Source organism: Cyanistes caeruleus, chromosome 1 (assembly GCF_971803275.1).
Source record: "Cyanistes caeruleus chromosome 1, bCyaCae1.hap1.1, whole genome shotgun sequence".
Classification (NCBI taxonomy): Eukaryota; Metazoa; Chordata; class Aves; order Passeriformes; family Paridae; genus Cyanistes; species Cyanistes caeruleus.
The window spans coordinates 18,709,353-18,947,134 of record NC_141701.1 but is presented as its reverse complement, the minus strand read 5'-3'; the positions used below and the strand labels follow the sequence as shown (position 1 = coordinate 18,947,134).

The window sequence follows — 237,782 nt, the reverse complement described above, 5'->3', positions numbered from 1 at the left end:
AAATGCTTCAGAAGCATAGAATTGAATTCAAAATAAAATACTAGATTTTGCTGTTGACATTTCTATTAAAATTTAGAGGCTGTGGTGAGGGTCTAGCTTTTGGCCGTCAACAGACAGGGGTATAAAAACTGTGTATTGGACTAGTGATGTCTGGTCTCTCAATATCTGTGAAAAGAAGACTTTTGGAAGTGTTAACAGTATTAACTGCTGATTTCTTCATAGAAGTGTTTTTCTCTATCTTTTTATTTCCTGTTTGATGTCTTTTCTGAACACATTCCATTTAATTACAAGACTTTCCTGGGGGTGGAGAGGGAGAGCCACTCCCCATGATACTGGAAAAGTTATGGCAATAAGGTGACATTCCAGGTGACTGAAAAATGGGAAATATTGTACCCATCTTTTAAAAAAACCATGAGAAAAGGTGACTCTGGGAGCTGCTGACCTGTCCACCCCACCTCTGTGTCTGGGAACATCATGGAACAGATCCTTCTAGAAGCTTTGCTAAGGCGCATGGAAGACAGGGCTGTGATTCTACACAGTCAACATGGCTTTGCCAAGGAATTTGAGTTTGTTGGTCAGAGGGTGAAGAAGTTTCATTAGGTGAGAAGATTATGTTGTTGTATTTAATAAATCACCATTTTCCCCTTAATTTTCAATGTAATTATAGGGCACTAAGAGGTCAGAAAACATGCACAATATGAGAAGCACTTATTTTGACTGGTAATTCTTTAATTTGACAGGGCATAAATTTTTTCCTGCTCTTTCATTGCAATGATTCTTCTTCCTTGGTGATTAAAAAACCCATAACTTCTATTTTAGTGGTACTGAGGATGATTATACTCTAGCAGGAGTGTTAGGAGTAAAAGTCAATGGTTGATGTGGCAAATACATCACTGGCAAAAAATTCTGAGGGGAGGTGTTGATACATATGTCACTATTTGGCCTTCTTTCCAACACCTGTCCAGAGATTAAGTAGAATGCAGTTTGTGCTTTGTCACTTACACTACAGATGACTTTGGCCTTCAAGTGTAACTCAATAACCTTAAAATACACAGTAGATAAACACTAAATACCAGGCTATCAGCAATTTTAGTCCTAAATGGATTACAAGATGTCAGGATGCCAATATGATAATCAAGCCATCACTAAGGCTGGTTGTTTTATTTCCAAAGTAACAACTGGATGCAATTAAAAGCTACAATTTTCTCTTCTGTCATGTTTGTTCAATTTTTTAGGTCTCAGCTGAGTAATAGTACTTCTCACACCTCATCTTCTAGGTAGCTATTAGAAGTATGCCACTTTCAATTGCCAGATGTTCCTGTCATCAGCCTGACCCTTCAAGAAAATTTAAACCAAAAGCTGTCTCTTGTGATTTCTTCATTTTCCTGTACAGTAGAAATGAGAGAGGAAGTGATGAGTGGTTTATGGGTCAGAGCATATGAAGGATGTCAATTTACAACTACCACTTTCATTTGAAATGTGTAGCCTGTCCTGGAGTCATTTGGTATGCCTTAATAATTTCTCAAAACTATGCATGGATAAATCTAAATTCTGCTTCACCTCAGACTCTGTCAAAAGGGCTCATGTTTTAGTACAGACATCCAGCCTAGGGTCCTTTGTTTGTTGTCAGAGCTCCTTATTCTGTCAGAAAAGGAGGCAAGCTCAGTCAGAGAGTGCTCCAGTCAGCAGCCCAACATACTGCTCCTTTTATGAGCTGTTTTGGACCACCAGTCTTTGCATTACAGACTTTTATCAGTGGAGTAGTCTGCCCACAGAAGTGGTAGAATCACAGTCCCTGGAAGTTTTCAAGAGACATTTCAAGGTGTCTGTTGGTTATGTGGTTTAGTGGTGAACATGGTGCTGGGTTAACTGGAAGATTCAATAATCTTTTCCAACCTGAATAATGTCCCCATGAGTCTAAGTTGTGTAGAATTGACTGAGGTTACAATCTAGCCCAATCTTCTGTTTATCTGAGTGTTAATAAGGTGAAAAAAACCCATCAGTGATAACCTGAAAGCTCATTTTTATTACCTAGAGCGTCCCTGTTTCCCTCTCCCTCTTTTTTTTAGCTACAATCTGCTCTTCTTGCATATGTACCTAAATGCCTCATAACTATATGTATATATATTTGTGTGATATATAAATTGCTATTTCCATGGTTTTATTAGATGCAGTCACTGCCCATGGCTGGGAGGCTGGAATGAGATGATATTTAAGGTATTTCCAATCCAAGCTGTTCCATGATTGAGTGTGACTCATGAAGAGTGTGTCTAGGCCCTTTGAAATCAGCTGACAGCCTGTTCTTAACTGTGATATGTGTTTGGTCAGAATTCACTCACAACACTCTCACTGTTCTAAATAAATAAACATTAATTTTACATACCCTGATTCAGTAATGGTTTCTAGGGTCACATGCACCTAACAGACACATTGTATTGCTTCCCAAAGGGATTTTTGTGCTGATGTTACGAGCTTTTCAATCCTGTTTCTTGTCTAGCACTGAATAAATTAGCAGCTTTGGTTCATTAGACATTGTGGTGGTTCAGTTCTGCTTTCTCCATACTCCAGACCGTAGCTCTCAGACATGTTAATACCCCACATTAATTGGGGGTAGTTACTTCACTGCCCATTGCAGTTAATAGAGGTCTTACAGCAGAGCGTGTGCTCTCAGGTATTTTAAAATATAGCCATAAAAATACCCTTTAGTTGCTCAGAAGCATAAAATAAGTCTGAAAAAGTTATTTGGAAAAGAAGAATTTTAAAGGGTGACTTAATTTGTGACATTTATACTGGATTTTGGAGTCTAGTTTTAAGAAGTTAGCTTATCTCATAGAGTAGCATAGACCAGGACTGGACATAGACCAGAAATTTGGCCAGCCTCCATAACTATCAGAAATCTTGTGAAATTTTTAGTAGAATTTACAAGAAAAGAGATATTGTCTGCTTTTAGCTACATGTCTTCACTCTTTGCCATACAGCTTAATGCATATACGGACACAATTACAGACATTTTGATTTCAGAAAATTTTATTGAGAGAAATTTTGAAATATTGTTAGAAAAAGCACCTCCATTGAAATGTATTGCACACCTTTATGGATAATACTGATTTTAAACATTTTATAGGTAAAAATAGGTATGCTGGACTCAAGATCAAGCCTTCTGTGTAATATGGATCTTAATGCAGATGTGAAAATCAAAAGATATATATGGTGCTCAAAACAGCAAAATATCCATGGTGGGTTTTTTTATTTATGTATTTATTTATATATATATTTTATAATATTTTATATTTTCATTATTTATTATCCTCCAGGGCATGTGATTTAGTAGCCTCAGGACTCAACATGTGATTTTCTGTATTCTTAATTCTAAAATTAAGTACAAGGTACTTAATGCTTTGAATGGTAATTTTACTTGCAGATAAATGCAGATACATGTTTTCTTTATACCAATAAGTACAAAGTCACATAAAACCATTTCCTGTCTGGAAGAACTAAGTAATCTTAGGAAGTGAGGAATTAGGTTTTTAGATTAAAAATACTCCTGCTTGTTCTTGAAATGAAAATAAGAAAAAAAAGGTAGTAGGCCTAATGCTGAAATGCTTGTGAGGGATGGAATCCAGGGCATTTGGCTAGATCTACCACCCCCACTTCTCTGTACCTAGACTTAGGATAGATTTGATAATGGTAAAATATGCACAGCAGTTGTAGGTTGCTTTGTGTGACACTCCTGTATCTAGGCATATAAAATTATAGACATATAGACAAACACTGAGTGTATTTTATGTCCTTGAATTAGAGGTCTGGAAGAATCAGCAAATGTTGAAACACCTTATAACAGGTATGCATATGTGATGCAGAGATAAAGGGATGTTTTATACCCTGGCGCTTCATGTCGTGTTAGTGACTATGATTGTTTGCATGCTCAAAGTCTTGAAAGATTTTCAGCTTTTAGTCTGAAAATTTTCCTATAAGGTTTCCTATGAATGTCTAGAACTGTCACCAACATTAAACATAAACATTTAAAAAATATTTACTTATGAGCATCAGTGCTTAAGAAATGAACAGAAACGAACAGACAATTTGTCAACTCCTTGCAAGAGTCCTTATATTTGTGTGAGAGTGCCTATATTCCTTCCATAAAGACAGCAAGAAAGGATCTCTTGAGTTGTTTTTTTTTTAGGAATGGGCAAAGGGTGAGCTGAGCAGGTGCTCAAATAGAGCAGTGGTGAGATGCAGAGAATTAACTCCTCATGGAACACAGTGGACATAAGAAAGGGCTTTGGCTATACAAAGGGTAGTGGATATTGTGTTGTATGTAGGATTTTATTATTTTCTTTCCTCACTGTAGTGTTTATTTACTGTCTGATTATTGCCTTCAGGGCACCTAGCATATTATGTTATTTCCATAAGAGTATTCCAAATTTTTTGAATAAATTTATATAAATATAAAAAGTACTCAGGACTGCAAAATTGGATATTTTGCTTGCCTCAGAAAGGGACCTCCATAAAACCTCATAAACCATGAAAAGCAGACAGTCAGCCTTGCTGGCATCCACGGTCCTTTTTCCCAGATAAAGACACTTCTTTCCAGTATGTAAATCTTCAGTACAAAACTGGCTTCAGATCTGCTAAATTTCTACCATCAAGTAACATATTGCTTTTCTTTCTGTGGTGGCTACTGCCAGATTGACAACTAATTTCTTTTCTGCTGCAGATGTGCTGTTCTGGCTAGTTTCTACAATGATTTTCATTTATTTTGGCACCTACAAACTTGTGACTCTCAATCTGGCCTTTTTCTTAGTACATATGTTCTACAATTGAATAATGCATTAGTACAGATTTAGCTGACAATTACATTTTTGCTTCCTTTCTAATTTTGAGTACATTATCAGTTTGGGATTTTTATTCAAATATTTAAAAGCATGTGACTGCAATTTATAATGTCTTCTGAACATCCTCAGTTAAGGTTATCATCTTCTTTTAGTATGATTTTGTACAGATAAAACACAGATGAATATAGCTAATCATGTGATTAAGCATACAGGATTTATATATTGCCATTGTTGCTTTTGTAGCTATTTATTTTTAATCCTGCCTCCTAATCCTCACTTTATCTGGCTTTTTATTATTACTATTTGATATTTTCCATGCATAACCACTTAAAGGAAAGATTTTCGTTTTAAAAAAAAAAAGTACTTTCCACAAGTGTAAGAACATAAGTACAAGTATTGCTACATTGTTGCAAAAAGACAGGAAAATGTAAAAAATACCTTTTCATACCCACTTTTTCATTAACAAAGAAATATGGTTGTGCCATCTACTACCAATGTATATTACTAACTGGTTACAACCTACACAATGTACTAAAGAAAAGTTAGCCAGCTGAGGAAAAGGAATTCAAAGAGTTGGCATCCTGCTCTCAGTGCTCAGTTGCTGCAGAGGCTGATACACTCAGTAGTGCTGCTAGTGACTGCTCCTATTGATGAAGCATTGTGATTTTTGTCATTTGTGCTTTCTCTGAGATTTGCATTCTTAGCTTGGAGCGTGCATCTCCACGCCACTGAGAGCTCTCCCAGCCTGGGGAGCAGGAGGCAGCTTGTGTCTAGCCCTGCTTTGTCCTGCTCCCCTCTGCCACCACACAAACCAGCACATGAGCAAAGCCTGAGCACTCCATAGTGCTTGACAAGGAGTCAAGAGCTGCCAGGGGTGTGATGGGGGCAGTTATGGTTGTACAACTGCAAAGCTCTTTGTCCCCACCTCCCTGCCATTCCTGTCCTTGGCATACTCCTCCTAAGTACCAGTTACACAGTGGAGATCCTTTGCAGGTGGTTTAAAACCACTAAAATTGACAGAAAATTAAATTCTGTACATTAAAACATGATGTTATGTTCCAAAGTCACATTTTGAGTCAGCATTTTATGACAAAACTTCCATCACATAAATTCCACTGTGTCCCTCTTTCTAGCACTGTAAGTCACTGCCTGAAATATGTTGAAATCTGCAGTGATTGTTGTAGTTATGAAACTGGTCACTACAGCTGGACAGATTTCTCCTAACACAATGCACACTAAGACAATATTGAAGAACAGGTTTCACATGTGACAGGAAGTGAGTACTATAAATTTCCTCCGGCAAACAAGGTTTAGTCAACATGTTTTGAAGGAGGGAGCCTCAGTATGACATAAAAAAAGCCCAGCATGGGTCTATCGTAGGAGCTGTCACTCGCTGCCAGTTATAGTTATTTTCAGGGTTATGTAAGTGTTGATCCTGAAAATACATTATGAGGAGGAAAGGTGTCAACAGCTTCTTGTGTTTGGTCCCAGATATCACATGGACTTGTGCTGGCTGTTTCTTCACTCCTTCAAGTATTGATGTTTGCTTATATCTACACACCCAGCAAGACAAGTCAGGTCCCAAAAAGGAAAGGATCATGACTGTCGACTTCATTCAGCTCTCCTTCATTCTTTCCAAGTAGTGCTGAATTCTCCGTGTCATGCTTTAGCTGTTCAGAGACGCTAAGCAGGAAGACTGTCTGTATAATCTGAAATACAACAAATTCAATGGTTCTTGAGATTGTTCACACTTTAACTACTGTAACTTGTCACATCTTTAAAGATTTTATCAGGATTTTTTTTGTAATTTCTCTCCTTATTTTTCCAACTATCTGGAATCACCCTAGTGTCTAGAGACTCAGTCAGTATTAAGTCTATAATATGTTTTACATTCTGTACAGGCACAGAATAATCTGTGTATTTGACTATTTACACAATCTTAATGTCTCTTCCTGAAGATTGAATTCCTGACATGGAGCACCTTCTCTCTAAAAGCACATATAAAATATTAAGTAAGTGCAACATCCTAGGCCTTCTAATGTAAAACATCTAGATTTCAAAATTCTGAAATGATAAGATTGTATTGCGTGTCTTCATTTAAATACTGGGAGTCCATTTTATATGCCCCACATTTCTGTATGTTTTCCCTTATCTACCTTGTTTCTAGAACAAAGATTTTAGGGTTATTTATGGTGTTTTTTTAACATTTCAGATAATGTAAGATCTTATTTTGATTTTCTCAACGCTGCAACTGTTGAATGAAGATTAAAGACCTATTTGTAGAATGTATGGCATGTCCTCCTTTTCTACTAGGCCAAGGAGAGGTATTCAAAGAAATGGAAGCACGGAGTTGCGTGTCATCCTTGCTGCAGAGGGATCTATAGGTCTCATGTCCTCTTAGGTGTTTGGCCAGGGTGAAGGATAAAAGCATCCTAATGTGAGGTTTCTGATGTCTGTCATCTCAAATTCAAATGCAGAGGTGATATCTTAAAACTAAAAACTAAAGCATAAGAAAAAAACTTAAAACTAAAGCATAAGAAAAGGCCTTGCTGTCACTGAAGTGTAGTAGAGTAGGACAGAACCCTACAGAGAGCACCACAATCAAAGTTTGGCACCATGATTAGTAAAAGAATCAGGGCATTTCCTAATGGCACAAACTTCAATTTGAAATTCCTTTTGTTACCTGTCTTTACGTGAAGTAATGCTGCAGGACCTGATTTTGCAACTTTCAGAGCATATCTCCATGCATGAGAGGGTGCAGAGGGATGTTGCTGGAATCACAGAGGCTGGAGATTGTTCTTTATACAGACCAGCTGAGGTTCAGAATGCTATTTGACAAGCAGCATCATCCATTTCAGTGAGGTGATCTTCAAGAGCTCCTCAAGGACCTTCCAGGGACCTCTTGGTGAGCTTCAAGAGCTCATATGGTGGACATATGCCACCTTGTTACTGGAAAATGGCTAACTGAATTACCAGCACATTCATTCATTCACATTTTTTCCAAAACCAAATCAGATTAGTTTATTTATTCATAATTTCATTACATTTCTTCTTTGTTTTTCTTGCATACACAGCTATTATTTATTGCCTTTCCTCTTTAAAATAAAGAAGTATTTCCTTGCTCACATTTAAGTCTCCATTTATCAATAAAATATAAATATGTTCTTGACATTTTAATTTTATTTTTAGTGGGATATAGTTTATGTCTTTTTAAATTTATTCTTCTTGATCTTCTTCATCCTTCATCAACATGGTTTCACAGTGAATTTCAGAGTGTCTGTTGTGTATAGCTTTTAATGTGTTTGATTTTTCACATTTGTTACCACTTTAATTTATTTTTTTGCTTCTCAAATGTTTTATAGGCACTACACCAATGCTGATCCTGTATTTGTGTTGGCTTAGAAGTTCCATGTAATTTAAAATCCCATTGGTAGATCTCTGGGAGGAGACTGCCTTGGGCTTTCACATCCAAGAAATGTAATCCATACTGCCTTTATGCAGGTTTGCTATCTCAGTGATGTATGGCATCTGACAGAACTTCTTTCAAGTGTTGATGAGAAATTTTTTGGATTTGGATGCATGATGTAATTATAGCTTTGAGCCACACGTGTCAGCATTTTTTCTTTTCTGCCTCCAGTAGCTCAGACATTTTACCTGAAGCCTCTGTCCATTGCTTGATTTGGCATCAGTCCATAAGTGCACAGGGTCACTTGAAGGCTCAGACTCAGCCTGGATTTTCCCAAGGTGCAAGTGAGCAAAGAACCTCACTGAAGCTGTGAATCTTTAATTTTCCCAGAGTCCAGAACTCTTGTAAAGTCTTGTAAAGTCTAGCTGTTTCTTTTGCTTGATGCATTGTAGTTAAACAACAAAAAAGGGAGTTGTTAATCACTGTTACACTCCTGGCCTGCCTTGAACCATTTTTCATTGAGCTGCCTGATAGACAAACACAACCTTTTTATCAAACACTTGCAAACGTGGATTTCTTGGGTGTTTACTGTTCCATCCAGAAAACCACAGTGCCTCTGCAAGTGCATGCATACAGGTAAAATGCCTAAAACCTACTGCCAGTCCAAAACTTTTGATTTTAAAATATTTTTGATATTTCATCTTCAGAAGTCCATAAGTAAAGCAGATGACCACTACCTCTGAAAATCAGCCATTTAACTTCAGATCTTACATTTAGAAGACATTAACTACTTAATTTTGCTAGAAAATTATATAAATGTGGTGTTGAATAGTTAGGACATGTTTTTATATTTATTGACTGCTGTGTCCTCTGTTCACTCTGCTGATATCTATTGTCTTACTTTTCTTGCAGAATAAGAGTTAAAATTGTTGTGGCCACCAAAAAAAACCTCCATAAAACCTCAAATCATCAGATGAGCAAATGCATTTCTAATTTAGGTTTTCCTAAAATACAAACAGCATTCTTTGTACCATCTCACTATATTCTTCCTGATATTCCCCATTTACTAGAATAAAAATAGTTCTCTCATTTCTCTTTCTGTAAATAATTTTCAGAGAAATATGTACTTGGTACACAACCATGAAAAGGGTACCTCTTTCCCTAGATTTGAAGGTGTTTTAGAAAATGTTGCAGCCCAGGAGCAGTTCTTGGGATTGCATTTTATTAGTGAAAAGAATGTTCCCAAATACTGCCCCCTGACCCTGAAACTCCATCATCCATACAACTAAATTGCTGGACTGGTCTCCAGAACAGTCACAGCCATGACCAACAAGTTCCAGGCATAAATAAGGACTCAGAACAGACCAGGAACTATTCTCAGTGGGCATTTTCAATATGGCCAACCATGTTTTGAAGGGAAACAGAATTAAGTATGGGCAAGGGTTATTCCTTGCCAAGTACAAAGACATACTAGAGGCTATTTGTAATGAAAACCAGGCTTTTTCCCAAGATGTACTTTTTATTGCCATTTCAGGATATTAATATTTTGCAAATGCTTCTTCCTGTTCTCCGATATCTGATCTATGATCTCTGCTATGTCATGATGGTGCAATAGCCTGCAAGCCAACAAATAAAGAGCACATATATTTACATGCATGTCTCAGGTAACATATTTTGAATAACATTGTTAATAATGGGATGTGAACATATTTGCTTCAGAAACATTTATAGAAATAGGGAGCAACATCTTTCTCAGAAAAAGGGGCATTTGTGTTGCATGAGGCATGAAATACAGATTCTCATCTGTAGCTCAGGACTCAATCTGCATGTTCATCCCCTGTCTGTAATGGCTCCTGAGAAAGCAGAGAATCCAAGGAAGGGCAAATGGTGTTGTCCTCCACAGTTTGTGACATTGCTGATATTTCTGTTCCATAAAAAATAAAAATATGATGTCTGATTACTTGTCTTGATTTTCATTTATCTTAATCTGACACCCAAATAAGGAGTGGCAAATAAATAAATAAATAAATAAATAAATATTTCATGGAAATTAGAGGGAAAATTGAAACATTGCTTATAATGTGGCATGAAGGAATTGCCCAAACATGGCATTAGGTTTACAGCACTAGCTACAATTTGTACCAAAGTTGAAACTTTTCTAAATGTTATTTTCTACTCATCATATTATAACTGTGATTTATGCACTACAGTTGTCACCCCTCTATTGCTCTCATCAGCAGAGACATCAGATCAAGCACAAGAATCACCATTTTTACCAGTTACTATGCCAGAATTTTGTGGTCAGTAACCAGAGATAACATTTACAGCAAAATCCATTTGTGCTGTGATAACCATGTTCCTGCCAACATTTCTCATCTGAGAAAGAAATAAAAAAAAAATATTATTTGACAACAGGTCAAATTTCACCTTGTTAGAAAGGGAAATCTTCATGGTAAAGAGAAACATGGGACATGGCAGATCCCCAGGGATTTATCTTTGAGGTAATGAGGAAATTAAATTCAGACCAGACATTTAGAAATTAGTTATAATATGGGTAAGCTGGGAAGTGAACAGTCATAACTCTTTACTACTCAGTTCCTCTAAACCTGCAGGGCTGACACCATAGACCAGTTCCAAAGCTGATTGCTGAATTACTGACCAGGAAAGGAAGGCATAAATAACTAAATGTGCTGGAGTATAGATGCCTACACTGCCAACATGACACGTGCCAGCACACATGAATTGAAACCCAAGAGCCAAAAACAAAAATGAAAAAACACCAAACAAACTAAAACCCCCACCCCAAATAGAAAATAATAAACAAAAGCCCTCAGTGTTTAGAAATGTTAAGTGCAGCTCATCAGGAGACTCTAGAGACCTGGAATTTTGCAGAAAAGTGAATCAGTGCTGGAGTTTCAAGACAGGTAGTGAGAAGCTGCTGTACAGACTAAGTAATCTGGTCTTCTGTTCAAAAAATGTAGATTGGAATTATTTTGGGAGACTCATAGCAATGAAAATGTTTACCTCCTCTTCTGTATTACAAGTTACCCAGAAGGAGATTTGGTTTAAAAGGTACAAGGTACCAGGTAAGGAGTTTAGCAGTTTTTTTTACAGAACAATGGATATTTACAAAAAACTTTTTAATCGTAGCCATAGTTGTCTGTTTCCTTATCGCAGACCAGAGGTCTCATGTTTCAGATCAGAAGAGTTTTGCTCACATGGGCAATGTGTCAGAGTATTTGTGTTCAGCAGCAGAGGACATTGCTGATATTTCATTGTGTTTAACACAAGGTTTCCTGATTCTGGATGTATCAGGCATCTCAGTGAGCATTGTTGTTTGCTGTTGGTGCTGTCTTCTGCTACCTTTTCTTTTTTCCTTGCAGGATGGACTTGAACTTAATTTAGTCCTTATTTCTCAACTGCACAGAATCACTTTCTCAGCTGTTCTAGCTTCATGTTTCTACTGGACATGATGGAGGGAAAAGGAATATCTATTCTCTCCTATCCCCCAGCAAATATTTGGGTTTTGCTTCTATTCTTGTAGCAGTAAATGGAGGAAAGCTGTCTGTGGCATTTTCTGGCTGTGCAATGCAAATACATCATGAAAGATCATTACTTCTTTGTTCCTCCAGAGTTTTCTTTAGACATAACACTGTAATAAACTCACATATGTACACCTGCAAGTAAAATTAGTTTTACATACTAAAATGTATGCAATTTAATGTAATGTAAACTTTATATTTCTATATGTCATCATTTTTAACACTCACATTTGAACAACAAGAGACAAATTTTAGGTAATGCCCTAATTATATCCTTAAATATTTTAAATGAAATGAAGCAACAGACTTTTTAGTGTGCCCAGCTACATTGCAAATGAATTAAAAAGTTTTAAAGAGTTACTTTATTGAAACCATGCTAAGAAAGTGTGGATTTTGACCATTGAAAGCTAAACAATTTAGAAATTTTACTTTAACACAAGAGTGAATTCAGAACCCAGAGTTGATCACCTAATAAAAAATTTCTCTGGAACATGCCAGGTTGCAGAAAATTTTACCTTGCAATAACAGAATTTCTGAAATAATTATCTAACTTTAACAACTAGAAAATAAAGCAGTGTTCAGCTCTGTTTGTCCACTATGTAGAATTTTCTATGTTTTAATTTCTTGTCACTAGATTGTCCGACACTTCTCTAAATTCAGCAAAAAAAAGGAACCTTAATCCAAATGAAGACACAAGAATATATATCAGAATTTTTATTGCCACATAAAGATAAAAATAAAGTAAGATGTCTTTTCCTAGTTCCCAGATTTCCTGCTGTGCCTCTTTTCTCCTTAGTGGAAATGGCAGGGTCTTTGCTAATGTATCATACAAACTCATTTATCTTGATTCCTTCTCCAGTAATTTTTGCCAATGTAGCCTGTTCTACACCTTCATTCGTTCTCTTATGCTGTATTAACCTAGCCTTTTGACTTTTTATATTTGTATTTCAAAATGCTCTGAAATGTCCTAGCTCTGTTTGTACTTAACTTCAAGATTCTGCACACTTAATGCAATAATAGCCCAGTGGGGATTCAATGTTGCTCCTGAGTTCTTCAGTGGTCTGAACATTTCCCATGTCAGAAATATTATTTTCTAATTCTGATTGACATGAGATTCTTTTACAGCCTGATAAATAGTAACTTGTATTCGAGTAGATATACTTTGTTACTTCCACACTTGACCAAACAAAACATCTAGCGCCCCAGTAACTCTGCTACTTAAAAAGTACTTACCTTGGTGCACAAAACTATGCACAGGGGAGTAAGAGCTGTTCTCTTACATGCTGTAGAGGGGATGTAGGTGTAAATGATAACTGTGAGACTTTTTAAATAAGAAGGAGGTGGTTTGCAAAAGAGCCAAATACAATAAATGTTGAGGCACCAATGTCGAGGTACAAAATTTATGTAATAGAAAAAGGTATTTGGAAGATATTGTGGTTGAAGACCTTGTGGGAAAGACAGACAGTTTTGTCCGCCAAGCTTCTCAGAGGAAATCCTGACAAATATTTCAAAAGAAACTTTTAACATAGTCTGCAGCTATTCCCCAAAGTCTCATATAAGCCTTACTAGGTTAGGTAAAGAATTAAGACTTACTCATCTGTTGCCAGTTATCATCTTAAGATAATTAATTCAATGTGCTAACCAAGTTCATATCTCATCTTATCAATAGCTGAAGTTAATTCCAAGCTGTTTGGCCTTTCATGTGTCTCAAACACACAATCATTTAGTAGCTCCTACAACAGTTATCTACTAGTGCACAACTTTTATCCTTCGTAACAGAGATTACTGAAAAAGATGCTGTTCAACAGAAAGCGAGTTTTTAAGGCACGTCAGCTTTCAGTTTTTTAGAAAGAAGATGAGAATTGATACAGCAACTGCAACTTTTTGTAAAGGTAGATCCAATATTCTCTTGAAAAATGTAAGAAAAACTATGTTGCTAGATTTTTGTTATTTACAAATAGTATCCTAATATTCATTCAATATCACAATATCCTTGACAGGAAATGAATAACTTCAGTTGCTGAAGCTGCTTATTATAGACTATAATAGAGAAGAAGAGAATTTTAAAATTATAAAAAATAAAAAATATTTGGCTTACAAATATATATATATTTATGCATATGTAGAGATTCAGTGGCTGTAAATTGTCAGTTTTATATATGAGAAGAAACTGACAGCAACAGACATTTTACATATTTTTTTTCCCTAGCCTCGTGATGGGTGATCTGGCTAATGCTTCTTATTTTGAAAATAATTTTCATGCATCTTTTGAGATGAATCTGGAACAAGCTGTTCACTATTTTGAGTTTTTTAAAATCAGAACTGGACTAAAAAACATTTTTTTCTGCTGTATGACATTCCACATCCATTTGTTTTTAGGTTTTTATCCAAACTAATTTCAGGACTTTGTGTTGGAAAAAAATGCATTAATAATAATGCTTCTAACACTAAATCTTGTGCTATTTATTTTTCTGGATTTTGATTTACTTAATTTTTTTATAACCCCTCCCATTTGTGTAAAACTCAGTATTCTGTCATCTCTTACAGTTCAGACCTACAAGTAGTTCTGCACAGCAATAAATATCTGTTTTGGTAGGCATGGACTTCAGATGACCACTTTATGATCAAACCTCAGATATTCCAAAAAACAGCAATAACACTCCCACTCACTTCAGAAGAACTAAAGCTTAGGCAATATGTGCTTTTTCTATATGCAACTGTATGTGGTAAGTTGGAGATCTGTGTCATGGGTGCTTGTCCTTGAAAGCTGACCATGCTCAAGAAAAACGTGGCCCAGGAAATGGGTTGCTCCTATTTAAATTAATCTGTTCCTTTATAACTGAAACCTTGTATGTATAATTTAATTGTAAATAACACATCAGTGATAAGATGTTGCATTTTAATCTACGTAGTAATCTAAGTAGTTTCTGGAAACTAGATGTTTTAATTTCCATTCAGGGCTCTATCCCAGGATGTCACAACCAACCTCTGTGACATCACATGGTTCAATCTTTCTGTGACTTACTTCTCAGCCTTTAAATGCAATCAAGAAAGGTATTTCTATCTATTTTTCTCTGCTGCCTGTTAACGCTGAAAGTCGGGGGTGAGGCTTGGGAGGGAAGCTTTTTGATGTTTTTTCTTCTTTTTTTTTTTTTTTTATCTTTTCCTCATTTCACTTAGGTACCTTATAAAGAATATTGCATCACTGTTGTAGATTGATGACTCTGTATACTGCTCTACTCCATAATGCTAACATCAATGGGAATATTTTGCTAGGTTTCCTTTGGTATGTTATTCTTCCTAAGGTTTAAAAGTTAGTTTATTACTCAGATGTGGTTCAAAGATCCTCATCCTAAAAGCTCACAGGCTAGTGAAAAGATAACTGTGACCAGGAAGAAAAAAAGGAACAGAAATCTCTTACTCTGTATTTTTAACAAACCCCAGGAAAGCATAACGTTTTGGTTTTTTTTCCCAAAAAGGGTCACAATTTGATTTGATTCTTCAGTTAAAAAAAACCACAGCTGTGTCAAAACATGCATTCTTATTTCACAAAACTCTCATAAACAGTGATTTTCACATAAGAACAATGGAATTCTGCACAGCAGTCTATGCATCAGTCTCCTTGGTTCTATTAACATAAAATTTCTGGAATGAAGCATATAGTAAAGAACACTGGTTGACCTTTTCCATCTTGTGTACATGAACTGAATTCTGTAGAGACATTCAGGAAGTCTACAAGTCAAATCCTGCTGATATAAACACTGGACATCTTTGAAAACTTCAGACATAATTCAGAGAAGATAAGCAGTAAGGCAAGAAAGATGAGAGAGAAAGAAACATCCTTAGGATAGAAATGTTGGATGCTTAACAAAGCGTCTTCTAATCACCAACTTTAGATGTAGACAAGTCAGCCCAGAGGATCAATGATTTTCATACAGAATATATTGTCTGCCAGCAACTAGAATTCCCCATCTGTGCTTGAATTTGGAAATAGTAACCTAGTAATTGCTCATACTTTGAATGAAGACATTACTGGGTAACAAAGTCTTTATAAACATCACTTATTCACCCATAAAACAGGTCAATGCCCTAATGCAATAACTTTTATTTTAAATCTACAATTTTGAACAAAAGGTAGTTTTTTCTTTAGTATATGTTTGTCTTGGGTGGGCAGGTGGGGTCCAGTCCTGTTAAACTAAAAATACTATACCTTTGGGTCTACTCAATAACAAGAAAATCAGTACAGAATATTAAGGACTGATTGATGAAAGTATTTGACATGAGCTCACGCACATAACTACTGCTTTTATCTCAGGACTGTGTGTCTCTGCAAAGGAAAGACATTGTGTGAGTGAAGTTATAAACTGAGCATGCAAAGGTGCATTGGTTTTGCACTGGCTGTCTACACATGGGTGAATGTTTAATACACCCAGGTGGGTTAGGATCACTGCCCACAAGTGCCATGCTGTATTTGGTGAAAGGATGTAGGGGCTGGAGATTCATTTCCTTCTCAGTGGCTCATTCTCCATAGGTGCTCTTCTTGCTTCCCTTCCTCTCCCATTGTCTAAACAAGAGGATCTTGCTCTCTAACTTTTGTGCCTCCTGCACCTACAATCAAAATACAAGGTGATACTGACTAAAATTCCACTTCTGAATTTCAAAAAATTAAATCAATTGCAATAATATTTTCTTTTAGTTTAGACTGAACAATTTAACCATAAAAAAAAAAATAGTTTCTTATCACTTATGAACCAAATTCCTGTGTAATTTCTATTGATACAAGGTTACAGAGGATAAAATAAGAATTACATGAAAGGTCTTTTATCAGCAAAGTGGAAAAATTACCTTATTTTCAGAGAGATGCTCTCATTATGAATAGGTGGAAGAAGAGGCAGCCATAGCAAACTGTTAACACTTTACTAAACTTTCCTGTCAACATTTTGTGCTCCTCTTTCCCAAAGCCAACATTCTCCATCTCTTTTTATTTTTAAAAAATTACTATTATTATTATTATTATTACTACTACTACTACTATTTATTTGGGGGGAGGGGGCGGGGTGGCCAGGAGGAAGTGACTAATAAGGGAAATATTTGTTTTCCTAAATGTCAGATCATTACAGGGGCAAGTTCAAGTGCCTGTGATGTTTCAGAGTTTTGATTCTGAAAAAAAGGATGCATAATTCACCATTAAGTGGGTTTTTCCCCAGCATCAAATTGTGTGTGTGTTAGGGAAGGTGCAAGGCCTGTTTAAGAACTTAAATTCCTCATGTGTTGGGATTTTTTATGTCAGACCCAAGTGCTATAGCAGAGAAGAGGTAGGTCAACCTATCCATTCACAATATAGATAGATAGATAATATTTCCTTTGGAAGGATATCTAAAAATGTTTCACTCCAAAAAAAATTGGAACTGAATTTTTCAAAAATATCTCACTGGAGATTCGTAACCTGTCAAGGTGGAGAAGTCCAACAGATTAAAGCAGTTTATGATATCTTAAAAACTTCAGCCTTTAAAGTTGTAGCAAAAGAAGAAGATTTTCAGTACTTCCTTCATAGTCCAGTGGAACTATATTCCTTTTCCAATATATTTTCTTACAGGAATGTCCTCAATTTTAAATGCAAGAATTCAGAGCAAGTCAAGTACACTCCAGTCATCTTCACAGCCAGAATCCTCCCAAATTTTGATATTCTTAAAATAGATACAACTCTACAAATAAATTCTATTATGTCCACAGCTTTGTCTTCCTCTCTTGTCTTCTATATAAGAGAAAAATACCTGACATTAATTGACTCCTTGTGTATTTTAAATGAAAATTATCTGCTATCAGTTTAACAGCAGTAAGAAAAAAACCCACCATTTAGAACTTATCACCTCCTAGAAGCTCAGTGGCTGCATTTTCATGTTGGACTTCACAGTCTGAAAAAGAACTTTATTGTGAAGTACTGGCTCAGCCTTGACACCTTTTTTTAAAAATACTTAGTGCTTAATTAACTTATTCCTTTGCATGACAGTAGCATCTGGGGAGATTTTTCTGTTTGTTAAGGACTAGGATGACTGGCTTCCCACTTCTGGAAAATGTTACTTTCAGGAGGGTAGAGAATTTACAATTAGGGAAAGAAAAAAGTCAAAAATTACAATACTGTGAGCGTGACATCTTTGTCTGAGAGTTCTAATTTCCAGACACAGAAATGTAGGTTTGCAGACCACATCAAAACAAATGGGAAAACATCATTAAATATAGGTTTGGAATCCTTGTTTCCCTCCGTAACATTGTATACTTTTGCAAATCTCAAAATGTAAGGATGTCACGGATTGCAAGAAGAAGTTGCTAGAGTAGGAACAGGTGGGTATAAATTCAAAAGAAAAATTAGAATTCCTTTGCCTAACTAAACCTGTATGAATTTAACATATGCTAAGAGAAAGAAGAAATAATTAAGAGAAAAATGCAATAAAATCTCTGTCTGCTGAATGTTTATTGTCTGGCCCTGGACCCAGGCCCACTAGGACATGCTCTCTGCAGGCTGGGGCACACAGCTATAAGGTCCTTATCTCCTCTCTGGAATGTTTCTGGATTTTGTCCAATCATTTTTAATACCAAATTTGTAAAAAACACAGGAAATTTTAGCCATCCATTTCTGAATTATAAGTTTTCATTAAACATAAAGTGGTTGGCCCTGGGCGAATGGGAAGATAAATGTTTAATGAAATCCAATGTTCTGTGCTGCAGTAACATGGGATACTGCAAACCTGGAGTTTTTGCAGCACAAAAACCCACAGTAGATATTTAAAAATTGAAAGCAAAACAAAAAATAAAATAGTAGAAGCAAATGCTGAGGTTACTTTAGAGGCATAGAACTTAAAAAAAAAAAATAATAAAGTGGTAAGAGGAACATTATAGTGTAAATTTGTCCACTGTCCTGCAAAAAACAGGTCCACCTGCTTCTACAGACATCCTCTGCTGGTGCAATCTAGAAATCTTTAGAGAAATAAGACCCTAAAATTAATGTCTCCCCCCTCCCCAAAGTGTGTGTGTGTGGGGGGGGTCTTCCTGCTCCTTTAGGCTGTGGTTCTGTTACTGAGGTTGTTATCCATGAACACACGTCAGACAGGAGCTAAGAAACCTCACCTGCCTGAAGGACAGAGCAGAGGCACCTCAGATGCAGACACATCAGATGTCATTCTGTCTCTCTGTTCAGGCAACTAAACTTCACAGAGGGAAGCAGGTCTAGGTGAATAACCTTGGCTATCTTCACGTGTGTCTGCTGTGCACTCAGATTTCTGGCCAGTAGATCAGCAGTGAGAGATACTCATCTGATCAGCCAGGGCTTTCTGATTCACAGTGCCTTGACTTGCTCAGGACTCTGCCTGTTGATCTGTCTCTTGTGGAACTGCCAATGTGTAAACACCTGAAGATGACACCCCTCAGTTTTGTACAGGAACTACTCTTCTCTTTAGACCCCACTGGATTCCTTTACTCTTGTCTTTCATTCAAACTTCCAAGACTTGTGTACAGTCATGTAGCCAGTGAGATTCTCAGCAATGGGCTGCTTTCAACTTAACACTTGCCAAGACAGAGCAAGCATAATGTAGCCAGATTTGGAGGAAGAAGGATCTGACTGCTCGATAGTAAAATTGTAAAAAAATAGTAAAACTCTTCTTTAACATATTATTAAAGTGCCCTGCTGCTGTCATACTGTAGACAGTGGATTAGCTAATGAGACTGTCTGTGAGAGCAAAGAGCTGGTTCTCAACACACTGATAGTTTTATGGTCTATGTGCAATAAATGCTCACACTAATTCCAGCATGGTTTCCCAGAATACACAATTTACAAATGGAGTGTCTAATTTTATTTTTTACTAATAAAATCTGGTAAAACTGTTCACCTTCTTTTCCTAGACAATGACTTTCAGAAGCTGAAAAGGCCCTGAAAAAATCAAATTAGAGGTTGGACATGAATTATAAATGTGAGATCAGGACTGAACAGTGTAATCTGAATCACTCACTTATAGAGCAGTTTTCACACACTTTTTGTTGAAAACAACCATCTCATGGCTGCACAGGCTGGTTCAGTAATTCTGCTGTCATGAGTAAAATTGTAAAATAAACACAAGAGACTAAAGGAGACAGTGAGAGAATGAAGTTGCCAGCTGGAAGCCTTAGCAAAATGATATTTGATGACATTAGGAACCATTCAGTACAATTGAACCCTGTCTATACTTGGCAAAATATTCACAATAAATGCAATTGACTGCTCCGCTCTGAACTTTGGGACTATATGGAACTGATCTGTCTGTGAAGATTAGATGTTAAGTAATGTCTTTGCTCATGTGAGGTCTTTGTTACTCTGTGGCTAGTGGGTAGGCTGAAGTATACTTTAGAAATATTTTGCATATTTTGTTATCAAGATTTTAGCTGGTATGGCTTGTGGTGACATTCTCTTTCTCTATCCCCTCTCTTTTTTCTCCTTGTTCTTCTATATGACTTTTTAATGCACATACTTTGCACAGCAGACTTTTTCTTTGTGATTTGTTTGTTGTTCTTGTCCTTTTTTTTTAATGTATATGTTCTGAGGTAAATTGGATGCACTTTCCTATTGACTATACAAAGCACAGTCCCCACCCTCTAGGAAAAATGTTGTTTTTCTTGTTTTCTTTGGATTAAGGCATTTTCAAAGGAGACATTAGGTGACAGACAAAATGAACAAAAACCTTAGAGCTTTCTGCATATAATCCACTTCTAATTATTACAAAATATACACAAAATATTCCACAAAAGAATCCTGAAGATCAAACCAGCAAAGTCAATTTTCCTTCAGGTGTTGGATGTCTATCTTTCTGTTAGCAAGCAGAGCAAACTGATAGCAGTAGTTATGTGTACATAGCGAAAAAGTCTCTGAGCAACCTTTTTTAGTGGAAGGTCTCCTGCCCATGGTAGGAGAGGTGGGATTGTCTGATCTCTAATGCTCCTTCCAACCCAAACAATTTTATTATTCTAGGGTATACTTATGTCTGTACATGCACATAAACATATTTTAGAAAAAGAGAGCCTACATCTAGCCTTTGGCCTTTGTATTATAAATATGTGTGACAATACATCAATATATTCCTGAAGGCTTTCAACTAAAGTTCTACCAAACTCTACATTTAGATGCAATTCTAATTTATGTTGTAACTCAAAGGCTTAGCAGTAAGCCTTGGCCTGGAGAATTAGTAATAAGATGTGTTAAAATAATTTTTTGCATGTGTTAAAGATGGACACGTGATTGTTTATATAAGGCAACAAATTCAGTGTCTGTACTTGCCTCCACACCCAGGAACTCCTTCCATCCCATGAGCAGTGAAAAAAGTCTCACTGTATTTCATTTTGATAAAAACCTACTTCTTTTATTTTGGCTTCCCAAATAGTAAAATGACTTTCAATACAGTAATTTTCTAGACAAGGAATGAAGCCCAGGAAAGGGACTGAGGTGTGCCTCCTCTGAAGTGAAATGGCATAGACACCACAGTCTCACTTGGGCCTGAGTTCATCTCACCGACTGCACGGCCTTAACCCAGCGCCCCGAACAGGCGTCACACAGACCCACAGGATTTCATTGAGCATGTGAGAAGATGGAGCTCATCTCTGGAGACCAATTTAGATGGTGTGTGGGCTGCAAGTGCAAATCAAAGGGTTTGTGACTTATGAGACTGAGGCAGAGAACTTCTCCTGCATCAGTACCAGCTGCAACTTTCCCAGGGCCGATGCTTTCCCGTTTCAGTAAATTGCACTGCTGTAACCAAAATGGAACATGGTGAAGAAATGAGTTATCATTGTTGGCATTGAGTCAGAGAAGACCGGATGCTATCCTAAAGCCAGTGGGAGATAGTAGCAAGAATTTCTTGCAAACCCTAAAAGACAAGAACATTATCAGTCATAAATCATCTACAATATTTCTCAGCATTTTGTCAGCTAAATATCTACAAAGTAGGTCAAGCAAATACAAAGAAAATTCAGATTCATCAATTTTCTTGCTAGTATCTTATTGATTTATTTCTAAACCTTTTCCCAAGAGTTTATTGAAATTAGGATGTTTATATTAATATTTTTTTTCAATTTAATAAAATAATTTCCCAGAACTTTTGGCTTCCATCTTGTTCATGGCAAAATTGCTCTAGTATCCCAAAGTTATTTTTAACTTCAGCTGACTATAAAGTACTAATGCTAGGATGAGTTAGAGTCTTCATTTCAGAGCTAGAGATATCAAAATATGTGTTCAGTTTTTAGAGCTTTTCTATGCTCTGATGCCTTATTAATTATAAATTTGTTAGCATTCATCCTCCTCTCAGGTGCCTTAAATGAAGAGGTAAATCACATAGACAACCTAACTTCCAGCTGCTGCTGCACAGCAATGCAGTCTCTGGTAGGACTTGTTTCCTCTTCACCAGTGACGCCCTGTCAGCAGCCTTTGGACATTTCAAATGGCACCAGGAGCCTTTGTTTGGGCAAGTGCATTGAGTCATTCCTGATGCACTAATAGCTTTTCAGATAATAAGATGTTTCTTCTAGGAATCTTTTCTGATTGGTCTTAAAATAACTCCTGAGAATTAGCCTTTTTAGATGAGATTTCATTTTTCTGTGGTGATTTGTCTCTTGGTAAGGCCATGCAACCTTTGAGAATCACAGCCTTGACAAGAATTCATTTTCTACAATGCTTAACAGCAAGAAGAAAATAGGTTTTTTTTAATAATGACTCTAGCAAACTAGTAAAAGAAGTCTTTCAGGCACAAGAAATGCCACTGATTATGTGGATGACTATGATTGTATTTATTGCCAATACAGTACCTAAATATTATCAGTGGAGTACAAAATATAAGCAGGTCCAAAGTGTTTTGATAAGTAGCTAGAAACATACAGGTTTAAGGTCTTTGGCCTTACAGGATGAGCAATTGGAAAATGACAAAGCACCCGTGTAGCTACTTTAGGATTTTATCTCTGCCTGTGACCAGATTTTAGCATTTTCACTCATGTCTCCAAAGGTGAGTGTTTCCTGTCTTTGGGCTGGATACACCCTGCCAACCTCCCTACCAGGGGACAATCAACCCAGAAGCTGTGTCCAACCTTAGGAGACCAGTTTTCCCAGCTGCCCCAGTCTCCAGCAGAATTTTATACCTCTTTTCAAGCCTGTTTGTATCAAAGTCAATCCAGCCATCACAACCCCTCTAACTGTGTAATGCATTCATTATAGGAGAAATCCAGACACCTCCTCCTGAAACTCCTACCTGGTGTTTTGACCTTTGGACAAATCATGTTGCCTGTCAGAGACAAGAGCAAAAGAGAGGGTGTGGGTAGGGGACAGGGTGCACCTGAAGACCTGATTATCTATTCTTGTGACAATGATCTGATTTGCAAAGCACTGAGGACTAGGATGGTCTTTCAGTGATGTTTCTTAGAAATTGTCTTCAATTTACCAACATATGGCTTGCTGGAAAATGGCAGAATATGAGATTGAGTTTGTCTCAAGTAATCTGCATGGGATTCTATATACCACAGGTATTGAAGCATGTTGATATTGGGACTGACTCCAGTTGTTTCCACATTATTTAAAAGAATATAAAGTCTTTAAAGTAGATCCCGGATGTAAGCTGTCCTTTTAGGTTAGTGTAATTCTGGTGCCAATGGAGCTGCCCCTATGCCTTCATCAAGCACTCATTTCCTATAAATATGGTTCCTGGTGATTGTCTCTACATTCCAGATCATTTCCAGCTACTGGATTACATTGTTTCTAAATTTTTATTTTTTTTTAGGGCTTTTAAAATTAAAGTAATTTTATATATCACAAAAATCCCTTCAAAACTGTAAAGATTTTGAGAAAGCTTAAACTGGCTGCTTAGTCAGTGTCAGTCCTTTGCTTGTGTTGAACTTGACATGGCAGGTGTCTTACTGATTCTCTATTTTCTCCATTACAACCTTTTTTTAGAAGGAGATAGGTACGTGAAAAATCTGAAGATGATGCTATTATATTGAAAAATAACAATGATGACATAATTTAATTAAAAATACATGTGAATTTTTCTAGTGATTCCTTAAATTATTTTTGCTATATTCTGTCTGCATTTTTGGTAGATACAAATAAGTTCTTGTAAATCTATTAGTATAATTTAATCAGTCCGCACTTGAGAGTCCAAAAATTATTTGGCTCCTGTATCAGTTGAACATCTTGGTCCTAACGATGAGGATACTCTCAGGACTGCTCAACTCTCCCAGCTGATGTCAGCCAATAGGCACATAGGTCAGCCAGAAAACTGTTTGGGGGTGTACAGAGGAAAAAGCAAAAATGGGGAAAAAAATAAACACAAAGAACACCATGGGTCATATGCCTTTCAGTTAAAGAAAGACTTCACTATGGGGGGAAAAAGTTTAAGTACAAAATTAATTATACTGTCTCTTTTGAGACCACTTTCATAGCAACAAATGTAACAAAGAGCTGTTGTGACATTGACTTAAAATGCTTTTTTTACCAAACTAGTGGTTACCTCAACCAGTTCAAACAAGTATCACAGTTTAACCAGTGGCTCCAAGACAAGAAAGAGATCATTTGTAATGCTCTTACTTACATCAACCTGTTTACAACCCTTGCAGTTTCAGTACTGTGCAAGATTTAAAGGAAAACCAAGAGGCTTTCTTCAGTATGTTGGTTATTGCCTTGCCAAATCAGCTGTCTGTGTGCAGAGCCAGTCTCTGTGTCACTTGTGGCCCCTCCTTGGCTTCTGGTCAGAGAGCTTAGGAACTGTTTGTTGTTTAACAGAGCCCTCAGAGATTATTCTTGGAGGGTTATTTCTGTAAACCAGAATACATTGACTGAAAATTCTTTTCCAAAGCCTTGCAGTAGGAGCAATTGGATGCACCCTTTCCCTGCTAAATATTCACTGGGAAACAGAAGGCTGAATTTGAGGTCTACACCCCCACATTTTTGCTTCTTATTCATCAATTTACCACACTCAGGGACACTGTCTGGTGGCTGTGCAAAGACTTTTGAAGTGAATCAGTGCTGTCATCACAATGGGAAGGTTGCTGCCTGTCTTTCAGAATTAGGTCAATGCTAGGGAGCAACTTTCTGTGTGAAAAACAGTAGCACTGGCAACTTTACAAGAATTTGTTTGAATCGCTGCAAGAACATACATATAAACATGAGTATTTACAATTGCTATATATTTATCTGGAAGTCAAACATTAGAGGTTTTTTTCTTTTTTGTCTATGTAAGATAAAGATTTAGAGGAAATAACTTTAATAACTTTAAAAATTAGATCATTTTTATTTGTTTCTTCCATGAAACATAAAAAAACCAAAACCCTCAGACCCTAAGATATATTTCATAAAAGATAGAACAGGAAAAATATATGGTTTGAGACAAAACTAAACAAGTTTGCTTTATCTTTGGGAAACAAATTTTAAAGAATTGCAATTTTAAAAACACAAATTCTTAAAAATTAAAGACTGAAATGCCTTACCATATATCAATGTGAGGTTTCCCAAATTTTCCCCTTCTCTGACTGAATTTATTCTCCCAGAATTAACTTCAGATTAAGAAATCATTTATATTTTTCAAATTTCATCTTTATAAGAAGCAACTTTGTGCTGAAGAAAGTATTAAATGTCAGCATTGCCAATATCAATCCAATGAATGAATAGCAGAGCATTTTTTTGTAGTCTCAAAGAATAAATGCAGGCAAATGATTAGTATGACATTAATTTCATATTTATATCAATAATTTAATTACTGAAATCTTATTAATTTTTGTCTCTTTAGTGAGCTGACAGCTTGAGAAAGAGCCATATCTCTGTGTCTCCAACAGGACACAGCTGCAGAGCTGACCCTGAGCAGATCAGCTGGATATTGAAAATAGCTGTGTTAATTATTTAGTCCTGCTCACCTCCTGTGCTACCGCTGCAGTACCACAGACACATCCAGTGCCAAAAATAGAGTTTATCAAAACGTTGGTCAATTATTTCTCACTGTGAATATGTCAGTAAAATGCCTATAAGTCAAATGTTGCAGTCCTCAGCCTTACCCTTTGTGTATTCACCCCCTAAGTTGTCATAATAATTTGTTTTATAGTTACAGTAAAGTGTCCTAATGAGTCCAGAACGAGTGAATAAAATGATCAGAGTTCTTGAAAGAAATCAGAGTGATGGATGAAGAGATTTTCTGTTCTTTATCCCAAGACATTGGGATACACATGGAATGAAACATGACTTCACAGAAGCATTGGCAACAGAATTAAAACTTCTAAAATTAGTTATAATTCTGAATCAGAATATTTCAGTAGATCAGCTTTATCTGAATTCACATACTAGGAAATATTTTTTTATTTAGATGTAATGTGGGAGTTTGGATGATTTTAGCAGAAATTGACTAGTCACAGATGAAAATCAATATTAAATATTCTTTTAAAAAATATATTCATCAAATGCACGGTCCATAGATCCTTAATTGAATAATTTCCATCAACTGAATTTAAGCAATCAAATTTCATAATTTCAAAAGTACATTCTCGGTGTCTAATGAGTTTGGATTTTCACCTCTTATTTATATTCTCAGACACCTATCTGATCACCCTCAAATATCTCCAAAACACATTTTGGTCACAGCCTTCTCTAGTGAATGTAAATCCAAGATATACTGCAGTATCTGGCAGGAATTTTGAGGGTGTTTGATTCTCAATTTTATTAATAAAGCCTTATAATTCTGCTTGTCTTGCTGATTGATGCTTTCTTTTTCTAAAATGCACTGCATGAAATATTAATTTTAATTATTTGACCCAGCCTGAATTTGTCTTGAGTCCTGGAAAATATTCAGCTGAAGCTACCAGAATGCCACAGAACATGCTGGAAAAAGGAAGCTTCCTTTCCCATAAATGTCAGCAAAGGCATTTCAGAATAACAAAACCAATATGATTTAAGTATTCTGGGGTCTTACGTTTTCATATGACTCAAAAGATGCCTCGATTGCTTTATCTATAAAAATATACTGAAACCACTATGAAAATAAGCATAAATACCTTCACAGGTCATGGAACAGAGGAAATTATGCTGGATCAAAGGGATATGATCAATTTCCCTCAATTTCTCATTACCTAAGACTCTCGTTTTCAAGGGTACTTACATTTTCTGGGCAGGGTATAGATTTCTTGTCCTCACTGTTTGGGGACACACAGGATGTGTCTTAGTCTATTTTTACTAGTGTAGATACAGCTGTAAAATGAAGGATCTAATATCATCTTGGTGGGGACTGGATCTGGCAGTAGCGGGAAAACCAAGCAGTGTGAAGGAGTAAGGAATCTGAGTGCTTAAAATGAGTGGTTATGACACTACAGCTAAAAGTCCAACAGATCCTCTTTGGAAAGCAGAGGAACATGAAGCCTCTGATGGGTAAAGGAAGCTGAAGTAGTTAGAGAAAGCTACATTTTTATTCCTTCGTCTGCTTTTGCCTCTGAATCTTGCTGCCCCTTTGGTCAAGACAGAGGGTATGAAATTTGGAGAAGAACCTCTTTGAGCTATGGTTTATTTGGCCAACAGACCTTTTCCATGTTCAAGCAAGCCTGAATCACTGAGAAGCCTAAAATGGCAATTGCAGCCTGAAGTCTGTCATCAAAAGCCATCCCTGGGCTTCCATGGCCTCATCACTGCTGTCTACCATGTGTTCTACAGGGAGAAGCACAGTAGTCTTGCTGGTGGCAAATGCTGAATAAACACAATCCTCTGCCAAGATAATCATTCCCAGTTTTCTTACTTCATGGGACCCACCTCCTTTCAACACCAGCAGTTCCTGTTGCCTCACTGGTGCAAGAAAGCACCTTGTGCCATCTCAAGCTTATTTTTCCACAGGTCTCTTAGGTGGAACTCCCAGGAGAGCTAGAACCAACACCTTGTTCACATAGATCGCAGCATAAACCCTGCATTAGACCATACCTCTGTGGCTACACTGTAGCATAAATATATTCTAATGATTTATCATGTTGGACTTGATTTTCCTTGTGGGTGCCTTCCAACTCGGCTCATTCTGTGATTCTCTGATTTCGTATTTGCTTTTCCATTTCATACAAATAAAGCCGAACATTTGGGAGCCACACTCTGTCAATGTTAATATAAAATCCAGATGTCTGTTTTGTCAGCCTACTGCCTCATACTGGATGCTTGAATGTTCTGATTTTCTGCCCAGTGGTGAGTTAATTAAGGGAACAATATGTGTGCCCATAAGAGTGTGTATGACATTGCAGCTGCTACAGTTAGTGCCCCAGGTTCAAGATACGCACAGATGAATGATTTCAAGTCTCAAGAATAAAAAGCAACCGACCATTGGCATTTCACAGGACTCTGAACATATCAACTTACATCATGCAAACAGGTGGTCATACATGAAATGCCACTGTTACTTATTTTTAACTGCCTGCATGGGGATTTACCTTCATGTTTCAGGAAGCACTGCTGCACTGAGATAAAGAAGTGTAGTCTTTGCAAGCCTTGCCTTTTTTCCCAGTCATCTCCAGTCCTCGGGACACATGCTGGCAATCGGATTAAAGTTGCATCAGATTGCCACATAGCCCACATCAGACCATTCCAAGCAAGACTGAATTTGATCCAAGTGTCCTGTGCCGATACTAAGTTGTAGATTTTGTGAGTAAATTGTTAAAAATTTCTCATGCAATAGTCCAGCTCTGAAGACCTTTATCTGGAAAGGCTAACAAATGATGATGGCTCAAATGATAATTTTTCTGCTGGGTGATTCTGAATGATTCTTCTCAAGAATGTGGAATTGCTCTCCAGGGTGATGGCTGCACAGTAGCCACCACGACCAGTGCCAGTAAGTACAGCTTCTCTACTGAACTGAAGGTACCAACTACAGCAATTTAAAATTAACTTTGCATGACAGTTTATAAGGTGATTGCTCTGACATGCAAACATGTGCTCTTCACACAGAATATGCTGAGGAAAAGCTGGATACTGCAGTCAGATATTCCTCCACTGCTATTTGGAGGGGATGTTGAAGCAACTTGATCTTGGTCTCAGAGAAAATATTTATTCAGCAGTACACCATACAAAGAAAGTTATGCAATATCTTATATCTTAAGATATATTGTCAACGCTCTGCCAAATTCTGATCTTAGATATGTGTGGAAAAACTCATATTTCATCAACTGAATTAGTCAAAACTAATTAAGAGAAAAGGCAGTAGGCTTTAGCACATCAGTGTCAAATAGATTTGCTCATATATATATCTAAAGAAAGGAATGAATTTGCAAATACAGGGCCAGATTGAAGATTTCCCACTGATTTTTCTGGCCTTTGCTTCACACTATAAAGTAATTTCAGGAACAAATGACATATACTTAGTAATGACTGTGTAATGGAGAATACATCCACTATTCTTATAAGATTTCTTTCAAAAGTAGTTAATATTATTTTTCTTTCATCACATAAAAAAGCACTTTGCCAAAGTGCTACATTAACTCCAAAGCTATATCCACTCCCATGAAGCCAATAGTGTTATGCTGGATTTCAGTCAGTGCTAGTGAGTGCACATTATGCCCTAAAGGGGTTATTTACAAGATAAAAAGAGTGGAAGTTTTCACTTTTCTTTAGACATGGAATTGAAACTTTGATTTTAAAAAATAAGTAGCTTTCAGTAAAATTTTTATTAAAAAGTATTCCATAACCTATGTGAAATACCTACAAGAAGAGATTATAGAGTCTGTTTCCAATAGAATCAAAAATATTGTTACAGAATTCTTTTTCTGGCTTTGCAAATGTGTACTTAATTTTCTGACAAGCAGCGTTTGGAAACATCTGCTCTGGGACTGGATCTGCTACTTTTTTTTAGTGCATATGCAAGAGTGGGAGAGAGCTGTATTAGAGAAGCTTAGAGTTTACCTTGTTATCTAATCAACTCATTATTCAGCAGTAGTCAGAAAAGCAGGTCATATTGGAAAGTTGAAAAAGAACATAAGGAGAAAACAAAATAGGAATTATAAAATTTCTGCCACTGTACAGTGCTATGGAACTCTTACAGTTTGAATTATGACTGTATTTATGTTGCTTCCATTAAAAAGAGAATATAATATCAGTGAAAAGAGGAGGAGAAGGTCAAATATAGGAGGGCAAGAAGAATGAATAAAAGTTTGGAACAGCTCCTATGAAAAAAAATGAAGAAGGAACCTCTGCTGAGCAAGACATAAACGAAGGAACATATAGTTCATTAAATAATGGGTGCGTAGAGCACAGAATGATTGTTCCTGTCTTTGTCTTCCCTGCACAAGCAGATGTTATGTTTAGCCTGGAGCTAAACATAAAACAAATTCAAATGGTTTAAAATACATAATCTGAAAAAAATATTGGGAAAAATCTACAGTCATTAGAGAGTAACACTGCCTCTGAACAAAGAAGTTCCTGATCAATATTTATGGAAAATCATCCCTACATTCTGAACCTGGTTTTACCCCTCTTCTCAGACCTAACTGTTGCATAGGGATTCTTCCATGGAAAAGCAGAATACAGGAAAAAGTTTGATTTTGCCTAATACAAGATTTTCTGTGTTCTAATTTGGAAGCTGGCATCCAGTTGAAGTTGTGGCCTGCAAATATCAGTTGTCCAGAGGAGGGAGAAAGGCTGCAGAGAAATGACAAAGTGCTAGACCACCACTGCAGTGTCAGTTTAGTTTAAAATGAAAAGTTAAAAGCACAAAAGAAGGACAAGAATAAAATAGCACAGAAGGCTTGATAAGACAGACATACAAATCTTCATTTAAAAACTAGTATTTTAAAGGATAAAATGTTATCATGTTACTCCTCATTTTTCAGTCTCTGCAACAGGACTAAACCTTACATGTGGGATTATTGCATGTTTTACTCATAATTCATGAAGCAATAATGCTGTGTCCCGAGTTTGCAATGCTTGCTGATTTCAGGAAAGATTACTTGTTTTAAAGACTGTCTGCTCAGTGTTTTGGTCAGTGTGGCTGGATGCCTTCTGTGCTGAGAGCACATGAACCACAAGCAAGGCACCACCCACAGCTGCTTAAAAATGCTTTTTATCAAACCTCATGGACTGTAGGCCTCTGATTGATCCCTCAGTGCCCTGAGCAGGACAGCTGCCACCACTTGAGTGGAAATTCATGTGGGATTTAAATAGCCATGGTTTTCCCAGCTGAGGCTTTAAGTGTCTATTCCTTGCTGGGATGATTTTCAGAGGCCTGGAGGTTGATTCAGTTCCAGCAGGGCTGTGTGAAGTAGTGCTGTGCATCATCTGGGGCAATATGTGTGACCAATGCACCTACTTGAAACAGAATGGCTGCCAACCTGTCTGACCCCTTCCAATGGCTGGTTGCCCACACACCTCAGCAAATAACCTTGAAAAGCATTCGTTGAGATACATTTGCAAAAACACTTCAGTTTTTCCAACTGTAGAGATTCAGAGTAGCATGAGAAAAAATAATGCACGATTTTTGAGACAATCAACAACGAATCTTTGTTTTTCCATGATTCCTTAAGTTTCCATGTTAAATCAGTCCTTTCATATTCCAGTGTAACAGCTCTTGTGTCACTGTGATATCTACTAGGAAGAATTTTTCTCTCAATTTTGATTAAAAAACAGTGGTTAGTGAATTTTTCTCATCCTTTCATTGGTTATAAACTCAGTATAAATTTAGCCTTTTGACTCCAATTAGAGCTTTGAGATTTCTTGGGAACAGATGACATATTTACTACTCAGTATGTTTGTTTCGTCCATCTGTTCTCTTCTGGCAGGTTGTAAATTATTAGGACACATGCTGCTTTGTGTATATCTTTCTTGCACAGAAGAGAACTGTGTGGGTAGGGTTTCCTGCTCTAATTGGTATTTAGGTTCTCCATTGTCTGAAAGCTCTACAGTAGTAATCTGTGGGTAGTTTTTTGATCTTCTCTAAACACACTTATTTCTGTCCTCACTGAGGGTCACCTCAGCAGTGGAGAGTAAAAAGAAAACAAGCTCTTCAGCCTGGAGCAAGGTCAGACAGTGCTGGACTCAGAAAATGGGTAGGTCCCAATAGCTTTAAAAGTGGGAGAAAGAAAAGAATGAACCTGCTTAGACATAGAAAGAATTTAGTGACAGTGGTATCTTCAGTAACTGATTCAGTGGGAAAATAAATTATTAAGCTTGTACAGATATTTCCAATCACAAGCTCATTCTCTATAGGAATAGCCATCAAGCCAAGAAATATATCTTTTTCATCAAAGCAAAATTTGTTTCATTGCAACATATGTCACTTTGAACCGCTGTAGTTTATGTGAACTCCCTGCTGGAATGAATTTTCTTTGAGAATTGTCCATTTATCAAGTTTCTTTTGCAAACTACAGTTACATGCTGTCTCTGGTGGTGTGGACAGTCTGAAGTTTAAAAGCAAACCATAGGGAACATAAAATGTGTAGAATGATTGTGCTGTAAATGCTGCTTCAACAGCAAAGTCTGAGAAGGCTAAAATAGCAATGCAGGTTTTCTGGAAATCAAACAAAAAGTTCAAGATTGTATTAACCACACTTGGAAAGATTATTAAGGAGTCAAGGGATGATATTGTTGACAAGGCATCTAGCCAAAAAATATTTGTCCAAAGCTGATAAGGGTAGAGGGTTAGAAATTGGAGAAGCTTAAGCAGATATTTATAATTTATAATTTATAATTTATAATTTATAATTTATAATTTATAATTTATAATTTATAATTTATAATTTATAATTTATAATTTAAAATTTATAATTTATAATTTAAAATTTAAAATTTAAAATTTATAATTTAATTTATAATTTTGCTTAGTACACCCAAGACCTCCACGGACTGAGCCATGGTTAGCATAACCCTATTATTAAAAAAGTATTCTAGGGATTTTCTTAGGAAATGTATACCAATACATTTAGCCTCATATGGGACAGAAGTGTTTCATGAGATCAAATAAAGATACCCTTGGAAAAAATCGACAGCCTGAGAAGAGCCACATGCTCTCAGGAAGTGGAGATCATGCTTCAGCTGGTTGGAATTCCTGGCGGATATTATTACTACAAAGGTGAGGGTTGATTTGCTAAAGTAGCAAACAAAAAACACAGAATTTTCACTGTGGTTGTTCAGGTATTTTGATCATGTAAACATCCTAGAACCTAAAACCGGTGAGGATTAATATTCTCTGATTCAAGGATAAGTGAAACTGATAATGAAATTCAAGTTGTTTCTTAAACTCTTTTGGATTAATGTTTTTAAACCACTGTCAGACTTAAACTTTGCATTTAGAATTTCTCAGATATTGTAGGATTGGACATAATGAAAAAAAAAAATACTCCTGAATACTCCCATTTCTGCAGTATTAAGACTAAGAGAAATTCAAAAGAAACAGGAAGCAAAAGGAACTTGGAAATATTTTAGAGTTTCTCTGAACTGTACTCTGCCACCTAGGAGACTCAGCAGAGCACTGTGTGTCTCTGGTCCACTACAGAAATGGAACTCTAGTTTGGTTTGGTTACTTTGTGGACATGGACAATGCTTAACAATTCTTTGCAAAGCTCTTGTTTAAGAATGTTTAAGGAATCACTTTGAGATTAATGGTTTTGATTTTGGTTTAGTGCACCAAATTACAGCAGATCTACCGGGATCAGTTGATTTCTTTTTCACTGCCAGTGGTGAAATATATATTCAGGAAAGATTATTGGATGAGCACACAGAGAGAAGCCATCTTCAGAGAATACTCAAGTTACTGTTCCAAGAATTACTTCAGGAACTGTAAATTTTGTAACTTGGATGACTGTTGAGATTTCATGATCACCGTAAAATTCCCAGACTGCACGGATTAGACAGAAGAGTCAGTTAACAAAATGAGCAGATGTAAAATGAAAGCCTTCCAACAGATCTTAAGGAAAGAGCTCTAACAACCAAATCAGATCAAGGGTAAATTATTTTGAGTGACATGGGATTACAATAACTCAAAGTAATAGCTAAATTCTCAAAACAAATATATCCCAAGTTATTCAATAAAGTTCAAGAGCTCTGTATATACTGAAAATACTAGAGACTGTTACTTTGGGAGTGACAAATATATGTAATGGGATGACTTTAACCTGTACACTTTAACAATTTCAGGTTTGAAAGAAAAAAAGAATACAAAAAGACATCAACAAATAGTGGTTGCATCTTCAGTATTTTTTAAATTGCTGAAAGAAAAATTTTCTACAAGAGAAAATTAAGCCTGCTGTTCTCACCTAAAGAAAATGGGGCAACACATCACAAAATCTCCCTTGCTTTTATATAAAAAATGAAATTTGAAATTTGTGTTATAGCATAAAATGAAAGAGAAGATTTAAGAAGATGGGTTTTTTTTCCTTCTTCTCTAACTGCTGTAAAGACATCACCATGAAAATTAATCCTATCTCTGTCTTACAGACTTTTGGGCTTCTTTAAATAAAGTGTCTCCCACATATCTCTGTCAAATCAGTACAAGTCTTACCAGGAGAAACAAGTGAGAGGCAAGGAGTGTTTTTGCTCCCTGATAGTGCAGGCTGGGTTTGGTGTGTGCCAGGAGGGTTGAATGGGAGCAGCTCTATCCCCAGGGCTTCACTGGGGGTGTCAGGTGAACCCTGCTGTGGAAGTTGTCCTACTCAGCACCAGCCTTAGTCTTGGCCATTGTGAAATCTCACTGAAGCTCCCACGGAAGACACAAAATCAAGAATATTGTTATTACATTCCTATGTTCAATAGATTAAGTTTGCTAATAATTCTTATTTTCAATTGAGTCATTGAAATGTTCCCCAGATTTTTGATTTAGCACTAGATTCATTTTTTTGGCTTTGGATATGTTGAAATATCTAAGCTTGTTAGAAGTAGATGTTAGTCCAGACCGAATTGAAACCAGATTTCTGAGGCAAAGACTCTAAAATAACAAATTATTGACACATTTCATTACTTCTACTGCAGTCTAAAATATTGGACAAATCACTAATACCAATTCACAGTTTAGATAGCTTTTGGAATAAAGGCAGACCATGAATTCTTTATGGTCAAACAGGATATCTAATCACTCAAGTAACAGCACTTTGCTTAAAACTGAAGTTGTCATTTTTGGATTAGATTTTATATTAGGGTTTTTTTTTGATGAGCAGAATTTGGATTATTTCTTTTGTTATATGAATGATCCTGTGTTACAATCTGACATCTATTGCTGTGGGGTGGGAATCTACAGAAAACTTGGCTTCAGTCATACTGCTCTAATGGCTTAATTGTTATTTAGGGCAGAAAATGTCAATGTTGACAGATCAAAGCCTTCTCAAAACTAAAATGAATTCCTTGGATACTCCAGAGGTTTGTATCCACATTGGATCATATTATCTACAAGTCTTGCAATAATCATTTTATGCCTGTCTATAAACACAGAGCAGATGCAGGTTTCCCCCTCTCTTAATGTCCTTATGAATCCAGCATGGGGAGAGGCTGGCTTAGCTGTGCAGTCCATTTACATAACTCTCAATGCCCAGCAGATTTCACTGCTCTCCATCCACCCTTCCAAGGGCTGACCTTATGTTTGACCAAAACTGGTAAGAAATGCAGTGATCTATCTAGACCACACAGAAAGCCACAACTCTGTTTTGTAGAGTGCATCTCTTTCTTCACTGAATGAAGGGGCAGTTTTTTGTGAGGCTATTGTGAAACTTGTGCTTTCCTAACTATGAAAAATTTCATTTCCATCTGGGCTGCTTGATTGAAGGTGAGTTTGGAATCAAGACAGAGACAAAAAAAAAATACCTCAAACAAACAACATTAAAAAAGGAGACATGAAAAGAAGGATTTCTTGCACCACCCAGAAGTGGAAAAGAATTCCTGCTGCTTCTTATAGTTTGCCATGACATTTTGAGTGTTTCAGGATGATGGGTAGGAAGTTGATTGCCAGTTTATGGTTTACATAAATTTGGATGGTTTTCAAGTCTTGTGTTCTTTGGAGGTGCTTGAGACAAACAGTGTTTTCTCTTTGGATGTTACTGAAAAATATACATAATAAAAAAATACTGAATTTTTCCATTAAATTCTGTACAAGACGCCTGGTCACACTTCAAGTAAAGGACACTTCCTATTTTCAACCCACCACTTCTTTCCTTATACAATTGTGTTTCTAGAAGAGCTGGGACATTTATACTTCTATTATAGAGGAAGTAAACAGGAAACTGTTTTCAAACATTGATGCCTTGAGAAGGCTGACCTAGAACAGAGGCTAGAGACAGTTAAAAATAAGGTAGGTATTTATTAAAAGGGCTTAAAGGATACACCTTGGGCAGTACAAGAGTCTGGCCAGGGCTAAACCCAAGGTGGACCCAAAATGGTCACAAAAGGGATGATCGGTCATGAGGTCTCACATTGTTATAAGTCTTGGTCAGTCTGCATATCAGTTATTTGTCCAATCACTGTTTCAGGTCATGAAGTCCCATCCTTGTTTTCTCTCTTCAGTCCACTGCTGTTTATGCTTTTGGAACTGAAACTTGTAATGATTGTCCTTGGTATTGAACTAGAAAAGAAATTTTTTTGTCTACCTACTCTGTGAAGAGAACTCCCTAACACTTAACATGAAGTTCAAAACTGCACACCTAGACAGCACAGAACCTAAAAAATATAGAAGCCAAAACTTAAGACATCAACATTTAATCATGCTTTTATACTACCTAAAATAGAGAGGGAAAGGGCAAGAATTTCAAATTTTCCCACAATTTAATTTTCAGAAAACCAATAATTATTGTTCCTTATTTGTATTTAATTGCTGATTTCCTCAGGGAAATTTGGGGGCGGAAAGGGAGGAGTCTATAAAAAAAGTAGAATTTTTCCACCATAATAACAAAATATGTGGATCTTTTATTGGAAAACCACATACTCTATTCTGAGGTTTTCAGTGGAGCCTCAAATATTTCTAAGGAGACATTCTCCTTCCCTGAATATTTCTTTTCAATAGCAAAGCTTCTGTGAAAAAACACATTTTTGTAGAAATAAATCAGCATATTTTTGATATTTGGTTGCAGTGGAAAGTTTTTTGTATTTAAATTTTCTCAAAACAGCTCATTTAATGACATCATTTACCTTTTTAGACTTGGAAAACTTACAAAAAAAATCTAGAATAACTATCAGATACTTTATAGGTTAATATACTTCATTATATCATAGAAATTTTATATGTAATTAACTAAACTCTGTGAAGTATGAAAATATAAATTTAGTCAAAAGAAGTATTTTGGAGAAAGGTTATAAATATAAGTCATTAACATTCCAGGTGTTAACATCAACCAAACTGAATAACAGTAAAGCTACCATAGAATGGAATAAAGGAGATGAAGGAATATTTTTCAAAGCTTTGTACAAACCTCCGTATAAACACAAAGAACAGTTATGGATTCTGCAGCCATACTATTGTTTTCACAGAAATTATTTCCACTACTAGTTACTAGGGATGGAAAAAAAATAACATAGAAGTTTCAACTGCGGGATATGAATAAATTTCTATTTTATGTCCTAGTTTATGTATATATGCTGAGTATTGCCAAACCAATAAACTATCAGTTCACAGAAGTTTAATTCCTGTATTTTTCTATAAGCAATATGCTGTGCAGGAAAAAATAAGATTCAGCCTTACAAAACGATTAAAATTCTGCTGATAGGAGTTCTGACACTCAAGAATTAAAGAAAGCTAAGTGCTATTACTTCATTTTATGCAGTTTGATGGGAAATAATTTTAGAGAAATCACTACCAAAAAAAAATAAAATTATTCATCTAAGGGATGAAGCAGTTAAGAAATAATTTAAGTTAGAAATATCTTGCACTGCCCTGAGAGAGACTCTCTATATTCTGTCACATGTATTTTCTCTACACAGAGACCTGCACGGGAAATAATTTTGTGTGTAGGAGACTGCAGCCTGAATATGGGATTACTTATTGTAGGCCACCCACCACAGCACTGCACTGAAGTAACTCTTCTACCAGCAATGATTCAGTTAACCTTTGATTAAACACAGGAATTTAAGCTATGGAAAGGTCTGAAACCTGACGCAGTCCTTTGACACCTCCATGTCTGTCATTAAAGATAATCTTGCATTAGGAACTGATTTTTGAAAATAGAATTAAACTACTTTGGTTTTCAATCTTAACCCTTCCATATTGCAAATGCAACCCTGCTGTGCTAAGAGATTTCCTGAATTACTGCTTCTCCTTTCAAGTCTCTGTGTTTGTGAAAGAGCTTTAAAGGGAGCAGGGGGCCAGAGAACACAAACTGTAGCTCCCCCACCAGCAAGTGGAGTGATTGTCCAGTTTGTAGTAATCAGTGAACCACAAAACTGACCAGGACTTCCGAGTCTGACCATGCCCCATCCTTCCTTCACTTTTTCACATCTCAATGAGACAGTCACCCCAAGACAATGACAAAGAAACAATACCCTTGTAGTTTTATAATATTTTCTTTGAATGAGCACCACCGATGCCATACCACTATTTTTAATTCTTCTTTGGGGTGAGAGTGCTCCATCTTTTCCCACTATTTCTGATAGGTTGTGTGATGAAAGCTCTGTGACGATCTGAGAGGGCTGCACTCTCAAACATACTTTTACATCTTTTTAATTACTACATTTCTTCCTCTTCCTCAACTGTTTATCTAAGTTACTGAGAATACCTCAATGGGAATCTCCCAGTATTCCTCAGCCTGCTGGTCATTTTCCTTTGTCCGACATTAAACACAGGCAAGAAGTGATAAGTTCTCATTTTTCAGCTTTTGTGTCTCACCTGGATATACAAAAAGAAGTCCAAAATAAAATTAAGATGGAGCACAACTCAGAAGAAAATTTACACTGGAAAATAGTGTATGGTGTTCCAAAGTCTATAGGCTGTGAAATATGAGAAAGTCTTTGTATTTATACTGTTTTTGAGAAATTACCCATCAGTTTTTTGGGTAGGACATGTACTGCAGCCAATATGGAATAGGCAATGTCCTGGCTGAGAGTAGTCCAGGCACTGACTGTTCTGCAAAGACAGCTCTTATACTCTTAATCATCAGCAATGATGCTGGTGACAGGACATCACCCCACAAAGGGCCTGACCTTGGAATTATGACAATAGTCCAGCATGAGCAAAGCAAAACCTGGCAGACAACAGAAGACTTCTTTTGAAGCTAAGCAAGAATCCTGGCCAGACTGAACAGATGACAATGCTTTCATCAGCCCTTTTCAAGCCACCCAGATGCCCCTGGATTCTGAAGTGTCCACCAGTCTTTCCAAGTCACTGACAAACTGTTACATGACTTTTAGAGAGAAAATGTTTGATTTTTTCATTTTCCTCAGGAAAAGCTTTTCAATCTGCCTTGTCAGCCTGTACTCTCTTGCCAGTGCACATAAGAGGTTCCTGGAGCCCAGACACTCACAGCAAAGTGAAAAAAGGAACGAGGAGGCTTTGTGTTCCTTTGTTTTCTTTTAGTTCCCTGATGCATAAGGCATGAGGCCTGAAAAGGACAACTCAGTTCTTGACAAGCCTTCAAGTGGCACCTACTTAACTGTCCCAGTAGTGCAGCTGCAGTTTACATGAATCTAGCTAAATTTCTGGTTCCTCTTCATAGGTGTCATATGAAGGAACAGTAAAAAGGTTTCAAAATTATTAATTGCTACAGGGCTGTTGAAAGGTTCTGTATAAATGGAGCCATTTTAGAAACATGCCTATATTAATATTTAAAAGCATCTCATCTGCACTTTCTAGAAGGAAGAAAAAAAACAAAAAAGAAGTACAAGCTAGGGAAACTTCAGTTTAAAGCTGAACAGTGCAAACAAGGAAAGATGACAAGAGTAGAAAAGACTCCCTTGGGGATGTGGTCTTTATGGAAGAAGGAAGGTGAAATCTTACCCTTTTCAGTGAAGCTCATTTTACAGTGCTGAAGAGGACATTTCATTTTGGCAGGATCCTGCTGGTTGCTTATTAGAGCTGCTTATTGTGCAATCATTCCTGATAACAATGTGCAGAGCACTATCTGAAGACAAATACTTTGGGATGCATACAGTAACCTGGTATTTCCTGGTGGAATACCAAGCTTATCGCTTCCATGACACCAATCTCATAATTCACTCACTGAGCAATAAAGATTTCTCTTACAAATTAGATCTGTTTGATAATCCATTCCGTGTTTTGACATGCTTGGTATGTAGCTACTCATGTTCTTTCCTGGACAGCAGTTTAATATGCTGATTTGTGATGCCAGCAGGAGGCTCAGACAGGTGCATGGATGAATGGAGTTTCTCCATATTCCCATTGATGAAGCAGAAATCTCATGGACCGCAAAATCTCTGTTTTCCCAGCCTTGCTATTTTTGGTAAATCCTTGTTGAGTGTTGTTTCTAAGAAAGTGAATATAGAAAGAAATAATTCCAATTAGCATTCCCTGACTTCATTTTTGTGAAGAAGGAAGAAGGTTTGATTCTGTTTTGGTTTGGTTTTATTTACATCATGTTCCAGATTAAAGGCCACAAGTTCAGGATCCATTTTGATAGGTTCTGAACCTGTCCCAGAGTTCTAGGAGCTAAAGACATCAAGAGACACAGTGTTAAAATCTTCAGAAAAGGTATGGCCAGGAGGCAGTTCTGTCCCCATTGGAGTAGTTTGTCTGTCCATGCAATGCACAAGTGTTAGTACTTAGAAAAGTACATTGACTTTATTTTCTAGCTTGCCTTTAATTTAGGAGGAGTAGGACTGTTTGTCATGAGGACATTTATTTTCTCTTATTCACTTAGGTGTGACATGCTCTGAAAGGGCTGGTTCCTAGATGTGCTCCTTATAGAGTAGTCAACTGGAAAACATCCTATTTAAGAAATTTGGCATTAAATAAATTAAGTACAAATACGGGTTCTCCACAACCGGGTAGCAGGGAGGTTTGTTATGAGTCAACAAACTGATCTGTTAGAACCACATCTGCAAAACATTTCAGTGTCTAACTTGTAAGTGGAAATGTCTGTCTAGAAGCATGTGAAATAACGATGCTGATTTGGGCCCCTTCAGGCTGTGTAATAGGGATAACCCTGAGAAGTCTTGTTTTTGTTAGCACGGGATGTGGTATCTGAGCTCCTTCGTGGCTAGAGCTTCATCTGACCCAAACAAGATGGCAGGAAGAATATTGGTCTTGTTTTCCAGTGGTCTTCAAGCTTCCAGGTCATCTGCAGAGCAGATGAGAACTGAACCACAGGCCCAGGGCCCAGCTTCTATGAAAATGGCCTTTCAGCCCTTAAAGCACCATTCAAAATGCTTCTTTTCCAAGGATTTCCTAATCCTACGTTTCTTTACAGCCATGGTTCTGAGGTTGAAACTTCTCTGCCTGTGTGCTAGCAGTGCTAGCTTCTCCATGCTGTTGCCCAGCACCATCAAGCCTGCCTGTGGAGCTGGAGCACCTCTGGGAAGCCATGGAACAGTTTGTTTGTTGTGCTTGTGTTCAGTGGGTAACCAAATTGCTTCTGGTTTTCTTTCACCTGCATTCATTTTTATTTGTTCAGAGATGCCAGGATGGCTGCCTTTCAAACTCAAAGTGGACAGGAGCACACAAACAAATGGGTTTCTCCAGCTTTCTAAATATTGATTTACTTCTGGTTTCTGTAAGAAATGACATTAAATCCTGTGAATATCTAAGGTTATCTCTGGCCTTGTGACCTGTGAATCCTAACCCCAGTGCGACTCTGGTTTGAACACTAGAAAGTGAAAGGTCAGAGAAATGAGATACCTTATGTATGGCAACAGGATTAGCAGTTTGGGATGCTCTGAAGATAATAATTTGGACCACCCCATGGAAATTTCACTCAGGTACACTTAAGGAGAAAAAAGGAATTTCTGAACTCTTGAAAAGACAAAATATCTTTTGCATTGCTGAATATGACTCCAGAGTAAATAAAGGCACTGAAATGAGCTGATTAGTTGAGGAGTTAAAAATCAAAAATTATAAATATATATTTTCATTTCTCAATTAATTAGTCTTCATTAATCAAAAACCCTATTGAAATGTGATTCTTGAACCATGATATAAAACCTTTGGGAAAGCAATTAAACATTCAGGATCAGTCACTTTACATAAATTTGTAAATTTAGATTCAAAGAAGAAATTGGATTTTTGCCTTTACAACTGCTGAGAATTTGTTTTGAAGACTATTTTAGTGTGGGTTTTTTCATATATAGTTCAGTTTCCATCCTGAACCATGACTTTCTGATGTTTGCTTCCTCCTTAGGTCACTTGATGTGTGTGCTCTGTATACATAACTCGGTTCCAGTGAAAATACATTGCCTGCAACACGCATTTTTAGAATGGGTTTATGTTATTCCCCTTTCTCCATCACCTGTGGATTTTTTGAGCAACTTTTAACCCTGTACATATTGTAATTTTCTTTATGGAGAATCTACACTGGTATAAAACCAGTGTATTTTTAATCTACTTGGAATAAACTGAAATCAGTGGGAGTTAGATGCTATTAAAACTGAAAACATATACCTAAATATAGACTTCATTTTGGCATCTGTGCTGGGCATCTTGATCATTTTTACTTGTCCCTTCAGTTTCCTTTTCTCAGATCTCTCATTGCATTATTATTATTTGATTTTGGTGATGAATTCATCTTTGGAAAAGCTGCTTTTCCAACCACAGGTGGCAGCAGACAGCAGGATCTTCAGGAATAAGGGCTTCTCTGCATCTCTGAGTGAGCTGAGATGACAAGATACCTTGCCTTATTCCACAATGAGTGTTCTTTATCATTTTCTCCACACATCCAGTGGCTACTTTAATGTTTTATGTTTTATATATTTATATCTAAGTGCGCTGAAAATATAAGCATTTTTTATTTATTTACTCTCTGAGTACTTACACAAATAAATCTTACCCTGAACAGGTTAGTCACCCCATAAATCTTTGATTTCCAACATTTTATATATACTTGCACTTAATCTATTTTAAATTATATAAAACTAAGTTTTTCTGATCTTTTCTCTGGACCTTGGAGTAGCTCACACTGTCTGGAAAAGAGATTCAGAAGATGCTGGTGTCAAGTGAATTTGCACAAGTCACTCAATCAAAAAGAAGCTGTGAGAGAGCTGTTGGTTCCTGCCTAAATCTCTGTTCATAAACTCATATTCACAGTCACAGATGTAAATTTTCTATCTTTGTATTTCATATTGTTTTGGGTAAAACTGCTCTTGCTTATAAACTTATTTTTGCCAGACAAAGTCCACTGTATTTACTACTGTTTTTTTCCCAAAGCCTTGAAAACTCCAAGCTAATGTCAAAGCTTTTGTAACATGCTAAAACCGAGGGGCATTAGACACATCTTCACCTACATGTTTAGAAAACTGTCCATCTGTTCCTGTAGCAAAACTACCAGTGGTTCCTTAACCTAATAAAGAGAATGAATTAGTGGAAAAGCCTTTGGCTAATGCCATTGCACTTCTCAAAAGATATTGACATACATTTGCATCATCTTTAACTTGTGACCAGGCATTCTAAAGTCACTCCAGAAGTGCACAGCCTGCAGCTAGGTGTGCAGAGACATCATCCCATGGGAACAGCTGTCCTGGTGGCTGCTGGGCTGTGCTTCCCTGGTCTGGGACAGGAAAGTATTCCAAGAGAAACAGGTGGGAGTGAAACAGGGGTGGGGAGGGAGTATGACTTGGTGACAGCCCTGTTACCTGGATGAAGGTACAGATAGCCCTGCTGTGGCCAGCCTGTGGGCAGCTGCTGGTCACAGGGATGTGTGGGACTCAGGACCAGGATTTGTGGGCTGCAGGATCTGCACTGATATTGCTCCAAGGAGTTCCAAGTTTCCAGGAAGGGCTGAATGAAACCCCTCAGAAAGGACAGTGTTAGTTCCTGGCTGTGTGATGCTGCACATGAAGGCAGAACAGAAGATGGCAACAAGAACCACTGCATCAATTCAGGAGAACTTTGCCTGGGGGGTTTTACAGAAGAAACAGCACTAAGTGAAGCTATCAAAGAAATTAAATAACCATCTCTGGAGAATGAAATATGAACTCCAAAGTAGAAGTGTTTAAATTAATAAAAGAAAAAAATTTAAAAAAGGAAAGAAAATTTCCTTCAAAGGAAACATATTTCCTTCAAAGTAAAACATATGTGGGAGTTCTACTCCATTACTCGAAATAAAATAAGGCAGTAGTTCAACAATACAGCTGAATGAGATCAGGTCAGAGAGATGCAGTTTCCTTTAGACAATGATTCTAAATAAAAGTATTAGTGGGTTACAAAAGGATGGAGGTCCACTAGTGCAATAGTAAATATTATCCACAGCTGATTGTTCTACTCATGAATTGCTGTCTCATGCTAAAAGGATGAACTGTTTCAGCCGCATGTTAGCAAAAATTCCTCTGAGAAGGAGATGCTTTTTAAGTATTGCTTTAATCAGTGTACCTCCACTGCATTGTAAATAATAAATAAAGCAGAAAGTAAAAGGGTGATACTATTCCTTTTAGACTTTGGAAAATTAATTGGATACCAATTATGCTCTAATAAATATGTAAACTGATTCTTCTGTTGGATTCTTCTTAATTTGTTTCTTATCCAGTGCTTTCATCTCTGCCATTTCTCCAGATTCTTTTTGTCAGACTGACTGCCTTCTCTTGCTGACCTTGCCTTCAGCTTCCTAATCTGATTCCTTTGCATTCTTAGTTTTCTTATTCTATAATAAATTTTTTTCTCACTCAGCTCTTTCTTACCCACTTTAGTGTATCAAGATTCTCCATTTTTCCTTTACCTTGTTGGATATTTTTTTCCTCCTCCATTTCCTACTGTGGCAGAGAAGCTGCCTACGAGTTACTCTTCTGGAGTCCCTTCCAGGGCTGACCTGGGAAAGCATCTGCTTCCTCTTTAAGTCTATAGAAGGACCTCTGTGTGCCTTATTTTTCCCTTCACAACCTTGCAGAGCAAATGACAAGTATCAAGAAATGTTCCTCACTGGTGGTTTGGTGGGGAGTGACTGCTCTCCCCACAGGTGATGTGGTTGTGAACACATGCATCTGCAGATCTGTTAAATGTGGTGCTTGCCTCCTGTGACTACTTCCAGGCAGCAGAAGGCAAACACTGCCAGCAGTTTAAAAGGAGTCATAGGGGCACTATTAAAGTGGGAGAAAGGTGAGAAGTGTAAGAAGAGAAAGAAAATTTATGGCAACACTTCAGGGCTCAAGATTATTTCTATCATAACACAGGACTGGTGTTTAGGCCTTGATGTACTTTAATATATCATCTGGGGGTCATATTTTACAGTACATATATATATATATCCATTCTTTACCATTCCTTAATCGAGCTCACTGGCGCAGAAAACTGCACTGGGCATTAGAAATTTTATCTAGTGGAAGAACAAAGTCTCTAATTTCACAAGATTTTGGATGAGCATAGGTTCTATTTCTTCATCATTAAAAAGTCATGCAGCAGAATGCCATATTTTCTAAAAGAGCTTTTTCATTTTTACAAGACTTGCTACACAAATAACTTGACACAACCATAAGCAGCACTGTCTTCTTGAAAGTCCATACTGAATTGGTCCCTGTGCAAAGATTTTAAAAACATACAGACAAACAAACCACTCAGAGCATATAAAAAGAAATAATATCCATAGATTTCTATTCACATGAGCAGGAACCAGGCAGAAGGGGTTTGGACACTCCTAGAGGACAAGAGAGTTCCCACAATATGTGATAGCCATGACACAGTAAATATGAAGCTGCTGTGTCTCACATGTAATCCTTTCCTTTAAACTCCATCTGCCTGTCTTTCTTTCTCCTCATTACAGTCCCATATCCCTGTCTTTTTCCTTCTGGCTCTTGCTGCTTGACATTGACTCTTTCAATTTTTTTTTTTTCTTTGACCTGAGATTGCAGCTCCTTTAGTTAAAATTTAGGCAAGATCATTTTGATTGGCTGTGTCACATTTTCTCTGGATGTATAGATTTGTGTGTGTGTGTGTGTGTGTGCACACCACAGCTGAGAGTCAGACAACAGCAGCAGCAGCTGTATCCAGGGTTAGTGCCTCTCTCCTCAAGCTGTCCAGCTCATGCAAAAGCTGGTAGGTAGGAATTCTTTCTGGCACAACTGCAGCACAGTCTGGTTGTAAATTACACTTGATCCTACCTAGAGGATTAAGCTCTTGTTGTGATTGCTATTTCAGTTTTGTTCTTCCCAGAGGAGAAGGGGAAACCATGCCAATCCCAAATGAGATTATTTGAGGCATGGTCAGAGTTGTGGTTTGAGCTTCAAGTCTGCAGAGAGGAAAGTTGTTTTTATAGCTGGAAGGATTTTTTAAGGAACTTTGTCTTGGGACACAGTTATACAAATGACTACAAATGTGGATGATTTACCTACTTAATAGGTCAGTACTGGATGCTAGGGCACTTAGGAAAGTGTGCATTTAAATAACATCTCCAGCCTCAAAATTAAATTAATTAAAAATTAAGGCTCAATATGCTTTGGAAAACACTTCTATTAGTTTTTCAAAATTTTGTGTATTGTTTTATAAATCAGGAAGAAATTATCCATGAAGGGTAAATAGCAAAGTTACTGTTGCCACCGACCAAGGACTATTTTTTATTATCTGTAAGGGCAAGCAGAACTTTAATATAAATCAACTCCAAACCCATCATTATTAGGAATAGCAATTCTTCAATTTATGCAATACCTACTCATTCAACTTTAGGAGAAAAATGTACTTTTATGTATATAGTTCCTCACACCTTTAGTGTTGATTTGAAAAGTTGTGTTTCCCCAAAGAAACATAACAAAAAAATCAATTAAGAAAAAATTCCTGAGAAAATGAGGAAAAATTGACTACAAAGAGATGTTGAAACGGATCACTGTAGTGTTAAAAGACATACAAATGGAGCAGAAGGAATTTCAGGGTAAGAGATCAGTGGAGATTTGTCACTGCCATGCAATATGATTGAATGGATGACAGAAGAACACATCATAAGGCAAGGAAACATCACACTTCAATTTGTATCTTTGCCTGTTGAATTAAAGAAATCTTGCATTTTAAAGATTGATGGAGTTGTATGATTTGAACCTAAGATAAGGAAAATGTATTCCCATGATTTTAATCAAGGAAATTCATTAAAAACACTGAAGTATGGGTATGAAAGGTTAAGAAATATTAATTACTGGAAAAACTTAAATTAGAGTTCCTCCCTTCCTACAGTCTGTCTAAGCTTATTACTATTTCTTACACAGAGATAGTGGCTTTTGAAATATTATCAGCCTGTCACAGAAAGTTATAATTAGAGCAAAGCAAATCACAGACTCCACATTTTTTTAAAACATTTTATTATAAAGGATAGGAAACCAAATCCACATTTTTTTCAAACCCAGATAAATAAACAGTAAATATCATGCTTTTAATTTTAAACATGATTTGCCTTTTGCAATAGGATCTGCACAAAAGGCATTCTTAACTTGGAGACCTGCAAAACTCTATCTTTTGAGAATATGGTGGCAGACAGACTGGATATTTTGCACATTAATGAGGACCATTAAAAAAAACCTGCTGGAAACTGGGCCAAAACATGTCTGTGAAGAAAGTGCTGAGTAAAGAGTAGTTTGGTAACTTATTCAGCAGAAAACTTCAAATTAACCCTTAGGCAAGATTATTTCAAATATATTTATAAATATATACAACTACACAAAAAACCCACAAAACTTCCCACTTAAAATGAAACAAACGTGAAATTGTAACAAAAGCAGAGAACCCTTAGGAACTGCCATAGCCCTCAGTGGTACTATGACCTTGTGATTTTTAGAAAGAGGTGTTTAAAAATATCTGAGTCCTTTTTTGTCTATTCCATAGAAATAAACTGCTAAATGAGGGGGTGGGGAGGAAAGTGAAAAAGTAAGGGGAAAAAACTTATCATTACCCTTTAAATAAAACCAGATCCTTGTTGTCCCTCATCTCAGGAACAATTTAATAAATGGAACAAAGCAAAAAGAGATGAGCAAACACCTCTCCACATGCAGATTCTGTGTGCCATGTTGGTCCCAATTTAATTGAGAATATTACTTTTGATTTCAGTGGGAGCAGGGGAAACTTTTTCATTTCATTTCTAGCAGAAGTAGAATGTCTGCAAACTACTTTCCCAAATGGACTTCATTCATGGGACTTAATCAAAATGGCTGTAAATGGAAAGAGTTGTCTCTATACCCTCATAGGCCACCCATTACTTAATTGCTTGTTATTAAAAGACTTTTCCAATAGTACCACACTTCTGCACCATTTTAATAGAACAAAATTACTTGTTATCAACCTGTAAGCAGTCATCTAAAGTTATTTAATATTTATATCTTTTTGAGGCTTTTCACCCTTTGCATTGGTTCAGGGTTGCCTGTACAAAATAAATGACAGTTGCAGGAAATATAAACATAATATTTACAAGTTCACAATTCTTTATTTTTTATACAGTTCTGATGAATATTTTTTTATAGTTGTAGCCTAAGCACTGTGTAGAATTGGCATGCTTCTGATATTCACAAAAATGTAATAAAAAAGTAAAATAATTAAGGATAAATTGCGCACATGCAAGGATACTGTAAAATTAATCCATTGCCTTAAGCTATGCATTTATTTAATTTTTTTATACCCTAACAGTTTGCCTTCCTGAATTTTTTTTTGGTGGAAAAAGTCCATGCAAATTCCTGTATTTTCTCTTGGACAATATTTCACATTCTTTAAACCTTCCATTAATTATTCTACATGACATTCAGACTGCCTTTAATGAAAGAAAGTAAAAATCTAAAAACACAGCTACTTTTGTTATCACACTATAAATCCTAGCTCAGGGATTACGCCAATTACCTGATTTACCTCTATAGAGCAACTGAGGAATTTATGCTTATTATCCTTATCATTATTCATATGTTTGACTCAGTTTATTAATTAGAAAGCTGTCCTTAAAGTATTTAATGAAAAATAATATTTGCACAAATAATTTTTATCTGGGATTAACATTAATCCATCCGCTATTCAAATTCAGTTCATTTAAGAAAAACAATATTTTTAGTGGTCACTTGGATGCTTTAAGACAAGTTTTAATAAAAGTGACTCTGTAATCCTTTTTCATGGGTATAATGTTGGCATTTCACTGCTGAATAGCATTCTACTCAATAGACCATGGCTGACATGTTTCAGTTCTTCAAACTGTGATCCTGTTGCTGAATAAAATAAAATAAAAATCCACTGGCAAGCACCAAGTTTGGGCAGAATAGCCAAATCCAGTTCTTTAGAAAATCATTTCAGCCACCTTCTTCTAAACAAAACTCTCTGTAGTAATCAAAGCACGGGGTGACTGTTGGGAAGTGTTTGCAGGTTGTGGAGTGACAGCGAAGCGACTTTGCGTCATCCCATGCGATGCTTTCAAGAAGCCCTTCGCCTTTTACCTTCAGACTGTGATAGAGTTGCTGCTGAGGGCAGTGCCAGAAGCCAGCCTGGCTTCTCCTGGGATCCACTGCGGATTCCTTTAAAAGTCCAAAGGCCGAATCATCATGGTGGTGGAGCGCAAGGAGTAGCTGGGGCCTTTGAAGTAATGCCATTTGATGCCATTGAGCTTCCCGTGGTTCTGTCCAGCTGTGTAGAACATCCCATTGAGATTGGAGGGGCCACAAGCATCAAACCACCACCCTGAAATCATCAAGATAAAATCTTAAACTACAAGTGCATTTAATATTTAATTTGTTGTATTAGCTTTAGCTGATTAGGAAATTCTGGTAAATATCTCATAAGTAATGCTGGTGTGGTATTTTCATATTTTCCTTTTTTGCTCTTTTGTGCTACTCATAGTCAGCAGTACTGGAGAACATACATGTGTATTTACAGAATTGCAAAAGTAATTATGTCCCAACCCATTCTACTTTTATATGCAGCACGTGAAGTAAAAGCTAGAACATGAAAAACAAATTAACTGTTTTCCTTATTTAGGCAGCGTTACATTTTTCATTTAAACCTCAAAAAAAATACTATAATTCAAAAGTATTTTGCATAATTTCACTTGTTATTTTGAGTATAAGCATGGTTTGATTTTATTTACCAGCCCTTTTCTGTTGCTTTAACTGTGATTGTTCAACTGCTCAGTTACTTTTGTTTCCAGAATAGATGTTTTTTGCAACTGGATTATGAGAATTGTGGTGCTGCACTGGCCTTTTTTAAATTGTTGCTTTGAGATGAAATTAATAGTGAACTCTCTTGTTTATCTCTCCAAGATCTTTACTTGTTAAGGTGAATGTTAGATTGCCATGGGAGCTAGAGTTTTAAGAAAAATTCCAAATAACATGAAACTTGGCAACTCCAAGACTACAGAACACAAACTGACAAAGACAAACTAGGTGACATGCTGACTCTGCTGAAAGTAGTGGGAGTTTTGCTGGATACCTTGATGAGAATAGAACTTTCTCTCCAGCACCTTGCATAGTATCCATGTATAGTAAGAGAAAGATGCTTAGTTCAGACTGAGAAAGGCAGAATGAATTCCCAGACTGCAAAAAGCAAATATCCCCAATGTCAAAAATACATTAACTTCTGTGGCTAGGAGTTCTATTTGTCAGAAGGATTGGGGCTTTTTTGCATAGTGAGACCTATAATTTTATAAATCTTTAGCACAGTTTTTATGCATCTTTCCATGGAATATGTTGCACTGAACATTTGAGTCATGAGGCAAATAAGATCATAAAGATCTGGGAATTACTTTTGCTTTTGATAATTAAAAACTACTTTAATTTTTTTAAAAAAAGTTATTTCAGCCTGCACATCACACAGAGCATTGCAATCTTCTAAGGACCCCTTGTAAAGCATTTTCTAATAGCACAGGTAGTGGTAAATTGATCATCCAGTGAGTGCATACTGAATCTGCAGGTGTCACTGTGGACTAGAATGCAAAATTATGATGAAAAAATGAAAAATTTAAATTTTTCAGTGTGTTCTTCACTCTGACTTCTGGAAAAGGAATTAAACTGTGACAAACTCCTTTAAGATAATATTCACTGTCCCAGGGAATCCTCCAGTTCCATCATATTTAGTGGTTAGACTTTTACCTTCCTCTAATGAATTAATTACATTAAAGTATATATTAAATCTAGTTTACTATTACCGCCAATATGATATTGATTTTGTTTAGCCCTCAGAACCAGTGCTTGCTCTGTTCTTTGTATTCAGAGCCACATAATTTATGCTTCTAGTCTTGTAATTCCTACGATTTTGGAAAATACTTAGTAGTTGGGGTTTTTTTAAGAAATAACACCTCATAATGAAATCTTGAGGGATGAATTTGTGCCAGACAAATTCTGACAATCTTCTATTTTGGTACAGCTGACCTCCCTTTGATTTCAATGTTATGCCTAAGGGGACAATAACCAAAGGAAAGGAAAGCTGTACAGCTGATGTTTTACTGTAACCAGAGTATAATCTTGTATAAATTTAAAATGAAGTTAAACAGAGAAATCCTAATCCTCATTTTTCAAAGCTGGAACTCAGATGCAGCTGGGTCCTGTTTATGGTGTTGGGATGAAGACATGGCAAGCTGACCTAGTTACCATTTCATCTTAAAGGAACAGGAACAGATGCACAAATGGTCATTTTTTGAGGTGAAGGTTTTCAGTGATTCCATAAAAAAAAATCAATGTAAAAACTGGAATAGCCAAAGGAATACAAAATTTTAAAAAACATTTGTGAGGATTTGCTCCAACCTCTCATCATAGATTTCTTCTAAATAAACACTTCTTTCAAAATGTGTTTTAATAATCTTAACATTTTCCTATTGTACTATTCTTGTTTGTGAGAATGAATGAATGAACGAATGTTTTAAAGACATTGTTTTGATTAATTCTCTTTTTTCTCCTATGGTTGTTTCTCTCCAAGCTCCCCTGCAGTCCTCTGAAAGGCCTTCACTCCCCATAGAGCCTCAGATTATCACAAGGCTACTGCATGTCCCTACACCAAAAGTCACCTCTTTGAGTGGAAGCAAAGGAAATGTTGAGGGAAAGAGGAATGCAAGCAGTGACTTTCTTGGTAGCTATGAGGAAGTGGAGGAACATAAACTAGAGGTTTCTGAAAGATATACCTGCAGCACTGCCATTACAGAAAACAAAATAAAGCAGCTCCAGAGCTCTGACACAGTCTGACCCTAGGAAAGTCACTCAGTAGCCAGATGTTGTCCTAATACCTGGAGTCCACAGGATTTTCATATGAATAATCTTGTTTATTTTTCTCTCAAAGGTAATGGCTTTCCCAAATATGTATAAGGTCATCTTTGAACCACAGTATGATTTTAATTTTGGAGATAACTTTTAGCAATAATTTCCATGGGATATTTGAATCAGGCATGAGAATGATGAAGAGTGGGCATCATAAGAACTAATATAAGAAATAAGATTTTAAGGTGAAGTGGTTCAAAGAAGGCTGTCATGAGAAGTTTAACAGAGATTTTAGATTCAGAAAGAGAGGTAGTTTCTTCAAGCTGTTGTGAACACAAAGTCACTAATTATGTATTTGAACTGAGGGTCAATTCAATTTTTTAAGTTTGCCCACTTCTAATATTCTGTACAGTACAAGCAGCACTAACATCTCTGTAATAAAAAAAAACTGGGTCATAAAATAGATTTTCCAGAAAAAATGCAAATTAAATAATGCACAGATAAGTTGTTTGAAAGTTCAGCTATACAAATAGAAATGAATCCTCACTGCAGATGGCTGTTCTTCTGGAAGAGTTAAAGTAGGTTCACATATTGTGTATGGTTGTGCTTTGGTCTTTAATTCATGTTGCTATAACCAATGGGAAGTTGTTACATTTCATGTCAGCTCTTTTCATTAATAAATATATTTTTTTATGCTTAAGCTACCTATCCCAGATAGTTGAACTCCAGACTATACTATATCTACACTGTACTGTATCTTTGACTGAATATGAATGCATATTGAAATAATTTCCACAAATTCTGGGAAAAAATACCTAATACAGGGGCATTTCTCAAATGAGTAACAATAATAAAAGAAAAAAATCCACAAGCATCTGTTGTAATGGTTTTCTGAAGTGACAAGTATAATTTTTGCATGATAGAATCTTCGTTGTCAAAAGCAATATTAAGAAAAGGCTTTTGTATGCCAAAGCTAACAGATTTGCTTCTTTGGCTTGTATAAATTGCAATTAAGCATGTGTGCATGTAAAATTCTTTTTCAGTGACCTAATGCTCATCAATTCATGAGTGCTCTGTAAGGCTGGTGTGCTTTGGGAATGGTAATGATCACTCAGGTTTGATGGGAGGTTCTTGGTTGGCTTTTACATTCTAAAACAATGGGTGGTTTAAGCACTGCACATTTGATGCCAGACCCTTTCCTCAAACTCCCTGTCCTCCCTCCTGGGGACACAGAATGTCTCCAAAGGCAGCAGGATCAGTGCAGGACATTCAATAAGTTCCTAAGTATGTCTGAATGGTGCATTTGTATGGATTTACAGTATAAATGAATCCTGTGGAAAGCCAATATTTATTTCTAGCCTTCTGGGTTTGTCCATCAAATTTAGTGCATTTGGCAACAAAGCCAATAAGAAAAAATTCTTATCCAAAAATATTGAAATAGTCCTCAATGTTCAAAAGAAATGTAGATTTATTTTAGGAAAGATTTCAGCATTTCTGACATTCTGTACTTTAAAGAAGTTAGATGGCAATACTTAGGATCTGCTTGATTTTGCACTGGTAATTTCTCTTGGATGGAGTTTTGGATGACACCTCAAACTATCATTGGAGCCACTGGACAGAGTCCAAAAGAGTGAATGTAACAGGAAAGACTTAGGATAGTTTAGTCAGAATTTGAAAGACAAATTGCCAACAAATTCAAATTAACTTAAAATCTTTCAAAGAAATGGAAAGGAATGGTGTTTATTCTTCCCAATGGTGGAGGATATGGCAGGATGGAGCACATTTAAATTATCCATAGAATTAGTTAGTCAACATGCAAAGCTTTCTTATATAAAGTGTAGACAAACTCAGTGACAGATTTTAACATGAGAGTGAACACCGACAGAAATCCTGAAGATGAACAGAAAAACAGAAACTAAGAGGTAGAGAAGAATCTTTCTTGGAAAGGGACTAAATGACCTCTGGAAGCAATTTCTATGTTCTTTTATTCCTCAGAGTATTGCATTGACCAGACTACCACTTGACAATCTGAAGATTAAATTAGAATTTAGCTGTCAGGATATAAGATGAAAAGGCATTAGCTTTTCATATCAACTGGATAATGCAGCCCCTTTCATAGGGACCTTCTTATGAGGTAAAAATAACATGAAGCTTGCAGACTGGTGACTATGTTCTAATATATCAAAAGTTAGTCACTTCCTGAAGGTCTCCCAACACTGCATTACAGTTGCCCACATTTAACCTTGATAAACATACCAATGTAGCAATGTTTTTGTTAAAAGTGCTGCATAGTCATATGTCTAATTAAATATTTTTAAAATTTCAAGCAAAAAAACCAAATAATATTCCAACAATTTACAATTTTATAATTATAATTTTTCATACAAATATTTGGCAATATAAATGGTACTTCATTGATGGTGCTTTCTGAGCAATTCCTTTATGAAACCAGAAATACGCATTAAAATTAAAAAGCGGTGCTTTTTTATGTAATCATTTGTATATCCAGGGGTTCAGGTTGGATAATCTTAAGTGTACTGCCATTGTTTCTTTCAAATATTTTGTTTCAAGGAGAATATAAGAAAAACCATGTCTTTTCTGATTGGAGTGTATGGGCAGATTTCTATACTCAGCCAAGAACGTTCCTCCAAGTCATGACATAAATCCTCTATACCCTTCTTGCCAGAGATTTATAAAATGCACCACTTGGAGAAAAAAACAGTGAAACAACAGGCAATGAGTGTAACACAGTTTTGGAGTCATTGAGCTAACTTACTCTGACTTAATAGATGAGAAATCTATTGAGGTTCAATAAATATGTGTTTAATAAATATATATTTCTCTGACTCAGGAAGCCCCTGAGATTCAAAAGATACTCAGAAAACACTCAAGGGAGGTATAACTTTTTGCATTGTTTTGCTCGTATTGACTTCTGTCTGAGACAGGAGACTCCAGCTGGATGGACTTCTGCTTCCAGTAAAACAAAACAAGCAAATAATTTATTTCAGTCATCTGTGCTGCTCCAAATCTGGAAAGACATCTAGAAAGTCTCCCTGTCTTTGCAAAATTATTTTACGGATCAAAAGTTTAGCAATATTCTCACTTTGCACTTGAAGCAAGGTAAATGCTTTTATGAACACCTCAGACTGCAGCCAGACAAAGAAAATCACCTTAAAACTCTTTCTCGGTGAGCCAAGATACCATAAGTCACTTTCCAGTGACTGAAAACAATTTCACACACAGTTTGGGGCTCAGCTGACAGGTGGTATCTGGCAGAACAGATGGGAATTTGACCCAGGAACCTGATCCAGAGATGTTAAATGCTAAGGGCTGTTTTGGAAGTCCAAGCATCTTGAACTTCTATTTATAGGCTTATTCTGATGGCAGTTTTTTGCATTTTTAGTGCTGTTTCCTGCAAAAAAGCTGTGTATGTAACTCATTGGGGCACTCTTCAGACTAAGGTTTAAAATAATATGCAGATATATATGTATATATAACCCCTTTTCTCATAGTTTACTGGTCTGAGATACTGAAACAATGAAGAAATTATTTGAATGAATATTATTTGTCGCCCCTTAAAGTAAAGCAAGAATGCTTGGTTTAAAGTTTCTAAGTCACAAAAAACAGCTAAAACATTTAAATATGATGACAGTTTAGAGGTGTTAAGAATCCAGGTAGTGCACATAATTTTAAAGGCATTCCCTAAAATCCACATAAAGATAGAGCCAAGTAGCATAGCATGGCTCTTGAAAAGACAAGAAAGACACACACACAGTACACTGTTGATGCTTCTGTATTATTCTCCCAGTATTTAATTTCTCATTCTAGGGAAGAGGAATGAGATATAGGAGGAGAGAATAATAGTTATGATATAGACCAAATAAAACTGACAACTAGCAAGATCACAGAGAGAAATGTGTGTTTTCCTTACATTTTTATTTTCAGCCTTGATTATAACCATATCACAGTCTTGAGCTTTGGCTTATCTCAGCCTTTATTCCTGACATAAATATATTCAGTTCACCTCATAGAGATAACAGACTCACCCAAACTGTCAAGATAGCTAGAAACTTGCTAGCAGATTTTGTACCATTCATCATTAAAGAGCTCTCTGTGATGTTGCCAAAGCTAACAGTCTGATATCTTTTTGGAAAAAAAAATAAAATCAAAAGCCATTTTCCAAAACCTGTTATCATTGCTACTTTTCTAAATTAGTCTTTGTCTAGTACAAAACTGAAATAGACTCCCTAAAAAGATGGTTTGGTATTTAATTCAATTCTGATATTTCTCAAGGAATGAGAAAGTTGTTTCAAGCAGAAAAGCATAGCAGAGTGTTTGAGGAGAACTCTAGCATGATTAAAGTCTTTCTTGAGGAACTACAAATTACAGCGCTGCACAACCTGTCTCCAATGGAACAGAACTCAGACCCTAGTCCAAAAGAGTAGACTCATCTATCTCCAAAGGCTAATTGCACCTCCTTTTACTGTGTGGTGACTTGCCAAATTTGTGGTTTCCTCAGCCTTTGGTAATTCTCTCCCTTCCTCCTTATTCATTTCATTTGGTACCAGTAAATTCAAATATGTGGTTATGCTGTTGATTTACTAGAATGTTGCAGCAATATATGTGAACCTTGTGGAATGGTTGTTCAACAGCAGCCTGACCTTAGCAGGGCATTGACCTATCATAGAACTCAGAGCAGGAAAATGAACAAAGCCCTCAGTAGAGCTGCCTGGGAGCAGAGGTGTTTCCAGGCAGCTCAGATACATGAATGAGTCTGCACTTCAGCACAGACACAGCTCACACTCAGGAGCTTCTCACTGGACTCTGGCCTGCCCTGGGAGCAGCAAAGCTTTCATTTCACATGTTCTCTAAAGGGCAAGGTCAGCAGCTTTCATTAAAATAAACTACTGACTTCTTATCCACTGTCTGTCTCCAGATCTATCTGGCTAACTTCTATTTTTATAGAAATGGAAAGGTATTGTCTGATCACCTGTCCACTGGAAGAAGTTTCCCATGATAACTTCTAATATGATATCCCTAGAGGAAGTTAGGGGAGCTTGAAAAATTGTCTCTTTAAAGACTCTCCCAACTGGGTCACTTCCAACTGGCAAAAGAAAATGAGGAGTTGTTTGTGCATCTGATATAAATTCTCAGTGATGGGAAACCATCTTCTGTTAGCAGATGATTGCTTGAGAGGCTCATATGTGCCTGGATGTGACCTGAGCTGAATTCAGTCAGAGCGCCAGTAACCACAAATAATACAGGTTTAACAGTCTGATCCAAAATACTGAAAAATTTACATGCTATAGGATTTTTTCCAGGAAAGTTAGAAATCACTGAGAGAGAGTCTCCAAATGAGATCAGATGTGAAGATAAGAAAGGGCCTCTCTTGGTCATACAGTCAGCAAACCAAAGAATCCCAATTTAAGCTTTCTGCTATAATGTGGTATTCTAGAGATAAAAATGAGCTTGTCTATGTAAGGACTAGGAATCAGTATCATTTGCCAGAGAAAATTCTCTTTCTTAGGATCATTAGGAGTCTGAATGGAGAGATAATCTCAGATATTCATTCTCTGCACTGAACAAACACTAATCATATACACTGTACTTGCTGGCAGTCAGATTGACTTGGGGATTTAACCTGTCCCAGTATAAGTTGTTGGTGCTCTTCCCCACCCCAGCTCTTCCTTCTTTCCTTCTGTAGTTTGACTCAGCTCACAAAAGATATCAGCTTAAACCTTCCACCACTCTCACAGGTGAGTGAATTAGTCATTTAGTGTCTTTACGCATTATGCTCATCTAACAGAGAAAGTTTAACCATTATAAATATCTTAATAATGGAACCACATCCTTAAGTGATATAGATAATGTATTACAACTCTAGACTTCATTTCTAAACTTTATCTAATCTAATACCTAATATTTAATATTTAATATCTAATATCTGGCCATTTATCTCTTCTTTAGCTTGTTGATTGTTCAACTTCTCACAGACTTCTTTCCACCTTTTTAATCTTTTATATTCTTATTTTTTATGTTACCTTTCTTGCCTAAACAATTACAATAATTTACATTTTCCTCTGACATTATTGCAACAGCTTCAGTGCAGAAGTATACTGACTGCATCTCTGAATAATCCTTTCTTTGCTGATAGAAATCTAGAGGTATTGGCATGATAACAATATATGTATAGAAAAAAGTAGCAGTATTAATAATAGTAGTAGTAATAATAATAATAATAATAATAATAATAATAATAATAGTTTTCACTCAGGACTTCTACATCCTTGATACAACTTTATCCATGGTTGCTTTAGGAAAACACAATAGATTCCTATTAATGTACCATATTTTCAGAGTCAGCTGTACTCACCTCCAGTCAACATGAGAGCACATTTACACATGCAGTTGTCATTGTCAGCATCTTTTGTGCTGAATTCAGCTCCATGCAAAATCAGGCTACTCTGTTTTCCAGCAGTACCACTGTGACCTTTTAAATAAAGCCTGAAACAACAAAAGAAAACAATCAGGGTTACCAAAATAGAAAAGAAAGATAAGAGATTCAGATTTTTTCCACATCAGGTTGGCATTATATGAAGTGTACCCAGAAAATGTGTGAATCTCTTGTGCTTTGGCTCAATCTCTCTGTTGTTTCAGGTGTGAAAAGGAAACATTTAGGGTTTTTCAGTGTATCTGTAGTAGTACATAGTCCTCCCTCCAGAGTAGAACTGAGCTCAAGGAACCAGAACTGGAAATACAACAAAGTAAAGGGAGTGAGAGAGGAGGAGTGAGAAGAGATGCCCAGATAACTGGAATACTTGACAGAATAACTGACTACTCAAGTAGCTGGTTTCTTTACTGTTTCTTTACTGCACAGAAACAGCAGCCCCAGTTAACAGGAGTTATGTTATTAATGCCTGGGCTTGGAAGAGGATTTTAGCAGCCTTAGAATTTTCAGTTCCACCATTTACAGCACAAGACAGCAACCTAGTTCTGCCAAAGCTGTCTCTGAATGATGAATAGAGAATAACTTAGAGTTCAAGCCACAAAAGCCTTCATAATTTCCAATGCAAAACATCTCTTTTTTTAAGGAGTCTTTCAACTTGTTAAAACCACAACCATGAGCTAGAAGCCAGAGCTCAGCTGCCAGCAGCCAAATGTGCCAGCTCCCAGGAAGAGACAGAATCTCAGTGCCACTGGAGAAGTTTGAGGCCACAGTCCTTACACTCAGGACCAAGCCTTAGCCACTGGAGGAAATAAGAGGGGAAGACACATCGCTCTATCACTGAATCTACAGGCTAGAAATAAATCAGCAACAGGGATAACCAAGAATATGATTTGGTAAATAGTGGGATAGACATCTCCACTGAAGTGAGACATCTGTTCTCTATCTTATAGGGTTATTGAAGAGGGACAAATATTTATTTTAAATACCAAATATAAAATGCATAAGGAGTTACAAGAACAGAGGCAGGACAGAAGCAGGAGAGACGTCTGCTTGTCTCTGTGATTTACCTGAGAGTGCTATCCTAGAAAAAGTTTTCCCAAATTCTTTAACAGACAGCGTAAACAAGGAGCACAGATGGGAGTCACTGACTATAACTGCCTCTCTGTTGCTGTATTTTTATCCAGTTACTTTGTATGAATAAAAAAGTAAATGACTTTACCAGAGTGTCATTCATCCATTTGTTTAGATGGAAGACATTGCTGCAGTGTTCACAGTGTTAACAGCAGGAGTAGAGAACAACCCTAACTTTTCTAGCCTACAGTAGTAGCAGTACTTAAGCCATTGGCATTTTTCTGAGATGAGGGGACTCTGTCCCAAGACTGATATTTAAATAAAACCCAGGTCTCCCACAGAACTCTGGAGCTGAATTCTGCTTATGAGAGCAAGGGCACCATATGACAGCTTTCCTTAATCAAGTGTATGGCTGCTGGTTTTCATTGGTTTTGTTTTGGGTTTGGTTTTTTTTGTTTTGTTTTGTCTGCATCTGGTGGATATTAGGTCCAAACAAAGCCAATTGGATTAAACTTGTCACAGAAAAAGAAAAAGCTTTTTCTTTTTTTTTCTTTTATAGAAAAGCCTTGTCAGGATATCCACTAAGGTTACTCGAAATGTGAAGGCATAGAACCAGAACTTAGCAACCTACAGAGTTTCACACTTGTAGACTAATGTGACTTGCACCTAATTTTCAGTGAATCTCTTCCTATGTGTCCCTTGTACAACTCTAAAAATGGAAACAGTAGCTATTAAGCATGAATATTTTAAAATAAGAAGAAAATTATAAAAAGGAATTGTCAGGTTTATCCTTTTAAAGTAGCTACACTGCCTACTTTAATTTGATTTCAATTTTGAATGTCACATGGCTGAGGCTGATGATTAAATACCTTGGGACTCAATCCTTAGACCAAATTTTGTATATATAGATAGATAACTGCACACACATAAACATACAAAACATTTTGGATTAAATACAAATACCATGTGTAGTCAAATACCTTCTGATAGCACAAAAACAGATAAGGCCAAGTGTAAGCCTCAATTAAAGACTGTGAAAATCCTTTCTAATTTAACAAGAAACAACCTAGGAACAGGAATTCAGAAAGGTCATTGCATTATTCTATTCCCAATCATGGTTGAAATTAGCCTGTAATGACCATGTTAATCTACCAAAAGATGTTTGCTTTAGACAAGATTAACCTAAGGTCTGTCTTTGCCCATGTCCATTTCTTTGTTTTATACAAATGAAAGGCTGGAATTGATCCCATCTTCATTCATTGGACTTTTGCCTTGTTTTTCAGGCTGTGTGTAATATTTTGCAGAACAAAATAAACTTCCCCAAGGTTGTGTTGATAGAAAAATTACTTTGTCACATGATATCTATGATCTGAGTTTAAATGGTTGTATATCCTCATTATATCAGCCACACCAAAGCTCACAGAAGTCTCATAAAGTCAGTATAAAAAGCAAATGCCGTTTACTTTAATAAGAAAGACAAGGTTAGCCAGACCTTTTTATTAGCAATTGACACTATCAAACCCACTTAGTCCAATTAAAAAAAAAACAAAAAGTACAATCTAAGAAAACATAAAACATAAAGAAATAAATACTTCTTGGTATTCCATGTTTTCCCCAAAAGGGTGAGGGCATTAGGATTATTTGTACTAGTAAATAAAGAGTAAGTACTCCTTACTTTCCCTGATATTTTACAAACATTCCACTCATCACAGATGTAGATCTTGCCAGTTATATTTGACTATTCCTCAACACAATTTGTCTAGTAGGTCTCCAGTGACTTTAAAAGAATAAAGCTTAACTTGGCTCTTAACTCTAGTGTGCTTATCATACTGCAGCCATGTGCAGATGAACCACAGGGTGAAACAGTAATTCTGTTTGGCCTTTTTTCCCTCAATTGGCATTGCCCAAGTGTTAGGAAAAAATGACACTGCAAAGTTGGCACTACTTTACACCAAATTCAGATCTCAATCAAAACCCAGAACTGGTCCTGAAGCAATCAGGAGCTTCAGTTCAAGCCATACAGCCCCAAACTGGTCTGGCTTGAGACAGTAAGTCTGCACAGCAGTAGGCCAGCTGACGAGCTTGTTAGCTCCCAGGGGCAATAGACATCTTACTACTTAATTCTCAGATCCAGATTGGTAGGATTGAACCTTTAAAACAAACTTCAAAAAACTCCCAGGACACAATTTCCCTTCCTTAGAAAAAAATGGTTATTCAGGGTATAGCTTTTCTTGGCTGTTCTTTGAGAAAAAGCGAAATTAAGAATAAAAAGCAACTCATTACTGATTAAAAGTCAAAGAACATTTTTAGAAGTACATCTCCAGTCCTTCTACTTGCTCACAGACAGGAAATTCTGATCAAGGAAAGAAGGGGAAATGCTACTCCAATTTACACAGTAGGCAGGAAAAATAAATTTGTGGTCATATAAGCAAGACCAAATCTACTTTATCTGCATATAGTGAAACTGTAAAAGCAACAAATAAGCAATAGCAATCAAATCATCAGTAAGAGAAATACTGCATTTTTATATTAAATTTTGAGGACTTCTGATGATTTTTTTATGAAATTCTAAATTCACTATGAGGAACAGAGCAGCCCTCATTTAGAAACTAGCAATTTTCATGGTTGATATACTTAAGAAGAAACAGATTTTTAAAAATATTTCAACTGTTTCATCTTATGTAGCATGGATGTTAGAAACATTCTGCATTTTTTTTCTGGTGACATTGTAACAATGACAACTTGAGATCTCACTTCTCAGATGGTGAGGGAGAGCTTTTAAAGCATGTTTTGCTTTTCATCATCCTTACTGTGTGACACAACTTAAATATCATTAGTCCCTTGAAACAAAAGTATATTGTCTGCAAAGAGTATATATAAAAATACTACATAAAAAACTGCAAGGCAGCCTGCAAAGACATTATAAATTTACATCATAAATTTTTGCTTTTGCAGTGATTAGAGGACCTCAAATTCTTTCAAATATATGCAGCTTAACTGTCTTCATACCATGTTTAAAAAATTAAGATAAAATTGGGATAATTCTAAATAAATAATGCTAAAAAAAATTTAAATTGTATAGTTCTGCAACATATAGCTGTGGAAATTGCAACATACAGAATGAGATACAAAAAATTCTAAAAAATAAATGCAATCATAAATCCATGTGAAAAACTTGTATGCTAAATAAAAGTGTAGGAAATAGTTTCTGATGCAGTGCTTTACATATCAAGCATCTGAATTTAGACTTTGTATTTATTTATTTATTTTTACTAGAATGAGTTCAGCAGGACTCCCAGAATTTAATCCTAGCTAGTTTTTCTCTATTTTTTTTTTTCTGTTAGAATTGCTACAGATGACTCAGTTCTTTATTTATAGTGGTGTCTCAATGAAGCAGCTAAGTCACATCCAGCTTTGTTGGTGAGTAGCAGTTACTTTGTCTGTAAACAAACAACCAAGGTAATAGCTTACTGCAAACATGAAAACCATCATTAAGAGATGTAAAGAAGTATCTCAACTACCTCAGTGTGCATCTCTCGAATATCCTGGGTTAAGAGCAAATTTCACCATTGCTATACTACTAAAAATTTGAGCAGAGATATCCATGACTAGATAAATTCATAAACATGAGAAATGGCCTAATATCCTTAATAACTAAATTGAGAGAACTAGGATGCTTGAAGCAGGATTTAAAATATTCAGCATGATGAATGGAAAGGATCACATCAAAGCTTGCCTTTGGGAAATATTTTAAGGGGATGCCTCCAATTCACACCTCAGTTTTGTCTCTGTGGCCTAAAATGTCTTTTTTCCAGCCTGCTCATTCTACATGGCAGGGGGGAACCCCAGATTCTGATCCCTTCTCAAACAAGGGGTTGTTAATTTTGATGGAAATGTTCATAGAAAAATAAAAGTTGCATGGGCATCAGAATCCAGTCCCCAGAGTTTTCTTTTCTGAGCTCTCTCCACACTGGTTTTTATTTTTATCTAATGTCGACAGGAACAGAGGACACCTACAGCTCAGTCCTTCTAACCTACTGGTCATCAATTAGGTATGTTCTGCTTGTTAGGCATGTGAAAGATATCTTTGTCTTTAAAAGCCATGGGACTGACATTACTGTGCCTTCTAGTTTAGAAATGTTTGAGGTTGAGGAAGGTTTTAACTTGGATCTTCCATCTGGTTCACAGCTGAATCTAAATTTTAGATTGCTTTAGTTTCTGAAATGAAACCCACTTGTAAAGATGCTGAAGTTGGTAGTTTCATGAAATGTTGTGTCAGTGAAATAATCCCATACATAATGGAATTTAAGTGATTAAGTCCCTTTGTGAACCAAACCCCCACTGGACTGCAACCACTTAGGTGGACCCAGTATGAGATTATATTTAGGATACTCTTAATTCTAGATTTTAATTGTAATACTAAGTAAGATATAAAAGAAGGCCAAGCCAGAAAACAGCTTCATTTTAAGTTCAGGTTTGGGGGTTGTTTTCCCTCAAAAATGCTTTGATCAATTATTTGGTAATCAAACCCTCTCTTTAGCAATTAATAAATAATTGTGTCTACATTAAATATTGTTAGTTTCTTATAATTCTTGCCAAAGCACCTTTTCATGAACATATTGCAAAATCACACCAAGTCTCCCAACAGCAGCAGTTGTCCATGAATAGCAAAATCACCTCTGTAATAGAGACATCTTACAATATTCAATGATAGATCACATGTTGCGAACAGGAGGAAAAAAAATCTAAATAATCAATCTAGAGAAATACTGCTGTCACTGAGGCTGAAACTAAAATGTCTTCCAAAAGCCACCTAAACATGGAACTAAATATAATGGGGGTTATAATACAGTTATATATACTGGGGATCCTAACCCTGGTATTTTACCAATATTCCCTAACTATTTCATCATTTAGTACTCCCACTAAAGGATAAAGGGAAGCATCCCTTGTGCCTGCTAAGTTTTAAAATCAGTGGAAAGATCATCTCCCTGCTGGAGATAGAGGACAAGCCCTCTGTGGTGACCAGGGATATCCCTGTGAGTTTGAACTCTGCCAGACTGTAGAGTAAAAGGCATCGTAGTCAGCGCCCTTGTCCAGATTACAGATAGATTGCCTGGGCACCCATTTGAATCCTTTTTCTTCTTTAGGAAATAAAACTTCTTCTTAAACATAACATTTATTTTTTTCCTTTGAGCATTTTTTTTTCTTCGAAATATTTAGATTTCATTAGGGCAGTGCATTCTCTCCTCATGAAAACAAACTAAATTAAATCAACCCACAATATTCTTTTTATCATAAATCGAGATTAACTAGCTAGCATGAATGTAACACCAAATGAGGTGTTTAGAAGTTATTAGAAATTATTAGAAGTAAACTAAAAGCTACCCTAAAAGAAAGGAAAATATTTTGGAGAAGTTGGAGAAATGAGATAGGTTGGAAGATGATAAAAACTTAGTCACCTCTACTCACAAAATTTTGAGCTCTTGCTAACTCATTTAATCGAGTTGCAAGAACAATTCACCACCTTGATTGCTGCCTGTCTTTGAATGAATAACTAGTGTAAAAGTACCAAAGAGAAGCAGAAAGGGAGTATCACAGTTGGTGATTGAGGAAAACCAGAAATATCAACAATAAAACATAAGTATACTGTTTTTCCCACTCCTATATTTAGTACAAACTTGAGAAACAGTGTACTTGGTAACTTCATGGACTTTTTATTTAACTTTATTATATTCCTAATAGAGTTTGTAACTTCAAACAGTAGGCATGATGGCTCTGCAAAATGTTGAAAACCTGAATAATGCAGTAAGTAATTTTGACAACTTGAACAGATTTTTAATTTTTCTCTTAATATTCTTGCTGCCTGCAGATGAAAATAATTTCCCTCTACATTTGCTTTGGAAAAGTGTAAGACAATATAACCCCTGTGTTTCTCCTAGGTTGCTCTGTAGCAATGACTCACTGCTGTAACTATTGTCTGACATCACTGCAGCTCCTTGCCCATTCTCTTGTTGAGACAAGTGAAATGTGCCAGACAAAAAAATATGAATTCAATATATCCAGAGTAAGAACATACATCTTCCAATTTTAAAGATAAAATATTAATATAAAATACAGCTAAAAATGAATTTGATCAGTTTTCCTTTTGAATTGTTTCAGTACAACCTGTCCAAAGGAAAAATAATGCTTCATAGTAGAAGGATCCTTCCCTGGACTTGCACACTGTTAACCGAAAAATTTGTTTTCTCTCTAAGAGCCCATGGTAATTTTAGCTTGTGTTTGAACTTCAGACCTGACAGGTCAAAGGAGAAAAATATGTTTTTTCTGGATAGTGAACAAGCAAACAACTCAGCCATGAATAAAAAAACACATCTACACATTACAGCAAAATATTAAATAGTCTAGTAAGCCTGGATTTTGTACTGAATGTGAATTTTTACATATAATGCAAAAAATTTGCTTTTTCCACATTAAATTTGATTAATAATTAAGTAAAGCACTGTACTTACTGAGTAAAAGTATACTGGGTAGGGATAATTAAAATTCATCAGGATCTACTGTCATAGAAATTTTTCCTAACACTAAGCACACGGCCTGTCATACTGCAGTGTGCAGACAAATGGGGCTTTGTCACGCTTTACAACAAGTGCTTGAAAATATGTTTATTCTGGACAGTGAACAGGCAAACATATGCTTCTATTACTTGAAATGCATGCTACAGAAGCCACAGGAAGTCACTGTGGCAGTGTGAGCTGCTAGGTTTGCAGCTGATGTCAGTAGCATAGTGGTGATGGAGAGGAAACATACAGTAACACTGGGTTTTACTGCTAACAGAAACAGAAACATATTTAAAGCTACTATCACAATGATGTGTTGAACAGAAATAATTCCCTCTACTCTAATCTCTCACCAAACACAGCACAGAAGAGATACATTAATCTGCTACTACCATTTTCTGTTAAAACTATTTTTCAACACAATACTTATTAAAACAAAATCACCCACCAATGTTTTTCTTATGGAAATCTGAAATGAAACTTTTCAGTTATTAGATTTATTATGTTTTTTATTAAATGAAAGTTAAATTCTTGCTATAGAAAAGAAAATTTCACTCTTTCACCAGCTATATAAATGCTAAGATTTCCTGTTGTTACAGAATCTACCACTTCTGTCATGATTCATGGCTCTACACAACATAACATTAATTTATAAAATGTTGAATTAATTTCAAACTTGAAGTAACTAGAGATGATTGATGTTTTAAATGGACATATAAACACTGAACTATGCTAAATGATAATGCAAATTATTTTTATATCATTGAAGATGGATGAACCTCTAAAAAAATAAAATACAAAGTTAGAAGTTATCTGAACTTTTTCCCAGCACATGGAAAAAGCCAAGGGTGGAGAAATTTGCTGAATTCAAAATGTAACCTAAAATAAAAAAATATTTTTGTCCCTACTCAAACATACTTCCTGGGTTTGGCTGAAGCCAACAGCAGAAATGCCAAAACTGATTCTTAAGGGATTTTTTCAGCACAGAAATACAGGGACTCTACAGAGAAAGTAATATTTTAAAAGTTTTTAAGGTTTATATAAGTAATCAGACATTCTGATGCTTATCTTTACTGAATTGCTGAAGCTTGTGGTGTTTGTATATCTTTATTTAAGGATCTATTTAACAGACATTGAAGTTAGTGGAAAAGTTCAGTGAACATTTGTTAGAAATTTGATTTATCTTTAAACTGATTAATCATGTTTGAAAATCCAGTAAAAGAGACCTACACAACTACAGTAAAATTTAAACTTAATACTTCTTCCAAAATATGCTTGGAAGTTCCAAAAGTCTCATAAATATAGTTTGTTGAAATCCATGCAGATATATCGTAATAGTGCATTTCATAAATCTATGCTTTAGTTGTACTGAGGGTGACATTAATTATACACTGTCATCCACATAGGTTATACATTATCCTAATTAACTGTTTTAGATAAAATGGAAATAGAAAACTTCATGTATCAGCATGCTGTTCATGCTTACTTTTACCCTGATGGCTACTGTAGAGATACTGGGTTTTTCTTACCAAGCAGTGTCATTGAGAAATATCATTTACAGGCCACAGTAAAATATTTATCACACAGTGTGGTTAATTGAAAGTCATTAATCATAAGCAACTACAAAAGTTACTAATATCATAGACACGTTAAAAATTTATATTAATCTTACTGAGATAAGTCACTGTTTGAAAATTAATGTGTCTAAAGAACATATAGTCAATGTAGGTTAGGGGAAGGGGTGCTAGGTTTTGGATTTGGGTTTCTTGTGGGGTTTTTGGTTGCTTTTTTTCTTTGTAAAGAGTGTGTTGGAATTTTGCCTGAAATTATCTACAGTTTTGGTCTAAGAACATTAAGTTCCCTAAATCCATCTTTACTGATCGATTATGTTAGTTAAAACTTTGCTTTGCTTTGTTGGTGTTTGCAATTAGAAGAAGAAATCTATGAAGATGACACTTAAAAGTGTTATTTCTATTTACAGAGATACAAAAGAATATGTACATATGTACATACCTAGTTTTTGAAATGCCATAGGTTTTATATTTCTTTTAATTTATTTTTTTAAAAAAAATATTAGTAACTTTCTGGATGGAAATATTTTTTTATTTTACCTAGATACTGGATCGTAAATCTTATTTAATTGTGGAGATTCAATTAAAAATTTATACAGCTCAGCAGAGAGCTGCAGTCTACCTGCAACAAGACACTATCCCAAGGATTCAGAGTACATTTCAGGGAAGGAATTGACATGATAGTTTAATTGATATTGGCCCCTCCTTAATATTAGACAGTTTCCCTGAAGTTCTATGGTTATGGTGATATTTCTGGTCACAAACCAGGCAGAGAGAAAATTGAGCCTTAAGCACCCCTGTCCTGCAGGAGAAACAGATGAAGACCTGCATCTAGTGCCACAAAATACTGAGTTTTCTTGGAGAACAAGTGGTAAGAATCAGGTAAGTGAGGAGCAGAAAAATAAGAGAAAACCTAAAGACTAGCATTAGATAATGTCTTTAGCTTCCAAATATTTTGCATAAGCCAAAATGAGGCAGTGTCCTTGAAAAACCTGTTCCAAAAATGTGAGATTCAAGTATCTCCTGTAATGAGTCAGCTTTGTGATTCACTTTAGGGAAATATCTACACTTCTATGTAATAAAAGTAGGATGCTGTCATTCTGTTCAAGAATCATGCCCCACTGCACATGGGTGTAGAATCCAAGCAATTAGCTAAAACAGCAATGTGAGGCACATCAGCTAACAGAATTCCTGAATGAAATATGACTACTGTACTTGCATTTTTAAAATCAGATTGGATGTTGAATAAGGTGCAACATGCAATCACCATTAAGAAATTATTTAAATACTGAATTTGAAAAAATACCTTTGTTGAAGAACATTTTTTTCCTCATATTTCCACTGACACAACAGTTAATTAAAACTGTGAAAGGTATCTTTCAAATACCACAGAATGGTAGAAAAATTGTGTTGGAAAAGACCTTTAGGATCATTGAGTTCAATCATTAATCCAGCACTGCCAAGTCCACAGTAAACCACGTTGCTATGCACCACATCTCCACAGGTTATAATACCTCCAGGGATGCTGACAAAACCACCTCCCTGGGTAGCCTGTTCTAATGCTTGACAACTCTTTCTGAGAATATTTTTTCCTAATATCCAATCTAAAAGTCCCCTCATGCAGTTTGAGGCTCTTTCCCCTTGTCCTTTGTTACCTGGGAGAAGAGGCTGACCCCACCTGGTTACAACCTCTTCTCAGAGAGCTGTAGAGAGTAATAAGGTCCCCCCTGAGCCTCCTTTTCTCCAGATGGAACACCCCAAGCTCCCTCAGCTACTCCCCATGAGATCTGTGCTCCAGGTGTTTCCTTGGCTCTGTTGTCAGGACATGCTTTTGAAACCTCTAGGGGGTTTGTTGGTTGGTTTTTTTCCCCTCATGAAGCGCTTGGATATAAGGAAATTAATAATTATTGATAATAAAGGAAGCAGTCTGAAATTAATTTTTCATCAATTTGTTTTGATCTTTCTTTCTTTATTCTGTGTTAGCAGTGCAATCTTATTCTACAATTGTGCCCCTTTGGGCATTTGCAGATTCTGTTTTAGAATTTTTTCCAGTTAGTTAATGACCTAATAACCCTATCAAATCTTACGACAGCATTGTTTTAATGTAGATGGAATGGAATGAGTTTGCAGCTGCCAAAAGACTAAAATGTAAAGAAATAACTTAATGAATAACACATTAAAATAAATATTTTGGGTTCTGCATGAGATTTATGCTGGGATTTGTATCAAGAAATGTGTGTTTCCCACTGCAAGAATCCCAAAGGAAAATGTAAGGATGTTTTGGGGGATATTATTTTCAAAACAAAATGTTAATCAGAATTTTCTTTCTCTTACCTGTGTTTAAACTTATTCAGTCATGATGAATAAGCCAGTTCACAGTTTATGAATTTCCTCTAATCAGATTAAAGGGCTTCATCTGGTGGCTATGTAATCAGAGTCATCACATCAGTAAACAGCAAGAGATATTGAAGAATCACTTTGTGGAGGTGACAGAAAAAGCAATAATTTCCAAAGATGGAAGCAATATAAGGTAGTATTAATGACAACATAATTGTCATGATCTCTTTCTGACCCTTATATTTTAACTTTTTTTTTACTGTTTTATGTCACCTTAAAGAGTGTGCAATCATAATGAAACAACAGTGACTTGACCTTCAGTGAGAGCTCTGGTGGTCCTGTCTCAACAAAGTACTTACTATATACTTAAATTACTTGAATACGTTGCAGAATGAGCACCTAAGTTGGTGTAAAAAAAAAAGAAAAATGGAGGAGAGGGAGAAAAGGAAGGAGAAGAAAAAAATGAGGTGGGGAAGAGAAAGCCAAGGCTTGTCATATTCACATAGAATCATTCATACCAACATTATTCATTTTTTGATTAAAGATTTATTAAATTGGAAACAGGATGCAGAATAAAAGTATTTTTATACACAAGCACATCCCACCTTCAGTCTGAATAGTGTGCAACAGGTCTGGCTTGATCCCTTCACTCATTAGTGTCTGTATTGTACAAGCTACACTTACCCTCTGGCTTTTACCTCCATTATAACACTAAGGTTAGGCTTTCATTATAAGAGCAAGTATATAGGAAAAGGTAACAAATTTTATAAGTGACTGATGCAGAGAGAGTTTCTGTGAAATGTTTATAACTATTTGAAAAATAAATATTGGCTTCACTGTTTCCTTGGTTTTCTTAATGCAAAATTAAGTTTAAAAAATGCCAAAATGAGTTATGTGGCACTAAGACCTTGGTAGAAAAATATAAACAGACTATTAAAACATATTTCATCTCCCTTGGCGTCATTTGTGGCCAACAAGCAGTCATCTATGAGTGAAAGGTTAACTGACTGTCACCCATTTATGATCCAAGTCCTTTCCTGGTGCCACACTGACCAGGCTGACAGAGATCAGCATGTTTTACATGCCTTTTCCCCCCTTAAAACCCAGGTCATGACCTAATGAGAGCTGTGGTTCACAATGACGACTCCTTTGGTTCAAACAGCATTGAGGTAGGTGCAAAGAGGTTTTACTTCAGTGCAACTGAATAATAATTCTAAATAAAAGAAAACAAGGCATGAACAGTGCACAAGCACTTGGGTCAAGTCTGTTGAGCTGTTCCAGCACTGATTTAAAACTGAAAACACTTCAGCCTCTCAGGATCTGATGAAACAAAAGACTAGAGACCAGACTCTTTATGGTAGCAGACCCTTTTCTTTCTTTTTCTAATTAGGCTTTCATTGTGACTGAGTACCTCCTTCTTGCAGATCTTTGCAGACCAAGCAAACAACAAAAACTTCAGTGTATTGGATATCACAATAAGTTTATGCTCTGACATTCAAAGCTGTTATCTGTTTGAAAGTTTATGTAAATTAGAAGCTCTTTAGACATGGTGTATACCTCTGTTTTGTAGTCTAACTCATTTGCTGCATTGCTGCTGTGGACCAAATAATGAATAATATCACTTTTTCATTACCATTACCCTAGAGATAGAGACAGCTAAATCAAGTACTCATTTGATAGGAAAAAAAAAAATAAATCCAAAACTCAAACCTAAGAGAACAAGGAACTCTTAAAAATTGGTGCAATAAATGACTACTGAAAAATCTGGGGTGATGCCTTTGCCGGATTTTCTTCAGGCCCCACAGGCACACTTTACCTTTTGATTTATGATCACAAAAAAATAGCACACTACCTTTTGTTGAAAATTTGTTGAAAATACAGTGAATCAGTGCAGAAAGTGTTCTCAGGTTCAGGCTCTAGAAACCTTGCCAGCTGAGCTGGTAATGATAAAAGAACAGGGGAAAACCGCTGGCATTGATTTGCTGGGAAGCTGGTAACAGATTTCAGAGACTTTAACCATGTACATTCTAGATTAAATAGGGGTCACTCTAAGAATTTCTGCTTGTGTTTTTCAAGCAGATGAAAGCTTGCTCTGTCAGTTCTCTGAGCAGACATGAGCTCATTCTGCCCACACTCTGCCCTGGCTGGAAGCTGAACTGTCACAATAAGCACGACATTGAACCTACTCACAGGCAGGATATTTTAGCCTGGGCTCAGTGCCACATTGACAGGTCTACCAAGCTTCTGTTTAGCTCAGAGAGTGGGCAGAGAGTCAGCAGCTATGGGGGCTCACACAGCCCACATTCTCTGAGGGGGCCTCCAGGTCCCATTCATTGCTTCTGCATTGTGGAAGTCTAAGTTTGAATGTTTGGCTCATGGTGAAAATTGTAGACATTTCAGAAAACTCTGCAAGCAGGATTTCTTTTATTTTTTATTTTTTTAATCTGGAGATCTTGTCAGTAATCCTAAATAAATTCATCATAATCTTGTAGTGGTCAACTTCACTTTGATGGAGATCTTGGTCATCCACAGGAAGAAAAGAATTTTTCTCATTGAAATCAGAGACACATCTCATTTATTGTACTCAGACTTTCTACCTTTTCAGGACTGGCATTTGGAAGTGTCATTTTTTTCAGTTTTGATCGAAGTTATGGGAAGAATAATGTCCAGGTTTAATATTTTGAGATGGACCTGAATTAGATCCTGAAAATGTACTGTATTTTACGCTTGCACAGATAATAGTGAAGAGAATGATGTAACCAGGGAATCTTCATCAAAGAAACTTTTCCAGTACAGAAATGTTTTCTATTTGTGAATTTTATGGGGAGATTTTTTCCTCATTCTGCATTTTACTTTTGCATTAGTTTTTCTGCACAATTACAATAGATGCATTATGCTGCAATAATAAATTTTCTGTGTATGAGTGATTAGCAAACATTAATGAAACTCTAAATTTTCACACTGTGATCCTGTAACATTTGGCATGTCCTTACATATATTCATTACACTTTGTACACAAATTTTCACTACGCTAATCTACATCCTGAAAATTATTAAAAGTTTGTAATAAGTATTATTAGAGACTTTTAACACATTATAAAATAATTAAGCTAATTCAAACAGTAAAAGAATTACAAAATCACACAACTTCTAATTAAGAAAATTATTATAACAGTAAAAATTATTATACTATTCATTTTTTTATAGAAATTGAGGCAAATATCACATCACTTTTGTCCCTGTGGTGGATAATCTGAATTTAAAAACCACATGATCTTGGAGATGTCTGAATATTCTACAAAGAGAAGTTTTGACATTAAAAAATTCCTCATGGGTGGAAAATATCCAGAAGTGTCCCAACTATACAAGATCTGTTTATTCAGGAGCTGTTTCATGTCAAAGCCCACTGGAGATGAAGAAACAATGTTAGTGACTTCTATATCAAAATCTACACTAATAAATCCAGAACTTTTTGGCTGGCATCTTTGCAGATGCTTTGATGATTTTGATGATTGAAATAGTTTAAAGAGATGTAGCTCTTTTTTGGTGTTATTACTGGTAGAAGTGGGAGCTCTTACCTTAGGGTCAGTGAAGTCCGTTCAGCACAGGATTTGATAAATTTTGTTAAAATACTTGTTTGAAAATCTTTCATAATGTAAATGTAGAGGTGGCATGAAGCAATAACAGCTTGAAAGAGAGTAACACTGTGCAAGAAGACTGACAATGTCAATAGTGAAGATAATAAAAACAGAAGGAAAATAGTCATTTTAAATTGGAGAAGAAAAAAAAAAAAATGGTCAATATTATATGAAAGTCTGTGCAGCTTTCTTTTAGGTGCCACAACATGCTGTACCTCTGTTAGCTGGCTCAGACCTTATGAAATCTCCACTGAACTAAAATATGTAAAAAGGAGATCACTACTGAGTTTGATAATTGATAATTCTTCTGTCAATAGTTATAATTAATTAAAGAGTTCTCTGAGACATCAGACTTGTGTACCTGTGCAGTAGCCCTCAACAAGGATTTCACAACACTGTTCTATCTAGAATTACATTATCCTCACAGCAATCTACTTTTTCTTCACTAGGCAGTAAGTGGTTGAGCTATTAGCTGCTGTCAGTCTCAACTTTTTATGTAAAAATTTACTGACCTGAATGACTACTGCCCACCAGGTAGGAGTTAGGTTTCTATGGACTCAGCAAGAGAAAGGTTTAAAACCACAAAACTCCCCTCAGCATACCATAACCAGCAACATGTGTCCTGCTGCAAATTACTCAGGATTCACTGAGCCTCAAAGGGAGTACAAATGTGTGTAGCAGAATAGTACCCACTACTTCATAACATAATATAATAAAAACCTATTTAATTCAAAACAAGACATGGAGCAGGGACCATAATCTTATAAATCCCTCTCCCACTTCATTGACAAGTGACTTGGTACCTATTCATTCACTGAGCAGTCAATTCATCCCTGCACAGTGTCAGAGATTCACGGAGGAGCCTGTTCCCTGGCAGCAGGCACTGCTGCTTCCTCTTGGGAAGCAGTAACTACAGTCTGGATACCCTCTAGCAAATGAATGCATTAACCCAAGGCCTTTCATTTCTTTGGTGAGTAAGACAAGACATTGTCTCCTACCTTCAGGCTGTGGGCTGTGAACTGTCAGGGGATATAAATGGATGCCTTGCTATTTTCAGAATTTCCTAATGGTTAACTCTAGGCAGCTCTCTGCTCTGCATGTTGCCTGATTTGGCTTCTGTCTAAGGGGCTTATCTCTCCCCAGGCATGCACAGAGAATCGAGTGTCTCAGATAGGCTCCTGCAGTCTGTTCCTAGGGCTCAACAGCTTTAATGCTAGCACTGAAAAAGTTTTTATCTCACCTACCTGTAAGAAAACATGTGAATAATCACTTAAATTCATTAAATCCAGGATGATGCCGAAGACTAGAAAATTGTTACGAATTTTTTGTTTTCATTGCCTCAAGTTTGAATTTAAGTTTATTTTATTGTAGATAAGCTTTATGGGAAAATAAGATAATTTGTTCTTGCTCATATACTTTCCATTTCTTAAAAAACAAGTTTAGGAGTCTGGAGGAGGAGATAATGTCATGCCCACTATGTTACATAGTGATAGCTGTGGTGGAACATATTGGAAAACAAGCTTCTCCAGCTAAGTGGCGGAAAAGCCCTAAAATGCCAAAGAGAAGAAAAGCTTCTAGAATCATTTGAGCAAAATCAAACTTAATTACTGAAAGTCTGTTATTAATATCCTATAAAAAACTACTGGAAGGTAAGTTTCTGCAGCAAACTGAATATATGGAGAATTATCCAGTATTGATGAAGGAAATATATCAATTTGGAGAAGGTAATTGAAAATTAGTCTGTTAAAGGCAAAGGAGAGATAAAATCAGTACTGAAGACACTATCAATTTAGAGATAGCTTGGAAGATCTAATAATGAAAATAGATAACAGATATTTACACATTATTGAATAAGTAGGTACCAAAACAGTTAGGCCATTGTTACATCAAATTCTGAATGGGACTTATACTGGAGACTTTGCCTTCCTCCTAGAAAACAAGGCTGCTGTACCACCAACAGTGTATACCTAGGAAACCTGGTATACAATACTTTTCTAAAATCTCAAGGAAATAATTTGCTTGCTGGAGCACCATTGTTGATTTCCCTCCACGTCCTAGATACTGGTTTATTAAGGAGTTCTATCATGAATTTTGACCAAAATAAAACATTTTTAAATAGATAATGTCTGATAAATTGTATAACTTCTGAACTGCTTTTGCATATATGAATCCTTTACAGTATATAGTAAATAATATAATCATAGAATCATAGAACAGTCTGGGTTGGAAGGAACTTCAAAGGTCATCTAGTCAAAGCTTCTACCCCAGTGAGCAGGAAAAATCAGGTTGCTCAGAGCTCTGTCCCACCTGACCCTGAATCTTTCCAGAGATGAAGTATCTACCACTAATTTGTGGAACCTGTTCTTGTAATATTTTTCATTGAAAAATATTTCTTCCTTATGCCTAGTCTAAATTTATCCTCTTTCAGTTTAAAACAATTATCCCTTGTCATATGGCAACAGGCCCTATGAAAACACTGTCCCAGCCTTTCTTATGAGACACTTCTAAGTACAGAAAAACTTCTCTAAGGTTTCCCTGAAGCTTTCTCTTCTTCACAGGAGAGATGTTTCAGTCCTGTGATGTTTATCATGGTCCTCCTCTGGGTCTGCTCCAATAGGTCCATGTCTTGTGCTCTGAGGAACATATACCAGATGAGGTCCCACCAGAGCAGAGCAGAGGAGCACAATCCCCTCCCTTGCCCTGCTGCTCATGCTGCTTTTGATGCAGAATGGGACACATTTGGCTTTCTGGGCAGCAAGTGCACCTTGCTGGGCCACGTTCAGTTTCTCACCCCTCAGGACCCCCAAGGCCTTCTCTCGTGGGCTGCTCTTGATCTGTTCATCCCCCAGCCTGTGTTGATACTGGGTGTTGCCCTGATCCAGCTCCAGCACCTTGCTTCCAGATCAGGATCTTCATCTGACTGCCATGACTTTTCAAATATCACAGAGTGTCTTGGCAACTCCATTCTTTCAGGACTCTGGGATGCATCTTGTCAAGTTCCATAGATTTTATATGTTCAGGTTCTTCAGATGGTCACAAAACTGATCTTCTCTTACAGTGGGAAGGACTTTGCTTCCCCAGTCATTTTGTGGTCCATCTGCCCAAGAGCTGTGGGAACGGATATTGTCAGTGAAGACAGAGGCCAAAAAATTTGAGGTTGAATACCTCAGCCTTCTTCTCATCTGTTGTTACCAGTTTTGTCAGTCCTGCTCATGGAGGAGACTATACTTTATTCAACTTTCTTTCTCTTGCTGACACACCTGTAGAACCTTTCTCATGATTCTTTGTATCCCTTGCCAAGTTCAGCTCCAGCTGCATCTTCCCTTTCCTGATTTCATCCCTGCATAGCCAGGCAGTGTACCTACAATTTTTCCAGGACCCCTGTGCATTTCCTTTTCGCCCTTTAGTTTGACCAGCAGGTCTCAACTCAGCCATGGTGCTCTATTGCCTTTCTCTACTGATTTCTTGCACCTGTGAAGTGTTAGATCTTGAATTTTATGGGAAGTGTCCTGAAAGATCTATCAGTCTGTTCTGCTCCCTTGTCCCTGAGGACACATTCCCAGGGGCTCCTATTAATTAATTCCTTGCCTGGAGGTTTGTTTGTTTTAAAATTCAGAGTTTCATCTTTACTCTTTGTTTGACCCATACCCCTCAGGACTGTGAACTCCACCAATGCATGAGCAGCCTGGTCTAGTGGGAAGTGTCCCTGTCTTTGACAGGGGGTTGGAACTAGATGATCTTTAAGGTTTCTTCCAACCTAAACCATTCTATGATTCTGTGCTTCTAAGACCACTGAAGTGCAGGCTTCTTTCAATCCTGATGTCAGTGATCATCTAGCTCACTTCTGTTGGTGACCATCAGATCCAGTATTCCATCCTCCCTGATAGGGCTGCTTATTACCTGGCTTAAGAACTTATTCCTCCATGCACTCCAGGAGTCTCCTGGATTGTCTACAGCTTGCTATGATAATTTTTCAGCAGATGTTGGAGTGACTGAAGTTCTCCAGCAGGACAAGAGCCTGCAAGTGCAATGCTTCCCATAGCTAGAGAAAGAAGGCTTTGTCAATAGCCTCTCTGACCAAGTGGCCTTGAGCAGATAACAACAACTTTGTTGCCCCAGTCTCCAATTCTTACCTGTAAGCTTTCAACCTGTTTGTGGCTGTTCTTCAGAAACAACTCTTTGCAGTGTATCCATTTATTGATGCAAAGGGTGATGCCTCCACCCTTCTTTCCTTGCCTGTCCCTTCTGAACAGCCTGCAGCCACTGACAGCCACCCTCTACCCAGGGGATTCATCCCACCAAGTTGCAGAAATGGCAAATAGGTCTTAGTTTTCTACTGGCACAGTGGCTTCCAACTCCTGTCTGCTGCCCATTCTATGTGCCCTGGGCTGTCAGCTGTGCCACCCTCTTTAGAGGAATAACCCTTGATTCTTTTGTGATATTTCAGTGGTCTTTCTTGGCTTCTGTTACCTCAGGAGCCCCTGGACCACCTTCTGAAGACTTCAACTGCACTGCAGTGTAGCCAGCATGTCTCAATGCATTCTCATTGAATTCCATAACAAAGAAGAAGGAAACCTCTGTTTCTGCACCATGGTAGTCACAGCTATTGTATATTAAACGATAAATAACTTTAATGAAGTTAGAAGTGGGAAATGATTAGCTGTGAGTGGATAGTGTATATTGGGATTTATGTGGATTAAGTTAATTTTTAAATTCATAAATTCCATTAGTACATTTATATCAACTTTCAGTCAGAGAAATTGTTATATTTAATTTCTGCTTACATCTGAAGATACTGCATGAGCTGTTAGTGAGTTTTAGTCACTGATATGATATAGCAACACTGGCATGTTTCCAGAAAGACCTCTGGTTAATGGGCATTGGATTGAATCCTTGCACTTCCAGTATTTAGGCTTCATGGAATATTATTGGACTGACAGTATTAAATAAAAAAAATTGTTTAAGCCAGATATTTATATATACATAAAGATGTTAATTTTTATTTTCAAATTATTGATTTTATACCACTGTTTGGTGAAAACATTTTCAAATAATATAAATTATGCATACCACTGATACCATTTTGTCTGTTAATAGGATTTTACATGGATATTTCCTCTGAAGTAGACTTGCAAATCGAATTTCAGCTTCCAAAGAAAAGTTAGTTACTACAGGCTTTTTGGATTTTTGCATCATGACTACTTTTTTAAATTATTCTGTATTTTTCCTATTTGGCAAGAAAAGTACTGGGGTTTGGGCACAGAACTGGGTCCCAAGAGGTTCTTCGCTACAGAATTCCTAGGTATCTTCCACTGTACCTTTCCTTCCCCACTTAAGAAAAGACTGAATAGATCCTTCAAATGTGGTGATTTTTTTTACTTTACTGTTTACTTTTACTTTACTTTTACTTTACTGTGACACAAATCACACAGAAGAAGCTAAGCAGATGGCTCAAAAAACTTTCAAGTCAGATTGATCCCCTATTTTGACTAAAAAGCTCAACTAACACAAGAAGATGTTACTGAAAAGCCTGTGTAACAACAAGAACCACACTGATATTTAAAAATGATATTTTGTACACCGAGGAAGGGACAATAGCCTATTTGTGTTCTGTTTCTGAAAGAGCAATATTATGTGGAATATGTTTTTTAATTAAAGATACATAAAACCGTCTGTCCCCATACAATTTATAGTCTCAAATAATACTTATTTTACTACCTATTACAGAATTTTCAGCAGTAAAAATTAAAAGGTTGTAATCTTTTAAGCTTCATAAGACACTTATAAGAAAAGTATATTTTTCTCTATTTTACAGAAAGTGTGAATTTTTTGCAAGAAATTCCATCATTAGTTCGACAATGGTGATGATATAGATAGCCTCAACCTTAAAAAAAACAATCTAAGATTAACATTACATCAAGGCTTCTGGTAGCAGAGTACCTACCTGGTTTGTCTAGAAAACAGAGAGAAATAATACTATTATCAAAACTAAATGTACAAACTTTTAATCAAACTAGGGTTAAAAGTCCAATATTCTACTCAGTGAATTGAAAACTTTCTGCTATCATGTCCCACAGAATTTACCAGTTCTTGGCTTACATTCAACAACAGACCTTGCTTCTCAAAGCAAAGCCTGGAGAGACACAGGATATTAGAGAGCTTGAAAACTGTCACCTAAATTTGCAAGACTTGGAAGATCAAGTCAGCAGTTTGAAGTGATTTGAATAATTTTAATGACTACCTCTCCTGTTTCCAACAAATTTCATCAACTTCTTGTCTTTGAGGACCCACACACCTGACTCTTCCTTACATCATAATTATTGCCCTGTCAACAGGCAATTGCTAATTGCAGCAACAGCAAACTTTTCTAACTAAAATAATGATTAAATACCAGAGTATATTGTCACAGGGAGATGAGTGTCTTAAACCTCTCTAACAGTTCTGAAGTGAAAAAAGCTCAGTCAATTGAAAAGTGTAATTCCCTCATTCTTCATCCCTTGCTTTGTTTGGAAGTGCTTCTCCTATATCACAAGTAGAAAAAAAAGATATATCTGCAGGCTGAAATTATTGCTGTTCAAAATTCAGCATCAATATATCTGTTTTCATAAACTAATATGTAGGATTATGAATTGTGATGCCTGAAATCCCAACACACGATTATTTTTCCTGTTCAGTTTTGGAGGATCTGAGGACATGGGTCAGAGCAGCAGTGTATCATAGCTGTACAGTTCCTAAGAACATCAAACAATGTCAAGTGGGCTAGGCAGAGCCTACACAGGAAAACAGGAGAGGTCATGTGTCTTTTAGGATTCCCTTTCAACTCATGTTTTTATAGTTCTATAAACAATTCCTAATTACATTGAGAAACACTGCACTAAATGGGAGATCTGTGAGATCTGGCTCTTCTTACTGCATGGAGATTTTACTTGCCAGAGTGTAAGTCACAAAGAGTCTGACAGAGATATTTTCATAATATTTACAGATAGTCTCTGTTTAACCATCTTGTGTAGATAAGAGACCTAAGGATGTTCTAAAAGATGTAAATCACTTAGATACTGTTATTAAAGATTTCACATGTGGGTGAACACTTGATTTTCTGTTTCCGTTATCATTTATCATTATACATTTATTGATTCAATAACCACCTTCTCATCTCAACCTTCTTCCCAGCTGTCATCTGGGATAAATGGATTTTATTCTGATTTTCCAGAAAACCTCTTGGAGCTGTCTCATTTTGAAAGAGAAACAAGTATATTTGAACTTACATGTGTTCAGCATTACTCTTTTAAATAATAGATTCTTTAGACTAATAAAAAGTAGTAAAGAGAATACAAAAAGCCCAGAGAAAAAACAGAACCCTTCTGAAATCACCAACTGGGAGTTATCCAGACTGAATTGAACTTTGCGTAATGTTGAGGCTGGATTTTGGAAGAACAACATGAAAATTATTTTTGATATTTCTGAGGCAGATTTTATCAATTCATGGTCTTTTCTTTTCTTTTCTTTTCTTTTCTTTTCTTTTCTTTTCTTTTCTTTTCTTTTCTTTTCTTTTCTTTTCTTTTCTTTTCTTTTCTTTTCTTTTCTTTTCTTTTCTTTTCTTTTCTTTTCTTTTCTTTTCTTTTCTTTTTTCTTTTTTCTTTCTTTTTTCTTTTTTCTTTTCTTTTTTCTTTTCTCCTTTTATTTTTTAACTCTATTTGAGCATAAGAACTGGAACCTTACTTTTTCCATATCTTCCAAATATACAAGGTACTGCCATAGCAAAATTAAAGATGTTCTACTTCTTGAGCTTTTCTTTTCATTTCAATGCCCCTTTTCTATTTCAAATTTACTTGATCCATTTCCCAGACCAGCTTAGAAACTTGTCTCTTTACTGGTTTACTGTTACTTAGTGAACTTATGTTATTGGAAACTAATGTGAACATAGCCAATGTACAATTACATATTTTTGCTAACAGAAACAACATTTAATGTGGGTCATTATAAGAAACAAGCTTCCAAAACAAGACAGCATCTGTTTTGTTTGGCAAAATGATTTCAAATAAGAGTAACTAAAGTTTTGAAAAGGTGTGCTGTTCTGTGTTTGAGGTATTGAAAGCAAACATGGCAAATGCCCGAAAGTTGTGAAGGAAAGGCACTGAGAGCAGGAGTTTGGGAATTGTGGTTTTCAGCTTCAGAGGAATCATTTAAATCCTTAATGGCAACTCCTCAGATAAAGGGAGAACAAGACTCTCTGAAGGTTGGCCAGCTGTTTAGTACTCAATAATTAAGCTTTTATTCAGCCAGCCTTCTGGAATTGCTGCTATCACAGATAGTGATGCTGGCAAGTAAAATAAAGAGTTTTTATGTCATGGGATGCATTCCTGTAAAAATTTATAAAATAGCCCAACGTAATTTTGGTTTGCAAAGTATCTGTTGGGCATATATTTTTCTGGACTAGACACTAGTGTATTTTTCAAGCATGAAAAACAGTTTAGACTTACATGTGGCTTACACATCATTATTTCCAGAACTGTCATCATGTTACCCAGTTATTTTCTTTAAATATTCAAATATACTGAAGTAAAAATAATAGAGGAATTAATTTGAAACCCAAAGGGCCAACAGACATGGACTTTTTAACTTCTTCATGTTTCATTTTTGCTTATTCCAGAAAAGTATGAATGAAACTGATGCCCCATTTACTCAACAGAAGAGCTTCAGCTGTTCCATAAGGAGACCACAGAGTGTGAGCAGATCTCATTCTGGCCTTCATTTATACTATGGGATAGAGCAGGAACCAAAAGTGCAGTCAACAGCCTCCAGTCAAATTCCCTTTGATTTTTGTGGAAAAGTGACTTGGGCATGGGAAGCAGAATATATGCCTGTTACTCAACATTATACTCTTTGAGGCCTGTATGCTCCCTCTGATTTAATTTCTACAGGTCTAAAAAAGGTCTTATAGCTCTTTTGGTTTTCTTGATTATCAAGAAGAATTTGCATGGATCAATTTTTACAATTTTTTCCAAATTCAGAAAATGTTATTTATATTACCAAAGATCTCCCTTTTTTATAATGAAAGTGGATCTCCTTTTCCCTTCCCTTCCCTTCCCTTCCCTTCCCTTCCCTTCCCTTCCCTTCCCTTCCCTTCCCTTCCCTTCCCTTCCCTTCCCTTCCCTTCCCTTCCCTTCCCTTCCCTTCCCTTCCCTTCCCTTCCCTTCCCTTCCCTTCCCTTCCCTTCCCTTCCCTTCCCTTCCCTTCCCTTCCCTTCCCTTCCCTTCCCTTCCCTTCCCTTCCCTTCCCTTCCCTTCCCTTCCCTTCCCTTCCCTTCCCTTCCCTTCCCTTCCCTTCCCTTCCCTTCTCTTCCCTTCATTTTGAAATGTAACAAGACATTCTCTTGCTGTTTTGCCATGAATGAACACAGAGGAGTCCTGAAAAAGAAATCCTCTCTAAAGATGAGCTGCAACATGTTAAATTTTCAACAGCCTTCCAATTGCTCAACAATATATGTTGTCCTTAGTTCAGAATAAAGATGAGCAAAAAGTCCCTGTTTTTATTAGCAAATTCAATCATTTCAATTCATCCCCCTGAATAATACTCCTTTCCTATGATTCATCATAAATTTTTTAGCTATGTATAACTGCCCTTCAAAATTTTTCCTCATCTTTTCCTTTTGAACTTCTTTTAATGTTTAAGATTCCACTTTTACTGCTCTTTTTATGTTTTGTGTAACTCTTTCTAGCCTCTCTTTTGAGAAATTTCCTTTACTTATATTTATTCTTTGCCTAAAACTACCTCAGAATAGGTGCTCCACCTTTCCTGATTGGGGTAAAAGGCTTTCCATGGGCAGTGCCAGGCACAGCACTGCTGGAAGCAGTAGGGGATAGAGCTGTCCTTTTTGTGCAGAGGGACAGTCCTTGCTTTACACAGCAGCTGAATTCATACTGATTGCTTCTAAAGGTATCCTCTGTCCTTGTACACCTTTGGCTGCTGCCCCACAAACCCCAGGGGGCAGGGGCACCACTCTGTGTCACAGCTGGGCACAGCCCTGCCAGCAGGAAGAGCAAACTGCTCTCCTCCATTTAGCTGGGGAGCCTGGGGAGGGAGGCAGCCAGCATTTTTGAGAATCATGTTACTTGAATTTAAAGATCAGAATACAAACCTAGTTTCACATGCCTTAAATGTTTGAGTTTACAATATACCTGTTTCTCTACTGAGTTTTATGCTAATTAGATGTGCTGTAATAAATAATTGGATATTTTTATGGATTTCATTTTCATTTTCTGGCATTGTACTGTCTGCTCAGATCAAACAAGGATTAAAAAGTCATATAAATAACTGCCTAAGTTATCCACATTTCTTGTGTCTTTAAGTTGTTTCTTCTTTTTTTTTTTTTTTTAATAAGCTTTTATCTTAAAACAAAATATGGGATAAAAATATTATTAAGATTTTTTTTGTGTTTAATTTCCTCAAAATAAGATCCAGCATTCTGTTTCTCCTCTTCATTTACACTAAATTTTCAGTTTAGAAATATCAGATGGTTTAACAGCATTTTTGGTCTTTTATTCTCATGTCCATTGTTTCAATCTCTGCTTCTGAGGTAGATATCCTTCAGGTTTTAATGAAGAATCCAAATCTCTTTTATATTCAATCAATTTTGAGATCTGAATATAAAAGTTATAGTTTTTAGCAGTTCTACAAGACAAGATTATCTTGTTCTCAGATATGTTGGATTTACTCTATCCTTCCATCACTGAGAAATCTGATTTCTGTTTTATTTTTACAATCTTTATCCATTTTTGATGAAAATCAGCATCATATTATTGTCCTTTCTCATATTTGACAAGTGAACAATGAACAATATTTATCACTCAGCAGAGTCAAAAGAATTTCAATAGATTCTTACCTGTAATTCTGTTTTTCATTTCCTATGTGAAATCTGTCATATTGTGAATATGCCCGGTTTCCTTCCCAGTCCATTAATTCAATTCTTAGAGAATATTGCCTCTGACTTGTTATTGCAAAGATAAATTCATTTCCCAGCCAATGTTCACCTGACGGGCTACCAAAACCCTAGAAAAAATTGGCAAAATAACTAGATGTAATTATTGTAATTGGTAGAGCCTTTATACAATAATAAAACCATCATTATATTTTACCTGTACATTCTAATTACTGCTCATAGCTTTGTTTGCTGCTGTTTGACTGTCTCTAAAATGATTCTACTAGTATGTATGATGCAGGAATGTCATTCACTTCAACTGGTGTTTGAAAGGGTAGCTGAGGTCAATTGGAAATCATTTTACAGGCCCATGATATTAATAGCATGAGACTGTATTTGCACGTGGTTCAGTGGGAATACTTGACATATTCTAGTCAGTATTATTCTACAATGCATTTAATATGGTGTTAAACCTTGTTACCTAGCTCTTCTCCTAGGCACCTCGCTCTCCTCACATTCCATAGGTTCAGATGATCTTATTTCTTGTTAAGCAAGCGATATAATTTTCAAACATGGAAAAATAATAATGAAAGAAAAAGTATAATTAATTATCAAAACCAGTTCCTAGACATATGTCTTTATACATCTTTCAGTTTTAAAGTTGTTTAAATTTTAGTGAATATTCTACTACATTCAATTTAAGATTTTATTTAATGTCATTAACTTATTGACTGTATATTAGAATAATTGTTCTATTTAAACTATTATTTCATACCTGAGAACTCTTTGGTCCATTTTACATTTTTCTCTTTTTCTTCTATAAACAGTAAAAATTATTTTCAACTATAATATTTACTTGTGAAGAACTACTCCAACATGACTATGCTTATTCATATTTCTTAAGACAGGAAAAATGAGAACCAGAAATCTGATTTGCTTACAATGGTGTAATGGGGTTGTTTTAGAAGGTCCTGTGAAAATTTCCTAGTAAAATTAAATGAAAGATTGGATTATTTCCAGAAAGCACATATCTTTCAAAGGGGTTAAAATCAAGAAACTTCCTTGGGACTAAAGGTTAGATAATGAGAAATGTGTCTGTGAGACACATTGGCATGACATCGATCTTCTCTATATAATGTTTCAGTCAGTCTGAATATGAGATGAAAACATTGAAAATAGAGCTCTCTCTCTCTCTCTTTTTCTTTATTTTATTGCTGTGGCTCCAGCCCTGATTAGTTGTGTCTCTGGTGGATGAAATCCTGCCTCCCCAGAGGCCATGTGGTAGCACAGATAATACTCACTCAGGCAATGCATATCACTGTGTATCAGGTGTATCAGCTGCAGACTTCTAAGGAAAATTGATTTTAAAAATTTAGAAGCTTAAAAGTTTGACTGGTTCAAAAAATAAAAATGGAGGAAATTTGTTGTTCCTAGAGAGAATTACAGTAAAAAGTACTTTACTTGGGACTGATTTTTGTTTACACGACCCTACCTGAGGATATATTTGGAGACTCACTGATAGCAGAAGCTGAGAAGACATATCACATTTGAGTATGCTGAGCTGAGTACACTAACTTATATTTTGAAAAAGCATGTCTGCCTTTTGGTTCAGAGACCATCAAGAGATTCCCCTGGACAAAGTGTTTCATCTGCAAGAGCTGCAATCCAGTGGTCTGTGGCAAGTCTCTAAGACTGACTGAAATGTGGGAGCATACTATTAGTTGGCTTTTCCTTTCCTGCATGTTATTTCATTACATCCTCTTTCTCCAGTATTTCCTACAGAAGTCTCTGTAAATACTGCTTGTAGGTAATACCAGTGATACCCTGCTTTGAACCCATCCAAAGCTGCTGCTCCTCAAGTTTACCCATTATGAGGCTTCCTGTTACTTCTCACTTGCTACTTTGATGGAATTCACATCCATATTTGGCTTCATACATTCCTCCTAAAACACAAAAATACTTGTTCCTCACCTGTATGAACCCTGGCTACAGCTGGCACACCCTTCTTTAGTTATCACTGTTTTCTGTCTGTGTCTGATTCTTTCCATCTTGCCTTGTCTTTCTACCCTTGCCTGTCCCACCTGGGGTCTCCTGTTTAGTAGCTGTGGCAGTGTCATACCAGAGCAGTTCGTGTTTCGTCTCTGACATCGTTCAACCCTGGTCACTGCCACTCATCTCAGAGTAAGGCAGAATGTGCTCTGCATTGTCTACCTACCAGGAACTTTGTATCCCTACAATCCAGAAAGTGGAGCATATCATTCAAATATCAGGTATCAGCCAAATTGGGTTTTCTTGGAGTTTACATGGGTTCTTACTCACATTATTATTATTATTATTATTATTATTATTATTATTACTACTACTACTACTATTACTATTACTATTACTATTACTATTACTATTACTATTACTATTAATTATATTGATAATGATATTAATACTATTATTAATATTATTGATATTAATACGGTTAATGTTATTGATATTATTATTGTTACTACTATTATTACTAATATTTATTCATTGTCATCATCATCTTTAAGAGAAAATTACCAGGAAATTCTTCCTCCCTTTTCCCACTGCAGGAAAGTTGAGGGGACTCCCCTTTGAACTGTTGTCTATTGAATTATATATATCTTATCTCATTCAGATTACAGCCTATTCAGGACATAATATATGTAGTGTTTTAACATTGTATGATCCCTTATGTGTTTTATAGAAACTCCAGACACCATATATAATTATTCTGAAGTAATGATTTTTATTCTTCAAATTTGCACCTCCATCTCCCTTTTGACACGTGTTATTGCACTAAGATGAAAATCTATCACTAAGTGGTTTGCACTCTTGACCAGAGGAAATGAAGCTGCAGAAACAGGGAGCAAACGAAATATAAAAAGAAATATTAAAAATTATGAGGAAATCCACCACATTAGTCATGAAAAAGGGAATGCTACTATCAGGGGTTACAATACTGAAACTCAGATAAAAAATGCATAGAATAAGATTTTTCTTTTTTCCTTGACAGAAATAACTCCTTTTTAAACAAACTGCTTGCTTTTATGAAAAGAAAACCAAGGAAGTAAGTGGGATATAAAACATTTCTCTGAAGCAAGGAATGTTCCAAAGGAGAAGCAGTGTACTTTATTAAACACCTAATATGGCTAGAAAGATATAAACAAGCAAACAGGCACTCAAAGTTTTCATGGATGTAAACCAGAGAGGAGCAGTACATTTCTGTTAAGCACAGAGTTGGCAGCAATTTCTTCAAGTATAATTTTATTATGCCAAATTCAACTGTTTCCAACCTGTATTTAGTCTGCAGTTTACTGCCTACATTTCAGAGCTGAAGAAAGACTTGCGTGCATACTGTTTTTCCCAGATACTTTGGCTGACTTAATAACTCTACAGCTCTTCTTGTTTATATCTTACTTAGATATACAAGAACACTATTATTTTGATGGGATACGCAAACTTTTGTGTGCAGAAAAAAATGACATGATATTAGAAAAAAAAAAAACAAACTTGAAAAACATGATTTAATTTTGTGTTTTCATTCCCAACCCTGAGGCTGTCAAAGAAAATGGTTGTGCCTGGTTTTTTTGATTTACCTTCAGAATCCTTAGCTTTCAAAGAACATTTCAGAATTTTACCTTCAAGTACTGGGTTTTTTTCTTATCTCAGAAAACAGGAAAACAAACTTGGGTAATTGTTATGCCCACCTGTCCCTTGTATTTGTAAAATACTTTTTGAACACTTTTGAGGTTTCACACAAACTTGAAGTTCAACAAGGTTTCAGAGAACTGGTGTTTGTGATGAGTTGCTGCTGGCAGAAATGATGAAGTAGAAGCTCAGAAGTTGCCTATTCCAATTGCTACAAGCAGACACAGAGCAGCCAGCCAAGTGCAGATGCTGAATAAATATACCCTCAGAGGTTCTTAGACATCTGGGAGAGATTGAGGGACATAAAAGGGGAACTCAAGTTTTACCACAGAGAATCCTAGAAAATAATAGGGTTTCAGAAGATTATTTCAAGTAATAAGAATGGGACTTCTATGTGGGACACAGGACAAAAGTCCACCGAAAAGAAGACCTCATTAATTTTGATGTTCATGAGAGAATTCAGCAATTGTCCAGTAATTAAAATTCAGTAATGAAAAATAAGCAGTTTAGTTAGCAGACCATTTGGGTTTATATTGCTACTCAAATCTGTGGGGCCCCAAGTGATAAGATGCCTAAAGCCTTTCCTAAGACCATGCTTGTCTTTTATGGACTGATGCCTAAGATTTAGGACAAGAAATTTGGTTTTGAGAATGCCTTAGGGCAGTGTTAAAAGTTAACATTAGGAGTGACCTATTTCAGGCCCATAGTTGTTATTAAATATATTTGTTTCCCAATACATATATACACTGTCAACAAACACTTCAGTTTTTGCTTTCAAATAGTTGCAGCAGATGCTTTCATAACTGTGTTAAAGTTTTGTGCCTAAACTCAATGAATTTCATGAGGTGATCCAAGTCATCCTCAGCTGTCAATCCACCAGGAAAAGGAACAGCTGTATTTCATGAATGTGTTTGCAGTTAACTACATTTTAAGACTCTTGAAACCCAATGGGCCTTAAACACTGTTCCAAAATTGCATTTAAAATAACTAAGAGACACTATTTGCTAATTAGCTTTCTATATTTTGTTCATTATGTTTCCAAATAGAGCAATTCTCCAAACTACATTTTATTCCAAAAATAGTTAAATTTGCTTTTCTATAGAAATTTGCATAATACTTTGAGATGGTTGGAAAATCAGAGACTTTAAGTTCCCAAAATAGTGCTTAATGTAATAGGAAGAGGTCAGAAATTTCCAAAGTTATCAGAGTTCTCCTTCATTTTCCTCACTAGCACTCTATGGAAGCCGGGAGAATATAGCAGGGAAATATGCTTACATTTTCATAATATGTTTTCTTATTTCTCCACGATTAGTCACAAAAAAGATACACAAATATTTGCATTGAACCATCATAGGTTACTATAATGTTTCATTTTATTCCTCAAAAACAAAAAAAAAAAAATTATATTTTTGCTGCTGAAAATTGCATTAAGATCATGTTTCGGCAAACGCTGATCTGAAATAAGATATAAAAATCTCAAACAATGAGTAAATTCTTTTATCCAGGTTATGTCATTGAGGAATAATAAAGTGATGTTTTACAATACATTAGAGCAGATTGTTCCTGTCAACATGATAGAATTTGTTTTCAGAGTAAAGAAATAAAACAATATAGAACCTTACTGACAATCATAAATCCATTTTTTTAGCCAGATGAAGCAAAGGTATTTGTTGTTTCTATAAGACTATATCGTAAATTCCATAAATTCTGACATAATGTTCAACTGCTATGCCAAAAAAAAAATAAAATATATATTTTATTGGACTTTTGTATGGATTAAAGTACTTAGAACTAGGGATTCAAAGACTAAATAAAATGATTGTATAATATTTATTCTAGATGACATCTGAGTTCTACATCAGCTCATTTTAAATTTCAATTAGGTTATTAACAGAGCCCAAACTACTAAAGCAGTCATAAGTACAAAGAAACAGCATTCAGTATTGGTTTTAAAAATGCCCTTAAAAATTTACAAAGTTGATACTTATTCAAAAATAATAAGTAGGGTGCAAAAGAATTTTATTAGCTTTGGCAAAATCTGTGAGGGTATTCTGCCTGAATCATGTTGCTCCGAGTTCATTAAACAATTATCTCTCTTACTTTATTTATTTTGTCTGATAATGCTTACAGGAAGCTTTGACTTTTTATAGACAAAACAAATTGAAACCAGACACAGCCAATATATCCTATGGGTTCATCTTCTGACAGACAATTCAGTGAATAAAGCAGATAATAATTCAGTGTTTTACAGCAGCAGTGACTTCCCAGAATCCATAAAGAATATTCAGCTCGTTTTGCCTTAGCTGACAATGTGGAAAGGATATTGTTTAAGAAGATAATTTCTAAAAAATGTTTGTATACTTTTTTTGTATACTTGTGTATTTTCATTTCCATCACAACATATTATTCATTCTGTGAATATTTGAAATAAAGACTTGGTTTATAGAAATTACTTCAGTATCCTCAGACAACATATGTGTTAATTAATGTTAACTTAAAAGAATATTGAAAAACAATTCTAAATATTCAGATTTTTTCCTAGGAAATGCAAATTTGTTGGCAAGTTCAAAAAATATATTTAGATTGAATCCAGAGATACCTTCTCAAAAGGCTAAAAAGAAAACTAAGCTATTGTCAGTTTAAATAAAGAACTAAATATCTGTATAGTCTGCCTGAAAATCTTGTTTGGAATCTGCAGCAATTCAGTCTGTTGCACTTCATTCTAGACTAAATATATTAGTAGACATACAGAAATGAGGTTCACTTTTTACTTTTTCCTTCTCAAACACACACAGTATTGGTAGCAGCAAAATTTCCAATGAATGAAAGTCACAGTGACAGAAGGAAGTGCAAACCTTACACAAAGGTTACCTCTGGCTGGGCAAGGGCCCAAAACACCCCAGTTGCCTACATACATTTCCTAAAATTAAAACAGTAATCAAATAAACCTACAAATAAATCAGTACATCTTCCTCAGGCCTGGATTTCAATCTAACTTTTTACCATGTCACTGAAAATATGAGAGTATTATTGAGACAAATGACGTTGAAAGCCTCTATCCCAAACCACCATTTTCACTCTAGGACAAGTGAATACTAGGAATGCACAGACACTTAGTGTGGCTTCTACTAGGAGCATCTCAGGAACATTGGTATGTATTAAACTTATTTTTTGTGCTCTAAGAAAAACAAATTTTGAGATTCAGATAAATTTCTGATTCATCATTTGCAAAGAAATAAATGTTAAGTCTTAGAGCTAAATATGCAAAATGTAAGCAAAAATCTAAAAAATGTATTTTTGGTCATTTCAGGAAAAAAGAAAAATTTTTGGGATGTAGGTCTTCATTTTCTTCTCCAATCCCAAGTAGCAAAACTTAGCATGAATAGGAGCATAGATGCTACAGCAAAGACTAAAAGTTTGTCATTTTGAGAAGGGACTTGTGTTTCAACCCCAGAATCAGTCTAAATACAGCAAGCATCAAATTTATGGATTGTTTTTGAATCTCATGCTTGGGCCCAGCTGGTAGTCTAAACAGCTGAACAAGAATGGAAGTTGATTACATCAAAGTCAAAAAGTTATACTTCTAATTTGACCCGAGCCCCAACGTGAAGAGCTGCTCCAGTAAATTCCAAACAGAGCAGATCACACAGAAGATTCCCCTCTCTGAAGAGAAATGTTGTTCCACAATAAGAGCACACAACTGTAGTTGGGAAGACCTCTGCTACAATTCTACTATTAGATTTAAAAAGCAACCTCACAGAATCTCACTTGACTCTTCTAATATAGAATTTTCATCTTGTGGTTAAAGCAGTTCTTTAATGACTGCAATCTTTCTCATGATGCTCTACTAGAGGATGTTAGCATAATTAATTTAAATCTTAATATCATTATATAAAATTTATTAAATCTTTGGAATACCACCTGAGTTTTATCAGTATAAATTAATGCTGTTAAATTGAAGCACTGGTGGCAAAGCAGGCACAAGTACATATCCATGTGTCAACACAGCTCTTGAAACTGATGTTATCCCAAAATATTTGCTTAGGAAAGACTGTGCTGAGTATAACACATTTAAAACACAACTGTGCTCCAACAAAAAATTGTGTTTAATTTCACATCCAAAAATATTCTCCAAAATAAAGATTTTCTCCTACAAAAGGAGTATGGTGCCCAATATAGTGATCCAGCCCTCTCTGAGACAAATATTGTTTCATTCTTGCACCCTTACACAATTCTGTTGAAGCTACCTCTGTGGATTAAGCCTTGGTCAGGACCAGAAGAGCTTCATGAGTTTGTTTTCATAAAATGAAATATTGTCTCTCACCACTTCAATATCATGTCTATCTCTACTTGACACACTGGATTTAGATCTCAGGAGAAGCAGAGAAAATGCTGTCTTTTTTTATAGCACTGATGAAAGTAACAATTATCTGAGTAACTGTTGCAGTCAGAACAGACTTTCTTATCAAACAACCGTGACATGCCACTCTTCAGAAGAGTGGGTCCCTGTGAAAGGTGTCACTTACATAATATCTTTATACACATTCCAGTCACCAAAAATAATTTCCTTATATCCAACTTACTTGGTAAATGTGCAAAAGAAACAAATAATATCCATGTCATCTATGCCAGTCCCTTGAAGAAAATTGTTTATTTTCAGATGTATGAAATTGTGACTTTGGAGCATACTATCATAAGTAATGAATTTGTCACTGTGTGTTACAAAATTATTCACGTCTTGAGTGTGACTTTTTTTATCCCCTTATAATCATAACTCACTCTTATAAGTCATTCATCCAACATAATAATTCAAGACCACCACTACTCCCAACTGTCTGGTTTGTTTCCACTACAGAAACATAACTTTTCCAAGGTCATGTATTCCCTGGTTTTTGCTTTTCTCACAGGTCCATCCTGTTCTTAAATCCTTCATTTTTCAGAAGGGACCATGCTGGTATTACAAGGCACTTTATAAACTGATTCATGCTACTGATAGGGAAAAAACCACAAAGCCATCTCTGCTGAAGAAATTATGGGATTCATCTCCAGCTAGTAGCTAGAGGGACAGATGTACAGATAGGTTTATGAAGGCTCTCTTCCTTCTATAAAATATTTTGTATTCCTTTCCTATTCCAAGGTTATCTTCAAAAATGCTTGCCCAGGTTCTTTGAACCAGTAATTCTTTCCCTCACAAGTGTTTCTCTAAGACACAGGGGGAAGATCAATCTGTGAAAAGTGCTCTGAAAATTTTCTGTGCTAACAGTGAAACTGTCTCAGATCTAACACCAAAGTAGCCCTGTGCCAGCTGTCATTTGAGAATGGCCCCATTACCTGTCACTTCTTGGGCATTATCTGTGCATGTTATTTCAGTCAGACCAAAACTACTCTAAAATTTAGTGATGAACAAATGTCTTTTGTCACAAGACATATTTGAGTCCTCTTTCAAAGAACACAGGGGTATATCTATCAATGCAAGAAGTGTGAAGATTTCATGACTGTAACAATGCATAACATACCTTAAATAGTTATAATCCTGGAAAAGGAATGAAAATTCATTCAGAATATCTAGCTTTAGAAAAACTGAGAATTATGGAAGATATTGTTCCCACAGTATGGGCTTTTAGATTATGAGCAATTTTTTTTTTTTTCTGTCAAGAACATTTTCCTCAGCCAAGCCATATGGTTTATGTAATTTTTGTTTAAAATCCCACCCACATCTGAAGCTGTTTTGCACTAAGAGTGTAGAACCAGAATCAATAAACCTATGCAAACAATTCTAAAAGGTGCTTTATGTATTTTTATGCAGTTATTGTCTCATTTGAAAAAAAGTGATGAACATAATGTTGTAATTATTGAAATGGGCTGGAGCTCAGTCTGTAGCTGTTTGATTCTTCAAGTATTTGGGGATAAAATATAGCCTGAACACTATTTGTAAATGGATACAACTACAACAGAGAATTATCTATCATCAGTTAACGCTCCAAGAGGAAATTACATCAGCTTGAGTTTTTGCCTCTTTGTTCAACACAAATACAATATAAATGGAGGTAAATACCAATTTTGAATGAGAAAAATGTGCAAGTTAACATTGCTACTGAAGCAATATGGTAAAAAAAAAGAAATATCAGAGTTTAAAGACAAGAAAGGTGGGCAGGGAAAATTTTAACAGAACTTGAAACTTGAACTGAAACTTTCACAAGAGAAATTAAAATTTTCAGGCTTAAAGGCTTGCAACAGGTGGAGCCCACAAAAGGAATTAGGAGTCCATATTCTGAAACAGGAGCTGAACAGTTTGGAAATAAAAATTGAATGTAACATCAGGAAGTTTTCAGAATGAACTGAAAAAAGGCAGTGGAAAAAAAAGTCTTTATTGGAATATTAGACCTTATGTATAATTCAAGCTTGTTGAACTTGCAAAGACTTGCACAAACATGAGGTGACCAGCAACCTTACTGTCACAACAAGTCTTCAAAACAAGAAAGCCTTCCAGGAAATAGGTATTACCTCTGTCTAAACCAAAGCTTACTCACGGAGGTGAACAGTAGGAAGTATATAAAAATGTGTAAAAACCATTGTGTCTAGAACAAAATCAGAGACTTAGAGTCTAAAGATGTCTTCAGCTGTTTTTTAAGTAAGCAGAATACACAGATCACCAGACTTGTTATAATAGTTTAAATTTGCTGAGGCTCAGAGGAAAGTCAGACTATTCCAGATAACACAGTGTAAATTCCCACTAGAACTGCACCCAAAAATACTTCCTGAGAAAGCTCTGGTGACTACCTCCGTGGTCTGGCTCTCAGTGTGTGAAGAATTTAAGCCACAGAAGAACATAAATTATCTTGCTCTGGTGTCATACCATATCGGCACTATGGAGATAGCCATCAATTTGACCCAACAGCTTTAAGGAGAAGAGAAAAAGAAGAAACTGTAACAGAAATTGAAGTGGTTTTGCAGATGTGCTCCTCAGGCACACACAAATGCTACTGATGACTTCTGAAACAATTGGCAGCAGACTTGTTCTAAGCACTGAACTGTTGGACTCTTAGATATTTATCAGGAACATGAAATTAAAGGAATGTGGAATTTTGTGCTGAACGTCATTCTTGCCTCAAAGAAACCAAAAGAAAAAGCAGCTGCTGGTCAGGAAGGTAGGAAGTGGTCAAAGAAATTCATCTTTGAGTGCACTCAAAGTGTACAAATGATCATAATCTGGCTCATGACATTATGAATGATTAAAAGAAGTGATAGGTTTTTTTCATCGGAGAATAGAAAGTAGTAATTAAGGCAAAGAGTACAATTAAATACTGACATGCAGGAAAAAAGCTGGCTAGGAAAAAGATTGCTATGAGCTGGCTATGGCACACAATTTCAAATACCTATTGAGAGTTTTTCTTGAATCAAAGAAAGGAAGAAAATAATTTTAAATGTCTGAGGAAATTCCCAACAGACTTGACCCCAAAGAGAGTCCCCTAGGAAACTCATAGTGAATGTAGGACTATCAAGTGTGGAATAAATTGAGAGAATTTCATGGGAATTATTAAACTAGACATGGTAAAAGGCTAGAGAACAGGGAACCCAATACTCCATCACCTAATTTGGCAAAAATGAAGACAGTCATTGCAAAAGGTGCATTCATCCAAGAACTGAAATCTGGAAAATTATCAAGAAGTTTCAACAGCCAAGTTAGCACATGAGCTAACCATTTACTCAGATTTGATTATTGCTAATAACTGCCTAATAAATGCCAGAAACTGTGTCTTGGACGGCAAGCTTAAGAAAAAACCCCTTTTAAAGGGTCTTGGGTTTGCAGAAGAGTTTTTCAAGAGATATTCCCCTCTAGAGATCAAAATTTTTAATAGTGTTTTAACTTACATTTACTCAGACAAAGAAATATGAAAAATGCTTGAAGCTTGTTTCAAACTTCAAACTCAAACCTGAAATTATTTGTTATTCCACTTCAATTTTTTTTTTCTGATAAACAACAAACAGGATGACAGAAAACCCATTGCAAAATGCGAAAGAACAGATGTAGTAGATACTGATAAGGAAAGGATGGAAGCGTGAACTTAAGGGGTTTTCTCTGAGTTTTTTCCAATGACTATTGAATGAACAAAATTCAAATGGCCCAAGAGATTTCTTAGTCAGAAATGAGTTCTTAGAAGCAAAGGTACAAATTACACTGCACACTATAAGAAGAAAACCTAAGGATACTGGAAACATATGCTCCTAAGGAAGAAGATAAGCAGGCTTGCAAAACAGTGAATCTGTAGTTTTTTGTACTCATTAGCTGTTGTTTCAGATACCAAAGAAAGCGTTACTTTACTTACAGAATGGAGGCTAAATGCAAGTGGAGATGAAAAAAAAAATAGAGGAAAAATTAGTACTGCTATTGCACTATCACTGACTGTGGCAATTTATGTATGAATGGAATTGTATACTTCCTACTCTAAAGATTTATGGCTACCCTATCCCTCACTTAAGCTACTGTATTGGTGTCTAGGACAGAATTGAAGCACTTCCACATAAGCTGAAGGCACCAGCATGAAACTGCATCAAAGACAATGAGCACCTCATTGCTGTCAGGTGAGTCCTGTAACCCAGCAGTGCTGTCAGCCTTGCAGAGACTGCTCTGTGTGCAGCCTTCCCAAGCAGCCTGCTGCAAGGATCTGTTTAGAGCCAGAGAATATGTGCAGCAGTCTTCTAACACTGTAATATCCAATAACTTGGGAGGGCTTTAGCAGTAGTGCAAGCTGGTGGCCTGAATTCCTGTCCAGCTCAGAAGCTGGCAGTCAGGACTTGCTTATAGCTCAAAATCTTCAACAGTTTTCCAGATTTCTTTCCAATAAGAACTAAATGCACAGAAAATAAATGAAACCCCAGAGACCTATGGTTGCTCTTATTATATTATGATATTTTTTCCATTAGCTTCAGGACCCCAATGAGATGCAAGCACATGAATAATATCTTAACAAAACTGGAAATCACATTAAATTCCACTGCCCCAAGTAAGCCTAAATGCTATCATGCTCCCCCAGACTACCCAGCTTCCACTGGAAGAAACACACCTGGTAAGTGTCAGGAAGGAGAGGGGGTGGTCCAACAGATACCACACACCCACTATGAACAACCAAAGAATTAAGTCAGTGGTGTTATTGGCTTGAAGCTCAAACACTTTCAGATATCCCAGTAATACACAGAGAGTCCACCAGCCTCTACCATTCTCCATTCACCACTTGGTGTTATACAATAACCACAGAAGGGAGCCTGAGATTGTTACTTTGGTGAAACGGTTCATAGAGCAAGCCTGAATCCCATCTTGTTTCATGACATATAGGATAAATGCTCAATAAAAGTCCAAAAGAGATCCTTTTTATTTGGTAGAAGTAAATGATCCCTTAGACTATTATACCATTCCTAAAAAGAAGCCACATTAATTCAAACTGCTTGAACTAGACAAAACCAACAGAATCTAATCTTGTACAGATTCACACTATTGTGAAGGAAAAATGGAGGAAAATGACTAAGTGAAGGACTATATATAAAAAAAGGCCACATGGGAAAATTCTACAAAGGTCTGTATTTATTACATTGCCTAAGAAAATCTCAGGAGATAAAAACTGAGAAATTCATTATTGTGATATGTATAAATTTTAAAAATTCCATGTGGAAGTTGCACATACAAATTCTAATTTCCTCACTAGTAAAACTGGTAGAATCTCCAAATTTTGGTTCCCCCAAAACAATGTTATGCTTTATATTTTATTTAATTCTGAACCAAAATCAAACAAAAGTTTTAAAGTTTTCTTCTAAATTAAAACAATATGAATTCTTAAAGAAATTTCCAATTTTGTAGCTATTAAAAATATATTCTGTCATTTTAATATCACTTTAGCTAATATATACTACAAAATAGATTACATCCTCTAGGTATCCATAGGAGCAGGAGTCTGACCCAAATGATTATTTATATTTTGAAACAACATAAAAGTATTGAAAATAAAATATCAATAGAATCCAAAATTAGATTTCAGTTCAGTAATATGATATTATGTTTATTTATGAAATTGTAAGTTCTACAATAGAACTTTTTCCCATAGAAATTTTTACTAAACCGAACTTGCTTTTATTTTTATATTTAAAATTCTCTTTTTAGAGAGTTTTTTAGTGTTTTTGGAAAACTGTAAGAAGAGCCTTTCTCTGCCAGGCAGATAACACAGTGCGGAAAAAAAACTTCCCTAGGAACATCATTGAAATCCAAACTAGTCCCCAGGGACTCAGAGAAAGGATCTCCATCACAAAGTTTGATCAGGCAGAGAATTTAAAAAAAAAAAAAAGAAGTTTTTTAGATTGGAGTAAATTTTTTTTGAGTTAGCAAAGGGAAAATAGCCTGCTTGAAGTCATGTCATCTTTAATTTGGTAAGTTATTTATTTTGTTGTAATCCTATTTGAAGTATCAACATTTCCACTACATTGACTTGACTGGCAGATGTGCTGTGCTGATTTGGGATAAACCCAGTAAAAATTTTTATTCCTATCTGAGGTGGTCCAAATTTTGAATGAGTTCCTCTCAGCTGAAAACATTCATGCCTTAGAAACATCGTCACATGCCTATTACCTCTTAACATCACATCAAGTCAAAACTTCAGAGAGACAGACAGCAGCATTCTGGCCTCATTTTAATCTCAGTAACTGATCTGGAAGAAACTCTGAACCAGGGGAAATAATGCTCAACTAACTAAGCAAAAAGTATTTTCAAAAGTAACAGACATGATGAAAGGTAGTTCATAAAAGAGTGCAGGACCATCTATTTACGTCAATAGGAAGAAGTAACTGCAATCTGACACTTGTATGAATTGTACAGCTATTGCACATTTTTCACCTTACCATTTTGTACTCTTTCCAGCTTTTCTGAAAATCCAAACTTCCATCTTCTCGGTGTTGTATAACTGTCCATCCTCCTCCAGCAATTTCCATGTTGCAAAAGACCTACACAGTAAAAAAAGAAAAATTTCAAAACCCAAACAAATAATAAAACAAGTTTCTATTGGAATTCTGGCATCTTTGGGGGGGAAAGTACTTGTGAATAACAGTATTAAGGAAGAGTGTTTTCCTATGCACTCATGCCCTATTCCCTCAAGGACATCCTCAGTCATTTGATGACAACCAGTTCTCTTATGTTTAGTGTAATTCTCCCAGCAATGTCTCCTTTCAGTACATCACCAAGAACATCTCCCCATCATCCCCCTCTGCTTCTTCAGCTTTCCCTTCACATTCCCTCCATGCTCTCTTTTCTATTTTCTCTGCAGTGCTCCTGAAACCACTTCCCTCCTCTTAATAAACAAAAGTAATTCTTTCAGTGATAATAATTCTTCATATAGCTTTTAGCAGAGTGTCATTTGGTCTCAGAGAGAATCTTGAGATTCTTGCAGAACCAAGAATTTAATCCTGAGTCTGAAAAGTAGCACAGATGAGGTTATTCACCTGTGAATAATTTCCTTTGAATTGTAATATTACCTACAGTGTTCCAGGCAGCGTCCCAAAATGGGACAGGTGACCTCAGAGCAAACTGCCTTATACTGACAGAGAACATAGACAGAAACAGGCTCAAGAGATGAGGTCTGTGAGACAAGCTCATAAGTTACTGAATATGTAAGGTTATATCCTGTCACCCTCACACTAAGAAAATTATAACCTAGATACTGAAGATTCTGTGTATAAAGGATAATGAAGCAATTTGACAATTTTGTTGATGCTTGATTTTAGAATATTGTGTAAACTGAAATCTGTTACCAATCTTAAATAAACCATATAATAATAAAAATGGATATTAACTTTTATTCACTTCACTCTTTTTCATTATCCTTGCAAAAATATAGAAGATAAACTATGAAACAATTAAAATACTGCTTGTGCATTTGCTTTTCTTGGTATGTGACAAGCAGCAATAATTTTTGTTCCTGTTTTTGTAGAACACTTAATTTTAAGATCAAAGTTTCTGAGGGTTGCTCATTCAAGCAAATATTCCTGATTTCATTCTCCTGTACTCATCCATGTCATATTGACACTGCAACTATCCTAAATTTTGTTTGTCTGTGCTTTTAAAAGCTGTGTTCTGCCCTTTAAGTAAAAAGTTGGTGTGTAAGAGTGTTGAAGAGGTTTAGCTTTTGGCACTCACATCAGTGAGTCAATCCATTAAGCACTGGATGGCAATTTAAAGCTTCATGTAGTTTTGACAAATTGGAGGTTACTGTCCAACATGGTCAAATAAAAATTTGTCCTGCAGTTGACTAGGGAACCATATTCTACCCTCAGGAAAAGGCATTCTAAATTTCTCCTACTCATAAGAACTGTCATAGTAACAATATGCAAGTGTTTTTGTTTTAATTTGCACCAGGCTTGCCAAGTGGAGTCCCTGTGAAAGTGCAGGAAGGAAATAGAATACCAGGACAAACATGAACTTGATTCAGGGTAACCACAAGAAAACCCACAATTTTCTAGACAAATATTTTGGCCCTATTCCTTTTTTAGGGAAGCCACTGTGAGTCAAAACATTTATCTTCAGGATTTAATGTCTTTAGTCTGATTTACAGTGAGAATTTCTAAAAGATGGATTTACTTTCCTTGTAAGTCACTTCAAGCTCCCATGAATCCACTGCCAATTTCTAAAGCATTAAATCCTCGACTGTATTAAAACTACTCATTTTAAAGACACACGCAAATTTTGGGATTTTCATACTACAATACAATGAAATACCTACAAAAAGACTGAAGTTTTCTGAATAATAAATCAAATTGAAAGAGAAAACTGCAAAGTGAAAAAAAGATTGGCCAGCAGCAAATTTTTCACTTGCCATCATTTTATGGTCTGGCACCTTCCATAGTGGTAGACACAAACACCTGCCATATTAACAGGAGTTCAAGCTGATTGTAGATGTCACTGAGCATAGCTTTAGCCTTGTCTATCCCAGAAAAGATCAAGGCAGTCAGGTGTTTAACACCACTTAACGTGTTCTGATAGTTAAGCCCCTATTAGAAAAGAAAAGGATGAAAAAAAGTGACTGAATTTGCATACATTCTGATTTTTTAATTAATAAAATAACCTGACTTAGAATAAAAGACTATCCAAAATATTGCACTCTTGCTCTTCTTTACATGCATGGGTAAAAATTCTCAAGATCATAAAAGGCAAAGATGGGATTATTTCTACTTATTTTAGCTTTATGGACTAAATTATTAAAAAATTTATAATTAGCATTCAGAGTTAACCTCAATTTTAAAGTCAATAGAAGATATGAAATTTCTAGAAATTGTATTTTAAGTGCATGCACACTAAGACCCCACAAGTCTACCTTGTCGGCATGGAGCAACAAGCTCAAAACCAGACCTTTGAGATTCAGGGAATGTGTCTCTGCTATGCAGAAACAGTCTGATGACTACCATGTTGGAGAACAGTTTGCACAGCACAGAGGGATAGCCTACATTTAAAATGGGTTAAAATTCTGCCAGATGCACTCAGAGAGAGCATCAGCACCAATTTAGTGGGAAGTTCATAAGAAAAAAGTAGAGGGAGGAGTGAAGAGCACAGCCATAGCAATTGCTTTTGCAAAGCCACAAAGACACAGACACACAGAGCCCAGCAGCAGTGGATAACATTTCATTTTCAGTGTAGTGCACCAGAGGTTGGTGACAGCCACATTTGCTAGGGCATTAGAGGAGACAGTGGGTGAGTCAATACACTGGTCCAAGGGGACATGCAGATGTCCTGTTTGCAGCCAGGCCAATCACACCTGGCCTACCTTGGCTTCCAAAGGCAATTTGGCTCTTTCAATTCCAAAATGGGGACAGTCACCTCACTTTCACTGCTCCCTTGCTCATCAGAAGCCTTGCTTCCCCTGTAGCTCACCCTGACTTTGCTGGGGACTGAGAGGATTCCTCTTGCCTTTTCTTTCACTTGGAATAATCATCTGTCCACATTATCAGATTATGAGTATGGAATAATCATCTATCCTCATTATCATTGCACATCCACATGCCAGAATAAGCCAATTAATTAGCTTAATAGTTTAATTCTACATTTTTATATATAAAAATATGAAATATTATTAAGATCCTTTTTAACAGATATCAAACACTAATTTTTGATGAAGGGCTTGAAGACTAATGAACTATCTTAATGAACTGTTGAAGCTGGGAACTTGAAGCTGTAAGCATGAAGGATAATTTTTTTATGAATATATGAATGCGAAACCAACAAAACACTAAAACTAAGTGTAATGTTTGTACATATGACAAAGGTATTTTCCATTGAGTATCAGGATTCTATTAAGTATCCCTTAGAAAATACAATATGAAATGAAGGTATATTTTGTAACATGATATATAAAGTTGTTATGAATGAGATAACTGCCTGTGACCGTGAGTAATACAGAAGATAATAATATATTAGGGCTCCTAAAACATGCCAGAACTGTGCATTGCATTGTGATAATCCAGTTCACTTTAAGTTGGCTTTAAAGAACAGCTCTGTCTCCATGGAGTACCTATCAGGATATTAGAGCAATCTGACTGTGTCTGCATGGTGCTACCTCTGGGCTAATTAGTGTTGGCACAGGCTGCATTGATGTGATTTTGAAGCTATCTCAGCTGGAGCTGGTTTAGCTATCTGCACAGCACTACCTTACAGCTTGTTTTAATGACCTTCATGTCTAAAAAAACACCTGTTAATGCAATCACACTCCTCACTTGACTAACATGAACATGCCTGGGATCAGCTCTTGCTGTGCTATTGCTAGGGCAAGACAGAAACTGGTGTACCAGAAATGCCCTCAAAATACAGAAACACACACTCCTGCCGTTCCTTGCTAAAACAGGAACCCTCCAGGAAAACATGCAATGATAGCAGCTGAGTTGTGAGACCTGTGTTGATTGATAGCAGAGTCTGTAATCAGGGATATAGTGGAAACACAGAATGGCTTCCATTGTGTCACTGTCCTTATACTGCCAGTGAAGTGGGTTTGAAGTAAATATACCAGAAGCATCACTATCACAGTGTTTTCAGGCAAACATTGCTTTTAATTGCACTCCAGCTTCTGGTCATGGTTTATGAGCTTCAGTAAGGCTAAGAAAGCTACTGCCAGTTGGTACATGTGATTTGGACATAGATGTTACATCTCTTTTTGAGTGGACCAGAATTATTCTTGTCCTCCTCAGTAATGCTTTCAGGCATATCTGCCTTTTTTGTCATGTCAATTATTTTCCCATTCACATTCACCACAATTATGTTGATCTTGGCCCATAAAGCTCTCCCACACCAATTCTACTCATGGCTTAATGAACTCTAACTCCTAAACTATAACATCTTGATGTTTACAGGCTTCCAAAGGCCTTTTGTAATACCAAACCCCACTTAGGAATAAGGTTGGCATATCTTCATATAATCACTATATTACTATAAACATTAATATTGGTAATATTTTTTACAGTTTTTTCTGTCTGCAGGGCCACCATTTTACTGCAGTAAGAATAAATTCACCAGACAGACAGAAGTGGTTCCTTTCCTCTTGTCTGGCCCACTTTATGGCCACCCCTGTATTTCCCAGGTAATCAGCCCTTAGTCTTGGTGGCTGCTCCCAACAGTGCCCTGTCAGAGAGACAGCCAACATTCCTCCATAGATAAGTTTGGGTTAGGTTATCCTCTCATATTCCTGGACTGAGCTGGCTCAGGCACCTTAGCAACAAAAGCCTTGCAAAAAAAATAGTCTCTTATGCAGACTAATGTTTCATTTGCATTAAAAAAACCTCCCAAGTCTCTTTTCTGAGAAGGACGGGATTATACACGCTTCATAATTTCAAGCAGTGCTAGCACAGAACATGTTGTGTTCTTTACAGCCACTTTTCCTTTTCCCCTACAAGAGAAGCAAATTATTTTAAATCCTTATCTTTACAGACTACTCATTCTGCTCTTTCTTTCCTCATGCTACCAGATAATCCCCTAGATCAGCTCCCTCATTATCACACTTTACAAATTCACTTTTAAATTTTATCGCAGATTTATTTGCAGCCATAGTCTGATTCAACTGAGCTTGCCAAGTGGGAGGAAGTGAGTCAACTATTGAGTGTACATTGGAACTTAGGAAGGATTTTCTGTCAGCGGGAAAGAAGAATGTCTGGAATAATACAGTTTATCATTTTCTCAGTCTATTGTACTTTTTAAAGACTAAATACAAGACAACCCTTTAATACCAGTACAATTTTTTGTGGAGTGATAACTTCAATAAAGGCTCAAAACCCTCCTTTCAGTTCAGAACAATATCATATTAAGAAACAAGAAAATAAACCCAGTCTTTACCTTTTTAGGATCTGACACATTGTTAATATAAATAGTGTAGACCCCACTTTTGTTAAAACCAGATTGGTATACATCTGCACAGTCTCTGAATGGCTTTTCTTCTTCCTTTTTTGCATTCTTTAGTAAAACTGCAAAACAAAACACATGATAATATAAGTTACAACAACAGTCTTAAGCATTTCTGTACCTAGGAAGTCCACTTTTGCACACTGCACCCCTCTTCAAAAAAACCACAGTAATAATTGTACTGTGTTTCTTACACAGTTCATGCATTTGGCAAATACTAGTCAAGAACTAGTACAAAGCTTTCAGACAAATGGCAGAGTCAGCACCAGAAGAAGTCATGATATGAATAGCTAAACAGAGCATCCTGTCTGCTGAGAGGTAGCACAGCACGTTCCTTCTGAGTGCAAAGGTCTGTGCTGCTGCAGGTGTGGCCTCTGACTAAAGCTGTACCTGGGCAGTTGCCAAAGAATGCCCCAGAGATGGAACACAAAGGTGGAAAACGTGTTCAGTGTTGTGATCTGACACAGATGCTCACCTAGGACAGCAATGCTGGAAGGAGAGAGATTGTGCTGTTATAAAGTAATTACTTCTGAGCAGTATAGGAGCTTGGGGCAAGGCAGCTGCTTGCTTAAATTTATTTTTTGGAAGAGAATAATTTAATTTTTTTCATATCTACACTCATGAAGGTTGCTAAGTACAATAAAAGAAAAAGCAGTGCTACTGAAGTCAGGTGTCTAGAGGAAAGATTTATAGAATTCATTTTGGCTCAGCACAGGGAAACAGTTAATGTTATAACACCAGTGCAGATCTTGATCCTGTATATTACAGACAGACCATATATATATATATATGAGTCTGGGCTGAGAAATCAGGAGTGCAAGATGTTGAGAATCCCAGTCTTGAATAACCAGGAAATTCTCTGTGGAAGGAGTAACATCTGAGAGTGTTCTTCGCTTTCACAAACAAAAGTAGCACGACCCCACACAATAGTGAAGGATACAATTTCATTCCAACAACACATATTTTAAGCACATCAGTATTCCCATGGAAATCCATCCATCCACTCAGATTCTTAAACATGTCCTTAAGTGATGTGCAGGGTTTGGGCCAGCACTTCATTAATCACTAGAATAAGGATACAATATTTAAGTCTTCCAGACACACTCGTTCTCTGGTGACAGATTCTTCTTTTTCATTTTTGGCTTGAAAGTGTGAGTTAAAGATACATAAAGGGACTACATCTTACTCATTTTGCATGAAGTGGCCTCTGCTGCTAAACTGGTGCTGATGCACAAGGCAATGGCCTTGCACAGCATGCAGGACTACATGGGCCATGGATGGTGAGAATAATGCCAAGGATGTGCAGCTGGAAATGCCACCTTCCCTTTGAACACATCAAAGCAGTTTTTTAGGATGGCACATTCCTGGCAGAGCACTTGGTACTAATACCATTTCACAGAGGGGGAAATTGATATAAAAAAGAGATTAAAAATTTTACCTCAGTCATTCTGTGAAAAGGTGAAAATAGAAAAATAGTGAGAAATACAATCCTGATTGTAAGACTGTATTGCTCTCTAGGTAGGCATTTTGCACAAAAATGGTGTTATTCTTTCCCTTTTATGTGTTTCATAGTATTATTTTAAAATTTTATTTTAAGAAAAAAAAATCTCTTGTTTCTTCCCTTACATGTATTTGCTTCATGTTTATTATTTTTAGTCAATACCATTAACAAAAATAAAACCTAATTTATGTATTTGCATGTGAAATTTGATTAGGAAATCCATGCCTTTGAAACTTAGCCATATTTGGAAAAGGTAGTGGTGGCAAGGCTGTAGATTACACACTTTCCTGTGTGATGACACGGAGTGAGGTGCTTAGCAAGGTGCACATCAATTGTGCACTCTCTCAAAAGTGACATTTTTTAGATAAGACATAGAACTGAGGCCCTCATGATTTGTGTTAATTAAAGACTTCATGGTACTTGCTGTAAGCAGATGGTGTTAGCATCTGTGGCCAAAGTCCAGCCTGAATAATTACTTGGGGCTGAAGCCAAAGCCCAGAGGAGCTAAAGCAAAGCCTCTCATTGATTTCAGAGGGCTTTAGAATAGATCCATTCTTTCTGACCTGAATTTCTCCAATGCTGTTGTTTCAACTGGAAACATCAGTCTCTCCTGTCTAAAAATTATATTTAGTGGTGCAGAGGCACTTCTCATTTCCTTCAGTCTTAAAATTCTTATATTTTATTAGCTGTATGCAGCAAGATTATCTTACCTCCTACATGAGTGTTATACACACATTGAAAACTACTTGGAAATAACTGCTAAGATTCAGTAAAGGAAATTTGAATTTGGGTCCTTTGTAACTGAAACTTAGACAAGGAAATAATGAGGGTGTTCTAAAGTTTATGCCGTTAAAATTTTATGCAAGGTAAGATTTTAATATCAGAGTAAATATGTTTGGTAATTTTCTAAAGAGATGTATCTCTAGGAATCATCCTTAGAAATAAATTATCTTGTCATACTTAAAAACTAAAAGGAACACAATAAGAGGGATGTTTGTGCGAGAGAATAAGTTGAAAAAGACAGATAAATGTCATAGACATGGCCATTTTTCCTCTTAGAATCAGTTGAAGTACCTGAGATCACACAGAGAGGAAATGTGTAATTTCGAAAAACTAGGCAATTCAATACCCGTTTGGGGTTTTTTGCACCAGGGGTTTTATTCCACTGTAGCCAGGAGAAGATAGCTTTCCTTGGGTGCCTCTCACCCCTCTCTCTCCCATGAGCTGGTGCTCCCACTGGAAGAAAAGCACAGCTCCTTCACAGGGACCAGTCCTGTTACAGATTGCAGCACAGTATATTAAGCATGACTAGCTGAAGTGTAGGTTTTCGTAATAAATCACACTGTAATTTGCAAGAACAGACCAAACTTGACAGAAAATTAATACTGAGGAATGTTACTGGTAATGTGCTTATAGCATAAAATATGTTTTCTCTAAGGTTTGCTGTTGTTTTTCTAACTTAATATTCCATACATTTTCCAAATTACTTCTACGTACTATAGCTCTAGACTATTTTTTTCTACAACATTACATAGACCTTGAATCCTTCATATGTTAAGTAAAGTCCCGAGTAAAGTCCCTGAATGATGTATTGGCTCAAATATGGTAGATGTGAAAGTAATTTTTTTAAAAGGAAGAAAGTTCAAACAAATTCATTCTAAAACCAAATATATAACCATTAAATTCCTTTGTCAGCTTCAAGATATTGACTTTACACAAACTTATCATGTTAGTTTAGCTGTTTTCAAATACAATGCTTATTTCAGAGTTTTATGTACCTGAAGGAAAAGGTAAGTCTATGTCAAGCAAAATAATATTATCATGTTTTAATCCTGAATGCTTGGCCAAGATTTGGAACTCTGGAGGTGTTCTTGATTGCCTTCTCTAGATGAATAAGCTGGTAAGGAAATCATGCTCCTTTAAAGCAATGATGTCTGAGTGGAAAGTCCTGTTTTTCTGAACAGGAAACCTACAGTAAGTTTTTCACTTCTCTTCCAAAAGCCTTCTGGGTAATTTTTAGTCCAATAACTTTCTCTTTGGGTTAGGCTATCTGTTTTTTGTACTTGATGGGAATTATTTCTTTTAGTTATCAGTCCTTCAGCTGTTCCTTTTCCTCAGTGCCCTGGACAATGACTGGAGTCCAGACAGTGCCATCCATAACTGCCCAGGCCCTGTGGAGGAACAGGAGCCTGGATCAATGAGGTCTGTGCAGCACCAGGGCTGAGAAGATGTTCTGCTGCACCTGCTCCAGGATATTGACCCTCAGCAGAAAGCTGGGCTCAGCACCTGAGGCTGTTGCTCCTCCAGTTTCATTAGGATGTCTTCCCTGTGCTTGCAAGAGAGAGAGCTTAGATATACAGGGCTTTTTCCCAAAACAGTAGTCAGGGAAATTTAACTGGTTAATAATTATGTGTGAAATGTGTAGAGTGAGACAATTTTTCTGCTATCAGTTGTAAAATTAAATCAATAGTTAATTAGTTTATTTCCTAACAGGTATCACGAATGGAGGATGTTTGCTTTTCTGGCAAGCTTTAAGAAATATCAACTGAATACTAAGAATAAGTGGCTTCTGAAATATTTAGTAATGTAGTATTCTCCTCTAGGAATATGAAATTGAAAGCATATAATATCCGTTTTTCCTAGGTGTATGAAAGTTATCTAATTTCATCTCAACTAGGAAAAAAATAAATATAATTTACTTGATTTTATTTTTTTTTAACTGTGATTTCTGGTTGTTTTTGAGAAAATTGTCTCATTGCTTTTCAGGTCTCCATCAGATATCTGGTGAATAGCACAACTTTTCCATAAGCAATAAAGAATGTTAAAATGCAGTTTATTACATTGACTGAATCAATAAATCACAGTCATACTTCCTAATTATTTGAGATCTGAACTGCTGTGTTTGTGAAATCAGTTCAGACTGAGTTAATCACTAGACTCTTACATCCTTTAGTGATACTGACAACAAATGAAAAACAGCTGTTTGTTTTTCTGCATGATAGTGATTCATTTGGGCAGACATGCAGACTTCTTAGTGTCTGAGTGAATTATTACATTTTCATTGTTTCAATGTTCTATTTATATAAATCTAATTTTCTTATAGAAGTACCAGAAAGGTACTTAAAAAAGTCATTCCTGGTTTTGAAGTCAGAAAGGAAAAGTCTTTCTCCATATCTTATTGGCATATATAGTTTACCTAAATTTTAGCTGTGCTATCAAAAGCATCTGAGGTAAAAATTTATGTCCCCTGTTGATAAATTCTAAAAAAACAAAATGGAGAAGGTTGTAAAGTGATGGTTTTTACCTAAAGCTGCTACATTCCAGGACAGGGTCATACAAGGACTGCCAAATGATGGTTTCTGTCTAGATTCTGACTGCAAATAAATTTTGCTATGATCTTGTCATTGTTCCTGCATTTCTGTAGGTGACCCTGTGTCTCTGACCTCTTTCCCAGCCATCTGGATGCAGCTGCTGTGCAGGAACAAAATTCCAGTTACGATGGCAAGTAGTGCCTGGCTTGTGAAGAATCAAATCCAGAACATTTTGTTAATGTTATCCAAAGGATGTAACTCAAACTGTAACGCAGTGGAACTGGCCTGCAACACTGCCCACATTCCCTGACTCAGCAGCAGCAACCACAAACAGATCTGACAGAATAAGGTGAAGATTTTTTTGTTTTGAGGAGGGGAAATATGCAAAGACTTACACTTTTTGCTGACTTACAGCCAGAGGTATAGTCTGCTGTTTCAGTGTCCTCATCTTGCATATACCAACCCCCACCTGAGGGCAAACATTAAGCTGCAACCTAATGGCTGACTGTGACACACAATATTGCCTGAAATAAGACAGCCCTGTGACAAAATAATTTTGTTGAAAATGTTACACAAACCAAAGGAAAAGCACAAACCTGATGGCTGATTTCAATTCAAGTATGTTTTCCAGAGAACTGCAGTGGTGGCTACAAACTGAAATGATAGCTATGCAAGAGCACACTTGGGTCCTCTTAAAATGCACTTGAAAGCACATTTTCATTCAAATACATATATAATACATAATACTATCTGTTTCTCTTCCACAAAATACGTTTCTAGATTATTAAAGCTACAATTGTCACTCTATATAACTGATAAAAAAAAAATAGAAAATTACAGTCCCTTGAGATGTATAAAATAAAATAAACAATATTGCAGTTACTTATACTTGATGAAGTATCAGGAGCTTTTTATGCATCTAGCTAGTCAACTAAAAGTTTTAAATGTGATTTTATATGTAGTCATTATCTAATTCTAATTGTTATAAAAACAAGCAATCACCACCTGATTCAAAACTTTCTCCAGTGTCAGCTCTAATTCCTACTTTATTCTGTTTTATTTTCATCTCCATCTAGTCTAAAAATCTTAAAAAACAAAACAAAATAAGGGGATATTAGTATGAAAGCTGCTTCTGTATGTCTTGGAGTCCAGCAGTCTTCTCAGATATGTCATTGTGCATGCTTGTGTACCCATGTTTGTTTACTAGGGAGGTGAAAGGCAGTTTAGGGCTAGAGTCTGGACATGCATTTTCCTTTCAACAAAATATTCATTTACCAAAATTCTTTTAAAGTTAATATTTCCTTGTGACTTTGCTCTGAATCTGACAAAAAGAGCAGGCCATTGGCAACTTGGAAAGTTCATTTTGACATACTGGAATAAAATATTTCTGTTCTAGGAATTATTGCTCCATAATCAAGTTTATAAATTACAAATTTTCAGATTCTAGTATATAAAACTGCATTGTCAAGGCCCCCAGTATTCCCAAATGAAGTTATAAGAGTGAATATCCCAAGTTAAATTGCTGCTCCAGCCTCTCTCCTAGTGTCCCATCTAGAAGTCATGGCCCTAGAAATCATGGGGCTTCCCCACTAGATTTAATCTCTCAACCATCATCTTCTGTTTTTTTCTTCTTATACTCTCATAATTACTTATTTTCTTCTTATTTTTCTTTTCCTTTAGGACTCTTCTCCTCAGGAGGGCCCTAAGATTTTGCAAGAGCTTGGCTAACACCTGGCCTGAAAAAAGAGTCTTCAATATGAATAGATGTTCAAAGCAGACAACTAGAGAACATCATAAGCACAGGAAAGCATATCCAGAAATTACAGCATAAGTTCTTCCTCCACCAGATGCAACATCTGCATCTTTAGTAGATTTTTAAAGAATTATCTTCCATTAATTTCTCCAGTAAAGGTTTTTGAAGCCACATTAATTTTCGGCATTCAGTGTCCCATACCAAGGAACTCCATGCACGTACGTGGACGATTTCCCATTGTTAGCTTTCAACAAGAGTGTTCCAGCTGGTGACATTCTTAGCTGAAAGTAAGTCTGCACCCATGCTCTACAAGCCATCTACAATTTCTACTGCAATCTCCTTCTATTACCTTTTGCACGGCTTGAAGTATCTGCCATAGGTTTAATTAGTTATAGTTCACATACTCAGTCATCTGTCATTGTAGATTTTTTTGTGCAATGCGGTTTCCAATACCTTATATAGTATTTGAACACACCATGGATTATGTGGTACATTTCTTTTTTCTGATTTCCTATCTATTCCTTTGTAACAATTTTAAAAATCATATTTTCATTTGGCCATAAACTGGCAAGTAACACCTCCTGCATCTTTCATTCAAAATCTCCCTGGGAGCTTACCTTGAATTCATATGGGCATTTTAGAAGGTTAGAGAAAATAAGACTCTAGAATTTCTTCCTTAGGCACATTCATTTGCTGAATGATGACAATAGAAAATGCTGGCCTTCATTAAAATGTTCAGACTCTTTAAGTGTATGTATAATACACATGCACATTTTGAATGTCTAAGGAAGTACTTGGTTCTAACCCCAAACATGGTGCAATCACAGAACATCACTTCCAGGAGCAGTGCTGCTCTGGTTGTATCTATTGGCTGTGGACAGATTCCATAGCCACAGACTGAATCAGCTAACAGGAGATCTTGCAGAAAGTGTTTGGATTTGTTGTAGGGGTGAAATGGGGATGCAAGGTTAGGGATTTTGTTTGGTTGCTTGGTTGTTTTGTTTCTTTGTTGGTTATACCAGTTGTTTATTCTGCTGAAGCAGCTCAATGATTTTGATTCACTCCATGACCCTACAGTCTCTGGACAGGATGGAGAAGTGGAAGCATTTTGTTTCCAAGGAAAAATGACAAAAGCAAAAACGGCCCCTTTGCTCTAAACCTCTAGCCCTTAACAGCTATGTGCATCGCCCTCACTGCATGTGGGAGGCCCAAAGAGGTGTGTGAACCTCGCTTAAATACAACCCAGAGTAACTACCAGGCCATGCTGAAATGCAATTAGCAGAGCTACAATGATTCGACCAGCCTAGCCATTAGTCCAGTACCAGATTTGTTAGGAGCACTAAGGTTCATTACATGGAAGAATTTGAGATCTATACTTTTAACACGGGGAGGAAAGAGAAAAGGTATAGTCAATTAGATGTCTCAGGTTAACATTTATAGAAATGTTTTAGCAGCTACTTCAATGTTACTTTGCTCTCCCACACAGCCTCTAAGAGTCTGCAGTAAGAAAGGCAAACAATTGCATAGTGAGAGCACTCAAGCTATCCAACTACTTATTAAATAAATCATTTAAAGAAGAATTTCCCTCCTGTAGGGCTGCAGGAATTAACTTGGTCTTGGAAAATGACATTAACGTAGAGAGCTTTCACCCTCTCCAGGGCATAATTATTCAATACCTAATAAATTATCTACAGTTATCAAGTTTGTTTCCCAATAAATCCAGCCTTAGTGACTGGCAAACACAATAATACTTCAAATCACTGTGCATTTGAAAGAAATCACTTAAGAATACCATAAAATGGTCCTCATTAGTGAGCTGCAATAGAATGCCTTATGGCCCATTTACAAAAAGATAAAGACACTTAATTATCCAGCTGCAATATAGTTCCTTAAGAGTTTCTGCTTGAGACAGCAATTTTGTGAGTAACTAGCTATTCACTGAGAAAAGAACTAGTCTTTCACTAACTGTACAAGGAGATTAAGTTACTGGCATTGTTTAATACTTCTAGTGTCCATATTTCTTTAATTGATTTATATTTTTCCACACAGACACCCTAATGTGCATTTGATGTTTCCATCTGAACAATGGTATACATACAAAGAAATCTTTTACTAACAAGCCATTTGGGTGACACTGAGAGTGCTGTTAGTTGCTTTATATATGCTGATATTCTCTGTAATATCTTTGGTGTGAGTGAATAACGCCAGTTTCACAAAACTGAGTGAAGAGGGATTTGGCACTGACCTATACTATAGGCATGAGGATGGGTAATTGATTTTAATATCAACAATCAAGAATTTATATTCACTTCCAGTATTATGTTTTCAGTACAAATAAATGTTGATCTCCTGCTGTGATCATCAACAAGTTAATAGATATAAAATATCTGAATCCCTAATTCTGTTTTCAAGAATTTAAATATTTTTACACTAGCATAAATTTCAAATGCTATACATTCAAATCTACTTATTTCAGAACTGAATGTCTATTAAAGAACAGCCTAAGTTGCTACTACTTAATACAATTTGTTGTACTCTATTATAAAGCATAACTTTGAAATTAAGGTATTCTTGCCCAGGCAGGGTATGAAAATATTTTTATTTTTAAAATATGATGATTTGGAATTGATATTATTTTAGTTTTAGAAAAAAACAACACAGGAAGTGATTATATAAATATCAGCACTTACATTTTAATAGATAATATGGAGAAAAAGGGTAATTGTAGATGTAAGTCATCTTACCATGAAATAACTCACTCGGACAGAAGTGACTTTGTGGACCTAAAAGAAGTCCAACCCAAACTCTGAAAATGTTAAGTGAGTCTGATAAGACTGACCCCAAAAATTCTCAAACAGAGTTTTCTGAGCATCTCTGAAAATTGCATATCAATAAAGAGAGTCTTTAACAAAAACAGGAGTTGTATGGCACCTGAACCGGAAAACCAAGAAACACAGAAGCGGGTGCTGATGGGTATGTTTAACTGAACACCTACACAAAGTCAGGCCAGCCTCCGACTGCAGCCCTGCAGCATTTCCAGTTCATTTGCTCAATGGGATCCAGCCACAGTAAGAGTAAGGGGACTCCTCTTCCCTAACACTGGGGGCAAAAGAAAGATTCAGTTTTTCTCCAGCTTTCAAAATACAAATAAGAGCAGATCTTATAACGGAATGTATCTTTCTAATAGTGACCTTTGTGAATTGCCATTGAAGATTTTCTGATCTCTTTTTAAGTTAAAAGTATTTCTATTATGCTTTAAGATATCTTAATAAAAATTAAAACCTCATGCTCATAAAACTTCTAAAGATGGAGAAAGTAGAGAGAAACTGAGAAAACTGATTATTTCAATAACCTTGAACACATAATGTCAACCTTAGCTGAAGTTATCTGCTTTGACAACTTTGGGGAAGTAAAAAAGTGTGGAATACCAGATGATTTCAGTGCATTAAACTGGATTTTGTTTAAAGCTTTGGAGTATGCCATCTTGTCAAGATTTTTAATTTATTCTTGACCAATAAAAATTTTAAAAATTAATTAGTATATTGAAAGCATCATCCTTTGCTATTACACTGCAATATATTAGAACACATTCATAATTAAAATTCAATTTCTGGTATAAGAAAAAAATGTCTGTCACTTCATTCATGAACTCATTTCTTAAATGACGTTTCAAGCACAATCCTGATCCACCTCAAGCCTGCAGCTTTCAGCCTAAGCTGGTCAGAATCTTGCACCCAGCACAAAGATTCTACTATGTTTCAAAAGAAAAATAATGATGTGATTGATGTGACACATTCTAAGTTTCTGCCTCACCAATTATTTCTCAGCATGTAGAAAAAAATGTCAATGATGAGGTACCAAGAGAAGGCATGGGCTTAAGGAATGCAATTTTTTATAGGGAAATGGTATCAGAAAAAACAAGCTGTCACCTCAAAATACATCTCAGATGAGTACTGATACTATTCTTCCCATAAACAGAAGAAAAATGATCAAGACCTGTATCATAAAACCTTGCTTTACTACACTGCTAAAACGCTAGTGGATTTAAATATCCTCATTATTGTATTCCAATGTATGGCTGAATCAATGTAATATAGAAAGTCTGTGTTGTCTAGCACTGTAAAAATGCTAATATTTAAAATAACTGTTCTCTTTTTCTGTCCTGTGTTCCCACCAGTATTTTGGTTTGGTTTTGGCTTTTTGTAGTTTTGGTTGTTTTTTTTGGTTTTTGTTTTTTGTTTTTAATTTTGGGTGGTTGGGTTTTTTTAAATTATAGCCTGTGTTATAAAAGGTTTCTTTGAAGTCTGTCTAATGAAGAAGGCCAGCATCACTGCTGAGGCAATTCCGCTTCTGTCAATGGAGATTCCCCTGAGCCTGTAACCTTCAGGCCATTTCTTTGACATTCTCAGTCTATTTTCACCCTTTCCACTTCAGAATAAATTTTTTCATCGTATCAACTTTGGACTAAGAAGTGGACTAGACTGATTACTGTTTAATTTGTTTTAAAAAAATGAATTAATTGCTATGCCTTTAAAAAGTATGAATTCCATTCAAATAAACTTTTGGGTGTATTTACTTTTTCTACCCATAAACTACAAGAGTTGTACCTTTCCTGAAATGCCAGACCCACTAACCTTGTTATTTACTTTATGATATCAATAGGCACTTCTGGGGAGGAAAAATTCCTAGCATATACATGTATTATTTTGAAAATTAAGCTTAGCATCTTGTCAGCATTCAAGAGGATGATAATTCTTCATTTCTCTTTTACTAAGAGGTCACAAAACCAGACATTCATGACAGAACTTTCTCTTCTGTTCCATTAGTTTTCTAAGGTAAGTAAGTTTAAGCCAAACATTTTAGCAAGGTATATTATTATGCAGTCTGGAAAACAGCCAAAGAAAAAAATAATAGGCAAAAAAATAATTTTTTCTCACTGAATTTTATATTCCTTTATCCTGTGGGTAGCGCTACTAGGAAGTTATCACAAGTTATGCAAATTATTTTAACACAATAGAAATTCAATAATTTTTTTAATACTGTAATAAAAGACAATGTATTTTTGATTTGGCACTTTTTGTGACATTTGGCATGAAACATTATTTCCCAGTGGACCAATTTGAACTTGCCTACACATCTTTGATTGTATTATCTATTGCTTAACATAATTGGTACTATATGCCGCATTCTGGGGTGGAGGAGTTTTTTGAGTAATATTCATGTGACTGTCTATCTTAGCACTACATACTACAGGTCTTCTCCATAAATAACTTTTCTGACATGGCAGCTTAGAAAATACTTCATGATACTATTTACTGTGTTACAGTACTGTTACAGTACTATTTAGTGTTGTTTGCCAATTACAGCAATGTGTTTTATAAATGACACTCTAAGACAAATAATACTCTAAGTAGCAAGAGAAGTGACACTTTAAAGAAAACAATAGGCACAAAACCTTTATTAACTTTTCTAAGAATAATTTCATCTCTATTCATCTGTAATTTGATCTCTGTTATCTGTTACAGGTGAAGCGTTTTTACAGACTTGAAGATAATCATGCAATATCTCTGTTATTAATCAGGTTTCACTTTTATGTTTTTCTTTCTTTATCTTTTGTTGGGGAAAGATTTGAGGATTTTAATTTGAGGATTATTCCATCTTTAAATAGTTATTTTAATAGTCACCATAATGAATAGCCATTTCCTTTACAAGGCTAGTGTCTGAAGGTGCTTCTATTTTAGAAATTCTTCTGTAGAAACTTACTGGCAGATGTTGCCAAGGTTTTTGCACCTGCTCAAAATATACAAATAAATACAGAAAATGTGACAAGTGTATTCAGGCAAAGACACAGGCCAAAACAGACATGTGAGTCCCCATGGTACCCCACATTTATTTGACTCTCTGTAGGCTTTGTGACCTATTAGAGTGACTATTTGAAGGATTACATGCAACTGAAACTCTAGAGTTGCTCACACTGGGAGAGAGGTGGGTGGTATTTTGGAAACTGAACTCACAAACAATTCCAAGTTTTACAGGTGGCCCTCATCCCAAAACTGGTCTGTACCAAAACTGACACTGAAAATGAGATCTGGTTTCCTATTTAGGTCCACTTATATTTTAATTTTTTTTCATTTGTGTTGCTTTTACCTTTTCAGTTGTTTTTTTGAGGGTTGGTTTTTTGTTGGTTTTTTTTCTTTTGGATGGTTTGGTTTATTTTTTTCTTTCTCTCATTTTTCTTAATATTCTTTAGAAATTTTCCTAATACATGCCTAGGCACAGTGGAAGCACCAAAGCAGATTTCTTAGGGTTTTCATCCAGTTTTAGGGACTTTGTTAGCTCCTTAGACTGTTTAACTGAACAAAAACCATTTCTGTTCAGCCCTGTATCTCTATATTATCCAGCTATATTATTCATAGGCTCCTAGCAAGAAAACTTCAGATAGTGTCCCATTTATTTAATCTAAAAAGAAGTCTTCTGATATGATTATGTCATTACCAGAGTAAATGTATTTCATGTTCTGTAATCAAAAAACAATGATTATCACCAGGTTGGTTTCAAATTAATTGGTTTAGCTATATTATATTTTTCACTTTCACAAATGTGAAAATCCTCATTACTATGACTTATGAGAAAAAGACAGTAATTTTCCTATCTGTGACTTATCCTGGAAGAGAATTTGCAAATGGGTGGATGGATGGATGGATGGATGGACGGACGGACGGACGGATGGATGGATGGATGGATGGATGGATGGATGGATGGAGAGAAAATTTTTAAAATATCACAGCATAAATGTAAGATAAAATATAGTGACTTACATTTTTGTGAAATTAAAAATTAAAAAACCAAATTTTTAATTTAGGAAAATCTGACAAAGTTCATTCTCAAAATACCACAGGATTTAGACAAACTTTGCAATTCCTCTCAACTCTGTTGCTCATGCTGATAAAGTTACTCATCTTTGACAATCTGGCTTTCTAGACTTGATGCCTCACTTAGGTTGTGCTTTCTGTCAAAGATGAGTTTCCCTATTAAAGACCCAAAGTTCTTAAGAGGACCCATCCTCTTCTATATTTACAGATTTCTAATAATTAAAAAATATTTATCGGTCTCAATTATATTTAGTAACCTTTACCTGAATTATTCAAGTCCTCTTTTTTATCAATGGAAAATACTTGTTAATGTTTACTGGCTGTTCCTTTTCTCCTTATCATTAATAATTTTGTGTATTTCCATAACAGCATTCCACATATCTTCTTTCCCACCTAATGGTTTTGTATGTTCCAGCTCTCCCTCCTCATATGAAAATTGTTCCAGGACTCTACATTTTCCATTGTCCTATTCTTTTCTGGACCATTTCCATTTCTGCTACATCCCTCATGAAATTAGATGACTGAGATTTACCAAAGTGGAAGACAGAAGAGGTGCCACTGATTTATGTATCACTTTTTGCTATTCTCCATTTCCCAGGAAACAGAGTTCTCACACTGCATTTTTTGTTCTGATCATTAGTGCACACATCAATATTTGTGTGAGACTACCCAAACTTCATGTTTTGGTGTGAATTTATAATATCTCCAGTGGTACTTTCCAACATGCATACATTTCCACCTTCAACATATATTTTCACAGATTGATGTTGGCATTAATTTTTGGCACAACCTTTAGTACTTAGCCTTCTTTAGAATGGTCTTGTGCTCCAGGAAAATATTGTTTTAACTTAGACTATTTGGCTACTTCTTCAGGTGTGAATGTACCTACCAAAAATATTCGTCAGTTAGACTTAATCAGTTAGACAATAAGAAACATTTCTTCACTTTAACATTTCTTGTTAAGTTATCCTCCTACAACAACTAATGTATCTAAGGAAAATACTGAACATGATAATGCACAAAAGGTAATTGAGTCTAAAATCAAGGGCTTAGAAAGGCTATTAAAGTTATATTTAGGCATTAAAATGTGCTAAGCATCATTTACTTCCACAGTTCCTCAGAAATTAAAAGGACTGTTGAAAACTCAGGTTTTCAGGCACCTGAATTTGTACCCAGGAGACCAATTTGAAACACCCACTTCTATATTCCTCATTCAAAGTTTTTATAAGCAGCTGAGGAAACTAAGTTAAGGGAAGATGTTGGTTTGCTTGTTTTTGGTTTTTTTTTCTCTTTGAATCATATTCAAGACTGTTAGAAAAATCTTTTTAAGCTTAAAAGAACTTGCTATATATCTCTGTATGAGAATAATATATCTTTCATTTTGATATTGATTTTAAAATACTCCTGAGCTTTACTAGAACACTCTGGACACAGCCTTGCCAGGTTTCTTTGCCAAAAGGCCATAAAACATAATAAAGGATTTGCATTGCATCCCAATGTTTCTCTACTGATATGAGAACAACCTACTATGAAACATGTTATTTAATTCAAAATTCTAGGGAACTATATAACAGAATGAGCAGAAGGGAACATTTAGAATGAACATGAGAGGGGGGAAAAGCTTTTTTTTTTTAAAAAAAAAGTAGTCTAACACTCATCCAAGCAGGCAACACTTCCAAAGTAAGAGATGTAATCCTCATGACTGGAGCAGTGTATATTTAAACCACACAAGTTGCCTGGGAATATATAGCAGAGAGAAAACCCACATTGTCTTGAGCTGAATAGTTTGATTGATCTAGGATGTCTTCTGCCTCTTAGACAGAGCACTGAATAATGATGCAGGTGAAAAGCTTTCAGCTGGGGGGATGGGGTAGTTGTTTGCTGGTTTCATTTTGGTATTTTGCTTTTTATTTTTTAGTTTTTGGCATTTAGAGTTCTAGAATGACAATAATCTATTATGCTGGACTCTTCAGACTTCTGATACCTCTCAGAGAACCATTTTAATTCATAATTCCACAATTGCTATCACAACTCATGCATCTATAGTTTTTCTCTGTGTTTATCCTGTACCTTTCTCAGAAGGATTTTTATGTTGCCAATTCTGTATGACTTTGCCTTGTTTTTCATAGTTACTAATGTATTCCTTCAAGTATAACTTCCATATTTCACAGTGGTCTCCACCCATCTCCCTCAATGAATTCTGGTGAAAGAAATTTCTTTCTTAAGAACATTCTGCAGTGTCTTTAGCATTTGAAAATTAAAATTTAAAATAAAAATTAAAATTTCAAAATATCTGAATTTCTGTTTCTGTAAGAAAACTGTTTATTAAGAAAAACATACCAGAAAATTGTCCTATAGTGTCTTTATTGAGCCCTCATTTCAAAGCATGTTAATTCCCTTTTTTTTTGGGGGGGGGGTGGTACCCAGAAACAAAAAAATACAGCAAAAGAGAAGAAATTAAAATTTATTCCTAATTATAAATAAAATCTAATTTAAGAGAAGAGACTAATTTTTTGGATGTCTACATATATCACCATAAGAGCCTATATCCAAAATCATCAATATTATAACCCATACACATGTAAAAACTCTGAATTACTTTTCTTTGGTTAGTAGCCTGTTCTCTCCATTGACTGAAGGGGAAGTCAAGAGTAGACGATGTACAGACATCTGTAAAGTTAGGATCCATGGTTGGTTGGCTTAATTCCAGCAGAAGGAGACAGATACTCAGAGGAACAAATCAGTATTTCTAGTGCAAAGGCAATGTAATTTTGGCTTATATAGGCTGTGGTCAAGATATAAAAACTCAGTGATATTAAATTCAAAGAATCAAACATGGCAGTTGGTACAAGGGTCAGCCACAGCACTGTCTGAACTTTACTTGATTTGTAGGTTCTCATCAGCTCTTTCCTCTTGAATTATAATGTCTTTTTCTTTCTTGGAATAAGACCACTAAGTTTTGGTTTTCCAAAAATTCAGGAATTAATTCACAAGAAACTTTCTTGTACTTTGAATGTTTTATAATGCCACTTTCTTACCTCCTTCTTTGGAGCAGAGGGTGATCAGGGAGTGAACTGTGTCCATCAATTCAAGCTGCTGTTTCTGCAGGACACTGTTATTGCTTGTTGCCTTGTTTAACTGCTTCTCTAGTTCCTGGATTATGTAGCTTTGTCGTGTGACTAAGCTTTGCAGATTCTCTTTTTCCTCCTTCAAAGTGGCCAGCTCCTCCTTGTGCCTTTCTTCCATTTCAAGAATTCTATGCTCAAGTAAACTAAAATGAAATAAAACAATTAGTAGATATTATTTCATGTCAACACAGTTAATAATACAGAAACCAGAACATTATTTTCAGTGTATAATTCACTACCTAAATCAATAATGCTAAAATATGTCACATCTAATTCAAAAATTCAAACACTGAGTTCCTCTGTCAAGTAGTCAACCATAACTGATCTCTAAGACTGCATTCTGTGATGTTTGCATGTTATAGTGTTTAAAGGGCATGGAATTTCATATGTAGGTATTACTCTGATCTACAAATATCCCTATGCACAAGCTTAGGGCCAGTAAAACATTTGAATGTAAAAGCCCAGGCAGAAAAACTTGAGACAGGCAGAGGAGGGAGAAGAGCAAGGCATTGAAGAAGACATGGTTGGTAATATGATGAGACAAAAATGAGAGCAAACTGCAAAAGAGCTTGTGAAAGGTCTTGTCACTGAGTGGAAGATAATCATTATAAACTATGGAGGACCATCAAGGTGCATGGAACCCTCACTAAATGTACTTTTGAATTTGGTCTGTGAAGCTGGGAAAAGAATTTCACATCAGATGAGCAGTACCTGCTTTCACATTAAGAACAGTACTGTTTTCCCAAAAGGTAAATCAGAAACTTGCATTTTAATGTAGGATTCCCTTGTTCCCCTTGAGTCTACACACATATCCCGCTAACATGCCCCAGCTGTGTTTGATTTTTTCCACAAAAGGCTCCTCAGGCAGAAAACTGCTGGGCATCATGCTACGTGCCTGCTTAACATCAAATTTTATAAAGAATTTTGCACATGTATAGAAGCCCTTTTTCTCTGGATTAATATTCTTTTTCTAGTACCCTTTTCTGTCCTGTGCTGGAAGTGTTCAATTTAGCGAGATCAAAGGCATATCAGGTTACATCTAGAAAAATAGTGGTGCTGTAGACTTAAAGGACAGCTAATATCTGTCAGCCATGAACAAGAAGCTTTTCCAGGACAGTGCTTTGATGCTGTGGTGGGAATTTAACAGAAATAATGTATTAATATTAGATAAAGAAATTAATTCAATCTCACGGCTACTTTCTCATTGGGGTTTCTGCTCTATACACCAAAAGTTGTGTTTCTCATGCCCACAAACCAAGTGCTGGTTAAAAACTTGCCAACAAACTGCTTCCTGCTCAAGTCAGTCTTAGGTTTTATTTATTTGCACTCTCCCTCTACCTTTGTTTTTACTTCTGGATAATAGATCAGTGGCAAAATGCCTGCATAATTTTAGAATTTTAGGCCACTTAAGCTGACAGAGGAATGTAATAAAATCCATATGGAGTTGCTTCTACTCTACATCATGGAGCCTTAATATGAGCTGTTAGAGATGATAACAATGCAAAGATTAAATTCAGGCACCAAAATTTGCTTTGCAAGCTACGATGAGAACAAATTTATATTTTTTTAAAGTGCATTTTTTTTCCTGAAATATTATAAATGTGGAATTGACAAAGAAAATATGAAAAAAACATACTTTGTAATATTATTATGTTTTCAGTGAAAACTGGAAGCATCTTGGTAAAGGGAGCAAAAAAAAAGATGTGAGGGAAAAAACAATTTCATAGGGTCCCAAACACGAAGGAGAATATATCTCATTTTTAAAGACTCAATAATTAGAAACAAAATAAAAACATTTAGTGGACTGAAATAAGATGGTAGAAGGTTACACCCTGACAAAAATATGGATTTTGAAGACAAAGAATATAAATTGTTTTAGGACCTTATCAGACCTGTAGCTGATTTTTCATCACTTGAACACTAACATTAAATATCATGGTATAGATTCACATGGATTTTTTGAGAATATGTAGCCTTTGAACTTTCTTATGCAGTAAGGCAGATGTAGTTCAGTTTGGCAAAAGCTGAAAAATCTTCAGATAGATTTGGTTCTAGTCAAAAAATATTGTCAAAGAAACACACTTCTTTTTGAAATTTATCAATTCTCTCCACAGAATAATTCTATTCACTGATAATTTTTCACAGAAATTATTAAAATCCTGGTTTGGACTCTAGATTTAACTTTTCTGATAGACTAGTTACACCAATGCACGTGGGATAGGAAAAAGGTGGCCTGGTCACAGTCTATAATAGAATGGGTGCTAGGTGGGACCACATCCCAGTCTGACATCTTACAGTCTCCCAAAATGTCATGTATTTTCAATGCAAGAGAAGATGCCATTCGGGAAGATAAAATATAGCTTTATAGTTATATAATAAGTAAAGACAAAAAAGTTCCCTTCATCTTTATCCATATAGTACAGTACAATGTTTTTCCTTAATTCCACAGTATCCTACTTGCATGTCCACAACTGAATAATTTACACATCTGAATGATTTTCATGTCAAAGAAAAAGCCTTTGACAGCCACAATTTATGCATTGCATTATTTGTTTCCCACCATGGCCTTCCTCAGGCCATAGTAAATGAATCCAGGGGATGACAATCTTATTTGTGGCAACATTGGCCATGTCGAGCAAGAAAAGAGAAGCTGACAATGTTTAGAGCTCCACAATTTGGCATCTACAGAGACAGACAGGAAGAAGATGTTTTATGGCTTTAATAATAATACATCCTAATATTTCTGAGTGGTGTGTCAACATGTGGTGGAAAGATGGAAGTGTCATAGCACTTGCTTCCTTTAGTTTTCTACGTAGATTAAAAGTTCTGTAATTATAAACTGAAAAACTATGCTATTTTCAGGAATGCATATATATATTTATGCAATTAGCTTTCTATATCCATAAATCTGTCAGATAAAAGTCCTGAGGACAGGACAACAACTCCCTGCATTCCTGGGAGAGGTCCAAAACATTCATTTTTGTTTTACTATGAAACAATGAGAGAACTTTGGTCAGATCTCCAAATGTACAAAAGCAAAGTCTTCACACAGATTGGGGATCTCTGAGCAGGTCTGTTCCAAAAGGAAGAAATTCTTCAATAGCGTGAGAAAAGCTGTTCTTATGGCTTTTGACTCCAATATTGCCAGAATTATTTTTATTAGTATATTAATATTTTTAATAGATAATTTAAATTAAAAAATAAAAATAAGTGCTAGGAAGTTAAAAAAAAAAACTTTGAAAAAGATTGAAAGTGATTACAAAGATATTTAGGGTTTCTTTAACTGTGACAAGACCACTCTGTTGCCTCTTTTTTGTAACATCAGACAACCTCTAACAGACAAATACCATTAAGAAATAACTTTGCTGAGTGCTTGGTAAAGATATTTTCTCAAATTTTTAAAGAAGCATTGTGAAGACATAGTTAAAATATTTTTAATAATTTTCATTAATGGCTATTGCCAGCACAAAATATTAACAAAAACAGAAAGAAGGCTATCTATACAAATCAGTACAACATCCTCAAAAGGCTGACTGAAACACTCTTTTATAAAACTTTCCAGTAAAATGTTATGGCTCCTTTTGCAGTAAGTTTCCTGTATTAATTTCCTATACATTTTAAATTCTTATACAATTCCTATATGTTTGAAATTTCTAAATTTTTGAAAATACTACTAATCTAGACATCTGAAACATTCATGGGAACTACAACACAATAAAAATAAGTCACCATTTTCCAGAAGAATCATATAAATATACATATGTTTATTTATAAAGATACACACATAAACGCATATGTATGTGTTTTTTGCAATTAGATTCTTCAGTCTGGGAAAATAAATCAGGAATTTGAGGAACAGAATAAAGTTGTGAGTAAACAAGTATTGTTAACATTAATAAATACGTATGATACCCATGGGCAATGACACTTTGGAGTCATCTAGGAGAATATTAATTTAAAACCAAACACAGTCCCACACAAGGGGATCCCAAACCCAGACAATTTTAATTTTTTCTAAAGGTTAGCTAGGTCTCCATTGTCTAAGTGGTTTTGGTGGGGCTAGGAATCTATTTCCAATGGTAAAAATGATGCCTTGATGTTTGTCAGGATACAAGTCCATGGAATAGACCCTGTGTAATGCCTCATCTCAACTGTGCTATGTCCAGCTGATTCAGGAAAATCCTCTACAAGTGCTGGAGAGGGTACCCACACAGAAGTCAAAGAACGACTTCTAGTGAAAACAGTTATCATTTTGAAAGGTGAAGAAGCAGAACTTGTAGGAAACACTCTGGTAGCTGTAGAAGGGGGAAGGAAAGCCTGGTTTAGACAATCTGCCTTAAAAGGTAGTTTAATCACAAATCCATTCCAGACCACAGAAGTTGAAGAGATTTTTTTTTTAATCTTTGTTTTCAGAATCCTCAGTTTAGACACATGAGAACAGGATATAGACCAGACCTTGGAGATGGATATCTTTTGCACTAAAATAATATTTTAAAAAATTATGATTTATTAAATACAGAGATAAAACATATACTTCTTGAGCTATTCAATAAAGACAAGTAATGTCACAATAAAAAAAAGTTATTTGGCCATGTATATGTACCTTTTTTTTATTTTATATATATATATATATATATATATATATATATATGAAGACAAATGGGTAGAGGATTTCAATGCTTACTTTTGAGTGCAAGAACATTATTTTAGCAAAGAAAGTCTGAGACAGCTTCTTTGTACTTCCTTTTAGGTGAGTGAAATTTTCCCTATGTTGTTAGGGGCTGACCACTCATACTTCCTTGGGAGTCTGATGCTGTCTGATCAATCCAAGGAAATATAAAATGTGTGTCCCCATATTTCTTAGGGCCAGTAAAGTAGCAAGTCACTTAGCACTTTTTATAAAAAGCCTACTTTTTATACCAGTGACAAGATAATTCCATTGAAATCACATAAGTGAAGTGTAAAATTGGGATTTATCTTTTTAGTATACGTACAACCTTCAAATAAAACTTGTCAGACATGTTGTGTTTCCTCATCTTTCACACAATCAGACAGACATTCAAGAACCATTTTTGAGTCCTTACTTTTCATAACATACAACAATTCTTGCGCTGAACATGCTAATCCAGTATTATTTTATGCAAAGTCAGGAAAGATTTTAGGTTTAAATTTCACTTCCACTATTTATTGATGGAAGATCCAGAATTCCATTTTATTTTCCTTCATTTGTTTCCTTTTAGCAAATAGAAAGGTTTTTTACACTTGCATATTGAAACAAATGGCACACTATAAATTAAATGCAGCTGGTATACTCCAGGGGAAAAAAAAAACAAACCAAACCAAAACGTTCAAAAGGCACTTAAGAAGGGAAATCTTTCAAGAATAAATCAAAATAGCATTTAGAAAGCTCTTGTGGGAAAAAAATGGCAATGGAAGAAACCACCATTTACATTATAGTGGGTGGGAACCCACAAAACCAAATTATTTATGGCATGAGAACACTCAATAGACACATGATTCTAAGGCAAATGTGCTCTACTTACACCATGGAATATCTTCCATTTCTGTGGAATAAAAAGAAAAAAATTGGCCCCTCTTCCCAGAAAAGACAAGCAGTAAAGAGAAAGGCCAAGAATAGACATATTTCTAGTCTAAAGAACATGCACTGCTCCCTTGTTGATACCCAGTGTTAGTTTTATTTAAGGATAATATGCAAGTTACTATACTACATCAATGAACCATTATTGTTACCATAAGATTTTGCATTTATTTCATCCAAAATTCATTTCTCTAAATGTGAATAACATCTTAATTTTCAGTTTATATAGAGGAAATTTTAGCACAGAGAAAGAATTTATCAGCCCACAGTATACTATCTCTTGATCCTTTTTGCAAAGACACTAGTTCCCACTGCGCTGTAAACCTACCACAAAAGAAAGATCCTTTCCAAAAAGGCTTACAGTCCACGTAGGTAATGTGGAAAAAAAGGATTTTCTCTGTTTACTGGTGTGAAAGTGATAGAGAGAGGGATTATGAGGACCTAACTGCATATACCTGCTAAACAGGGCCTGATGAGTAGTCTGCAAATGTTGTTTAAATTAAACAAGTTAAAATCATTGATTTAACTAGAACCTGCAAGGCCAAGACTACACAGTTGTTTGTGAGGAATAGATGATGATACAAGAGTGGATGATCCATATTTTAGTGCAATTATAACACCTCTTTCTCCCTAATTTTATCAGTCCTGAGGAGACTTTGAAAGAACCCACACAATGCATGCCAGGTCCTTGCTTTGCTACAAGATAGAATCCTGCGTGCTTTTCCATCTATCCACAAATACCTATACCTCTGAGACAAACAGCAAAAAATGTGCTTTTAAAAATAGCCCTCCTTTTCTTCCTCCTTTTTAAAAAAAACATTTTATCATAATGTCAGCCAAGTCAAAGGTCAGTTCAAGTAGGGTTTATTTGTTTACTGACATGAAGACTTTTTACTCTGATTCATTCCTAATGTAAATAAATAAATCCAAATGATTAAGTTCGCAAGATGCAGTCTCAAGTGGCCAACAAAATTTTGTTGCTAACCATATTGCAGCAGCTAAAAGTACAAGTACTTATATACTTACCTAATGCTTAAATTAAGTCCATTTTGAAATAAATTTGTAAAATATGTAGAATGAACTGTCTGTCCCCTGCCCATACCAAATTTGTCTGTAGATTACAGGGAGAGCCCTCACAAACAGTTTAGGTGAATTACCCATTTTTGAGATTGCTGAAGACAAGTTAATCCCATACTAATTTATTCATATTTCTATTTGGTTAAGGGACATCTGTGGAGTTCAAGAGTTTTCAATGTAACACAATTTCAGAATAACATTTTCTGGAATTACTGGTTACAGTTTTTATATTTAACACCTTAGGTTGGTTTTCATAATCAGTAGCAATAATGATATATTTTAACCAGTTTTGCAACTAGACACATTTAACAAACACATTTCTTTGCAACAGTATTTTCTGTTTCTCACCATTACCTGATTTTGTCTTCTTGTCCCTTTAGCCTCTTGCCCACTATGGTACTAGTCTGCCTTATGCAGAGCCCTGGGCAAGGTTTTTCTGCCTCAGCTGACGATTCCTGTCAGCAGCACAGGGTCACACTGCTCTCTTTGGAAGACTGACTGCTCTCAATTAAAACAGTCCTCTACAGCTTGCTTCAGTGTCTGCCTCATCTTAAAAGCTCTATGCCTCACTTCAGTTTCCATTGGAGACAGAGGAGGTGGAGACCTTAGTCCTAGTCAGACTGACCTCACTGTTGTTCTTTCTAGAAGGGAACAGAGAGTGAGGCAGGGGAGTCAGGGCACTCCCTGCCCTCCCTGCTCACACCTGCCCATTACAGAGACAGGAGTCTAAGGGCTGTTTCAAAGAGCACTCAGGAAAGGGAGCAGCTTTTCCCCCTGCCCTGGGTGCCAGCACCCAGCTGCAGCTGCTGGGGAAAGGCCAGAGCTGCCCCACGCTGGGCACAGCTGGTTCCAGCCAGCTGTACAGTGCAAGGAGGGACGGAAAAAGGGAGAGAAACAATGCTGCAGACAAGGTCAGAGAAGGGGAAGGAAGGAGACACTGGAGCAATCATAGCCCTGCAGCCTGTGGGAGAGACCATGGAGGAGCAGATATTTCCCATGGAGGACCCTATACTGGAGCAGATACGTCCAGATGGAAGCTGACACCTGTGGAGAGCCCAGGTGGAACATTCTTACCCTGAAGGACTCAAGCCTGTGGGAAAGAACCACGCTGGAGAAAGGAAAAACATGAGGAAGAAGGCGAGGCAAAGTGTTGTACACTGTCTACAACCCAAATTCCTCATCCCCTTGCACAGCTCATGGGGCATATAGAAGAATCAGGAGTGAAGTTGACCCTGGGAAGAAGGGGAGGTAGAGGTGAAAGGTCTTTTTGGGTTTGTTTCTGTTTCTCACCATCCTACACTGTTATTAATTGGTAGTAAATAAGGCTGTTTTGCCCCTGACAGTAACTGATGAGTGATCTCCATGTCTTTATCTCAACCATGAGTTTTTCATCATATTTTCTCCCTGTTCTGATGATGAGGGGGAATGAGAGAGAGTCTGGGTGGGCGTCTGGCCTCCCAGACAAGGTCAGCTTACCACACATGCTCTCTGACATACTGAATTGCTAAGTCCAGTGACTTCAGCTGCTGAGTCCCTGTGTCACAGAAAGGGACTGCAACTGCTTCCCAACTCTCAATTTACTGCTTAAAAAGGTCTGTTGCTAAATAGTTTTTTCATCAGTTTAAACATAAACCCCAAATGTTTACCACTGACTTCTTAAAATTGGGCATGGCTACAGGTATGCTATAGATAACTGAGTACAAAAGGAGAGAGAGATCCTTCTATATGCCTTATCTTTGAATCCATTAAAATTAGAAAGATGAACAAATGAAGATTTTCTGTTTCTGATACACTTTAAGGTAGTTGAAAATATCACAATTTAATGTTAATATTTTTCCATTGAAAATGCTCTTAAAAGTTATCCCTATGCTTTTAGGTTCAGGAACTGTGGTCATATGACAGTCGTAAAACAAAGAGATAAACTTACAGTGAACATGAAGAGTGGTAAAAATCAGTTTACACTAATCATACAGGACATAATACAGTGTAAGTTCACACCCCAGGTATTTTAGTTAGTTCATAAATATTACCTGTGCTGTCCACTTACCATATTTGCTCCTTTCATCAGTTGCTTGAAACAAAGTATACACGGCCCACTTTGTAATGGGCAGACAAAGAAACAGTCTTACCTGTTTTTCTCATGAATTTTTAGGATTTCATGTGTCTGTTGTAGGAGCTGTTTTTCCAGCTTGTATGTTGACAGGGAATTTTCCAGTAGCTGAATTTCAAGCCTGGATGTTTGATTTAGCACCTTAAGGATAAATTAAAACCATTAATATTTATATTGTCCTAGATACTTTGTTTTAGCAGCATAATATAATAATTTCATTCTGATTTGATGAATTGTCAAAAATTGTTTCTAAATCCTTTTTTAACCTCAGCTGCTCAGCTGGTGCAGATGAACTCAATCAAGCTACACTGATATGTACCAGCTGATATTCTGGCACTCTGTTTACTGTAGAATAGTAGTAGATCAGCAAAAAAAGGCAAGGTGACTGCCAAATAAGCTTCATTTCAATGGAAAGAACAAGAGACATGCCTCAAACATGCATTCTTACAAAGCATGTTTTAACCAGAAAAGTGCAAGAGTACTTGGAATTAAGTCAGTGTTGCATCTGCTATTTCGTAAATAAAGCTCCTACTTCAGCATTCCCCTGCATTCTCTGTTTCGTGACGTTGGCAGTTCAGTGCCTTATTTTTGTTTGAAATTGTTGACATTCACAGAGAAGTCTGAATTGTCCTTTTTTGTTGTCCTACAGAGCTTAAAAAATTGGGAAATGATTGATAAACAGCAACAACAATGAAGATAAAAAGCTATGATTCAGCCTGTTGCTCATTTAGCCTGACACTTGTACCACTGACAATAGGTAGCTGTTTATTGACAGTCAAATGCTGATCTAGCTTCCTGGGCAGTCCTACCTTTGTTACATACACAGAGCTAAATATACAAACCAAATGAAATCAGAAGAAAGACACATAACAAGTGTCAATCATCAATGCTGTTATTAACAAGAATCAAAGTGTTTCCTGAACCCCTGTGTTGAAATGTTTTGTGTGGTAATGCATTAGAAGGGAAAGAGTTTGGGAAATGTTCTCTGCAATTAACAGCTTTTTAAAAACTATGCTGGGAACATACCTGGGTTTCAACATCCGTGAGTTTTCTTGTCTGCTCTGCTGTCTGGGTGAGGAGGCTGGTCCCTATCTCGAGCATGGTAGCAGTGTGGTTCTGCACAGCATTCTGCTGCAGCTGCACCATCTCTGATTTCATGTTTTCCACAATGTAGTTCTCAAGCTGCAAAAGAGAAAAGGTTGTAGCTGTAGTATTTTTTACCTGTTTAAGCATTCTTTTGTCATAAAGGGTGCATAGCTGGCATTCTTGTCAAAAGCAGAATTTTTTTCAGGGGGATCCCAAGTCTCAGCTGACCCTGTGACTATTGGGATAGGGATCTGACTATCATCCCCTTTCAGTCAGAGTCTTAAGAGTTTTCCAAGTATCAAGGTCTGTTGGCATGAGCTGGAGCAGGCCTGCCTTTATCTGTGTCAAGGTTGAACATTTGTCATGGAGATACCACAGCAGCTTCAAACTGAAACCCTAAAAGAGCAGAGCACACCAGAGGAAAACATCAAATCCTATTTGTACGTCATAGCTTACATGTGAGTCTTTCATGGAAGAGATCCTACCATATCCCACATCCACTGGTCTGTCACTCATTCAGTTAGGAATATGATTTTTTATTCGGTTGAATCCCCAGAAAGATTTTTCACAAACTCAGCAATAAAAACATTTTAGTTTAATTCAGATGAAAAATTTGTAAAGGAATCTTCTTTCATCACTGTCATGTCAATAAAAGAAGGAAATTGTTAGCCAAAAATCATAGAAAGCTGGTTTTCTCCTTTGCTTTTTTGCTCGATATTTTTGCTTGATATTTGGTTTGACTTGGCAAATTGTTGAACAGAATCTGAACAACAACCCTCTAAATAAATTGAGTACCCCAGAGTGAGGTGCTTTCTGTTACAGTCTGTTTTAGTCTATGTAGGCAGAATCATTCCCTTCTAGCTGACAGTGTCCTTGATCTGCACAGCAAGCCATAAACCCAGGGCTGGTCTACAGTATGATGAGATTGTTACTTACTTATGTAAGCATTTTTCTGGCTTGATGTCCTCCTTAAAGCTTTAACATAAAGCATAACATAAAGATAGGTGGCCCAGAACATAGTTTTCAATACCTTCCACTGAAATAACCAGTTGGATTAGACCCAGTGAAGATTTAGTCCTCAGTTTTGTTTTATCACTGATGTTCTTTGTGGTTAGCTGATTTCAGCCCTAAGCAACAGCTGTTTAACCTAATACTGTTAATCACATTGGACCTGCTTCTATAGCAGTAAGAGTATTTCACTGTGAAAGATAATTTGCACAATTAAATACTAATAACCAGATTGAGTTGATTTAAATACTGCAAAAAAGAGTGGTAGTCTGATTTAGAGGGTGATTTATAAGAATGGCTGCTTTCATTCTTTCTACAGGTATACCTGTGCCTAGGGACCACAGCTGTTAGATATTCTAATGAGTCACTTCAGTTGAGCTCACAAAATGTTTATTACAAGCTTGATCATTATGTGCACCTTTCAGTTTTAAGAACATGATTATAAAAATAGGGCACTGACACAATGTAAAATATTTTCTGCTTGAGACAGTTGTTGATTTTTTGTTTGTTTGTTTATCCCAGTTTGAAGAAACAATAACCATCATGGTCAAAACTAAAGTGGATGTCCTACAGTTTCGGAAAACAAAAAGTTTGCTTGAATTGCCAGGTAACCACTCTGGGCTGAAAACCTGGAGAGTGTTTTAAAGGGTTGGTAAAATTTATTTTACAATACTTCAATAAGTATTTAAATGAGATTTAACAGCCAAAGAGAAGTGTGTATTGAGAAGTAGTGTCTACAATGGATTTCACCATTTTCTACTCTCAGTCTAATGCCTTCATTTAGTTTATTGGTGGTTTTTATATTTTTATATATTTTACAGATACTAAGATGGTTCAAGGGAGAGTTAATTGATCTATTGCATTTCTATAATATTATTTTCAGAAGTATTTTCCCTGTATAACTCTTTCTCAAAAGATAATATATTTTTAGTCATGCTTTGCTTCTTGTTTTTCTAAACAATTTTGGTTTTTTCCCCCAAACTATCTCTTGATTGCAAATAGTCCTTGTGAATGGGCCCCATAAACTGAGTGATTGTCCTTTTCCATATTCAGGTCCAGAATATGGAGACTGATCCTGGAGCATCTGAACAAGAAGTTCAATTTCTCTGATGAATTTCTCTTCCTAATGATACACAGGGTTCTCCAGTCATGGTACTGCTCATGACAGGTTACCAACACACACATTTCCTCACATCCAATGTCTTTTGTTTCCAGATAGGAACATAGCATATCTGTGCTGTGTGTAGCTGTACTGTGCTTGACTTGCTACCCTGGAGCTTTCTGAAACTGCCTCACTGTACATGAGGAATGTGGTGCATACGTGCAATGGATGCCTCTGAAAACCCCTGCAAAAAGGGTAGCTGCATTTATTACACATCAGAAATGAGAAATTAGATGTTTTTACATATAAATAAAATGCCCACAGGTAGGGATATAAATATAAAAAGAAATGTATATTTTTAAGTAATTTTCTTTGTCTGTTACTTTAGTCACATTACAGAGAGGATTGTGATTGTGATTGCATCTGTCTGGAGCTACAGCAGTTTTTGACTAGCAAGAACATCACAGATTGAGCCATATTGTAGAACTCATACTTTTAATTATTCCAGTCTAATACTGTCCCCATGGTATCCAGTCTTTGGCAATTGCCCTTGGTTACTCACCCCTAAAACAGCCTCAGATTCAATGTGAGACTGATTCATTACAACAACAAAGCTGACTTTCCTGTTTCAGAATTACTCATTAAATGCTTTTGTAAATATTTGATGTTCAGAAAACTACCACAATAGTTTCTGTGAGTACATCTCTGGAGTATCAAGAGCTGTTCACTCAGGCCAAGGGGGGTTGAACAAGGACTGAAATAATATAGAGGTTTTGTTACATTAATTCCCCTTCCTTCCTCCCTTCACCTACTTCTTTTAGTTTGCTCAGTAGATTTATTGGATGCAATACTGGCCCTGCTAAAATCAATGCCAAAATCCCCATTGGCTTCACTAGACCAAGATTTCACCTATTATTTTTATTGCAGGAAGCCAACAATTTACCGGGTTCATTATGACCAAGCATGGAATTCCATCTGAAGCCTTCACTTCTCTGGAGGCCTGGTATTAAGTGTATGAACTGAGCTTTCTTTGTGGTTAGTTTAGAGCAATAGCATCTATTTACTAGGTGATAAAAGGATCCTTGCAGGGTGGCCTCACTGAAGATTTGACACATGGAAACCTATTCACAGAAGCAAATTAAAGAATATTTAGAGGTTTAATTAATTTTCTAGAACTCCTTCATCCTATAATTAAGTTAAATTCAATTCCTCCAGAGACTCTGAATTAAACAAGTCCTTAAATTACTGTGTCTACATATTTCAGCTACTCTTTTAGCAAAAGTGAAAAATAATTATATTCTGCATTCTTTTCCCCTCATCCCACCCCTCCAACTATATGGGTTTCCACAGTAAATTGATGCCCTTGTTATTAATTTGGCTGCATCTGCTTTCAGTAAGACTCATTACATTGCAGAGGAGTGTGGGTAATGCTGAATTACCAGTGGGATGCATAAGAACATTGTAACATTCTCAGAAATAAAACTGTCAGGAGTTTCAGTGTTATTGGTTAATAAACATTCCAGAGGATTATACATTAAAAGTATCTAACCTTTTCTGGACAATGTCTATTGAATAACCTTCATAGAAACCACCCAAACACTAATAGAACTCTTAAAATGGAAATTGTAACTTAGGATCTATGCAATGATAAGTGTTTGCAGCAGATGGCTTATAAATAAAATAGAAGCTTTTGCTTTTACTTTGATCAAATAATGTTGGTCCCAGGTAATAACTATATGTTAAGAATTGGTATGATTTCCAGAAGACATTTTCATACAGTGCCTTACAACAAGACTACAAGTATCAATAGACTGTTCTCTTCCTACCATAGACTGCACATCGTTTAGAAATATAGGAAGACAATGACCAGTGTTATTTTGTAAGAGTGGTTTTGTGTTGTCCTGCTCTGCAAACATGAATAAGTACTAGTAATGCTACACCACAACAGAAAGTTAAACTCTTCTTTCTTTATTTTTCTGTTTGAGGGAAGGTCATACCTCCCCACAGTGACAAACTGCCTTGGGGAGTGAGATATAAAAATGACTTTTGATGTGATTTGTGTTTTAAAAATACAAAACAGCTTTAGTGGGAATAAGCTGGAAGAAATAGAAATATATAGAATACCTTAGAATTTCTTTGAGTTTTGAAGAATCAGAAAGGGGCTGGGAAAGACTTTATCACTGAGAAAAGTTATTTTCTTCATGTATTGAAAAAGCCAATATTTCATATATTTTATATATTTATATTCTATAAGCTACTTGTCAATGAGGAAAAATTTATACAAAGATTCAACCTGCTTTTATTACAAATCCAATGAGTAGATAACAATCCTGGCACAATTTCTGTCAGTAAATTATTACTAGGAATCAAGGACAATGAACATGGATGGCACATAAAGGCAATGAATAATACACAAGTGTTAAAATTATAATCTGTACCACTTTTGAAACAACCTTATCTGATTACCTGCATTAAGATGATACAGGATCATATGGATAACATCAGTAAAAACAACCTTGCAAGCTGAAGTGAAAATCTTAAGTGACTGCTACGCAAACTTGAATCATAGAAAGGCATTTTGGGATATGTGGTATATGGGGCTTTCACAAAATCACTGGTTATGAAATATAGTGGTTATGAAATACACTGGTTATGAAATACTTTTGTGGGTTTCAATTCTAAGAGGAATCAGAAAACTAATCTACCAACTCCATATGAAGTCAAACAAACATATATGAGGAAAGCTGTCTGTAAAGAATGTATTTCCTTTTATTTTTAATTCAATGTACCCAGATTTCTAGCCTTAAAGCAACAAGAAAATAAGCCTGTTAGTTTTTCAAATGCACATTAATAAAAGTAAATATTAGCATGACTCACAATTATTCTTTAGTTGTTTTTGCATTTTCATAATTTTCTGTAATATTGCAACTCATTATTTTGACTTCTTGCTCAGATATTTTTTTATATCTCAACCCTCAGTCACAATAGTGTGGTTTTCCAAATTCTGTTCCTGACAGAGAAACAAACAATGACTTGCAGGAAATGTATGTTCATTTCTGAACTGAAACATTGAACTGTTTTTTCCAAACCAAATGTTCCAAACACAAAAAATTATACTTAAATCCTTGATTTCTTGAATGTCTGAATCTTTGGCATACCGTATGTTTACTGTCTGGCTATAAGGCATAATTCAACAGATGCAATTCCACTGTGACCAGTGAAACCACAGCTGCATTCTCATCACACAATGACTAAACATTGATTCAGCCCCAGCTGAGTGATACTGAGATTTCTTGTCTGGTTGATTTTCAGTACACTAATGACACTTGTCCTCATGGAAGTTGAACTTGGGTTTATAGCAACCTTCAGTGAAATAAAATTGTGCTATAAATGTAGAAGAATCTTTCAGCTAGCTACAGAAACAAACAAGCCAAAACCCCAAATCAAGCAGGTTTTCCTTTTCAGATAAAGAACAGACATCTTTTTGTTAGAAGATATCAGGAATAGTGTTATTAATAGTGCATGACATTATTCCAAAACACATGAAGTAATCTTTCTGCTGCATTCAGCATCAGTATAGTGTCTGCAGAAGTTTTGCTTTCAGTTCTGTGTGTTGCAATTCAAAAAAGATATACATTATCTGGAAAAGTGTACAGAAGACCAGTAGTTGTCATAAATCTGAAAAACTGAAAGATTTAGAAATGCTTAGCTTGATAGGAAGGCTAACAAGAAAATACAAAAATGCAAAGGGAATGTGAATCGCTTGTTTCCCACATTCATGAAGCTTCAGTATTGGAAGTTTAATTTTTACACATAAGGTGAAAAGTTTTCTAACAGTTCAGTACAGGTAATAAAATACTGGTAGGGATTCTTCTGTGAGCAAACTGTAAAAAGTCCATTGCTGTGGAGAACACTGCAGCTAAAGATCAGACAAATTATGCCATTTTATAGTTCTTTCTAGTATATTGATTTCATTATTCATAGGGCTTTCTTTATTACTATGCTTCAGAACTTAGCTTGCAGGCTCAATATTTGAAATCAACTGTATAGCAAAATCTCCACTGAACTGAGAAGAGGTCTGGAAGACCCATCTCCTAATGAGTCTTTTGAAGGAAATCAAGAAAACAGAGGAGTCTCCTGAGTTAAAACCACAATTTTAAAAAAAACAAAACAACAACTAAACAAACAAACAAAAAACCAAACCAAGAAAAACAAGCCACACATAACGATATAAATAAAAGGAACTGCTCTGGATAAAACAAATCAATCAAATTAGGACATTCATTGAGGAAGTTTCTTAATGTATGAATATTCCTCCACAGAGGGGCATTCTGCAGAACCATCTGAGAAATTATTTCATGAACTACCTTGGCAATTAAAAACTGGCAGAAATTTCTTAAACTCGAGTTACTTTTATTAGGCTACTTTCAAAACTGAAATTTCTAAAAAAATCAATCAATTTTCAGATATCCAAGCTTGTGTCTGTGGTGTCTTGGCATCTATGTACCATTTTATGTTATTCAGTAAAGTACATAAAATGTAACAGGCAGTAACAGATAATGATTGTGGAAGAATATGCTGTGTGGCATCCAACTACAATCTTAGGAAAATGGAAGGGGAAGTATTTTTTTATTAATTACTGTACTTCATTATGAATAGAAATACAAGATATGGGCAACATATAGTTCTTTGTTTCAAGATTTAAAGACATCCGCAGCTAGGTTTACCCAATAGTGTAATATTAAAATATGAATTTCAGTTCCTCGTTAAATATATGGCAAGAAATATTTCAAATTTGTTTTTGAACTTTTATGTCATTCTAAAAGCTTAGCCATTTTTAGACCTAAAATCCAAAAATCTATATGAATGAAATTTGTCACTTGAAATGCCATTAATTACCTCTTCTACAAAAGCATACAAAACATTTAGGAATAAATTTCAATTACTTTTCTATGAATATTAGTTCATACAACAATTTTTTTAACCTTAAGGCATAACAAAGTCAATAAGCAGCATAACTGAGAATCACATCAAATATGATTAAATGGGTCCCACAAGGAATCTTCTGATAACATTTAATCATAACAATATGTTCTCCTTTTCTACTGATTAGTAGAATTTGTGGTTCAAATAATTGAATGTTAAGATTTATAAATTTTGTTACTGTGTAAATGATATTTTTCTTTCATGATCATTTTCTAAACCACTTAATTCTATAAACAAAATTCATTTGGTTTTACAGTTGACTGAAAATATGAACCATCCTCAATATACACTGAAAGGGAAGACATATTTATGAAAAATGCAACATCTGTCATATCACCCTAGAAACATTAACATCTGTGGGAATTTTTAGTAATTTTCTAGTAAATTATGGAACTAATTAATTTTCTTTAGCAAATATATTTTTGGTGAGGTCTACTTTTCAGAAACACTAATTTTGGTACCACTTCTATGTAGAAGAATATTTAAACAGTTTTGGGCTCATTCCTAGCTTATGTGCATACAACATAATCAAAATTAGTTCCACTGAAATATCTCCTTATTGCAATGCATATGGTTCTTGAAAAATGTAATCTTAAACTGCATAAATAGTTCTGGTTGCTATATTGCTCTGCCAGCTTATATCCAAACTTTCAATGAACCTGGGAAGCTGGAATGTATTTTGGAATCTATATGTGTTATAGGAGATAGTATAATGATTTAACATTGTACTTAATCTATTTTTAATTCTGCTTGGTTTCTGACACTCATCACTATGACATATGGGCACACTTTTCCGAGAAAGGTTGTGAAATTAAGACTCAATGGTTTTATACTCTAGTCTTTCAACAAGTTTTGTTTTTCTGTATTTTTATATATATCTCACAGAAGCTGAATCTCTTTATTCATTGCCATGTGCTCTGCCTTTAGCTCTTCAGTTCTCTCTTAGGATATTCCTGATGAAAAGATCACAAATTTTTTTTTGCTGTTTTTCTCTCTTTCCTATGAAGGTTGCAGATTACTGTTCTGCCTTTCATTTACATGACATGAAGTCTCAAAGTCAACTGAAGACCCAGTCCATTATATCAACTGCTGAAATGTTTAAATTTTTAATCCCTGTGGAAGGCTGAGATTAGAAGATTAGATGGCATAAATGACAAGTTTAGATGCACTGAAACCACTGAAAATACTGCAATTTCAGTACACTTGGGCCTATAGAAATTCAAGGGCATCCTCTGGTCTATAAAACAACTTCCTGACTCTTCCAGGCAATACTTATTTTTACTTTCATCCCAGAGAGATCGACAAAACATCCACTCGAGGCATTCTGTCAATCTTGTAACACTAACCCGAACTCATGAACACTACATGTTCACATCCTCTGTGTGTGCTTCTATCATAAATCACCTACTGGTCAGCTGAAGCCTATCTCAGATCTTTCCTAGGTGATAGGGAGTCATGAAAACTTCCTCAAGTTTGATTGTTATGGGAAGTGTAAACCTTATTGTACACTCCCTGTCATATGATGTCTCATTGGCACCTGGTAAGGACTGAATCATCATAGAGCTTTGTTTTGATCAAAAAATGGATAAAGTGCAGGAACACTGCGTGTCCACAATTAGTGTTTATGCAGCTAAGTTTACCTCAAAACACATGGAAAAATAGAGTGAATCCTCATAGACATGGTTCATGGTCTGCTTGAGAGCAAAGAATCCTGCTACCAACTTCTGACTTAATGAAACCTCTGACAAGCTAGAGCTGCTGGGTGGACAAGGTGTTTGTAATCAAATAAGATTCCTCATCTCAACAAATCTTATTTAGCAAAAGATGTTTATAAAAATCTTATCTAGACCACAAAGAATACTAACAGTTTAATCAAGAACCCTGTCCTTTTCCTTTCCATCGCCTAATAATGACAAGTTTTATTTTGTTATGTTTTACGTCTTGCATTCAGCATTTGGCTCCAAAACCATGATTCTAGTTAATATTGAAGAAAGTTGTTCTTGTCCATTGGTACCTAATGTAGCAAAGAGCAAAACCTCTATGTGCTGTAAAATCCATTCCCCTGCAGAGCCCAGGAAGGCAAAACCTGAAATCTGCTGAACTTCTTCAGTCAATAAGGAATTAATATCTAGACAAGCGTTTACATATTCTCAAGCACAGTATTTATGTGCACAGATTTACATGAGCGTATACATAATACCTCTTAAATAATATCTCTTAAATTTTGGGGTTTAATCTATGTAGGCAGCAATGTTCATTTGTGTCATATAAATTTTGGCTATATTTATGGTTCTCAACTTTTATTACAATAACCTGGGAACAAGCAATTTAATGATAGATGTTCTGGATATATGGCAATGTTTACCTTAGTTTCAATACAGACATTAAAAAATTGATACATCTCCACTGAAATCACTTTATAATTTTAAGAAATACATATAAGAAATACAAATAAATGAAATTTCCAGAAGTATCTGTAGTAGTATGCTAAGAGCTTCAATTTCCCACAGCACTGTAAAAAAGTTAACTGCTAGTACAAACTCTAACACCTTTTCTTCCCATTCTTGGAATTCTATATATACCCATCAATCTCTAGGTGCCTTCAGACATACCTATAATATAAAAAACTTCATACCAGGAGATGGTCCTGCCAAAATATGTGCAGCTCTCAAAAGTTTGATTTCTTCCCATGCTGATGGATGTGATTGCCTTCATACACGTCAATCAGTGTATTAAAATACATAAATAAAAGTCTTTCCAAATACTTCCTTCCAATAAATATTTAAACCAGAATAATGCATAAAAATCTCAGAGTGAAACTGTGGCATATTCAGTACATGTGAATATATTTACATATGCATATACATGTGTGTATACATAAAATAAGCATGAGCTCATTCCACCAAATAGATTATAAAAACTGCTTTACATGTAGCATTGGAAATAACTGAAAGTCGCTAAACAATATAATGAAATACAATGTATTTAAATTAGCCAGTAGAAAAGACTAGGAAACTTAATAAGATAAAAGTGCCTTGGTTTACTTGAAATTACATAGTTTGAGATATATATCCTTTTATGGCTTTAATAACTGTATAGAAAGATAAGACCTTTTTCTATAGGAAATATGAGAGCAGCCAAAGCATACAAAGACAATTCTGGTCCCTCTTTTCATTTCAATCCTCTTGAGATTTTGAAGGAGAGCAGTCACATTTCCTTTTAGTAAACGTGTGCTAATACAATTACCTTCATTCCCCGTTGTTGCAGTGAGATTCAGGGTATGATTACAGGGATCAAATCCTTGCCCTGAGTTTACTTCTTGAATGCCACAATCTCTAAATGAAAAATGTAGAACTGTGGGTTTCTCTAGAGAGCTCATATAGTGGGAATAAGCATTTTTATTTGCATTAACTGCTAAAGGAATAACCATACTGGAATTGCAATAATAAGGAACAGAATTGGGCTGTTCTATGCTTAGCAGATTACTGAGCACAAACTCAGCAGTAATAAGAAGAAAACTGGATTGAAAATCTCTATTTTAATGTAACTCTTAAGAATAAAAGACATTTAAAATGTTTAAATTTAGGGAAAATCTGAAAATAAAAATCTTTTGGAGATATTCCTTCATTTAAGTCACTGTAAAGAAGAGACAAATGAAAAGGAATGATGGCAGAGTCTCTGTCCTAAAACGTTACTTTAGGAGAAGCATGTTTCTCCCATTTATTTTTATAGGACCTGGCAAGAATATTCCCTCCTACTTCAGTTTATCATAATCACAGCTCTTCCTGGAAGATGTTCTTGTTATGCATTCTTTTGTAAGTCATGAAATCATGAGCTGAAGTGGGGAAGCATTCAGCCTTCAATTATATGGCCCCTAACTCATTGTCCATTTTTTTCTCTTTTTATGGCTGATGTAGAGTTTCTACTGCCCTTAACAAAGATAGGATAAATAAATTCACAAGTGAACTACTAAGTCTGTCCATGAACACTCATGCAGTACAGGCATCACAAATGATAGAGGAGCAGTGATATACACTAGAAATGGATTGGCAGACAAAGAGATGGGAAGTTTGGATGCAGAAATTTGAAAATACATCTCGTTTTACAAGGGAAAGCAGAAACCACCAAGCATATATTTGTCAGTGTTATACTTAATGGTCACAATTAGACATTAATTGTTTAAGATTCATGCAAATTCAATACCAATTTAAATCGTTATACTAATAGTGAGGAGAAATGGTTTTAATTATGTTTTAGTAGCACGAAACTGTTCATATGTCTTTGATATGTCCTTTGGACAATCTAAATATGAATATATTTCTGGTGATCCAGGAGTCCTGGCACCCATGCTGCTCCCACATTCCCAGTGAAGTGACAGGGTAGCTGTCAGGTTCACTCTGTCACTGATTAAGCTGCTACTTTTGTTTGCAAATTTCTACACGGTGTCCCTGTGCCCAAAGTGATAACTATCACAGTCATTTCCGATTTGTAATCCAGGAACAAGTACAGGCCCTTGCCCTGGCGGACCTTCACAGCTCAAAATATGAAGTGACAACCCTTCTGGCATGATTAATGTAGTGAAAGCACAGAGCCATGAGTCAAAGATGAGACACACCAGTTATTACAAGTCTGTACTTCACTCAGATCTCACATGAATTCTTAGCATTTATTACGGGTTTTGCTCTCTTGCTCTTCCTTCTACAGTACTTTTAATTTTACAATAAATCCCAACTAGGTCATGCATAACAATAAGACTAATGTTTTCTTGCCAAGTAAAACCACAGTCAGAAGGGTGGTTTAGTAATAACTCAGAAGCATTTACAATGTAATAAAAATACATTGAATAAACCAACTCATCAGAATAACAGGACTATTAAATAAAAGGAAAATATCCTAGGCCTTTCAAACATGCTGTAACTCTTCAGAATCAGAGATGACCAGGGCTCAAAATCAAATATAGATATTGTTAAACTTTCAAGTATTCCAAGTCAGGATTTTACTTCAATCTTATTTTCATAATGATAGCCATGTGGTACTATTCTTCTCCCTCATGGGTAAGGAAAAATATCTGTTCTACTGACTTTGTACTTGCTGTATATAAATGCAGCCTTTCAAGTCATTAGTTTAACCACATGTGCAGAACATACAGGAATTAGGATAACATTTCCCATGACTACAGCTATTTGACAGAAAGAAGAATTGACATCAATAATGCTCATATCCATCACACTTTGTACTATAATAGTAGAGAACAAAGTGTTCATGAATCCCAAGGAAAGTTTGGCAGCTGTTTCACTGAGTGTAGATTGCAAACATGTTAATAGTTATACATTCTGCCCAAAAGCTGGCAATAATGTTTATATTTGCCCTGTATTCAAAACTTTACAACATAATGAATTCTTCAGTACTGGAAAGAGATAAAAAAATCCTGTCATGTACTAAAGAAATGCTGTAACTATGACTCTAGCAAAGTCATATCTGCTTCTCCTGGAGGACCCACAGAAACTGTGTTGGTTACTGTGAGGGTACATTTGAACTCAGATGTCACCTGCAAACTCCTGTGCTCAGAACACAGAAAATCTAAATATAAGCCATAAAAACACCAAAAAATAAATGTTCTGAAACAGGGATTCTCTTTTTCAAGACAAAGGTTTTTCATGCCTGGTGTTGATGCTGATAGAAACAGGTTAACTCTGTGCCACGCCTGAAAGTTTGATCCAATGAGGGGGGGCCAAGAGTGCCAAAACCAACTGAGCCATAGAAGAGACCCGGGGGAAGCAGGTCAGGAAACTCCTGATTCCCCAGTGCATCCCTGTCTCATCTGGATCCAATTCATTGCATTCAGGTAATGCCATGTTTTCTATTTCCATTAGGTCAAATAATATGGGCTTAGGACACAGATCTTTTGGAGGAGAGGGCATGGCACAGGCGGAGGGGAAGTCTGGAATTCTGACATATTAATGTCAAGGGAGGTTTTGCAGGTACTAACAAACTTGCTAGGATTTCATGCCTGAGTCTTTCCTTTTTCACTTTCAGCGCCATAACAGGCAAAAATGTCTTCCCAAAGCCAATAGGAATGCCTTTATTTTATTTTTTTATTAGCTGGCAACAATTCTATTCTGCTCTAAAAACAAGCATTGGGGCTTTTCCTTATTGTAAACCTATTAACATGCTATTCAAGATTATTTTCTTGTGAAAAGTATGCCGTTGACATTAGTGCAAGCATGGACATAGGGATTATTGACTGTTATTACATTTGGACTTTTAACTTCTAGACATGAAAAGAAAGCTAAAACAGAAATGCTTCTGTTCCACTTGAAATAAATTACCATGCTACCACAAATTCCCAGCAGGAAAAGGGAAGGGGAGGTGTAAATTCCTTCACAATGTGTAGAAAGTTTAATGGATTTCTATGTGATAACAGTGGAAATAGTGTCACTGTTCTTTTTGTCAGTGTAAAGAACAAAAAATAGGAAAACAGGACTTCATTTCTTTCTTTGCAAGTGGACTGCAAGGCCACCACAAAGATATTTTCCTTAAAAGGAAGAATAGAGAAAGGATTATGTAAAATGAGCTGCAGAGTTCCAGTTGAGAACTGAACTTCCTGAAAGGTCAGGTGTTGGGGGTTTTTTTGAAGCTTATCTTTTTGCCTCTTTGCCATTCAAGAGCAGATCTTTCACAACTAGACAGAAGCAAGATCTCAGCTTTCATGGCATCGCAAACAAGGGGATATTCCAAGCAGACCTGCAGTCCACTGCTGCCACATGAGAGAAGGTCATGGCATAAAAGCATCTTCCTCATTGTCATCCCCAAATCTGTGGCATGTGTGAGTAGAGGCTCAGCTGGAGCACTGCAATAGCTTGACTGATCTGAATGAATTTTTCAGGTAGGACTTCTTCTACTTGCCAAAAATAAATACTTTAAAAAATCTCAAACTTTGCTCTAGATGAAAATCCTTTATCCAAACATGCAGCTGAGTGCTTAGAAAATGTGATTCCATTTGCTCACTCTTGTTTACATCTGTGTTAGTCTCTGTTACTGCAAGGCCCCCCTTTACCCAAGATGGTTGAACAGCTTTTCACTGGTGAACCACCTGCCTTTGTGAGTGAAAGCAGATTTTTGCAGGAAGTATAAAGAAATCTCCCTAATTGGACTAACAAAATTCCCAAAATATTTATTTTTCAATACTACAAAAATGAAGGAGAAAAGTAGTCTAGCTTTTTAATCTTGTTATCAACTCCCAGACAGTCAGTGCAGATCAGGGATTCACCTAGTTATATGTGAAAGTGATGCATTCATATTCCTGCTTCTATTTATGTTATGCAGAAGGATGTGGATTCTGGATTACTGGTGGTTGGAGCTGATTACACAACTCAAAACAAGGGTTTAATCCATTCCCTACTTTCCTGGTGGTGACAGTGTACTCATGTATGTGACATTTAACTCTATAATAGATGCAGCTTCTGTTTCCATCCTCCCAGAAAAGATCGTGTTCAACAGATGGGTCCATGAATTTTTTCAGGTAAAAGAGGCTCACGCTGATAACTCATCCAGTGCTAAAATTAAAAGTGTGAGTCCCTGTCTAGTAACTAACTATAAAGCACATTGAAATACAAGGAGTGGCTAAAAAACGAGTGATGTTTGAACTCACAGATTCCTGGCTTCTGTGAGCTTTTCACAGGGCTGCTAACATGTCTGACATCTCTGATACACCTGTGAAATAATAAACTAAAACATGGGCTGTCCCAGTAATTTTCCTTCCCAAGGCAGGCCTAATTTTGAAAATAATATGTTAACACCACATTCCTAAGGTAGCACTGTGTGAACTATCAAAATCAGAGAGCTGCAGTTATATGTCACATAATTACTGAGAAAAAGGCTTTCTACCAGTTGTTTTTTACTTCAGTGTTGTTTTTTATTGGTTAATAAACAAATATTGTCATAAATTTGAATCATGTCTGATTAAAGCAAGATGCCAGCCCCATTTACCCTTTTGTTGTCAAGATGCTTCAGACAAATTATTAGTGACGTGTAAAAGCCTGAAATGACCAGTCACAGATATGAAGAACAGCTTAGTGGTGGATGTGTTTCACTGACATGTTTAGGAATGGCAGAGTCTTGGCACAGACTGCACTGCACATCAGCTGAACCAGCTGAAGAATGTTTGAATCCTTTGCCGCAATAGATCTTTATAATCCCCGTCTTTTAGCACGTGGTTCACAAAGCCAGTGTGCTAAGAAGGATTTTTAATATAAACTGGCTTTCTGAGACCTGAAAAGTTAATCAGATTGGTATTTAATTTTATTTCTTTTATGTTTAAAGCCTATTCTACTTGTGCATGAACTGTAAAGCTTTCATTGAGAAGAGTGAGGTGAATGATAAAAATAGAACATTCAGTATATAATTAGCTATGGCAGACTTAGTAGCTGGAGGGATATACTTCAGGAAATAATCCTGAGTTTTCAAGGAAGGAAATAGATGACCAAGTAGTTTAATTCCATTTATAATTCCTGGGATGCTGTGAGTAGTTGCCCTTTGGTTCAGTAAAAAGGTTACTAAATAAAAAATTATAGAAACATAGAATATTTTGGGTTTGAAGGGACCTTAAAGGCCATCTAGTTCTTCCCCCACTGCCATGAGCAGGGACACCTCCGACTAGACCAGGTTGCTCAGAGCTCAATCCATCCTTGGCCTTGAACACTTAGATAGATGAGGCATCCACAACTTCTCTGGGCAACCTGTTCCAGTGCTTCACTACCCTCACAATAAAGAATTTCTTCCTAATATGCAATATAATCCATCCAATTTTCCACTTTAAAGCCATTCCTCATCCTACTATTACTACAGTTCCTGATGTAGAGCTCCTCTCCAGCTCCCTTGTAGACCACCTTCAGGTACTGAAAATGTTTATTATTTAATTATGATCATTTAATAAAAAATAGAGTAATTTTTTAATTGCTATAAATATCTTCCAGAATAGCTTTATGCAAAATAAGATATAAACACAAAAACATATTTTATTGTCTCTTGAAAGATTTTAAATTATTTTCAAGTTATGGCTTATTTAAAAATAAAACAGTATGGTTTCTACTCAGAAAATTGTGTGAGATAAATACATTGAATTTCAAAGTGCAGGCCAGCCTTTCTGCTAGAAATAGACCATTCCACTTAAAAAGGAAAAACCTGTAGCAGAACACCAGAACAGACACAACATGACTGCTATATTTTATTTATACTAACTTCCAAAATCAGATTAAATTAGATATTTCAACTGTCCTCCTAATTTTGTTTAAAGTTGCATTTGCTTCTAGGATTAATGAAACTTTGATACTATTAAAGGACAAATTAGTTAGAACATTAAATTAAATTTGAATTCATACAGTTTTTCCAACATAAATAAATAATCCAAATATTTTATCCAGACAAATCTTATGTGATGTTCAGTTAAGAGAACAGAACATTCCATAATAATCTAAATCCACACAGTGACTAGAAATATTTTTATAAGACAATGTCAACTTAAAGTCAACCTTTTTTAGACCTTTTTTACCTTATTTACTCTTTCCAAGTAATATCAACAGTAATATGTAAAGGAGTGCTGAGAGAAAGAAAGTCTTTCTGCTAAGTTTGTTTGGTTTGCATAGTTAATGACACTTTGTTCAATTTCTACTCACTTAACTGTGCCCAAGAAGGGCCATAAATAATGTAAAGATGATTATGTCAGTCTGCACATAAGCCCAACACTTACCACAGCCAGGCAACTTCAGACAGAGACAAACTGATATAATTTATGACTTCAGTTTTTTTGAAAAAGAGGAAGGACTTCTCAGTCCCAGCCTTTGCACACGCGCATAGACCAAAGTGCGTATATGGCTGTACTAGTACATTTGAGTAATGCTTGAAACTGTGAGCATTTGTTATTACAGGGTCTGCTCTCACAGAGATCTCAGTAAAGAATCAGGCCATAAGAACTGAAGAGAAGCCAGTAAATTACTTCATCAAACTCTCCAAAATCTGATAAATGGAAATGCCTTTGATTGCAAGTGAGCCAATTATGACAGGGTGTCCTGACCATTAATAATTTTCTGAGTTATGCAATTAAATCATAGGAGCCCTTCTTCTTTTTCATCCTTAGCTATCTGCATAAATGGCCTAATCATGATCTCATTAAAGACAGTGGTTCAAGTAGGGGTTTTGTGGTGGTTTTCTGCCTGTTGGTGATCTACTCCTTTGCAACATATTTAGTAGTTCTTTCTTTGACTGTAGGAATGCACATCAATTATCTCTTCAAAGAGACTGTCAACTCACTTAAAATTAGCTACTCAAAGGTTTATATTTATGTACAAACCTTAGCATCTCCTCAGAAAGAACCCTTATTTTGGCTTAGTTTCCACTGCTGGGTTTTCGCTGGACTTGTTTCTGCCACTGCAACTCAGTACTAACTTTGTTAGGTTCAGCCACAGAAATGTTTTATCTCCATGGCTACACAGAGTTAAGCACACTGGACATGGTGCTGCAAAGGCTGCACATTCAGCAAAGCCTGAGGCAAATGCAGGCCTCAGTTTAAACATGGAGTGTTTCCACAATCACTGGGATGATTCACAGAAACACACACGATGTGTACTTAATCTGAGGAATGAGGAGCACAGTGTTCAGAAGGCTGGTGGATCCAACCTCTGGGCTTCATCCCACACATCCCCTTCATTTCAAAACTGTCTTCAGTGTTTTTAGTACTCACTTTTCCCTCCTCACATTTTCAGCTTTTTTTTCAGTTTCATTATCCACTTGCAAAACAGAAAGTTAAAGTTTAATCTAACCTAACTTTGATCTCAGATGTCATAACATAAACAGCAGATGCAAATACTTCTTTGGTGACCACTAATCTGTCTGTAAATCTTCTGTTGAATCAGAGCTAAAAATAATGACGTTTTGTGTTATTTGGCATAATTCAGCTCTTTACTTTTATACTCTGGGAAAACAGAAAAATATTGCTAACTTGAAGGCATTTCTGACTTTATGCTATCTCATAGATGGTTCGTTGTATACCTTCATTGTGCCATGGGAGATATGAAGGAGCAGCTCTAAACTCTGTTTTACTACACTTATAAAAGGTAGATTTTTTTTTTTGCCTCTTTATTTGCATTTCTTAACAAGGAAAAAGTGTGAGACTCTCAAAAAAATTTGCCAGAATTAGCCCTCACAGTTCACCTCTTTTACAGTGATATTCCTTCAGGTTTACAAGTTGAGGGTACAGCTTTACTACTGTGGTTTACTATTTCCTTTACCCTGGGTACTAGAACAATTCTGCATTAATACTGTCATTTCACTAATACTCCCCAATAGGCCATGGCAGGAGCTGTTATATGATTAATGGTTTTAGAGATGATTGTTGAAATCCTTACTGTTAAAGTAGCCAACCTAAAACAAAAAAAAAATGTACTTTTTAGCCAAATGTTGCCAATTGCACAGAGAACTAACAGTGCCAAACTAAACTGTAGTACTGACTGCAGAACATTCACCTTGCCTTCCTATAGATTGTATTTGTCATGCTACAAGAGTTTCACTGTTATTCCTACAAAATACTCCTCTATGGCATAAAAGCTATTCATTATGTCTCAAGATTGTATCTCATATAAATAAAGAAGTATAGAAACATTTTTAAGGATAGTCTTTTAGGACAAGAATATCAAAGATGCCAAAGTTTATATCTATATAGAGAGGATTGGAACAAAGATAAATACCTGAATTTCTCATAAAACAAAAGATTAAACTCTAAGGAATATGATTCATGGGCACAAACACAGTAAGCAGTCTCACTCTGTTAGATATTTCCTCATGAATTAGCTGTCACTTACTCAGTTACAGCAAACTGATTTACCTGGGTTTACTTTCATTTGAAACACCATGACATGAGAGACTAGAAAACAGGGCTTCTATTTCCTCCTCAATCTGTGGGATTACAGGCCTAAAAATCCCCTTCAAAGTAAGAGTTTAGTCCATAGAAATATTGGCTAGGATGGGTCAAATGAGATTTTTATTCCTCTATTTACTCCATAATGGCTAAAGCAGGACCATTATGCCATGTAGAGCACAATGTTCATAATGCTAAAGAGGAAGTGCTCAAGTATTACTGTGTTCTGACAGCCCATCAGCACATGTGTCAGATCTAAGAACTTGTCTCTTTTCTGAATATTGTTTATGAATTTTGCAGGGATTATTAAATAAATACATGATTTAACTTCTCTCAATAGTTAAACTGCTAAATTATAGAAAGGATGGCACTGTACTTCATGGTGAGTTCAAGATTTCAGATATGCAATGGGTATGCACAGTTTCTGGAGACAGTGTTTGAATATACTTGTGAAAACATAATGGCCTCAGGGCTCTCACGTTGGGTGATTCCTGACAAATCCATTGTAAATTAGTAAAATGCTTATGTACCTCCATATCATTAAAAATTTGTTTGTAAGCATCAGAATCTTTAATCTGTGGCTTAAGCCCATACTGTATTTCTGTACCTAATTCCCACTGATTTCTTATTTGAAAAGTACAAAAATATTCAGACAATTGATCTACAAATTTTCTGCATAAACAAACCTTTGGCTTGAAATATTTTGATTCCAGTTGCCACACCCCACAGTTGAACTGCATTCAACTCTGACAGGACTCTTCCAAAGAAATCAGAATAGACAGCTATACACACACACACTGGACATCCAGCCTGTGATGTTTTTTAGAGACGGAACTAGTTATCCTTATAAAAATTAAATATTTTAAAAAACTTGTACCCCATAAGATTTCTTTGAAACTACCTATTATGTAGATGTCTGCACACAACAACCCTAAAATGCTCAGCAAAACCATTCAGTTTTGTGTTGTGGACATGTTTAATACTTAGAAGACAGCCAGCAGCTATTTTAAGAAAATATTTTTTCAGAAAAAAGTGGCATTGAAAGGAATAGCATGACGCAGCCAATAAAAACAGGTTTCAAATTAACTGCTTTTTATCAATCATCACTTAAATGAAATAGAGCTTCTGGCTTTCTTTTTTCCCAAATAATGCGATTTGTGATATTATTTCCACTTGAAAGTACTATTATCAGTTTGTGACTACCTACATTGGTTATGATTGTGGAAGCAAAACTGATCAGACTCTACATGCAAAATATTTTTTACCAGAGAATCCATTTAGTTCTTTCTAATGGGTCCTGTTCATTGTGTTACAGGATTTTTGTTTCCTGTGATTCAGATAAGGAACAAAAGATATGGGAATATCAAGCTATCAAATTTCAAGAATGCAATTAAAGATTTCACCTTCAGTAGTGACAACTTGGTTACCACTGAATACGCTCATCTAGGCTTTAAAGTATGGCTGCTAGGATTTGGGGATAGAGGATCACATCTTCAAGTGTTACACAGTACCACAAAGCTCTGTGCATTTTCTATCAAGGATCAGGAGAATTATTAATGAGTTTGGGATCTCCAGATTTCAAAAGAACCCATTGATATATAACCACCTCCTTCTAAAACATACATAGTTTTCATTGATGAAGTAATTTATAAATCACCAGTCATAAATAATCAGCCATTAAAGCAACTGTAGAAAATTTCATTCCCCTTTCCACCCCCTTTAATTTTCTCCTTTCCCCTGCCCCTCCTCTTATTCTTTTCTGGCTTTCTCCTTCTCTTTATGACATAAGGAAAGGCTAGACATTTCTTCTGTCTTTCATGCCAGGTGAAAAGGAATTCACAGGACTATCAACTTCTTTCAGTTTTCAGAGCAGCATGGATATTGATTGGTCTCTTTAGTGCAAGCACAATTTGAAAAATCAAAGGGCACTGGCACAATATTTATTAGGCTACAGAAAAAAAATATTGAAAATTCAGGGCTGGCACAATCATATCAGATCCCTCAAACTGACAACAACTGAATTTCTGAATAACTCAGAAATCTAAATCTGTCATTCATTCCCTGTGTCTTTACTGTCTTCATATGTAACACGAAAATTTTATCTACTGGCTTCATTATCTGTTTCTTGTTGTGGAATTTATAGTATTCATCTTATGAGCTTATTCATTCCTTTCACTTCTTTTATGAAGACATGATACCAAATACAGTAAGTTTCTGACTTCACTTAACAAAATTTCAGGCTTTCCAGAACATGGAATGGGATGCTGTACAGTGATACTACTTAGCTTCTTAGCTGGTACTTAGCTGGTACTTAGCTTCTTAGGAGATTTAGAAGCATTTACAACCCTTTCCTAAGGATGTGGCTGCAAATATACCTGTTTTTACCTGCAGGAGGGTTTAGAGAGCTCAAACACTTTAACAAATGCAACATTGGCAGACTTTGGCTTGAGGTAATATGGTTCAGCTCAAGACATTCAACTCAAGGTATCTTCAAGACCTATTTGTTTGAAAAAGGGGGTAGGCATTGGTAAAATGGAGGTTGCTTCCTCTCTGCTGTTGGCTGCCAAGACATTTTGCTAACAAGTGATGACACTTCACCATATTATGGAGATTTGTCTGAAAAATACACTCACCCTCATTGATTCCAGTTCTATTTTGAAATCTCTCTGAATAAACTAATCCTGCATAATTTGCATTCCCTTATTTACATCACAGAATTTTCTTTCCTTCTCACACTTTGCTTAAAGCTTTCCTTTTCTTTGTGGCCATCTGATGTGTACATGTTTAAGCAAAAGCATTCAGCACAATCTTTCATCACATCATTATCTTTTTACATAGAAATCTCTTAGCCCTGTCTTAGCAAAACCCTAACTTATTTCCTTAAAAACCAGTTTACTTTAATGCTGTGAAACTGAGACAGATTGTATTTAGTGGAAGAATGATTTTGAGAAGCTTTTATTGAAATGCATAATCACAGAATAGATAGTCTTTACTGTATGAGCCTCCTGGGGGTGATTTGGATTAGGTGTTTTCTAGATGAATTAAGTACTTAACAAAAGAACTATTTCCCACCTGTGACTACAGTTCTACTGTGCAAATACCATTACTGCCAGTTGAAATTACATAGTTAACATCCATAGGTCACATACACAATTTCTACTGATGTTAGAGGGAGCTCTATATTTGTATAGAAAAAGGCTAGTGCATGGTGCTTAGAGAGAGAGTGGGAAGAAATAAAACATTTCAATACAACATGAGAATGAAGCTACAGGCCTGATTCTGCTTTAGTTACAATCATTTGGATTTGTATTACTTCATTCCATCTTACTTCACAAGCAATTAAGTTATTAAGAATTTCTAAGATCAAGAGCAGTAGTTTATTTTAAGAGGGAAAATATGACCTTTGAAGCAGGCAATTGACGAGGAAGAAGCTCTTAAAATATGTAACTACAATGTTTCTGTTTTCATTTAAATTTCAGATCTTATCTTCAGCTGTCTGACTCAGCTGGAGAAAGTGAAGTTGATTAGTTCTGAATAAGGATCTACACCTTTAACAACAGTTCATATTCATGAACTTTGTCTTTAGCCAACTGCACAATGGACAACCTTCTCTGGGCAGTCCGTACAAACAGGTATCAGATCAGCTCCTGAAGATTCTTGATGGAATGCAGTGATGTAAGTATAAACCAGTTCAATATTTAGCAATTTTTGAAAAGCAATTATTTTTCCTAAAGAGCAACGGAGTATTTGTTTTGGTTAAAATGTGTTGCAAGCCGTGCTTTTGTTACACATCCAGTGAAACTTCTCTGATTCAGCAAAATGGCTTCCATCTTCTGTTAGACTAAAAAAATCTATTGTGGTAATCTGAGAATAACTTTATGAAACAAGTTGACATTTTAGTAACATTTTCTATTGCTTCATTACCTTGGGAAATAAGTTTGTGGGTTAAAGGAGAAGGTAAATAAGAAACATATTGAAAGAATGTACATACTTTAACACTGGCACTAATTAAAGTATTTTGTTAAGAAATTGAAAATGACAAAAGCAGAAAGACATAAAATGGTTATACAGATTTATGCTATAGGTTTATCTTGTTCAGAATCTTGCTTCTGACAACAATCAATACTAGAAGCCCAGGGCAGTATATTCTCCAAGATACCCTCAGCTTAGGAACTTTGTGAGGTAAATTCTTATGTAGACAACTGTACTTTATGGTCACTGCTGGACTCTATCCTCATGTATTTATCTAATATAATTTAAAAAAAAACAATTTCTAATTTTGGTCTCCACAACATCCTGTGGCAGAGTTCCATAATTTTATTATACATCATGAGAAAAAGTACTCTTCCTTTTGTTTGTTTGTCCCTAAGGGAACCAGGGACAAATGAAAAAGGGGCTGTATTTACCCAGTAACCAGTAACACTTGCAGATATTTGCAGAGCTGCACAAGAGGGTGCTGATTATGACCAAGGCTCTGAAGGCAGGAAAGTTACAGCACAGTCCAAAGACTGAGCTGAAATTTTGCAGCAGGAGAAAGCAGAAAAGTCCTTGCAGACTTGCAGTCCTTGCAGAAAAGTTTCTCATTTTGTCAATACTCTTTTGAGTCTTGGATATCTGTGTGCTACAAAACAATGCCAGATGTTTTTCTGCACTCATCCAGTGAGAAATGTAAGTGACTGAAAAGGTTTTATCTCCTGTACACTGCACTGGGCACCTCCAGCCTGCTATAGAAATACATGAATAGGAAATTGTATGGATCCTAAGGGCAGCCCCGAGTACAGCCTGCGGTGTGGCGAGCACCATGTTTTCATATGCTGTGGTTTGTCCTTTTTGAAGTGGTGCTGTAATGAGCTGAAAATATACACATTTATATGGTAAACATGCATGTAAGTCTGCTGGTAATGAATTTGCAGATTGTGACTTAATGGACTGTTACAGCCTGATACCCTTACACCATCCCTTTCTAGAGACAGAAAGTAAAAACCCAACACTTCTCCGCTTATTCCCACATTTCTTCTGTTTATCAACTACAAAGCAAATGGATTGTACTTACTTTTACAGTGCACAAATGACTAAAATGTCACACTATAAAACTGCTAACCACAGAATTTGAAAATTGTTATCACTTAACTGGAAAATACTCTGTGTATTTAGACAGAAAGTATGGCTTCACAGCTGAGGACTTCACAACTACAGACTGAAGGCATCAACAGCCCTTTTCAAATATAATCCATAAGCATTCTTTTTCTTTAAAAGCAAATGGTGTTTACTAAATTACCTAGATTACCTAAATTACCTAGGGCTGAGATTCTTGAGGCTTTTCTCAGGCTTGGGAAGGAAGACTACAATATATGGTAGGAGGTGAAAAATACTGGCTTTGCAGTTTTTGGCTGTATGTCAAGCTTCCAGTAAATAATAGATATGATAACTGCAATTAATTGATTGAGCAAGGAAGTTTCCAATGAATGGCTACTGCTTAGAGAAATTTTAGGAAACTGAGCACCAGGAAAAAATGAAATAGTTGTAAATAAGTGCAGCTAAACAAATACAAAGTCCAATGAGAGATAAAACTTTCAAATTAAAATATGCCAAAAAATGCCAATATGCCAAATTGAAGAAAAAGAAAAAAGAGGGAAGTTTATTCCTTAGACATGTAAGGAAATATTTATTACTTAGCCTAGACCAATTGATAGCAGCTAATCAAACAAAAAAGTCACCCTCAATGAAGTGAAGATATTCTTATTTCAGCTGGGAGCATAGTGAGGGTAATTTTTTTTAGTTAGAAAGTCAAGAGATTAGTTTGAAGATGGGGTTTCAAAACTTGGACTTCAAAGATGACTTCAAGGGGCCAAAGTTAACTTCCATCACCAATGCACAGTCAATATTCAAAGGACATACTCCTGAAAGGCCCCTCTAATGAGAAGTTCTCAGGGTTTTCCAACAGAGGCCTCCAGCTGACATTGCTCCAGGTTATGTCTCCTGCTTAAAAAAGCATTGTGTCATGATTACCACCTTCCTGGAAGCACCAACCAGAACAGCCTCACAAAACAGTTTACTGTCCTTTCTTTCCAATTCACTTACGTATTCAACAAGCTCCTATAAGTGTGTTATCTCTTTTGAACACAATGATTTTATTTAACTGTCACCTTAAGCTGACTTAGAGTAAGTATTATTTTAAAGTAACTGGATAACAGGAATCTCTTCAGGTGGTATGGAAAATGTATAAATGTAGGAAGTGGGACACCTTTTAACTTCCTTATCTCTGCAGCATTTCTTCTAATGTATTTGAAGAATAATAGATGGCATCTCAGCTTCAGTTTCAAGTTATTAACATGCAGTAGGATATTGGTAAATATGTGTGAACATTAAGGCCAAAAGGGGCATGGCATATGTGACAGGCTCAAAGAGCACAAATCTAGCTCTTATTCAGACCATCTGCCCAAGGCAGAGCACACTGGTGTGTGTAAAGGCTGACTCACAGTATTGCTGATCTGCCTTACTTTTCACAGATCCCTCCTTTCTTCACTGTTTATGTAAATTTTCTACACTACTCAATATACCCAAGCAGCTCAAGTGCCTGGAGCTGAACAGAAAGCATAGTATGGCTCCCTTTCCTCTTCTCTATGTCCCATCAAATAATAACAGAGCTGAGGTAGTTGCAGCTTATTTTTGGCTGGCTTTGCTAAACACTTTCTTTTTCTTTTTAAATAGATGTGATTTTAACTAGCTTTTAATTGAAGGTGTTAGAAAATGTGATCCTGTGGTGGCAACTTTGACATGGGGATGCCCATGTCAATAGCAATCACTGCATGACACACTGATCCTTGAAAGGAAAGTGAAAAACAGCATGTGATTCTCTGAGATAAACAGGCATAATGGAAAAGTCCATTTTATAGTCCCAAGCTGAATAGACACAGTACAAATTAGAAACTCCTGTGGTTTAGGTCTTACTGTGCCACTATCTTCATTTGCCATCCCCATGCTTTAGTTTTCTTTGCAAGAAAAGGGATTATCTTACATTTACTTGTGAATAAAATAAATCCTGAGCTCTAAGTGTTCCCAATAGTTGTTTTTTTTTTTTATTTAGCTCTCTTATTGAAACATTTCTAACAACCAAGGACAATGAAGTAAGCATCTAGTAGAACAAGTCTGTAAAAATAATCATTGTTACAGAACAAGCTCTCAAAAACTCAATAGATCTAGAAAACAAAAAAAGACTTATAAATGAGTCATCAGTTCTCATAAAAAGTTCGAACTACATTTGTGGTCATTCATAAAAATGTTCTAAAAGCAATGGGGTATGTTTCAACTTAAAGCAATAACATTTTCCTAACCAGTGAAGGCTGGAAAGATAAACTTTAACCCACTTTTTATTTCAGACCTTTCAGTGCCTTTCTTCCTGTATTTTCTAAAACACAAATTTAAAATAAAATAAAATAAAATAAAATAAAATAAAATAAAATAAAATAAAATAAAATAAAATAAAATAAAATAAAATAAAATAAAATAAAATAAAATAAAATTCTTTTTATTGGTTATTTATAATAACAAACTTCCCACCTTGTTCTCATGGGGCAGAGTCTGAAGGCAGATTGGTACATAGAAATCTGGTAAAGAGTTCATCAAGCAGTGTGCAGTCCAGGAATCTGAGCAGAGGCTGATGCATAGTGTTGCACACTGACAGATGAAAAGCAGCAGTCCTGCCCTAAGGCCTTGGACATGGATGTTCATTTAGCATCCAACACTGAGTTGACAGGCTTGGCTGATTCACAAGGGAGACTGGACTCTTGCCTCTGCTTACAGTAGGATATCTTTCCCATTGCTACCAATGTGTTCCTAAGGAACAGCTATGACGTCCTGGGGCTGGAAGGAGAAGACTCCATGTAAAGTGATAAAGATCAAGAAAAGGTGGTACGAAGTTGATACAATCAATCATCCATGTTGGAATAATGAACCACAAAACACACTTCAGAAAGATGCTGAAGGTGTTAGGAGCACAAGGAGTGTTCTCCTCCTTCCAGTTGAAGTATAGTGTAGAACATCTTTGAGAATTGTAGAAATCTTCACTGAGAAAAACCTCTCTGAAGAAGAAAATAGCTGATGAAAAGTTCTGCTTCCTGTGGAGTGGTGGAGACAGATCACTGCAGAGGCTGGCAGAAGGAACAGGGGCCACCAACCCACAGGAGGTCCAGAGGATGCAGAGAAAGTCTCTGCAATGGCAGGAGTTGGCATGTGCCACAGGATCCTGTCAAGCAACAATCCATGCAAATGAAGAGTAAATGGTTGGGCCACATTAGGGATGCTTGAAGGGACCATAAATGCTGAATTTGTGCTGCTGTAGTAGGGAAGGGAAAGCCTTCTGACCCTCCATTTGCCATGCATATTCAGCAATTGCTAGGGTCAAATCCTTACAATAATTCTACTCTCACCGGAATGTAAATAAAGAATATCACACTCTCCCTGCCCTGCTTCATCTCATGAATTATGCATCTGGGCCCCTAAAGACACACATAGCAAAAACACAATTCATTTCAAGAAATGCAAAATGTATATCCCAGCTCATCCAGCTGAGTGGTAAGTCAGAGCATCCTGTCCTGCAGAGTAGGATCATTCCATGTGCTGTTTCTGAAGTGAGGGACAGCCTGAGGATGGCTGTGAAATGCACAGAGGTAAACAAGAAATTCTTGCTCTCTGCACTTCTCCTAAGAAAGGAGGGTTCCAGGCAAAAAAATAATAAAGTGTAAATAAGGATCCCAGCATCTTGAAAATCCCCCCTCTTGCTTTCTGTGAAAAAGATGCTCCTGGCAAGACCTATCCTGGAATCAGGGAGCTGGGGTTTCCCACCCAAATACATCTGCCTGACAGTCAAGCTAGTTCCTAAGACCAGGCATTGAGCAGGTTCCAAGCAACACCATCCCTCATTCTGTACTCATCCAAAAGGCCCTTTTGGTTCCACTGGCAATTCTGTCTACACATATAGATAAGGTCAGTCCTGAAAGCAGTAAATAGCCAGGCACTCATGGCTCTCTGAATCCCTTTGGCATTCACTTTAGGTGCATCCAGATGACATAGCAACCTTTCAAGTAGTAGCCAAAAGGTTTGACTAACATGCTAATAGCCATCTTAAAGTGATCTCTACTTGTTTCCATGGTGAAATGCCACTGAAGAAAAGGTGTACTGACAAGAATAAATATGCAAATTGTTTACTTTCTGTCCATGCATGCCATTTTGCATATTCTTTCATACTAGCAATTAAAAGTCTGTGTTGCCCCTATGTAGTCATTGGGCTGAGTGGAAAGGTAAACACTGGAAGTCTTTATTCTTCTGGTAGCTGACAGCTTCTCTCCTTGGTGAATAAAAAATTGTCTAATTTTACTCTTGTCAAAAAACAATAGAGGTTGCATTAGTCACAGAGAATATGGAAATTTGCCAGGAAAAGAATATTAGCTGTACCCCTGTAGAAACCTAATAAAAACGTCTATTGGGCTTTTGGAAATAGCCCTTAACTACCAGCCAAAGCATAATGAAATTGGCAAAACACAAAAAAGCAAAGTCTCACTTTGCTTTGCAGCTTTCAAATGACCCACAAACCTCATTAAAAGGGATCAGCAGTGGCAAATGTAGACTCTGCCAAAATTCTTTGGCAACATGTCCCAAAAAAACTGAAAGAGAACAGGTTTACATTGAAGCAACAAACTTGCCTGTAAGATTAGCTGCTGTCAACATCTCTCACACTACGGACAGAAAAATCCCTTTTGACTTGTTTTCTTAATAAGTTATCCTGTTGAATTTATTTCATCCACAGTCCACAGGAGCAGATAGTGCTGCTCTTTACTCAGATAAAATCCAGATGAAGCTAAGGAAGGGGGTTGCTGCCTGAGAAAGGAGGACAGCAGGAGAGCAGAAGGGAGGACAGCACTGGACTTTCTGGAGCAACTGTTTTATGTTAATAGTAAGGAAATATTATTTTTTTAAAGAACAGTGTTGTAGAGCATTTAGTATTTTATTGTGCACATTCATGTTCATAAACTATAATTAAGGATAGATGTTGCACTGAATTAAACAAAATCAAACTAAAAAATTATGGAACTCAGTTCTCCCTCCCTGCTAGCTGTTTATGAGAAGGCAGAATCAAGATTTCACTTTGATTACCTTCTAGAAAATATGGTCCAGATCAAGTGCAGACTATGAGTTTGTAGATGACCTATTTATGTCATAAAAGAGGTCTGGCTAGCTGTTCGTCTCAGATCTTGAAATCTGTTAGCTTTTGAAAAATTTAGTGTCCTACTGTCAAGTTATGAGTAAAAAAATCCTCCCTGTCTCTTTAAAAATCGCAAATAATATCATGCGGAATTGGCCTCACATGCCCTTTCATGTAAAAGATGAGAACAATACACATGCTTAGCCATACTGAGGCAACAGGGTCGAGAAGGAGTGAATATTTGGACTGGTGAGGTTTTTGATGAGTCTGCAGAGTTGATTCATCTTTAGACAGTCCTGAGGCTTCCATCGCGCTATGGAAGCTCACAGGAATACTACCAAGAGTATGGTTTTTAACACTGAACCATCAGATTACAACAAAGCAACCTGTTTTGCCCTGTAACTCCATGTTTGTAGAGATGTTTATTCAATGTGTGTCTTGCTCTGTTTGTGGACTGTAATTTTAATGAGCCACATGCAGAGCTCTTCTAAAAGCCATCTTCGCAAAGAGAAATGTCACACTGAGAAGTTCCTTGTTTGGCACTGATTTATTGTTTTGTGGATAAGCCTACCTTGATTTCACTCCATATATTTCTTTCTTCCTACAGTATAGAGCTGGTCAGTTGTGCTGCCCCCCCACCCCTCCAAAATTCAACTTCACTGTTTTTCATTTGCACTCACCCTCCTTGTTACCCTTCATGCTGAGGCAGGAAAACAGCCTTAAAAATCTCTCAACCTACATAATTCAAAGACAACACTGGAATCTGAGTGGTTTAGTCCTTGCTTAAGGCTGAAGTTAAAAAACGCAAAATATTTAATTAGGAAATTAAATATGAGGTCAGTTAAAAGGTAATGGAAAGGTCTTTGTGAAAATAATAATAAAGAACCCAACAAACCAGTGCTCTTAGACACTGACTAGTCTAGAGACAAAAGAGGGACGCTATGCACAGCAGTAGTTTCACTGCTTGTGCTTTTCTTTAGATATGTTATGGTCATATGTAGCTAAATATGGGGCAGTATGGTGTTTAAAAATAATGGTGACATACAAAGTGCCTTTCTGCCTCTGTATGTCATAGCTAGCAAAATCCATACTCTCCACATGCACTGGGACTGGAGACAAGATGGGCACAGAAGGAGGAGAAGCTGACATGGGTCAGTGTATGTGCTGTGCCTTGGGTGGCTGATCCAGCACACTTGGGGGCTCAGACATTGGCTGTGTCTCCCACACCCAGCTTCTCGGTGGTCTTCTCAGGGTACAATAAATCCACATGACATTTCTGTGTTGTGCAGACCATAAAGACAGAAAAGATTAAGAGTCATGTTCTCATTACAGAGGAGGCCTTTGTGGAAACCTTAAGATGTGACCAAAGCACAGGGATAAAATCATCTGCTCATGAACATTACACGCCTAATTAAAAAAAGAAAAAGAGGACAGCATACAATTGATTTCACTCCAGATTCTGTCTTAACTTTGCAAAAATATTCTGGTATTATTCTAGCTTTCTTGTTCCCCTGAACTTCCTGCTCAGATTGGAAATGGAAGGGCCAGACATCTCTTCTCTTCTCAGGGGATTTTTGGGGCAATTCTGAAGAAAAGAACATTCGTGTTTTCAATGTTGGTGGTGACATTCAACTATAAATCACAGATCATCAGTGATTCTTAGCATTGAGATGTACTGGCCAAAATCCCTAAGAATCAAAGGCATCAAAGGCAAAACGATCTTTGTAATCAAGAGAAGGAAAATTGGGATCAGGAGGCCTGCTTAAGATTTGTATGAGAAATTTCGCAAACATATATTATCCTTTTGAACAGGAACATTTGTTTGGAATGGCTTATTTTATCATTAATAAAATAAGTAAAACTCAAAAATGTATGAATGAGCATAGGGGAAACTTAGAAAGTAAATTTACCAAAGTATAATTTGATTCTTTTTCTCTCTGCTCCATTTTTGTCTTTTACAAGATTTAGCTGCCATTTTATCTGTACTGAATGTACTTTTGATCCAGACTACACTTATGGCAGTATTTTTAAGGTATATTCAGCTGATTTTTTTTGTTCATAACCTTCCTCTAAGGACTGGTGAAAAGCATCAAAGTAAGATTGCTTCATATCAAAAAGGCCGTCATATCACACTGGAAAACTGTTGTTTGCAAACCCCAAAAGTTTAAAATCCTGTTAGGTAAGCAAAAGAAAAGAAAGGATTTATAAATGCTTACTCAATTATAAAGTTGCTCAGATCAGCTCATTACCAGTTAATTATTAAATATACATTACAGTCATTCTTTAGATGAGATATTTGGGAAGCAGATGGCTCCTATCAACAGACTTAAAAATAAATAAGGCTGTCTTCAGGAACATCTGGTGCTGGTGACTGTCAGAAAGCACGCCAAGCTTAAAAATTCAAATAAATCTGTGGAGTTTGAGGTCTTTTATCCCTACATTTATGACAAAAAGGACCAAAGGAAAGATCTAACTATGAAATGGAATCAGATGGCAAACTCTTTCTTCAAGGTATTTGCTCATGTTGAGACCAAAGAATTTTTTTCCCTTTGGCTTTTACCTACCACAGCTAAGCACTGAAGCACAGGTAAATCTATTACTTCATATTATGTCTTGTGACTGAAATTGAAATGAGCAATTTTTGGATTTTATTCTGTTACCTTTTAGCAGCTGCACTTCACAAAAGCTGTGTAATTTTCCAGGTGACAGTGTTACAGCATTGAAATGAATTTCAGTAAACCTTTTGACCGTATCTCTCACTATGACTCCATCAAACTTCTTTAGTGAGAAAGGGATAGTATTATTTATCTTGCTGATATTTGGATTAGTTTCTACTTTGCTTTCTTGTAAGGGAGCAAAAACACTGTCAAAATGAAATTTAAGTGTTTCATTGTTGTCTTTTTATCTGTATTTCCAATTGTTCCAACTGTTGAATTCCACCCTAAAATATATCAGCTTGACCACCCATGGGTATAACCCTCTCTTTCCAAAGGGTATGTCCAACTTAACCAGTGACTGTTGTGCTGAATCAGAGTCTCCACTTTAGAAGTTTATTTTCAAAGAAAACAGAATGGGGGCAGAGCTGGAGTTGTGTATGTGTGTGTGTGTGTGTGTGTGGTGTATGGGGTTGTGAAATCCTAATCAGGGTCCATCTGGAAATGCACTGAAATCTTGCACTGAAATATCAGTTAGACAAATTAATTCCAGTATGATGCTGCAGATATAGGGGACAAGTCTTCCAGGAAAGAAGAAATTGGAGCACTAGTGAGGGCATATTTTCCGAATTCCTCTTATGATTTTTCCCAAAATCCATATTCAATACATAGCCACAAATGGACTAATCCTGCCCAACCAGAGAAGCTTTGGACAGCTTCTTGCTCTTTCTCACTTGTCCTGTGTCAGCTTAGTGGGACTGGACAGCCTCTACATTTTTGTCTCCATCTTATCTTGAGTTTGGGATAACTTGGTCTTTGTCCATCCTACCCAGGCATCCATTGAAGAAGAGTGGGAGGTGTTGTGTGGAGGCACAGCCTCTGGTCAGTGCTGTATTCAGGTGATTCTGTGACTGCCTCTCTTGTCTTTGCTGGAAACTGCTCAAGAGTCCAGGTGTCTTCTCTGCCACCTGTGCCACAACCACAGACCACACAGGATATTAAATAAAGCCATCTTAGACTTTCAGGTTCATTTTTTGTCTTTGTTTCCCCTGGTGTGGTCTGCCAATGTGAAGGGCTAGCCCAATTAGAGGGGTTTGCAGCTGTTTTGGGTTTTTTTTACGTGGTCCCTCACTGACACAAGAACTGTGCTGACAACACACATGAAAATTGGCACACTGCGTGCTGCTGTCCACCAAGTCCTCTCCTTGCTGTCCCCTCTAACACCCCTTACTGAGTGTCTTTTAAAGCTTTTGTTTTTGCACTCAGACAATTCATGAGGTCTCATTTCCAGCTCTGCTGGAAAGTAAAGGAAGGGATTGGAAGTCTCACCAGTTTCAATTTGAAGCATTTAGTTTGACTTTTTTTTTTCCCCTCAGCAGAGTGTGCCTCAGGCCTGAGCTTTGGTGGTCTGGTGATTAACACTGCTGTCTAGAGTTTCATGATACTGGGATTCCTTTTTCTGCTTTACCACAGATTTCCTGTGTCCTTGAGAAAGTCACTTAATCTACTATTCCCTCAATACCGCAGAGAAAACGATGCTGTTCTTCCTGAGCAAGGGTGTTGGCAGGACAATTCTGCTCCCTCTCAGAGGAGAATGTATGGGACTGTGGCATTTAGATAGGCAGAAAAATGGAACCTTTTAAACTCAGTGATAAAGCTGGGTCATTCATTGTAACAAAGTCATCTGTAAAGGACAGAAAGGACCATTTTGTCTGCTCATGGAGGAGATTAAATTATTATAGATTTCATTTTTATGTGAATTTATTTTTATGTTAGCTTTTTATGTAAAAGTCATTAAAAGTCCTTAATATGTCCTTCAACACAGAATAAATCCCTAATAAAAATACAATACAGTTGCAACTGTATGTGTGCACTTATCTGTGGAAAGTAAAACAAATCTGTAAGTACCCTTCAGCCAATTTCTTTAGTTATGAAAGTATTTTTTAAGGCAGCTTTGCTTCACTCTGGTTCATCATAATCTGTCATGTTTTGTACCTAAAAAACATCCTGGCACTAAGATCTCAGATGGTAGGACACACAAGTTCTGGTCTGACACCCTTTGAAAGTTACATTGTCTCCCCAGATTTGTCAGATTACTGGCAATTTTACTTAAATAAATTTTTTAGAAGTCCTCATTTCTACTCAGTCCCCCAGTTATAATGCATCAGAACTTTAGACAAATAAAGCAGAATTGACTTTGGATTTGGTTTCAAGAACTGTTGGATTTTCAGAATCAAAGACTGAAGTGACCTAAAAGTTGGAGGATTTTGACCAAGAACTTTATCAAACTCCAAGGAAGTGTTTGAATGAAGCAAAATTATATCAGTGGCATGTTGTAGATGACTGGTGTGCAGCCTACTATTTTCTAAAGCTGAATACTGGCAAAGTGTGCAATGGATAACATCCGAACATTTCAATTAGCAAATACTCAGATGACCCCAAACTGCAGGGAGCAGTTGGTGTGTGAGAGGGCTGGGTTGCTGCTCAGAATGACTCCAGCAGGTCAGAGAAACGGGCTGACAGAAACCTGACAAAGTGCAGCATGGGTGGGCACGAGCTCATTCACCCTGAGGGGACAGCCTAGGACATCAGTGCAGAGTGGGGACAAGTGGCCGTGGGGCTGCTCTGCAGGCCCTGGCACCCCAGAGCAGCCACAAGAGAGGGTGTCCTTGCAGGAGCGAAGGCCAGCCACAAACACAGTAAAGGATCACAGTGTGCAGGCTGAGAGGCTCCTTCCATCCTTGGCACTTTGCTGAAAACAGCCCTGATTGTTTAAAACTCACAAGACCATACCTGGGACCCTGATCCCAGTTTAGGTTCCCCAGTACAAGAAAGCCATATGCAGACTCGAGCAGTAATCTTCCAGAAGATCCATGGTAGCAGAAAAAAACCATGTAATCTGGGCATCTACACAAAGTAATTGAAATTCCTATGATAATCTACCTCTGAATTCAAAATGTCTTCAATATTGTAACACAAACTTTTCCTGTTTCTACAGTTTAGCCACATACTCCATTCTGGTTCCATACATTATAGTACAGAATCTAAAACATCTTTAGGTGCCTATTAAATATTCTACAACATATATTTACACATGTTTTGGAAAGAAAAGAGATGAGAAATAAAAGGAGTACTAAAGAAAGGAACAAAGAAAAATACAGAGAGAAAAAAATCCACTGAGAGATTGCTTTCTTAACTTGGGTAAGTCTACCTTTCTTATGAAAATAGAACACTTTTCAATCAATCTCCTCACAGAAGGATAACATTTTCTTCAAAAAACTCCCCTTTTTGATCAGATATTCATTCTCATGTTCCTGAATGAAATGGCATGTAGTTTAATATACTTCTCAACCTCCTGTCAAAGTAAATGGATTAACTGAACTGTTAAGTGATGCAAACCTGTTTATTAGTTTTCTTTCTCAAATGCCTCAGTTTCTCCTGTTGGATGAGTAGCACAGTGTGTTGGGTATTCATGACTGGAGTAGATGTAGTGCTGTGGTGTCTTCAAGCAAATGCACTGTATCAGTGCACAGCTATGAAATTGCAACATCTTATGTGTTCTCTTAATTGAAATAGTCAATTAAAAGATCTGTTTTTTCTTAGCAATACAAACTTCCATTAACTTACGCAATACAATTGTAAGAATTCCCTGGAAATGTTGTGACACCGTTTCAACCAAATGCATGAAGACTCATAGAACATGAAAACTTTTTCTGACCTAGTTTTAAATTTAGTGAATGGCTATTGCATGCTTGAACAACTCTAAAATATAGTATTTGAGGTGTTTAAAGAACAGTTCTTAATATAGCAAACTTTTTGTTTGTAATTCAAATAAGAGCACTACTTGACAGTGGTTTGGTCAAAGAAGATGTGAATATAATCAGTAGAAATTCTAAAATAATTTGTATTTGAATTAGTTGATTTCTCAATCATGCACACAGAGCTGTCTTGTGTTTTGAATTCCAGTGTAAAGCACTTATTTAATAAATTAATATCGTCAAAATTCATGGGCCCAGAGGAGTGGTGAAGGAAAAATGAAAGAAACATGGAAAGTAGAACAGGCTGTAGACAGAAAAACTAGAATTTAAACTCAAGCTGAATTTAGAAGGGGAGCACTCTGTTTTCTTCAGAACTTCTTACTTCCTTTACCAAATTTGTCAGCAATTGTATAAAAAAATTCATCCTCACTCTAGACAATGAGACTGAAAATTAGGTTTTCAGCAGTGATAGAGGGACAGTATGTGAAAAAAAATTGAAGGAAAAATAAGTTAGTGACAGATGAAAGAAAAATGTTGCACCATCCTGGCAGATATTCTAGAAACACGTAATCACAGCTATTTAATTTCTATATGCCTATTTCCACCCTCAGATTTCCTGGAGATTTAGAGGTAGACAAACCCAGAGTTCTGCACCTAATGCAACTTAGCTAGATACCATGGATGCATAAAATAGAATCTAACTTGTAAAACACACACCCTAGAAAGGTTTAGTTATTGAGGACATGATCTAGAGACCACATTTTAAGACTACATACATAAGATTCACTTCATGATCAGCAGCAAGTTTACCTTGGATTCCTCCAGAGGGTCATGAAAAGTCTGTCTGAGCATATCTTTTGTGTTAAGGCTTGATTATCTGGAAAACTTGAGTATCTCTGCTCTGAAAACCTGCTCTCCTTAACATGCCTGAATTAATCATTATCAGCAGTAGATACAAACAAAACATTAACGGCTTTTCAAAATCTTGAGCAGCATTTCCTCTTAGAACCAGCAGCTATTATAAAACAGGACTGTCATTTTTCTCTAACAGTGTTAATTATAATGAATCAGATTTATATCCTGTTCCCTTATTATTTTTCAAAGCTTATTATTAACCTTTTTTTAAAATATTTAATTTCTGAAATGTATGTCATCATACAAATACGCTGTAAAGATTTTATGTATCACCTGAGCAGTTTAAAATGTCAGTTTAAATTTGGAAGAAATTATATTTACGTAACATTAACCATTTATATTTTTTTCTAGTACAAATATTTTGTTTTGCTTTGCTTTTGTTTTTTAATTCACATTGATTTTAATGCATAGATTGTTCTGCATAATCCAGTTGTTAAGATCAGTTTTCTTGGTTGTAACAGGTATCTGTCACCCAATTATAATAGGTTTCATCTGTCTTGCAGTAAAAATAATAAATGAAAGTTTTCCTTTCCAATAAAGTGATTAACAGTAGGAGTGACACAGGCATAGGATCCTTTCACATTGTATCCTTGAAAATTTATTCTGTTGACAGAAAGAAATTAGTATGAAAGCACTTATATGGCTAGTTTGTTGACTAAGCCTGACCACCTCTCACCTTCAGGCTCAGCTTTTTGTTCTTTGAAACAAGTTCTGTATATAAAATAATCTGGAAAACCAAATATTTTAAAAATGTAAGCACCCCACAGTATTTAAATGGCTACAGTTTCATGACAACTACAGTAAGTACAGAAAGCTTTTTCTTTTTTTATGGCTATGATTAGGATATGGTAAAGTGCTAAATGTGCAAGCAATTATGAACTTGGCACAGTAGCAATATTTATTTTAAGGTCTACTTGTGCTGCTTTGGTGGAGGATGTTTACTTAACCAGACTCTATTAAACATGCTGAAGACTTTGTACTCTAAAACATTTTTAATTGATGAAACACAGAAGCAATCAATCAACACAAATGGTAAAGAAAGGCAGACAGGACCAGGCAAACAGAATAAGACGTGTAGGTGTCTTTTTATCTCTTAAGGGAAAAAAAAAAAAGAAAAAGTCTATTTGTGCTGCTGAATTAAGTGTTTGTGAGAAGAGAAGACTTGATAGTGGTGGAGACTGAAGTCTTCTATTTATTTACAAGTCGAGCATAGTGGTGGGAACTCTTGCATGGTCTCTTTCCTTTCCTATTCAACCTCTAACCTCTGATGAGCTTATCCTCTCTTGTGACAGGAAAAATCCATGCTGAGTGTACAACCTGTGGGTCTAACTTACCCAAACAATGCTGAACGGTGATGCTTGTCATGCACCATTTGTAAACATATGAAAGCCATTGCACTGCCTCACATTCCTGCTCCAGGAAGCAAATTCCTTATAACCCTGAGCACCAGTAGGATGGGAAGCATTTCTGCAGCTTCCTTATTCTCAAACTGCAACTGTTCTGAGCTTCCAGATGTTAATTCTAAATCATGTGCCCATAAATGGTTTTTTTAAATTTAAGTTTAAAAAAAAATTATCAGAATGCAATTCTGTCAGAGCACAGATGTTCTTTGAAATGGGGTTTATTGGCAGCTATTTCTTGATAAAGAGCTTAAACCTAAAACACGTGCTCACACTAAACTCCTTATTTCAGTGAGAACTTTGCCTGAAAGAGGGTGGCAGGACTATCTCCATAGAAGAAAAAGTTTAGACATTTAGCAAGTTATTCAGGTAGTTCAAAATGGTGTAGCCACTTGTGCATCTCATAACTGTGAAATTGAAAGGAAATACATTGATATTGTGTATATATATATATGTATATATATATATATCCTTTCAACATCCCATTATTTAGATTTGTATTTATCACAAGTGCTTCAAATCTTTATCTGTACAAACAATGGATTGAAACACAGAATAAACATATAAACAAATGCATGAATGTGTACATTCATACATATAGCCAAACCAGATTCCATATGAATGAATATTGAATTTTTTATATTCATTTTTTATATTCATTGAATGAATATAAAAAAATGAAATTTTAGTTGGTATCCTTTAATTCTAAAATACATAATACAGTCAAGACAAACTTCTTAAAATGTATGCAGGTCTTAGTATTTCACTGTGAGATTTTTCCTTGTATTTATATTTTTCTTATTGTTTTATATATATTTTTATATGCTGTATATAAACTTTTGCAATACTTATATAAATTAAAATATCCTTTTACTACTATCCCAGAAAATTAGAAGGCCCTCTGCTGTTAAAGACTCCTGAATTCTTGTAAAACTCTTTAAATTAGTATAGGCAAAATTATTTAAATTACTGCTTTTTATTCTAACAAGTGTGATTGCAAAACTGGACATATTTGTTATCAAATCTATTATTTTTTTCATCCTTATGGCAGAGATTGTGAAAATAATGTTTTTGATATCTTGATCTGTGAAAATAAAGAATTATAATTAAATTTGTCTCTATCTCTGATGAGAGTTCAAAAACATTGATTGCAGTTTTCTCATATAAAAAGAGTATTTCTTTTATATACTGGATTTTTTTTTATTCATTAAAAACCCATTCCTTTGTTGTGGATCGTTAATTAAGATCATAGTATGAACAGTATTTCTTGCTTGTGTTTAGATCAGCAACAGTACATGAATTTTTTAGAGTTTTGCACTCCTTTATTTTGGAAAATTAATATAATGAAATAGTTTGAGATAATGAATACCATTTCAACTGTAGTAATTTTAATTAAAATTATTTTAAATACTGATTTATACTTCTACTTTACAAAACATGAAATGCACAACCGAATATGACATCCTATGGATGACATCCTGTGGAAGTTTGCAAGTGGGTGTGATTTTGGGTTGCTGGCCAAAATTATGGATTTAATATAATATTTCATACAATAGGAGATAAGTGATTCAGTCATTGGTTACATGTTAACATATAAAGTTTTTCTCTTTAGCTGATAAATGTTCAATCCCTATTCTAAGCAGGTTGCACAAATGGTATAGAATGAATTATTACTTCCAAGTTTCATTAAATTCATATGAATTTGAATCTTAGGTAGCAGTGAGTAGAATTTGTATTATTTCTGTGTTATCCAAAGCCTAGCTAAAAGCTTGTGGTACCCCTTAGGGGAGAAGGAGAATCAGTCCAGTGCACAAGTTTTAAAATTTCATAGCTGAAATATAAGTTTCACAAGTTTTCATGGTTTTGTTATTTTATAACTATATTTTTTCACTTTTTGGCCAAAACTAGTATCTTTTTTTTTTTTCTGGCTACACAAAGATGAATGGTGGGTGCTCTGATCCAGCTCAAGTGGTGAATACAACAATATTATATAAAGGATTTAGTATTTTATACTTCCTTGATATTTTTGAGATTTAGATCTATAATTTTATAGGGATTAATTAATTTTATTTCACTTTTTTCCTTTATTTTCTGGGAATGAGTTACATGAATGCCTATGCCACTGTAAGATATAAAGCAAAGAATATTGACTCTCAGAGAAAAACTACCCTCTTCCATTATTTTCTTCAGGTCAGCGCTGAATAAACATCTCCAATAGTCACCATCTTATATAAATCTTTACATTAGCAATGTAAGGTGAATTCCTGGTCAATTAAACTAGATTCTGAATTTACTAGTGACAGCATAATAGTTTGCAACTGCATTATAATATTCTTTATATTTATTTTCCTATTTTCACAGCAGCAAGCAAAGACAATCCATTCAGGGCGACTATAATGGTTTATTGACTTTAAGTCTTTTTAGAAAAAGACTTTTTGAGAATTTTAGCTCAATCAGCGTGCCAGAGCAAGACAGCTGTTGGAACTATTTTACTTCTTAAACCAACACGCCGTCTGTGGTTTGTGCCTGTCTCTTTTGTCATACCACAGCAGGAACAAATGAGGAGCCACAATAGAAGACACAATAACTGCACATATCTTGTGAGCACAGACCACTCTGCCCAGGGATGCCACCCTTCACGCTGCCACCCTGCACCCAATGTGCTCCCCACTGGGGATTGAGTGGCATCTAAAAAAAAAGTATATTTTTTTAAAATGTACATAAAAATATATAAATATCTGGGATGCATGTGAATTATCTTGTGAATTACAAAAGGAAAAGGAAAGAGAAACTTCAAGGGAAGGTTATCATGGAAAATATTGTGATTCCTTATGTGATGGGTCCTGACTAGTGCCCTGTTTAATATCGGCCAATCTGTGGCACCCAAAGTGGTATATTCTTCCACTATATCATTTAACATGTGATTTCTGTGTTTGAATCCGTCAAGAGTGATATAAAATAAATTCTAAAAGACAAAGCTTTTTATAAGAACATGTTGTTTTATGTTTAAAAATAGTCTATATAATAAAAACATGGACATCTATTAGCTTCTAAGAAACATTCAGCTAGTGTCTAGTTCTTTGTAATACAATATTTCCCACTGATACAAAAGGAAATATTTTTATCTAAGTCATTCTGAAAAATAAATGTTTGTTAATTATGTTTATTTATATACAACCCTACAAACTACTTCACCCAATTTCCTGCATTTATTTTCCATAGAAATCATATCTGTTCATGGTTATTCATGTCCTTATTTGACTTAGTTGCTTATATGCTATCGATATCAAATAATCTCAATTCCTATTTGTATCAGCATGATATAAAAATTAAACTTTTTAGAGAATTCTTTTTTTGCTAATACAATCAGAATAAAAAAATCAGATTTAACTGATTTCAGTGACTTACTGACCAAAGTTTATAAAGGAATCATCTCAAATTAATGATCACCCTTTAATCTTCTTTAACATAATAGAGAAAATGGCTGCAGAGAAACACATTTTCTAGCTGTTTATTTCAATTGACAGAAAGCAGAATACAAACTTTGTCAATAATGTGCACAATTCCTAGCCAGGTCCTCTGAAATTGTAAACGTCTCTAAAATCCATTTAATGATAATCAAATTGTTTGACATTTATTAATGCAGGCGTTCAGCACAAAGTAAACTTTTAGGACTATTTGAATCATTATTCTGTTTGTATAAATTTTGCTGATTACATGTTCTATAAAGCAGGCAGAAGTGAGTTGTGAATTGAACAAAATAACATTTTTTATAAGGGAGAACAAATGAACAGAGTTAAAAAAAATACTTAAGGAGTGGTAATATTAATATTTGTTTCAAGTCTTTACCTTACTCTGCCTATCATTTCCTTCTTTTTGTTTTCCACTCATTATTTGTTTCTTTCTTCTCTAACTTCCTGATTAATACAGAACCACGAAGCCTGCTGTTAATTTAGATTCACATCTAAGAAGACACTTAGGCATTTGCATCCTAAGCAGTGAAGGAATAAGAACATAACCTTGTGAATAATGTTTAAACGCAGAGTCGAACCTGTGTTCTAGTCCTTGAGACAGGGCACTTATTGCTTATCAGGAAACAGTACAATACGGCGTTTCACACCTTTGGGGTGTTTACACAGCCTGAATCACGGGTTGAAAAATGCACCTTTATATTCTCCGTGTTAGGAGACCAAATACACTCTTTTCACAAAGACATACAGAAACATTCTTTAAAAGATGTGATTAGGCTTTATGTATTCTATTATATACCAAAGCCTTGTTGACACCTTTCTGAACTGTAGAAATTAGCCTAATGAATACAGCACTTTAAGGTCCTGTGAGTATCTTCTCAGCAGGAGAGCCTTTGGTTCCCCGTCTTTTACCTCTCACCTTATCAGTGTCAGACTGAGCAAAGCTCTTGAACAGGCCTTTTTAAATAATTAGAAAGATTGCAAAATAGTAGATGTCTTTGGTTAGTAAATCCTGAAATATGAGATGTTACCTCTTTGAAGGAGTATTTTTTTATTAATTTGAAGAATGTAGTTCCCTATTAAAGAGAAACACAGTCAGAACATTAAGAATTAGTTTAAAATGAGGAGGACCTTCACACCATCATTGGTCCTTTCTTTTACTCTTGTATGCAACCTTTAATCCACTACAATCATCATAGGCATAGTTGCTGATTTCATGTAACAAGCCATATGTGTTAATCTGTAGCTTAAGACATCCTATAATCACAAGTGATTTTAAAGCTAATAACTAACTTCTGAAGGCACTTGTGTTTAAGAGATAACCACAGTGAGTCTCAAGCATATTTTAAACATTAATGTTGCTGAACAGAATCTTGACTGACAAAAAAAACCGTAATAAATGTAATAGCTTCTGCTTTTTCTGAGACACTTCATTTGACTATTGACTCTTTAACTATAATACCCTCTCTTTTGTAAAAAATATTAATTTGATGTTTTCTTTTCGTATTCATCTTAGTAATTGCATCCTGTGACTTTCAATTCTGGAGAGCTATATTAAGTATTAAACATATTTCTACCCTTGATGTACCAAACATGGGCTATATTGCTTGTTTTGACAGCTAAAAAAGTTTGCATTAGAAACTCAAGGTATTCTTCTACCTTTGTATTAAAGCATCAGGTAGTATCTTTGAATAGGTTTTGGTGGTTCACACCATTTCTAACTGCTTCTCTGCTCATTGAGTTGTAATAATATGATATCCTGGTTCCTGCCAGGACAGGCTTATATTTTGCATGTTCCTGGGAGGGAACATGGCTGGGATCTGGAGGTTATTCTTCACCACTTCAAGTCATTGCCAGGGGAATGGAAAGGGAGTCTCTTCCAGGGAAAAAGTGTTCCAGTCTGGAGGGAGCCATCTGGTATTAGCTCTTATTGGGGAGTCTGGGGCTGGGTGAGAGTGGGGTTCTTTGTGTATCGTTCTTTTTCTTGTACCCTCTGTCATTAGTATTGTTGCTGTTACTGCTCAGTTTCTTATCTCCTTGGTGTTACCAGAAACTTGCTCTTATCTCAGCCTGTGATCTTTGCCTTTCCTGCCTCCAATTCCCCTCTCCATCCTGCCACAGGGGAAGGGGGAGCAAGCAGTTTTAGTGGGAGTACTAAATTGGAGAATACCATTCCTAAACCAAAACATATGCCTGAAAATAAATATTGTGATTCTAAACCTTTGTTTCAGAGGCTGTTTTCCTGCACTGTCTTGTCCAAAACCTTTGGTTCAGCTAACAAATGTTAACTGGCATAGTCAAACAAAGCAGAGCCCAGTCCAAATGCAGCAGTTGATAATTCTGAAGAGCAGACCACTCTGGTCACACAGACTTCCTCTCCGAGAGCTTTTCCTACTTCATAGAAGATGATTTGAGAGGCCAAGGCTGTATCTTTTCTCCCAGTTCAGGACAGGGAGAGCAAACAGAAGAATGGGATGATGAGTGAGCTCTTCCTAGATAATGGGTGGCAGGGCCAAAACATTCTGGGAGACCTAGGACAGCCATAAAATGTAAAAATATGTGCTTTTAGACAAACAACAACTGCTGATCAGAAAACACAAGAGTCCAAATAGACTGGACTAAGTAGGACAATATCCAGCCTTTTTTGCCCCGTCATATTTGATCATGCACTGGATATTTCAGAAAATTCAGAGCCTGGTAAAACAAAACTAAAGTCTAAGATAAAGACTGTTTCACAAAGTTTGTAGCTCCTTAGCAAAAAGTACTGTATATCTTAAAATATTTTCCTATGGCATTCTTAGCCCAGGTTTTTTATAATGAGGAAGTTGATACATTTCTTAACCCATAGGCATTGAAGTATTAAGGTACAATAAGCAACTGAATGTTTGGAGGTTCATCCAAAGTGATCTTGAATTAAGATATTGTAACTACAAGGGACTTTGACGCACGCAAAGTTCTGGTAATCCAGAGTACTAGGGAAGTGTAATATTCTGCATCTCTAGCCAGAAACTAAAGATGTCTTTCCTTTGGGAAATGTATGTCCTTTAGAAAAAAGATAATTACTAAAACCAGTAAGTATCCACATTACTGGAACTGAACCTTGTCACTTTCTTTGGAATTTTTTTCTTTTCAGTTTCCGTCCACAAATTACACAAACCCCATTCCAATTTTTAAAAGCAACAAGCCTCACAATCATTATGAAAAGATACAAATTCAACATACCAAAAGAGTCTGTTTATCTCTGAATGAACATCTAGTTTATTTTTACTGAAATTCGTTGCCAAACTTCAGATGATTTTAGGGCAAGTAGAATTATGATTAATGTAGAATTCCAACATAAACACATACTATGCACATCCTTATGTGAAATGCATTGACCCTTATGTGAAATAAAAAAGCCATCAATGATGTAGGACACACCTTCCTATCTATGGCAAATCTGGAGCAAGACTTGAAATTAATTCTGGAGCTATTGCAAGATACCTCAGATGCTCTTGTCCCACATATCAGTGTTTCCAAGACCAAATCATGAAGAAACAGAGGCTCTTCAAGCTAATATATTTAACACTGCACCAGAACTGTTTCCCCTTAAAGAATTCCAAACTATTGTTGCAAGAATATTTCATGAAAGGAGTTCAAATACAAAAATTGCAGAGGAAACCTGCTTTTTAGGCAGGATTTGTCACTTGCACTACCAGTCTCCTTTGTGGCCCAACACAAAGTGATTTCCAGGCTCCCAAAGAGGCGCTGAACAGATTTGCAGCGCCTTGTGAAACAGAAAGTTCTGTGATTGCCAGCTGCAAAGGCCCAGATTCCCAGGTCCTCCAAGGTTAGAAAGTTCTTGGCTGAAATTCTTCCTGGACAGCCATAAAGCCAGGAGTTTCAAAGCTCATGGGAGCCATAACATCCAGATGCCAAGGTTTCTGGGTCAGCTTTGATTCCTAGGCCCTCCAGTTCCTCCACACCCTGGGATCTCAGGGAATCCAAGACCTGCAGCACAAAGCCAGCTCATCAGACTGGCTGTTTCTGGGCCAGGATTGCATTTCCTTTCACAGATAACTATGAATAATAGATCCTGACAAAACTGAAAGAAGATTTTAAAATCTTGGAAAATTCCTGAAACTACCTGAATAATTGAGCAGCAACTGGAAAATTACCTACAATGAATGACGAAAGGAAGAACATATTAGTGAGGAAATAAAATTATGCCATAACTAACAAAGGCACTTGAATAGTTAGATCATAGAATATCAATTTATAATAAATAAAAAGAGTAAAAGAAAGAAACAAGAAAATTAGATGGGGATGTAGATGTCAAAAATCAAAGGCAATCCATAAGTTTTTCATAAATATTTTGCATGAAGAATGTGGAGGCAAGTGGCTATTCAGGATCTAGAAATGAAAGTTCCTGTCATAAAACATCATATTTATTATTTGAAGTTTAAAAAAAATTAAAAAATAGAGACAGGACTCTGTAAAACTCTTCTCTCATTCTATATAAATAAGTGCAGAACATGCTACTGTGATGACTGAAAGTACAGAGTGCTAAACTGACAATTAAAAGTAACCAGCTTATTTTCCTTTGAAAATAGAAATAGGCAAATAAATAAATAAGTAAATAAATAAATAAATACATTTTAAAAAATCAAATCAAGATTTTTCAATATTAAATTATTTCCCTTCCTATCTTTTAAATCTAGTTTCCTCATCTACCAATTTTCAGCAGACATGTTTAGGCTCCGTGTGTGTTCATTTCTTACTGCTATATAACCTTTTGATATGTTAATCAGGAAATTCAAGAATTAAATCACTCTATTAATTTCACCAAATCTGATAGATTTGGAATAGTATTGAATGAAAAAAGAAAATCTTCTTAAAGTTTTGTTACTTAGAGCTATACTTTTCCCTCAAAGCAAAAAAGATGAGTATTAGAGATGAATACATGTAAATTATCAATGCTCTCATCAGAATTACTGTTATATCTCAATTTTCACTATCACTAGGAAAAAATATACATGTTTTCTAACAGGATAGTGGAACAACACATTCTGGCATATTATTACTAATTACTTTAACATCATACCCACTTTCAATCAAGTCAGCCTAATTGAAGACAGATTTCTTTTCACATTCGTAATGCAGTTAGCTAATGTTCTTTCTGAAGTCAGTATAAGGAGATTCTGTGACAATAAATAATAAACAAAATGTGGTAAAATTATTCTTCCAAATATATTTTAAGTCTGTCAAAATTGTAGATGTTTTTAGTTTCATTCAATATTCTTCTTTTACAGAACATGTGAATTCCTGTGGGGGACAAAATCCTTTTTGCATCATATTGCTCAAGACAGTGTGCTCAACTAATACAATTTAGATATTTCTTGATCATAACTGGAAGATGAAAACTATTATATACATTTAAAGTTTTATCTTGTGCCAAAGGGTCACATAATGATGCCAAACTTCCTTTGGATCATGTGTTGAAATAAATGTAAATTTTTCGGCCTCTCCCAAGTATGGTGAGTATCTGAAAAAAGTGACATCACCAGAAATTAGACTACCTCCAGATGAAAACTGATGTTTAGTAACTTTCAAAATCTCCTTTGCTGGTAGCAATTGTTAAGTCAAATTGTATTTACCTCTCCTAGGTTCACTTCTCAGCATAGTCCCTTTTACCAAGGAACTTAATCGTGTTTGGATGGCGTCATTTCTAGCTGACTTCTTTTATGTCCTTTAGGGTGTAGCACAAAGAAGGGGTCTTGCAGCTGGCTATGAATCTCTTGGGAAACAAATGCGAAACATAAAAGTAGAAAAATATTAAAAACAAACACTCATTGAAGTTAGTGACAATTTAATTTGAAAAAATGTTTGCAACCATATGTTCAAAATTATGTGTACATATGCAAAAGAAAACAATGCCTGTTCTGCTTCTAGTTACATTTTGCTAAACTCAGCGATGCCATACTAATCCACAGTAAACAGAAACAGAAATGGAACAAGAGCAGTGAATATTCCAGGAAGCTGCACTAGAAAGAGTGAAGTTAATAAAAATCAAACTAATATTAATATTCCAGAGCCTTGATGGCATAAAGAAGGTTATAAAAATACAGATAATCCCTTAAATCCACATAAAAACTGGGAATTTTTGTTACAAAGAATATCTGAGGTATTGGTAGTAAACCTGTAAATTTTTTTTAGTTGAAATGTAGTTACAATTTTTTGGACGTAATAGTATTGTTCCTCGAAATTTTATTATTGCTCTTTCTTCCTACCAAAAATTTGATGTGTTTTCTACTCAAGAGTTCAGCAACATCTTCACTGTCGACATTTCTTACATTTTTACCAAACCTTCTTATTCTTATGTAATTTTACATATTTTAATAAATTGTTCCCTTACATGCCACGCAACTGATATGACAGTGGCTTAACCTAAAAAGCTACAACTTCTAACCTAGAAGATATTTGAAAAACTTTAAATCAAAGCAAAGTACGCTATTGTAAATATTTATATGAACACAACTTTTCTAAGACCTTCAGTAGAAGACATGTGAACATATATGAAAATTCAGCTAAAAGAGCACACAGAATAGTAAATTTTGAAACATACACATAAGAGCAATATATAAAAACACACGGCTTTGTTTGGTGTGTCTGAAAATTCACACCATGTGGGCTCAGGCAAATAAGTGGCAACATGGAGTCACTCATTCAAAAAATCAATTAAATACCCATATTTTCATAGGATTTGTTTTCTGCAATGAATGATACTTAGCCTGTGATTAAAAAAAATATGTATTTGAAATATAATCATTAAAATATTTTCTTCTCAATTTTGTCAATCATTTTGTAAACTTTGTTCTAAGCTAAAAATCCTGTGCATGTTTACTGCAATGGAATACCACTTGTGCTAAAAAAAGAGGTGTTCCTGCTCCACTATGTTGCATTTAATGCATATTATTCAGCTATCATAAATCATGAAGGACAAGTGATTTTTATCTACAATCTGTAATTAAAAAAAAAATACTGAAAAACTACATGACTTGCTTCCACGTAGTAATACTATGCAATAATTTCTGGATTTAAGAACTGTGAAAACTATTTTACTCCATGCACAAAAGGAGTCCCAAACAAAGGCAATAACAATCAAATTTTGTCTGGAAACTACAACTTTAATAAACAATTTTCCAAAGAATCCCTACACAAAAAAATCACAGGCATTAATTTCCTCAGTTGCTATCAGAGACAGTACAAGCTGTAAAATATGAGGAGGTTAAAAATCCAAGCAGAGAGGTCATTTATGGGAGGGACACTCAAGCAACCCTTATGATTTTTTGTAAATTTTATCTGGTGACCTTCACAGTATGATTTTTTTCTCAGCGTGCTGCATTGTGGAAGTACAAAAGTAGAGTGTATGTGGGCTTGGTGACTGGCATATGGAATTAAAAGATATCTTTGACATAAGAAGTCAGAGGGATGATATATAACCTTATCAAACAAGACACACAGGCTCCAGCACGTTCAGGAGTAAAAGTGCCCCTGGTTTTCAGGGCATTTCTGCCCAAAGAAATTGTGGCTGCCCCATCCTGGAAGTGTTGAAGGCCAGGTTGGATGGGCCTTTGTGCAACCTGGTCTAGTGGAAGATGACCATGGCTGTGGGGTTGGAACTAGATGGTCTTTGAGGTCCTTTCCAACATCAAAAATTCTATGATTCTAATATCTAGATATGCATTTCTAGTATATCACTAAACAAAACAGTGCATTATTATCATGTGTTCAATTGATAAAATCATCAGACTTCTACAAAGTGACTGCCTTAGGACTAACTACGGTGAGAGTAGAAGCAGATTCTAGCATTATCTTGGTGAATGAATGGTGTATGGTGTATGCAGTAATTAGAATTACTAAATGCAATATTTGTGTACAGCCACAGTATATGGCTATATATTCTAGCAAGAAAAGGGATGTACTGTTTTGGTGTCCTCCTGTTTATCTGGTAACAGTTGTTTCTGCAGTTTCCTTTTTTTTTCTTGAAGAAGATAGAAAGAATATGCATGTGGAATGTTGTTGATGTAGAAAAGATCAAGCAAACTGTCCTCACTGAACTAGAGGCATCTGAGTTCAAAGAGAACTATTTGTAACTTTTCTTCCAATGCCCTGGGTTTTGGTTTAATTAAGAAAAATAACTTTTAGCTGGCTAATTTAGCTCATATGAAAGGAATGAAAAAATCAATCTGCTGATTTTATTGGCAGGAAAATGTTTTCCAATTACGTTTTTTCAGGTCTTGAAAAAACTCAAATTTTAAAAAAAATGAAGATTAATTTATAAATAAATAGATTAAAAAGAGAAGGAAGACATTATTTAACTAAGAATTCTAACCTCTTGGCTGAAAACCATAGCATTTTGGTTTACAGTTGCTCTGTGCCATGTGGCTGTTGTTACCTGAGGTATCAAGATCTCAGATTGGAGAGTCTCTATTTTAGGAGTTTGGAGAGTTTTTTGTTTTACGGTATTTTGAAAAAAAAAATGCCTTAAACCATTTTCTGATTAGCTTCAGCAAAAGAAACAGAAAAAAATTACTCAAATGTCCACAAAAACTAGATGCCAGATAGAATCCAAGACTAGGTTTAAATTAAGATAATCTGCCAGTATATTTTGAGTGCTTCTGTTTCAACAAGTATCTTAGTTCCTCTTTGGTTTTTAAAGGACTGAAAAGAAGAATACTGAAAAAAGGTATGCAAAGTTGCTTTTATGTTCTTTTTGACGTGAAATAAAAAGAAAATACTGAAAATATCTCTATAAAATTATTCTCATGAGTTGTACTTCATGATCCTCCTTTCAGGCCTGGAAAGTGCTTGGAGTAGGCTGCATGCATAATAAAAGCTGTACACTGAATCCCATCCTCAAACAAAAAACCTGAGACTCTCCACTTCTCACAGACTGAACTTGAGTCCTCTTCTTTAAACTACAGCAGATGGATACTGGGATGGTTCCACTGATGCCAGTGATTTCTGGCTTATGCTGTTGTTCCAGGGCTTTCTAAAGGTGGTCTTTTTTTTTTTATTTTCATTATTATAAAACTGCCACTGCTCACAGATTTAATAGGTATCTTTTAATAGCTATTCTTTCTAATAGGTATCTAGGCCTGTGGAGGGAAGAACTGGCTAGAGATAGAGATCATGCTGTCATTTCATATCATGATGTGGTACCCCACAAATTCATGTTTCAATCAATGCAATGATTGTAGAGCATATTGTGATGAAGCACATCATCCATTTTTTTGCCTCTGATTTTCTATAAATAACAGACTTCAGTCTCTGTGGTTGCCAGGCTAGTGTTTTGCAACATATTACTCCAACCCTTTAAAATTCCTCCTGACCATCTGGGAATTTCCTGTTATGCCAAATAGGTTTGCCTGAATAGTGCTGAGGTCTGTCTGTCTCTTACTAGAGACATAACTCCCTTATACTAGAGCAGAAATATTTTGATGTAGGTGAACCCAGAGAGCTGGTGCCAAAAGGCAGACCTGGAACCTCTGCCACTTCTGAAAGTGACAGAAGGAGAAAAGAAGGAGTCAGCTTAAGCTGGCTGGGCCTGAGGTTGGGAAAACCCCTTTTCTGAAGAGAAATTGAGCTTAGTTTTTCCTGCTGATTCACTGTGAGTAGCATCAGGCCAAGCTCCATATGAATTCATTAAAATCACATTCCAAGTGAGAGTCAAGACCTTTTTTTTCTGTTTCTAATTCTGTCAAGATTCTTAATTATATAGTTTGGGTTTGTGGACTGTGTTGAAAACCTCCTTTATGTTCCCATAGAAAATTACTAGTTTTTCTAGTTGATTTTTTTGGTAAGATCTCAACAACACCTGGAAAATGTAATAACAATGCCAGGCTAAGCCTAAGAGAAGCAAAACCAAAATTAATATTCATTATGATAAAAAAAAACAAAAACACTTAACAACTCTATGATGTCTCAAAATATAAAGCTTGTATTGCTTTATGAATAGTATTCTAAAAATAGTCTTGCTTCAGCTTTCTTATAGCCTTTCTGAAGGATTTTGCTGTGGAAGTGAAAACATGACAGCATTCAAATCCAAACTGATAGAACTAACACTGAGGTGTCATCTTGAAACTTAAGAATAATGAATATGGGAAATTTACCCTAAAACACATTTTCAGTGTCTCATCATGGTTAATTATAGCCCAGTAAAAAAAAAAAAAAACCAAATAAAAAAAAAGACAAAAACAAACAGGACTAATTCTAGTGATGAATAACCAGAGTTTTGATCATGATTTCAGGAGCTTTGTATGATTTTGGTAGGAAAATAATGAATAAAAATGTTGAAGTAGTCTTTAAAAACTCACATGAAAAAAGATGTCACACTTGGTACATATTTTATAGATCAAGAATTCATGTCTTATCTTCATGCCCATAACAGTGCAACAAAAACATTTTCAGTCTTGCTCAATTCTGCTTCTAGGAAATACCCCAGGGGGTGAGTGGCCAAATTACTAGATGTTTCCAAGATGAGTAGGAGTACTAAATCCTGGCAAGCAAACTTTTTTCTTTGTCATTTTTTCCCCCTATTTCTAGGGTTTGTAAGGCAGGGGTTTTTGTGGGAGGTATTAAGGTAGAACATTAGAACATAACAAATGGTTTGTTTGTCTCACTGGTTTAGCACTAAAGAAATGCAATCATTAATCCTAGTTTTAAAAACCAAATTTTTGAAAAGTTCTTTTATTTCAGTCTCTGCTAAATTTTCTACTTATTTTTAAGTGAATGGTACATCCATTTCACTTTAAAAGTCAATATATAAATACGCTGAATAAACAATTACATACTAAATTTATTCCTGTTCTGTATGTATGTATGTGGCTTGCACAGCATTTGCCATAATAGTTATCAAGCATTGGCCAAAAAAAAGGTAATTAATGACAAATGTTTCTTTAGATAAACTGTGCAAGGAAAAAATTCTCCTCTTTTTTTAACTTTTGTGCCAATGTTCTCTATAAAAAGTCTTTGGACTTCTCATTCTCACACATTTATCAAAAAGAATAAAACTTGCATGTGGTTGTTCAGTGTAACAGAGGAATTCCAGCTAAGTTGTACCTCCTGTTGAAGTCTGTAAAAAGTAGCTATGACCTTGTGCTAACACTCCAATGATGAAATTTTTTTAAAAAAATATTTTATTTGGTTAAAGCTTGCCTCATGAAACATTTGAGTACATCAACTCAAAAAAAGGACCCTTGGCACACTTGGGGTCAAGTTCTTAGATCTTGCAATATTTAAAGCTGGCAAAGTTGGCCAAGTGCCTTTCCAGTATTCCTGACCTCTAGCTCATCGTCACAAAGTGTCCAAAGGTGCTTGCTTGATTATTTCTTCACTTAATGGTCATAAACAGCAAACACTAGCACTGCTTATGAGGTTATCACTGATAGCTGCAAAGGCATTCCTGGTGGCAATGTGACACATTAGTTACAACCTGTAATGCCCCACATGACATTTGGGTTCCATCCAGCATTTCAGCCTGGGATTTTCTACATTTTAGATGTATCTTGATAACCAGCAAAATATGGAGTCTTTCTGGATTCATCACTAAAACATGCTGCTGAGCATCCTCTTTTACTCACTCCTCTATTCTTAAACTTAGAAGAATAGTTTTCCTGTTCTTTTTAAAAAAGGAAGCTCTTATTTTAACTCTGATGAGTTTTTCTTCAGCAGGCTGTATTACTGCTGAAATACGCAGTATTATGACATTTCTAGAGCCACACACCAGTAAGCAGTTTACATCTACATTGTTTCAGGACACTTTACTGAACACACTACTGTATACCAAAGTAATTTCTCAGTCTTTTCTGTCACATCAGGACAAGGTATCCGATTGTGCGTACTTTAGTGATAGGTTGGCACCTTGGCAAATCCACAAATTTGTGGATTGTATCATTTACCTTTCCCAGGAATTTTTAACCAAATTTATCAACCTCAAATTGACAGACTTCTTGCTCTGAAGCATCACCCTCACCTCCCACCTTATATTTAGCCTTTTCAGTATCTCTCTGGGTCCCTTACACTTTCTCTGAGCTGACCCTCCACAGACTGATAGTCCAGTTAGAAACTGGGTCATCGAGCAGATCAAGACTTTTTGTTTAACTTTTTTTTTCATTTATTATTGAATTAATTCTGCTGTAATCGTCCTTTATCTTTAACAATAACACTGTGCTACATGGCTAACTCCTCTTCCCTGTGTGTCTCTGCAAATACAGTTGTCTTCCTTTGGCTTCCCTGCATAAAACTTTGGTATTGGAACAGGTACAAACAGTTCTTTTAACAACTGACATGAAAGCAGAGGCTCTAATGGTTGAACTGTGGGATGTCATGGAGGTCAATGATGTCAGAGGAATATACAAAAGAATATTTATTGCATCAGCCAGAATTCTTAGAAAAGCCAAGAGATCAAACTGGATCATTCAAGAAAAATGTGAAGAGAAACAACCTTAATCATCACCTTTGTATTTCACAGGCTAAAGTGATAAAGAATTTTGCAGTCCATATCTCCTCCACACAAAAATAGTAACACAGAAAAACCTTCTAGCAGAGCATTGATGGCCTTTCCCATTGACAGGATAGAAGTGACGCAGGAAAGATAGGTGGCCCTTGACCATTTATCTCTACTATGGTAAGTCCCACACAGAGTGAAGAACGACGTTTCAGCCAAGGAACAAAGGGGAATAGTTCATTCAGGAAGAGATTAGATCACCTCTTTGAGCAATTTTCCTTCTAAGCAGATCCTCAAAATTCCAGGCACAGCACCAAAGACATTGTGGTTTGGGGGCTTCCCATTACTGTGTTGACTTGCTGATGTGGCCTAGAAGGCTACAGGAATTTCCTGATGAATTAAGCCTGGGAAAGGTAAATATTTAACTGACAAAAAAAACTGGTAAAATGACACAAAAAAATATACTTAATACTTAAATGATAAAGACAGTGATTCTAAATCTTCATTTCTGTTACTTTTATCTGCATATGAATGCCCAATTTTTGAAAGGCTGCAGCAGTCTTCTTTGAGTTCTTTGATGTTGGAGGAGACTTTGGGGAAACATTTTATATGAAGTATTTCTCTGAGATTTCAGAAATATCAACTAATTCATACACAGGATTTTCAATAAAAAAAACAAACAACATTTTTCTTAAGGAGTAGCGCTCTAATAGTGATAGTGATATAATTATTTCAAGATCCTTGCCTTTTTGAGACACAAATGCATGACTCAGAATTAAGAAGAAACATGTAAATGAACCTATTATTCACCCTCACTGCTACCTACACAGTGAACTGATGGCAGAATTTTAAAGAAAAAAAGTTATTTAATACAGTTTTCTTTCCTTCAAAATACTTCTGCATGAGAACTAAAATTCCCAGAAAATAAACAGTACTAAAGCTACTCAAAGCTGAATGTATGAAAGTGAAAATAAGTGCTATTAAATAGAACCATGGGTGGTTTAAAACAAATTCAAACGTTCATTCAATAGCTTGCCTAGAAAAAGGAAACCAAAAAACCTATATTTTAACAACAACTAAATTATTTTTCCCTAAATCTCCACTGTGGAAGACCATATTTGCAGGCAAGAGATTCCAAAAGAAAAGTACACTTTTATAAACATAGGCTGACAACCTTAAAACATTCATAAACAATATGATCCAGAGGGCAGGCAAGTCCACAACAATCCTGAAGATAAATGTAAAAGCATCTCTAGAGATTGTACTAAGACGTCTCCTTTGATTTTACAATACTGTGGATTTGGAGTGTCTTGGAGGTGAAGAATTAAAATACATCTCAAAATATTAAATTTACATATCAAGAATCAGATCTATTTTTTTTTTTCACATACAATTAGGACATAAGAATCCCACTTTAAAGAATGAATAGCCTTTGGTAATGACTCAAAGTTTGCTGCAACATTTAAAATAGTGGGCAGGAGCACTCACCTGCCTCAAACACAGTGCTTTTCTCTTTGAAACCTTGAAAGCTCCCTCTGCAGTTTTAGGTTGGTGGATCACAGATAAGGAAACTAAAAGTCTGACCTGCTAACAGCTTTATCCCAAAGAATTATGTTTTGTAACTTAAATAGTATCTTCCAAGAAAAATCTCTTGCGTACAGAAAGCCTTTAAGGGAAGTTCAGATGTGAAAGAAGGCAGGATCAGTCTACAAACAGCACATCAGCCTGCAGCAGAAATAATTTTTAGATTCAAAATTGATTAGCACTAATCTGATCATCTGTGTTCTAGCATGAAAGAAGCCATGCTGTCAAAAACAGAAAAATTACCTTCTAAGGTTTTCTGCTCATACTCCAGATTTTCTCCCACAGCTCCCTAATCTTGCATTAATTTCATCCTGGCAGGAATGCTCAGTTTATCCTATCCCTACTGTAATCTCTCAAGCATCCTTGGTAAAAGAGAAGAGGAAAGAATACCAGTACCCAAATTCTCAGGCAGAACAGAATCAGAAGAAAATTGGGCTAACTGGAACAAGAGAATTTTTGTTGTTTCTATACACTCCTATGTCAGAAGGAATGACTAGTACTTCTATTTGCAACAAGACAACTAGAGACAACATGACAAATGGCAAGAATTTACAAATAAAAATCCCCAGAAGTGATGAAAAATTGTAGCTATACACCTCTGCAATTTTCTATTAAAGAAGCAGATGTCATGTATACAAAGAGCACAATCAGGTTTGTCTTGCAACATATGCGCATGTAAGGACAAATGTGCCTGGGATGGGAGAACAAAAGTCCAGTTTTTTTTCCAGAATATATGAAAATTCCTGCTTCATATACATTCTGGAAGTGACAAAAGCAAATGCGCTTCTGTAAAATGTTTTTTCAGCAATACAGCTGGGGAATCATCCACACAGAATTAATGAATGTACAACAAACAAGGTTTCATCTTGCTAACTTTTTTTTTTTTTTATGCCAACAGGTCAGTTTGAGGAGAACAAAGATCAAAATGCATATATGTGTGCATACACTCATGTACCAGAGGTGCTAAAGAGAAAGAAATACTGCAGACTTCTTACTGAGTTTTTCATCAGCCACATGTTACTCATAGATCTCCTACACAGACTTTCCAGCTGCAACATTGGGTTTTATATGGATTTTCAGCCTATTTCTCTCTGCTTTAAGAAAGGATTAGTAACACAGATCATATGATTGATCACATACCATCATATAAAAGACCTTTAACGTAACTCTCCTAAAGACACACCTATTCCACCGTAAAAATAGCATAGTTCTCTTACTCTTACTGTTTTTTTTTCCTGTTTATTTTTCATTTCTCCTCCGAAAAGCTAGTCAAGGAAGTATGAGAAATTCCCTTCAATCAGGTAGCTGCATGGCCTTGAATACAGATTTTCTATATGACTTCCTCTGAGTAATTACAGCATTGTCTTAAACAATTTTTTTGATGGGTTGGTTCAGTTAAATCTGAAAGCAAACTATTTATATAGTGTAAATTAAGCATCTTTCCTCCTGGCTCTTTACCTGTCTTGCTTTGACAGTCTGCACCGTATACTTGTTCAATGTTGAGTGTAACTCATTGTTAGGTCTTGTTTAGACAAGAAAGTTATGCCAGTTTTATTTGCATCAGTTTTAAACAGGGATAACTAGACTAGTTATCCTAGTTAGGTGCCAGTCCCTGATTAGAATTTTTATCCCAGCTGAGTAGTGACTTACTGTCACTTACTGTCTTAGATTAACCTGATTCCTAGCTAAGGCAATGAAAAGTGAATCTTGATCTTTGTGTAGAAATATTAATGAGAATGCAGTGCAAATGTGCAGCAATTTATGGCATTTCTAAGTTACCCTTCCAAGTGAACATTCACCACCCTGGTGTTTCATAATGCTATCTAAAATATGGACATGTGATTGGAAAAAAATAACTTTGTGCTAAAGTACAGCTTGTTTCATAAGAAAAAGTTTTTTTCTATGAAATATGAAACTATTTAAATTTCCTTTTCCTGATCAAACTTCAACCCCTTAACAAGAGAGGAAATTCTCATGCTACTGGGAAGACTTTTACACCAGGGCTGTTTATTCAAGACACTTGAGCTACTAGTGTTAAAGATGAGTTCACAGCAAATTTAAACCATGATACTGCTTTTAGAAGGTCTTCATTTACTAGCTCCTCCTTGTCTGCAATTGTTGCTATTGCAGACAGTAAGACTGAAATAAGCTGAACTGTAAATTGAGATGAATACAAACAGATAGTTAAATATCTTCACCTTTCAGATTTTGCTTGCAATAGGTCATGCAAATTACCCCAGTTTTGATAATGAGTTTACCCAAAATTTTTGTTATTGTTATTTTGGTTTTGGTAGCTCTGAATAACAAGGTATACCTCACTGGTCTTCATGAGAATCCATACAAGATTCAGTCCCTTGCAGATGGATACATGTTGGAGCAGTAGCTGCTTGATGGGTTTTAAAAACTCTGCAAGAATGAGGACTATTCTGACTGAGAGTAGGAGAACCCATTTAGCCAGCTGCAACCTTCAAGATATTATTGGCTTTATAGATGTACATTCATTGTATTTATCTCCTTATTTTTATGAGTTAATTTAGTTACTTATATTAAAAACAATTTCCTTCCAAAAGATTTTCAATCTCACAATTTTTCGTAAATATTGGAAACATTATTATTATTATACACTGTTAAGAGCACAAAATACCTTCCACAAGAAAGACCCCAAGAGCAATATAAAAATAACATATGCCTCCCAACAGCCTTGTGAAATTGAGTAGTAGTGCTATATCTGTATTACAAAAGGTAAACCGTATTACTTCAAGTTTACAATTTCCTAACAGTCACAAGCAAAGTCCATGCTACAGGCATGGACAGAAGTAAAACTTAAATCCATCATACTTAACTGAGGCATTTGAATCAGGAAGTGAGCTGCTCAAGATTTTCCTGGGATCAGTGAAAAGAAACAGGAACTTCCACAGAACAGTTCAGACAGCTGAGTCTTCCTCTGGGCTTGCAACTGTCTAATGACACAGCACTAAGAGATTCTCCACAGCAAAGAAAAAACTATTTGGGTAACTGGCATTCTCCTGGAGAAGCTGGCAGCCAATGACTTGGACAGTTGCACTCTTTTCTGGGTTAAAAACCAGCTCTAAGACTGAGCCTAGAGCGTGATAGTGAATGGTGCTACTTCCAGCTAGTGGCCAGTCACCCATGCAGTCCCCAAGGTTTGTGTACTGGGGGCTATTCAATGATTTTTTTCAATGAACTGGATGAGGGGATCAAGTGCATCCTCAGTAAGTTCACAGACTGCACTAAGCTGAGTGGGAGTGTTGATCTGCTGGAGGGTAGGAAGTTTCTGCAGGGGGATCTGGACAGGTTGACTCTATGGACCAAGGCTAATGGTACAAAGTTAAACAAGGCCAAGTGCTGGGTCCTATTGTGACCCTTGGGTCACAATAACCCCTTGCAGTGGGAACAGTGGCTGGAAAGCTGCCCAACGGCAAAGGAGCTGGGGGTGCTGTTTGACAGCAGCTGAATGTGAGCTAGCGTATGGCCAGGTGGCCAAGGTGGCCAATGGCCTTCTGGCCTGTATCACAAATAGTGCAGCCAGCAGAATTAGGAAAGTGATTGCCCTGTACTGGGCACTGGTGAAGCCATACCTCGAGTGCTGCGTCCAGTTTCAGGCCAGTCAATTCAAAAAGGACAGTGAGTGGCTGGAGTAGGTCCAGAGAAGGGCAACAAAGCGAGTAGAGTTTAAAAGTAAGTTGTATGAGGAGCAGCTGAGAAGGAGTATGTTGTATGAGGAGCAGCTGGAGAAAAGGAGGCTAAAGCTGACCTTATCAATCTCTACAACTACGTGAAAGGAGGTTATAGTGAGGTGGTGGTTGGTCTCTTCTCTCCAAGCAGCAAGTGACAGGACAAGAGGAAATGGCCTCAAGCTATGCCAGGGGAGGTTCAGGTTGGATGTCAGGAAAAATTCTTCACTGAAAGGGTGGTTAAGAATGGTAACAGGCTGCCCAGGGAGTCAGTGGAGTCACTGTCCAGGAAGGTGTTCAAGAAATTACTGGATGTAGCACTTAGTGCAATGATTTTGATGACGTGGTGATGTTTGGTCAAAGGTTGGACTTGATCTTGGAAGTCTTTTTTAATGTTAATGATCCTGTGATTCTATAAGTCTAAGTCTGGGTAAAATGATGCAGGCCTAACATACCCAATCTTATTACTTTTGCCCCAGTGGCAGTCTTTTTTTTTTTTTTTCCAGGGCACACAGCACTCTGGAGTAGGTTGCTTGGTTGAATGGGAACAGTGAGTTCTCAGCACCCTCAAAATGACATACCATTTATTGTATATCAGTTTCATTTAGAAAAGTTCTCAGTGCTCCAAAGGAGATCTCCCACTGGGGATCTCAGTTGGACAAATCTGATGACTAATAAATTTAATATTTTATTGTTACCAGGAATTTCCTAATTATGGATGTCATCACTGCAAATAAACACATTCAGGTCCTACTGAACATTATGATAAAGCCTCCGCTCCAAGCATGGGAAATATTTTTTTAAGTAATTTGCTGCCAAATGTGGCAACATGTGAAACTGTTCTTCAGTCTAATTCCCTGATTCTTCTGCTTCTTAAAAAAATTAATTGCCAAATAAATTATTCCTCAGTAATGTAAAGCTTTCAGGCATTTCCACATTTGAAGTCTTGCCTCTTTTTTGTGGGTACACCAAAATATTCCCCGGGCTTGAGAAATTTGACTAATAAAGCTTTGAAAAGCAGGCATGTTTTTGGCCAATAGATTTTTGGGGGCATATAAGCAATTTTGGATTTACACTCAAACATGAATTTTCTCAGAGCCAGTTAATTTCCATTAAGTTATTTTTACTCCTTAAATCTGGATTTTATACATATATACTTGCTCATTGAGTAGTACACTAAGAAATCCCACTAAATCGTATTCTACACTTTTTTTCACAACATATTTGTGGGAACTGCCCTTCAAATATCACTAGGGTAGGGTTCTGCTTTGGATGTGAGAAATCACTGACTCCAAAACAGAAAGGAGCTCCCAGATTAGTAAGCAGCCTCTGTGTCTAAAAAATAAATACAGGTTTGAGATGAATGCCAAATAGGAATGTAGTTACCAGTTTTGGATGAAACTTTTTCACTGTTTTCTTTTAGCTCTGGTCTACCTTGAAAAGGAAAGATTTACTGGAAAGCTATTCTTTACACAGCTCTGTTAGCAATGCTCACGCATGCAGAATAGCAGATTCCAAATCCATTGACCACCTTTCTTTGTGAGAGTTAGCAGAAGTTCAATATGTAGCTCCTGATTGTACTTAACATCCAAATATCATGTGAACTTTTAGGTCACATGTTACATTACAAAATGCCCAATGAAACATAATTATAAATAAAATGGAACTTTACTATTTCTTGTGATAGTTGAACTAGTGAAAATTGGTTTCTTAATATGAAAATATTTTCACACACAGTGACCATCTCCATCTTTATAATAATATAAATTTGCTTGATAGGACATTATTACAGCTCTTTAGATCTGTCCTACTCAGGGTAGGCACAGTCATATTTTCACTCAGCTTGCTGTGTCATATTTCCACTCAGCTTCACAGCAAGAGTGACATGTAAAGGATGTCTTCCATTTTCAACAAACCATATAAAATCCAAGGCAAAAATCAGCTGCTCCACACACACATATATTATTATATATCATTGCAGAAAACAGTAGTTATGCTCTGATGGTACAGAAAGCACAAAGGGGCAGACTTTCAGTGGAACCACAGCACAGCACAGAATGATAGACACTGGTCTTTCCAGAAGACATTTGTTTCTTCATAATGACTAATGACTGGTCCCCTCAAAACCTAGATCCCTTACCTGTCTAAAACCTAGGTAAGCACTTGCAAAATAAGGAAGTCAACACAGATCAAAAAAATGCCACAAAAAATAACTTAGTACAATTATTCTAAGAATAAACGTTAGACTGTCAGATGGTTACAGATATTCCAGAAAAACTGTTCATAATTTCTTTTTTTAATGACTGAATAAAGGCCATAATTTCATACTTCCTCAGCTGTAGCTGGTAAATAACAGCACAGGCACTTTGAAGAGAAAAGAAGTAAGTCAAAGCTATTTTTAATTTGTTTGTTTTGTTTTGTTTAATTGTATCTACTGTCTTGTAATACTTGTATGTGTTAGCTTTTAATAGTATACTATAATTAAGAAATATTTTTAAACTTTTATGGTACTCTGCTTAAATAATGATCAAGAAGAAAAGAAAGGGTGGATCATGTAAAACCAATTTATGACTATTAAAACAATTATTACTATCATTTAGATGTCAGAAAATATATATGGAATATCATCTATAGAGCTATCCTGAATATACACTGAGTGCATCGATACTGTAAGTTCAGCAAGCCAACAGCAACTTCCTAAGCAAGACATGATGATAACATTTCATGTAACTCCTCTTTGGCAATACTTAGACACTGCAACTAAATACCAAACAGTGTCACGTGAGCCAGTCAGTTACTGCAAGAAAGAAAATGTGATGAACTGTTTGTTTTGAACTTCAATATAAACATATTGCAGAAATGAAACCCAAGCTTAAACAATGGGGAAAGTTATCCGGTATTAAAATAAACAGTTCTAGGAAAATCTCTAAAAATGTTTACCAAATCATCTTCTTCCGCATAGTTTCTGAACAGAGCATTTTGCCATGTCCCTGGTTTGTCAACCAGCCCTAGTTACACTGATTATAGATATGCAAATTATAATGGACAAGGCTGGGCCTTAATTGCCTATAACTGGCTCCCCAAGCAAGGGTATTTTTATTTACAATCAAGCTTGCAGATCATCAAAGAAGCAATTTTGCATTAAGAAAACAAAACTAATTTTTTACAGAAAAGTATACTTGTTTTGCTTCTAGAAATCTGATAGTTTGGATATTAAATAAAAATTTTAAATTAAAATTTAAGCAAGCCATGATTCTTACAAAATTCATCAACAGGAGAGCATTTGTGCTGAGAAAATAATTCACTTTGACAAACATTGGTTATGTAAATTTTTATTAAAAGTTATATATATTACCTGAATCAACAAACATAGCTCCTTTATGTAAGTGAAACTATTTATAAAATTCTTAAACATTATTTCAATTATAAGTATTCTCCTCCAATAAAAGACCTGCAACTGTTAATTATTCTTTAGTTCATTCACAGCAGGTGCATTGTAAAATGCTGTCTAGTGTAGAAAGTTTAGGGGGGTGGAATATAAATGCAGAGTACAAAAATGAGATGTGAGATACCTACATAATATATTCATTACACTTGAGCATTATGCATGTTTTGAAAGGAAATGGGTTATGGCTGAGATGCTTTGTAGTGGCAACAGCAACAAAGCAAATTCAGTATTCAGAGATGCTATAAAGGAGCTGCATCAGCCTCATTTGTTCAGAGTGAGACATGGTCCTTCACACAGAGAAACAGGTCCTTTCATTCCAAGGAAAACTGACACATGGGGATACATGCATAATCCCAGTTTTATGCTAACCCCTGGGAGCAGGGCATTGGGGGCTGGGAGGGAAAGGAGGAGGGGAATAGCTCTGCTATCAGCCAGTTTTACAATCATTGCAGAATAGTCCTAATATAAACACTTTTCACTGGGCTTCCTACCTGTTTAATCACTTCCCTCCAAAGTGTGAGAGGACTAACCCTCAGACATTCACACTCCAGAGACTCATATTTCCTCATGTTCAGTGAAACAGTGATCTTAGTTCAGTCTCTAGTGGACAAACACAGAATAAGTCTTAGAAACATGATTCAGCAGGCAATTTCCTCAAGTAAAATCATATGTGTATAAAAACAGAAAACAACTTTCCTCTTTTTATTGCTTATCTCAGCCTGCCAAGGCACAGTAAAATAATTTCTTTTTCTCTACGTAAAACATCCACTTATTTCCAGCCCCATATTCCCCAAGGCAGATTAAGACATTAAAAAATGAAGGAAGTAGTCTAAAAATTAAATGCTTGGTTATATTTTCCACACAGAATCTTTTCTCTCTTGCATATGCAAGAGAAAAATAATTTACAAAAAAAATCAGGAAATCCTCTATAAGAATTCTAGTAGATATGCTTTTTAACATATTCATGTCTTATATACTGTCCGGATGAAACAAAACCTGTGAATGAGATAGGTTAACATCAGCTATGCTAATATGAAGTTTTAGTCCAGAGAGTAGAGTCTTCATTAGTGATTATTGATGTTCATTCTTATCATGAACTTGTGTTGGAATTAAATGATGTATCTCTGTAATGGATACATACAGCAGCTTTCTTGTACCAGATTATATGCTTAATTGCATCACTCAATTGTGCAATTTTCTAAGTTTTGCCAGGTCAAAATGGCAGCATATGAATGGGAATATCACAAATAGCTACACCCAGACTGTTTATTTATTTTAACTGGTCAGCTACTCCAAAGCATTTTCTTTATCAAAGTATGGACAACATCTGTGCAAGGTATGCAATTTTACACACATGAGTAATCATGCTAAGGTGACTGGGACTGCTCATATGAGTGAAATTATTCACATATTTAAGCCTATCAGACCCAAACTTCATAAAAATAATTGCTTCTATTAAGTTACTGCAACACCTTGAAAGCCATTTTCCCCTTTCTAGGAAAGAATGCACGTATATAAACACAAATTGAAGCAGGCTATTTCAAGACCAGTCTATTCAACATGGTTAAAAATGTTTACTGTGAAGTTTCAGAAGTGTGAATGCCTATATATTTTCCTGCTTCTTTCCAGCAATCAGCGGGGTAGAACAGTATTACAGGATCTGCTTATGGAGGAGCAATGATATTCTTAACCCAGTGCCATTAAATGCTGATTTTTTAAAATGCTCCCTTTTGCAGTCACAGTAGCAGGTATCCTGACATCTGAGCTGAGTCTGTGAACTATAAGTAGAGCTTATAAGAACTTGGTAAGTTCTGTCAATAGAGTCTCTGGAGGATTTTTGTGTTCTCTGACTCACATGCATCCACAGTTTCTTGAAAAAAAGTTTCAAGAAATCACATCTTTCAGTAAAGTGAAGAAAATTCAGGTCCCAAAAGCAATGTCACTAGGAAGGGCGCACTCTGGCTAAAACATTTCTCTCCTACACAGCCAAGAACTATATCAATCCTTATTACTTCTGTTCTCATAGAAACTAATGAAAACTTTGAACAGCATAAACATCTCCCCAAAAAAAACATTTAGTGAGAAATGAAAAAAGAAACACTTACTTTTTGCAGCCACTGAGTGTAATTTTCCATCACATGCTCCAGATGTTGCAGTTTCTGGGAAGAGAAATCCTGTTCCACGTGAGGAGCATCTCTCTGAAGAGCATTTGTGTTGTACTGGTCTGTCGTGCTTTCACGACAGTTCCCGTCCTGTTCTGGCAGAATGAAAGTATAGGTGCACTGCCCATGCTGAACCCGGTTAAATCTTCTCCCACTGGCTTCTGGACCCCGACGCTGGTTAGTACAGCCTACAAGAGCAAGAATCACTGCCAGGAAAGCAAAGGAAAAGAAAACTGACATGTTATTATTACTTTCCTTTCCTGCTTTAAGAAAAACTTTTTCTTCCTCTTTCTTTAAATTTGTTCTTAATTTCCCTTAAAGTCTTTGGAAAAAAGAGTGGAGCAGCACTTTAACAATCAAGCTTGGATAAACTGGTTTGTTTTTTTTAATTTCACTGTGAGGATAGCTTCCTTAGTTAAAATTGGGAATATTTATTGCATAGTAGCTAAGATTTATTGTTTCCTCTCTGTTACAGTCCAGCATGTAGCCTGCTTTAGTCAGCTGCATATGCATATCCCAGTTTCTTTCCCCTACACTATCTGCTGCAGAACTGCTATTTTCTCTCAGGCTTCAGTGAGTTTTATTAAGGTTGCACTTTCAAGCCAAGCTGGAAGCAAGCAGCCTTTCACAAGATGACTTGACAGGAATGCGTGTATGAGTGCGCCCCTATGCTAAGGATGGCTGATGGCTCAGTACAGAGGGATCATCTTACAAACTGCCTGGATGCATGACCTCAATCATGCATGTCTGCCCAGCCCCTGCTGCATACAACTGCTGGGGGCTTTGGGCAAATTCACGTCAGTTTAATAAGTAAGTCAGTCCACCTTAATACACTTCATATGTTCGCACTGACCTATTAAAATGTAGATAAAGTGTAGAAGTTTGTTGTAATCCCTCTGTAAATATACAAAGCACTGAAATTAAAAATACTTTCAGTTCTGCTCTGCTCTGTATCTATTAAAGAATTCTAGGTCAGGCGAATGACACAGGAAAAAAAGTTAAGTTTAACCCTCACTACGTTTATCTAATTTTCTAAGACAGTTGTGTTTCCTTAACAGTTTTCAGAGAGCTGTTTTACATCATATATTGAAATTAGAGTTGCCAAATAGAAATTGCGAAAGGCCGTTCAGAAGGGTAATAGTTTTCTGTGTTCAGTATCTAAACTAAGGTAGCTAATTAAAAACCAATGAGGGATGGTGATTGAAGTATTCCAGATTATCTTCTGTGTCTTCTGCATAGTTATCACATACACAACAACAATTTGCGAGTCTATATGGGCTATACAGGCACCCCTTGTTACATGTGGAAACTACCTCTGGGGCAACTTCCTCATATAAGAATGAGAAATAATATGACTGTGGAAACTGCTTAAGAAACTATCTTAAATAATGTCTTTGGTATTTATTAGAAACAAATAAAAAAAAATGCAGATTATAAACAGGACTGGAATATTCATGAAATTCAGAGGAATTTGGATATGAGTATCTGTACTAGTATTTGCTGTTGTTAAATAAATATCAGCCAAAACTAACGTGGAGCACTTTGCACAATATTTCCCATGAAAGCAAGCAGTCCTCTAAATAGCAATAGTGCATCACTAAAAAAACATCAAGAAGACCTACTTGCACAAATACTGAGTGCAAGCAACTTCAGTGCTCATGTAATTGTGACCTGTATCACAACTACGATGTCATTCTAAAAGAGCTGCCTGGAATATTTAGCCAGGCATCTGACCTGCTCCCATGCAAGCTATTCCTACTCAAACTACAAAACATCTTGTATCTGGAAAGAAACCACTGCATTTGAACCAAGAAGTAATATTCCCTACAATAAAATAGAAAAAATGAGAAATTCATGTTTCTCTATATTTTTTTTTTATATCCAATGTGTAGAGAGAGAGAAAATAGGGAAGAATACAAAGAAAAAAGCAAAGCATCAATGCTAATGTTGATTTGAGCAAAATCAGTATATCCTTCTACCTCTGCACAGTTCAGGCCAACTTAGCATTTGTTTTTCTGTTTCTGAGAACCAACTTCTTTGTTCGTTTTCTTCCCCTCATACAGGACTTCCCATAATCCACTACCAGAACTAATGCTGCCGTGGTTTATTACACATTACATTATGTGTAATAATGAAATACATTATGAAATGTATTTCGAAGATATTTGCTCATCTAAGGTCAGAGATGAAAAGGGAAGAAAACTTTAGGATCAGACACTGAGCTGAAGGGTTAGCAAAAAAGCAGCTATTCCCTCTGAGGCAAAGCAAAAATACCAGAGCACAAACATAGCAACAATACATGCTTTTCTTGTAAGTAAAAAAGAGTTCTTTATGAAAGGGCTTCAGAGAAGCTGAAAGAGGGATAGCAAAGGTGGGTGTACAAAGGCTTCCTAGATTTTTAGTTGATATTTTCAAATATGAACACACATCTACACAAATGCCTCATTCATGTTCTGCAGAGCATTTAAGCATCAGATTTATTCACATGCAAATGTGGAAAAGTGAAATTGCAAATTTACAACTGATGTTTTTCAGATGAGGATTTCACAGAAGAGCTGGCTCATTTTGTTGCTGTTATGTGGCCCCTTCCTGATGGCTTGAGGTGGCTTCTCCTTCCCCTTCTGTCCCCTTCTTCCTCAGGGTTAACAGCCATCAAGACCTTTAAGAACCATGCAGAGTTACCAGGCATCTTTGACATTTGCTTGTTTGTCTCCATCTTAGTTCCCTACCACAGCACCTGCCTCTCAGACCCTTACTCCAGGCCCCAAATGGATTAGGATTAGATTAGGGACAATGTGTCAGGTGGCACAGCAGGGAGATGTGGCAGAGCATCTCCTACCAGCACATTGCACTAAGGCTTCTCTACTAAAGAGAATCAACTCCCTCCACACATGCACAATCTGCATCTGAGGTGTGGGAGTAGTGCCTCTGGGACATCTTGTGTGTCCAAACACATGAGGTCTCTTGCAGAGGCAAGGAAGGGATGGCAGGAGCCTGGTGGAAGCCCAGGAACCATTCCATCACTCCTAGTTTGCAGCCTTTCTAGCCCGGTGGGAGGCACAGGGACTCACAAATTGTGATGGGATGCACTTAAATATTTTCAAGGCCTCCTTGAAATGGCAGCAGCTTTGTTGGCTACATAGAAACTCAGCAAGCTTTAGAGCTGCTCTGGCTGACCCCAGAGTCAGAACAATTCATCAGGGTCCCTAACTAGAATTGCAGGCATTCCCAGTCCTGTAACACAGGGACCAGCAAGGTCAGCTTGCTGTTTTCCCAAACACACAGCAAGTCATGTTTATCAACACTCTGAACCAACCAGGCCAGGTTCAGTTTATACTCCTCCCTGACACATTCATGGTTTCCTGCATATACAGAAAGAAGTGCAACAACCAATACTGAAAAAATCTTTTATCCAGATCTACAGATTATTCCATTTAATTCCACACTGCAATTTTATAAAGAATTCCATTTTATCTAAGGACAACAGATTCAGAAATAAGTTTTCATTTTCTGAAGTTCCTAATTCCAATTAAAGAGTTTTCTTTTTATTTTCAAAAACAAACCAATCAACCAGCCAAATAAAACATATTGCTCAAGAATTTCAGTGGTTTGATGTCTTATACCTGATTTGATAAATGTACAGTTTATTATTCCACTACCATGTGATCTATGTGACACGTCCCAGCTTTGCAAGAACTGAAACTTTCTGTGAGATGAAGAAAAAAATAGTTCTCACAGTTCAGTCAAAGTCACTGTGGGTATTTCTGCAGGATCTTACATTATATCCTAGAGATAAAATCTAAATGATTTGCCCAGGATTGCACAGTTGCTCAACCAGAAACTGAGTAGGGATGTGTTTAAAAGGTTCTTTATTTTCCTAAGACCACTTCCTCCATCACAATGATTAGTTTCATATTCCTTGAACTTTTCCTTCTGTGTAACAGGGAAGGGATGGATCTAGAGGCTTCCTTCCCAGACAATGCAAAGTCTCAAATCCATCATTTATTTAATAGCTATGCAAAATACTGTAGCTCAATATGTAATCAATTCTACAAGGCAAAATAAATGAGAATTCAATATCCAGATAAAGGTTACATTCACATGATTCCTACATATCTAGAATTAATGCAATTTAGTGGCTTTTGCCAATACATATGTATGCTCAGAGTTCAATTATAAATTCTGGGAAACCAAAATCTATTTCTCTATCTTTACACTTCTGCTGCAATACGTGTTATTGCTGCAGATGAGTTGCAATAAGGTTTCATCATGTCACACAGAGTACCTGGAATTACTCCAACTCAGCTTCCTTGGTGTGTATGGAAAATCAGTGCAGAATGGCTTCTGAGTATAGGTATAATGAGCAAGACTTTCTCTCTCAGTAAACCAACAATAGAACACAAAATATTTATTCTTAGTGTAGCACATTCCAAGGAACCTCATTCTACATATATAAATTCTAGCAAATGAAATGGGATCTAAAATCTCATAACCCTGACTGGTTATGTGCTAATGCTTCTCCAGTTACTTCAGAGGAGATGGCCCCACTTATTTGTAGCACATAATACCTGTATGTTTCATTTCCTTGCTCTCCAGGGAAAAAGCAAGTAATCATCTCAGATAAATTTTTCCTCAGGACTGAAGTTTGTATAGTCACATGTGCATACTTAAGGCATGATCCCACAAAATGCTGCTTGCCAGATTCTGCCTTCAAAGGAACACAGTGATGGGTGCCCAGTCATGCTGCAGCCCAGCTCAGCTCTCCTAGCATTCAGTTTCACACCTGAGAGCAAATAAACAGCTGTGAGCATTAACACTGGCAAAAAGCAGCTTTTAGAAGAAGATGGTGGTGTACAGAAACATCTGTGCTCTGGCTTATGCTGTACAACCTGTATGAATTTTGTCTCACTCAGAAGGTTTATTGGATTATTTCCAATATGACAGCAGATGAGAGAGGTAGATGTTTCCTAAAATATTATTCAAATGACGTGGGTAAATCAAGTTGTTCTTACATTCATAAGCAATCTTTGAGTTTATGCATGTAGAGACAAAGCACAAAGATTACTTCTGTTGAATTTGCTCTCATTCCCTGGGGAAGGAGGTAATGTTACAAGCATCTTCTTCTTATCTGTTTAGGGTAAATTTTGTCCCTTATTTTCAAAATTTCTGGACACTTGGGTTATTTTCAAAGACCAGCCCCCAACACTATCAAAGAGGAGGATACACAGTAATGGAACACAGTGAGTATGATGTTTCTGTTTCAAAAGGATAGAAATAATCAAAATGCCTGATGAAAAGACCAACAGTGATCTTCCCGTGTAAAACCTAGGCAAAATCCAAAACTGCCTGGTTTTAAAAGAAAGTTATTTTGTATGCCTACAGGCATTTCAGCCCTATCATGTGAATGTGCCTTCTGTTGCAAATTAATTGAAAGTGAACTTTGCTGGAAATTATTTATCAGTAGTGTTGTTTGGTTGAATGATTTACTATGAATTATCTCTGTGTCTTAATACTCACCAGAGAAAATATAGGGGACAAAAAGCAATCCATTGGTGCGTTACTGTCAGTTCCTGACTTAATTTAACATGTAGCCTCAAGAGCAGTGCTACATGAGCATCTGTTCTTGAAGTCACAAAGCAGGAACCACAATAGTGTGATTTGCCTATGAAAGGAATAATTACAGTCCCCTAGTCAAGTGTAAATGAAAAAGATTATTCCAAATACTGGTAAAAGTTGAACACTTAATAACAAAAACACACTGACATTTCTTCAGACTCTATGGACTAGCAAATTAACATCTTTCCTTTGGAGTCTTAACTCAAATTCTTAAGATTACAGTCCAACCCTAATGGAAACCAATATTCCGATTCAGGTTCTTAAAAAGCCTTGTTTCTGAGAACTAGATATATAATTGTTAGAGACACAGGACAAAATATTGGTTACAAAATCTCTCACATTTTTCATAGAAGAAATTTGAGTTCTACCCACCCTTCCTGAGTAGAATGCTCTTGTGAGCTCAATCTTTCTGTCCTATCAGAAAGTCTTTTCCTCACAGGCTTCTCTATAGCTCAGATCTTTGAACTCAGCAACTGGAGCAAAGAGAGAAATGATGCCACTGACAAGGATGGTCAGAGCCATTTGGAGGTGAGCCCCAGATATAAATCCTTCTACTGCCTGATATGGAGAGAGGCAGAAATCAGACTCTGGTCTTTTTGGATTTGTATATTCATAGCAAAACATGAGTTCATAATCTGATTTCTTCTGCTGGCTGACACATATCAGCCAGACTCCCTATCAACATAATGACACCCTGAGCCACCAACTGCAAAAGTCAGTCTCTGCTGTTCTGTGATATATTTAAAATTAAAATGTAAAACATTCTCTTTCACATAGAAAAGGATGTAAATCCAGGTCAATTCTCAGTATTTATGTTCTACAAAAATATAACTATTTGGCTAAAGTACATGTAGAAAGAATATAGCCCTACTACTTGAAAGATAGATAGGTTTTTCTGATAAGAATGCTTTTCTAAAATTTTTACCGAGAATAGACTTAGATAAAATAATCCACAGGAAATTAATTTTATTTCATATAATGCTGTGGTAGAAGTTATGAGCATCAACTTTTTCTCTTGAGATTTTGTGGAGCTCTGATTAACTTCTACATACTTCTTGAAAAAAGCCTGCAAATCAAAGGGACTAGAAAAAAAATGGCCTGGAAGAGATGTAGTCTATACATCAAGAGGCAAAGACGAAAAAGCTGCAGAGAATGTACCAAATCTTCATTTTACAAGTTTCTGTGAAAAGTCTGGTATTATCGCTTTCCTAGAACAATCATATCACATCTTCTGCATTCAGTCAAAAGAATGAAACTCATCCTTCAACAAGCTAATAGTTAATTATGAGGGTGAAATACCTATCTTTTGATTTAGCTGTAAACTGGGAAAACAGGTTTAAGAGTTTGGATTGCTATTCTTATTTGAGTTCAAGTTTAAAACAGTTTTTTTAGACGTCTATTTAAAAGGAGAATGTGACAAATGTAATGATGTTTCCAAAACGTATTTCATTTTAAATGAGAAACTGAGTCCCAAGAGTGAGCAATCTCAATTTTGAGCTTTTAGGATTCTCACCCGTATTTTATTTTTCATGAATGGCAACATTCAACTCCATGCGTTCTTTCAGCATTCATCCAACTTAGCTTAACTTTTTGGCCAGAGTTTGACTCTAACAGGAGCAGGAGAGGCCAATAGCAATGATAATTACCCAATGCAAGCAGCCCAGTTTTCCCAGTTTTCCAGCACTCAGGATCACCTCTCTGGTACTTGTTCTGGAGAGGATAAATTGTATGAAAGGAAGCAGAGAGCAGAACATGAACAATATAAATGCTTTTGGCATGAACAATAGCAAGATTTATAGCATAGGTAACCTAGCTTGGAAGCTACAGAATTCCCAGCTGAGAGGAAACACTTTAAATGCAGTAAATGTAACAAACCCAAAAAAATGGACAAAGTTCTTCTAAAACCTGGTGAAAGACAACGTAAAGTTGCATTTCAGTTGAAACTATAGGAAATATAAGCTCTCCATGGCTATGTCAACCTATCACAGGTCTGACAAGCTCAGATTTTGCAAAAAATGAATCCTTAAAATCTTACTGTTTCCTCTGAAAGAGAGTCAGAATGTTGAGTTCTTTCTCCTACCAGACCAATTGATTATATATCTGTATTACTACATGTATTTTCAGGAATTATTAAGTCAAATACTGATGGAATACTTTGATAGCAAGACTACCATATTGGACTTCCACCTATCTAGGTCCTTGCAGTCCCTAAAACCATGGCAGCTTCCTTATATTCAGCCTATTTATTCACTCATTCACAGTAGCTGAGAGTTAGGCACTGGGTGACAGATATAGCAGAGAAAATGGCAGAATAAGTCACCAGGAATCCGAGGTATAAGAGGTAAATAAACAGCAGTGCAACCATGGAAAGGGAGAGGCACAGAGAGACAGTCTGGAATTAGGAATTGCAAGTATTTCTTATTTAAGAAGGTGATTTATAAATAAAATACCTTTTATATTTTATAGTGTACTTTTCTCGTCACCTATTAAACCTATTATTTATTTTTGCAAACAGCTTCTGGTTTCACATTCCATATGTGTATATGAGGCAGAGACTTGGCTTTCTGTGCGACATTCTGGCAGCATCCCCATAATACCAAAATTCATCATTAACTAACTAGAAACCTCAATCAACCGGTTGAAATTATTTTAAGAGACCAGTCAGCTTCTTCCCAACTGTACATGTCATTTTTAATTAGGAAACAAGAAGCCAGACAACACAAATAAATAGCAGTGAGGCAAGAGGCTAGCTATGGTTTGTGAGCACTTTCCATGGAATCGCACCAACAAGGCACGCCAGCTGCACCGCACTAAATAGCCTCACTGCATCCACGTGTCACATGTCTTGGATGAAATATAGGACACACTCATCCTATACTTAGACAGCAAGCTGTCATAATTTTATGTGGGAGAAGCATTTATCAAAAAATGGCTCTGATTAATTGGCCTGCTAGATTCAAGTCATTAATAGAAGTCAGAGACAGTATTTTTGAACAGAGTTGGAAAACAGAGACAGGAATCCATGTCCTGGGGACTAGGGTACTCCTAGTACTGAGGCGCAGGCATTGTACTGCATATCGCTACCCAGCCCCGTGGTGCAGATGTCCCCATGTCACACTGCAGTCACAGGGAAGAAGTGCTACCTTCCCATCAGAGGTTCTCTCTAGTCCTTTTGTACAACCTGCTCTGGCACATGTGCCCAATGTTGGGTGTAAAACTCACTCCACAGGATGCTGTAGCATTGTGGTTCCCTGCAGAAAGCAGGCAGAGCCACTAGCAGGTGGCCATAATAAAGATCCTATGCTTCTATTCACACTGAAATTCTCAAAATGCCCAATCAGTATAGCTGTAAAAATGGAGAAAATGGAACTACAAATACCTTTCATTTCCTCTAATGCCACTCATCATATAAATACTCTAGCAACTGTATTGAATACAAACATGTTTAAAAGTATTACGAGATTTGCAGCCAGTTCTTCAGCCACTTCCGTGAACACAGTACAGTGACACCTGTGACACCCCAGAAATACTTCTTCTGCTGATGTATCCTTTGGAAAATCATCTTTGAAAAATGAGCACCAGAGCCTGGACTATGGCCTCAGGAACATGTGTGCTTAGGCATCAGATCACTGGAACACCAGTAGCCTGAACTTTGAACCTCGCAGCTCATATTATACGAATAGAACACAAAATGATTTGAAGTACAATATTTAAAAATGAATGGGTTTTTTTTCTCTGTGTACAGCACTTACTGTACATCTCACATACATTAATCCAGGGTACTCAAATGACCCCATGCCTCCAATTGTATGTAACTCAAAGATGAACTCTTGGTTCACTTTGGTCATCATAAACCCATCAGCACACTACTAGACATTTAACTTCTGTATGCCAATAAAAATGTTGTTTAAACTGTTAACTGCCTGTTTAAAACAGTAATTAATCCCCAAGATCAACACCTTCAAAATTACTGCCACAGGGCATAGATAAATATTAACCTTGGCTATTAGGGAGTGTTGGGCTCGTGACCTAGAAAGGGATCACTCTTGGTAGTTTAGGGTTTTCTCCCCTGGTTTGCCATTGAGATGTGGTATAATTTTTAGAATAAAAAAATGTCAAAAAGACTATTCTATTCTTAGCATCCTTGATGTAACCTTCTTGCAGTTAGAAAACCCCACACTCTGAGTAAGAAGGTTACATCAAGGATGCTAAAAATAGAATAGCCTTTTTGACATTTTTTTCTTCTAATTCTATAATTCTTCTAAGAATTATACAACATCTCAACACCTGTATCTTCTAAAAGGATGAGCATCAGCAGATACCCACTGAACATTTATCAGCCATACATGACGAGGTAGGTCCCAGAGCAAGAGCCAGGTTTTGGGCACTGAGTTAATTTGAGCTGTAACTGCTGAAACAAGAGAGAGGAGGCAGAGAAGAAACACAGTAAGCAGGAGAGTATATAGGTCTGTACCCAAGTATTACTGTTGGTAAAGTACTTTAAATTCCTTGTATAAAAGGTAAAAAAAACCCCAGGTGTTTATATAACATCATCTATTCAGCCATTTCAGTAATTTATAGAACACTTATTGTACTTTATTGTACCTTATAAAAAGCGCAGTCTGGCCAATAATATTTTTGATATAAAAAATCATTATTTTAAAACAAGTGGCTAAATGAGGACATTTTGATTTAACCATCAAAATTCTAAGTACATCTTTGAATATGTAAACCAGATACAAGCAAGCCAGGCTCTGTGGATTTTTTTTGCATGATACAATCTTGTTCTTTAGATTCTGAAGTTTATAAAAGAAATATCCCGTACACAGATTTTTCATCTGCCCTAGTTTCACGTCCAAGTCTGAAGTGCCATGAACTCAGGTCCCCTTTACTCCCTACCCAACATGACACTATATAAGTGGCTGGGACCACTAATTAGGTATGAAATGTAATGTGCAGTGACATCTGATGTGGCTCTGCCTACTCTATCCTTAATTTATCTGCTTCAGCAAGTTCTCTATTGCTCACTTGGTATTTTTAAATAACTTTTTTTGATAAATACGGAACCAGCACTCTGAATGCTGCCATAGGCAATATGCAAGTATAAACTCACCATTCCTAAAATATACTTTAAGGTAGTTGGACATGCAAAGCAAAGCTGCACATCTGAAGGCACCCTCTGTGCAAGCCTCTGGAGGCAGGGAGGCTGTCAGGCTTTGTCTAGTACAGTGAAGACAGTCAGAAAGGAATTGAGGAATGCTGGGGAAGTTGTAATTGTCACTATTATGTTGCCATCATACTGTTCTTCTTGCTTTTTTGAAATAAATTACACATACCAGTTATGCTTTGCTGGGGCCTGTCAAAGTGTGAGGGATATATAAGCATTAGGAGGTACCACTTTTTCTTCCCTGTGCTGTTCATGAGAGAAAGAAAACCCACATCACACTTCCAAAATTTCTGTAGCAGACATTATCAATAAATTATATTTTGAAAATTGTTTTGTGCTTTCTATTTCTATCCTACCTGTGACAGACAAGATTTTCTATTTTCAACAGCATAAGAAAAGTCCAGAAGACTTGAAAGGGATCATAAGCAAATATAAGTCAGAGCAGAAGTGATATTACATACACTAAAGCAAGGCAATCTCTCAATCCATAAAATGTGAAGGAAACAAGACATCATCATAGTTAATATTTTCATTAAATTGTTACTTAACATTATCCCATTCTCTCTGTTTTCTGAAAGACTTTCATAGTCTAAACTTCTTTTCCTCAGCCTGTCTCAGTTTATCTTTCTGTCATAGCATTTACCAGAATTGGGTCCTACGAAGTATATCATTCCAAAAAGTCCAGGACCTTTTGAAGAAACAGGGAATCTAAAACATGAAGAAGCACAGGAATATTTGCTTATAGACTCTTAACCAAAAAGTAAACTCTTCCCCTAATACTTTTTATCGTGTTTTTTCAACTACTACACGATTAAAACATTTAGCTGAGAATATCATGCAAAGATGAGAAGTGACTTAACTTTAGCATAGAGATTAGACAAAACAAAGAAAAGTTGAACTCAGTAGACAGAACAGTACTGATGGGAATATTTCAGCTGCATGATATAAAAAACTCAGTTCAGACTGTGATCCACATCATTTTCAGAAAGACAACCATATGGTATCCAGACAGCTATCAATCTGCTCTGAGTCATTATTCAGACAAACCATAGTGATGCAAGGTGCTTGAGCAGCAAGTTTGAAGCTGCCTGTACTAAATAGTTCAGAATGCCTTGGCAACATGGGCTGCTGCAAATAATTGGATCTTCCTCTGCACACTGACAAAATTTCATGACAAGTTCAAGATTTTGGTCCATTTGACTCACGCGTTGTATGAATATCACCCAAGATATCTAACTGATCTACTAAAGATCATGGGTGATAAATGTCTTCAAGTGTCAGAGAACTCAAAAGAAAAAGACCATCTTTTCAAGGAAAGAAGCCGGTTGCTTGGGTTCAGATGTAATGTACCTTACAGGTTTCTAATTCCAGATGGAAGGCACATTTCTCTACAAAGTATTTAAGCAACATAAATACATGCAAGGCCCTTCTCTTTGTGTTTTGGTTTTATTTTCTTTGGGTTGAGGAATTTTTTGTTTGTTGGTTTGGGACATTTTCTTGTTTGCTTGTTATGCTTTAAAACCTACTTATTTGTCAAAAGCCCTGTGCAAATTCTACTTATATGTCACAAAAGCAGAACACAAGTATCATGATTCCCCAGTCTAAGCAATGATGTGGAACATGCTTTAAGATGATGGGGAACGTGCCTTAAGAAAGGAGAAAGAAACAGCTAAGAGAAAGGAAATATTACTAGGCTGTGATTTTTCGATAGGTTCTGTTATAATCAACTAGTGTATTTTCATATACATAAATATTTCTTCAGATGAGCAAAAAATAGAAGTGTTAGATGGAATTGGAGGTCAGGAAGCTACTGGGAACTTGGGGTGAGATTCATGTCTAATCTCCCATTGGTGGGAGACTTCTACTGGTGGGGGTTTATAACAGGAGAAGAGGGTTTGTGGAAGTATGCTGCCTGTGCATATCAGCATCTCTATATGCAGATGAATCTTATAACAAAGTAGTTCTCACTATTGCTAAATCACTAGCACCCTTTTTTTTCAGAAGGGTAAAAGAAAACTGAAGTGACAACATGATGCTTGTGGGTACTTCAGCCTAGAAAAAAAAAATGTTGTTTTGTCATACAAGAGTCTACCTTATCTCTTTTCTAAGCAATAAACAGAAGTTTTGAGCTAAATTGATTATGATGGCAAAAACATTATTTGAATCCAAACAAAAAGAAAAATTCAACAACAGAAAGGTACAGTCCATTGTTTATCTCTTCAGCTTCATGCTACTGCTCTATATTTAGGGACTGCTCTGATTTAATAAAATTGATTTTGCTGTGCTGCTAACCAAAGGATGAAGATCACCCATGATGGGACCTCTTTCACAGATTCTACTACTAGTAAAAAAAGTCATTAAGTAGTTCAAAACTTAAAGGTAGGTTAGCTGCATTTAAGCAGATACAAAATTGAACTAGATACTCATACAATATTTTTCATGTTCATGTAAGATTTAAGTGATGCAGTGCAGGCATATTTATAATTTCACTCTTGAAAAAAAACCAAAACAACAAAAATCCTCAGAATTAAATCCCCTCTAGAATATCCATCCTTGTAGAAGCAGCTACTTCAAAAATCATTCATTTTGGTTCCCATGCACTTATGTATACAGGCTTTTGGAATATGTTTCAAACCAAAGGAAGTCCCAGTCACTGCAGCAAAAAGTCTAGATTGTCAGAAGCTAGTTTGATCTCTACAGCACTGTCACTAGTACGTTTTTGCTATGTACTTGAATCATAGAATCGCTCAGGTTGGAAAAACCTCTAGGAACCCAAAATTATCCCCGCACTGCCAAGTCCACCTCTAAAGCAGGTCCCTGAGCGCCCTGTCCACATGTCTTTTCTACACAGCCAGGGATGGTGGCTCAGCCACTTCCCGGGGAAGCCTATTCCAATGTTTGACAGTACTTTCAGTGCAAAAAGTTTACCTAGCATCTAATCTAAACCTCCACTGGTGCAACATGAAACCATTTCCTCTCATTCTGTTTCTTGTTACCTGGGAGAAGAAACTGAGCCCCACCTCTCTGCAACCTCCGTTCAGGTAGTTGTAGAGAGCAATAAGATCCCCTTTGAACCTGCTTTTCTCCAGACTAACCACCCCCAGCTCCCTCAGCCACTCCCTATGAGACCTGAAATAGATGTTTGAAATTCCTGTTATACCCTGATCCAAGAAGCGGGGGGTGTTCGTCGGTTTGTTTAGCGATGTTAGAAGGACAGTGGGAGCGACTCTTTCCCACGGTGTGAGCAGCTGCTAGGGCCGATGAGGCGCCGATAGGGCTGATTATTTCCCGATAACGCTGATTATTTGCCGACAGAGCTGGTTATTTCCCGATAGGGCGGGTTATTTGCCGATAACGCTGGTTATTTGCCGATAGGGCTGGTTATTTGCGGATAACCCTGGTCATTTGCCGCCTTTCCCCCCGCGCCTCCAGGCCCCGCCGCGGCCCCAGCGAGCCCGGCGCTGAGGGCGGAGCGCGGGCGCCCCCTGCCGGCCGCTCCCCGCACTGCCGGGGGACGGGAGGGGCCGAGCCCGGCTGTGAGGGCGGACCCGGCACAGCCGCGGCAACCCGCGCTAGATCTTCATCGCCGCCGTGGCGAGACCCTGCGTTTCAATGCAGAGGGTTTGCTGACGGTGTTTTGAGATGCTCCATAGAACCCACAGTTTCTGCAGTCCAGCTAACCACGTCTGCCGCCTGCAAATGCAGCTGCGCCGGCAGAAGAGTGAGAAGGCGGGGCACAGGCCAGGCTGGCCGCGGGCAAGGAGGCAGAGGGCCCGTCCCATGCTCAGCCCTTCCTTCAATAAATGTAGTAAGTGTGCCCTAGGGTATACTTCTCACGAGGCCAATTTCTGACTAGCTGAAAGTATCACTAGCAAATCACTGGTAAAAATATATCCTTTTAGTGACCTGAAGAGCGCATAGGAAATTAATCCTTTCTTTCGCTGCATATTTTCCGTAATTTGCTCTCATTTTCTAACCAAAGTTTAAAAAAAGGAACAGAGGTTTATATTCAGGTTGCCACTGAAACCTACATGTTGGCATGTAACTCATTGAAGTTTTCTACATGTAATTGCCAACTGAGAGATACTACTGATTGAAATGGCTACCCTGGAACAAGACGCCCAGAGAATCTATAGATGCCCCAACCCTGAAATTGTTCCAGATCAGGCTGGATGGGGCTTTGAGCAACCTAATCTAGTGGAAGATATCATTGACCATGGAAGAGATGTTGGAACTAGATGATCTTTTAGGTCCAATCTTCTCAACACAATCTGTGATTCTCTGAAATTCTGTAAAGTTTCCCTCTTCAGTTATTTTCACACTATTACATACTTCATTTTCAAAAGTATTTCAACTATTGTTCCCTCCACAGCATTCAAAACATAAAATTTTTTGAATGTTCAAATTAATCATTGTATCAGAATGTGATTACATTATTTGAGGCTGTCTTAGTAGACATATTCTTCATAAATGAAGAGAAAAAAACAACTAAGCTTCTCACTCAGTCCAGGCAATGTCATATTTTCTGGCATTAGCAAAGGCTTTTGTGTTAAAAATGCCCTGCACAAATGATAAATTTGCTTCACAGCAGGGGTTAGATCTTGAAGTCATTAAAGTTAATGAAAATTTTTCCATTAAACTAAGATTTTGCCTAAAAATATTTATGCTACTTTCTCAGTGACTCTCTGACTGTACAATCTTACAACACACTCCACTGCAGCCTTGGTAAAAGGATCTGGGCTTGGACCCAAGCCTCGATCCCTTATCAGACTAATTCTTCTTGTTTCAGTCAGCTGTAAACAATTGATACCATCACTGAAAAGTGCAAGAAATCTGTTATAAATAATATTATCTGTCCTTGGAGAAATGTCATTCTCTCCTTTACACATAACGCTGACCTATATGTAATCTTAAACTCCGTGTAGCGACATTAGCATTTCAGAGTGCTCAAAACTCAGAACCCATACTGCTGTGTGTGGTGTATGACAAAGACATGCAGTCCCCTCCTTCCTAAGGAAAGGAATGTCTCAAGCTCCAGTTCTGAGGCACCATACGCCTACACATGTCACCAGTGAAGGCACACAAGGTGCGGGATGTTTGCGAACAAGAACTGGCCCACACAGACAGATTGCTTCAGACTGGCTGAAAGTAGTTGAGCAACAGCAGAGAACTCTTAAAGTCCTTACAGTTTTACAATGGCAGCATTCATGCACATTTGTACAGCATTCTGCTGTGGCTTCTTTATTCTTGTAATTTGCACAAAGATTCAAAAACCTTTTATCTACAATGGTTTGTATTTTCTATCAGGTGCAAAATGAAACAAAATTAGTCACTGAGAGCAAAAGCAGAAACTGGGTAAATTATATTTAGATATTTATGACCTGGTAGCTTTAAAACTGAATGAGTGAGCAATGCTTGAGTGAGCAATGGTGCTGGTGCCAATGTAAATTTGCACCACCAAAATCTTCACAAATACGAGCGAGAGAGGAAGTGTGTGTCTGAAGGGTATGGGTATGAATCAGTCTATGCCAGTATTATTTGTTATGCAAAACATAATAAATACCAAGGTCCACTTGCATGGCAAATGATTTCAAATCTTTCATAGTAATTTAGAAGAGAAAGTAAACAACAATTTGGACCGATATAGTATGAAGGGGTCATAAGGAAGAATGAAACTCTACTTCTATAGTATAGGCTACCGCTCTTCTGACACTTAGTTCTGTGCATTTATCATAGAACCATAGAATATGCTGATCCTCCTGCCATTTCCTGGAGTCCTGTCACTTGTCTCAAGAATAAAGAGATTGCTACCTGCCTCTCCTCTTCCCCTCATGTGGAAGTTGTAGCTGCTATGAGGTCTCTCCTCAGTCTTCTCCAGGCTAAACAGACAAAGTGATCTCAGCTTCTCTTCATACAGCTTCCCCTCACAGCCCTTCATCATCCTTGCAGCCCTCCTTTGGACACTCCCTGAGAGTTTAATGTCTTTCTTATATTGTGGTACCCAAAACTGCACAAAGAATGCAAAGTCAGGGCATTTACCCAACTTTAGTGATATGATCAACATATAGAGTGTTAAAAAGCAGAACTAGAAGGTAATCATAATTTAAATGTGTGTTTACTTCTTGCAGTCTAAAATAGCATAGTCCCCCATATGTGACAAACATGAAAAAAATACTTTTTAGAAGTTCAAGATATAATGAAGGCAATTAAAAAGCCGCGAACTATAAGTATGAAATAGAAAAAGAAAAAGTGCAAAGGAGACAAGGAATTATTTTTAAAATTTTTATTCAATTCCAACTAATTTTTATAAGATTTCTTGAATCCTCAATGTTATCGTGTTTAGGTTATGTCAAATGGATCTATTGTATGTGCCAATGCAAGAATGGATTCCCTCATGGTCATTGTGTGTGTAGGACACAGCTGTCACAGCGAAAGAAATTATATAGTGGTTTTAAAAATGTATCTTCTTCTCATTAAATATAAGCCTTGAAAATCACAAATATACATATTTACTACTTTCACACATTATATTTTACTATTTATATTTTTATGAAGGTCAGACTGTATATTGTTAAACAGGCTAGCTTACAACATTTGACATACTGGCATATTTAAAAAGTTGATTCTTTAATAGTGCTATCTGCAAAACATTTATAAGAAACCAGAATTTTGAGTACCAACTTCTCTATAAAACTGGATTTTCTAAAAAAGAAGGAAAGATTACATAAAGTGTTTAAATATTTAAATTGTAAGCTTTCAATTTTCATGTTTTTCTAACACTTGTATGCATGTGGTCATGTATACAACATGTAAGACCACAGACAAACAGACTTGTGTGAAAGAACTATTAATATATAGAGTAGCCCTGAGAAACTACTTGAAAAAAACAAAAAGTCAGTGATAACTTCACTTTCATTTTCACCCTTGTGTTAAAGTCAGGGGTATTTTGTAAAATAAATGATTGAATTACTAAAAAAAAAGCTTTGATTATTTGCATGCCGCTATGGTTGCTTTGTTTCTCAGTTTCTTTGTTAGGGAGGTAGAACTGATCACCTGGATCATCACAGGAATTTCTTTATTTGAAAGAAGGGAGGTAAGTACCATATGTATTTTTTAAAGCATCCAAAACCAAACATCAAAACTGTCTTCTCTAATTACATTCTTTCAAACACATTTGGTCTGAGAAGTAGCTAGTACACAGTCTGGTTTTATATATATATATATGTGTATATATATATATATATATATATATATATATATATATATGTCTATATCTGTCATTTATTCAAACATAAAAAGATACATATGCAAATATGTATCTATAAAGTGGGGTATGATATATAATGGTATTTTATTTATATAGTTGCCTATGTACAGTGGAGGTACAGATATAAGTGCTTTGGCTTTGCATCTCTGTGGATTTGCATGGCTTGTTGCTTGTGATTTCTGCAGCTTGTTCTTGAACGCCTCTCTCAGGAGGCAGGGGACAGTTTCACATCCCTTTCAGAAGCAGCCTTTAGTGAAGACCAAATCTCAAGTGGAGCTACAGAACACTTGTGCCCCCCCAACCCCTCATTCTGCCTGGTAACACCTGTAGGCTGTGCATCCTGAACCAGCTAGCACCCAGTTTAGAGCGTTTTGGAACATTCTGCAAGCACTGTTTGCAGTTCCAATAGAAGCCAACAGTTCAGCTTTCTCTTGTTTTCTTTATTGAGGCTCTTGGTAAAAGAAGGATATTCCTGGTGTTGGAATTCCAGAACTAATATTTAATTCACTCAGAGCAGAAACTTTTTTTTTTTTTTTTCATGAAGAGCAATTTGTTTTAGTATTTTAATTTGTTTAAATTGTTATAAATATATTGTATACAAAGTCAATGAAGACATATCTGGCTTTCCATTAATAACAGGAGCAGTGACAATGACACCTTAATATATAATGTCAAAGACCTATAGCATTATCTCAAATAATTTCATTAAAAGTTGAATTTTTCCTACACAATTAACAAGACATTATTTTAGTGACCAGCACAGTTTATCATAATCAGATTCTCCAACAATGTTATAGTATTGTGTATGTGCGTGACATTTTTAAATAACAGAATAAGTGCTAAATGCTTACTAGATTAGTTATATGTATATATTAAAATAAATGCATAAATTGATGTGTGAATTATTTTTAAGGACTGATATGTAGCAGCTTGAAAGTCTTCCTTAAAGAGATATTTCTGTAAAATTTTGAGTGACTGAATAGTTTGAGAGAGTTAGTCTGCCGACAAATACTTCGGAATTTAAGGGAGGCTATAATTGTTAGCTAAGATATCTGCTGAAAATTGGTTAAGCATCCAGTGATTAGAACTCTTTGAGGTCTACGTGTAAGTGCTCAGTGTGAGTATTGCTCTTCTGAGTTACAGAGCCTTGGTACATTTGTGATAACCCCTTACCAGGGAGATTTTCACTTTACTAAACCTGAAGTCGATTAATTGAAAACTTTCAAGGCCTGACATATAGATTAGAAATATACCAGACCTCGGCCTAATGTCTCACTGAAAACATTTAATTGTGACACATTATTGTGATCTTCTGGCCATTCTATGATTATAGCAGCAATAAGGACCCTGTGCCTTTTCTGCCAGGGCCTCAAGAAAGTCAGTAAGCAGGAGGCTTTTTCTTCATGTTTTTTCAATGTTACTTATTAGAAGAAAACAATAAACTCTCTAATAAACCAAGGAGAACTATTTAGAATTGATAACATATATACTTTCAGAAAAAAACTTTGCTATTTCTGTGCAGCTAATGGGAGACATAAGCCTTAGCAGGAGCTTGAGCAGGACACAATGGCTACATGCAGTTTCCCTCTCCACACCATTAAGTGTTTAAAGGCTTTCAGTCTTGAAACAAAGACACGAAAATTTTGAAGTAAAAAAACACAAGTTTATTTTTTAACTTGTGCATAGGAACACAGAATTTCAATGTCCAGGTACTGCTCCAGGACTACAGAAAGGAGGATCTGGGAGGCTGTACTGAATAGAGAAATTTTTCTATGTAGCTGTTCCAGACAGGAATGAATTTTTAAGGACTAGAAGTACTGTATCAGCACAAATTAAAACAAGACTTTTCACATTCTGGATATCACAAGCAATCTAAAGTTAAGGGTAGATTTAGCAGGATGAGGAGTCTACCCTTCAAAAGTAAATCAGGATTTACCTTTCCTGGTAAATCAGGAAAGCTAATCATAAATGGTATCTGCTGTTTGCATATTTGCTTCTGCTAAATAAGTAACACAAAGGGACAAAAACCCTACTGTGTAATAATTATCAAAGTGCACATTGCACCTCTTTATCTGCATCCTTTCATGTTTTCATTCCCAATCACTCTCAGGAGGTTGCTCACACTGAGAGATAAACCATCCTGAATCAGTTCTCACGTGTACACAGCCAAACACATTTGGAAAATTGCTATTCCCCCTCACACCTATACCCACACACAAATCTATCTACCCCTTCAGTTAGCCTCAACCACAGGAAGAGAACAGCTATCCTATAAGAGAGAAGAGCACAATTGCCCATCCCTGTCCTGCAGCTTTCCCCAACTTGTAAGGTTATCATAAGAGGGACCCAGAGCAGAGTGAGAGAACCAGCACGGCGACGCCATAGCACGACCTCTCTCTAATCCTATAATGGATACATTTTCCTCTGGTCCAATTACAAATTGAATCCTTTCCAGTTGTTTTTTTTCCTATGAATTTAGTTCACAAACTCCCTTAGCGGGGATAAGTTCCCTATCATAAGGCTGAAGTTTACCACCTTACCCTCTGCTGCCTGTGGCTCTCCTTTCAGTGCTAATATTACAGTTTCTGGCATAATACTGTCTTGCACAACTATATCCAACTTTAAATTCAGCTTTCCCTGTGCTTTCAGACTGACAGCCCATTCATCTTACCCTTTAAAATTTCTGGGTTTTCAATAATAAAGCTAATGTGGAGTGCAACATCTTCAGCATTTTTGTAATGCAATTTTATAGCCACCCTTCTCTGACTACAGCAGCTGAAAACAATCAAATGCATGAGAACAAACATTTCTTAGAGAAAACTCTTTTGAGTCTAAAATACCTGCAATATTGCTTTTGTACACAGAAAAAAACTGTGTTTCCTCCAATCATTTCATTTGTACAATTTTTGTACCCTTCATTTGGATGAATCTTGAATATAAGCTGAAGACCTATTTTTTCTTAGATAATTTATAGAGCATCAGTTATTGTTCAGTAAGTATTTAAAAGCATGGAAGCTAATAAATACTTGTTTCAATCAATGTCTGAATTTTGACTGACCATTGCCACATAGAGATTTCAAGTATAAAATTTTAAAAAAAATTTAAAGACTTGTCTCATATCAACCAGTCTTTGATATTTCCTTTTTTGGCTCTCCTAGACTCTTCTTCAATTGAGTTCATTAGTGATAGAGTCAGTCCCTTGGATCTTCCTAATATCTTTCAAAAAACTTCAAGAAAACAGAAAAATCACTGAAGTCTGACTTCAAATGATTCCAGAAATCGTGGGGAGGTTTTCCAGCAGAGTTCCTGTGTTCTATCATGAAACGTGCCAATTTTTCATGGTTGCTTCTCTGAACAAATGCAAATTTTTCTTTTTTTTTAAAAAAAAAGAAAAATAAAATAATTTTTTAAAAAATTACACCTGAATTTAGTGTGACCCAAGTCTTACAGGTGCACATGGATAATCTCCATCTTCTGTAAGCTATGTGAGGATGACTGCACATTTTTGCGTGCTGTACAGCTGTTCCCTACAGGCAACTCTAGATGAGAACTCAAAGTCACTGTAACAATTTTTCCTTTTCGATTTCCCTATAGTAGAAGGAGAATGAGAAATCACTTTTAATGCCAGGTTTGCTCTCAGAACCTTACAAGGTTTGCTCTCAGAACCTTACAAGGCTTACAAGGAGTCAGCCAAGGCCACAGGCTGACCCCAGCCTCTTTTCCCCAACCCAAACACTGTTCAGGAAACACACCCTTCTTGCACTTCAAGATTTGAGAAGGTCTGCTTCCTAACATTCTCAAATGCATCTATTATATATAATACTAAAAGTTTTATTTTATAAGTTTAGAACTCTAGTCGCATCAGAAAACTGTGTGGAGATATTAAAAGTTATTTCTTTATATATTTTGCATTATGATAATGCAAAAATATTTCAGTCCTGTTCAAACTCTGTTCTGTCATGTTGTGTAGGAACTACATACACAGAGTAGACCTTTCCTAATGGAAAACCTTTTTCTTCAAGAGATATATGGCTTTCATTTCCACATGGTCCTGAGAAATCTGTTAAGTACATAACACAAGTATTTTCTAAACTCTGACACTAAATACCATTTATAGCTGTCTGTCTCTGGAGTAGGGGTCACTAATGGCATTCTCCAGTCCTCTACCATTGCAGAGTCAGTGTGATGGGCTCTAGGCAAAAGAATCTAAAAGAGGCTAGTTATAACTCTGTCATAGTGCCAGATGTAAATATAAATCACTATAATTATAAGTGTTTGAAATACACATGGATCAAATGGCTTTATGGTAATTTAAAGCTTAGAAATTGAAACTGTTTAGAAATTTTCATATTATCTATGGCCTTGTGCCTTCATTTCTTTTAGGAAAGTCCAAGGAACAAAGAATTAATTCCTGGTGGAAAAGTAGCTATTATTAAGTCTTTAGAATGAGCAAATTTTTCCATTATTTGGCAAAATCAGGAAAACACACTAGCTAACAATATTTCTGTAAAAATATATATTTTCAAATGTTTAAATAACATCTAACTAATTAAATTAATATAAATATATTTAAAACAACAATATCCCTTCTCTCCTGAAGGCATACATGGATTTGGATTGTGCTAGAGGAGATATTTATGATTCAGCTACAGAGAGAAATTATATACAATGAACCATAGGTTTGTGTAAAAATTGGAATTATGAATGTATAAATGTACAACTGTGCATACATATATATCTGCCATAAAACTGCCATAATATTAGCAGTTACCTACTACCTGAATTCTGAAGACAAAGGGCCTCTACTTCTCTATATGGCCTCAGTTTAGGAATGTAACTCAACTGAGGTCAGTGTATGCCTAAAATTAATGTATTGGCTAATCAGGATGCAAAACAATAAAATAATAATAATAATAATAATAATAATAATAATAATAATAATAATAATAATAATAATCCTTAATTATTCTGTGATAATATGCTCTGTTTTAGGTAAAAACTTTTTCTTTCAAGAGTGTATTTATGGGTATTGTTTTTGCATTAATAAACACCAAGCAAGTTGGGATCAAATAATAATCACAGGGTCATTAGAAGATAGGTGTTTATCACAAATCAGTAAATGATACCAGTTTTAAATAGTGTCTCACCTACATAGTTCCATACCTTCAGCTCACCTACATAGTTCCATAAGAGCTCAGTACAGAGATAATGCAAAGTCTACCTCCAGCTTTTGTCCTAAGGAACATTTCCCAAGACCTTCCCCATGTAACTTGAGCAACAAGGATAAGGTGATGGCTCTCATTCAGCCCTGGATATTGTTGGAATTTTTTCCCAGTCTTCTTGCACCTTAATCTTGATAAAGATTTATTTTTTTTCTAGAGGCATCACACAGCTCAAGTCTATTTCACCCAGTCTTAATTTCACTGTACATCTACAGGTAGTTTAAGCCACAAACATTAATTAGTTATGTTACGACAAAGTGTTTTATGTGTGTTAATCACTTTGGAAGCGGATGGGGTGTTGACTGGACAGGAGTATAGAGGACATCTCAGCCTCTCCAACAGTCATGGGTGGTGATCAGCTCTTCCCTCCTTTCCTCCCATTATATATCCACTGGAGATTTTAAATTATTTGGCAGCAAAAAGCAGGCACTGTTAGCCTTCCAGATCTTAACTCTGGTCATCTGCAAGCCAGTGCAGGGCAGCAAGCTTGCCCTGCCTGCTGCAGTCCTGCTGGAGGACCCATGTCCATGGTCTCTGTAGCCAGGAGTTGGGAGCAAACTAAACCACTGTCATCATACAGTTGCCATCTGCATATTATTGTAAGCATCATGGCTGCTGTCACTTTTATCCAACACTGTAGTGGTTAGACACGAGACAAATTATGTTTGAATTTCACTCAGGGAAACAGACATGTTGGGAATGTTTGGACCAGCCAATAATTCATGTAGACAAAGTCATTTGATGCTTGTATTAATAAACATGCCAATAACTCAGTTAAATTTGGTATTGTTTGTGAGACAATTTCATCGGGAAAACATCAGTGTACTCTTGAAGATTGACATCACAACTGAAAATAATTGTGAAAAGATTAATCTGTTAGCTTATTGATTCCTGCAACAGCAGGTGATTTTCATAGCTGTTTCTATGACAGGAAAAACTAAATATTGTTTTTGAAGTGCCTAGTTTTGCTAAGTTTCACCCCTTTAGTATTTTACTCTCATGTAATGAGATCTGAATCAAATTTCTCTAATGAACTTAATAATTCTTGACTCCCTTTCCTAATCTGAAACACTTTTGTCTTCAAATAATTATTTAAAATATTTTGTATAAATCACATTATACAACAATGTGAATATACAAATACGTGAACAATATGTTCACATAGAATATCATGAAAATAAACTATTAAAAATGCTTGTTGGCAGGTTTATATTTCACAATTATAACCTTCCCTTAAATAAAGCACCATAAAAAAATACATATTTCTACAAGGATTCCTTATTTTTATCTCAGTTGTTTTCTCTTTCTTTCCATATATACAACAATCTGTCTGGTCACCTATGCTTAGTTTCTATTTTGGTTTATTTATCAGTCATTCAACTATATGCTCTTAAACAGACTTAAATAGCATTGAAAATTCACAGTTTTTCAGGCAAACAAACATTTCTTATGACTGAAAAAAGCAGTCTATCCAAAGATTTACTTTTTCCCCCAGTTCTGCTAGTTGATCTGGCAGCCAGTATTGCATTTCTCTCCAAATTTTGCATTACTTATCTCTTTAAATCATGACAGCTATAAAACTAATATCTGTCTTCATTAGAATATTCAAAATAGTACTATTTCAGAAAACATTATGTCCTAGAAAAAAATAAAAAAATAAACCAGAACAAAAAATATTTAAAAAATCTAAAAAATTAGTTATCATCTAACAACTAGAGAGCCAAATTTAGCACTGTGTAGTTTTCTGTACAACCATATCTTACTTTTTAAGAAGAGTTTAAACTGATTTTTTAGGATAAAATTACAATTAGTCACTTCATTGAAACTTTGTCTTCAACCTTTGCTAAATTTTCATTGATTTTTGAACATTGTGTTATAGCTTTTTATACAATTGCAGTACACTTGTCCTTGAGATCAGGTTACTCCTCCTGTACAATACGCTTCTTTATGCTCATTGAGTTTGTGTTGTCAGCACTTCCAATCCTTGGAAGGTGAAAACCTTCTCCAGAAAGCTGTGTCATCTGCAGCATGACCAAGTTTGAGATTATAGCTTGGGACAAATCTTCTGAGTCCAGAATGCTATCCTAAGAAATTTATTAAGTTTAATTTTTTTCAGATGATCTGAAATTTTTATGACAGCTGGTCTGCTTGTAGGGGAATTGTCTAACATATGAAGAAAGGTCAGTCAATATAAAAGATTGTGGAGATTATAAATTTCTAGTTGTTCTTTCTTTACTGAAAAAACATACGATGATATGCTTTGTAACTACCTCGTTTTCTTCCATTTTACATAAATACAATTTCCCATTCAAGCCAATACTTCCAACATGTGTTCACATTAATTAGATGTTTATGGTATGTATTCTTTTTAAACACAGAAGTTGATATAGAAGATCCAGTGTAAGGCCCATTTCACATTGAAACTTGTCGGGAGTCACCAAGCAAGGAGAAGTTTTACCATGATGAAAGTGTGGACCACTTTATTTTCCAGATTACCAATAATCTAATAATCCAAGAATATGAAACAATGCTCTATTTAACAGGTGCTATCAAAATATATCATAATTTTAAAAGAAACAGAAAAAACATTAGGATGAAGTTCCTCTGGGAACTCTTGTCTGAGTTCCTCTGGGAATTTAAAGGGAGTTTGCTAGCATTAACATTCTCCACACATCAAAAATCATGGTGTAGTCAGTGATTTGTCTGAAGATAAACCCTGCAGGGTGGGCTGAGATGATGGGTATTTCTGTAAGGAACCTCCTGAAACTGCCTCTCCAAGTGATGCGTAACAGGTATCAAGGGGCTGGAACTTTTTCAGAAACAGGAGACACCTGCATACTGCAGAGACCTTTCTGACATACATGTAGTAAGAGTAAATAAAATAGATTTTTCTTTTTTTTTTTTTTTTTCATAAAACTTTATAAAACAAGCAACTGTGCTGTCTGTCTGGGATGTTATGAATACTGGCAACTTCTACTTGGCTTTGCCTGTTTTGATTTGGTCTAAGACATCGGAATAGCTATAAAAAGTTTCTTACCTACAGGAAAAACTGAATCTGTATACTGGGGCATGGGACAGTTTTTCATGCACTTTAGTCTCCAGAACACCTTTGAGAAGATTCGGCTAGCACCAAACTAGGTCCTCTGCTTAGCTGCATGGCTCAGTAGTAATAAAGAAGCAACAGTGAAAGAAAGCAGGAGAGAATTCCAGTAGAATTAGAAACTGAAATTTCTCTGGCCTGCAGGAAATTGTTGGTGTGATACATGAACATTAAGGATCACAGGGAGCATATCATAGGCTCATTCACTGTGTTTTTCACTTGTCTGTCCTACTGTGAAGCCTGTATATTTCAACTTCCACAGGGCCATTTGCAAAACATTTGTCACAGCATGCTCTGCACTTGATATCCATAGCAATTGTATATGCTGTGTATTCCATCATGCCTCTATAACCACTTGGTATTTTGGATACTTTTCATTTCTCTTCTCAGCACTTACATTTGCCAGTTTGCTCCCCCATATTGTAATGGCCATTTCCCCTTAATTTTTACCATTAGTACAAGTATCCATTTTCTTGTTCTGTTACAGCTCTCACTGGCTATGTCTATGGTTTGGCTGTAGATTAAATCCAGACTCTGCTGGAATAAGAACACTCCCCCTACATGATGCAGAGTGCTGATAAACTTACACTTGAGCCAGCAAAGTAAGTTTATAGTACTTCAAAAATGTTGATGAGATGACTTTGTGCCAGCAAACTTTATGCTAAGTCAGGACTGTCTGACCATGCCAGATCTCCCACAGCTAGTGAACCTCCTACACATAGGTTGTGAGCCTTCTCACAGCCCCGTCTTGCTTTGTTTCTGCCTACTTGCCCACAGTCATTGTCCTTGGAAGCAGCCTTGAATCTTTTATATGCAGGCACAGGGCCCTTTATTTCTCTTGGTCTTTGGTTTCCATCTATAGTCATGGCTCTAGCTGTGGATCTGCCATGCATTGTGGCTCTCTGTTGGTCAGCTGCCTCAGACTTTGCCAGTGCCACATGACTGAGTATTGGCCACAATTCCATGGTTATCATCACAGAGACAGGGACAGGATTTAAGCCAGACCAAGACCATGTGTGCCTCATTTACACTAACCCAAATCCCACCACTATGTTGATCCCAATCCAGAATGAAGGTGGGTAGATCTAAAACAGCTGCTAGAACTCTAGAGGGAGACTCTTCTCAGGTCTGCTCTTGCCAGCACATGCAAAGGGGCCTTGTGTTCTGCTATGGTTGTGCATTGTTTACATGGCCTTCTGCAGGACCATAGCGTTCCACTGAGTCCTGCCCTGCTGTTCAACAGTTCACACTCTCCTTGACATGGATTTGGCCTAAGCCAGCGGAACTTCTTCCACTGGTGAAAATATTGTTGGCCAGAGACTGGTCCAGAACCACACTTGAGGCTATCCTTTTTTTCTTGTAGAGAAGGGAAAATTTTAGCCATCCAAACCTCCTGTGATCTGGGCTGTGAGAGAGACCCTAGTTTTGTTTTGTTTGTTGGTATAGGACTAAACAATGAGCTGTGTTTGATTAAGGCAAAGGTTCTGAAGGAGGACTAATATGGACTGAGGATAATAATGACTGCATGGATGATGGGAAGACATTCTGCAACTATGAAAATCTTGGCAACTGCAATGTACTCAGCTGCAGAGGTCTGAGATTTGAAGCCTCCTGTGTGTTGCCCTCTTTGAGGAAACAAGGGAGCATCTGAGGACAAACTCTGGACCTTTTTGAAGGCCTTTGAGACCTCTCTTTTCTCCTATCATTTTCTAAGCATACAGCCAGCTCCTAGGCATTTTGCCAATAGAGCGATCTAGTGTTGCTGGCAATTCTGTCCCTGCTCTTCTGTCACTGACTGGGAACTGGCCTTATGCTACCTAAACATTTCCAATCTCAGGAAAAGCTTTCCTACTCCAGGACCTAGTATCTGGTACATTTGGAGGCTTTGTCTACTGTCTATATTTGTTTCACCCTAGGAAAATGTGAATCACAGCCCCATGCCTGTTTCTTTCCACAAAAAGCCCTCAGTGGCTCATTTTACTGGAGTTGCATAGGAAGACATATTGCATTCAAACTGTAGATACATACATACATGAAAAACAAGAATGATGTTTTTTCCTGCCCATCAAGAGTACCTGGAGGAGGGAGAAGAGACTGGACTGATGTCACTTCTGCCCAACATCATCATCATCATCATCATCATCATCATCATCATCATCATCACTTACTATTCTCCTTGCAGCTAATGTGTCAGCAGTTACAGAGCTATAATTCGGCCTGAGATTGGCAGAAAGTATAGCCAGATGTTTCCAGGGATAATAGGCTTCACCATGGACCACATTTTTTTCCTCACAATGCTTTCCATATTTTGTGCTTTATAGAAAGGTTGCATGCTGTTGAAAAAATATTTGCATACCCCTGCAGTCACATGGGTGATTATCATAATGAAGTAGGGAAGATTGTCTGCCAGAACTAACATCTGCATATGACAGTCCCCACGATTCACCATGTGTCTGGTGGAGCCTTTGTCCTCCATGTACTGAACCCAGTTGTGGAATAGTCTGGAAAAAGCATGCAGCAGTTACTAGCTCTTCCCTCCTCTATTCTCACTGGGACACCAGCCAGACACAGGATCACGCTGACAGAACTTATCATTACCAGGGCTGATGCAGACAGAGAATATGTCAGCTGGGATCCAGCTAGGGCAAAGGTTGCTCATTTAGTTGGGTCATCTACAATAACCATCTGTATTTTCTGGTTGGGCATCTGCAGTCAAAGTCAGCTGCCTGGGCACATGAGCCTGATCTTTGGCTAAGTGGATGGGTAATCTATGAAATTAAAAGTGTGGGAGCCATGAAGAGAGTACTCAAGCAAACATGGTTTGGCTCCGAGGAGGTATACTGCTCTGTAATTGTCTTGGGCCAGAGCCAAGTAACAGCTGCAGCTCCACTCAACTACAGTTTCATACTAGCTCTGAACAGGACAAAAGACACGAGACAGCATAGGTAGGCTATGAGACCTAGTACATTATGAAGGAGATCTTCACTGCTACCTCGTTCTAATGCTGAAACATATCACACACTCTGAATACTCAATCACCTCCTTCATGAACAGAGTTCCCCCAGTCCATGACTAATACACTTTCCTAAGCAAACAGCCCACTTAATTTCCATTAGTTTCCAGAGACCAAAACCCAGCAGGAAAAAAGCAGGTTGCAAGCAATGCCTACTGGGATCAGGTCTTGTTCTGTGACCCTGGGAGCGAAATTTCAATGGTTCCTATTACATGTTGTTTCGAGCATCTGTTTTCCAAAATCCTTTGTTTTAAAATTTTTCTGCTGTTTCCATTGACAAACCCTAAAGTGTATTGTTATTTCTATAGTCAGCATCCCAGAGCCTTCTCAGGGCTGGGATGGAGAAGGCCACTCATTTGGGATTAAAAATATGGTAGTGAGAGTTATACTGATAGAATCTGCAGGACAAAGGGGACCATAGGGAAAAACAAAAAGTAAAAAATAAAAGGAAAATGAAGTTTTATCATTGTGTCTCATTATTGGCAGACAACTATGGGGCTGTTTCCATGTCATGAATCTGAGCTGCTACACAAGAGCATGTAGATACGTGAAAAAAATTCTTGCAACGATAAGGCTGAAGGGGTATGTAAAGAAGCAAACATGATATGCTATCATTGCGACAAGTTTCTGAAGGGCTTTTTCCTCAGAACCAAACCACAGAGGGTCTAGCTAGTTCATGTCAAAAAGTCCAGAATGCATTGGTATGTACATAGGAGGGATGATCATCACATATCCAGTGGAAAGTGCACTGAAAGGATCTAAGTCTGCAAGACCAGGACTGAGGCATGTGTTCAGCACCCAAAATTTCATCTGCTTTACCAGTTGCCTAGGATGGTGACTAAGATGTTACCTTGGTCATGCAAGGAGAGGCATAAGTGCGGCCTGGTTCGGCAAGACTCTCAAGTAAAATCATCCCCCAAAAACTGTGGCTGTTTTTGAAAAGAAAAGCTGAGTTATCCCAGAGAACTGCCCATAAACTTACTGCATTTTACTGAGATTCACGGCCCACAGCTCATAAAATGGGCAAGTGGATGCATCACTTGTGATTCTCTGACATAAAACCCTGATCTCTTATTGGTACAAAATCACTGTCATGTGAGCTCCCTAAATGATATGTGCATTGCTGTGCATTGCTGTGCCTTCAACTGGAGAGCATCTGTGTTCCAGACTGTACTGTGGTACATGCAAACCATATGCTTTCAGAAAATACAATAGCCTCTTGGAGTGAAATTCAATTATGTGACCCCACACATATCATGACAATTTTTTAAACAAGGGTAAAAATAGTTACACACTTTTGATTTTCAAAATCTATCTATAACACTATAAACTCTATTCACACTTTTTGTTTCTGTGCTGGTTTATCAACCTTGCCTTCTTTGATTATCCCCTCGTCTTTAATATAGATAGGACAATGCTTTTCCAGTGCAAGTCACCCTTCATTTCTAATAGTTATGGCTTCTGGAACATCTACCTTAGTCAACCTTACCCTGTCACAGAGCTTTGACAGCTGAAAAAATATTAACACTGTTGGCAATGATTAAAAGCAGAAGGGCTTTTTCACCCCTCAAGCTTCAAGATGTTTTTCCTACTCTCAACAGACAGCCCCAAACAGACTCTGCAAACCCAAAACTGCAGCCAAACCACAAATCTGACAAACTGCAATCAAACAAACCATTACTCAACAGATAAGCAAACAAATTAATTTACTCCCAGGGAGCATGGACTTATTCCTTCCACACTAGCAGTCACACAAGAAGCTTAGTCTTTCATACACTCTGCAATCTGACTTTGCTGAGAAAGAGGAAATGTGGGTTAAGAAAGCCCTGAAGATATGTGCATTTTTTTCTGCCCCATCCTGATGAGGACTCAATTACCCCCAGAAAGAGAAATAGCTTCAGTAGATATCTTGTCTGCTCACAAATATCATGAACAGTAAAAATTGAAAACTGGGAGCTTTTTGGTGAAAAACTTTTATAATTCACATCTAGATAATTGCTTTTAGCTTCTATCAGCTACTGAACCACTTGGGCCATGTGTCATCACTGGTGTTTATAAGTCCTGGTAAGGCATGAACAGTCCCTACCCACCCCATGTACCTTCTAGCAGTAGGATAAAGACTCTCTCCCATGAAGCAGGTGATGTGGATTTAAATCAATTTAGGGAAAATATGAACCTGTAGCCAAGTCTCCCAATGGTAAGTGAATATTGTAATATGTGCTACATGGAAACAGTCAGCTACAACCACACCTCTCCTTTGACCTTGATCCTCCACTCATTTCTTAAGCAAAGGGTCTCAATAGCAGGAATGTCCATGAATCAAATATGAAGTGAAATCTCTCACTGTTGCAAAGCCAAAATGTCTAAATCTTAGCAGGGGGTTTTGTGTAATGTTTCCTGTTGGCTGGCCTGGGTTATTTATTATCTGTGTAGAGTGCTGGCACTTCTCTCTTCCCATATGTTCCATTGACAATCTATATCTAATTCATGTCTTGTGATATCCCAAGAGATGGCAGGAGCCTAAAAACTGTACACTGCAGTGCCAGGGAACATAAACATTGCACCTCACGCTGTGGTGTGTTACAGATTATCAGACACAAAATTGCTTCATTCGTGGGGTGTCCCACACAGGCTAATTTGCCCAACTCCTCAGCAGCTGGATTGCTTGTGGCAGCCAAATGTGCAGTACAGATGTATCCTGATCACAAGGTAGGAGTGTTCTGTGAATTTAGCCCAAAGGCCTAGAATTTCCACTGAACTGAAATATATGTTGGCAATATCTTTGATAATGAAGTCACTATTTATACCTTTAAATATTAAGTATACATGTATTATCCTAGAATTGATCGGGTAAGCTTACTGTTGTTGACTCAAAATTGTATAATCCAGATCATTCTGGAATCCAGGCTTTTTTGATATCTCCTTTTGCTTTATCACTTTTTTGTTTTAGCTGATACCAGCCATCAGCTGCTACACAGTCATGGTCATGGTCAAACCTCTTTAATAAAAATTGAACCAAAAGACCCCTCTCTTTCTAAAGTCAAAAAGGAAAAAGCAGACTTTGGCATAGTTTCTGTGCCATGAATATCAGAAGGGTGTTGGATAAAATATTATCCATGGAATCAAAAGAAGAGAAACAAAGATTTTTATTTCAAATTTGTATCACAACAATTCAGCATAATTTTTTATACAGACATCTGCATCTGAAATGTAAAATTTTTCATCTCATTATTAAAAAAAGAATAATGGATGCTGACTACAGAACTGAATGCCAAAAGTTTTGGCATAGAGAAGATCAGTAGTTTGGTGGGTTTAATAACACATGTTTGGAGAACTTATAAATATCTTTCTTATAGATGTCAATTAAAATTTTATTAAGCAGAGTCTTTTGTAGATGAAACAAGATATATAAGATACCAAAGATATCGCAAAATGTTTTACATTTTGATATCTGAAACTAAGACAAGATTTCTTTTTATCATTGTATTAATTAAAATGCTAAAAATTCTCTGTAAATTATTCTCTGTAATTTTAAGTATTTGGTTGAAATGGAACAATACTGCAGACATTCTTGGGCCCATTTGAGGAATTACCAACAGCTTTACACTCTCTTCTTGCCACAACAACCTCAAAACCTGCTTTTTATAATTTATTCTTTGTTCCAGAAACTATATCTGTTATTTCTTTTGATACAATTCCTAGCTTGAAATAAGTTTCAGTTGTAGAAATAATTAATAAAAAAATAGCAATTAAATTAATAATGGGTGAAGTACTACATACTCAGTAATGGCTATTCATTATTTAGCACTCCTGAAAAACATTCCCTGTCCAATCTGTCAAAAATTGCCTAGTGTTAAAATAATTATTTTTTTCTCTACAACATTCCTGTTGCTGCTTCCTGTATTTCTTTGCACATTTTTTAAAGAAGGCTTTTAGTGTGATTACTTCTTTTACAGTGAAAGTGTTATACAAGCATAGTCCCCATAAAGGGACTACGGTCTGGAAAGATAGGCAAGAAATCCAAGCATAGAGAAGACATCTAAACTAAAGTAGTTTTACACTGAACACATACAGCCACATTTCAAAATGTTTCAGGGGGAGTTAATTAAACTGAGCCCAAATTAAAATCTTTACTCTCCTTGTGTCTTAATCATGCTTTGTGAATGAGCATGTTGACATGTATAACAGTTCAGTGCTGACAGGTGCAACAATGCAAACTGAAGGAAAATTATTTGCAGCACGTGTTACTGAGTTAATGTCAACTCAGGAGATGAATGTAGGTATTCAGGAGATATATCTCTGTGGAAAAGAAGTTAACAGACAGCTGAGATGATAAAATCCTGAAGAGGTAATGTTGGAGAATGCTAAAGAAAAGTTATTCAAACTTTCGGCCAATTGACCTTGCCAATGAGGTGTGCTGTACTGCTCCTACCCTTATCATCAGCATATATGCTATTCTGAGAAAGACTGGGGCCATGGAAAACTTCTGTGGAGGGAGACTGAAAAGTTTGGAGTTTTTTAGGAAAGATGTAGATAAGAGGAGACATGATAAAAACATGAAATGGAATAGTTGTAATACAGTCAGTCTCATAACAAAAAGCAAAATACATCTCTGGAAAACATTAGCTTTACATAAGAACTTAAGACTCAGACAGCTATCAGCTGAGAAAGAAGAAGAATTGGGGGTTGTCAGCAAAGGTTTTGGTTTGGGAGCTTTGGCAAAAGGTCAGGTTTACCACTGAAAACAGACAATTTCATATGTAAATGTTTCTTATAAAATTCAATTTTCTGCTAAACCCAAATTTGATAGAATATATTTGATCATCCCTGATTTGGTTAGATGAAGTCCAAATAGGATGTGATGCAGGTATTTGACAAAACTCTTAGTCAAGCAAGGTTGGCAATCTCATACAAAGTATGAAGCATTTCACCAGAACTCAGAAAAAAATTCTGCTGCCAGGATTTTGTCTGCAAAGATGGCTCCTTTTTTAGCCTGACTCCTTCGAATTGCAGCTAATTCAATTCTCTTGACATGCAAGGAACATCTTCAAGAGCTCAATGTTCTTTTGGCAATTATCAAGTGAAAATTTTCAATCAACTCTGATTTTACAAATTACTAAATGTTTCATCCAGACAAATTGCTGTTTGTTCTGTCTTTTATCAGAAAGAGAGCTGCAAGAGGTCTCTTGTTTTGTTTTAAAGGAGGAAGAAAGGTTGCAATTTCTAAATTTGAACACAGAAAATGAAGGTATGTGGCTATATCCATGGTTGCTTCTAGTTTAAAAGTTGTAAAGAATGCCTGCAGCAAAGTATGGATGCCCTTGTTTTTATGTACACAAATCAACTGATAATGAATTTGCCTTTAATGTGATTTGTAATGCTAAATTTGCAGTGAGCCAAAACAGCAATCTGTTCCTCTGCAAGATAAAGCATGCCAGTTTTCACATGCTCCTTTTTTTTTTCTTTAATGTGAAAATGCGTATTTAGATAACAAAATATGTACTTTGCACTACAGCCACTGCATAATCTTTTGCACCAAGAAACAAATACTCCATCATTTTTTGCAGAATCTTGGCAGGTTGGGGGTGTCTGCTACTAGTGTTTCCTCACTTTCTTGGGCATTGTGAAAAAGATCTTATAGATCAGCTTAGAGTCCAGATGTTTCTTTTCCCTGATGTGTTGACATACTCGGCCAGATTCTCTTCTTGCATCTGCTGACTGTAAATCTGGAATATTTCTACAGAAGTCAAAGAAGGAACTGAATATAATTTTTGCACAGAAATGTGCCAAGAATCCAGATTAAATTTTTAATGTCAACTAAAAGTTAAAATAATTTTAAAATGTCTTTACTACATATTACTGAGACAACCAGGTAATAGCAGACTTACTCTATTTTTTAGAGCAGTTTAGTATGTGATGGGGCAACATTTCAGTGGAAAACAGGAGACCATTCTCCATGAAAGATGGGAGAGGAAGAAGAAAAAGGAGAAAATATCTAGTCAATGTTATGAATGCCTCTCCCATTCTTCATTATTGCTATCTACAAAAAAAGTCTCCAGTTTTACACCTCATTGTTAGGCACAGTTTTAATGTCTTAGTAATACTTCTGTCTGCAATGGAATGAAAAAAAAGGTAATGCTAGCCTCCTCTTCCTTTTAGCTTCCTGAATAGTTTTAACAGCAAAAGCATAGAAATACAGGGAAAGTCTAGGAAACTTAAGAGACACTAGGCCAGAATATTTGTTAATCAAGGATGAAAATCTCATACAAGTTACAGTTTTCCCAGCATTCAGAGAAAAATTTTGCTCTTATGATTTTCTCATCAAATATCCCTTCTTTTTTTGACTAACTTTGCTCTTAGTCTTATCTAATTGTATCCATATAGCTCCCCTTTACAATAATAAGCTAGTGCAGATGAAAATAAATCTGTAATTTAATTAATTCTCCTATTTCCTTGTAGTTGACACCCAGATGAGGTCTGCTTCATGACAGATGCAATTGGATGAGAAACAGTTTTTGAAATTTGCTTTTTAAGTCTGTTATATCCCAGGATTCAGCAAATGGCCCTATTGTAGAACTGAATTCTAATTTATCATCTTACAAAGCTCTTGTGAAAATGACAGCACAATGTCTAAGCAAAGTAGTTTGTTAATGTTTAAGCTACCTTTAACAACATAAATAAAAAAGCATCTGTCTTTTGAGCTGCTGTCCAATCAATTTGAAATAACTGGCCATTTTTGTCTATGAATTCCATAGTTTTCTTACTCCTTGTCACTTTTAATTTCACTAAGGAAGTGTTGATACCTGTAGGGTACAGCCCCAACAACTTACAGGGAAAATCCAGCCTGCAGGGGTTAAACAAGTGGCCACTCCTCCACCATGGTGTTCTGCAATAGTGACTCAGCCAGTGTGGAGCCTGACAAGCCAGTTCCCAGGCAGCCAGCTTGGATCTGGACAAGCAGAGAGTCAGGAGAGTGAGGACAAGCTCCACCCTGGCTTCAGGTCACCACCCTCCCCAGGTTCCCCCCAAAAGCTCCTCTCTTCCTCTTCTATCAAGGATTTATGCTCAGGATTCTAGGTTATGGATCTAGGTGAAATTAGGTTTTAACAGAGTTTAGGAACTGTTCAGTATTTTTGTGTTTTGTTTAGTATTTCCTGTTGCCTAGCTTTAAGATTTGCTGTTCTTTGCAGGCTGAGTGCCCTAAGCAGATGTTATAAATCTTAAATCCCCCAAGGCATGTTGTTAGTTCTACAGACCCACACAATCCATACCCCACCTTCACCCCTGCACACTGCCTTGGAGTGTAGCAATACTTCAGCTCATGGAAGCGAAATGCAAAGGATCTAGAGGAGCAGGTTAAAAGAGAGTTGAAGATGATAAAAATTAAGCCATCTTTCTTCTAGTTCTGAAGTGTGTCAATTGCTCTAATATCAACATAATTTCCTCTCCCTCCCTGAGATTGTCAATGTTTTTATTCAGTTTTATTCTGTGAAATACCCTGAAAAGATCAGTCACAAAAACCACAGTAAGGGATTCTGTATTTTTTTTTCTCCCTCAGAGATTGTTTCTTATCATGACTGTGAAACACCTACCTTTTTCACCGCAACTGTAATCCACAAATACTAAGGGGAGATATAGTATAATTGAGACTGTGTTTTTGTTACTGTGCAATGACATATGCATATAAGTAAAAAAAAAAAATAAAAAATTGTAAATAATATCACTTTTATTTGTTTCAATTCATATCATCCACTTCCGTGCTCAAAGAGCAATATGAGTTTCAGTTCTGACTTGTTTATGGGCCACACCAGTCAGGGGTATTGACAGGTTTGCTGTATCTGATGCAACATGAAAGGAATTTAACAGGCATGACAAGCAGATATGTCTTGACAAACACATGCAAAACTTCATAATCAGAAGATCAAATAGACATGTTTTTTAAAATATGTTTAGCTCCATGGACCTCTGACTGCTCCACAGTGAAGTAAAATTATCCATATAGAGATAAACAAAATAGACAAACAAAAAAATTCCCTGAAGTGGAAGCAGGGAGAGGCTGAAAAAATTTGAAAGGGAAATACTATATAATAGGCTTGTATATATCTTCTTTTTCCTTGATGTTCACTTATGGGCAGAATTCTGGCCTACATGGAGCTTTAATGAGAACCAGTGTGGCCATTCTTGTATTCTTAGGCAGTTTTGAAGTCTAGTAAAGTGAAAATGCAATTCTGCTGCTAGCAGATAAGAGATTATCTTTGGTGCTATTTTTCAAATAAAGACATTATCTGCAGGCTTAAAGACCATATTGGTGGCATGCCTGGTTTTGAAAGCACAAGATATGATTTGACGTACAAAAAAAATAAAGATGGAAATGGGATAAAACAGCAGTGCTTACGAAACTGCAAACTCTATTTATCTATTTTTTATTTTATAAAATAAAATAAAAATCCAACTTTTATATTTTGTAATATAGCATTCATCAATAATAAATCAAAGAATTTATAATAATCTTATAACATTATTTATATTATATAAACTACATTTTAGGATATATAGCACTATTTTTATGTGGGTTAAAACAGAGTTTTCATCTAAAGTTCCACAAAAAACTCTCACTAAGTTTTCTACCTTTAATTTTTTCAGTCATAGCTCTATTTCTCTATGTTTTTAATTAGGGAAGTCATATGTTTTACATTACTTGGCTTGTAAGAATAATAGTTGATTCCATATTCTAATTAAGCTCTCAAAGATTATCTAACTAGTTTACTTACAGGGTTATTTCATTCTATGCCCCTATAAAGAAGAAGAGCTGTTTATCTATTTCTCTTCTAAAAGGTTCTTTTTTCCCATAAAAGGAAAACTAGAAGACATTTCAAGCTGGGTATTTAAGATACTTCCAATTATCTCTGCTTGTCACAGTGAAAAACATTACTATTAAAATGTAATAATGTCAAATGATCCCTACCAAGTACGAAATAATGCTTTCCTTTTTAAAACAAACAAATTATAACGGTGGAGATTGCTTTAAAATTATTCTATCTCTCCTGAAGCCATAATCTTTGCTAGTGTAATTTGGCACAGGTTCACCAAATTAAAGGGAGCTTCGCACATTCACCCCAACTGATCATTTGCTGCAATCTGCCCACACAAAGAAAGGTCACTTTTAGTTTGGAAAAAAATCCCAACATAGTCATGAAAGTTTAAGTTGCTCCTTTAACATCTGGAAGTTAGTTGCCCTCGTATGGATGGCAATTTGATCCTACAATGCCTGTGATATGTGATAAGACATGTTGGACTATTTGCAGACTTCCATCAAGCTGGCAGTAATTAAAAATGATTCAGTCAATCTGTTATTCTTGAATGTGAAAAATACCAAACTTTTGCTACTCATTGATGAACTATCCAGTTTGGACAGCAAAGGAGCATGGCTGGTTGAGTTGGGCTGCAGACAAGTAGCCCCTAGGAGGAATGCAGAAAAAACCTTGCTGGTATAATTTCTCTGGTTTGGGATATAAGTGGAGTGCCCAAGTGTGTCCAGTGTCAAGGACTGGCATGTTATGAGGGTGCTGTATTGTGCCAGTGACCTTCAATATGGACATCATGACAGCTCTAAAAAGAATCTTCATGGTGGGGATTTCTCTAATGAATCTACTTTGCATAAAATCATTTTGAAAGATCATGTGCTAGTAAAAGGACTCAGCTAAGAGCCCAAGCCCATGGCATTTTATATATTTAGAGCCAAACTCTCTTTCCTCTAAAAACAGGGTGGTTGCACCAAAATTTCCCCAGGTTTCTGACCATCTTAGAGGTTAAAGTCAAGGATTTTTTGTGAGATTGCTACCAGGCCCAGGGCCAGTCCAGACAGGTGCTAATTGCCAACAACTATACAGCATGAACAGCCCCAGGCCTCTGACAAGTCCAGGCACTGGCTGCCTTTGTTTTACTAATTGAGAAGTTTCTCGTGCAGCTAGCACAGAAAGAATACCTCTACAAAGAGAAACCTTAGAACTTTTAAAATTCTATATTATAGTCTTGGTTGCTAACTTCCAAGGTTATATACTGACTACCATCCAGCAGCCTGTGGCCCCATGGCCAATGATACCAAGTCTATCCACTCTCCAAAACCTTTTCAGAACCCATCTCTGCATCCAATATTTTCAGTGTCCCTTGGCAACATATCACATATTATTGTATGGATTCCTGCTGAATTAAGAACCTCAGCATATGATTTGCTAACAGTTGCAGATTAATGAGGAAAATAGTACTATAGGAACATAGGTAGACATGGATTTCAGAGTCTCAAAGGAAAAAGTTGCACAAGACATGTAAAATCAATTCTTTTTTTCCATCAACAGAACATTTGGCTAAAGGATTACGCAAGGGTTAATTTAATAATTTAATAATTTAAATTTATTTTCAGCATGATAAACACAGATAACCTTTTATCTTTTTGTTTTCTCTTGCTGAATAAACTCTTTTTAAACATTCTTTTGTGCCACATGCAGCTATCAAAGGAAAGAAGCAGCAGTTTTGTCTTTGCAAAAACCAGGACAATAATACTAAGGAACACTTTTGAAAGACTGGAACTTCACGAAAACCAAAATTTCAATAAAACCAACCAGTTTCTCTTCAATAAAACCCTTTCTACTTAATTGATAAAACAACTATTCCTCTAATGGGAAGTCACAGTTTTTTAAGTGGACTTTGGTCAGTTAAATTTCTAATAAAAACAGGAATTTGATCATCATCATCGGCTTATGAATTTTAACGTCTTAGAATAAATTAGCATTTGTGGATCCTAGCAATGGGAACTTCACTCTTCTGAAAACCAATCTTGTTTATTCTTCCAAGGCTACTGGTGTTTTAAAAAAGGCATCTCTTATATTACAAAAATCTCAACTGTTCTAGAGACTTCTTCCCTTCAAGAAATGAAATTTCAGAGGAAGGAAAATATAGAGAAAATAATAAACAAAAAATAGTAAACAAGAAAGAAAAAAATAGTAAACAAGGAAAATCTTACTGAAAGTACTGAAATGAAATTACTGTCAGAACAGAATTTCAGTTCAAGAATTAAAAAATGCCTAATGGGCTCAGTGACCTTTAAATAAAACTCAATGAAGCCTAAATGTGTCTCCAAATGGTGAGGATAGGTACCTTCAGTGCTCTGGCCTGGCTGATACCTGTCTCTGAGACTCAAAGGTTTTAATAAGAATGTCATATGGTTTGGATACAGTCAGCCTAAAATTAGTAGGATTCACCCAGATGCTGAATTGATTGTCATCATGGATGACAAAGTGGTTAGGACCAGTTAGTGGCAATCCATCAGGGATAAATCATGTTTGATCAGCTTGATAACCTTCTGTGATGAAGTGACCATATGTGAAAACAGACGGAAAGCATCTATTGCTGGTACGTATATGGCTGTATCATAACTTTACTTCATTATGGCCTTTGACACCACCTCCCATAGCATTCTCAAATGGAAGTTGGATAGTTAGGGGCTGGATGGATACACCTGGAGATGTTGAAACCTGCCTAAAACTATTGTGCTCAGAAGACAGCAATTTGACATATCCACGTTGTGGCTAATCAGGAAGTCAAGGCCTATGCTGATGCTACTCAGTATCTTCATCTTTGGGATGAGGAGTCAAAGTACATCCTCTGCAGTGTTGTGGATTTTATTGAAATAAGGGGACAAAATGATATGCCAATCAATATAGCTTCAATTCAGACTCTCTTGAGAACATGAGGACTAGGCCAGCAGAAAATACATGAAGACAGACAAATACAAGGTTTTCATGCTGACCTGTAAATGTGGGCTCATGTTCTGTCCCATATTTCACCTGCCCCTGTCCCCAGAGAGGTGCCCAATTGTCAGGGCTGTGGCTGTCCCCGTGTCCCCGGGCTACCCTGCTTCTGCCTGGGAGTGGGACAGTTCCAGGCTGCCAGACTCTGTCCCTGCAGTCCCAGCCCCCTTGATGCCCCCCGGCCCTTGCTGCAGCCTGACTGTTTTGCACCCAAGGTGGGGTAAGCCCACACAACAGCCCAGGAGTGCAAATCATGGAGGGGCAGCTGGAAACCAGCCCTGCCTGAGCTGCTGTCATGTAACCTGCCTGTATGGGGCACTGGAACTGGTTCCTCTACCACTGCTATATTGGTCACAGAACTTCTAATAATGCTCCTCCTAAATTTATGTATCAAAACTGAGTCAAATTAATGACAGACTTAGTGCTTTGGTTAAAAAAAAAATTCTGAAAAAATTTCCTGGGGCAACCATGGAAATTTAAGTCATTATTACTACTTTGTCAGTATTTATTCATCTTTTTTGTCATGGTTTTATTTTCATGGACCTGACTTTCCTTTTATATTTTATAACCTCTCATGCACTTTTTTTGTGATGATGCTCCAAATTCTAAGATTGTTTCTGAGGTGATATACAGTCTTGCCTACCTACATCTGAATCTATTATATAATAAGTTATTAAGGTCTCTGTAAGGTTATAAGAAGCTCTAAAATTCACAACTCTCATATTCTTCATATCTATATCTAGCTAGCTAGCTAGCTAGCCCTATCTATAGATA

The 237,782-nt window shown here is 36.3% G+C and overlaps 1 protein-coding gene across 5 annotated transcripts; it reads right to left on the bottom strand.

Annotated features, from left to right (window-relative positions):
• Positions 1–47,437: 47,437 nt before the first annotated feature.
• Positions 47,438–210,105, bottom strand: ANGPT1 (angiopoietin 1). Of its 5 annotated transcripts, none has more exons than XM_086880392.1 (11): positions 209,760–210,105; positions 195,760–196,022; positions 194,146–194,254; positions 130,973–131,128; positions 129,966–130,087; positions 121,071–121,303; positions 104,530–104,657; positions 99,066–99,167; positions 84,483–84,649; positions 58,349–58,479; positions 47,438–49,471 (listed from the first exon to the last, which is right to left on the bottom strand). In XM_086880392.1, the coding sequence occupies exons 3-11, from the start codon at positions 194,221–194,223 to the stop codon at positions 49,311–49,313; spliced, it is 1,278 nt and encodes a 425-aa protein (XP_086736518.1). In that variant the 5' UTR covers positions 194,224–194,254; positions 195,760–196,022; positions 209,760–210,105; the 3' UTR covers positions 47,438–49,310. The 5 variants fall into 5 exon arrangements, with proteins under 5 accessions (XP_086736518.1, XP_086736524.1, XP_086736533.1 ...); XM_086880398.1 differs by having other exon boundaries at positions 195,760–196,004; positions 209,760–210,062; XM_086880407.1 differs by lacking the exon at positions 194,146–194,254 and having other exon boundaries at positions 209,760–210,083.
• Between the last annotated feature and the right edge of the window lie 27,677 nt (positions 210,106–237,782).

Coding starts and splice junctions, on each gene's coding strand:
- ANGPT1 (XM_023920521.2), bottom strand. CDS start 196,056: ATGTCAGTTTTCTTTTCCTTTGCTTTCCTGGCAGTGATTCTTGCTCTT. Junction 131,129..195,759: donor ACACTCAGTGGCTGCAAAAA/GTAAGTGTTTCT, acceptor TCTCTTTTGCAG/CTTGAGAACTACATTGTGGA. Junction 130,088..130,972: donor TCACGGATGTTGAAACCCAG/GTATGTTCCCAG, acceptor TTTATCCTTAAG/GTGCTAAATCAAACATCCAG.